This window comes from Idiotropiscis lumnitzeri, chromosome 6, assembly GCF_059441095.1.
Source record: "Idiotropiscis lumnitzeri isolate Australia: NSW breed Sydney's pygmy pipehorse chromosome 6, RoL_Ilum_1.0, whole genome shotgun sequence".
NCBI classification, from domain to species: Eukaryota; Metazoa; Chordata; class Actinopteri; order Syngnathiformes; family Syngnathidae; genus Idiotropiscis; species Idiotropiscis lumnitzeri.
The window spans coordinates 12275851-12563152 of NC_142396.1; the positions used below are offsets into that span (position 1 = coordinate 12275851).

The window sequence follows — 287302 nt, forward strand, 5'->3', positions numbered from 1 at the left end:
TGGGACATGTCGTTCCTTTTTTAAATGATAAAGAATTAACATTTTAATCAACAATATTACAAATACATATAGTATTTGTATGATAATGCAAAACTGAAGAGGACTGCAAGGCCATTCTTAGTCCACACCAATTAATAAGGGACGTTATACAGTCATTACATTAATTGTGAATTTATCTCCTTAACCACGCTAATTATGACTTTTTTCCCTTTCCAAATAAATACCAATATGTGAATGACTCCAGGCAGCAAATGTGCTTACGTAATATTCAGAGCACACGCACACACACTATGTGGTCGCCTGATTTGAATCTCTGCTCCACTTCTAAAAAAAAAAAAAGACGTGTGCACAAACTCTTTGTAATTGATTTTTAACAACCGCATTTTGCACACGACACGTTGGTCACTGGACCGTATAAAAGAGCAGCTTCTTGGGCATCCCTCACAACCACAGCTCAGACGTGAACTGACGAACACCCGCCAATTTCTCCAAAGAAGCTTAAAGCAACCTTCGACTACGATACAACATGGACCCTTGCGACTGCTCCAAGAGTGAGTATGAGCTACGAAACATAATTTCTATTTGCCATTTTTCAATTTGGGAATCATTTTAAGTCTGACCTTGTTTATCTATTATGTGTGTTTGCAGCTGGAACCTGCAAATGCGCTGGATCCTGTGCTTGCACCAACTGCTCCTGCACCACTTGCAAGAAGAGTGAGTCAAATCTATTAACTTAAAATACCTTGAGGGAATTCTTAGTGGTTACTTTCATTAGTGGTTACATTTTGAATGTCTTTTCATTTAGACTCTAAACTCGGCGACTAACTGCAACGCAAAAGTTTGGATTACCGTGCTGTATCATGATCCAATAAAATGGTGAGCATTTTTTTCTGTTGTTGTTTACAGGCTGCTGCCCATGCTGCCCCTCCGGCTGCAGTAAATGTGCATCAGGCTGCGTGTGCAAAGGGAAGACATGTGACGCAAACTGTTGTCAGTGAGGCGCTTCTGTCCTCTTGCGTCCTTTGATCAAGGGATGAAACCTCTTTGATTCAATTAATTGTAACTGCTATGTCTATTTAGTAACGTATTTTGTATCTTTTTTTTCATTACTGAAATAAACATTTAACCTTAATGTGGAATCAGTTTTAAGTCTATTTTGTTCTGGTAGCTCGCTTGGACTTGGCTTTCTTCCATTTAATTTTCTGGGACATAAGAACTCGAACACTAATGTTGAAAAAAAATTAAGCTCTTTTTTAAAGCAGTGGTTCTGAACAATTGTGCGGTAAGAAATTGTCCAATTTCATTTGTGGTCTAAACGTTTTCTTATGTATCTCAGTCCATTGATGCCAGCCAAGTATAGTGGCAAAAGGAAATGTTTTTTTCAGTCAATGGCTGAGGATGGGTAAATGGGAACTAATCTCAATTCTGAGGCTGGTATTCAGATCAGGGCTTTGATGTTCCTGGGTAAAGTTAGCATATTCTGTTACTTTCTGGGCACTAATTCCTCCATTCCAAAATCTAAATTGTCATTAGGTCTGCCTGATTAATTTATTTTTTTTAATGTGCACTAAAATTGGCTGGCAACCAGTTTAAGTTGTCCTTTCCTTGCTTGAAATCAGCTGGGTAATGCGCCAACACACTTGCGACTTGAATGATAAATGGTATAAAAAATTGATAATTTGATTTTAGAAACCTAACATTCAACTTAAAGTCAAACCATTAACATGAAATAAAATTTTCCTTTTGTTTTTACTATTAAATTATCACTTATAATTCACCTGTGTATCCACTTTTTGTGACAATTTTAGTGTATTTTTTCCCCTAAAGTCTGTGGGCCTTGGGTCGGTTAAGATTTTACAGGCATTTAATGATTTGGAGTTTGACTTTGATGGGAAGAGAGAAAATTCTTAAATGTGTGTGAAGTACTTAAAAATCAAATAATTTATTAAAACGAATATGAAAACATTAAAAACTGAAAGATTAAAATAAGGGGAAAAAACGTAAGGTTTTTACTGCATTTCGGATTTGGCTACCTCCGGAACGTTCGGACTATGCTAGCGTTCGTTCCCCATGGGAAGCATTACAGTGACGCACACCAGAAGTGACGTCAACGTTGCATTTGTGTACGTTTACTTTCGATGTAACTTCGTCGCAATGGCGGTCAAGCAATAACGCGATACCGGCACAAAATATATTACTTCTAAAGTAAAAAAACATGCCTAAGGTTGTTTCTAGAAGTGTTGTATGCTCGGACACGCGAGACCGAGAGGAGTATGACGACGGAGAGAAGCCCCTCCATGTATACTACTGCCTGTGTGGCCAGATGGTACTGGTCCTGGATTGCCAGCTGGAGAAGCTCCCCATGAGGCCCCGAGACCGAGCCCGTGTGATCGACGCCGTCAAACGCGCGCACAAATTCTGCAACGTGGAGCAGGACGACAACGCGTATATCAAGAGAGCCGAGGGCATCGAAAGGCAATACCGCAAAAAGTGCGCTAAGTGCGGCTTACTGCTCTTCTACCAGCACCAGGAGAAAAACACCCAGGCCACCTTCGTCGTGGAAGGAGCGGTGGTCAAATTTGGACAAGGGATCGGTAACACCAGCGTGTACAGTCAAAAGCAGCCCGAGGCTCCCAAGAAGGTCCGCGTGATGATGACCAAGCGAACCAAAGACATGGGCAAGTTCAGCTCCGTCACCGTGTCCACCATCGACGAAGAGGAGGAGGAGATCGAAGCCAGGGAGGTGGCTGATTCCTACGCCCAGAACGCCAAAGTGATCGAGAAGCAGCTGGAGAGGAAGGGCATGAGCAAGAGGAGGCTGCAGGAGCTGGCCGAGCTGGAGGCTAAGAGGGCTAAAATGAAGGGCACCCTAATTGACAATCAGTTCAAATAGGCGAGGCCTGATGATGGACTCAAGCTCGTTGAAATCAGTCTTCATACAAAAGGACTTCTGGTGGACATTTTGTTGAAAGATTTATTTTGTAGGGCTGTACAGTGAGTGTCTCAAGCTGAGCACTGTGAATGTCATCTCTCCATACTCTGCATGTGTTTTCTAGATATTATTTTGTACTATAACCAAATAAACCGGTGTTTAAATGCAAATTAATTTTCCTTGAAATTATTCTGAATGACACCCATATTTTGTTTTGTAACAGTGAGTATCTAAAAACACAAATTGGAACATGTCATCACGTGGCACAAAAAAGCACACGCTGATTTAAGCCTTTTTAATGCAAATTCTTGACTGTGATGATGACTTTACTACTGTGTTAACATAGGTTGGCGATGGACTATGACTGCTATAAACTGAGGACACCACTCGTAAAACGTTAAACACTTAACCTGGTAAAAATAAAGGTATTTGGTCATTTGTAAATTGTCTCAAACTAAAAAAAAACAAACAGCAACATTTAGTCTCACAGATCTTAACACTGATTTTAGATTTTTTTGTACTTTTACATTTGTCTAGGTTTATAAATAGCTTAATCCAAAATTTAAATGTCATAGAGTACCTACATAGAATGCTAAATCTGAATGATAAATGTAAGTTTAAATGTAATACCTAAATATAAAACTAAATTGAAAGGCAGTGTACATGTTACATTTTAATCTAAATGTTTGGGGTGAAAGTAATATGCAAAAAGTGTAAGTACCAAAATTGAAAGCTCGACGAGTGTTTTTATTCTGTCAAATAAAAACATCACCTGGATGAAAGGACTCTTGGACGTGTAGTAAATACCTCAAATGGAAAAACACATTTGAAGAAACTTCATTTGATGAGTATTATTGAGTTTTATGAAGGATGTTGGTGTTGGACCCTTGACTTGACATCACTACAGTCAGCAACAAGGAGGCAATCTTTGATTGATTATCATTTTCAATTGGATAAAGTCCATTACACATCAGTACACTTGCATTCTAATACTAGTTAAATATTTAGTTTCACTCAAAACATTTCCAGATCAAAGATGATGTTTACTCTTCAAAGGCTTGCAGGAAAACGAGACCCAAAAACTGTCCATTAATTACAATGGTCATCAAATTTTATATATATATATATATATATATATATATATATATATACATATATATATATAATATATATATATATATATATATATATATATATATATATATATATATATATATAAAGGATTACTTTTCTGTACTAGTTCTGAATCTTTTCCTCTAGCACATCAGGTTTTCATAATGATAATAATAATGTAAGCTATAATATAATTACATGTTGAAAAGTAAAAACAATGAACTGGAAAGTAAAAGAAATAACTACATAAATGTTTTAAGTTTAATTGACATTTCTTACTTACAATATGGGTAGTTTTCTATGTCTGATATTATTATTAATAATGATGCATCCGATTTATACGGCGCTTTTCTCCACAACTGCACACAATGTAAAAATACTGAACACAGCAGTAGTTGCAGCAATTAGAGCAGAGAGCAGCCAGTTGCATCTTGTCACAACAAAAATACATGTGGTGCCCCCCTGCAAACAACACCAACAGTATATGGTTTTCTCGCCTAAGCATGCATTTTTAAGTAAAGATGCTAGTTTCTCTTGTGTTTTTTTAATGAAATTAAATAATTTCTGCTGTTCTGTTAATTGTTTCTCAAACCGTGTTCGACAGTCTTCTGCAGTACTGTTACTGACCAGGTGGTGGAGTATCGAGCTCTAACTCTGTCCATTGAGGAAGGCGAACAAGTGTGATTTCCGGTGCGGGTCTGCTACCTCGTCCAATCAGCTTCGCCCGTTGAAGTGCCGGGGCAAATAACACACTACAAGGCTGCATGGTAGTGTGCTGGATATACAAGTGATTTTTCAATAATACGCCCAAAAGATTTTAGACTGTAATTCGTCTCAAACAGCAGGTAAATAAATGGTAGTCGTCCTGCTACTACGTACAGAAATTCCAACAAGTATTTGGAAATTTAGTCATTCCTTTTGCATGTTAGCATTAGCCCGCAAGCTAACATCGATTTGCCTCGCTAGCAGTAACCCGCTCGTCAAAGCGCGATCAATGCGGTTTTGGGTTTCTTAGTCTCAGTGTTTTGAGCATAGCGCCTTTGTTTGTTGACACACAAGGCAGCATTTTCTGGTCTTGATCATGATACAGTATCTTAGCAGTTTGCCAATTTAATGTGACAATACGCGCGAGAGTTCTAAGAGTATTGACAGCTGTCAAAGGGGATTTTTTCCCCCTCAATATTCCCATCAAAGCATCCATCCATTTTCTGTAGCTCTTTTCTTTATTAGGGTTGCGGGTGAGCTGCAGCCTTTACAATCTGGCATTGTCTGAATGGCTGGGTGAGCTGGACTGGTCGCCTGATCGCTATATGGCACATATATACCAGTCCTATCATTCACACCTTTGTACAATTAGTTAATTGCATCCAAAAACATTGTGATTGTCTGGCCACCAATACAGGATGTACGCAACCTCCTGCGCCTAATCAGCTGCCAGGTTCCAGCTTCATTACTCAAATGGCGTGATTAAAAAAAAAGCTTTCTGGAATTTCTTACCTACTTTTGTTATTTTTAATGTCGGTGACATTTGCATTCTACAAATAAAGTTGTATTGTATTGTATTCCAACCCACAGAGGCATGGATGCAGAGGGCTTTGGGGAGCTGCTGCAGCAGGCCGAGCAGCTGGCTGCGGAAACGGAGGCTGTGTCAGAGCTGCCACATGTCGAGAGGAACCTTCAGGAGATCCAACAGGCAGGGGAGAGACTTAGGTCTCGCACGCTCACCCGAACATCGCAGGATGCTGCTGATGTAAAAGCGTAAGGAATTTGATGGCATATAAACTTAAATATATATGTGACCTTTTGACGTTTTTTGATGTGAGATGTTCATGAGCTTTACAATGTGTGAGATGTTCATGAGCTTTCCAACATGTTTTTCTGCATAGCTTCTTTACTTAATATAAAGTTCCTGTCTAATTTAAGTAAAAAAATTGATTTTTAACATGGCTGACTGTCACTACAGCCACAAACGTCACTGAGATGTCTATTTCGCCTTCTTGTAGAGACCAAGCTTTGAGACAGTAATCTTTGTTGAATCCCACTGTCATGTTCATTCATGAACAATTTCTTTATCCGCACCTCAGGTCTATCCTCCTCGGTTCCCGAGGTTTGGACATCTTCCATATTTCTCAGCGACTGGAGAGTTTAAGTGCAGCTACTACCTTCGAACCGCTGGAGCCAGTTAAAGACACTGACATACAGGTAGGATTAAATTAAGAGGCAGTTTCACCACTTTGCATTGTTCATATCAATTGCCGTATTTTTCGGCATGTATGGTAATCTTTTTTTTTTTTCCATAGTTTGGGAGGTCCTGTGACTTATACGAACGTTTTTTTTTTTAAACAAAATTTGGCTGGTCCTGTGGCTTGTACTCAGGCGCGATATTCATTATTGAAATTAGAGCTCGGACTGGTGCCCAAAATTCTCATTCCTAAACATGTTTTTTGGGCGGTTTTCAAAAACCTTTGCTGCATTACCACTGGTGTCACCTTCTTTAGCATGATAAAAGGGTGGTGGTAATGTACCAAAAGTATTTGCCAGTAGCCAAAAGAAAGTGGAAGAATAAATGGAAGCAGATTAAAATCAACTAATGTGTGTCATATCTGTAGTTTAGCATGCGGTTTCATTCTGCCATAACCAAAGTTATTTTAGGAAATGAAAAGTCATAAAGTGACTAAAATTAAAAAATATATTTGTTAATGAACAAAATAAAAACGAAAATGCTTTAAAAAAAACTAATTGAAACTACATTTTATGTTTATAAAACTAATTATAATTCTAATGAATAATTGGGCGAACCCCGCTCTCCTCTCCAGTATGACATCGATGTGTGTTTTTTTTTCTTATGATGCCTTTTTGACTAGCGTGACTTCCACCTATCTCCAGTTGGGAAGAACGTCAAGCTAATGATGACCCTGCCAACTATGTATTTTTTTTAATCCACAAAAAGATTGTATCAGTCAAGGAATACACAGGTTTTTATACAAATAGGACATGAGGTGTAATGAGGCAAGTTATATTTTTGAAGGGCGGGGCTTGTTCCCATGCATTGAACGGACCTGCGAATTATGCACTGCTGGCTTGCATTTTTACCACTAGCGCTGCTTTTTTATCTACTGGTTTAAGAAATTCCAAATATGGTCAAATATTGTTGTAAAACACAATGTACAGTATATGTAACGCATAAAGTTTATCTATGGCTTGACAGTGCACAGCTGTGTCTCGCTGGCTTTCCACACAGAAATAGATTTCCGGTGTGGATACTTGGCGGCAGCATTTCTCTGTTGGTGTGGGTGCCACTTTCTCTCTCTGTCCCTGCCTCTGTAAGATTATTGTCATTGGCAGTCTTTAGCTATCGATCAACTGCAAACTTGAAAGGAGGTATGTGGTTGGCTGGCCTGAGTTGTACATGCAGCACACCCATGTAAACTCCACAAACACTGATAGAATCGTCATTTTTTATATCAATATTTTGAATGTTCATATCTAGATATTGATACATTAACGATATATCGCACAGCCCCTCTGCCAACACCCAGAAGAAGGTGAAAGGACTACCTTGCATGTACGAAATGTGAACACTGACATACAGGTCTTGTACCAAATGGTGAGCTCCTCATTTTAGCATCAATGGAACAATCAGGGATTTTAATGATTGAGCCCTGAGCAACTGTGATGTCATTTTCAGTCGACAGAAAGTGACAAAATGGCTGCCTCCTAAGATGACTAAAACGGGCCGGGGGATTTTACTGTTTAACTCATAAATGCAATATTAATCAGAATGCCGTGTTTTGACTGGTGAAGGCGCATAGAATTTTTTATTGCAAAGAGTTTTGGGGGTTGACTTCCCCTTTAAGTCTTATTTTCTTCTCCAATTCCATTTTCGTCTCCTCTTGGCGCACAGGATGTAAGTTAGGTTGGGTGCTTTTGACCGACTGATTGACCGTTAGTGCACTTAGCTTTTGGCAGCATTGGAGTACGTACGTACGTACACATGCTCACACACATGCAGCCACACACACAATCTAATTGACTAGAATAAGTTCCTCTTTGTGTGGAGGCTAACCACGACTCCACTTTAACAAGCAGCTTCCTGGAAGATGGTTCACACAACCGTTACCGTTGTATAACTATGACCACTCTAGAAGTCATCACATGATAATTTATGAAGCATAGAACTGGTACAGGGTGGGAGTGTTGTTGATGGCGTGGTATATTAAGTAGGGCCCAACAGATTTTTTTTTTAAATCAATGCCAATTTATGGCATAAAAAATACAAATTACAGATTATTCAGATGATTAACTAAACAAAATATATAGTGCATAAAGTCTTTGCCATGCGCCTAAGGAAGCAAATGTAAAAAAATAAAATAAAGTGATTTGAATATGAAACATTAACAAACGAGCTGAGCTTGTTCTTTTGTAACAATGTAGATCAGGGATTTTCAACCCTAGCCCTCAAGGGGCAGTGTCCTGCCTGTTTTCCATCTCTCCCTGCTGCAACACACCTGATTCTAATGATCAGGATCGATCAAATGATCGAGTTAATCACAGCTTAAAAAAATAATTCATCGTTATTAATTGGAATTCGAACTCTCTCTAAAATATGCCATATTTTAGACTTGAATAGCTACGATGGAACTGGAATTCCTTCTCGCCATGAGTACAAATCACTACCTGCGTATTTATTGTTCCATTTGTATTCTTTTTTATTTGAATTCCTCACCCAGAGGCCAAGCTAGCTTGGCGCCTAGCATTCAAGTAGTCGCAAATACTTCCGGGAGTATGAACGACAGCTTGACGTAGACGCGACTTAGTCACAATATAAACTTGAACCTGAGACCAATGTAAGTGCATTTACATGGAGGTTTGTGCCTGTTCAACAATGCTTCCTGAATTGTATGCAGCCTTAGGTAGTATGGATGATTTTGTTGTATAATTCATGAATGTAAATGTAAACACCGCATGTCTCGGAGCATGTTTGTGCAATGCGCGACCTAGTATGTCAGGCTTCAGTGACCTAATACATGCTGCTGTGGTTCCTGTGAAACACCCAAAAATGCATCAGGGGAATAGCTGCGCAAATGATGTTTCCGTTTGAGTGAACACAAATTAAAAAAAGATTGTGCTGAAGAAAGTCGTGGAGTGTTGGCTACTTATGTGCATGTTTCGCTCATGTGCTTCAATGGGAAACTTTCAACAGGAACATCTGATTTTGTTCATTGCTCCTTGGTTTTGTTTTATACAGCAGAACCTCTGTTGTATGATTTTTGTCAGCGCAGTGATTAGACGTCTTCCTCACAGTTGAAAGACTTTGGCAGCGTCCAACATTACAAAACATGTTTTTGGGTAATGGGCCTGATTTAAAACCATGCATCCATTATCGGAATTGCTTAGCCTCACGGGCGTCTCGGGCATGCTGGAGCTGTCTTTGGGCAGTAGGCGGGTACACCCTGAAGTGGTTGTCAGCCAACCGCTAGGCACACTAAGACAAACAACCAATCATCCTCACGGTCACACCTAGAGACAATTTAGAGTGTCCAATTAGCCTATCAAAATTGATTTTGGAATGCAGGAGACAATACTTACCCAAATTCATATTTACATGATTGGAACTATTATAGAACTAAAATTTGTACCGGTAGCCCAGTCAGGCTAGCATCCGTGAACTTCGGGTGGCCCGGTCCTTGTAATAGTTGCGAATGCATGTTAAACAAATTCCAGCCAGCCGCCATGTGCATTATTTTCCAACTTCATCATTTGCCCTTGTATGATGGTTCATCTCAAAATCTCAAATACTGTTGATGGGTTTTCATGATGCCATTAGTTAAATCCTGTAACTGAGTTTTATCTTGACATGATTTCCATTGGAAAGAATCGAGGTGGCACAGTGGTGGACTATTGTTTAGCACATTTGCCTCACATTTATGATGTTTGAGTTTTCTCATTTAACTGAAGACTAAAAATTGTATTTGGGGTATTGGTCCTGTGATTCAGACGGGGTGATTTGTTTTTTTTCTCCTTCAATAAACAGAAAAGGCAAATTCAATTCTTCAAATCCGGTTTTGTTTTTTTGGATTACCGCACCTCTTAGTTCTTTTTGCCATCAATTCACATTCTAGTGGCTGACAAAGCACTAAGCACGAGAGACGAATGCATAAAAACGAGGAAATATGGAGGACTCGATAGATGGATAGAATAGTGAAACATAAGGCGTGGAATGCTGAGAGCGTTGCTGGTGGGGAAAAATGGCGTCCGACCGCAATTCATTGCCTCTCTGTGTCCTCATCTCACTTTTCCCTGCTCTCTCCCTGTTCCTCACCATTCTCTTGTTTGCTGACTCTCATTTTTCCTGTACTCTCTTTTTCTCTTTCTATTTTGTCATATATTTTTTATTTTCTTCCATTTGTATCCTTTCCCTTCCTGTGCCCTCGTCATCTCCACCCCCACCGGCTTTTTACATACACGCTCATCCTTCAGCACTGATGGCAGCAAATCGAGTTGGTTGAGCACAGACTATCTGCAGCGCTACATGAACATAGCCACACGGGATGTGTGTGTGTGTCGGGGTGTGTGTGTGTGTGGGGGTGTGTGTGTGTGGGGGTGTGTGTGTGGGGGTGTGTGTGTGTGTGTGTCAGTGACGGTCGGTTACTCGCTCCTACACTCTTCCCGGTATTATGAATGAATGTGCGTGTGCGGCACGTGCATCTTGCCACTCTAGCTTGAGCTGGCTCGCACATAACGACTACAGCTATGCCATATGTCGCCGTGAATGAGTGTGATTTCAAGTGGTGTGTAGAATAACATGTTTGCTTTGTGTGCTCCCCACCCATGTGCCTCAGAAGCCCTTCATTAACTAAACATGACCCTTAAGAGCACGATTAGCCTCATTTCGAGACAGGATGTCGGAAGCCATCAACCGAGGGGGGAAAAATCCATTACTGTAATTGCATTGAAAAAAGGGAGGAAGGAGAGGGGATGGGAAGAAAGGATGCATAGATGGATAAAAAAGAAAATGTGTGGGATGGAGGAAGGTAGGAGGCGGAGGGCTGTCAGCGATGCTTAGATGAAGTGAGGGAGTGTGTGAATGAGAGCAAGGATATGTGGCTGAGGGAGGGGGGAGTCAGCTGATGGTATGAACAGATAGCCTATATGAATCCATAGTTCCTTCCCATGCATCCCCCCCTGTGTCTGGCGTCATAGTTGGTACGGCCCTCTGACAATAAAACCACCTCCAGTGAGTCTTGATGTGCCACTTGCACGCGCTTCTCCGTGCTTCATAGTCACTGACCTGCTTTCAGGCAGGAAAGGGCTGCAGGCGCACCGCCATGCCGGCCAGACAGGGCCACGGGGAACACGCCCCAGAATGGCGGCCAATGCCGCCGCCGCCGCCTACGCCCTGGCACGGACCGACACGTAGGGATGGAGAACCCAAAGGGCGACGCAGCGTTGTCCAAGCCCAGAAACCGTGGCACAGACAAAGAAAAGAAACATTTTTAAAAATTCTTCTGCGTTCACACGTGTCCTGTTTTCTGCCAGGCTGCCACTGAGCATGAGTGAGTATTGCCCACACGCATGAATCTACGCACACACTATCAGACAGGTATTTGCTTTGTCTGCCTGTCTTCATTACTCTTTTCGTTGCTTTCATTACATTATTGATCACTGACAAATGCAATATAAAGTGAAGGAAATGGAATAGGATTAACATATTTTCCTGGCTGTGGTATTTGTATAAATAGGTGCATGATTTTCTAACCGGGAAGTGTAGTGCGGGGTTTGTTCCTTTCTCATACGCATACTTAGGGCACTGGTCAGCTCTTTGTGTCATGTCAAGTGAGGGCAAAAACCTCATGCACCCACTGTCGTGATGCCAGAATGTGCTTCCCTCCCTTATTTTCACTCTCAATTTAAACACTTTTCTCATAGCATACTCATAGATTGAATATCCCTGTGACATTTCGTGACAAATTTCCCTGCAAGTGCCGAGAGGCCGCTTCTGGTTGCAGACCGACTATCTATGAAAGAAGGCCTGTATGGACCGGCGCATTGAATCAGCCAATGTGCCCGTTAACAAACGTGTGAGAATAGACTCTCGTCACGTACTAACCATGCATGGCTTCATAGTATGTACTTTTTTGCATAAAATTGGGAAAACAAGTCGAGACATCTATTAGATATTCACAAACTTTGCAATAAACAAAGACAATGCCAGAAACTTCCATCTGTTGTATTTTTCATTGCTTTAAAGACCACCCTCCCTCATTTTGACCTACGTAATGTCCTAACACTCAATTGTTTATCTATTTTTTTCTGTGGTTGCGCTTGTGAAGCTTCTGGGCTATTTATTGTCAATTGGCTGTGAATGTTCTCTGTGGTTAGCAGGTCTTCGAGGATGCACAATGTAAGGGTGGGGCATCCAGAAAGCGTACATCTCCAGCCACACGAAATAACATGTTGACCGTTTGACAATTGCCATGTATGTTTCTTCATACGTTTCCTTTTTGGTACGATTTTACTATGTACATATTCTGCTTTACACTGGCTTTATTTGACAGGTTGGGCCTGAACATATGGTAGAATTGAAGCATCAGCAGTCTTTCAACTGCTCGGCCTCGGCCTGACGAACATGTCACTCTCAGCCGTCTTGTACTGACCAGATTATACATGTTATAAAAACCTTGTCATTGTTTCTGGGATTATTTTAAAACCAATTTCCCACTTTCCACAAATGAAACATGATCCCTGATTGGGAATTCATTGGTTATTATTGTCTTTTGTTAAGCTGATTGCAACAGGGACAATGCATTCAGATACAGTATGTGAACAAAAACGGACGTACTGGATTTGTTGGCAGAGCGAATTGAGCTGACGTCAAAACAACCGCACCGAAAAATCGTTCTGCTTCTTATTGCAGTTCATTTGAGGTAGGAATGTAGCGGAGATACTACTGTGTTTCTCAACGTGTCACTGCTGTTTAAAATTCTGGCCGAATGAGCAGCTCTTCTCGCACTGCCCGTTTCTGTAAAAGATGTATAATTTTCCCTTTCAACAATTGCAGGAAGAATAATTGGATATCTCCCAGAGACAAAGACAATGATAGAACTAGTGTTTTTTTATTTTATTTTTTTATGCACACAGGATCACATTGGTACCAGGACAATAAATGCCACGGCTTTTTTTTATTATTATTTTTTTTTATTTTATATTTGTTTTTTTGTTTTTTTTCTTTTACAATCTTTTTTCACCAATACAGCAGCCAGCAGGTCGTCATGACTCACAATTTAGCCAGAGTTTGCTTCTCGGTGTAAAATAAAAGAAAGCAATCCAGTAGATAACTGCGGCGTAGTGTTACTAACCCTATGTTAGTGAATAGAAAAAAAATCTCTGCGTACAGAAGACAATCTATCTAATGTATTTGGGATGCAAGCACTCCATATAACTCGGATATCAGCAGATGATGCTTATTTAGCGGAAAATTAGGTTAAAAAAAGCATCAAGAACATAGCTGTAAGATCAGTTTTTAAATTATGAGGATAATGAATAAAAACCTTAAATGTAAAATCCAGTCACAGACATTAAAATTGCCTGTTTTCTAATTTTATCTCACGGAGGTAGAGGGAGTCTGAGGAATGCAGACATGAGCAAAAGACTTGGAAATATAGGACAGAGAAGAGATGTGACTAATGGTAGGAAAATTCAACCAGCAGGTGGCCTTTATGTGGTACACAAGAGAGGTGATGAGAGAGGAAATAGGAGGCCAAGAGTGCTTATTTCTCTGTAAGCGAGCAGCCTCACTTGCCACTTGTCATATCCTTCTTGGCAACCAAGATGATACGGTCTGGCATAGACAGAAGAGCAAATAGCACGGAAAATGGCATAATTATTAAATAGATAAGCTATTATCTGACAGTGGCCACATGATGGGCTCTTCCATCAAGCCTGATGGCGTTCGGTTATAGTACATAAATTGAGAAAAGTACAGCCGTCCTCGGGGCATTTGAGGAGAAGGCGCAATTTATGTCCTCGCTGCAGTTGTATTGATTTCAGTGGCTGCAAAACTGTAACAAAATAAAGCCTAAGCCAATCAAAAACCTCCTAGACATATCTCTCGTTGTCCCTTCAGTTCGGTTTGGCCAACATTGACACATTTGTTAATTTGGCAAGCACATTTTTGAAATTTTTTTTATTTTAATTACACACAAATGCAACACTGGAGATCATTGAAGGTGTTACCACTGGTTAACCTCTATACCATGGGTGGGCAAACTTTTTGATTGGTGGGCCACAATGGGTTCTAAAATTTGACACAGGGGCCGGACCAGGAGCAGATGGATGGAGTGTTTTGGTAACCTCACCACATCTGAGAAAAAAAATGCATTTAATTTTAAATGAAAGTGAACAAAAGCATTACAACAATATATGTGTTTGACACATCACAATATATAGAAAATAAAACTTTAATACGGTTTATTTAATTATTTATTTTTCAAATTCGGCGGGCCGGATTAAAACGTTTAATGGGCCGCATGTGGCCCCTGGGCCGTAGTTTGCCCACACCTGCTCTATACAATAGGCAGTTTGTTCTTCATGATGAATCATCAGATTTTAGAAAATGGTGAGCCTATGTTCTTGTATCATATCAAGCAATGACTAAGATGGCAACTTTTTTTATGGCTTCCGAGCAAGATCTTAAGTGACTTCATTCCCTAGAATGGCAGGCATCGCTTAGACTGTAGCTGTCTGACATATACGTGAATCATTCCTTTAGATATCTGTACGTCATGATCGGAAAGGAGTTGAGTCACTTTCAGATGAGTCATCAGGCTGATGTTGTCGTTACGTACAATAATTATCATCCAAGAATGAGAGTACGGGCGGAAATTACATGCAATCAATCTATTGTGGATGTGCAAAGCGGTTTTTTTTTTTTTTTAATGTTCTGAACTCCTATATCCAAGGTAGTGTTCAAATATCATGTATGTGTTATATTGAGATGAGCAATGCTGCCTTAGGTGCTTCAAGAATAATCAACAACCAACGGCATTGTTATTGATTGATTAATTAATTCTGCACCTCCTCAAAGTTCTTTTTTTGTGTGCATGGTAAAATGTTAAAATTTTCATGGGTGTAGCTTACAGGCTCCTTTTTAGAAAACAATATTCCCCTTAGATTTCCATACAAGATATTCTGCCTCAGCACTTGTTGTTCATTGTGTAACACAGCCAGTGGCTCACACTTTGAGGACAAAGCACAAGAGCTATCTGCCATTTTGATGTTTTCTCAAAATGGCCGCTCCATATGCTCTGCGGTCACTGACTTTCTTTCCTTTTGCGTTTTCCGAGTGCCGCCTGATACTCATCTGCATGCAGCATTAGTTACGTAAGGGCCACTTACAAACGAACACTCTTCTGATTGCTAAATTTGCCGTTAAAACACATCAAGTTGGATGCGAGTACAGGTTTCATATGGAGAGCCGCAGGAGAGGGAGGGATGTTTTTTTTTTTTTGCAGCGGAATCCATTTTGCGAAGATGTCAAAATGGTGTCTGTGCTGATTGCTGTCTCATTGCAAAATGGCGTGTGGAGAATTAGCACAGCTCAAACTGCGAACACTTGCCGTTCCATCTGTATGAAATAGCTAGTGTACGTTTCACTAATCCCGACACATGCTTGATAAGCAGCGACTTGTGTCCTGCGGAGTAAATGTCTGTGAAATCTCTCCCTATAGAAGTATTCACATTTTATTTTGTCATCATTTTGAGCAGCCAAGCTAAGATGTCATTCTCTCTTTCTCTTCCTCTCTCCGACTCGCTTGGCTTGCCCGGCCCTCTTCTGCTGCCTTCCTGTCTCTGCACAGGGCTTCTTGAAGAACGAGAGGGACAACGCCCTGCTGTCCGCCATCGAGGAATCTCGCCGCAGGGTCAGTGCCTCCCCTCAAGTGTTTCTGATTTCTGCTCAGGTCAAGAAAAGAGCTTGAGATATGTGACAGACCCAAGTGGGAATTCAGATGAAGCACCTCGGAAATTTGCAGGGCTAAATGATCTTAGATTATGAAATGTTATCATGATAAAATAGCATTGGAAATGAAAGGTAACATCAACTTTAACGTGATTAATTGCTGTTTTAATACCATCTTGCCTGGATTGTCACTTTTTTTTTTTTTTTTAAATTGAACATCTTGTTAAGAAAGTCTGATGCCTTCTGACCACAGGAACACTTAAAAACACACACTTTTTCTCATGTCTATTGGCTGTGATCCAAACGTCCTTCCCTTCTGGTGCGGATCTTCAGGGAATGGTTTTGAAATGGCTTCCCTGATGAGCAGATCTAATAGGCCCAGCCTTTAATTAGTTGTCGTTCCCATTATCTCCCCGTTCCCTGTGAGGGCCGGAAAGACTTATGTGAAGGGTTGAAACGCCAAAATGCTCTAATGGCATAAAAAGAAGCTTGCGTTACATCTCCCTACAGATGTCTATATCCAGAACCCCACTGTTAAAGAAAGTGTGCCTTGCAGGATTTATGACAGAATACAATACTTGCACTGTTTTCACTGTTAGCCAATTTAAATACTCTATCAAAACAGTTTATGGAAATATGCATTTGATATCACCATTATGAAACATGCCGCAAGGTTTGAATCGCCCTTTTACTCATTTACTGACATTGGCTGCCTAAGACGTCAAAGATCAATTTTTTCTAACTCGGCTGGTAGTGAATTAGTTAAATAGTCACTTAATGAAAGTATTATACCATCTTAGTCGGCAAGTGTTATCTGGTGGACGATTTACAAAAACGACGGAAACCGCCACACCAAATGAGCATAAATGTCACATATTATGCCCAGGTGATGTGCTCAAATGTGTAAAAGAAAAGCTGAGAGATCCAGGTAGTGACCAATTTAACTCTGTAAATGGGGGCTGCAGTCCAGATTGGTATCTCCCTGGGCTGGAGATGGGAAAGATTTAATTATCTAATGTTCCCATTATCTCATGTCGAGTCTCTGCGGAGGGTTAAAATAGACGAGTCCTGATGGGGTTTCACAAGCTCTACTTGAGTCTAGAGCTAGTTATTAACATCTTTTACTGAGGGTGCGCGTGAAAGTCTGCATGTGGGTTCAAGTTGTGTTCTTGTACCATTTACATCCACTTACCGTAATTTACGGACTATAAACCACGCCAGATTAAAAGACACAATAGCAAAATTTAGCCATAAAAATAGATTTGTTCATGCATTGGCCGCTTTGGACAAATAGCCGCAAGTCTCCACGTTATTAAATGGTGTATTATCTATATATTCTAAACACCGGGAGACTTTTTACCCCCCAAACAATTCAGAACGCAGCTATAGTTAAAGAGCATACCGGAATCTTTCTCAGTTTTGTGTTGTCACATGAGACAAAATCACAGATGAACTTGGACTGGGGTCGTGCTGTAGAGAGAGCTGTGTTGATTATACTTGATTACTTTGTTCAAATTAAGCACAGTTTAAGATGCTTATTTTGTCTCTCAAGTGCTTCTTCACACAGCTGTGCGTATCGCTTACGTGTTTTTGCTCTCTCGCTCTCTGGGTCACTCTCAGTTGAGCTCCCAGTTAAAGTGCCAGTTCACACAACAGCATTTCATTCCACCCCAAGTGCAAATATTTAAATTCTCTTCACACGGTACTTGACCCGATTTGGGACGTTGACAAGGACAGACGAAACCCCACTTCCTTCCCTGCTTAGTCCATCCTTTAAAAAAAAAAAAGAAAAGAAAAAAAATATATATATATTTATACAAAGAACCTATATATGAGTATTGAACATATATTTTATTTCAGATTTTGACACGAATGAAGTCTGACCTAGTTTGCTACTTTTATTTTGGCACTCTGGTCATTTATGCATGGATCATACCTCATTGTCCACTCCTAAAAAATGGAAAAACATGTCATTTAATAAAACTCAAACATTTCTCATCACTTGACCTCTGAAACAAGCGAAAGAGCCTCATTCAAGGGGCTTCTAAACTACGCCCATGTTTGGACTTCCTAAATGGATCAATTAGCTTGTCGCCTGGTGAGTGTGAGTTGGAATGGTGTGGTGCAGGTCCATTGTTTCCATCCATTCTCACACACATTTGCAATTTGACAGTATAACTGAAATGAAGAGATGCATGTTTCAGACATTCCTGCTCGCTGAGGAGTACCATCGTGAGTCCATGCTGGTCCAATGGGAGCAGGTGAAGCAGAGAGTATTGCACACTCTCCTGGGAGCAGGAGAGGACGCGCTCGACTTCAGTCAAGATGTGGAGGTACAAGACTTGAACCACAAAGCTTCCGCAGCCTTCATTTTTGTGGTGGAGCATTGTAATAAAAGTGAAATGTGTGTCTTTACTGCTCACGGTTGTTTTGCAGTGCACAAGGCTGCTAAAACTTTGCAAAGTGAATTGTTTGTCTTTTGTATGTAGACCTTTTTTTTTTTTTTTTAACTCGTGTCTATCATGAAAAAGGAACTTTTCTCAAAATAGAATGCCACGTCCACCTTCTACTTATAAATAATGAAGACAAAAGGATTTGTGTCTATTTTTGGTATATTTCAGACGTTTGAACACAGGTTTCTGACTTTCTCTGCTGTTTAATGTAGCAGCTTCAGAAAACATTTTTTGTTGTTGTTCCCAATATGTCATATCTGTTAACACATTTCTTAGCTTCACACTATTCATGTTTTACCGATTTCATACAAACTGCTTGCACCGCTATTAAGTTTCAAACTTCTTTTTTAAGAATTGGTGTCTGGTCATCAATCTCTACACGAAAACAATATTTATTACTGTACATCTTGACCGCAACTAAAACAACAGCTGGTTCATAGTCACCTGTGTTGGGAAAAGAGGTTGAAGAATTTTCTACTTTTATGAATTGATAAAAACAACCGTACCACCACCAAGAGGTACATACCCATGAGCAATTCCTTACGGGAATAGCAACATAAAATGTTCATATAGCATACTTGAAAAAGATTGTGTACTCCTGTGCAACGTATTCAGTTGCTTTTCAATGTTTTTGTTGTAGCCCAGCTTTGTGAGTGAAGTAACGGCACCAGGAAGGAGTGCTTTGGACAGCGTGGAGGTGGCCTACGGACGTCAGGTGAGTCAACCCAGTGGAAATCATGGTTGTGTTCGGACAAGCAATTTCATTCCTCTCCGGGTCACAGTGACAAAAGTCAAATCTACAATATGTACATTTATTTTCTCGATAAGAGTATTTTTAGAACTACCTAAATGATCTTTTTTTGCAGTAATCAGTTTACTTTTTTTTTTTTTTTAAATCATAGATATATTTATTCTGACTACAATATTTTTTTACTAAAATGTTGCCAGTGTACATAATGTTAACACATAAACACTTATTATTTTATGGTTGCTCCCTTATACACACCCATGGTGGATTTGAAATAAAACAAGATGTGATTCAAGAGTTTTCATTTTAAAAAAAATATTAGGAATTAATGCCGTTTTACACAGAGTAGCAATTTTTTTTTAGTATTTCGTTAAAGTGACATAATTTTTAATATTACCATATATTGTACACAACTGCATACTTGTCGTTCGGCACCTGCAGATTCACCGATTCGTGGATGTTTAATCCTTTTTTTTCGCGAGCAAGCCTTCGTCTTTCATGGAGAATGATTATTGGTGGTCTATCCCTGCTTATGTGAGCTGTTAATATCGAAAGGAATTTGTTGTATCCATTATGCCGTCTCCTGATTTTATAATAAATATATCAATCTGAATTCGAACAATGTCTATTACATTTAAATACACCCATGCGTGATTGTTAAATAGAATTTAGGTCACATCAAGACAGATCAAACATATTGATTGATGGTGCAGCAGAGGAGGATTGTGGGTAAATTCTGTCTCTCATTGCCTCTCCTCCCTTGTTAGCCACTCTGACCTTCTCTCGTTTTGTTTGATCTGCAGCTCACACAATGTGTCGACACATTGCATGCAGCATCATTTGTCTCTTTTTTGGCATCTTTTTCGATGACCTTGTTAGCATTGTAGTTGTCTTCTTGCTGTTTTTTGCCGTGAACCATTTCACTCGTTGGATGTAAGATTTTGCTTTTAGTCAGGAAGCTGAAGATGGTATGGTAGGCTTCTTTTTTTTTATTTATGGTATGATTTCAAATATGGCAATAAAATTTTATGATTGAGCATTTTCCTTTCCACTTGGTGTGTAATTTCTGTTCTATTTGATTAATTATAACGATCACTTCCTCCTTTAGATCTACGTTTTCAATGAGAAAATTGTGAATGGTCACATTCAGCCGAATCTGGGAGATTTATGTGCATCGGTAGCAGAAAGCTTGGACGACAAGGTAACTGCAAATGTTCCTCTTGTCTTTGCAATCGTGGATGTAGGCGTTTCTCATTTGCTGCCATCTTCCCACTAGAATGTGTCAGACCTCTGGCTGATGGTGAAACAGCTGACCGATGTTTTGCTGGTTCCTGCCAAAGATACTCTGAAGAGTCGAACTTCCGTTGAGATGCAAATGGCGTTTGTGCGGCAGGCGCTTGGATTCCTTGAAAATAGGTGAACTTGTGCATTTCAACTACTCCTGAAATTAAGGAATTTAAGCCTTGATATTCACAACCTGGTGACTGTATTATTGCTAAAATCATTGTTAATAAGAAGCTGGTTCTGTGGCTTGTCTCCTATCTTACAGTTATAAAAATTATACCATGGTGACTGTATTCGGAAACCTACATCAGGCCCAACTGGGAGGGGTGCCTGGAACGTATCAACTTGTACGCAGTTTTCTTAACATCAAGCTACCTGGTCCCCTGCCTGGCATGCAGGTAACACTTGCTTCGGTTGTGCTAGAATTGTTCTCACTCGTTTGGTTGTGTTTTGTGTAACGTAATCCTCCCTCCGTTGGGAGTCTACGTTCCTGACACCACCATCCCCATCAGTATTTATCACCAGTTGGAGGCGCTTGATTGAGGACTGGTTAACGCCAAAGTAAAGTCTAGTACAGTAATCTAGCCTAGATGTAACGAAGGCATGGATTAATTTTTCCAAGTGCTGCTGGGAACAAAAGGGCTTCACTTTAGCCAGCTGCCTAAGATGAAAGAAGCCGGATTGAACCACAACACTAATTTGCCGATCTAATTTAAAATCACTGTCCAATTTAAAACCCAAGTTGGCTTTCGATAAGATGCCAGGGGGCCGAGGTTAACAAGGTTGAAGGTAGAAGGGTCACTGGTACCGAACACCATAAATTGTCTTCTTTTCGTTGAAATTCAAGAAATTAAGTCGCATCCAGATTTTGATTTCCTCTAGACAGGACAGACATGGTCTCAAGGAGAAAGTGTCTTTTTTGCTCATTGGGACATTGATCTGAGTATCATCCGCATAGCAACGGAAGGAAATTCCATAATTTCGTTGGATGGAACCTAGGGGCAGCAAGTATAACGAAAGCAACAAGGGCCCCTGAACGGAACCTTGTGGAACACCATACGACAAAGAGGCAGACCGGGACTCAGAGCAACCTAGGCAAACACAAAAGGTCTTATCGGCCAGATACGATCTAACCTACTCTAGAGCGCTACCATTGATACCTAATTTTAATACACTGAGGCGTCTTTTTATAGATTGTCTGCATTTACTTTTTCAAAGGTCTTTAAAACCACTTTTTACACAATGGAAACACATTTAAACACATACAATAAATTGAGAGAGAGAGAGAGAGAAAGAGCAATGGATAACAAAAATGTTTTCCAAACACTCTGCTAAATGGGAATAGACTATCTTTGTTTAGGTTTGTTGCAATGCCTTAAGCGTCACGTCTGCTCGTACAACAGGATGGTGAGATTGAGGGCCACCCAGTGTGGGCTGTGATCTACTACTGTCTACGTTGTGGAGACCTGAATGCAGCCATGCACGTAATCAATCGAGTTCAGCACCAGCTGGGAGATTTCAAGACCTGGTTTCAGGAATATGCAAACAGCCCAGACAGACGGTCAGAATATATATATTTTAATTAGTTATTTATTTTTTTTTACATTTTCACCTGCGCTCACACGCACACACAAAGGCACTTGCTTCATTGGAATCTCAACTATAGTTTTTTTTTTTATATATTTGCCATTTAGCCTCTCTCCAACTTCAGAGAACAAGCTTCGTCTTCACTACCGCAGAGTACTGAGGAACAGCGCCGATCCGTACAAGCGAGCCGTTTACTGCCTCATCGGGAAATGTGACATCAGCGATAACCATGGGGAGGTGGCGGACAAGACTGAAGACTATTTATGGCTTAAGGTAAAGTATATCTGTTGAAGTATTTGTTCTCAGCATACTTGTAAACAGAAGCTTGCTCCCAATGTTAGGACTTCCAATCCAATTCTTGATATGCTTCTTGAGTTGCTATCTACTCTCATCTGAATAACTCTTGCATAATTCTTTCTCCCTGTAGCTAAATCAGGTCTGTTTCGATGATGATGGCAGCAGCCCACCTCAGGACAGACTGACCTTGCCACAGCTACAGAAACAACTGCTGGAGGACTACGGTATGTGAAGTCACAGAACTGATCAACCGTAGTTTTTTTTTTAGTTTTTTTTTTTTCTTTACTACAATTTTTATTTTACACCATTGTACAAAAAGGCAGCAAAAGCTGTGATTACAAATGGAATCTGTTTGCTTTTGCCTGACCTTGCTAATGACTGGATATCACTTGGTTAATAGCCAAGATCAGTACCCAATCTAAAAAATGAATCAGACACCACAGGCTTTGGAAATTGCAATGAAAATGACTACATTGTACTATTCAACAATACCCATGATCTTAGCCTCAGCAACTGCTGTTTGAGAAGAAGCTACAAAGACATGTGACTACAGAGGAGCGATATGGGAGGAGGTAGAAATATTTTGGGGAAATGATGCAACGCTTTTCTATCTCGTAATTTCATGGAGACGTTTACTAAAAATAATGTTGCGTCATTGCCGTGCGTAATAAATGAACCGTTTGCGTGGCCGAATTACTAACATCACCACGATTTGAATTACAGTCAAATGAAAAGCCATCACCGTTACTCCCAAAAAAGCAGATTCACGGACAATAGGAGTCTTCCCCCAAACACTCCCTCGCTAACACGGAACGCATGTGGGGCTTTTGATAACGTAAGTCGGATGCGTGCGGATGAGCGTTCATACTGCAGATGCATCGCATACATGTCTGATTTATATCCACATGCGAAAAAGGCTCAGGTTGGATTTAAAAAAAAAAAAAATTAAACTGTATTGTTCACGGTGCATGACAAAAACCATATATGTGATATATATGGGCAAAAGATTTTGAATTGAGATGCAGTATGAACATAGCCTAATTACCATATATTTATTCCATCAGTGATAAGAAAGGAAAGGGCTGTTTGAACCCTGCTAACAGAGTTGGTAGTGGGACCTGTCAGGAACTTTTCTCATCAAACATTCCTGAACTTGTTTGAAAAGTATGCAAGCATGTATCCGTGACCCACCAGAAATAACAGCAGGCTCTGTGGCCTACGGTTTTTCTCAACTGGCTGTCTTTGCACAATGATCCTGCTGCATTCTGATAAGACTGTAGTCTGCGCTCACTAGGCCTCACCCTCTCACTCGCTCTCTCTCTTTCTTTCGCACCCTCTCCTCTCTCTGCCTCTCCCACTCCCTCTGCTCAGCGGGAAGTGCAGCCTCAAGCCCCATTCTGTTTTCCCCCCGTTGCCTCGGCCCCCTCCGTTGCCTGGCACCATGTTCCCCGTTGTCCTCCATCTTGCTTAACAGCGGGACACGAAGCCCAGAGCTTTTTCTCTTTCGCTGCGTTTCTGGCAGCACTCACCCGTCTCGCTTGGCCTCTCCCTGTCATCCTTTTGACGCATCCTCCTCTCTGTCCTCCTCTTCTGTCTTTTGTTCTCCTTTTCATTCAGTCCTCTCACACATGCGCCGTTGTTTTCTCTATCATTCTCCCACTGATTTCCCCCCTTTTTTGCCGCCCTCCATTTGTACATTTGCTATTGTACAAACATCCGCCTTCTTTATCTTTCCTCTCTCTCATTCTTTTTTCGCTCTTGCCCTCTCTCGCTTCTCTCTCTCATTCGCACTGTGCTTTTTGAACTAAAGCGCTGCCAGCCTGAGATAAGGCTATGAAATGGCTGACAAAAGTCCACCCTGTTCTACTCCTCAAACTTGGAGGCAGCAAGAGGATTAGGCGTTATAATTAAAAAGTAAACTTGATGACTAAGTACCTGTGCATTAGAGAATGTTTTCGAAAGTCTTGTACTTACATGTTAGTTGTCATAGCCGGACTGTCAGAATGTGAAGATCTCGAAAGTATAGCGCTTATTGTTCATGTGGAACAAATTTGACATTCTTTTGAGTAAATTTAAAGCTTTGGTAGATTTAATTGCATTTTTATTGTTACCAATGTCAGAGTTTCGCTGTGCAGCTAATGGCTGCACATGCAGAGTTTGATGGAAGCAGGCTGTTTGCGCACTCATTTGCTGAGCGGAGGCGTTCCTCTGTGCTCATTTATTACAAGTGATGTGGAACCAGCGTGCTACTTACTTTATTCTAATGTATATATAAAAAAAACAAAAAAAAACAAAGCCTCCACTCATATTAACGCCATTTCTGTTGTATACTCTGTTTCTTTCTCTGTGTTTTGTTCTGTTACAAACAAGTTACCATGCAGCGTTAAGATCTTTGCTTTTGTAGAGATGATTTTCCATCGAATTGAAGCATTTCTGATTGGTCCACAGCAATATTGTTTGGCCAAGCTCTAAAGAAAATGGTTGGAATCACAGTAGCGACATATATTATTTTACTTTTGGATTTTTCCAAAAATACCTTTTGTATATGTAGATTAACATTACAGGCATGTTTTTATAAATATAGTTGTTCAACAAAAAGGTAATAGTCATCCAGTCCCCCCTGCAATAAATGAACACACCTGGCCACAATATGAGGAAACATAGAAGTTATGTTCAAGCTTTTCACGTTAAACCACATCACGCACAATTCTATTGCATCACTGATTTTGGATGTTTCATTAAGTACAGAGAAGGTGTCATTTTAGAAAATCTAATTACTTTTTAATTAATTTTGGGTGTGCAATTTCAAGAAGAAAAAACGATTGAGGTGTTTAATTATGATTGTTTTTTTCTTGATTTTGAAAAACTCTTTTGCTTCATCCAACAGGGGAATCCCATTTCTCTGCAAGCCAGCAGCCTTTCCTGTATTTCCAGGTCCTATTCCTGACCGCTCAATTTGAGGCCGCCGTGGCATTTTTGTTTCGCGTTGAGAGACTTCGCAGTCATGCCGTGCACGTGGCATTGGTGCTTTATGAGCTACGGCTGTTGCTGAAGTCCTCTGGCCAAAGCGCTCAGCTGCGTGAGTATAAGAACATACAATCAGAATGAAGCAAAGACAAATTGTTTTTTTTTAATCTGCATCTATGTGCAGTGAGTCAAGAGCCCGGTGACCCCCCCACTGTCCGCCGCCTCAACTTTATCCGCCTGCTCATGCTTTACACTCGTAAATTTGAGTCCACGGATCCACGGGAAGCCCTGCAGTACTTTTACTTTTTACGGTAATTATACTCAGTCCCCTCCCCCCCTCAAAAAAATGTCTTCTAATGCATACAATGTTTATCTGCAGCAATGAGAAGGACAGCCAGGGAGAGAACATGTTCATGCGATGTGTCAGCGAACTTGTTATTGAAAGTCGAGAGGTGAGTGACATAATTTTCTCCAACACCTTTTGGTCCACTAACTACTAATAGATGTCCCCTAAATCATGAGGCATCTGATTTACTTGAGTTTAATATTGCGGTAAACATACCAGAGCAACCTTGAACAAGTTGTTTTCACCTGCAGTTCCTTCGTTGTATAATGCTCAACATATGACAACCCAATTAAGTGCATGGGTGACCTCGAATTAAGTTATGGTGGCATCATTGAAGTAATCAAAATCCTCTTTAGAATGGTGTTGCAATAGCCATGGCTTTGTGGGAAGCATTTGCAAATTATTTCCAATTACGGGACGAGATTGGACATCCACCAACATTTGTATTCAGAGCCACTACTTAATTTGATGGGAATGTTTTATCTTTGTCTTTTACAGTTTGATATGTTACTTGGGAGATTGGAGAAGGATGGAAGCAGGAGGGTAAGAAAATATTGTATAATCTGAATTTCTGATTTTTTTGAGTATTGCTATAGTCCAATTATTCTTTGAAGTTTAATAGTTGCTTTGGCCTTGAGGGAGGCCTGTGCTTAACTGAGTGCCATTTAAGTTTGTTTTGTATAATGAACGAGTTTATCATCTACTAAGGTACTTTTAAACCGCTCAGAACGTTTTCTTGCAATTCAAAATATTATGTCTGACAAACATACAGTTGAAAATGTGGTGGTTTTCAATAATTAAAATTCGGAAAGAAATTTTTATTTATTGCAGTAGTTCAATTCAAAAAGTGAAACTTAATCAATGAGGTTTTTTCCACAATATAACAATTGATTTAGATGCACCCTTTATGTAAGGAAACATGTTTCAAAGATCCTCAGCTGCAATCATTCCTCCTGGCATGATTCACTTTTCTTGAAGCACGATGTCCTCGTTTCGCCTGCCACTGATTTTACCTTGGTCTCTCTCCAGCCGGGGGTCATTGATAAGTTCGCCGGCGACACCAGAGCTATCATTAGTAAAGTGGCTTTTGAAGCCGAGAACAAGGGTTTGTTTGAGGAAGCAGTCAAACTGTATGAGCTGGCCAAGGTGAGTACACCTTCATCTTTGTCTCGCTTTTTTCCAAAGCAGAGCTCATTTTAACACTCCTACCGTTTCCTTTTGCCTGTGCTATCTGTGTTCTCACACCTTGCCCCTGTGAAGAATCCAGACAAGGTGTTGGAGCTGATGAACAGGTTGTTGAGCCCTGTCATTGCTCAGGTCAGCGCTCCTCAGTCTAACAAGGAGAGGTTGAAAAACACTGCAGTGGCCATTGCGCAGAGGTCAGAACACACAATAAAAGTAGATTATGTACTGTTTGAAATTCTTTCAAGTTCATAGAAAGGATTAAAGAGGATGATTTTTCATCTCCGCTTATAGGTACCGCTCTCAAGGCATTGCAGGTGACAAGTTTGTTGACAGCACTTTCTACCTGCTTCTGGATCTGATGACCTTTTTTGATGCGTACCACGGAGGCCATGTCGATCGAGCATATGATGTGAGTGTTTCAGAACTTGTCTTTTTTTTTTGCGCCTTACGGTATTTGTAAGGACAAGAAAGATAATCAATGAATTTGTAATGTTGAAGTGTCGTAGGTGTCATAAGGAGCGTGGTAATGTGAGGTTAACGGCCTTAATGTTGTCCCTGCCTGTCAGGTCATGGAGCATCTGAAGCTTTTACCCCTCAGCCAGGACAGCGTGGAGGAGAGAGTGGCGGCCTTCAGGAACTTTAGTGATGAGGTGATGAGGAGTACCTGAATCAAAATGGAAACATTGTGATTCACACATGCTAAATGTATGCGGTATCTTCTGTAGGTGCGTCACAACCTGTCAGAGGTACTGCTAGCCTCCATGAACATCCTCTTCACGCAGTACAAGCGTCTGAAGGGGACGCCGGCTGGCACCCAGGGACGAGCACAGAGGACGTTGGATGACAGAGACAGGGTGAGTATGTGAGCTGTTTAGGAAGTAGACTACATTTTTGTGTAATCAGTTAGTGTATTACATTTCTTTTGAATGTGAAAATATTCCACGCATTATAAATTAACCTAAGGGAGCTATCAATATTTGGAAAATGAATCAATCATTCGGACATTTCTTCAGTTACCGACCTGAACCTTTGACTATTTTTGTTCCTGCTTATCAACCACTACCAAATGATATTGTTTGTTTTACACATCCTGTCAGATGCTCTGGTTGTATTGTAATCTTCACTTGGTGTGTTACGATCACAGCAGCTGCGCGGTCAAGCCCGAGCCCTGATCACGTTCGCTGGAATGATTCCGTACAACATGGCGGGAGACACCAATGCCAGACTAGTGCAGATGGAATTACTGATGAACTGAGCTGTCACTACCCACAGAATCATAAACAACCAGCGGATGTTTTGGTGACACCAACCTATTACCACACTCTCATTTACATCATGTCATTTAAACAAGGCAAACATTCATTGTTTGTGTTTGCATGTATGTCTTCTCTTTCTGTCATTCGTTTTTTTCTTTTGAACCATTTCCCATTGTACTGTTTCATATTTGTACTGCCAGTTAATTTGAATAAAAAAAAATACTTTTCAGTTCTGTTGCATTCACATTTTTCTTTTTCCCTGCTTTATTTTATTGCATGCCATTCTTTTTGTTTTCCAATTGCTGTCAGGTTTATTGAAAAGATTCTGACATCCTTCTCTGAAACCTCTGGTCATTTTTTACCTCAGCCAGTTTTTTTTCCACATGCATTTCAGGCTCCAAACATGGCTAAATGCACTCAATATTGGAGGCATCATGTTCTATATTGTTAGCCACATTTTATATTCCCATGGGTGTTCAAACCTAAGAACAGTTTATAAATAAAAATTATTTTGCAATTATTCATAAACTTAAGAAGTCTGCAAGTAAAAACTTAAGATAGGAGGAATGAATTATTTCTATTTGCATAAACGGTATAAACATTTGTTGAGGAGGCATAAAGAATGTTAGCAATTATTGGTCTCGGTGTACAAAGGGCATCTCTAAAGATGGTCGCAGACATTCATGAGCTGTTGTAGACCGCAGACATTTTTTTTAACTTGTCCTGTTCACTAGAAGTGCCTACATTTATGTTTCTTATGTATTGAGCTCTTTATCTTGCAACATCGATAGTGTGTGTATTTTGACAGTCCGAGTAATAATTTGATGACAGCCTTCATTTTGAGAAGCAACACCCCCCGCCCTCCGCTCTACAATTCTGTGTGGCCCGCACTCTGTGTCCTTCAGTCTGGCCTGAGAGAACACAGATGGAGGCTCATTCTGTCAGTGGTGCTCCACATACTGTACACACGTGAGGTTCACTTGGAGCCTCAGACCCGACTGAGCCAATAGCAACAATTATATTCATACTGTTGTATTCAGCCACATGTAAATCAGGCCTGCGATTCGTTAAATTGATTGACATCAACTCTTCCTTACGACTGATCCAAGCATCATCCAGCAGCAACTGCAGAAGAAGTGTCCCTCAGGTGTGTGTGCCCCAGCTGGTGTTGTGAATCAGGCCGATGACAGAGACCGCCTACAAGCCGGCTATTTCACAACACCAGGGTGGCACTGCACCACTGCCAACGAGGACTGACTGCAAACAACGAAAGGCTCCACAATCTTTTGAGCAAGGACTGGCCTATATTTTCTTTTGTGTGTCATATAAATAATGCAAAAGTTGGACAAACTAATTTGATGAAAGTCAATAAAATGTGACCGTCTACTTATTTTCTCCCTTTTCCCTGGATTTTCATTGTCATTTAGAATTATTAAAAATATTTTCAAAAACATCAGCCTGAGATACATCTATCATGACCTACCTACAAGCCGTTCCTTAAAGATACACAAACAATATCACAATTTATGTAATTCAGAAAACATATGTGTTAACTGTAAAAGTAAACATTTTCACACATGGTGAACCCAAAGTGTTAACAAAAAAATAAGCTGTACTATTTTAGGGTATTTGTCCATGTAGCAACAGCTCACAAAATTGGAGAAGATTCCAAATGGTTCCAATATTTAAGACAAATGACAGTAGAAGATGATGCTTGTGTGTTTCATATTATCTTATGCCTTTGATGACCTGCAAAGCTGCCTCATCACTCACTATCGCGCTCGGTTAACCATAACCTCTTCTGCTCCGGTCGCAAACAGATGGAAGACAAGCATTTATGGTGACTGGGACATTGGCCCTGATAGCTTCTGGGCATGCAACTCAATGTGGCGCACATATTCTATGCACTTGGAAATTCTGTCTTTTGCAAACAGACACACATGGAGACCTATTTGCGACACATTCAAAATAATTGTAAGACATCTCACAAAGGTGCATGCCATGTCTGTTTACCTCAAGACATTAACCATTCACCCACATTCTCTTTAGGGCGCCATAAAGGTGTGCCTACCATGACAATTTATACAATTTCGTGTATTTGTATTGACTACTAATATAGCTTAATTTGTTCACCAATCTATGGCAGGGATCTATAGTGATGGGGAGAGTAATTAGATTTCTACAACATTTGGCCAATGACCCTGAAGAATCGTTGGCTTGGCCTCAATATGTCATTTTAGGATGTCAGGGGCGACCAAGTATATTTATTTATATATGTTTTAGTAAGTAATATTGCTCTTATTAAAAGGGAGTGAAAATATTGCTCTCTCACGCCTGCGGGGGGACTGTGACTACTTTGAGTTGAGGTTTCATTCGTAATGTATTATTTCAAATTGGTTGGTTACATCAATAGCGACATCTAATGGTCAAAATTCCAATCACCTCAGTGAAAACTTGCCCTTGACTATTTATTTATTTTTAAATAAATCAAAACATATTTACATTGAGTACCAAAGTAGCAAAAATAAAATTGACACCCTGAACTGGAATGGCTGTATAAAACGATGAAAGGATATAAAAGTCCAAGTGAGTCTAAATTGATCATGTTCACCGCCATGACAGGCCACAGGTGTTTTTAATTGCAGGACGTCCGGTAACGAAGACGGTGACCACGGAACCAAAGGACCCCGTTTGATCGTGAATAGAAGCTTTAAAATTAGGCTTTATATATTTTTACGGAAAAAAATAGCACCACAATGACTTTAAACGACTGTCAGGTGAGTGTGAGTTTCGTGGCACTTTGTTGGGAGAAGTTAACTAGCTTGCTTCCAGGCAAGCTCACCTGGGATGCTAACTAGAATTAGTAATAACATAACACAGTTTTCAATATTTCATGTTCCCTCCAGCTGGCTGTTCTCCTATTGCTGCTCCTTGGCTTCACGCACCACCAAGTGACGGGTAATTCTAAACGAATGCGAACTGAACTGTCAATTGAGCATGTCATCTTGTGCCAATGTACTATGTGCAAACAGGAATCTGTGACGTTGAGATTTGCGCCACCAACCAAGAAAGGTGTGTTCTGTCTAAAGACAAGAGCACCTGCAAGTGTGTGGAAGGATTTTATGATGACCACTGTGACAAAGGTAAGCTTGCCTCCCCCGCCTCCCCTCTCGCCCTCTGCATCTACTTTTGCATACCAGCATCATGACCATGGACGTACAGTATATTACTGTACGTTTGATACCTCATTAAGCATGTTGCTGCAAGCGATACGTGAGCGCCGTGGTTTTGGCAGATCTGCCTCGTAAACAGGATTTTCATCGCTGGCATAAAAATTGCAGACACTCCAGTATGAAGCCTCTTTACTGCAGTACAAACTACTACGAAGAGCCAAAAGTAAATGGAAAAACGTAACTGACAGTAAAAAAGTGAACCACTCTGACCATTGCATTTGTAAAGGAATTTTTTATTCAACTCTAGTATTGATTTTCCATTTTGGTGCCCATTCCATTTGTTCACTTCATCCTGAGGATTTTTTTTTTCTTTTAAACAGATGCACACATCAAAGTCTTGTGCGCTAAAACGTACATGGGAGTCAGAGCACGTGAAGAGTTCTTCATGTATTACAACACGCCGGTCACGTCTTTGCACCTGCCCAATAGATCGTGCAAAGCATACAGAGAAGTTATCAACAAAGTTCCCTACTACATGGTCAAGATAGCAAAAAATGAATACATCGGCTGTGGAGGCAAGTCGCTTGAGGTGTGTCAGCGCTGCAAAGTCTTAACACTGACTGCTATCAAATACAACGGCAGATACAAATGTGATCATTTTCATGTTTCTGTTCATAGAAAAACTTCACTCATGTCACATACACCCTGAGTCTTCGATCAGAGCCTCAGGCCATTGGAAACATCATCAGAGATCCAGTCATCAAGCTGGATTTCACATGCATCTTTCCATTCATCAGAACGGTCAGCCTGCCTTTTCCAGTGGAGCCCATTTCCAGGTTAGGTCGCTGTCCTTTTCTTTTCCCATTCTAATTCATAATGCCATGTGTGTTGTCAAAATTTCCTTTGTTAACCGATCTCTGAAATCTAATGCACTCCTGCCAATTTGTAATTTGATCTGATCTTAAAACTACAGAATTCAGCCCGTTGTATCAAGGCTGTGATTTGTTGCCAGTTGCACTCACTGTTGCCGTAAATGCGGACAAGGGTGGATGGATAAATATATTACCCACCTTGCAATGATGATGCCGAGATAACCTCTATGACTCGATTTTTTTTACTACGTAATCAAGGTCACTAGAATACTTATTTCACTCATCATTAATTTCTACCACTTCTTTGTCGTCCTCAGTGGATTTAGCTTAATTAGTTGTCATGGCGGCAGCTTAATCACCACTGTCACAGTCAATGTTCTATCGGTGGCAGTGAGGTTATTCAACAGTGTACAGTTGGAGACGCATGTGTGCCGAAAGTATTTCCACGTTGAGCAAACAGTTTTCAACTGTGCAATTACCTGACAGACGTGTGCTTGGCTCCCACAAACAGTCAGGCAATGGTGCGTGTCGATGAGCTTGACGCGACCATACAGATGATGTTGTACACGGATCATAGCTACACTACAGCTTTCAGCAGTTCCCCCACTGTCGAGCTCGGGGACCAGGTAGTCTCCCGTTTCACTCTCAATTCTGCCCGAATCACTCTGCAATTTGTTTAATATCCTCTGCCCTGCGATCAGGTGTATGTTGAGATCGTCGTAACGGAGCCTGCAGACTTCTTCCTCCTTCGCATAAACGACTGCTGGGCGACACAGAGTCAGCAGGCCAATACCTCGGAGGGATTGGTTCACAGCCTACTTTTGAATGGGTTCCAACATCTCTGCTTTCAAATAGTCAATCTTTTCTCCTTAAAACGGAGTAATTATGTGTATGTATATATGATTCCTCTTCCCTGGTGTGTCAAGGTGTGCGACAGACGACACAGTTGCCTTCCACAGCCTGACCGAGGGAGAATCTGGCCTTAATGGGCAGAGCTCCACCATTCACTACAGCTTCGCCATGTTTCGCTTCACAGTGGAGCCGCACTTGTTTTATCTGCATTGCACCGTCCAGCTTTGTGACCCAGATGACAAAATATCCTGCACACCTGTGAGCTCATAACTGTCATTCTAGCGACTCCCCGATGTCCACATTATATTGTGTTGGCCTTAGAGATTGCAATAAGATTGTTTTGTTTCTTTAAATAAAGATTGAGCTTGTTTTGTTTTCCCTTACAGAACTGCAAATCCATTACGAAGCGAGAAGCAGTGCGAGTAGACCCTGCCCAAGGTCTTTTGTCGTACGGGCCCATCAGAATTGAAACGCCAGATAAACCTCTGTCTAGTAAGCCCCCATTACGTCACCGTCTCCTCTGCTTTTTAATAATTGTTTCACAAATAACACAAGCTGCATGTTTCCCCCCCCGCCCCCAGACGTAATGACGACTGTGGTGCTCCCTGTAGCAGCTGTCTGGTCTGTGGGCTTCATCCTCATCCTCCTCATTGTAGTGGCAAGAGCTGGCAGTAGCAAGATGGCACAAACTGAGCAACTCTGATCATTTCAATAAAAGGTCAAAACATTGTTGGAGGCTGCTTATTGTCACAACAAGCTGGGCTGAAAAGATGTCACGCACACAACCTGAGATTCACTTAAGTAAATCTTTGGACTAATTCTCTTCCCATGAATGTTTCTCCTGTTTACCAATGGCAAGATCAGGTTTTGAAGACTCATCAGTGTATACTCTGAACATTTGGTCCTTGGGTTCTTAGGTTTCTTCTTCTTCCATGTTTATTGGTAATACTTGAAAAACCTCTGTCTGTTATTGCTTAAGGGGATGACAGTATACTCTGTACAAATGTGTCCCACTTAAGTGATGGTCTTTTTGAATGCCATGGTGGGGGGCATACACCAGAGTTTTTTTTTCTTAGTCTGTGGCTATCAAATGTGTTTCCTTTTACCACTGAGATTCATCTATGATTGTGACACTACCATTGACTGGGCACCAGTTCACGGTTGAGCATTAGAGACAATGGGATGGGTAGCTTTATCAATTTAGTCACTTAATGTTTAAAGCCATTTAGGAAAATGTTCACTTTGTTGATCATTGTGTGAAAAAAACATGTCAAATCAAATCTAATCCCGCGTTTAAGATGTGTATACTTAACCAATGCGTCAATTTATATGCGACCCAGAAGGCCCGCGAATAGCGGGGGTTCTACTGTACACTGACAATTGTTTTAGCACGTGACTTGTATTTTCTTTGGCAGCCAGCAGGGGGCGATGTAGGATATCGTATCCGTTTGCCCCCTCTAACAGCAATGCCTTGTTTTTTAGCAGAGTGGGTATCTCAACCTCGGAACTATTTTGATCCATATTCCTCGGGCTCATAGCTACCTCCTATTCTTTCACGAGTTTCCTACACGGGTGAAAGTCTTTGCCACCTTTTTTTTAAAAAAAAAAAAATATGCGTATGTACCTCGGCGGTCTGGTTAGAGTAGTGTTATTTTCGTCGTAATGAAAGTTAAAGTTGAAGTTGACCTCCCATTTTTGCTTGGAAGTGTGCTGCGGAGAGCGAAGGCAGATCATTGTCAGCTCTGCACTGTCGGGCATCATAAGATCCAAGTACCATCTTAACTTGGACTACACACGCCTATGGAGTTCTACCATTTCCCCACAGTTTCACTGTGAACGTCCATTCTTTTCTTGGGACTTATTTTAGGTGACACTTGTTGCTTGCTTCAATGTGAGAGGACGAGAAAACTAGCTGCTGTTTTGCCTCAATCCTTTCCTTGCTGGCGGAAGAGTTTCTTTCTTTGTTCCGCGGTAACCTCCATCACGCCACTGTGGATTTCGAAGATGATCTTGGCTCAACAACTCCGATCTCAAATCCTGATCATTTCGGTCTATTTGCTTTCTCTGTTCCTTGGCAACACCACGGGGGATGTCTCCGAGCAGGACGGCTTCGATACGGAGGTGACTTGTGGTCAAATTGCGTCTACTCGAATTTTGTTTTCAATTTGTGTCACTGCATTCCAATCATGCACGCCATTTGACCTTTCTATTTAATAATTCACTTGGTGTTTGCTTGTGGGAAGTGCTGTCCTGGAAGAAAACTGCAATGAAATGAACAGTTTATAGGCTACTAGTCTGGAAAAATAACGACAAACCATATTGATCAGTAGAGGTTGAGTGCACCGAGTGACCCGCATGACTGATAGTCGTCATATGGATGACAATATAGATATAGCCCAAACAAATGTAATAAATTATAAATAAATGCATTTCTTATAAAGTAATATACATAATACTATATTAACATAGGGCAAGACAGTAAGTAACTCAATGTGCTCCACATAGCGACTACATTTCACCATTTAACAAACGAAAATTAAGATATTTAAAAGCAAAGTAAAGAAAAGGGGGGCAACCCCACAAGAATAAGACATTTTAAAGCAAAGCTTGCTAAAATTACTTAAAGAACCTAAAGTGGTTAATTTAATCCGAAAATGGAAATTAGCCTTTGATTTTACTGGGAAAAAAAACAATCATTGTTGCATATTCTCCTATATGAAAATGAGCTCCTCTTTAACTGTTCACATTTAACAAATCACATTCACACCAGACATCAGTTTGACTTCTTAGAAGAAAGCACCCCAAAAGGTGCTAAAATTGCAAATAATGTTTTCGGCATTGTCACTTAACATAATTGCTATTACGCACTCTTTATGTTGATATGTTGCACTTGATGCAATAATTACATAACTCTGGTATTGGTGGATAAATATGTGATGACGTGATCCCCAGTCTCGAGGTGAATATGCCTGCTATGACATTTGCCGTGCTGTCTATGCACAAATACATGTTTACTGTCCATGTGCACATTTAAGGCTGCGTGTGTTGCATATGTTCTGCTGCCTCCATGCTGTGCACAAATGCAACTTTGAGTCTTTGCTATTTCTAGAAAACGCCTGTTGTGCTGTTTTTGAACCCCATGGGGGCTTCTCAAAAGTCAGGAGCAGTCGTTCTGCTTTCTGAACTACGTGGCTTCATCTGCTACAGTTGACTGTCAGTAAACTCCCGGTACCGAGTCACAGGTCATCTTGATGAGCATGATCACAGATGTGCCCAAGCACAACTGAGTAATCTTTTCTTGAGTTTTCTTCACATCTGTTTACGTCCTATTTTTTGGCTATCACTGCAGAGAAAGCGCAGGAATGTGGTAATATTATAAGAGGCCATCTGGTTTCTTTCTGCTTTTCTTTTTCCTCCTTGAATAGTTCTCCAGTTATTAAGCAATGGCTGCTTTCCCAGATTACCATTGTTGCTGATGCCTTGCTTTTATCACAGTCGATAACTACTCCATTTAACATGACCATTAACATCTCTCATGCAAAGGTGACCTCTCCTCTTCCCCTTGCAGGCGTGGCTTCGTCAATTTGGCTACCTGTCTCAGGCAAGCAGACAGATGTCCACTATGCAGTCAGCTCAGATCCTGTCCCGAGCAATAAGTGACATGCAGCGTTTCTACGGCTTGGAGGTGACCGGCAAGTCGGACGCCGCCACTGTCGCGTAAGGTCCCTATTCTTGTATGGCTTTTAGGGCTGTCATCAAGAAATAAAATCCAAACAATGACTGAATAAACTGACATTATTGCTTGTTGTTCTATGGATTTCTCCAAAATAAGTATTTTTGCACCGTTTACAGCACTTGGCATGCAACAGTGGTTGTCTTAAAGTGCTTTATAGTTGAGTTAAGCTGAGTTGACATCTTGTGGTAACTACTCTTGTTCTTGTCTTATAATGGAGTGGTTTTACAGCGAAATGCCACTTTTTGAAATATATTATACATTTTGTAAGTATTTTGTGGTGGAACAATGATTGGCATCTCTTTTACATTTCAACTAAAGGCAAGTACACCTTCAGTGCTTCGGTGGGCATGAAAGTAGTATTTCAAACACTTCAATTCTGATAAATGAGACAATCATTTAACAAAATTACAAAGTAAAATTGGGTATAAAATTACCACTACTCTATCAATTTTCTATACTACGAATTGTGTTCAGTTGCGGGGATCTGGATTGTTGAGTTTCATCGCAACCAACTTCCAAAGGCAGAATACACCCTGGATTGTTTGCCAGTCAATCAAAGGGCACATTGAGACTCACATTCCCACGGTCACTGAGTGGGAACTGAGCCCAGGGTACTGGCACCAAAGTCAGGCAAAAGTACCGCTACTCATTAGATCTTGATCATATTTATTTTTTATTTTTTTGGTCATTTTCTTTTTTTTTTTGTAATTGTTTTTTTTTTACATCAAATAGTAACTCCAATGTAGTATTTAAGGAAGTGTCATATCAATGTAAGCTAGATATAAACAATAACATGCAAAATATTCTGGCAGATTAAGTAAACTTTTGCTAGTTTTATTTATTTCAAGTCAAAGAAAATTTATTTATCAAGCCTTTAACCACAAAAGAGTCTCCGAGGTCTTAACAAGCCCACAGTTGACAAATATTAACGACATCCCCCGATCTCTCTCCCGCATTAAAAAAAAATGCATGTTAGGTTAATTGAAGACTCCAAATTCGTCCGTACGTGTTAATGTGATTGTGAATGGTGCTGCCTGTGCTGTTTAGGGCCATGCGTCGACCTCGTTGTGGCCTCCCTGACAAAAAAGCCGACATGGATGATGGTACGAGGAGGAGACGCTATGCTCTCACGGCACAACGGTGGGACAAGGACCACATCACCTACAGGTATAATGCACTAACGCACAAACTTATTAAGTGCAATGTATTTCCCATTTAATACATTTCTTTGTGTCAGTATATTGGACCAGCACATCCCGCCCTCCCTGGGAGAGCAGAGGACATTTGATGCAATCCGAAGAGCCGTTGCCGTGTGGCAAAGGGCCTCGGCGCTCACCTTCCAAGAGCTACCGGCTCAGCACGGCAACAGCAGCCAGGCCCAGCTCGCGGACATCCTGTTGTTGTTCGCCTCTGGTTTCCATGGCGATATGTCCTTGTTTGATGGCGAGGGAGGCTCCCTGGCCCATGCCTTCTACCCTGGGCCTGCAATGGGCGGGGATACACACTTTGATGCAGATGAGCCTTGGACTTTGGACAGTCCAAACCACCAAGGTGAGCGGGTTGCTTTGTGCAAATTTCCATCCCATTATTCATTTTGTTTGTATTTCTTCTGCTTGCAACTCTTTCGTCTTCTGTTTTGCATCATCTCTCCGGACTGATTTTTAACTGTGGCATCTCATGATTTCAATTTGCACATTATTGTGATCTTCATGTCGATGCCACAGGTATTGACCTCTTCCTGGTTGCAGTGCACGAGCTTGGTCATGCTTTAGGTCTGGAGCACTCTGACAATCCCAACGCCATTATGGCTCCTTTCTACCAGTGGATTGACACGCACAACTTCACGTTGCATGAGGATGACATCCGGGGACTGCAGCACATATATGGTGAGAGGCTTTTGTCTTCAGTGATTGAAAAAAAAAAAGACTACTTATTGTCTTTTTTTTCACATAAATATTTGTAACATACATTTCCCTTTTTGTGATTGTAATTACATTTACAGTATGTATCTCATCATTTGCGTTAGTCATTATAATTGAATTGTCAAATCTGTTTGTCATTTAAGTGATATGTACACTTGTGTTTTTTATTGCTTTACATCATTGACTCTGCAAGGTTTTCTGAGTTCTTTGTGGCGTGGCTAACATTTAAGCGATGATTTGCTCTTCTAAAATTTGCCATCTACAAGCTCACATGGGCTTTGAACACACATGAACAAAGAATAAGTATTTTCAACGAAAAACTGGATGAAATCAACAGAATGCTGACAGCCGTAATGATTTGAGCTAACAAGTAGAGGCACCACGTGTTCTCAAACATTTTTGCATACTAATGAAGGAAGTATCTAAGACCATCAATTCTTTGTACTGATTACGTAACAGTGTTTTCCTCGCTTAGCAACCAATGTGGCAGCTTTTTCCTCCCCAAACTTGTCACAGTCAATTTAGTGAGCACTCAGGCACTATCTGGAAAATGACTTGATTGTGTATGCGTAGCGAAGTAGGAGATTCTCTTGAAGGTTTTTTTTTTTTCTTTTTTGGGGGGGGGGAATATTTGTTCAATCTTTCAGTGCGTTCAAGTTACTTTCTTACTCTTCCAGGTCCCCCTCGCATTACAGAGGCTCCTCCCACCTCCGGGAGTGATCCAGGACATGCATTACCCACTCGTCCTCCCCCAGTTGATGCCGAACCGGACACCCCGAGCGCTACTGAAGGAAGCCCACATGTCACGAACCATCCTGAACCAACCCTCGGCCCGACCACCCGTCGTGCAATCCCAACCACCTCCCATCCTGATCCTGATGTCACGCCACCCATCAGAAAAGATGTGCCCCGCCCTCCACCGACTCGCCTGCCTCCCAAGCAACCGGATAACCAGGCCCCTGATATCTGTGATGGGGATTTTGACACTGTGACGCTTCTTAGGGGGGAGATGTTTGTGTTCAAGGTAAGACGTGTAAAACGTTTGGATTTGTAAAATCTGTCTAGAATGCTCATAATATAACAACAACCAAGATGCAAGGCAAGTTAATTTAAAAAAAATTGGGTAGCAGTGACGTCAAGTATTGTTTGGTCACACGTGCAGGGTCGATGGTTTTGGCGTGTGCGTAGGAACCGCGTCCTGGACAACTACCCTATGCCGATATCGGTCTTCTGGGCTGGTCTTCCGAACAACATTGATGCAGCTTATGAACGCCACGATGGCAAATTTGTCTTCTTTAAAGGTACAGCCTCTGCATTATCATCGTCTCAGTTTACACAGAATGCACTGAACTCTTTTAAGACCAGATTCTGTCCTTAAGTGGCTTACGAAAGAACTCGACTGATGTTTTTCTTCTTGTCCGGCAGAGCTAAGCCAGCATGGAGCTGTTTAAACATTTCTTGATAAAGACAACATTGACAGTGAAATTTAAGACTGTGTTTGGATTTTAAAGGGTCAGTCTCAAAGGAAATAGTGCAAACTCTTCATTTTTCACTCACCAGGCCTGAATTCAAAAGAAATTGCACATACTTAACCTATGTCCATTCCATATATGGATTTACAATAATTTACTGTAACTGAGCATTAGCACATTCGGACAATATGTCAGTGAAAAAAAAGTATTTGTCACTTTGTCACATGTGGCTATGACGGCATTGCGTCACTATGTGTGTGTATGTGGCTGTGTTGCGAGTTTAGATGTGATGACGTCGTCTGCACCGCTTGGCAGCTGCTGCTGGCTCGGTCCAGAACCCCAAAAGGCCTCCTGAGAGAGAACAGATTGCATCAGCCCTCGTCCCATTGCTGCACATGTGCACCGAGTTTGCACCTCTTTCATTATTTGCCTAAGTTTGTCAGCACAATGCGATCGTTTTGCTCTCTCTACTTAGTGAAACTTGTTACGTACGGTATCTTGCCAAAATGCAGATGAAATCTCACCCCGTATTGTGCAAAGCAGGCTTCGAACGCGGTCTGTTTTTTTTTTTACGCCCAGGCTAAAGTCGCCTGCAGACCGGTGTCGGGCTGTTTGATTCATGGAAAATCTGTTGACTTAAGCGTCCTTTTTTTTTTCGAGTAGAGGAACAATACCATCTGTTCTCATCATTGAGTCTATCCATCTACCCATTTTCCATTGCACTTCTAGTTATCAGGGTCACGGGTGAGCTGGAGCTTTTCCCGACTGACTTTAGGCTGGAGGCAGGTCAACATATGAATTTACTGTCACGTTTTACACCTGTGAGACAATTATGAGTTTTCAGTTGAGCCAATAAGCAAACTTTTTCCAACGTGGGAGAAAGCATACAAGTGATGGCCAGAGCTGAGATTCAAACCAGAACTTCGAAACTATGAAGCAGACGTGCAACGCACCAGACGACCTTGCTGCCTTCGGTCGACCCATCCTTTTGAATTCAACGTTCTATATTTTGTTCCTACAGACGATCAATACTGGGTGTTCAGGGAAGCAGATGTTCTGCCTGGATACCCGCAGCCCATTCGGCAATACGGTCAAGGAGTTCCGGCTCACGGCATCGACGCGGCAGTTTGGTGGGAGCCAAATGGATTCACCTACTTTTTCTCAGATGACCGGTATTTTACTCTCAATCAATTTTAAGGATTATCCACACAATTTAGCCGGTTCATCAGTATTAATCTGCATGAATATCTGTCCCTGTAGATACTGGAGATTCAACGAGGAGACCCGTAAAGCAGACCGAGACTTCCCAAAACCAATCAGCAGATGGGGAAAGATCCCTTCCTCACCCAAAGGAGCCTTCCTCAGTGACGATGGCGGTAAATGATTCCTGATACAATAGTGAATGACTGAGGGGGATTTAAAAGCGCAATAACAACTTCCATCCACGGCAACTACAGTAAAGTCCAAAGGTTGTTAGGACAAAAAAAGGTGTTGTCAGGGAAAGAATCAAAAGTTAAGTGAAATAGTGCAGAGTTAAATGTCAGTGGAGATTGGTTAGGCTGGCGCAAGTGGAGCAAGGCCAAGGGCGAGACGGGGGAAGAAAAAAACCCTCTGGTTTGAGGGCTGGCCAGTCCTTCACTTTGGAAATTCAATTTGTGGCAGTACTGCTCGAAATGCACCAAGCGGATCTGGAGCCCATCTGAAGGATTCAAGTGGTTACAAGCATATTTAAACCAAGACGATCACTTGTGGTTCTTTTATTATTATTACTGTATGAACACAACATATTCACTATTTTAGAAGTATGAAATTAAACTGGAAAATTACTCCCATTTAATGAAATGTTTCCTGTTTGCCTCCTTGGAGGTTAATCCAATTTAGATTGATTGGTAATCATTTTTTTTTTCTGCCAAACGACTTTTGAAATCAGAAGGATAACCATCTGTTCAAATATTGTTCAAGTTACTGTGAAAAGGAATTTTGGGGAAAACTTTTCACCGCAGTTTACACACTTGATTTGCTTTTGTGGACCACATAAAATGATGTGACAGGCCAGATCTAGCTCCCAGGCCTTGAGTTTGACACCTGTGGTCTGCAGTGTATGTGCTTTGCGAGTCCAGGTTCTCTCCTAAAAATTTAGCTCAGATAGGGTCGGACTCATCATTGAAAATGGATGTAAGTTGCAATTTTGTGTCTGAAATCAGATTTGTGTCCTTTTGTAATTCACGTCTAATTTGTGCACACAAGTGTAATAAACAGCTCCATTAACGCAAACTGCTTTGGGCTCTCTTGCAGCATACACCTATTTCTACAAAGGTACCAATTATTGGCGGTTTGACAACCACAAGACAGTAGCAGACAAGGGCTACCCACGCTCCATCCTCAAGGACTTCATGGGCTGTGTGGGCGTCCCGGAGCCTCCGCCAGACCCAGACATCGAGCCCAAAGCTGAAGACAAACCCTCAAAGCCTTCAGACAGAGGAGAGGAGGAGCGCAAAGACGTGAACCGTGGGACAGACAAAGATAGAACACCTGAAAAAGATGACGACGACCCAGAAGTAGACGAGGACGACAAGGACATGAACGTGGTGGTGACGGTGGCCGACAACGGATCCAAGGTCATGACCTTGATCATGGTGGTGGTTCCCCTGGTGCTCATCTTGTGCATTCTGGTCCTCATCTATGCCATCCTCCGGACTCTGCACAACAAAGAGACCCCCAGGGCGCTGGTGCATTGCAAGCGCTCGCTGCAGGACTGGGTGTGACGCACACCAAAACCGATACACAGGCACACACAATTTTTTTTCTGCAGTGTTTTCGTAGGATGATTGTTTAGTCATGGCTTTTTAGCCATGCGTAATACGGAACAACCTGTGAAGTGGTTGCGATAGTGCCCGTGGAGCCAGTTCACAATTTCCCTTGTGCCTTTGTCCTGTTCATTAGATCCCTTCGACTTACTGTGAAAGAGACGCGGCACAACAGGAATTGACTTTTTTCAATCATTCGTAGCGAATCCAAGATTTCTTTGGGGGGGGACAGATGTTTTTCTCAATGAGTCAGCAATGATCACAGAAATTTGCACTTGGTGTTTCTCGTCTCTGTTGTTGTTTTGCTGCTGATGCAGATGTGTTTTTGTGCGTGCGCATGCATGCGAAAGCACTCTCAAGCAGACACACACGAGCAGGGGTCGTCCTCCGAACAGCGCAGGAATGTCAAACAACACATGCCCAAACACCACATGATCTCAAATGCCCCAGAGGAGAGGAGGCACGCTTAGAGACCACTTACCTAAACGCAGGCACATAATACAGTACAAGGTTTTTTTTTTTTTTTTTTTTTTTTTGCACACAGACTCTCGGGCTCCAGCCTCCACTCCTCCCATCAAGATGACTATTTAGACTTCACCACTAAATGAATAATCCCAACGGAGTTATATTGTGGTAAAGCATTGCTCGTGCCAAAGCTGTGTTGAGATTCACTTCACGGTATTTAACTAATAACTTCTTTGCTCTGACTTAAAGCAAAAGCTAGATCGGCATCCGTTACAATTAGGTCTTCAGTATATTCTGAATCACGAACAGACCAGGGTCTGGTTTCCATTTGGACCACATGCTGCAGATTTAGTCGTGTCGGAGCATGAAGAAGGGAGAGAGAAATGTAAAAGAAGAAATTGAAAATGTTGAGGAGGAAATGAGATGAGAGTGAAGTGAGGGGTCTGCCAGATTTTTTTTTTTTGGGAAAAGGAGGAGTGAGGGACGAAAAGAAAGAAAGAGGGAGGAGCAGCGCTGGCGTTGTGCCTCTTGACCTACATGAGTGAAATCCCACTCCTCTTTTTTTTCCACTTTGTTGCCATTAGCAGGAGATGACTTCCTCTTCCAACTGCTCCCTTCCTCTTCTATATTTTTGTCCACTTTTCTGCAAATTCCCAGTCTCACGCTGTCTTTTTGTCCCACATGTATTAATTTGAGCGACATTCTTCATCAACATGAACCTGAAGAATGTTAAAAAATTGACGCCCAATCTGTACTCTGTGAAAAGCCAAAAATGACAGATGACACACATCTACGTTTGCGTTCCTTGGATTTTTCCCTCTACAATGATTTTTTTTATTTTAAAAACCTTATAAAAATTTGTAGTGTTGTACATATGAGCAGGCGTATATTCTAAAAGTGTTCATGCATGCAGAGCATGTTGTGTATGAGGGGGCCTGCGCGCTCCTGTGTGGACTTTGTTAGAAAATTGACAATAAAATTCACCCGGTAAAAACAAAAGGATACCATAAGTTTTTTCCCCCTCCTTTCCTCACATATGTTAGTTATTAAGTGGAGCGTTTCATTTTCCAGAGCTTCTTTAATGTGGATTATGTTTTTCCACCACAAGAGGGAGTCGTTTCTCAAAAGTGACCTAATCCACATGGCAATAAATTACTGTTTCGAACCAAATGAATAATTTTTTTGTTGTTTTTTTTTTTAGATAAATTATCCAAGTGACCTGAGGGCTGTAAATATTTTAGGTAAGTGCATTTTATGTCTTCTACTGTGTGTTTTATGCACGTTGGGCAGTTTTGTGGTGAAGGTTTCCCAGTTTTCAGTAAAGATTTATTTGATTCAAAGTATTTTTATGTTTTTATTTATTTATTAATTTAAAAAAATATGTTCTTCTATTGCAGTTGGCTTGAGACCAATTCATGGTGTACACCGCCTGTTGCTCAATATAATAAGAATAGGCTGAAGTTCACCTGCAATGGTAATGAATAAATCAGTGAATTGATGGATAAATTATTATTGTTTTTTTAAAAAAAAAGAACTTTCCGTTTTGATATGTGTGTCATTCAGCATTCTGTCTGTTTTGAGGCAGTGAGTGCCCCTTCCTGTATTTCTTTGTGTCACAGTTAATCAGGATTATCTCGTGTCTCAGATCAGCCATTGCAGCTTTGGCGGCTTTCTCTTTCTTCTGCTTCCTGTTTTTTTTCTCCTCACTGTTGCCACAACCACACTTGTGTGTTTTACTTCCTTTCCTCTTCAACGTCTGAGATAGAATGACCTATCATTCAGTCTGTCCTCCATTATATCCAGATGTTGAGTTAATATTGAGGCCAGTGATGGTGCCATCTTCCTGTTCTCGCAGTTTATCCCCTGCTGAGCGCATAATGGGATCTGCAACCTGCAACCTCCTCAACCTTAGACTGTACTCCTCTTTCTCCTGCAAAGCACTGGAAGCTTTAGAAGGTGACCTGCTGTACCCGATGAAGGTCTTCCTACCTGACGCACATAGTTTGTTGCAACCTATGTGTAAAAATGTCCATTAAAAAAATAATAACAAAATCTATACGTATATATATATATATATATATATATATATATAATTTTTTTTTTTTAAATGGACATTATTTGGTGTTGTTTCCAATTAAAAAATGCGCATTCCATATGAGTCACATGACCACAACAGGTACTGGCCATATTTTGTCCAGGTACTCTATGTACAGTATCATGCTGAAAACTCCTCTCAGACAAACAGTGCATGAATCATACATCTAGTAGGCATTCGAAATTTAATTTATAAGACAAATATGATTAAGATGTAAAAAGTACGACGTGGCTGGGACAAGTAATGATTGAATTGGACGGCCTCGTCGACAGCGACAGCTTCCCTGCCGAAGGTAGCAACAGTTTGCATTGCTGAGATCGGATGACGTCATCATCACGCTTTACTCATCCTCAATCTGGCTTCGAGTCCAGGATTGGGCCTTAACCTTCAGGTGGTGCTCCTTAATCCAGTTAGGCTCGGGCAGCCGCTGTGGAAAATCCCTACAGAGCTGTGTCGCGTTGTGGATCTCTTTCGACACCCGGGCATGCTGGCCCACCTGTAGACCCTCAGGTAGGAAACTGCAGTGTTGACTTTGATTCTAGTTCTGATGTAGACAATTTTAGAGATATTTAATTCACATACTATCTAGCTCAAGAACAATTCAGTAGCCTGATGCGCTGTCGCAGACGTGGATTATCCTAACAGGCTGATAAACTGTAACAGGAGACGCAATAATTAGCACAAGTGTAAATCTTCAATCTTGATCCTTATTCTTTCTTAGCTTTTATGCTGCTTGAATCGAATGGAAGACAAGCTGATGCATTTCTATGATGCCAAAGCTGTTGTAGATGAAATATTAAAGTAAATGCGAGAGCAAACATTGGATTAAAAACGTGCTTCATCACATCTCCTTAACTGCTCCGAAGGGCTCTCGATCAGTCGACTGAATTATCGTCATTATCATTGTTGAATCTTACCAAAGGTCTTGTGGGTGTGTTTGCGTGTGTGCGTGTGTGTGTTTCAATAGGATGTTCAACTGGGTGGTGAAAGTGGTCCCCCATCCCCCTGGATCCCCTCAAACGGATGCAGATAACAAGAATCCTGCTGGGGTAAACAGTCACACGCACACACGCACACGCACACCCACACCCACACACGCACACACGCCCCCCCCCCCCCCCACACTTGGCCATTTGACCACTTCCATCCTCTCATTTATTGGTCAGAGCAAGCCAAGTTTGACCAGGAAAACGCGATTGTTATGATCTGAACCCATGAAAACATTTAATAATCATCATCTTCGTTGAATATGATGTATTACTAGATTGATATTTTTGTCATACAATTGAATGAATATTGATTCTGAATTCCTCTATTTGATGTACGTGGCTTGGTTGCATGCCGATGCAGTCGACAAACAGTCCCTGGCACCTGGTCTGGTGATTCATTTCTTACGGGTTCAAGATTTTTTATTGTGTAGTACAGTTACTCAACTGCACGTTTCCACTTAAGTCAACATCTTTAGATAATCGAATATAGCCTGCCATGGCTAGTAGGAACAAATCGTAATGCATAACAGGTGATGTGGATAGAGGGAGGACGGAAAAAGTCACTGGTGCTCTTTCATTCACTTTATTAAAGCGGCTGCAACACAATACAGTAATCAAAAGCATTCTTAGCACGCGTGCCAGTAGCCTCAACAGACGCAGGCAGGACCTTATCCACTACCGTAAATGTGCTACGTGACTTTATTTTTCATTTTTTGGGGTGCACGACACTGGACATTAGCTGCGCATGCGTGTCACATCACGGATGCGTTGTGTTCACAGAAGTCGCATTTATTGCTCTATATATGTGAGCAAGTCCATAAAAAGACAACTTGAGCTTCATTTCCTGTAGTGTCAACGTAGCCGTAATTTCTATGGTGTAGCGTTTGTGGGTTGCTTTGCGAAGTGGAAAAAAAAATACATGTACCTCACATGCATATACTGTATTGGTGGTAAAGTGTATGCATGAAACTTTCAAATCAAAGTATATACCGTAAATTCTTGGTTGCTAATTTGTGAATTTTGAGAGTCTCGAAAATTGGGTATTCGATATTCGATATTAGGTAGTGATATTGGTTGTATTAGAGGTAGATTAAGAGGGTCCCTCCTCAAGACCCAGGTACCAAATGCAGAGATTTTGTAAACAACAAATATGTCTGTGAATTCTCTAAACACTTTTCTCCATGTCTCAGATTAAACAGGAATGCTCCAAAAGCAGAGATGGTGAGGATTAAAACATGATATAATCTTTGATTTCTTGTGCGGGTTCTGATTTATTCTAATACCAATTCTGTTTCACAGCCAAGAGTCCTCCACTCAAGGGTTCAGGTGATGCTTCAGAAGACAGGTAAACTTTTTTCCCCCTATCTTTCAACAGTTATTAACGTGTATGTTCACATGTACATGTACAGTATGTTGTGCTTTTTGCTGTACAGTCAGTCCCAGGCAGGAGTTTTAGGTTGGCTGTCCAATGGCTTTGCAAGCACCCTGCCTCAGCCTGCTGGTTCCCCTCACCTCGACAACAAGGTGAGGAGTTCAAATACTCTTATAGTCTATGAACGAATACAATTAGTAGGAACTGATGCATTTTTTTATTCAGTTAGGATATTTTGTAATGGGCCCAAACTGGACTACTTTCTGATAAATTACATAAAAAAAAACTGCCGGTAAATGTTGCAATTCAAATGCCCTTACTTTCTGTAAATTCAAATAGGATAACATGGTTCGGTTATATATAGACTACGAACAAAGTACAAATGCGTCAAGAGTCCATGATAGATGGAACGAAGAGAAGACGGTCGCTTCAAAATTAATTATTTTACAGTGTAGAATAATAAATAAACCGAAAGTACTGTAAGTTTGCTTTTCTTTCAGCAACTCGGTCCAAAGTGGGTCCGCGGCCCCGTGGTTGGGGACCACTGCATTAGAGAACAGGCTATCGTAGGGTTGAGCAAACTTCATCATATCTGTTTAAAAATCATGCAGGTCTGTAGGTGTTGATATAGTACATTACAATTTTTTTCCCGTGAGTACCGCTCTTTCTGCTGAATCTAGTGGCTCACTGCTCCTATAAAAACATTTTGATATGCCCAATTAAAGTTTTGTGAAAATCATTTAAGAAGTAGTAATTAATGAAAAATTCTTTGTTTTTTGCTTAATTCTCAAGAGAAAAGATTTCAAAAGCACTGAAATATCACTGACTGGCATATGCATGCATTACATACATAATACAATCAGTTATGTCGAGCAGGTTAAGCTTTTCTGCCTGTTAATCATTCAAATATGTTTCCATTTTCCCTCCACCAGTCTGTCAGGGATGGAGAAAGGTAAACCTTTAACCAGTAAACCACACATTCTGTGGATGTCGCTGGAAGATGAATTAATAATGTCGGTATCTCAGGTCGGGAGTGATGGGATGGGTCACCCAGAGTCTTACCAAGGTGCTGCCACAACCCGACGACAAGTACAGAGAAGTCAACAATGGCAATCAAGAGGAGCATACAGAGGTGAGAGGTTTTTTTTTTAGCTATTTTCCATTTGACTCAAAGAACTTCATGATGGGAGTCGATTTTCAAACTTTAATCAGGATCAGTCTGTCCTGAAACATAAATGGTGGGTTCAAGGAGTTTAGAAGGGCTTTACCCAGTTAGGCAGTTAACCTACAATTTAAACCAATCCTTCATAAGCTGTTGTATCTGCTCTTTGCTGTCCTTTTAGTTGAAATGTAAATAAAAAAAAAATGAACACTCCATTCACCTAATATCTGCGAATTAATCATTTTCTTCCATGTTATTTGTTTCTCCCTTTGAATTGATTTAAAAAAAAACACCCTCAAAATAAAAAATAAAAAGTTTGTTAAAATGACATCAGTAAGATTTTTTGGTCATCCTACATTCACAAAATTAATCTGTTTTTTTTTACGATGATGCCTTTGAGTAAAAAATTTCCGGTAATTTTAGAGAACGAAATGTTTTAACTAATTTCAGAATGCTAACATTAGCATTGATGCTAGTACCCAACTCAACAATTGACCATGCGAATGATTTTCAAGCTGTTATTATGATTCCAACAAGATTTTACACCTTTTTTCTGTGTGTGCGTTATAGGTGTATGAAGTTGCTACAATGCCAGGTAAGTTATGTCTTTGTCAGTTTGATTGATAGATACACGCGTCCTCATTGTTACGATGTTCCCAGCATTAGTCATTTCGACGTTCCAAATGTTGTGTATTACTTTACAAAAGAAGCCATGCTAAATTAGGACCATACTTACAGTTTTTTTTTAAATTCATAGCCTAGAAGTACTTTCTCTACAAACACATTTATTTTAGGTTATTATGACTTAATTACTGGTTTACTGTTCGATTACTGCATGTTCAGATTCGTGTACACACGCAATTTAAAAAATAAATACAATAAAATTGAAAACACACTCTGAAGGAGGTGAAAGTCTCGCCAAAACATGTCAGGTAAAAAATTTACCTAAAACGAAATTGTCAGCTCGAAATGAATCAGTCAAAATACAATAAAATTGAGCTCTTGCTGATATACTCCGTAATCTTTTTCCCGCATTCCAATTTAATCAACATTGTACTTTAATTTCATTTGTTGATTAATCTGTAAGTAATTCTGCAATTTCCATGTGTCCAGATTACGATCCACTCCCACACATCCCAGTGGTGGAAATGGTGTCAGAAGATGAGGCGGAGGAAGATGACAGTCAAAACGCATTCCCCCCAAAGTGAGTGTTATTCAGCTCTTGCCGTCCATTTTTACACCGTCAACGGTGAATGTGACGACAATCGTCTTTGTCTGCTGTAGCGTGGTGACGTGGATAAAGCAGAAGATCCCTCAGCCAGTTCTAATCCCTGCTAGTTCCGTGCCCATGGAAATAAAAGCCAAAAAGACTCCCCGCTCATCTTTGGACAAAAGTACATACTTTACGTTCCTTGGTGGGAAGACTCACATCATCTTTTTTATTTTTTTGCACATCGCAGTTGACTTTCTGGTTTGGTCACCCATTTTTTTTCCCATTTCATGTAATTTCTGCCGCAGTTCTCTCTCCACCACCTGAATCTCTCAGTGGAATCTCTCTGGACACCGACAGCAAAGCTTCAGCGTAGGTTGACCTGCTTTAGTTTTCGCCTTGCATGCTTCAATTTTTTTTTCTGCATCCTTTTTTTCTACATGAAATCCTCACTTTCTCCTTATCTTCTCCTTTTTCTTTACATCCTTTGTTTTCATCTATTCTCTCTTTGTTTTTTTCCACTATCACAGACTTTCTTCTTAACATACTTTTTCAACATTACATACTTTGTATTGTTTTCCACATTTCATTCATTTTCAATTTTAAATTATTTCTTTTTATTTTGACATACTTTGTTTTAAACTTTACATACATTTGTTCATCTTTACCTTTTTTTTTAATTATTTTTTTTTTTTTTAATAATTTTCTCTCTAGTGATCTACAAATACTCCCTTTGTCCCACTTTTGGCTTTTGCCAGGAAGCAAAAAGTAATGCAAGTCTGCCAGACCAGCAAAAATGAATGTGGATTTAATCTGAGACACTTTAAATGGTGGCAGGTGTGTGCTGACTCCCATTTAAAATCAGTTTGATTGCGATTAGTTAATTCTGCACGTGGTTATAAGAGGCTGTTCACTTCCGCAACCACCTCTAATCTCGTTGCACACTTGAGTACAATGACAATAAAGGGATTTCTGATTCTGATTCTGATTACTTTTATTTCCCCTCTTTAAAAACAAAAAAAAAAGTTGTGCAGGTTAGTGGTGGACAAAGAAAAAGTTTTAAAATGAGCATTGTCTCATTATTTATAACAGAAAAAACTAGCATTTTAAATGGAGTGTGTCAACTTTTTTTTTTTTATAAAACATGAAAGTTAAAATATAGATGTTAATTAGAGTTTTTCTTCACAGGGTGGTTGGCTGGTTTGTGTCAGGACTTGGCTTGAAGCTCCCTCAGCCTGTTCTTCCACCCCAAAATGACACTGAGGCAAGTCTAATTTTTTCCCCTGTTGACCGCCAATCGTGCATCTCTTCATTCTTTATCCTAACATTGTGTGGTCTGCTCACAGGCCACAGCAGATGTTCTAAAGAAAGGTGAGTTGCACTTTGTACTTATACTCAGTAAAAAAAAACAATCCCCTCCACTAGCTTGTTGTTTTCCTCAAATGCCACAATTCACAGTTCGGCACAGTAGTTATATTTCTTTTTTTTTTTTTCTTCACAGTCAGGACGTTCGGAGCCTAACTCAGTACCTCTTCTCCTTCTGTTTCAGGGGGGAAGGCGCTGCGAGCCCCTTGAACAGCAGGAGGAGACGGCTGGGGGATGCTCCCGTTCTCACGCATTCATAGAGACATTTCTCAACACCTAGCATTAAGCTTTGTGGCACGACTGCAGCTTCTTAATACGCACGCAATGATACACACGACACGAGGCAGCTGGAAAATGTAACGAGAATATTCAACTCACCTTACTGTACTCAATACAGTTCAAAATGAATGTATAGAACTTGTTGAAGGCTCATAAGAACCAATGTGCGCCCGACCATTCACGCCTGCCCCCCCCCGCTTTTTAAAATTATGTTTCTCAGGTTAATTGAGAACTCAAAATTGTCCATTGGTGTGAATGCAAGTGACAAACTTTGTTGGGCCATCAGCATAGGATGAGTGGGACAGAAAATGGACGTTCTCCATCGGTATTCTATTTCTCATTTTCTTTTAGTCCATAACATTGGACTGTATCCATACTTGTTCCATTCATGCCACTAAGTCATATACAAAATAGAAATCGATGAAAAAAAGATGACGCAGTCCATATCATAAAGATCGTGATTTAATAAAAAATCGAATGAAATAAGTTCATTTTCCACATTTCTGACAAAATAAAGAAAATGAATGTATGCTTAATATGATTAAATGGCAGCTATGCATATATTTTTGGTGTTATTAGTTGGATTACATGAAAAAAATATATTTTTATTTAAACCATGTTCTATAATGAACCCTATTTATACTGATTATTAAGAGAGTTACTGACATAAATGTGTAATATGTTATTCATTCATAGCTACGTTCCATTAGACATTTTTGTGCATGTCATTTATAAAAACATACTAAATGTAATTAAAATTCTTGCGTACTGAATAAGGTCTGTTTTGATGCACTTAATTTGCCTCTTTGGCCTTGAACTGTGAAATGTGGCATGTGGATGTGTGTTGTGTTGTTTGAGGGGATGTGAATCATCCTTTCATTCTCAAATTGAAGCAAATATGTTAACGAGCTGTCATGCAAACATGCTGAGGTGAATAAAAACTCACTGTATGAGAAGTGTGAATTTTCTTGTGTGACCCACCTTATCTCAACACCCGTGTTATTAGAACACTGCAAAAATGTAAAAAGTTAATTTTTCCACTATGTTCTCCTTTCACGCAAAATGATCCTGCTGTTCTTTGCCAGTCTCGACCAAACTCGATCCTGACATGGTGTTAGAAGATGTGGATTCCGATAACGAGGGCCATGACACCTCAGCCCACACACAGCAGACCACAGCACAGAGGAGACGGTCCAGTTCCTCCACGCACCGCCACAGGTGTGCTGAGACAAACCAAGTACCACAAGCATCCCATCCGGCTTTGGCTCAAATTCATCAGGAGGATGCTGAGACCCAGACAGGCCGCTGGACACCGTTCATTGAAAGCATCAAGCGCGAGGCAGAAGATGTGGCTTTGGCCACCATGGAGGAACGGTAGGTTCTAGTAAGGGTCATTATTATTATTTTTTTTTATTTAGACTTGCAATTTGGATTTTGTGAGATCGGTGATCAAACCAACAAATGACGGTTAAAATAATTTTTAAGAAATGTAAATAGAATAGTATAGTAGAAAGCATTCTTCAGACTAATCAGTCTTTTTGATTGGTTGTTTTAATTTGTATTTTTTTTGTGCAAGGCCAGATGTGTCAGAATTCTGGAGGGGCCACAATTTCATATCAATGCTACTCTTGGCCCACATAGGACCATGCACTTTTTAACCAGATCCCATGTTGTATTGTATAGACAAAATCCACTGTCCTAACCCAACAACAAAAGATTTGAAGCAAATATAAGGATAACCACATACTGGGATTCGTTTTCCCTGAGCACTAAACTGCTCCACAACAAACCCACGTTAAGCCTACTCATGTTGTAGTATGGGGAAGTACAAGATGTAGCATAAACGTGAATAAGCACTGTCTGCCATCTAGTGGGGATTGGTGATATTACAATTTAAAATTACATGCGCCAGGAAATTTACACATTTGCTTGTTTAATTTTTTTTTGTTTATTGTTTTTTCATTGTTTTTAAACATTTTGTTTTTTCCACCATTTAAAAAAATTTTCATAGAAAATGTACAATGAATGTTTAATTGTTGTTTGGTGGAGAATTTGCGGGTTTAAAAAAAAAAAAGATCTCAAAAATGTTTTTTTTCTTTCAGTTTTTATTTATTTTTTAAATTAGTCAAGGAGTCTCTCTGGGTGTCACCGCCTCTGCTTTAATCATAAAATTATCATCAAAAAGATTATTTGTTTTTTAAAGCTACGCTGACACTGAGTTTTTTTTTTTATTTCTATATTCAGATTAAAAAGTTATTCTACCCACTTAGCGATGCAATGTCTCCCAGGAATTTAAGCCTTCAACCATTTAAAGACCCTCGAAACTAAAATTTTAATAATATTTGACTATCGTGTTGCATTATTCAAAATGTTTTTTGAAGTAAATTGAAATTGAAGAATTCACTGATTGGCTGAGATTGACATTACTCCCAAAGTGAAGTTTCCTGAGTTCACATTAAACAAAGATTTAAAAGAGAGATTAATTGTTTTTAAAACAGTTTGCAGGTGTCTTAAATGATGCATCTGACATTCTTTGATCAAAATACACAATGGAGAAAACATAAAGCACAGATAAACGTATTTAACAACAGAGTGAGAATCGAACAGTTGACCCTCCAGTTACGGGAAAATCTGCTCTTAACTCCGAGCCACGACATAAGAGAGCCCCCACCTGCCCTCCTTGGGATTTACTTGATTGTTCAAAGTCCCATTTGCCCTCTGTTTGATACCCAAATCTAAGATGAGATAAGCGTGGCTCACACCCAGGACACTCAGCACAAATTGTTTGGTTAGTTTGATGCAGGAGCGTGTGGAGATGGCCCTCATGGCCACAGAAGTGGCGAGACAGACGGCTGAGATGGCCGTACGTCAGCTGGCCAGCGAGGGTCAGTCCATCAAACTCTCGCTGGGGAGCCAAGAACTGCTGGAAGAGCCTGATGCAGAGTATGTGTAAATTTTCTTCACTTTGTGTGTGTGCGCACAGTTGACACACGACTGTGCTCACTTTCTTCAGATTGCAAGATTTACAAGAAGAGAGACAAGAGAATCGTCAAGTCATCGCGTAAGTTAACGAGGGTTTTAAGGAAAGTCAATGTTGTACCCTTGGGTGCTCTTTGTGCTCTGTGTGTGCAATATATTGTTGTATCATTAATTTGTCACACAAAATGAAGGCGATTCACATCACCGTCAATGTGTGGATGAAATCTAGAGTTTGATTAAATCTAAAACGAGATGCGTCCAACTCGCTCTACAGTGAGTCTGATTTTCTGATCTCGTTCCAAATCCCATGAGTGTCTTGTTATGTGACCTGTGCACACGCTGCCTCGGTACCACAACATCATGCCCTAGCAACCGCAGCTTCCCTTGGCAACAGCTCCGTCTGCCCTCCCCCTCTTTCACGCACCAGCCTCTCCTTCCTCCGTCCCCACGGTTCCCACGGTAACTGCACACCTGCTGCTGCTGTTCTGTATGTCCTGACGCGCAAAAGGGGAAACGAGAGACATACAATGGAATATTTGGCTAGATTTGAAGGAAATCTCTATTTTTTGAATAATCTGCAATCTGAGTTTTTGTGAATCAGATCCCTGATGTTTTTTTTGTTGTTTTTTTTTCAAAATAAACACATCATGAATATTGGTGGATAAAGTGAGTATTACGTAAATCGTGACCATTGCCTTATGTCATCAGTTGTCGCTTACTAATGAATGTAAACGGAGTCTTACTTGGCCACTTTGATGATGTCAGTATTCTAAATTCTCTGTTAGATTTTTTTTTTATGTGATGGCTAAATCACCTATTGCCACTGCTAATAGTACATAGCAATAAACCTGCCTAAAATTGGGGAAAGTCCATGTCTACACTCACTACCGTGGGCAATGTACTAATTTTGATTACTTAATGAAGACACAGGGAGTAATTTTATTAACACGGTTGCTATGGGACTTATGAATAATGACATTTAAAAACTGGATCGTTTACAGATGATATTATACAACACCATTAGCAATGGCTAATGTAAAAATGTTTGTTTTTGCCTGGTAGTTAAAAAATTGTTATAAGAAACACAGTGAACCAATTAAAGATCGAGACCATGGGCCCTATTTTTGGATTCACTTGCATGTGCACTCGGCGAGGAAAAACAACGGTACATCTTGTTGAGTTGACCGTGTTTGTGAATTTGGCAGCTCACGTTGAGCCAAGCTAGGCATTTTAGTGGAATGAAGGTGTGGCGCCCATCATAATTTGGTACCAGGAAGTACACTAGGTTTTAGACCAAGTGAAAGTCGGTCTAAGTTGTGGCGCAGGTGCCATAATATGATTTTGGTGGATTAGATCCAGTGTATGTCATGGTATTTAATTCATAAATATGACATCAGCATGAATCAAACCCTCTGAATCACTGCAGAAATCAATTCATTAAAAAACATTATCATTATTGCTGTCATCTTGAATATATTTTTAAAAGCTCCCCACTGACCGCGGCACAACTGGCGTATGTGTGTGGTTGGGGGGTTTGTCACTCGCACAATCAGGGGTAGGAGGCGTTCTCCAAGTGCTCGCTTCACAGTGGCCAACTTTACGTAATCGGCAAGCCAAGATCTTCTCGCGGTAGCTCCTTATAAACGTATTTTGAACACGCCAACGACTATAGCAAGTCCGTTATACTGCCTCTCCTGTTGAATTTAAAGGGAATGAGGGGAGCTACTTTGATTGGCTGGAAATCAAATATGTCCATTTCTAACTGGGCCCCGTCTACAAAAATACCATTGAAAGATAACTTCAATGATGCGCACAATTAGATTGCACTACACAAAATAGCAGCGCTTCCCTCCATATTAGGTCATCTTGAAGACTTACTTTTAAAAAGTCATAACAAAAAATGCTTTCACCCTGCAGAAAAGAGGAGCTTCTTGTTATTGAGGAGCACGAGGAGAGCAAAGCTGAGGAAACCTTCATCGAAGAAGGTATAGAATTGCAGCCACAAGCAAAAATTGCACGACACACACTCTTTTCGGGACAAGGACATCGTTACATACATAATATTTGCATCATGTGATGACACCAATTGTTTTTATATGATGTAATCCAAAATGTCAGACAAAGGAGAGCTTGAAGAGGAGGTCGAGCCGCGAGCGATATCCCCCTCTCCCCCTCCAAGACCTGAACCAGCGAAGCCCTCTGAGCCTGCGCATGTTCAACAAGCCGTGGTCCAGAGCCAAGAAGCAGTTTTACAAGCTGAGCCTGTTACCAAGCAGCCACAGAAAACTGACAAAGACATTCAAGATGCCAAGACTGATGAAAAAGTAATGGACACTCATGCACCAAACATATTTTACTCAACTGTTTTAACTATATTAGAGACATAAAGTTACAGTGGTGCCTTGAGCTATGAGACTTAATTTGGACAAGTTTTTGCTTTGACTTAAGAGTGCAATTTTAAGATATGAGCACAATTCTACAATTCCGTTCAGTTCAAAATAAGCAGCAGTTTGACTAAGTGTGAACAATTCATCAGAAGAGGCTTCCAGCTGTTTAATGCCACACCCACTTAATTGTCACAGTAAGACAAAACAAAGAGAATTACCGTGTTTTGTGTATAACCACACAAGTAAGTCCAGGAGCACGATGCTAATAAACCTTGCAAAACGCCATTGACATGCTCGCGTTTACCATCAAGAGACGCGGTAAACACTGACTTTGTCCAACGCCGTATGTTGTGTACACAGGCAATGGATTTGAACACAAACGGTGGAGCAACACATCCAAACAGATAATATAACAATAATTATTCATCTTTATCCTCAAAATGCCTAATATTAAAGCATCTGTCTGAGTCCGAGAAGTCTGCACAACTGTATACCGCCTCCCGGTGGCCAAGGTGTGGAAGGACTTTGAAGTTCCAGAACAGTAATCCTTGCAAATATTCATTTGGGTTTTCTTCTACCTTCACTTCCTGTGGGTATAAAAATAAAAAGTGCCATGTAGGACTGATTTATATATTCTGTCTCTTGCAGGAGGATGCCACTAACGACGAGTGTGGGGGTAAGTGTTACGCATTTGGATGTGACTCATTTTTACAGTGTGTGCCTTTTGTTGTTCACCAATAGACTACGTTAATGTACAGAAAAGGAACATATTCAACTGAAGCGTGAGCACCTCTCGATAAGAGCCCGACATTAATGCTGACAGTATATGTGCTATCCACTTGTCTCCTCTGTAGCGCCAGTAAACTGCAATGCATTTAAGAGCTGCCTGATGCGCATCCCTCACACCTCAGAGTGCCTGGGCAATATCAACGCCTTCTTCAAAGAGAACGGCATCTCCCGTCCCAAGATCCCCCCCATGCCTAAACTACCCGCCCAGCTGTCCGACATCACCGAGCATTTACCCTCTCTGCCGCCCGAGCTGCGCCAAGAGCTCTCTCAGATCCGACTCACGCAGGTTCCTCGAGACATTGCCCACAGTCTGCGCGAGCTCTTGCCCGCAGCCTCCTCGGTCGGTTCCGGTCTGACTACGGTACACCAGAGCTTGGCAAATATTCCTCAGAAGCTCTCTCAGTTTCCCAGCAGAACGCAGGAGTACCTTGGCAACATCCGGAGCCGTCTCAACAGCCTTATGCCTCACGATGCCTAAGAAACGACAGCAACAACAGCAAAAACAAAAACAGGATGTGGAACTCAACCCTTTTGCTAGACAAGGCCCTCTCCCTCCTGCGCACCATCAGCTCCGCTCCCGCTCCCCGTCTCCGTCCTCACCCAACGGCAGCGCCCTTGACTTGCCAAATGTTCCCGCCTACCCCCGCCTGCCGCCGATTGTCAGCCCCCCGTCGAAGCAACTCATCTCGCTGCCCCGCCAGCTTTCAGGTCTCTCTAACCCGGCCTTCTTCATCGAAGATGACTCACACATTTCGCCATTAAGACGCACAGGTGAATCAGTGGACCCCAAAATTCAACTTCTTTAATTACTATTCGATTAGGTTATTGTATAATAAAGGTTCATTGATGACTCTAAATTTTCCATCGCTTTGAATGTGAGTGCAAACTATCATTTGTCTCTAAGTACGCTATGATTGACTAGCAACCAGTCCAGGATGTACCCGCCCTGTGACCAAAGTGTAGAAATGAACAGATGGCTAAATGAATGCATTATTTAAAAGTGTTGCAATGTGATCCTTTTGAAGAATTCATCTCAAAACCAACTCCTTCACACTGGTCAAGAGGAAACGTTTTGTATTTATTGAGGGTGGCAGATCTGAGCCAGATGATCCAGATTGATTAAATTATTAGATGAGCTATACAATTATAGATGACCTAATTCAGAGGTCCTCATGTTCTTTTCTACGTCTTCGTCCCTGCCCTCTCAGCTCTGCTTTTGGCCTGCTTTGCTTTGTCCATTTGTGCGCGGATCTAGTTCTCGTCTCTCTTTTTAACAACCCTCCATGTCTCCTTTCTCAACAAACTTCCACAGATAGTTCTCGACTCAGCCTCCGTCCTGCAGTAAATGTCGAGGACGTCGACTCACACCGCGAGAAAGCCGGCGAGGGAAAAGGAGAGGAACTCCTCACCCCTCTAGATCCTAGGCTAAAAACCCTGACTGTGCCCGTGACCCCGACTGGAGGTCGACAGAGGTGAGAGTTAAAGACAACAAAATACTCGAGTTATGCAATAGTGGCGGGGGGGCATAGCACCAAAACGGTCTCTTTTGATTATAATCGTATTAATTATTTATTTTTATATTTTCCTGCCCTCGCCTGAAAATAGTTACATGATGCACCTATTTGAGGGCCTACAGTATTAAAACATGATTTATAAAATGTTTTGTTCAATGTGTTGATTATCTCTAATGACTGCACTGAATGTGTCTCCTTATTTTGTATCAGCAGCAAAGGAGATAAAGAGTAAGGACACTGCATGGATTGTTTGTAGTTGTCTGTTCAGCATTTGTTTGTTGACTGTAATGAGCCCCGCATTGAACTCTAGACACCGTTGTTTAGCTTCAATGTAAAATCATTGCTTGCTTGTTTGCAAGTGAAACATTTCTCTCCACATTCCAATGCGATTCGTTTGGAGTTTTATTTTTGGACTTCATTAGCAGTGATTGGAATGAAATGTTTCACATTTTCCTATTGTATACAATTTTTCTCTTCTTGGTTAGGTTGTCTTTGGTTAAAGTATCCTGCACATGCCATGTGTGTGTACACCATGGCATGTTTAGAAAAAAAACCACACACATGGTCTATGCAAAATACAATTTTGTTTGTTTTGTGAAAATGAGTTGGAAACCTTCTTGTGCTGTTGTTTTTGTTTGTGCTGATTGTTACCAATATGATTTTAGCCACTGTTGATTAGCATAGAGAGGCAAAAGTCAATAAAAGGATGCATCAGCCTCGCAGTCTGGCTGCATCAATGTGTCGACCACATTTTTGTCTCTGGATATTTTCACGCTCTCATTCTATTTCTTAAACCTTGCTCCAATCATGCACAACAACAGTGGAGGAAATCGTAGGACTGTCTGGACAAAGATGTAAGATCAATCTCCTCCAAGGTCCATTTGCCTTGTCATTATGCTGCATTCACTTCCTCCTGCTCCCGACCACCCGTGCCCATCTATCACAGTGTCACGTGCAACAGCAGATGCGGTATCAAACAGTGACTTAACTCTCTCAAACTATTCTTCCTTAGTAGGAGGCTGCAATCTCAAAGTGAGGATGATGACGAGGAAGCAAGCATACCAGTCAGAGCCTGGGCCAGCCAGTCCAGCATCCACAGCTCGGATGACCCGTGAGTACCATCCAGGCTCACACATGCATGGCACATAGGAGACGTCCCCATGATGACATGCGCTTTCATTTTGAAGCTTGCGAGAACGTCCGTCATCGTCCGCCAGTCAGACCAGCACAGCGGTCAATGAGCGTCTTCAGGAGTTGGTTCGCATGTTTAAAGAGAGAACGGAGAAGGCGAAAGAGAAACTCATCGACCCTGACAGCTCGGACGAAGACAGTATCATCCCCTGTGAGTGACACACAACCTTTTAATGCCATTGATTGCAGTTCTAAGGTATGATATGTACGTATGTATGCCTAATATGTATACGCGAGGAGGTCTGATTTATGGATTTCATCGATTGATGGATTTCATGACACTGAATTATTCTCATCATGCTGCAAACCGCAAAGAAAGTAGTCTTGTGTGACCCAAGCACTCCTCCCCCGTCGTGTCCTGTGTCCTGTCACCAGCTCCTCCGAAGGTCCAAGTGCTGCAGCCTGATCCTGCTACTCAGCCTGTGGACAAGGAAGGTGCTGAAGATCCCCCGGGTCCATCAGGAGTCAGAGCTAACAGCGAAGCAGAAGAAGAGAAGTCCGACCGTCAGGTGAAATCCCCTCAACGGACACGAGCCTTTGTGCCCTACCGTTTCCCCGCCAGCATCGACCCTTTCACCAGTGAGAAAACCCCCCTCTCCCTCCTTCGTCACCTCCAGCAATGCTCCTCAATGCAGTCATAGCATGCTTTAGTTTAGCTGTGATGAAAATTCTAAGCAAGATTCTCATTTTTGTATGTCACGGTCTCAATCTTTCAATGCCACTCGCTCCATCCTCTCTGTGTGCGTCTCTTCCTCCAGATTTAATGTACGTCCTGTGGATGTTCTTGGTAACTCTGGCTTGGAACTGGAATGTGTGGTTCATCCCAGTGCGCTGGGCTTTCCCGTATCAGACACCTGGCAATATTTACTACTGGTTGTTGACTGACTACCTTTGTGACCTTATTTACATCCTGGACATCACCGTCTTCCAGCCACGTCTGCAGTTTGTCCGTGGAGGGGACATCGTTGTGAGTGCCACTATTTCCCACAGTTAACTCATTCACTACAAGACGTAAAAAAAAAAAAATTGATCTTTGACGTCTATAGCCGTCAATGGTAGTAAGTGAGTTAATTGCTATCTCATGCTGCAAATTCTTTAGTTCTTTGTCTTCATATATTCTGAGTCTTCTGTGGAAAATATTTTTTGTTTTTAGAGAGTATATGTTTATAATTGCACATGTTGTCGTTTCTAAACAGTGTGACACAAAGGAAATGAGAAAGAATTACATGAGAACCAAACGATTCAAGGTACGAGTTTATATCTTTAGGCACTTGGAAAAATGCCTTTTGTGCGTTTGTCTGAATATTTAGTCATGTGGGATCATTTCCATCCATCCATTTTCACAAATCATTTTTCTTCCACGTATTGGGTTGTGGGGGCAGCAGCTTTAGCAGGGAAGCCCAGACTTTTCTCTCCCCAGTCTATTTGTCTTGCTGCAGACAGCTTGCGAAGAAAACTTCTTTTGGCCGTTTGTATCTGTGGCCTTCTTCTTTTGGTTACAAGCCAATCCTCATGACCAAAGGGACCATATATTTACATTAATTTTATACAATAATTTATAATTATACTGAGTAGTTCTTGAAATTTAAAAATGAAAACACTTTACATAAAAATTAATGAGGAGTATTATTTTTGGGGGGAATTCGATTTACAGTAGATTCATATATACTGTGTTATGTTTTAATAAGTTCTCTTTCTCTGTAGAAGTTATATATATTTTTTTAATGATTCTTAACGTACAGTTACTGTCAGTGTAGTGAGTTACTCACCTGACTTCCATAAAGGCCGAGTTGTTTGTTCTCTGTGTGCCTTGTGATTGACTTTGGGGCAGTCCGATATTGAGCTGTAATAAGCTCCAACTTCCCGTTCCCCCAAACGTCATAAACTGTTTAGAGGACGGATAAATCGATGGATATTCTTAGATTCACATTTTGTTTCCACTTTTGACATTTGATTATATCACTCCAATCCAAATCAAGAAGTAACCCTTCAGTGAGTGTTTACTGTGTGTGTATGTGTGTTTCAGTTTGATGTGGCCAGTCTTGTTCCACTGGAGCTCTTTTATTTCAAAACTGGCATCAATCCTCTTCTGCGCCTGCCCCGGTTACTCAAGGTGAGCGTTTTCATCCTAAAAAAAGAACTCCTTTTGGACATCATTAGCACTGAGAATAATTGTGTTTTCCATCATTGTTCGCTAGATCAACTCATTCTTTGAATTCAATGAACGTTTGGAGGCCATCTTGACCAAAGCATACATCTACAGGTGAGCTGTCTTGACCTTCTTGTTAACTTTAAGTCCTGCTCTTCTCTTTAGCAGCACACACTCCTCCATAAATGTTTGAAAAAAAAAATACCACACAGAAAGTAACTCACCATTGTATATTATTAGAATAATTTTCCAATAGAACCAATATTGTCACAATATGTCCCGCAATTCTGTGCCAATCGCAATTCATGGGAACATTTGGAAACTCACTCTACATCTCTGGCAGAGATCAATGAATAAATGTGAATTATTTGTAGTAAATCATGAAGAATTTTTGGAACAATAAAATGAAAAGTGGTTGGCATTTGGAATTACAGTCTTAAGCAATCGTGATACAACACAACTCAGCCTAATATTTTGTCCCACAACTGGTCTTAATCCTCATCTTTGGCGTTCCCTCAAATACAAAAGTGACAGTTTCTTATCTGTTGAATTTAGGGTGATCCGGACCACCACGTATCTTCTCTACTGTCTCCACTGCAACGCCTGCCTCTACTACTGGGGCTCCGCCTACAAAGGACTGGGCTCCACTAAGTGGGTGTATGATGGCAAAGGCAACAGGTCGGTGAAACAGACATTTCAGAGTCTTTTTAGTTCCACAAATGAAAGACAGCAATCAATTATGTTGAGTTGATGCAATCTTGCTTTCTGTCCATGTCTTTTTGCCACAGTTACATTCGTTGTTACTACTTTGCGGTGAAGACCCTCATCACCATTGGAGGGTTGCCAGATCCCACCACGCTGTTTGAGATTGTCTTCCAGCTCATCAACTACTTTGTGGGGGTCTTTGTCTTTTCGATCATGATTGGGCAGGTAGGTTTCATAAAATTCTCAAATTAAATAAAATAAAGTATCCAAGTAGTTACACCAAAATGCATAATGAAGGCATTTTTTCTCAGATGCGTGATGTGGTTGGTGCGGCCACCGCTAGTCAGACATACTACCGTACCTGTATGGATAACACCATTAAATACATGTCTTCATATCGCATCCCCAAAGATGTCCAGAACAGAGTAAAAACCTGGTACAACTACACTTGGCAATCACAAGGCATGCTGGGTAAGCAAATGAGACCTTCAATTAGCATTAAAGTTTACAATGAAGTGTTCCGGGTACATTTTTCACCTATTCCTGCTTGTATTAAAGCTCTGTTAGCTCTTTGTTACCATATTAGGTGTTGCCTGATACTTAAAAAAGTGTCAAATATTTTGACTCTTTCATGTAGGCTAATGGTGTAGTCAAAATATTACAAATAGTTTTCAGTGTGATGTAGTGTAGTTTAACACCACATGTTGTTAAAGTAACATCGTCACAGTGTCATTCAAAATGTATACTTGTAAAGGCAGAATTTTTAAATCTCTTTAAATAAAGGTGTACCTAATTTTGTGTCCCTTTGATATATGTACGGTATGCATAAATTAGTGGTGCTAGTCTATCCCAGTTGTCTTCGGGCAGTCGGCGGGGTACACCCTGAATTGGTTGCCAGCCAATCACGGGGCACACAAAGTCAACCATCCTCGCTAACACTCATACCTAGGGGCAATTAGAGTGTTCAATCGACCTGCCATGCATGTTTTTGGAATGTGGGAGGAAACCGGAATACCCGGAGAAAATGGGGAGAACATGCCAATATAGGGAGGCCATGACCTCTGCATTGTGAGGCCATCGTGCTAACCAGTCGGCCACCGAGCCGCCTCTTTTGATCTTTTTTTTTTTCTTTGTCATCTAAAAACGATCCAAGCAGCATTGGACAACTAGTTAACATGTCTACCTCACAGTGCAGAAGTGCAGGTTTCGATATCGGCTCCGGCCTTCCTGTGTGGAGTTTGCATGTTCTCCCTGTGCCTGCGTGGGTTTTCTCCGGGTAAGCCATTTTCTTCCCACATTCCTAAAACATGCATGATAGGTTAATGGCACATTCTAAATTGTCCCTTGGTGTGAGTGTGAGCACGACTGGGTGTATGTTTTTGTCTGCTCTGCGATTGGCTGGCAACCAGTTTGAGGTGTACAAGACGGCTGGGATAAGCCCCAAAACCCCGTGACGTTGTGAGGAAAAGTGTCTCAGATAATGGATGGATGAAAAATGATCCGATCCGAACCGTGACTGATGTGATCTGTTGCACCACAAGTAATAATGTTTTATATAAAGATACTAATAGATGTTCCATGACTGTCCCCCATCCAGACGAGCAGGAGCTGTTGACTCAGTTGCCAGATAAGATGCGTCTGGACATTGCCATAGATGTCAATTACTCTATCGTCAGCAAGGTCCCTCTCTTTCAGGTAGAAGCCTTTCATTTTTGATGATTGCATGTCATCGCAAAAAAAAATGAGCGACCAACCTAAGTCCAAAGTTGAGGCCATTGTTCTATTTTTGACAGGGCTGTGATCAACAGATGATCTTTGACATGTTAAAGAGCCTGCGCTCCGTTGTATACCTGCCAGGGGACTATGTCTGCAAAAAGGTCAACTTTACATGGGTTCATAAAGTCCGGAAACAAAAAAAAAATACACAAGACATTTGATTTAATTAGAATATTAATAAATAATGCCTACAATATCATGTCCAACATGTGTTTCATTTTTCACTCATACGGCTTTCTCTGTGCTCCAAAGTCTCAATTGTGAATTGTTGTCTGCCTCTGTGTCTGTCCTGAGATTTAGAAGAAATCTGTCCAGGTTGCAAACCCATTTCTCAGGTCATCTGATATGAGGCTCAAACTGTTGCCTAATTCTTTTCCTCATTTTCCTCTCTCGGTGTTCCTCCTCAGGGCGAGGTCGGTCGGGAGATGTACATCATCAAGGCGGGAGAGGTGCAGGTGCTTGGGGGACCAGATGGGAAGACGGTTTTCGTCACTCTCAGTGCCGGCTCCGTCTTTGGCGAGATTAGGTAAAGAGGCTTCAAAATCTGCTTTAAAAGACCCGAGTTTAAATTCATCGATTATTTGAATCCTTCTTCATCTCTTTGATTGGCAGTTTGCTCGCTGTGGGTGGGGGCAACAGGCGCACCGCCAACGTGATTGCTCACGGCTTTGCCAATCTCTTCATCCTGGATAAGAAAGATCTGAACGAGATTTTGGTCCACTACCCTGAATCCAAGAAACTGCTGCGCAAGAAGGCGAGGTATGCAAAAGATGGCTCTTCTCATGGATGGATTGAAGTATCGGGACATCTGCCTATTACTAATTAAAGGAAGTAAAAATGCTTGTCTCTGTCAGTCACATGTGCTTCTTACAAGTTCTCTTCTCATGGTTTCCCCGCAGGAAGATGCTCACCAAGGGGAAGAAACCTGAGCCCAAAGAAGAAGCCAAGGAACCTGCCCAGGTCCAGCCCAGCCCTGCCAGGCCCGAGACTCCCAAGCTGCTGAGAGCGGCCCTAGTGATGACAGAGAAATCCACTGGACTCAAAGGAGCCATGGCTCAAATCAAAGAGAAGACCAACAAGTCAAGTGTCTCGCTACAGGTCAACACATACACCGTATTCTTCATTTGGTATTTTGTATCATTTTGACTCAGTCCAAATGATTTAACAACCTCTGTTGTAAATTCGATTGTCAGTGACTGATTTTTATTTTTTATTTTTTTTGCTTTGAGTTGCAAGACCTCAAACATTGCAATGTATGGTGGCCAATGAGCAGCTGTTTGGCAAATAGTGAACAATTAATCAAAAAATAGTCTTCAGGCTGTTTAAGGCTGCTCCAAGTTGAAGTTTACAGTCAAATAAAATTGAGAAAAACAACAACTTGTATATTTAAAATATCCAAACAACTACTTATGGAAAGCCCCCCCACCTCATCCTAATGATGACGCTAATTAGCATAAATTTTGCGGCATTTTTAACCCAGACAATTTAACAGTGATAAATATGAAAGTTTTACTGATGAGCTTGAGATGAGACGGGTTGAGATATTATTATGAATGACACACCCCACTGAAATTTGATTGGCTGCAACAAACCGACAAGGTCTGCCACAAACTCAAGTCTGTCTTAGACTATTTCCAAGTGGCCAAGACTGCTTTATTATTTTCATTAATTGATTATTTTATTTTTTAGTTCTTATTATTTAGTTATTGATTGACATTTTTTCCTCTTCAAAATGCACATTACAACAAATTTGAATAAAATTCCACTTGTACCTCATGCCACCACTGTAAATGATAGTGGCACCGCTTGTTTTTTTTTTTTTTTATGTTTTGTATTTTGCTCCTAAAAAGAAACTGCCCAATTGAGGTCTGGTGTAAATTTAGTCACATGTTCAATACACTAGTGGAGGCCACTATTTGGGAAGCTTTCTCTGCTCTCTTGCAGGCGTCCATCTCGTCCGCGCTTCCATCCCTCGTCTCCACGCCCTCAGCCACTCCCGCCGGCTCCACTGCGTTTCTCTCCACTTTCGCCTGCTTCAACGACAACCCGGATTTGTCGCTTTCCCTCACGGAGGACATGCTCCCAATGCATCACAGGCAGGAGTGTATGAGTGAGGAGGAGGAGGAGGAGGAGGAGGAAGGTGGGAAGAAGGTGTGAAAGTGATAAGAACTGTTGGTAAAGTGAACATACGGGAAGAAGCAAATGACATGCCGGTGCACACAAAGGTCAACTTTGAGGGCTTTATGACTCACAGCAGATGGCATACTGGAGGGGGAACGATTAAGGACTTACATAAGGAAAGTGAGTACATAATGTCAAATCCTATTTAGAATTTAGCATATTGGTATTGTAGCTTGCGTTGGCAGATGAATCACAATACTTTACAACTTTAAATCTGCTTTGAGTCCACTTTACTGAGATGTATCATTGTTTAGGTAACGTCTTCACACAACCTCCAATATTTGTTTTTGCTGTTGTTGAAAAGTAAATGTTTACATTTTTTTCTTGCAAATTCCAAATTGCCTTAATTGATTTTGTGTCCATGTCAATATCTTACACTTGTTAAGTTTCATTTTCTTAGATGATACACAAAAGCATGTTTGTTTGTATATGAACATACACACAAATGAGGCGGTGAGATATTCAATTAGTTTGATTTGTAAAAAAAAAAATGAAAAAAAAAATTTTGTTCATGATTGTTTGTTTTTGGGATGTCCGCTGTCAACTTGTTAATGGCTATATAATGTGAAACTAAATTGTATAGATGCTTTAATTATTGAGACGGCCACATGCACGTGTGAGTAAGTATGTTTGTGTATGCTGCATTAAATGGTTCATCATCCTTATCACCATCATCATGATTCATATGTTGTGATAGTGTATATCATATATGTCTGTCTTACATTCTAATTAAATACATATTCAAGCTTAATTTGTTCGTCTGCTGTCATTCCAACAACCGGCATGCGATTTTAACTGCAAGTCACTATTGTTTTAATTTACTTCTCCAGTTTTTAAATATTTATGCAATTATTAATGGTGGTGATTTTGGCAGGTCGGTGTACTATTGCCAGTTTTCAACTTCCTTTGTGATTCAGGTTGCAGCAAAAAAAAAATAAAAATACTGGGGAACTACGGTTTCCAGTAACTAAATAGCGCAGAGTTCATTGCATGTGTGTATGGTTGGCAGTGTGGCTTCAATGGTTTGACAGCTTTTTCAGGTGCCCCATTTATTGCGCATTCATTTTTTCCACAAATCACGTCATAGTACATTCACAGAATCACTTAACCACATTTCTAAAGTTGACTCAACGGAACAGTTTGTACTTTTTGCATTGCAAAAAGTAGACAACTGCTGAAGGCCACACTACACAAGTTTCATCTGATTGTAAAAAAAATTAACCTGCTAAGAATGTTTTCAGGCAGTGGAATCTTTTTTTTAAATTGGAGTAAAAACAATATAATGTTTTGTGGAGCAGGCCCACGAGATCAGAGAAAGGGAAATTGCTTCTGGTGGAGAGATGACATGGACATTGACAAGTAAAGACTGGGTGATTAATCAATTAATCTGAGATTGTCTGGACTTTTGTTGTTGTTGTTGTTTTAATAGACATTTTTTGTGAATTCCATCACTCTCCCAGCTGACAAAGAGGCTCAAGTTTACTCAAACAGAGTTGCATTTGTTTGCTACATTTCTAAACTTCTCCGGCCCCTCTAGCAATTTTTAAAAATCGTTAAACCCTGCAAAAAAACGACAACATAAATGGAATCATTTTCACATTGTGTTCTCTATAACCAAGCACGGTGCTCCAATAGAGCTAGCAGGTGCTATGTAGACCCGGTTTAGACCGTTCTTTATTGATTTAATAAAGAATTAATTTAGACATTTACAACTAGCCATTCTGTGCCAATACAAGCCTTGCTTCCATGTTTGTGCTACACTAGTACCCATGTGTGCTTTGGAAGGGCTGGGTGATTCCTTCATTTACTTGCGTTAAATATTTTTCCATTGCCCTGTAGACTCGAATTGTGTTTTTTTTTGTTTTTGTTTTGTTTTGTTTTTAGTTTATATATTGTTTGTCAACATCCAGTTAAAACGTGTGTATCAAACAAGCTTGTGCTTCGTAATAGTTTTTCCAAAAAAAACAGAACCACATTAGTTCAGAGTATATTGTATCAGCCTGATTTATTTCCAATTAAAAACTGACAACTGGATTTTTATTATGAGTGTTACCGCCCCCGTGACGTCACAGCCGACACTCATCTGATCCTCCTTCCGACTGACGGAATGAATAACTGGTGTCTACAGAAACTGCGCCGGACAGCCATTACCGTCTCCTTTTTTTTAACCTTGGCATTTCACAGTCTGACATTGCCACGACTTTAGTCATGCTATTAATTCTTTTTCAGAAGAGCTTGCTTGACAGTAGCCTAGCTGTGTCGTTGAGGCTAGTTAGCTAGTGAGCAGTTCGATTAGCTCCGCGGGGATGCGTTTAGAGGTCTTCCGTCCCGTCTGCTTGACACCTGATTGAGAGAGAGCAAACTTCGAAATGGAAGGCTGCGATGAGGAGGACTCGCTGGAAGCACCCGAGTTGCCTCTGGAGGTCAGCCAAGTTCATTTAAAGACACGCTAACAAGCTAGCAAATACACAGCTCGCGTGGACAGAAACTTTATATTGTAACTGGTTAACTGGAATTAATTTGTCAAGACTTAATAGAAAAAGTCAGTAACACGGCGTCATTATAACCAGTGATTATACAAATTCCTACAAGAACCTAAACGTCACACTCAGAAGTCAACACAAGATAACGTAACTTGATCTTCGTAAAATTTATTTTCATTTTCCCAATACTTCATACTCACAAATTAGAGTTCCATTCTTCTAAAAAAAAATAATGTATACTTCATTTTTGTTGTAAATGAACGTTCATTTGCAGTTTTTGTTTTGGAATATCCTATTCTTGGTTGTTTTTTTTTTAAAATAATAATACCCGTTTAGTCTTTTAACATGACAGTTTTTAGCATTATAAATCCAAGATTTTTGTAATAGTAACAATTTCTTTACATGAAATTGCAGTTTAATCCTAATTTCACAACTTCAAGTGCATCATATTGCTAATTTCTACCTCCCAATACTAGTTTATACTTGCTGACTAATAACTGTTTTGTATTTTATGAATACTTACAATTTTTGTACATTCGTGAGGATACGCAGGTCGTTAATTGGATGGATGGAAATTCTAAATAACAATCCCGATCACGTGATTGCAAATTTTCAGATGAACACACTGCTCGCGTGGACGTTTTGTGGCCAGAAATTATAGACAGGAATTAATTTGTCCACACCTGACTAAAAAGAAAAAGTCAGCAATGGCGTCATTCCAACAATAATAATAATAATAATAATTATTATTATTATTAAGGGCTACAAAGCAACAAAATAACCCAGAGGAACACAGAAAATATTTTTTTACTCTGCAACATCGCAACACAGCCAGTAAGGAACGTTCTGGTTGTATTGTTGTCACTGGAAGCTAAAGTGACGCTACCGTCATCTAACAATGATAATGTCGGCACTTTGGAAATACTTAATTGCGTAGACTGGAGAGTGCAACGGCAATTTGTAACGTGTACAAACTGAGCATTTTGCGTGGCGGAAAGGATAGATCTGCATTTAACGCAACTAATTTGATAAGCCACCTGAAAAAATTATGTGCCCCAATCATGTTTCCAATGTAATGTCCTTGCCTTTCTTTCTAGATTGTAGTCTACATCCTGAGTTTTCTCCAGACTTCAGACAGAAAGGAAGCATCACTAGTCTGCCGCAGCTGGTACATTGCGAGCCAGGACTTGTGTTTTCAGGTCATTTGTGCCGCACTTAAAACTTGCCCACAAATCTGCGATAACATTTGTTTTCTGAAGCAAAGCCATGCACATTCAAAGCAAACCTTTTTATATCTTTCTTTTTGCGTGTAGAAAAATGTCATCTTTTGCTTTCCGGCTTCAGCCTCATCCCTGGAACTGGTCAGAAGTCTGGGACGACGGTCTCGCTGTAGCCTGATCATCAAACAGCTGGATGGATTTAGCTTATCTAGATCATTGCTGCAGGAGGTAAATTGTATACAATAAATGTAAATGTAATACGATAGAGTACAACTTAATTTATGTATGGTATGGAAGAACTTGACCAGAACCCCAACCTCAATCCCATCAAATGCATTTGGATCAATCTAGAACGGAGAACGCCATATTTTTCTGTGTGTCCCAGTGTTACTTCAGTCCCTTGCCACTCTCTCCCATCAGGTGGGCCAAAGTGTTGGCTCCAAGTTGGACAGTTTAGCACTGCCTGGCAGCAGTGTCACTGAAGCCTCCTTGTTGGCTCTTCTCCCTCGCCTCACTTCCCTCCGCAGGCTCGACCTAAGAGGCCTGGACAGCCTCTTCATGTCCGGAGCATTCCTGTCCAGAAAGGAACACAGACAGCAGGTTAAAGCTCACATCACTCATAGACATTTTCTCGATTTTTTTTTTTTTATCTTGTGTATCGTCTTTATAGTCACTACAGAGCAGCAATTTGCCTGTGCATTTCAGCCTCTAAAAAGTACCAGTAAATATTCTCAAAGTCCTTTAGTCGTCCATGAAAGCAATCTGATTATATTGCCCATATATGTGTATTTTTTTTATCATAGAATTGGTTTACAGAGTTGCTTTTCTGAGTTACAATAGATCTTCCTCTTATGGATGCTCTACATGCGCTCCGTAGGGTTTAGGTCAGGAATCAGGGTGGTGACCATGACATAACATTTATCTCCCTTTGTACCGTCAGAAGCTACATCTTTAATTGTATTTTCTATATTGCAGGATGGTGCCTTATCTTGCTTAAGAATTGTTTGACTGTGAAAGACATGCTTTATTTTTTATATCATGGCAGGAAATGGTCAGTGCCAAACACCACAGATTGTTTTTTTTTTTTTTACAAACTCCAACTGGATATTATTATTGATTTTTTTCTTTTTTTTTGTCTGTGAACATTATAAAATTGTTCATATAAAACATTTGGAATTAGTCAGTAAATTAATGTATTTGTTTTCCCATTCAAATTCCCCAATGTTTTCCACTGTGTTCCAGGTTAAGTCAGCTCTGTCTGGCCTTGAGGAACTGGACCTGTCCAACCTCCGCTACCTCTCTGACCTCACCTTCAACCGCCTGACGGGCTGCACACCTCGCCTCCGCCGCCTCTCGCTGGCTGGCTGCCACATCGCTTTTGAGTTTGACCCCTACAACGGTTGCCCGGTGGGAACTGTTGAGGTTTCCTCTGCGCTACTCTCACTGAGGAACCTGAGGAAGTTGCTAACGGAGCAGAGCGCCACCCTTGTTGCTCTGGACCTCAGCAGAACCTCCGTCACCCCTGAGTCCCTTCGCACTATTGCCCAGGTTAGGAACATTTACATTTCTGCACAAAAAGTACGGAAATATACGCGCTAATCATGTTTAATCTTCACTTGAGCGCTAAGGTTAGCCCGCCCCTGGGTTATATGACGTGATACAGGTTGAATGTTTGACCTTGGAGGAGCTGCGTCTGCAAAGTTGCAAGGAGCTGACGGACTATTCAGTGGAGGTGCTGGTAAAGCACCAACCGAGCCTTCAGAAACTGGACATCAGTGGCTGCACCGAGCTGAGCAGCAGGGCCGTGGTGGCCGTCGCTGGAGGCCTGAGCTCGCTTACGCACCTCTCTTTGGCACGTGACTGGAAGATCACTGAAACAGGTATCCTGTTACTGAGAAGATGCCAGCATGTTCATAGAGTGGACGTAAAAAAAAAAAAAAGCGCCTGTGCCGTTTGCACAGCTCTCGCTGAAGTGGGATGTTGAAGTTGAAGTTCAGTGTTGATGGTCATTTGTTCTGCAGGCCTAGCCGAACTGGTGTCAGTCCCATCCCTGCGAAGTCTGGATCTATGCGAGTGTCTCCACGTCGGCGGGGTAGAGATAGTGAAAGGTTTGTCGCGACGGCAAACTGAGCGAGCACAGCTGGAGAAACTCAACTTGCAGAGCTGCACTTACATCCAGGTCAGTCGCGTCAGGCGTCCGTTGTGGAGCAAATGAGGACCCCGTGTAGAAAGTGACACACTCTCATTTTGTCTCTCCTCAGGATGAGGCCGTTTTTTCCCTTACTCAGCTTCTAGGCAGCACTTTACGTGAACTGGACCTGACCTTGTGTGTCAATGTGACCGACCTGTCGGTGCGCGCCATCGCCACCTATCTGCAGGGCCTGGTGGTCCTGCGACTGGGCTGGTGTCAAGAGGTGACGGATTGGGGTCTGCTGGGGATGGTGGAGACGAGTGCTTGCGTGCTGGACGAGGAAAAGGTGAGCGGTGTCGACGGAGAGCGCCGCAGTTGCTGGAATCGCTTTTTGTGACGTAATGGAGGAAAATTGTGTACATCTTTCCATAATTGTGTCATATAAGATGAACAATTAATTGAGTTCAAATCATCATTGGAATGTAGTGGAAGTTTTTAGATAGACTCACTGTACTTTAAGTATACATATTTTAAAAGGTTAAAATCTCAGATGATGTCCTCATTTGCTATTGGAATTTACTTCCGATAGGTCTTTCAACGCTTCCTGAATTTTTTGAGGCCGAAATATTTTTCCTAAGTTACTTGTTGCTATGGACATTTAAAAGATGTATGGGCCAAAACTTTAAATGTGTTTTTCTCCAAATTGCTGTAACTTTCAAAAATTTTTCTTCCATGTATTATACATAATTTTATAGGGAAATATGTGTCCTATTATCTCAATTTGCCTTTATTTTTTAGCAAAAGCCAATATAAGACCAATACATTTGGGTAAAATAAATCTGATATTGTTTATTGTATTACAGTTTTGAATGCTTGTTTGTTAAAAAATACATAGCAAGAGGACTTTGGAAAAAAAAGAATCAAATAAACAATTGCAATATTGAGGAAAAAAATATAAATTGATTATTTTTCAAAATTGTTCAGCCTTAATTGGAGGACGATGAGAGAGCTGTTATTATTCAAATTCGCCCCACTCTTGCACAACACTATCTTAATTTCCCTACTCTCCCCCCGTCAGGAGGACAAGGGCCCCAGGTTCACGCGCACCTTCGGCAACATGGGTTTCTTCAAGCCTCCGCGTTTACCCTTTGAGGAGCGACCCAAACTGGTGACGCCAGACGACATAAAGCAGTTCAAAGAGCAGGCGGGGGCGTCGCTGTTAGCGCTCCGCAGGCTCCGTGAGCTCGACTTGTCCGCCTGCTGCAAGCTCACCGACAGCAGCGTCACACAGGTCTTCTAGATTGCTTGGTTTAGCACCTGAAAAGAAAATCATATAATACTGATAGGCAGTCAAAAGTGTGAGTCCAATTTTGCGTGAGATCCTGTTCTTAAAGGATGACCTCATTATTTGTGTCTGCCACGCACAGGTGGTACGCTTCACAGATCTCCAATGTCTCTCTTTGTCCTCACTGTCCGACATCACCGATGCCAGTTTGGCAGCTGTGGCCCGGCACTGCCGCGCCCTCATGAGCCTGGAGCTCAGCGGCTGTGCGCACATAAGTGACCACGGCGTGGCACAGGCGGCGCCGCACCTCCACAGGTTGCAGCATCTCCACCTCTCAGCTTGCAATAAAATCACAGATAAGTAAGTAGGTGCTCTGCTCTGTCCTTTACAACAGCAATTCACAACCACTCGTTTCATCAAAATATCACTTTTCTGTTGCACAAACAAGGTTGTGACAGCTGCTTTACAATACCTTAAGGTGTTTTTGCTTCTTGTTTTTTTTTTTTGGGTGTAATCATATTTCACGTTATGGATATTTACAGATCTTTGCTCCTGCTGGCTCAGCATTGCAAGCGACTAAAAACACTTGACGTGTCAAAGTGCAACAAGATCTCAGGAACCACTGTGGACCACCTTCAATCCCAGCTGCCCTTTTTGGAAAATATCCATTGTAAACTACCTGGTGGGAGTGACTTTTCTCTCTGATGAAAAAGTTCTTGGTGATTTTTTTTATCAGGCAAATCATCTCACCAAAACTGTTAAAAAGTATTGCGATTTATAGCAACTGAACCGATGGACAGTTGAGAGAAACACATGTAGCGCTTTGAAGCTTAACAATACAGGTTGCCCCGCAGTTTTTTAAAATTTCTTGTAGCATTTAGAATTAATTCCACATTATACCTAGCTAGGAACAAATCAATTGAGCCAATTCCAAGTTGGTTTATAAATCATATTTGGTAAAAGTTCAAATGGACACCACTCTGCGCTGAATCAGCAGCGCCGTTTTTCCTCAGCCAGTAACGCGCTAGGAATGGTAATGAGAAGAATTAGTGATGGGAAAATGAAGCTTCATGAAGCACTTGTTTTTCACTCCTTGAAACTGTGATTTCAGTTTAAAATGCTTGTGCAATGAAAACGTATCAAATTTCCAGTACATCTTTAAACCAAGAGTGCCATCTGGAGGAGTCAAAAAATATTACAAATGCTTAATGAAGCTTCATTTGTCCATCAGATATAAAGAAAGACATGTGGAATGAACCTGTATATACACTGCAGTCTCTTTCTTTTATTAAACAAGCAGTCACATTAATGTCTAAAATACATAATTCCTATGTTGAGGGGCCAATAAAGGCTAATTTGCTAATGCATTTTAGAGACGCCATGTACGCATCTGAACAAAATATTTTCAGTTGATGCTTATTAAATGATGTTGTTGCATCACTACTTAAAGTGCTGACTGAACATTTTAAGATGCCACGTGTACAACTTTACTTTAAAATCAAAACTTGTCTTGACTTTTATTTTGTCACTTAATTGAAGCCAAATGTCATTAAAAACCAAACAGTGAACCATTATGTGAACACATCTGCTACTAAAAACTAGCTAAAGAATGTAACTTACATATTTCATTGTATTTATGTTCTTAAGAGATTTTTGCAAAGTATAAACACACAGATGAGTCCAAAGGAAGTGTCAGTCTTTGTCCGGACAATGTTGGCATTCAACAGGGAGCAAAGTGGCCTCGACTTTCCTGCTCCTACATTATTTCCTTGAAAATTTCATATAATGTATCATTTTCTTCATGCCATAATTGCCTGATTAAACCCCATCACTTTTGTTGGTGTTGTTAGCCAACACAGTGGTCTAAAACTGTACAATGCACCAGAACTGTGTACTCTCATATAAATGTTTTTATAAAGCACTGGCACAAAAATTGCATGTGTACAAACTTTGTGGACCAAAACATTCTCTTATTAAAATAAATGCTTTGCATTGTTACCCAGATGATTTTGGTAAACTTATACATCCACGTGCTTGTTTCTTGTAAATATCCAGCGTACCTATTTCTGTAAGACTGGGTTGTGATTGTTTAGATGAAATGTACCATCAATTGTAGCAAAAAGGTCTCATTTCATTTACATCTTGTAGAGATTAAGCACAGAAAGACATCTGGTTTTGTTTAAGGGACAGCAAGTGCAAAGCCTTAATATGCCGACTTGCAAACAAGGGGCCCAAAATTGTCGTAGAAAAAAAAAAAGAGTTTTTATTTAACAAATAAAAAAGCTGTACTGCATAAAAAGATTAAGGGCCTATTTTCACTTTTCCACAAAATAAGGTTGATTTTCATTGATTTCATTGAGTCTATGAAACTTTGGAACTGATTTGTTAAAAAAAAAAAAAAAGGAGCTAAATTGCACTTCAAATTGTGAGGTTCAGTCAAGCAGGTGGATGTTAAAAGATGAGCACAGCAGCAGTAGGAGCTCGTGAACATTTGTAACAAACGTGTAAATCAGAGCCCAACACATAATTGATCCTCTTCATCAAACCCATCCACCAACGTACAAGCACACGCACTATATTTACACAGGAACTCATTTGTGATGCACCCTCTACTGCTCAGTTTGACTAAAATCGTAGCAGAAGTTGTAGTTGCTTGGCGGTTTGGGGACGACAGGCGCATTCTCTGGGATGGGGATGTTCTCCAAATCCAGGAGGCGAAGCTTAATTTCCATGGACAGGAGGATGTCCAGCTCGCTGCGCATGGATTCGCTGCTCATTTCTCTGCCCAGCAGGACACTCAGTCCATCTGTCCATAGGCAGAACTAACACACACACACACACACACACACACAAAATCTATAAGTGGACAGCAGCAGCTGATGATCATGATGATGATAATGAGCTGGACTCACGTCAGTCCTTGAGGATGCAATGAAGTTGAGGCTGTACTCCTCTACGTCATAGGTGATGCTAAACGCCAGGTCCAGCACCTCCTACATGCAACACACATAGGACAGTGAAGCCTCACGCACACTACATCAATGTTTCACATTTATTGAGCCAAGGAATATAATTGAAATTTGAAAAAAAAAAAATCACAACAACCCATCAAACTACAATGTCAAACAGGTAAACTATATACATTCTTTCAAAACATTTTTTTTGGGGGGGTACCTATCCTCTGTTATTTACTGAAGAACATACCTATTATCTTTTTTTTGTGCATTGAGAGGAGCAACACTGTTTTTTTTTTTTACTTCCCCCCTCAGCAAAAGACGTCCTTTTTTCCAATTGACTTGAGAAGGTTATAGGTCACATTAATGGTAGAAAAAGTATTGAAACTGCTCTACGGGTCTCATTTGTTATATCCCAATAATTTGACATGGTGTTTGACCAGGGGTGTGTAGACTTTTTCTTTTCACTCTCTACATCATGAAGAACAGCTCACCTTGTTCTGTTTGCCTTTGTTCTCCTTCATGTGAGGACACTCTTTGCCTACCATCAGATTTTTTATGTCTGCCACCGGGACTAAATGAGCACAGGTTAACATTAATGCGTTGAAATAATTCTCAATCACCTTGTGTCATCACAAGTCTTACACTCATACACACTTATGATCACACACACACACACACACAAAATCGCACACACGACACCCACTCTTTTCTTGCAGTGATTCGATGGGTGGAGTGTCCGATTCTTCCTCGACGTCGCCGTAGTGCAGCATTTTGTGATTGGGTGACAGACGACAGTACCACAGTTTGTCTGGGGGGGCGGCAACAGCCAACAATGTGAACGTTTGCAAGAAAAAAATAAGTCCTCTCTCTCGCATGCTCGTGCGTGTCCTCACCTTGTCTACGTCGGCTGCTGATCTTTCTGAACATGGTCCCCTGACAAAGCCTGTTCAGTCTTTGCTGGCGGATCAACTCAAGCAGCTCAGGCTTCAGACGCTCCTTCAGTTCACTGCAAACACGTGCGCATCATTTTTTTAAAATGTTTAAATTTTTTTTGCAATTGAGCATGCTGGCCGTGCTCGTCCTTCAACTCACAGTACGGGCGGGGCCAGCGTCTCTTCCTGGTGCAGTCGCTCGGTCTGCCGCAGTTTGAGGATCTCGCTGTAGTTGAGGGCGTTCACTTTGTTCTTGAAGAGCTCCAGAGAGGTCGGCTTGCTGGACAGCGTGCGCGTGATCTGCTCCCTCACCACCTGCATCACCTGCACCATACCGACCGCGTTTATTTACATTCAGAGTAAGAATTTGGAGCTCGTTATTTCCTCTAAATGTGTCTTTTTGGAATTGGAAGCTGTTGTACTATGAGCAAGGATTGTCAACTGTCAACAGCATTGTTTGTAACAAATAAACACACGCAGTGCTATACTTATGATAAAAGCCAGGTTGCAAACTAACAGCCAGCTGGTTGGCTTCCCCCAGAGCAATTTCCCCAAACGGCTTGCAATCAATGAAGCGCTGCGCCTTTTATTAACCTACTTCACCCTCATTGGCCACACATAATTGGAACGATCAATGACCTCTAGAATTCATATTTCATTCAATGTGGTTCAGCTGCCACAGCTAACAGACACATTTAGTGAAATACAAAAAAATAAATAAAATGATGTGAAAGACGAACATTGACAGCGACGCAGGCTGAAGTTGACACCGTTTATTGCCCCGACGCTCAGCCATTAACCTTCAAAGTGTTTTCTTTTTTTTTTTTTTTAACTCATTCCATTAGTTGCTGCAGCATTTCTTTTACAATATAAACAGCCTAGTGGGCATTAACCAGCATACAGACTTTTTCTTATGACTTAACTCTTTGAATTCTGCCTAGCAACAAACAAAAACATATACCTTGTAAAAGAATCTGTCCACTAGTTTTTATTTCCGATTAAGTGTCACTCGCAAAGGACTTGTGATTTTTTTTTTAGGAACAAATCTTATTTTTATACAGTCTGAAGAATTTGAGTTCAACTAAACCTATTAGACAACAATCGACTAATGTCGTTCTTCTGGTATGCTCACCAATGTGCCACTGAGATGTTAAGGAGGCGTGAGGTGCATAGGTAAACGCCTCCTTGTGTTTAACATGCATGTGTGTAGGCTGCAAATAGAGACAGATAGATAGAGCTCGTATATATTTGAGCTGGCTAACTTTGCCGCGCTTCGCTCTGCTGACCTACATCGTTCCTGTTCACACCCAATTGAACTGATTGTGAACAATCATTGACAGAAGCAAAATGTGAGAGCACTTTCCAATCAGCTGGGTTACAGTTTGCCCATCTGGTGAATTGCATACACGGTGACCAAAATGACCTCATAATAACAACATTGTAATTTAATGACAGACCACCATGTCACATTGAACAAAATACGTTCCCATTTTAAGCTTGCATAAACTGTATACGGACTGTATCTGTTAAGTTGATCGAACAACACACACGTCCATCTTACCTCCATCGTTACTCCTTAGAGGGTTACTTAACAGTTTAGCAAATATTCCAATTCCAAACTTGAATGTGAGTTGAGTGAGGCCGACCGTGATCATCAACGTGACATCAGCAGAGGTGCTGCCTGCTTTGGTGGCTATTTTGTAAACACACACACCCTGATGACACTCACACACATGCAGGCCTCCGCCCCCTCACAACCATACAACGCAGTCGACCAATTGGAGCCATGACTGTCAGCTGTCTCACTATCCCTAAAACGCCTTCAACATGTGCACCTGTGTTTATTACACGTGTGTGATGAATGTTACAGCAGAGGGAGGATCGACGTTTGTATGCAACAGCTTTTCTTTTTTTTTTTTTTTCAAACAATACCACTACCTATTTTTGCTGATTTGTGTGCACCTTCATAGCTGCAGACTGTATATGATGGCAGAGTAAATTGTATTTAATCTTTTACATAAAATGTTGCTGCCTACTCTTGCTGCATTTTTGTCCCATTTACATCGTAAGCTACTCTGTATTTGCCTTATTTTGTTAATTTTGCTGGTGTTTATAAAAGTACAGTATTTATGCATTCATTGCTGCTGACTATTGCTGCCGTTGAAATCTATAAATTATGTATTCATGTACAGTGAGCCATTCACATCTGCATATATAGTATTTATTGTACAGTTGCGACATACATGCTCAATATCATTGTTCTAATTAGGATTTTAGATTCTTTGATTGGCTCCACTTCTGTCCCCTTGAATGCAGTAAAAACAATTTCTGCATTGTGGGACTAATAAACACACACGTAGCATTTTATCATCTAAAATGAGAACTAAATTGGAGAGATGGGATATCCCACCATCACTATGTTTACCTCTAATTTGTGTTCTGCCCTCTCATATGTTTCCAGGGGTTTGACATTCTCTCTCTTGTTGTGTAATTACTGCTGATGCTCGGACAGCTTTGTTTCCCTCATGTCCTTCTCCTTCTGTTGCTGCCGCCCTCCACGCTTCCCTTTGTCCACCTAATGCCCTTTTGTGTTCAGCCCAGAGCAGCCAGGATTTGGAACTGTGGGCAAAAACAATAGGCCACTCCTGCGGCCTTGTGGCCCGCTCCGAAAAAGGTGAAAAGGTCACTGAGTTTTATGGCCGTCTGGGGAGCACTTGGTGGGAACAGGGCGGGTGCGGGTGATGTGGAAATGCAGATGAGGACAAAAGCGCAGTCGCTTTGCCATTGAGGAAGATTCGAACGGACAGATTATCAATATCTCTTGTAGACAAGCCCCTGCTGCTTAAAACTTGGCTCCAACCTCCACCATTGTACAAACATAACAATGCGCTTGTAAGGTCACTGTGTGGTCCTTCCATGCGTTTGAGTGAGCATAAAAAGAGACGTATGTATCAAGGTCCAAACTGACAGATAGATACTAGATACTCGAATTTTCTCTTTTGCAAGGATGATCAGAAATGTGCGAAACTTTTTGAACGCCAAAACAAAGAGACATTGCCGAAGTGCTCTCACTTCCAAACAGCAGCACAATATGCAATCCAACACTTTAGTATTAAGACCTCCCAGAGCTATGGAGTCTGGAAAATTAAGACTGCTTGTGCTCATTATCACAAGACCATGTAAACAATCACACTGGCATCTCAACTATCTCGTGCACCTTGTCAAAGTCTTCCTGTGTGGCTCTCATCTCTTTCCAGGTCTTGTTGAGCAGCTGGATGCACACACAGAAAAGCTCCTCCAGCAGCCTGTCCTGACTGAAGAAGATGGGGTGGTAGTCTGACCCCGTCTCAGAGGCTGCAAAAACAACAACACGGGTGGCTCATCGGTCACTGTCCTTATTTCTTCACAGTGAAAACTAAGCAGAACTTCTGGCAGACTCACGGGGTTCCCCTATACGAAGGATTTCACACAAGATGAGTGTGAGTTGGATGCTGCTCCGAGCGAAAGGACACTCGTGCTTGTCCTCCCTGCTGCTGTTCTCCAGGACAAACTGACAGAGGGATGTATGATTTAATGACAGGTCACCAATTGAAACATCAGTCAGGATGATATAAAATCTCTACATCGTATGAAAAAATATTTTGGGACATCAACCCAGCTGGAAGTGGAATTGGAAGAAAATATTAAGCTGGATTTTAACCTTCATCCAAAATGTGACCAAAGTCACTTTTATTAAAGCAACAGTCTGATAAAATAAGTTCTCCCATCACAGATGATCTCTGGTAGGACGCTGCCATTTTAAAGATGAAAGATGAAAGAATTCAGTTAGTCTATTCAAAGCTTGATTAATTAATTTAAACAGGTAGATATTTCATTTAACAACAAAAGATATGCAATGGGAAACAAAGTCATACTCACCCTGCTGTAAGCATCAGGATTGCGTGTGGCAAAATAACACATGGTGTCCAAAGCTAAAAGACCAGGAGGCGTTCTCACCAAGTCCTGACCAGGATTACTATTGTTCTGGAGATGTAGTGGAACCAAAATATTAGAATGACTCTGACAAGACCATTTGCATTGTTCAGGGCTGACACTTACAGAGAAGCCCAACTTCTTGAACTCTTTGGCGCAGAGAGAACGTCGTCTTTCGTGACTTAGACTGTTTTCACTCTCCGTTTCAAAGGCCGCTTGCCGCAGACCGTGGAGGATATCTCTCTGCTCCTAAATAAGAAATAACACCTGCAAGTTTACTACATGCACATATTTTGAGTGTGCTTCAAAGCAACCTCAAACACATAAAACAATACTTTCAACATCAAACCTGGAGAGAACACAACTGATTTTGAACAAAGTACATGCTTAAATCAATTATTGTATGATCCAGACAAATGAGTGATGTTTTGCAGTGTTAGATGGTTGAGTTCATAGTCAACCATGTGATTTGTGGACTCACAGTGACCTGAAACAATCACAATCTTATCACCTTGTAATATTTTTCCCGAAGCTACACACAATCACAAGTTGCAACAAGTGTAAATGAACAGTTAAATCCAGATTTATTTGGACACGGATGTGAAAAATACAATAGTTTACAAAAATAAATATGTTAGAGCCTCTAAAAATGAAGAGGAGGGCTTTGAGTTCTAAACTGTACATATTTCTTTGCAAAACTTCTGAAATTAAATATGACAAGTGTCCAGTTCAGCCACATCCACCATGATGGTGTATCAAATCCAAATTTAAAATTGAAATGAGTCATATTCTCGTTACTGTTCATTGTGTCCATGGGACTTGCCTGGCTGTAACAGTCCAGCGGCATCCTCATCCGTGGCTCCAGATGATTCAAAGTCACTGACTGTAGGACATAGAGGTAGTGGGCCATCTCATCCTGGACTGAACCTGAACTGTGGATGATATTCTGGAACAAAAAGTCATTTTCTCCATCAGTTTACTTTTTCAAAATGTAGCATTAATATAATAATTTGTAACCATTCTGATTATATATCATATATATATATATATATATACACCGTACAGAGAAATCTAATCAAATATATACTAATTAGGGCTGTCAAAATAAAAGCATTAACTCAGGTGATTTATGCCAAAAATTTTAACTCAGTTAAATATTTTAACTCAGTTAAATTTACTTAAAACATAATTTGCATACTTTGAAAATATTGCGCCATATTAGCTGTCTTTAGCACGTCTCAGAACAAAACAACAAAGGAGAAAGAACCCCCAGTGTCGGTTTAAAATGTCTTGATATATTTACATCAACATCAAATAACCAGGATGGGGACATTGGAGTAATTGTATAAATGCTTGTGTCTATTCTATATAAATAAAGTTGTATTGTGTTGTATTGTTCCGGAGAAGTCTGTTAGGAAAAAAGAAATCCTTAACTTAATATTTTGCCAGGAAAAAATGGATGAGTGTAATATAGATTGTCATTTTCTGTTTGCTCCTTTACTAGATCAAAATTTACCTTGTAAATGTACTGGCGGAGATTCTTCTTATTCAGGTATGCAAACATTTCCTGGAAAAAAAATACAAAGAAAAAACTTTTTCCATTGTTATAATAATAGGCTTCTAACACTGGGTGGCAGTAGTGAGATAGTAGCGTGACTAAATAAGTGCTGGACTTGATCAAACTATGACCTCTGTGATGAAATGTGATGAAATCATCCCTTGCTGGAATATGAAGGGTGGATTTGTAAGGGAAGTATGTGTGCGTGTGGGAGAGAATAGGAGACAGGCAGTTGAATGAGCAAAGTGTTACCGCACAAAGAGAGAGAAGCAGAGTCCGAGCAGAGGCAGTGAATGACTTGCCTGTTTAAAGGAAGTCTAAGATGACCCGTCACAATTAAGTGAGATTGTGACTCAAGGGCACAATAGCGGTCTAACTGGTGAAAGTTTCGCAAATATCACGGTCAAACTTTAGGAGAAGAACCAAATCAGCACCTGTCTGTCAGCGTCCCCAGCTGTCTGCAACAGAGCCATAAGGAGAGCCATAGCTTTGGTCTGAATCTGCTGATTAGTCCTGGCAGAAGAAACACATAAAGTGACGTTCCACATTTCTCATCAGAAAAAGCAAGCTGGACAAAAATGTTTGATTTTTAACACAGTGACAGTTGGAGTGCAAGAGTCGGTCAGTTCATGGTTACTCACATCTGGAGGTGAGCGATGAGTCTCTCCATGGTCACCACCTGTTTGACCTGCACAAAGAGGCTGTGGCTGCTAAGGACCATGCTCTCCAGGATGTCCAAACACACCTGCTGGATCGACGCGTCGGCCACCTTGGCGTTGACGAAGCAGGCGATCTGAGTGAGAACATGGCAAAGACAATTAAAACAACAAACAGGACTAAAAGGAACGCATACAGAAAGTAAAGTGCGGCACCTTCCCAACGAAGATTGGTGAGAGGTTTTCCCAGGACACAATGCCGTGATCCATCAGTTCCATGAAGGCGGTAAGTGTGTGGGTCATGATCAGAGCACTCCTGATTCATGCAACGGAATATGGGCCAACAAAAACAGGAAAAAATTAGGGGAAAATTTTAAATTAATCAATGGATGCACATTTCAATGAACAATAATTTGTTTACAGCTCAGCTCTGAGGTTTGGGTATGAATCTCAGCTCTGGCCCTGCTATGAGGAGTTTGCATGTTCTCCCTGTGTTTGCATGTATTCTCTCCACATAAGTCGGGGTTCCTCTCACATTCCCAAAACATGAACCGTATGTTTGGTTAACTGAAATCTCCAAATTGTCCATAGTGTCAGTGGTTGTTTTTAGACACTATAATTTGTCCTGTGATTGGCTGTCGATCAGCTCAGGGTGTCACCTGGCTCTTGCCCAAGTCTGCAGTGACAAACTCCAGCTAACATCATGACCAGAACAAGAATAAGGGCTAGAGAAGATGCATGCTTGGAATTTTGGACAATTTTATGGGGAAGAACCTTTCCCTCTTCCTTTTTCATGTTAGATGAGTTTGGTGTGGAAGAACTTGACAGCCCTCAACTCAGCCCCATCCCAAAGCCCTCGGATGGGAAAGAAGAAGGACAGATATGAGCAAGTCCAAACCCAGCAAATATATCCTATTCACTATCCATCCATTTTCTTTAGGACATCAGGCAAGTGCAGGACACAAAGACAAACAACCATTTATAACTAAGGACAAGTTTGAGTCTTCATTTAATTTAACACTAAGAAGCACATTTTTTTAGCTGAGGAAAGCCCGCAAACAGGGAGTACATTTCAACTCCACGCAGGAGGGCCTGAGATGAATTATTCCAGAACCTCAGAATTGTGAGAACAATGTGGTAACCTCTAGTAAATCACGTTAACCCATATTAACTATGTCATTCAATAAGCATTTGAGCTGTATGATAAGCAGCTCTTTAGTCCAGTATGGGAAAATAGTCATGTGCACACAAAAGAGAGAAGACTAACTCGCTCGAGTCTTCCACTATCTTGACCAGTAAGAGGTGTCCATCTCGGCTGATGAACTCCTGCGCAAACGTCACGTCCGTGGAAACACTGGCGAGTTGTTTCAACGAATCGCAGCGCACTCCCAGGTCCATGCTTTGGATGCCCTTAAACAAGTCCTCCGCACAGCGACCCTACATTCCAGAATAAATCAATTTAAAAAAAAAAACTCACTGAATAAAAATGTTCTCACAACCTGCGCCACAATTTTCAGGCTCGCATCCACAATGTGAAGAGTTGTAATCGAGAGATTGCAGACAGTGAGCCAAAGAATGTGGGACCTGAAAGAGAAGCGTGACTTCTTAAGAGGCTACTGGATGCAGACTCACCGGGGCCTTGGTTAGACGCAGAATGCAGCCGTTCTTGATGTCCAGACGGTTCTAAAAAACACACACACACACACGCACACAGCAAACAAACTCTTGTGAAATGCTAAAGCACACTTTGACTACATGGTAACCATAAGTGACTTCAGCATAAAAGGTCGTGCACAGTTGCTTCGGGCCAGGAATGTTGTCGCCACTGTGATGAAGGAGCACCAAACTGTTGTGACCATATGGTCAAAAATATTCTGACATTTTAGCAGGAACTACATTACATGAGGTGCTGTCTATAAGATTTTGAGTTATGGAGCACAGATGCATGTTTTTGTCCATTTATCCATGATAACGTGTCATAATCTCTGTCATCTCAAGCGTGTTTGAGGAGCCAAATGAATTTTTTCCACAACATATTTAGCCAAGCATACACTTAAGGAAGTTTGGTGAAGAAAAAAACACACTTTCCCCAGAATGTTTTTAGTCAGACACAGAAAGCTTTACATGAACCTAATCAAGTAAAATCATCGTAATGTCTCTCAATACTAGTTCATATAATGTTCATAAAGTAGGCAGCATTTTTGTGGGTACAAGAAATGCGGCATAATGAGGTTGTTTTTTTTTTTTTTTTGCAAAATGTGCTGGATTGTGTGGTGTGGACACTTATATCAAAAATAGCAAAATCATGTGTGTATGTTTGTCAAAGTGGTGGAAGAAGAGCCGATTGTATTTTTAGCTTTTTTTCTGCTTATCTCTGTCTTCAGCCCTTAGATTTAGCTTTATTGTGCCCTGCCATTGGCTGGCAACAAGTTTAAAGTGTACCCCGCCTACTGCTCGAAGATAGCTGGGATAGGCTCAAGCAACCCCCCGCGACCCTTGTGAGGAGAAACGGTACAGATAATAACAAAGTTATAATGAAGTAGCCTTAAAAATACTTGATTGACGTTTCTTATCTCAAGCTTAATGATCGCCTAAGGAATGACTCATTGATAAAATTCATTTCACTATTCACTCACCGATTCAGTGATGTATGTCTGCACTCCGTCGGCATACTGAAGCGCGTAGTTTTCATGACCGGGGAGATTCCAGCTACACATGCAGAACACACAAGAACTGAATACATTGTCGTCAAATGGATGGCAAAATATATGAAAAGAGATGGTTCATGGACAGACTTACCCATCACAGACCTCCTTTATAACAGCAGAGAGAGGCTTCTTCTGCTCACAGACAAAAAAAAAATGTCTCACAGTCACACACCGTACTGTAAATCACTAACTGCCGCTAGCATTTACCCCGCTATGAAATTGTTCATACAGTAGCAGCACAGCTTTGTTTCGTGCATTGTGAACAATGTCGCTTTTTGTGACTTGTGTGCATGTAAATACAAGTCAGACTGCTACCATGTCTGACACTCGGCTATCCTGCTATTAGTGGTCAGCCTTGCGGTCAAGCAGTCAAAACGTTGTCAGAGTGTGTGGTACGCCTCGTGGCAGCTGTGTTATTAGTGGCAGCAACCATGCGTCAACCAGTCACATACGGTATGGAGGGAGAGAGACAGCTGGGATGACTTTGACTGATCGTGTCCCGATGTCCTTATTGAACATCCATAATGCAAATTGACACTTATCAATGCAACAATAAAATTATGTTAATGATGACAAAATCCCCTAAATCTAACACACTCGATTATGCAGAGTTTACTAAAACTACTATCCCCATGCTGAAATACATCAGATCCCTGGCATTTGTCTTAATTTGAACTTCTTGAATCTTTATAAAAAGCAGCATCAGTTTAATTGTTTTCTACAAACAATAGTATTCAGTTGTGTCTGGAGAATGAGCGTATTGTATTACCTGGTCCAGTCGTATAAGCTGGGGGTAGGCCCCTGGCATCTGGATGGCGATCTTCACTATGTCTTTTTGCTGCGGCATTTTGGCACCTCTGGACTCCACCACGCTGGCTGTTACAACAAAGTCGAATAAAACAAAGGGCAGAATTGAAGAGAATCTTTCTCGAGTTGTATCACAGGCTTCGACTACTGAGGTTGTAGTACAGTGGTATAAAACATTACTGCACATTGCTGAGAACTGTTCAATAATTTGTCAATTTAATGGACCTGAGTACAATCATGTTTAACAAATTGTTCATTAGGCATAATAAATATAGTAAAAATCATTGACATGGAGCCCATTTTCATTCAAGTCGGGATACTTGTGTCTGTTATAACATTTATTGCTCTTGGCTGTTTAACACATTTGTCTAAAAATACAGACGTGCTTACTTGAATTGAACTTTTAACTGTAGTTTCAATTTAGTGAGGAATTGTTTAGTAACACACTACATTTAGAAAGAAGAAGCAACTTTTCACAGCGAGGCTGGTTACTAGACGGTAGTGCAGTGAGATATGGACAAAATTAACAAATATATAGTGTACAATAAAGTATTTTTTTCTTAAAAATGTTGGAAATAATTGAAACCTGGACATTTACTCTTATGTTTGATCCATTTATTTACGACACACATTTTACAGATAAAACTAAATAATGAAAAGATAACAAATTTTCAATAATTTATCCTGTTTTAAAATGATTTACATTTCTGGTAGTAAAACCAGTTTGCAGGGAATTCAATAAAGTGTGAAGAATTTTAAAAGATACAAACACAAAGTGCTTCAAGTCAGAAGTGGGACTAAGTCACTTACGCGAAAGTCACAAGTAAGTTTCAAGTCATAACCTTCAAGTCTCAAACTCGTCCCAAGTCAGTGAGGAGAATAATCAAGAAAGTCAAGTGGAGTCGCCGCCCAATTTCAAGTAAGTCAAGTCATGACTTGGTTCAAGCAAGTCGAAAGTCAAGTCTTGCCCAATAAAACATATGAAGGAGAGATAAAATATTTTTTTTCACTTTTTATCACTCCTACTACAAACGTACAATATTGCAAAAAAATAAATAAATAAAATTAATGGACGTGGAAAAACTAGCCCAGGGCCACCATTAATGTTGGACCCTTGCACTAAAAAAAAATGTCACTGCGAAATTGGCTCAACTGAAAGCAGTCAAATTCAACTTGTGTCTCTTAAAGAAGACGGCCCGTTACTTCTCAAATGACTCATCGTGCTCCATGCAACTATCCTTTTTGATACAAAGCAGTAGTGTGTTCCTCTTTCATCAAGCATTTATGGTACACAGCGTAAAAGTGACCAAGCTTTCAACTGTTTGCGTATACGCTGTGTGGACTTAGTCACACGCTCACACCAATGTTACACACTTCCTCCTCAACCTTCAGACAGCACTCCCTGAGGGGACAGAACAAGCAGTTGTTCCCTCTGACTCCCCCTCCTGCTCCCTTATCCTTCACTCTCAGCACATAGAGAGGCCAATCCAAATTCTTCTATGTGCTCATGAGGTCATGGCGACACAGAGGAGTTCAAACTTGTGCCTGCTTGTGTTCAGCGCGATGAATGGACCCCGCCCTGCGCACGCTCTCTGAGATAGTTCACATACCACGACTCCCCTCTGGAAAAGAAAGCTCTCTCTCAGTTTATTGCAGCTCCTGTCAAAACAAACCCCCACTTCTTTTTACCGTCATCACTTCACTCATCCTGAGGCAACATCTTCAAGAGTCAGATTCTTATTTTAATCAAGTGCAGCATGTTTGTTTTGAATCAGTCACATTGACCGTGTTGTGAAGACAACCTGGGGTGTTGAGAAACTTCAATGCGTAGTCGCAGTAAAGGGCAATTCACAGAAATAAAACCCCCGCCTTTTTAATCCAGAAGAGATTTTATAAGAATGTGAGATCATTCTGGAGCAATTTTTTGAACAAGATTCATTTCAAAAGGGGAAAATTGGGGCAAGTGGCATGCCTCAAGAAGTTTATAAGGGCAAAGTCCGGGTTACATATTCAGATACGGTGCTCTGTGTAAGTAGTAACGTGACAAGTGGGCGCCCTATTGGTGGAATTTTCTAAAAAAAACATGTAACGAGTACTTCAAATCTTAATCCCCCACTAAAATCCCACAAAAGGAAATTCAAATCCCCCAAATTTGACTGCTTATGTACATGACCTATTCTACTGCCCACACTTCTTTTCTCACCAATAATCTTCCATCTGTGCTACTAAAGTTGAGTTTTTAGAGAACGTGTCTGCATTTGAAACATGACGCTTATTTGGACCCCTTGATTTCTCAGAGGTTTGGTCTGCCCAAGAAATTGGTGAATATTTTTAATGGAATCTTGTGAGCTGATCATAGAAGGGGATTCTCTGAGTAAAAGATGAAATGAAAGACTCGATAACATTGAGAAATTAAGTTTCAATTTTACTCTGATTTCAGGTTTTTTTCCCAGATTTTCTGAAAGCGATCACACACTAAAACATTCCTCAAAAAGGCAATTCCCCCAACATTTGATTCGATTTTCAAAATTCTTGTTGCATTGTACTCAGGTGGTGTTTCCAACTAGATTTTGCATCTTTATAGATTTTAATTTTTGGAAAATGCTCTCACATTCCTAGTTAAATTAAAACAAAAGCTGCTGCATTTTAGGATTGGATTCCGCTTTTCTGAATCAATAAAGTGGAGACTGAGTGAAAGCGGTGCGTTGATACTACTATATTCAGACACGGTTTTCATAAAATGAGTTGATAGAGAGGTTACATCCGACAGCCAGAAAGCCAGAGTTCATCAAAATAGACTCACAATCATAAATATTACATTTCACAGATTCACTTCAGTCAAGTTTGCAAACTGACCAAAAATTTAAATTGTTAACCACATTTTGGGACTTAATGTAACAAAAATGAATTGAAGTAGTTGTAGTCGAACAAATATTCCTGAAGAAGAGTAAACGTTCCCAGTGCTGAATAAAATGTTCCTCCATCCGATGACAAAGCACACATGGCCTGCCTGTCCTTGCACGCTCATGCAAGAACCTGCCTTCATTGCAAAAAAGGCCCACGATAAACTCGGGCCAATGCTTGACTGTAAATCAAAATAAGTTTTGCGAATGTTGTAAGCCATTTTCCGACTCACCAGAAGTATGACATTTCTTTTATTTTGGTCACATCAGAGTGCTGATAAAACAAGATACAGACAGCATTTGCATTAGAAAGAAAAATGGCCACAAAAAAGAGAACATCGTAAATCTGAGCTACTGTCAAATATTGCAATGTACTGGAAAGTTTGTGGGTTTATTAGAGAAAACCTTGGTCACTTCAGCAGTCTAAAGTTTTAATGTATTAATATTTAAAATTATGTAATCTCAAGGGAAATATTATTTAGGTCATCATGGAATTATACAGATCTGATGGCTAATTGTAGCAGCATCATTGGACAATAAAACCATATGACAGCTCCTGAACAACCCACTGTGGGGGCCATTAAATGTAAAATGACATGTTCAGCATCTGTCACTGTTCTTCCACCGCCAGTTGGCTTTGTTATGTTACACATAGTGCCACAAGTGATTCTTTCCAGACCTTTTGTTTGCTCTCTTGGACAAGTGTGTCTCAACGCCCGCAACCAATCGCCTCCAGTGTGTGCGTGTGCGTGTGAGCGTGTGCGTGTGAGTGTTGGTACCCTGTCAGATTAATGTTGGGCAGCTCAAAACCCCCCCGTCCTCTCTCTACTCAATACACAGACACACGCTCGCACGTACGTACGCACACACACTTCAACACAAAATAATCCCCTAACGTGGAGTATACTGCTAATACAATTACACGGACTCTTAACATTTAACCCAAAATGGTTGTTGTGTTTATATTAGTTATTTCCCAAATGTAGCAGTCCACCTCAGTCAAGTCAAGTTTCTTTGCGCAGGACGTTAACTTTTATTTGTTTTTTTAAGACGAAAAACGAAAAGTAAACGTCACGAACGAGGTTGCGGTGAGTCATCCGGGTATCAAATGACTGCAGGCGTAGGTTTGTTGGAAAGAGTGTATCTACAAGAGGATAATGCGTCCTACCTGGTTAGAAAATATGAGTAGAGAGTTTCTCTCCCGTAGGAACCGTTGCCCTCGCAGCGAGGGACATTTGCAGAGGTCTGTTCTCCACGCAGGGGGTGCAAACAGGCTTGAAAAAGTCAATACTTAAAAGACAACTGCCCAACTTCGTATAAAACAGGTCCAAAACTGCGCGGTGTGCTTTCTAGAATACTTAGTTTAATTTAAAGTTCCGGGTTAGTTCAATACTCGGGCAAAGATTTTCCTTAGGCAAAGTTTAAAGATTTTGGCACACCTCTTCCGGTTGGGATATTTCAAAATAAAGACAAAAGGCACGCCACTTGGGAATATAGATAAAAGGGTCCCAATTCCCAATTTGATGCGGGTTTTTTTAGCATAAACAATACAATTTTCATATATTTGGACCCAGACCGTTGAAATGTTTTGCGGTTAAAATGGCGAATGACAACAACATAAATGCTAAATTATTTTGACAAGAAACACAGGAAGATCTATGGAAAATCAGTTTGAATCATGTCTCGCGGTACAGTTTTCCCCGTAGTCCGATGGATACTAAATGAAAGAAATTGAGTAGGGATATCTGTTCACACATTACTTGGTGTTAAATATTTTCCATTCCATTACTTTAGGAATGTTGTTTATATGTTACTAAATTATAAAATACAAGAGTCGACGTGAACAAGCTGCCCCCCTGAGGTGTTCCTGGGAAAATACTTGACTTAAGCAAGATCCATGTCAGACAACAAATTGATAAATCACTTCACTACCTTTCTCATGTGAAATTAAAATCAACTGACGGTTGCAGTTAGAAATGCTCTAATCCTCATATAAGAATAATACATCACATCAATCTAAATTACAAAAATGCAGAGTGTCATTGTGATTTTACACCTCTTGTTTTAAAAACTCATTTAACATTGAAGAGCACGACAGAAAATCGAAATTTAAGTCCGTTTTATCAACAAATCTGCACAATAATACCAACGGGACACGGTACAAATGCCAGAACATCCCAACAAGATTTAAGTGTTTATTTAGTTACATCTTATGCAATGCAGCACATGCAGGTGTCAACGGGCCAGCGGTGGTCCACCACATCATTTCATGCTGCCCATAAAGGACAATTAAGTGCCTCGACTTCTTTTGTTACCTATCACACTTCTGAAATAAACTGAATAGAAGTTCAACAAACATTTTTTCGCCTGGATTCCAATTTTAAAAATTAGTTATCTGTCAATGTGTTGCATATATATAATGAGGCAGTAATACATTTACACACAAGGATAAAATTGTTGGAACAATTACCCCCAAAGTTACAAAAATAATTTGTTTTGATTACCTCAAAGGGTTGTGCAACAAAATATTAAGTGTGCCATCATTTTTGTCCTGCCTGTTTAATGTGTTTTCCTTTTTAAATTAATCCTGTTGAACCACAATGCAAAAGCAATGTCTGATTTTTAATCTGCAATTTTCATTACATTTTTACATATTAGTTTTGTCAGATTCAAGTTATTTCTGTGTCCACTGTGGTGTTTTTTTTTTTCATGAACTGATGGGTACCAACAATTTTATCCACATGTATATGGGTTCACAGTCATAACGGCCCTCTGAGGGGAACCATAACTACGATGTGGCCCGTGTCAAAAATGAGTTGGACAGAAATTGACAACTATGCAGCACAGCTTGTCAGATGTCCATCCAGTCGAAATAAAAAGCCATGGGAACCTGCAATTTCATTTCCAACACACGAACTTTACTCATCCAGGCGTGCTCTTCTCTAAACTTCAAAGTGCTCCTGGTCTATAAAGAAGGATTACTCACAAAACAATGGCTGGTGTTCGAGGACTGAACAACTAGCAGCCAATCTGGACACAGTGATGTAAAGTGCGACAGGAAACGATGCTTTGATGTTCCAGCAAGTAATAGCAATTAATTCCATATATTGCGAATTGTAGAGCCCCAAATTCGTCACACAACAATCCTTTAATATAGCTAGCAGATAAAAAAAAGCTATTCTATTTAGCATATGTACAGTGTTTGGAAAATAAAAATACACAAGGGATTTTACAGAACAGATGGAGAATGATGACATTTATGTTAAACAGTAACAATTGTCTTCAATGTTTCATGCTTGTGTATAAAGATAAAAAACAGCAAAGGGAACATTTCAGAAAGTTAAAAAAATAATGTATGTAATACAAGATGAGCATAAGTGATGAGCTAAAAAAATTTATCACCGCCTTTTTTTTTTATATGTCCATGCTTTTTACATCCAAGTGAACAAAATACATGGTAATTACTAGACACAAAGCTGCAAGGCAAATCACGATTTTTCTTAGAGAGGATTACGGTGGTATTAACCAAATACGGTATTGTTCATATAAATAGCAATAAAACTTTCAAGGACTATGGAAATAAAGCATGTCAAGTTAGTGTATTAACTTGAACTGGATAGTTTAATCCAAAAAAACAAAACATTCCAAATCATTCAAAACACACTGCAATATTAAGCTCTAAAAATGGAAAAACAAATGCCAAAAGTTAAAAGAATAAAATGTGTTAAATGTTCACATTTCACTTATCCCCGTATTATTTTTTGGTCCTCTGCACATTGCTTTAAAAGATTAGGAAACTGCTGACAGGATTTACTGAGACAATTTGATCAATTTCTGAGTGTGGTTATATTTATTAAAAAAAAACGACTCAACTCCTGCTTTTTATTTGTAAAATGATTAAAATACTTAAGATGTTGACTTTGAGTCTGATATCTGTATTTGCCAACTATTTCTCTGCTTGTACTACAAATGTAGTTTGTTAGACAATAGACTGGTGTGCTGCTAAGACAAAATATATATTCTCTATGTACACAAAGATAGTGCATATACATGTGTGAGCAGCTGGTGGGTGATAAAGGCTGCGCTCCGTTAGGTTGTCATGACTCTGGACCTGATAGGAATTTTTTTCTTCCTGAAGACACTGGACTTATACAAATCTCACATAATATGCACACAGGCATGAAGCCTACACACATTCGTTTGCAAGTACATACATAGATGTAACGCTTACATACATATAAACAATCCAAAAATAGACTTTTTCAGTTACGTTTTGACTCTTGGAAAAGCTGAAAATAAAAAAAAAGTTGTGATCTTGTCTTGCTCCTGTGGCTGAAATGGCGCTACAGAGCTCAGGCTGAGCTCCCTGTTCAAAGGAGTCTGTCAACACTGATCTGGCTCGTATTGTTTCATGCTCACCTTCACAGTCAATGAAGGGAGTTCGGGCGGCATTAACTAAGAGGTTCCCCACTGTGATGGCTATCTTTGGGTCAGAGGTTTAAAATGGGCACATCAAAGAGGTCACACAGGCCTTCCGTCTCATCCAGATTGTATATGTAGTCACCGTCACTAGGTGGGGGCGACAGACGCAGGAGAGGCGAGAACACTAAAGGCAGACCAGGAAGAGAAATGTATCAGGCCAAGCCACAGAAGCAAATGATACAATTAGTGTGGTTACATACTGTTAATCAGGCAGATTTTAAATATTTCTCAACCATTCTGATGAAAGTCAGTGAAAGCTATATTATCGGATGCCTCTACAACAAGATCTTGATTATTATTATTATTATCCTGTGGTGCGAGTTATTTTACGAGTGATTTTTCCTCTGCTCACAAAAAGGTCGTGGTCGTCAATGTTAAACCTGCTCAATATTAATGACTACATCATTAGATGTGGTCAACACCTGGTCCAGTAAACCACTGACTCAGTGAAATAAATCAATGGCAAATTAAGAAGTGACGTGATGCTTGTGCTGTTACAAGCCACAAATCGAGGAGTTCCTGGTTGTGAGTATTAGTTATATTGGTAGATGACAAGTTAGAAATTAAACTTTGCGTCTCTGTCCAGACTCCTCTGCACTTGCAAAAGTGACAAACCAACATCAGTAACAAAACAAGAATGTTGCAAGGAGTTAACTCATCTGAAATAATCCTCATTTGACATATAAATTCAATTAATGTGTGTCACCTTCTGAGGACATCAGGTCCTCCAACAAATCTCCGCTCATGATTTCTGCAAATCAAAGAATGGACATTCTATGTGAGTGTATTTTTTCTAAAGGCTCCCTTCACATTGCAGCAATTAGTCAGTCATTTATTTTACCTTTTGTCGGATCAAACATTTCCGAAAGCTCTTTGGGAAAGTCCAGCACTGTAGAAATCAACAGAAATATAGCAACATTTTAGTCACTGCAGCACACAACTAAGAAGGGCATTGTTATCCTCCATTTATGAAACGTGAACGCCCTCGGAGTCTCCAATACAGCCAACAAAGAAGGCAACAAATGACAGCATGGCACTGTACATATTTTCACTTTTTTTCCCCCAAATGATAATGTGCCTAATAAATTGTATAATTCTACTGAAAAGTACAGTTTAAAAAATTAAACATACACAACCTGGTTGAATGGGATAGCACCTAAAATTACTCAAAGCATTTTTTTTAATATTCATTTACATCATTCTGTCTTCTTGGGTAGCGGTAACTCACTATTGTACATTTATTTTGTTTCTCTAAAGATAAATACGTCCTTTAATTAAACTATCTTTTCGGTTAACACATTTGACAACTGGCCAAGAGGTACTAAATAACAACGTAAATTCTTCTCAAAGTGTAACAAAAATCTTAAATTCATCTTGGCTTGGCAATAGTTGCCAACTCTTCAGAAACGCTTCAGATGTGTTGGATTTGAGAACATCCATGCTCAGCCCTCTTTCGATCAACCAACATTCAGGTATGTGCTCTGGCCTGGACGATCAAACCTTTCATTTTGTTCTTCATTTATTTGAATATATGCTTGGGGTCACAGTCATTCAAAAAAACCCTATTTGCTTTTCAACCTCTACTTCATGTGAATGTTTTGGAACAAAACTGACTGCTAACTGAAATTGATCCTATGTGCCTGCAACATGACTAAAGTCCAGCTAAAGCAAGTCCAGATATGCGGCAACGTGCTTATTGCACATTTAAGGATGCATTTTATGTATCCCACCTGATTTGTTTCTTGTTTTAAACTCAACTGTCAGGTTATAGTTTACATTGACTTGATATATTTCAGTGAAACTCTGCTGACTAAAACATGATTAGATAGGCATGCTCACGTTCAGATGGGTCTGACTTCATTGGTTCAAACACTGCAGACGCAGAAGACGACACAGATCCATCCAAGGAGGCAGACGACTGAAGTTGCTGAGTAATGGCAGCGGGCGCATCTGCGGTTGAATTGAGTGGCGTGGTGCTTGTCACCTCTGAAACAGCGAGTCATGTAAGATAACGTGGCAAATAACCGATAAAAGTGTCTTTGTGTACCACTCTCAATAAAATGTACCGGCCGCAGATAACCACATAGTTCAAGACATTTGGGCACCCTTCAGTTGGTTATGCTGTATATTTATAATACAGTATTAATAAAATGGTAGCTTACATTGTGAAATCGCATTAATATGACGTTGGATAAATGAGGAATATTGATCGAAATTAAATAGAAGCAAGCGTTTTGGTCCACGTCACAAGTACAGTTACTATGAAAAGTATGAATGTTATCCACGCACCCCACAAAAAATAAATTAATTAATTAAAAAAATGAAATCACTAGGCAGAAGCCCATGTTTGTGTATGTGCATATACATATCTTGCCCACCTGTAACTGAGGTTGGCTGGCTCATGGCTGATGTTATGGAAGAACCAGTTTTCACAGGTTCTGGAACTGCTTTTGTAGCCTAGACGGAGCAGTTGAGAAGTGTGAAAAAGGAAGTCAGGTCGAGGCATCTTGTTTGCATATGCGATTACTAGAAAAGCTGACATCTGGACCTGGGGGGAGGGCGACGGTGCTGGGAGGCTCTGAAGGACATCATCTGGAGGAGGGACAGGTAAAACAACTGGAGAGGCACTGGACGGGTCCTTATTGACCAGTAAGACCTCAATGGGGCCAGAAGAACTTTTCAAACGGATCTGATATTTCTTTTGTCCATTCAAAACCTGCATGTACACATGCACGGTCAGAAAAAAATACACATGAGCAGAAGGTGAACTTAGGCAAATGTGATACGCACAGTACTCACGGATTCTGGTCTGGGCACCTCTAGCTGAGTGCCAATGGGTGCACGGATTGCTAGAAGGGTATCACCTGTGGAAGGACACTTCATAAGTGATGGAACATTTGAAATCATAAGGCTGAGGGACAGAAAAGGACACATGAGACTGAGTTGAAGATACGATTTACCTTTGAAAGCTCCACAGAGGTCCTCATGTTTTACATATGCCATAGTATATGTGTGTTAAGGGTCAATTTGATTTTTTTCAGAGAAAATAAAAATGTAATTACTCTACTGGCTGTATTGTGCCACTTTTGAGCTTTCTTCCATTGCACTATGTTGAGGGAGGAGGTAAACTCCAGTATGCCCTCTTGCAAAAACAGGAACAGAAAGGAAAGACCACTTAAGGGGTCGAGATGTCTTGATACAATTCCCCAAAACAACTCGATGCGTCTCAGGTATGTATAGAATTTTTTTTCTAATATATATATATATATATATATATATATATATATATTTATTTTTTTAATCCGCACCAGAATTTAAAAACTGTGTCCAAGTGTACAAAGAGGGAAAACATACTAGATAGACAATACACCCACAAGCAAAGCTTGTGTTTCTTGTCATAACCATTCAAACCAAGATGAAAACAAAATGCTAAACTGCTCTCCATTATTGTCCTTTGTATACAGTGTCTCATTTTACTTTTTGGGTTAAATTTGGAGCTTGTTTCGCTGTGTATGTGTCTGATGTCACACTATATGCATGAATGACACAGCTTTCACGACCCCTCCTACTTATTAGAAACATAAGTCAGATCTGTGTTTACTGCTCCAAGCCAAGCCATGGCGAGCTGAAACGTACTTCTTGCGAGTGCAAGTTGCAACAATATTTTTACAGATAAATAAAAACTAAAAAGGATATGGGCTGTTGTTGGAGTCGTCTGTGACATTCTTGATGCTTTGCTGCACCCAGACTCTTTGCTGGTCCAGCTCATGTTCCCTGACGGCCAGATCATCAAGTTCTGCCTTCAGGTCAATCAGTTTGTCCGCTATCTCCCTCGTATTACAACCTGGACCGACACCCCTGAAACACAAACACAAATAAAAGATCAAAAACAGACAAGCACAGGTGTCACTCGATGCCACTCAATCATAAAGACATTTCTTTTTACTTTTATAAATACCTATCTTACCTTTTTTTTGCCCATTCCATCTGCATTGATTCGATTTACAGGAAGTGTATTCGAATTCCTCATCAATGCTGATTTTTACTTTGGTCATTGTTTTTTTTTTTATTCCCATATAAATGGAGGTGTGTATGTTGCTGCTGTAAAATTAAATAAATTTAATTTTCCACTACTTATTTACCTATTTGTTTAAATAAACCCAGTTTGGTCTCTGGAGAGCATGTCTATCCATCAAGTGTGAAATTAAGTATCAAATATTTGGATTGGCTCAATTCTAAAAATGTATCTGAGTGAACTATTCATTTTGCCAAATTTTACATGATAATTTGATTGGTTTGCATAAACGTAGATTGCAATTCAATAGTTTGTTGATGAACTGCTGCCTCCAATAGTGAAAAGACAATCAAATTGGGACGGGCATGTGCTTTTGGGGATGGGCAGGATATGGTTAAATTAGCAACTAGTGGCTTCATAGAAGTAACACTAAATTTACAGCCTGGACTGAAATGCAATATTCAGTATCATTTGCAAAAGACGACACCACCACCCTCCACCAAAACCATGTGATTTGAAACTGAGTGGGACAAGTTCATGTATGCTGTAATTCCTTTTCCTTTGCAACTCAGATTAGTTAAGAATGCACAGAATGATGTTATCTGAGTAGGCATCAATTATCATTTAAAACAGCAAACCTTGGATGGGACAACTAATGAATGAGTACACTTACTTCCATTGGATACTGTTCTTGGACTTTTTCTCTATCAGTCCAATTCCCTCCAACACATTAGTGATGTCATAAATCCGCCGCTTCTGACGCACAGCCAATGTGTCCGCTGCCTGGCATACAGAACACCACATAAAAAAATAATTTAAAAATAATGCAACATTTAAATAATTCATACCCAAGCGCTGGCATACGGTTCAAACAACATGAAGCACAGGTGTTGTTCAACTTCCTTTTGAGACACAGTGTTACTGCTCTACCAGCACTTGCAGGATAACATCCCGTGTGGTTTGATTTAAGAACTATGGAGAGTGGATAATATCTTGATGGAACTGATTAAGTACAGAAATAACTTAACAGAGACAATAGTTTACAGACAGGAAGGTTAGCATTTTAACACTTTGCGAGAGCAATGTACTTTAGTTAAATTTAAGCCCGACGGCTAGGAGGTTACGGTAAAAGTCAATGTATTTCAGAGGAAAAAGGTACTTGAATTGAATAAGAATGTCGTTACATGAATCAATTATGCTACATTGTCCTTGTGTAAAGATGCACTAGCTCAGAAAACGCGACAAAGGCTGACCCACTTAGTGCACTTGGAAATCTGCAGGGGGCAGCCTGGAAAAGTTGATCAGGTAGTGCTCCAAAACTTTTAACTGGGCCGCTTTCGCGAAAAGTGAACTCATTGGCTTTTAAGGTGCAAAGTAACCCGGATGTTTACACTACGATGCAGCTATCATGCATTCAAATGAAGACTGTCAAAAAGCTAGGCTATGCTAACATGCAGGCTAGCAAAAAGTGCTTGAAAACGAACGACAGCAGGCAGCTCCAGATGACATGTGCTAGCTAACAACAAAGACTGCTTGGCATGCTCACAGCTTTCAGATCCAGAACTCCGTCCTTGGCCTCCTGCAGCAAAGTTACAAACTTAGCGGTGAGGAGTCCCAGACTCTTTTCATGCCTGCTTGGTGTCTGCGGCTGCAGCGGGTCCCCCACACTTCCCAGTTCGCCCCGGTTACTGGCCGACTCTAGCTCCATCATCTCTCGGGACCAGCGCTGAAGTCCCTCCCCGACCAAAACCTCGGAAGCGAGCCCAGGAACGCACGCTCCGCTGCCCTAGTCAACCAAACAGAAAGACGGTGGTGCCCGTGGCATAAGAGCGGTTCACCGTTCTCTCCGGGCCGGGCTTTCTTCTAAAGATTTCACGAAATCTACCGGTGTAAATCGAGGACGACGATTCATTCAACGAGCTTTCGGTTGGGAGAGCCGTTGGCCACGCGAGGAATGACGGGACTGTTCAACCAGTGGAGGGGGCGTGTATCAATGTCTAGTTATGTCAAACGCGTTCAAAGGCGTAACAGTGGCAATATATGCAAATTAGAAATGAAAGTATATTGTTAAAACTAACAGTAGCATAATTATATTTTAAAGTGCTTATTTATTGTCGGTAAAAGATCAATTTAAAAGGGACCCGTATAGTGCTATTTGTAGATAGACCCTTTTAGGCCCAAACTTGAAGAAAACACTTCTGCGCAGGCGCAGTCATGAAAATTGCCGGATGCGTTCAATCTTTAAACGTGGTCTATGTATATGTAATATTTCTTTGTTATTTCTTTTATTATTCTTTCAGTTTGTAAGAAAAATATAGTCGTCACCTAGTGTTTCTCAACCTTTATTGCGCCAAGGCACCAATTTTTATATTCGAACTATCGTCGAAAATGTCACAAAACATATGCATACAGAAAAAAGGATGATCTTGCCTCCTTTTACACACAATTTGAAATACTCCACGTGAAATGTGTGCCTGTTTAATCGAGCACAAAACTGATGCAGTAATCTTTCTTATTCGGTGTTATGGATGCAACAGGTGGACGCTTTTTTTTGGGGGGGGGGGTGTCTTATGCCAGCAAAGCATGTAATTGTTCTGCCTGTCACAATACGCCAATGGCACATATGAAAAAGATATATGTGTAGTGTCAATTACTTGATGACAACTGGCAATTGACAATTTTAAGACCAAATAAGTGCGGTTGTATGATCGAAAGTTCCCTTGCACAGTTCATATAGTCACAAATACGGTATCGTTTGTTTTTCATTTTTTAGGATAGGAGGGTGAACGGATTTACCATTAGAATGTGATCTTAAACAATTAAATTGAATAGAATTTTTTATAATTGATCGGAGACGCCATAATAAATTGATGTCATTTTGTATTTGTCTTATTTATGGCCACCAGGGAGCAACATTGCCCGTGAAAATTCCCTTCAGTCTATTATTTTAAGCATGTACAGTACTTTAATTCCACCGTTTGCGAGAATATAATGCACTTTAAAAAAGCCCAGTGATAAAATTAACCCACCTTACTTTACAGATCGTTGAAATATTCAGTAGAAATGTAAAACACAAGCTTAACAAAATGACGAAAGTGCGTTTCCTGCCACACGCTTGGCTCGAAGCTGTCAGCTGACTGACTCACCAGGAAGCAAAACGTACACGGGTAAATATACAATCTTGTTGTTTTCACGTGTTCACAAAAACACAGAAATGCGTAAGCGAGTTGTTAATGTAAAAGCGTGTAGCTTTTCTTTCGTCATTCGTTTTACTGTATAAAAATAGTGCTGAATTAGAGCCTAACGTGGCGCTTCTTGACAGGTAGCATCACTCAAATAGAAGTCCATGCAGAACAAATGCACACTCGTAATATAATTAGAACGTGTATTAGTAATCTTGTTTATTTTTTATTTGTAATAATGATAATATCTGATAATTGTGTTGCAATGCTCAGGCTTGAAGGTTTGATAGAGAAGTCAGTTAACATTTAGCATAGAGAGGATTTCTTTTGTGATGTTATTTAGCACGTCTTTAACGAGGATTTGCCTTTCTTTCACCAAGGTAATATTGTGTGTGTGAAATAAATGAAGGTACACGAGCCCACAATTTATAACGTCATATTGAGTATAATTGCAGCTAAAAACAACAATCCATCATTCGCGCCACTAGATACGACTTGATACCACTTTCATTACATTGTAATGCATCTGTACATGTTTGTTTGTTGTTTTAGTGAAGATCATGAAGAAAATCAAAGGCAAAGCAAGTATCACGACTGAGAAGGAGTTTGTGTTCGAGTTTAAGGCAGGAAAACAAAACTGCGTTCTCAAAGTACCTTTACAGTTCCCTGTTCAGGAGAACGTCAGCGACCTCCATGGGCGTCTAATGCTGCTCCACAAAATACCCTGCTACGTAGAAAACGGTGAGATTGCTTCTCTATATACACATTGGTTGTACCACAGTGGTAGAGTCCAAATTTGGTTTTAATAACCACTTGTTCAAGTTACCTATGAAGTAGTGCTACTGTTGCCTTACTGCAGAGCCAGAAGAGTGGGTTCAGGTCGCCACTCATTGAAAGTTATGAACAAACGTGTGGTTGTCTACCAGATTATGTGCCCTGCGATTGACAGGCGGTCAGTCGGGGTTATCGTTTGACTTTAATTACTCTGAACACAATAGATGAGGTTTTATTGAAGATGGATAATTGGATGGATAATTGCACTGAACAAATGCTACTCTTTTACCCCCTTTGACAAATGATTGTCTTTTTTTTTTTTTTTTTCAAAATCCTTGTTTGGTAGAATTAAAAGTGTCACTGTCTGACTTCATTGAGAAAGAGACCATTTTGGATTACGACAGAGAGGCAGAACTGGCCCTGCAAAGACTCACAATGGGACATGTGGATGTAAATAAGATCGCTAATGCGTGGACCAGAGCCTATGTAGAGGTGAGGACACAGATCAGTAAGTATACATTATGCCTGCAACACCAGGGTGTCATTAAGTTATTAATTGCCTATATTAATAGGGGTCATTGATTTTTTTCATTGAGTTTTTTTTTTTTGCATGCTGACATTTTATTTGCACGCAAAAATAACAATGACAAAGCAATTGACATTCAAGGCAATCTTTAGTAAGGCTTTCGTGACACTGCTTTGTCCTATTTCCGCCCTTCATGATCACGCAGTCTCACAGCAATGTTATGTCTAGTCACGGATCATTTAAAGAACGGGAGCAGATGCAGTGTTGTAAAGCGCTTTGGCAAACTTGATTATTCATGAGGAAGAAGTCATTACATAAGCCTCTTTGTCGCATTTTGAGTCTCCTTAATTGATTACATTTTAGTGTGTTTGTTACTAGTGACAGTTCAGTATTTAGAACTGACACATTGTTTTATTCCATATATTAGTTTTAGAAAATGTTCAGGAGTATAAATAGGTTTGCCACCTTGTCAGCCTGCCTCCACTTGAACTTTCAGTCTTCTTGCCTCCTGCACTTAAACATTTAAGACTAGCTTTTACTGCAGTCATTCTAAAATAACCATGGAGGCCTTCCAGTGTCCATCGTGATTCCTGAGCAAGTATAAATAGAGGAGTTCTGATTCTTTTCTATTCATGGATGTGGTATATCCGTTGCTTGACTTTTCTTCGTGGATCATTATGTAAAAACCAGACGCATGACATGCTTTACTTTTTGTTTGTCATGACAAAGTTGGTATTGCAGAAGCAACTCACCCTCATCAAGTTCAATGACATTTTTATTTTATAGATGAGCATTAAAGCTGAATTATAAGACTCTTATTTCCTATTGTCTGTAACCATTTTAGACCACACTAGAGTATGCTCGACCTGAGGAGTCCAGCTGGGATGAAGATTTTGCAGATGTTTACCACGAGTTGATCCATTCTCCGGCTTCAGATACGCTTCTCAATCTGGAGCACAATTACTTTGTTCGAATCTCAGAACTCATCAGTGAGAGAGACATGGAGCTTAAAAAGATACAAGAGAGGTTAGTCTTTTTTCCCCAGTTCCCCCATTATGCTCTATGGCACATTTATAAACCAACTCCCAGCCAATCAAAGCAGCTTCCCTTATTCCCTTCTATGGCGTATATATGGCATGTGGATGCAGAAGATTGGCACACGCAAAGTACATTCAAAAGGAACTGATTTGTGATGATCTCAACATAATTGCAACAATAGACCAATGTGCAAAGCAATTACTTGAACAAAGTGAAATACAACGCACAAAAAGTATTATTTGTTTAGTATGGATTAAAATCAAATTGAGAATTTGGAAAATCAGACATCTGCCCAACCATTATTTTGTATCATTATTGTTATTTTTTTAATAGTGCTTGTCCTGATTTGTGTCATGGGTGAGCTGGAGCTCACCTTGGCTGACTTTGTCGAGAGGCGTAGTACGCCTTTGGACTGGTCAACAGTCATTGGAAGGCTACACAGACAAACAACCATTCCCACTCACATTCATTATCAAGGTCAATTTAGAGTGTTCAGTTAACCTAACATGCATGCTTTGGGGATGTGGGAGAAAGCGGATGTAGCCGGAAAAACCTATGCAAGCTGGGTGGGAGACGAAAACTCATGACAGGGAGGCCGGAGAAGAGATTTTTAACCCAAAACCTCAGACCTGTGAAGCAGTCATGCTAACAAAGGCCACTATAGAACTTTCCATTAAAATGTAAAGTTTTTCTGGATGAGGTGAGGTGAAAAGGAAACGTTTTGTGTTTTAGTCTGCCACATAGGCAGAGTCCTTTTCCTCTCCGTACAATCAATAGCGAAGTCCCCGGGCTGGTATTGAGTTGAATGAATATGCATTGTCATCATTGAGTTCAATGTTTTCATTTCCCCCTGTGTGTCAGACAAGCTGCAGAAATGGATAAAGTGATGCATGAGTTAGGGAATACACTGAGTGACCATGATGTAAATGCAGTAGCTTCCCAGCACTTTGACGCACAGCAGGTAAGAAAATATTATACAGGAGCTTTTTAATCATAGTAATCATGTAATATGAGTCGTAGCCTTTTAATTTCCTCAGTTGTTTGCTTTGAGCAGGTGCTGGAGAACAAGTGGGTCACGGAACTAAAGCAAGTGACATGTATTCAAAAGCAAGAATATCAAGAGTGGGTTATTAAACTACACCAGGACCTGCAAAAATCCACCAACAGCAGCCAAATTAAGTATGTATTTGTGTGCAATAGCAAGAATTTCTTCAGCATAATCCACTACGTATATTTGCACCTGCACATTGTGTTCATATTTCTAAACCGTCGTGATAAAATTCCAGGCCTGACGTAATTAGCATTTTTTTATATACCAAATAGCACTGTATATATGGATATAACATAAATTACTCCCCATTATGTATGAATATTATTATAGTTAATTGGAATTGTCATTGTCCAGTGAGGAGATTAAAGTGCAGTCTAGCCAACTTTCAGAACCTTCAGATTCTGGAGACCGGATGTTTGAGGAGCAGCCTCAAATGGAAGAAAGCTTCACTATTCATCTAGGTAAGCATTTGACTTTTACAAAACATCAACAGTATTTTAATTGTTTAATTAAATTAGCATTTTAATGTCTTATACTCATTATATTCATCCCTGAAGGGCACAATGTTATGTTGCACACTGAGAACCAGATTTCACACATGTAAGCTTGGAAGGAGAAAAGTCAGAGTAAAAGGGGCGTGCAATTCGTGTTGCAACTCTTACTTGAGGGGCACCTGAACAATTGTCAGAAAGCAGACTACCATTATCTGGTGCTGCCACTTGATGGTTGTTACATTTCACCATGACCTGCACCACTCTTATGTCATAGTTGACGTCTTAACCAGAAGCCGCATGTCAAAAGCTGAAAACCAGACATGGCACCTGTATAGCAGGATGCTCAAAGAAAAAGATAGTGTGAGACAGATAGCAAGTTAAACATGAGCTGACACCAGAGAATACAGTGTGTCTAATTTTTTTTTACATTGTTTCACAGGTCATTTTGGCAAATCTTGCTGAAATATCCTTTTTTTTTTTCAATTCAACGAATGTCTAGAAAAAGATCAATATGTTCTATTTAATATTTTATTTCAATCGGTCTATGTGCCCTCTCCTCATACTAGCATTGATGACCTCAGGCAGACAATCACTTCCACACTGGATAATGTTACCAGAGACATGCTGCAGCATGTTTGGCAAGCACTTAACTACTGACCTGATGTGTGCCCTGTAACAGGCGGTGCGCATGTTGAATACTTACACATGAATCGGTTCCAAGAATAAACGTATGATGCTCAATACCTAAATTGCTCAATATAATTCAGCTAGACATAGTTGTTTTCAATGTAATTGTTTTTAAAATGATGGTTATTAAGTAATGTTATTTGTGGAAAAAATGTTCTTGTTTGTTTGCTGATATTTATAAAACACAGTTGTTCAACTCGACTCTATTTTCTGTACGTGTTTTCATTAGGAGCACAATTGAAGACAATGCATAACCTGCGACTGGTCCGGGCAGATGTGTTGGACTTTTGTAAGCACCGACATCATGGCAGCAGCGGTGCAAAGTTGCGGCGTCTCCAAACGGCGCTTTCGCTCTATTCCTCATCCCTGTGTGGTCTGGTACTGTTGGTTGACAACAGGGTCAACTCCTACAGTGGCATCAAGAGAGGTTCGATCTTGGAGTTAAAGCTTTTATATGATGTATATTTTAGCTTTTGTTTATGTTGGTGTATTATTTATTCGACCCTCTCCAGTTAAAGGGGAAGTCAACCCCAAAACATTATTTGGCATAATATGTTCTATGTGCATAAACATGGCATTGCGCCTGTGGAATAATTCTCCGGGTCGCCCATTTCGTCACTTTCTGTCAACTAAAGTTGACATCACAGTTGCTTCGGTAATGACGGCCCCAATGACGGCCCACCTGTTTTCTGAAGCTGACACTTGATTGGTCGTTACCTGAGCTCTGAGCGACTGTGATGTAATTTTCAGCTGACAGCAAGTGGTGAAATGGCTGCCCTCTTAGATGTACAGAAATGCAAAAGCAATATTAAAAACGTTAATAAAAACATATTCTTGTTAATAATTTTTTGGGGTTGACTTCCCCTTTCAGTAATCTTTAATCTCAATAGCTCTCGAACTGCTGCTCTATATGTAGCCACAAATATTGGTTCTTTTCATATGCCTTTCAATCTCACATTAAAAGGCTCCTCCTTAAGACTCTTGGGTCTTTTTGGCATGTCTTTATGGAAACCATTTCAGAGCTAATCCTGCTATACATTTCATAAATTTCTAAGAGCAAGAATAGTATAATTCAGGCATCATGTAACAACTATTCATCAACCTAGATTTTGCAACGGTGGCCAAGGAGTGCACAGACTTCCACTTTCTCTGCATGGAGGAGCAGCTGGAAGAGGTGCAGCAGGTGGTGCTCTATGCCAGAGCCCAGCGGATGAGCAAGCAAAAAGATCAACCTGGTGAGACCTTTGATTGCTCTTTCTTGAGTCAACACACACACCTGTATTCCTCCGGATTAATTAGCATGCTTGTTCAGTGATTTGTGCATAGAATTTGCTTGTGAAAATTGATAAAGCTATATTTAACTATTCAAGACCATTAACTTGATCTGGCCTTGTTAAAGTAATGCCTACATTAAGCACAGGTACATCCAAACAAGCTAAAATTAAAGGAAAATTGAATTCATTTCAGTAGTTCTCAGATTAACTTCTGAAGTTGAAATATTTGAGGATTTACTATATTTTAAAAAAAAATTATATTGAGCTTTCAGCTAAGAAACCCCAAAGTCACCATCCCAAGCAATTGCAATATTACATAATAAAAAATGAAAGCGATTTAAAGGTCGGAATTGGCCTTCCGAAAAGCATTTTCCTGTATTTGATGAACGTGTACAATATGAGTTTCGCTTTATGAATTGAATTACCAATATTACTGACTTTTAAGATATTGTCATTTATTGAGCTGCACCTGCTCCATTTTGACATCTTACACTACATTACATCCTTCTAATGTAACATGGATGGTTACATTTAGCCGATAGGAGCTACTTAACAAGCTAATTTTTTACATTAGCGATACATTTCCAGCTCTTTCAAATTGTGTCAATAATCCATAAAGACTATTTAAAATTTTAATAACAGTCTGTCTTTTTTTCCACACCCCGATTGTCTAAATTAATTCCCTCGCAGAGTTTCCCAGGAATGGAAGTGATGATAAGAGTAAAAATGTTGAAAGAAATTCTACAAATATCTTACCAGGTAAAGGCTGTTAATTTTATTCACCAGTATAAATTTACGATCAAACGTCATGACTTAATATGTCTCACATACTGCCTTCTCTTTGCCAAGGTGAGTTTTATGTCTCTCGGCACTCCAACCTGTCCGAGGTCCATGTCGTCTTCCACCTTTGTGTGGACGACAACGTGCGTTCAGGGAACATTACGGCCAGGGACCCGGCCATCATGGGTCTGAGGAACATTCTCAAAGTCTGCTGCACACATGACGTAACCACCATCACCGTCCCACTACTGCTGGTGCATGACATGTCTGAGGTAAATGGAGATGTGTGGACTGAAACCTGAAGACACAACCGTATGTGATTAACTGACCTTGAACAGGTTCATTTGATTGTGATGTCATGCCTCAACATGCCCTGCGTACTTTCTATACGTCATTTTTTCCCAAGTATTTTTGTTTGCATAACTGGGTCCTTTTAGCAATTTGAAGTCCTGCAAACCAGGTGATTATAATTGATGGCTTCTGGTTTCACATCAAATTAGTGCAGTTCAGCAAAGCTGCATACAGTACACACCTTTTCTTGTTTTGTTGACTTTAATTAAAGCGCTGTATTTGTCTGAATTATAGACTGCAATGAGCATTTGACAGGAAGGTGCCACACGTTTTTTTTGTTTTTAATTTTAAGTTTGAGAGCACTTGAGTGGAAATATCACAGAGGAGTGTTGAATATTGGTAAACGACACTACATTTTGAAGAGTGTTTTCGACACAAGTTTAGGAAGCAACTTTGGAAACAAAACATCAATGGTTGCTGCAACGGTGGCATTCTGTTTGTACCCCGCCAAAGATGAATTATAAATATAGCCAACCTGAATACTTTGCACCCATCCACTGCTGCTTTTGTTTTGTATACAGAACACGTCACAGTGCTAGTTTGACTTTTGTTAGTGTGTGTATTTTTAGCAATACTTGACGTTTCAACGTCAGACTCCTTCTTCACTTAGGACACTTTTTTTCATGAATACATAAAACACATACACACCATCCTGTGTAGTTTCTGTGTTCTCCCCATGCTTGTGTGGGTTTCAGACAGGTACTCTGGTTTCTTCCTGCATTGCAAAAATTAAAATGTTCATAGGTGGTAATGTAAATGTGAAAGGCCCTCCAATTGGCTAGCGACCAGTCCAGGTTGTGTCCTACCGCTTCCCCAAAGTCAGCTATGATATCCCAATAAATAGCTTTTCTGTAATTCAGTAAATGTACACGTGTTTAAGGACGTTATTTCTATTTGTAATGGTCTGGGCTCAAACTGCTGCAACCACAACGAATACATCTTTGTTCCTATAATCATTTACTCAGTTTGAGCAATTATCACAAACAGAAACATACTTTTTTTTTTGTTTCACTCATACTGTGTTGTTTTGTTATAGCAATTGTTCCTCTCGCTCACTCCCTACAGGAAATGACCATACCATGGTGTTTGAAGAGAGCAGAGCTGGTCTTCAAGTGTGTAAAAGGTACAATTTTTGAAAATGTAATTGCATCTGTCACATCAACAAAGTTGAGTCATTACATGTTTGTATTCATTGTTTGTTTTTTTGTTTCACTTTAATAATCATCATTGAGCATCAAGCATCATTGAGAACCAGACAGGCTAACGAAGGGAAGGGAAATAAGGGTAATTTGTATTTACTTGTTGCCTTGTGGCTCTTGGCCATGGCAAGGAGTCAATTTTCATTCAACAGGAGACTGAGGGTAGTGGAAAAAATAGGGCTTTGCATTAAAGATGAGTATACCACAACAGCAATGCCAATCTTTGGTTATTGCTGCTGTTTTTGGCAGCATGTCCTTGAAAATTACTTCAATTTATGTTGTTGACCTAGCACTGACAGGTGATGGAGTAGACCAAGTGTGACCTGCAATGGTTTACGCCAACCATATGGTGTCAAGTGGTCAACTGTGCATGATTACAATGTACAATAAAACAGTTCCTCATATTACTTCGTTTTGTGAGTGGAAAAGCCGAACTGAGGCAGGACGCAGTGCAAAACACATGTTCAGATGTTTGCAGTGGTCCAATTTGGCTGCTGTGCGTGTTTTGTTTTGTTCGATAAATTTAATTCACTTGGTAGTGAGACCTCAAACTGACTTGACTGAACCAATCTGGCTTATTTGATATGTAAATTTAAGACAAGTCTTAATACAGTTCAGACCTTACATATCTTATAAAGTCCTCACGATCTGTCAATGTGTTATTAACGCGGCTTGACACATTGTCAGCGTCACGGATGACTGCGTGTAATGTAAGTCGTTTCTTTTTGTCCGTGGCTGCTCCTTCACATAGTCCTTTTTTTGGCAGGTTTCATGATGGAGATGGCCTCATGGGATGGAGGCATATCACGCACGGTGCAGTTTCTCGTGCCAAGGGTGAGATGCGTGTACATTCATTGTCTTATCTCGCAGTCGTGCGGCATTGTTCTCAACACCCAATGTGAAAGCATCAGGTACCATCATCAGAGTCAACATGGCCATTGACAACCTCTCATGCTGTGTGAAAACAATGAATTAAATTGTCCCTTAATCAAAGTTGAGTGGCGGACGACTTTAAATGTCAAGTTGACGCAAGTTAGCATACAAGCTCACTTTTATTTACAAAGCGCGCCGTCAATTCAACCAAAATGTATACTGAAGGTGTACACAAGGCCACAACAGGAACACCTGGCTTTGCAGCACATAACTTATTGAGTGTTAAAAAGCTCACCATAAATCATAGAGAGCCTTATTTTGTCTTGACCTGTGCGATAAATGTAAGCTCAGGCACTCATCCGCATACATGCGCGAAAAGCATCGGGATTTACATGCAGCTGTCATTACTGACGTAAATCTACCTTGAAATCCGCATCCCATTGTCATGTCTTAACAACTGAAGTATGTCGCCACAAGGTTCAGATGCTTCTCCATCATTTGTCTCCACATTCTCAAAAACTCATTTTGGACTTGTGACACATGACATTTTATTTTAGGCTTTGCAGAATGTTTATACCTATGGGCTGCGCGGTTTGAGAGACAGCTGAGCCTATAGCATGGAGCCGTGTTGACACCGTAAGACTATAAAACCAGCGGCATCAAAAGCTCCGACTGAATCAGCTTCCTGTCAACTCCATGCTCAGACAGGATTGGAAATAGCTCCCCTGAAACAACATTGTGCCTTCAAAGAGACTAAATATATGCTCTGGAGTTGTGTGTTATGTGTACCGATCAATACTTAACATTCTCCTTTGACGGGTGCCTTCTAGTTGTGTTCTAGACATAACTAACAAAGATCATTCAGCATAGTCTTGACTCCCCCAAACAGGGCAAATACCTTGATGTTCAATGCATGTTTCTTATCACCTCACCTCACACAGGGTACAATTTTGTGGTCTGGCCAATATTTCATCTTATTAGCGCTACTGCTGAAAACCCGTCCCTCGTTTCTCATTGGCTGTGTATGTGTGTTTCTTTATGTTGACAGAGTATTTCAGAGGAAATGTTCTACCAGTTAAGCAACATGCTGCCTCAGATCTTCCGTGTCTCCTCCACCTTAACGCTCACGTCAAAGCCCTGATGGGTACAGATGCACCACACTCAAAAAGTGCAGCATGTCTTTTTAAAGTTTTAGTCTTAAATTTGCAGGGAAAAAAGAATGAACTTGAGAAAGCGCTAATCGCTCTACCTTAAAGCGCTTACAGAGAAGTGAGGATCCTTACGCAGTTTAATAAGCCTGTTTATTTGTGTTCTCTTTAAAGTTGCATATCTTCTTGAAAGACGACTGGGTCCTGCAGCTCACAAAGCAGCTGCTGCAATTATCATTTCAAACCTCCAGGGTGCAGCGCCACTGAAAGACTTTTATGACATCAGCTACAAACCAGGAGCGTGTGTCATGTCCTCAGAGCTGCTATCTGAGCCTGGATCATCTAATGACATGTGAAGTGTGATAGTTTCATCTCGCTCGCAGGCAATGTAAACGGATGATGACATGAATACAAATACAGTGGAACATCCAAAGGGAGACCGTCAAGGCTTGTGTGGTTTGGATTTTTTCTGTAACATAAAATGCAAATTACAATAAGTAATTCCATAGTTAAAACCTTGGCTGTCATCAGACCTTAATTAAATGTTCAAGTAATGTTTTAGTTAGTATTTTAATATTATTAAGCATTATACTGGACAATTTGATCATTGAATGAGACAAAAAAAATATAACAAAATTGGGGGGGGTCGCTCCGCTTCGGCCTAACCGTCACGCACGCCGTCACGACAAAATATCTGTCTTTGACACACCAGAGTATTTAGAAAATAAAACATTAACAAGGTTTATTCATTAATTTTTTCCAAATTCGGGGGGCCGGATTCAAAGGTTTAACCGGCCGCATGTGGCCCCCGGGCCGTAGTTTGTCCACGCCTGCTCTTAACTGAGGTTGTAAGAAAATCTTTAACCTTCTGCATTGCCAAATTGTTGTTTTAACATTGTTGAACATTTCTTTATAAACTTGGTGAAACTGTCCAATACATTTGCAAGGCTGTCGTGTCTCATACGAGGTTCGTCTTTAGGTTTCATCGTGCCGCGGTCAACTTCAATGTTCCACGCATTTGCCATTGAAGTGTGTCATACTGGTCAAAAAGGTCTTCTGATGACCATGCAACATGTTTCATGCACCAACATAACGAGTTAAGTTTGCATATATGTTCTCTCAATCGCAGTTTTACGACTTGGCTAATTGTGGCATTAGGAGAGTTCAGTGGTCTTGTTCTTAAAGTAAGGTGTCACGGTTGTTACGTGCACTATAAAACATGTTTAAGTGGTGTATTGTGACTCTTCTCACCTTGCAATGACCGCACAGGCTGCCAGTTGGATTTATCAGGTCAGTCATATCTCATGGGGTCATGTTTTGTTTCATTCACATCCTGGAGAAGGTTGCTTGCAGAAACTAGTGATGCCAACTCTTCGGATTCCCAAAAGACCATTTTGCACTGGTGCAAAGATGAGCAGTATGCAGCTTGTTAATGCTGCATTGCAGTGATCTCGAGTGAGTATCACTCTGCTTAAGTGTGTTCGGTCCTTCCTCTCCATTTTCATGACAGCAGATGGCACTGTTCTTGAATACAAATAGTAAGTTATAAAAAAAAGTTTGTTTTTTATACCCCCAGATGACTGTTAATGTTTCTACATGGTGACATATGTTAGATTATGTAATACTTTCATGTGTATGTCATTGTTAATAAACATGTTTTTAACATACTTAAACACCATATTCTTGTTGATTTATCTCATGCTCTGCGTCTCCAGCAATATTAATCCATAACACTCATTGGAATTGCCTTCATGAGTTTTCTTTAATGTGTTTCTTAACCATGTGAGTTTGAAATCTATTCAGACAGAAAATTGACTATCAGCATATGGGGTGTGTCGATTACGATGATTTATAGTCACCAGAAGAGAATTCAAGAGAACACTGAATCACATCTTTATCATGATAAACACGGATGTGCAGAGGAAATGGCCTAACCTCATGTCCGCAACGTGTTCAGTTAGTTTAACATACTGCCATGTTGAGAACCGATTAAATATTATGTTTTGCAGAGAGTTCAGCATTCTTAGAATTGGGCACAGTGGTCTGGAATGTTGTTTTTTTCTTAAACAGTGCATCCGGAGTCTTGTTCTATACAATAACTACGAGGCCTTGTCTCTCTCTTCTCAAGTGCTTCTTATGTGTTTGAAAAATAATTAGTGAATTCCACAGACACCCACCTCATATATAATTAAAGCAGCTACGCAAGATGGTGTGATGACAAAGTATCAAAAATAACCATGACCCAACTCCCATAGCCGCTTTTGAAACAAGTAATTATTCTCCCCATATAACCTCAGCATTATAGAAACTGGATTTAGTCCAGAACTACATATAGAGAGTAAGAGTCTTTTCTTTTTTTTTTTTAAATTAACTTATACTGGGAGTCAGTCAGTTCGGGACAGTAATTGTACTTAGTTAAATATGCCTAAAGCCTGTCCATAAATTTAACTACAGTAAAGCTGAGCCGCACAAATAAATGTTCATCAAGCTGAATTAAAAGCCACTTTGTATCCGTAGTTAAAATAGTTTTATTCGGATGCGCAGCGAAGGATTATTAAAAATGTACCTCCATCAACATTACAAAAAAAAAAGCATTTACGCTAAGGAGGGAATGTTGTTATCCTCGGAATTATTTTTGGTTAAATGCGCATTATAGACTAAGTTGTGTCGCACTAAAAATGGGATTTAAGTGTACAGCTTTAATTAGAGGTTTCACATGAGGAATTTTATGCAGAGTTCTTCCATTTTCCATCCAGCCATTTTCCATAGCGTTTATCCTGTTCAGGTTCGCGAGCAGCTGGTGCCGATCAGATGCAGTTGGCGTCTGTGAAATGAAGACCAGGGGCGTAGTTGGAAGGGTGGGCAGAGCAACGTCTCCCAACTTTCTGAATCTTTGCCCTTTAGTTGAGTTAAACTGCTGCAAGTTCCTAATTTAGTCAATTAATGACAACTTTAGGAGATAATGTATTTCCACCAAGAGGTCCTTCAGATTAGAAGTTAAAAACGTTTTAATACACAATATATAGCTGTCAAAGTAATAAAGGTAATCTTGGAAGCTGCTTTGGATCTCTATTCTTAAATGTGGTTTAAAAAAAAAGTGAATCAGAGTGCTGATGCTCAGACTAATACAGTATTGTTACCATCTGTAAATTATGCTAAAATATGTTATTTAAGTACTTTGCACATACTTTTTCAAAATGTTATACATGCAGTTCAATATACGGAGCTCTTGAACATTGCACATATTCCACATGTACGGTAAGTGTTACAGGTACCAGAATGCAACGAAAGTAACAGACATTGAAACACCTGTCAGTATGGGCAAGGATGCACACAGTCACGCCCTCAATTACACAAATAACAATGAACAAATATTACAATATGTTGACCAGAAAAACAAAACTTTCAGGTCTCATCTGCTATATTTATTTACACGCTTCATAAACTGTAAAAAATACGACAACCCTAAATGTTTTATTGCTTGCTTTTCCCATTTACATCATTATCCAGTATTAACAATACTGCATTGTCCGTCAAGATATCTACATGTTTGTTCATGTAAAACAAAATCTTTACTACACGAAACACAAATATTGTCTTATTCAATACCATCAAAATCACAAACTCAACTTCTTTGTACTTATTTACATTCAACTTCCTAACTGTAATGTGCATCTAAAGTGCATTTGTTTACATCGATGGTCACTTTATCCTATTTTGCAGGTCCGTCCTCCGTCCGCGACCTGAGCACCCTTCAATCATTGCTCCTCCATCCTTCTTCATAAAAATAATTGTCCACCGTCTACGTCCGTCTTCATCCTTTTAAAGTGATTCCGTCTATGCATTTCATCTGTCCACGACTGCTCCAAAGAAAAAATCTCCATGCATGTTGATGCTGCGGGAGAGAAGCTACAGGCAGAGGTTTGATAATTCATACATAAACATTATCTAAAGCTCATTAGCTGGCTAATTTCCTATTCAAATCCACTTTCCGCAATTTACGGCTTCCAAAACACACCTGGGGCGGCACAGATGCCTGGTTAGCACGATGGCCTCAGAGTGCGGAGGTCATTGGTTCGATTCCGGCTACAGTCTTCCTGTGTGGAGTTTGCATGTTCTCCTCATGCCTGCGTGGGTTTTCTCCGGGTTTCCTCCCACATTCCAAGACATGCATGTTGGGTTGATTGAACTCTCTAAATTGCCCCTAGGTGTGTTTGTGAGCGCAGATGGTTGTTTGTCTTTGTGTGCCCTGCAATTGGCTGGCAACCGGTTCCCGGTGTTCCCTGCCTACTGCCCGAAGATGGTTGTGAGAGGCTCCAACACCCCCGCAAACCTTGTTAGAAGAAGCGGAACAGATGATGGATGGATGGATTTAGCAAGAAAACGTCTTGTTCAAAATCAAAGCCATTTCTGACCAACAAAAAATGTTTGAGACACCTTTCCTTTATCTTTTTCAATATTACAACCCCAATAAAATGTCATCAAAGATTAGCAGAAAAATGTTTTTTAAAAAATTGTGGGATGGGGCCTTTAATAAGACTATATCTTCAATGTTGCTGCTGTCCCTGATTTCAGTGAATCAAAACTTGTTACGTTATTTTCTACAAACGTATAAACTTCCTCTACTTGATCATACAATTCTAATCATCGTAATATAATAATCTCTGAATAATGTCATGTTGCAGTTGCCTGTAATATAATCGGTTAAGCGGTTCTGAAAATAAATGATCATTAGCGTGACTTTCCAGATCACTGAATCGGATTTATTTTGAAAGTAAAGAGCGGAAGTTGTACGTTTCCTCCCACTTCTGGTTTTGAATGTGCTTGTCAGTCACAGCTGGCTAGTTGGCTGGCCTCTCAATATCACTGCGTGTGCGTGTGCATGTGCCTATGTGCGTGCGTGCTGGAACGAGCAAGTCGCTGCATGGATTTCTCGGAGCGGAGCTAAGCCCAGCACAACTAAAGGTGAACTTTACGTTTTCTAACCTTCTTCCATTCGTTTTATCCTCGAGTCGCCGTCGCTGTGATTGCTTTCGCTTGTTTGTTGTACGCTGTGTCCTTCTAACAAGTGACGCTCGTATACACGAAGCGTTGCTAAGTTGGATGGAACTTAGTTCATTGTATGCGGCTGTCGGACGACGTCTGACCGCGACGAAACCTGGCAAAAGTACGAGTTTCAATTCGGAATTTGGCATTTACTCACGCTACTTGGGTCGCGAAAGATAATGAGGCGATGAGATTTGATACGATTCCATGTGTTTTTTTTGCCGCGTAGTAAACAAAGGGGACGTTTTTAGTTTTGAAGCTGCGGACCAAAGGTGTAAATACATCGGTTAGCTTCGGTCCAACGGCGCGGTGCTTTTTTGGAAGTTTCCCCCCCCCCACAGCCTGCGTCAGTGCGCCTGGCTCTCATCCACGCACTATTTTAATCACACGAGTCCATTATTGTACCATTATCTCTGTTCACTGATGTAAAAAAGGTGCTTATATGTCGTGGCAACCTCTTTGTTTAGTTGTGCGTAAACGTTTGGCGCCGTGTTAGTCAGACCCCTGCTGTTGTGACACATGAAAACACGAGTGGAGGGAGGGATGGAGTTTTGCTCACAGACTGGAAAGTGGCTCCGTTCTTTGCAGCTTGTGATGACTAGTTGTTCTAACTATAGGAATATTTTATCCTTAGGAAAAGTGATTGCTCAAACAAGCCTCTTGCAGCATTTCCAAGAACTTGTGCTTTACACAATTCTTGGTCACTTACTAAAGCTGGTTTATGAATCATTTAGGGTTGTGCATCTCTGATCTCCGGCCCATAAATACACTACCAACGAATTGATACATTAAATAAGCTTTGACAGCAATTGCCGATGCAATATTCCCCCCAGATAAGATGCAGAGTGATTAAGCGCAGTTTGATCCAACACAACGCAATTCGATTACATTAGAATTGTTATAACGATGGAAAGAAATGATGCTATGCAATTCAATGTGTTTTGATTTAGATTTTTTTTAACAAAATAACTTTTCTCAAAAACGTTTTTTTAATTCAATAGTACTTTTGTAAACATCTGACTCACAATTGGTAATAATGAGAAAAGTGCAATATTCTTGAAAAATGATTAAACCTTTTCACAATTACTTGAAAAATTGAAAATGTGTAAATTATTTTGGTATTTCTGGAAACAAACATCACCCTCACTGTCATAATGATAACCACTTATCCTCACGAGGGTCGCGGGTGTGCTGGAGCCGATACCAGCGGTCTCTGGGCATTAAGTGGAGTACACTCTGGACTCGTTGCCAGCCAATCACAGGGCACACTCAGACAAAAAAAAGTCACACTCATACCTCGGGACAATTTAGAGTGTTAAATTAAACGACCATGCATGATTTTGGAATGTGGGACGAAACCGGAGTACAGACACCCAAGCAGGCACAGGGGGAACAGGAAGTCTGAGGCCGGATTCAAACCCACAACCTCACAACCTCTGCACTGTGAGGCAGATGTGCTCACCAGTCGACCTTCATGCCAACCCATAATAAAAACAGTACTGTAATAATAGTCATGAATGTGAAACAGCTTGGATGTGGTGAGAAATTGAAAACGGAAAACGATTTAAATACAATGGAAGCTCAAGTTATACAAACATACTTAAGTTTTTGTAAACCAGTGTGTTGTTGAAAAGGAATATGATACTATGTAGAAGTAAGTGAAAACACATACATACCAGACATAAACCACTTAAAAACATGTTATTATTGCTCATAATCTTTACCAGAAGGTGAAAAGATGTAGGTCTACAGGTCCTCTTTTGAAAAACACTTTTCTTCCACAATAACATGGGGAAATTTTGATTGTTTTTTTTTTTTTTGTTTGCTTGTTTTTATTTATTTATTTGTATTTATTCTTTTTAATTCATAGGTTGACTTTGACCTACGGATTTTGGGAAAAAGCCTTTTTCAGTTAAAAAAATTATTAAAGTGTCACAAATAATTATCTCCAAATTTGATTTTTTAAATTTTGTTTCCCTCTCGTCTTAGGAGCCATTCTGAGTCTTTAGCACTTTATTTACTTGTATCAAAAGTTCAACGCGTCGACAGGGAACCAACTAAAAACACGTGGCTGCTTCTGGCATCTGTGATTGGGTGAATTTGTTGTATATAGGTGGAACCTCCGCTTCATGACAACATGCATGAACAGCTATTTTGGCCTTATTACACCAAAATTAACCGTCCGCTGTGTTAATAACAGATGCACTACTTTTAAATAAATAACAAGCACTGTAAATGGTATTTTATTATTTATTTATTTTGCAGAGACTACAGCAGCGTTATACTGGTTAAATGAGTGACCAAAAAAGCTCATGTCGCTTCATACGCTAAGAAATTTGCAATCACTCGTTACCAAATTACATGTGGACATATGTATTTATGCCGACATCAACCTCTAAAAATATCACACTAATATTTAGTATTTTATGGATCAAGCATTTTTCCTCATTGTGACATGAGCTTTGTAGTGAGCGCTTCCATGAAGAGGAAAACACCATCGCCATCAAATCCGTAATACTTGATAACTCATTCTAATATTTTCCCTCCACATCTCACATTCATATCCGTCCGTGTTCCTTGTTGACGCTCCTCTCGCCTCATTCTCAGCTCCACCAGCCGAACCAGCGTACAGTAGATTCTCCAACATTAGCGAAATCACAGCTGAACAAAACGGGGCTTTCCAAAATGTTGCCCATAACAGGCGTAAAAAGCACAAGTGCTCCGCAGCCATCAAGCGGCAACAGGCAAATAGCGCAGCCGCAGACATTCTCCCATTAAAAACAGTGCTGGGATGATGCTCAATGGGCACAACCATCAAGTACTGATTATTCTCCTTCGACAAATGTCACAGCCAGAATGCTGAAAACGGTCCACAAGAACAACCACAAACAACACATGACCCCAAAAAATTTCAAAAACAGAAGAGCTGTTGATGATCTCTTGAAAATGACTACCAGTAGCAACTCAGCTTGTCATCCTGGAAAAACCCAAACCAAACCAGAAGGGAAAAATAATACAAAAACTATCCAAATATTGAATTTTACCTCCTAATTACTTGGCCTGGCCTGACTGACAGGGGTTTCAAGACATCCTCGGGGTGTCTCCGGTGAACAATGACGATCAGTCGGAGCCCCTTAGCACTTGTATAGTTTGTCTTCCCTGTTGTAGCATCCCTGCTGACTGAGACAAACCTCCACATTACTCGTCCTTATCACTCGTCTCCATCTGTAGTTTTTTCCTCATTTAATGATTGACAGGTCGAATGAAAACCTTTCAAACTATATTAACCTTCTATGCTTTCGCTGTAGTTTAGATTGATAGCAAGTGTATTTTCGTTGCGCTTATTTGTGTTGTTTGTTATTTGTCGTCGATGTGTTTGTGCATCATTTGATGTAAATTGAACTTGCACTGAATTCAAGCTGTGTGTTTGCGCTACACTCACATGGGCAGATATCCTTTATGTATCAGATTTCTATTCGCATTTTGAAGAGGCCTCATTCCAATCGGAAGTTATCGGATTCCATTGGTATAGATAATATCCTGTGATTAAACATTGACTGCAGTCATTTGAAAGTGCTTGTTTGACAATTATTGCGTTCATGGTGTGTATCTTTCAGGAGCGTTGAATATATTTATTTTATTTTTTTACAGTAATTAAAAAAAAAAAAAGGTTGACTTATTCTTTTACTGATTTTACCCCCCCAAGTTGAAGCTTAAGGCGTTTTCAATTCCACATGCATTAGCATGGATTCATAATATCACTGATTAGAATGACCTCCCGATTGAAAGCCGTCATTCATAACGACATAGACAACATTTTTCCTTACCCTAAAACATTCTTCAATTGGTGCGTTTTCATTTAGAATCAACAAAACATTGAGAAGCAAAATGGAGCGAAAGGTTAAAATGTTCTAACATGTGACAGAGGGATATTTGTTATCATCGTGACTGCACTGCAATTAACAAAGACCTCTTACCACTCTTTTCCACTCTCTGTGGACCACTCAAGCAGGTTATTCACTTGAGCTGGCAAAATGGACTCTTGTCTATTGTTCTCGTTGGCCCACATACTGAACTCGCATCACCCTTCTCCAATTTCTGAATAGTAAATACCTTTTGTTAGCTCTCTGGTGGTAATGGCAGAACCATCATAAAACATGTACAGGAAATTCTGTCATACAAGCATGTAAAAGAGTTACCCACATGTGTATTAGATAATATTTGCTATACAACTAAACTAAAATGACTCACAACTTGATGCTTGGTTGGTTGTTTTTTTTGTAATATATATTTTTTTAACATTCTTTATCATTATGCAAGCGTAAAAAGTATTTAACTGCTTCATTTAAAACATAAAAAAGAAACACAACTTTGTGTCAGGGCTAAATGATTAATTGCATTTGCAATATAATCACGATTTGGGAGCACGATTTTGCAATTGCAAAGGCTGTGGTTTAAATGCTTATTACTTTATTGATGGGGAGAGAAGGATTCACAGAACGCTAAGCTAATTCTGCTGCGCTAGCTTTCATACACGCTAGCTTTCACCTTTCTAACATGCTTGTATTTTTCACCACGTGTGGTTAAAACCCTCCGTGTGAAAAACCTTCACCCCAGCCTCTTCGTGTGTTGTCTATTTTGTGATGTTTTGGCTGCCGTTGTATGTCAGAGTGCGTGTGTGAGGAAGTGTCTCTAATGGCAGTCGGATGTGTGCCACTGTGTTGACTTTTTGATTTATGTGTCTTCAAAATTTGATTACACACACAGAGACCATAGTGTGCTGCCACGACAAAGAACGCATATCCGCAAAGTTTTCAAGTGGTCAAATATTAAGAGGATGACTTTGCTTTGAATATTATACATGTATGTTTCATTTAATTATCTGTCTGTACGGCAATCGGAGTGGGTGATCAAGATGTGCATTCCAGAAAAAAAGTTGCAAAGCTACTGATTTGTTGGCATTATTGTTGTAAGCTGCACTTAAGTTTGTGTGTTTACACCACATGTATAACACATCTGATATTGTTTGTTGCATTAAAAATTAATTGTTGAAAAACACATTAGAAAAGTACTTTGAAAACCAAAAAAATGCCACTCACATTGTAATCGCAAGTCTTAGGAAAAGTGGCAAAAATATTATTTGCCACAATAGTACATCCCTTGTTTTTGGTGTACATTCTGTTCTTAGTTTTGATTTATTGTCCCGTGTTGAGTAGCGATGATAGAAATGTTTAGCATATTTGTCTGGTGATGGCACAAAAAAAAAATAACGCAAAACACACCTGTGGAGTTGAGATGTGAAATGCTAATGCTTTACCAGCTGGCTATTCTCTTAGGGCTGTCTTAGTGTCAAATATAACCCCTCCCCCTAGCCCAAAGCAAGCACTGGGATAATCGCCCATAATCGTGCACTGTCGATCGAGGACACCAAGCTACTTAAGCAGACTAAAGGCTTCGCAGTCTTAATCGCTTGTTTTGTCTTAACTAAATTTGGAGGAGGAGGGTCTATGAGCTGAAATATGCGAAAACTGAATGTGAAAAATTTACATTTGAATCACATCATCTTAAATTTGCATAAGCACGTTGAAAAATTGCATCTGACTTACATGAATTGAATTTGCATATCTTTCCTGTGAAAAACGGAATCTAAATTGTACAATTTGAATTTGAATTTTCCAAGTATTGGGCGATATTTCCCTTTTCCTGTTTTGCTCTATCGTCTCATATTTAATGCCCTTAAATTTGGATATCTTGCTGAAAATACTTGCAAATAATCCGATATTTGGATTAAAATAAAAAATAAACATACATATAAATGTTGCTTGCCTAAAGATAGAGAAGATGAACACATTTCCACTTAATAATGAATGGCCAATTGCTTTACAGTTTTAAATAAGATAAGATAGATAAGATAGATGTTCGCGCTATTTTCCCGTCTAGAAACATTAGTGAGACGTTAAATAAATTTCTCCCCTTAGATTTTGGTCTATGAGGCAAAGTGAAATCATACCCTTTATTTTGCTCAAACGACACTCTAGAGTAAGCCTGATTTATTAAAACGTGAGCAGTAGGAACCGTGCCAAGATGTCAGCATTTTGTGCAGTCATATAAGTCTGTTCACTTGAGCGCTGCCAGCGACTAGCGCTAAACGTTGGCAACAGGTGCCGTACAATACAATGTCAATGTAATTAAGTTGTTTTTTTTTTAGACCCCTTAATTGGCGACTGATCATTATTTCAGGACAACGTTGTGTTGTTGCCGTCGGTAGCAACAGTTTGTGACAATAAACGCTCCAAACAGTCTTTGAGACGGGTCAAGTCAGCCGTTACGTCACGGCACACTGGCGGGAAAAACTTCAAAATAAGCGTAGTCTAAGATATTAATGTCCATATATTAGTTGGTAAGGTAAGCTCAAGTTTATTTTGAAATTGACCTTTTTACCGTGTTAGCGGCGTGTTACTGTCATGTAGAACATGAACAATTGTTGACTTCTTCTTCCCGACAGTACACGTGTATGACCGAGTACTGGAGGCAGGAAAAAAAATGCCTCAAGCATTTTGTTTTTAACCAAGGTAGTCAAATTACTTGAGGGCCTGTTTCAGCCGAAATAGCCATGTATTTGTGTTTGTTTACTTTATTCCGAACCTTAGAGTAGTCGTCCCCAACCACTAGCCCGGGCCACGTTGGACCAGGCCGCGGCGGTCCGCACAGTAAAAAAAAAAAAAACAATTGCAATTGATGCTTGTCAAGATGCTAAATGTCTCAGTCGCATCACGCTAATATTGAACCCACAAGCTTGCAAAATGAGTTAAAGCCATACCATGTACGAAACCCGCTCTGCACAATATGCGGCCAGCTCGCACGTCATAGATGGGGAACACCTCTACTTCTAAACCATGTATCCATCCAATCAGTTGTGCGACCTCCTTTGAAAAATACAATCTGGCTTTTGCAGATCTTCAAACCATCATGGAATTATAAATATTGTATCCTTGAGCTATCTTAGACGTTTGTCAAAGTAATTAAGGTAAAGTATGGGAGGTCATCATGAGCCCTTTTAGGTCGAAATTTTTGTCTGCTGCAGTAGCTTTGGTATCATGTGTAGCCATGAACAATCACAGGTATGTGATCTTTCCAAGGCTTTTTTTTTTGTCCGCACATTAGATACCCAAGAGAGACTCCTTTTTTGTGGGAGTGCGCTCTACCCCTTGGATGAAATGATAAATCAAGCCGCATTGCTGCTCAATGCTTTCATGCATTCAAATAATGTTGACTAATAGACTTAAAATGTTGTTTTTCCAGTTCTTTGATCTTTTTCTGTGTTCAATTGCACCTTTTTGCAAATATGAGGTTATGTTTTGGTGAAGTACTATTGTCACCATAAAACCCTTATTAACTGTGCTATGTTTAAGTAAGCTAAGTAATGATGATGATGATGCCTAATGCCAAACAGTAAAATTTTTCAAATGTGATTGAAACCATCTACTATTCTGCTTGTACAAATTGAATGTTGGCTTCTTCGATTATCTTCGGATCGGTTTCACAAAACAGGTTTAGTGAATCCTCTGTCTGTTAAGCCTTTCCCTCATTTCAGGGTTAACAGACTGAGTTTTCACTTAACCTGCTTTGTGAAATGGACCAAAAACTCATAGAATAATATCTTTCAATGAGCAAATCATTTTGCCCCAAGTTTGCTCACGAAGCAAATGTTTTGCTTCCGTTTAGCTAATTGCAAGAATAGTGAGATCATTTGTTTCAACTGGATGTGAGTAATAACCATAAATCAAAAGCAATGCAACACCTGGAAAATATGCTCTCATAGGCATATTACGAGCACACCAAACTCTCTCCTGGCATGGGAAGGGGATGAATATTTAGCAGTTTCTTTCCTCCTGAATCTTTCATTGACGAGAAGCATAGGGGCGAAAATGGTTTCTTCCCATCTCCTTGCAAGCTGCAAGGTCAAAGTCCAAACAGCCTCCCTATATTAGTGCTCTACTGCCAGCTGGACCAAAGAGAAAGACCTCCTACATGTTCTGCTAGAGGGCCAAAGCAAAAAAAGAAAAAAATGTCAGCTATCCCATCAACAAAGAATGTCACCTTTTGTGACATTGTTGCTCAGCTTTTTCATTGATTCTGACATTGTGACTTACTCAGGGTTAGCACCCTATTGACAAATATATGTTACTCTGCGACTTGTAATAGTCGTTTAAGAAAAATAACACATCGTGTCTTCTTTGTGGAAGTGTGATTTGCTTGAATAAATATCCATCAGAGTTCCTCCTTGGATTGCAGCCAAGTTACATTGGCGCAAGAGAGTGGGGGAACATTTATCCACTTTGAATGTCCAGTCAGATTAAAAAATGCCTCATCTTATCTGACTTTGACATTAATTTCTTTATTACAATGACTACGAGTTTTGATGGTTCAGTTATCTGATGCCCAACAATTTTTATTTTCTGTATATATAATATATCTTAATGATTAAAATGTCAACAAAAAACAACAATGTGAGCAAGTAACCTCTGTCAATCCAAAGAGCCTCTAAGGTTGAGCAGAATCTACTGCTGATATATTGATTTGGTTGGATTTCAAAACCATTTTTTAACAAGTAAGTGGAAGCCAGGTTCAAACAGTCGCTAGCATAAAACAGGTAACTTTTACAACACAGAACATGGAATGTTAAACAACTGAAGTTGCCATCAAGCATATATATATATATATATATATATATATATATATATATATATATATATATATATATATATATATATTTATTGAATTTTTTAACTCTTGCAAAACAGGTTTGGAGAATTTTACAAATACAATTCTGTTTTTGTTTTTTAAATGTACACTTCTATTAGGTATTCCATACGTGTAAAAGCGCCCCCTTTTTTTTCCTGGAGCACTTGCCCCCCAAAATATCTGTGCACGTCACTGCTAGATCATTCTCTGACATCACTTAGTTCTGCCCACATGGTTCAGGTGTAGAAGAGGCTGCATGGTATTGAAAGCAAAACAGCCTCTGGCCCAGCTCTCTTCATGTGAAAGGTATAGAACAGATGGCAGATGAACCTATCACTTTTCTGTAATCCCCTATAAATGAGAAGCGCTGCTATAACACACCAGGTTGCTAAAGGCACAGTTTAGGTCCAGATGACGGGTTATAATCCCGGGAGCAGTGATAACACTGGCTTGCCGCTAGACGTTTTCCCACCGTGATAAGAACTCGGCCAGATGCTTGCACACTGCTCAGCATAGTCACACTCTCCTGGCCTCTTACTGCCGGATATACAAGTTTGTATGGGAGTGCATCAAAAAGAAAGGCCCCTCTTTTTGCTGCTAAAGACTTCCCGAAAAGTACCATCAAAAGGGACAGTGGGAGGTTTTAAACTTTCTGAAGTCTTGTTTTGAAGAGTGGTTCTGTGTTGAACACTGCATATTACAAGGGTTCCCTTTCATGTCGCGGACTGAAATGGATGCTATTGAATGTAAGAGGGGAGACCTTTGAAATGTGAGCTGTCCTTTGGGCTGTGAAAAGATCAAGCTTATGATCTCATTAAGTGTGGACAGGGCTACTTTGAAACTTGGTACTGTCGTACAATCCTAATAGTGTTTACGTGTGGCAAACTGAGGGCCGCGTACATACAGGGCTACAATCAAATTAGTGTTACACTATTGTTGATAGCGTACAATGTGCTGTTTGTGTCGCCATCTTGGCAGCGTGATGTGCCACGCACGCGTGATTCCGGGTGCATAATTAAATTGGAAGGAAGAGAAGATTTGTCATGATTACGTTCTTTGTTTCCGGCAAGCACTTTTTGTTTGATAGAATTGATGCTTGATATTTCCTGGTCTCCCAGAAGGCTTTGCTTGGCACTCTGCCATTTTATATGGAGCAAATAGGCAGACTAAAATGGATCTGCCCTTCCTAGAGTAATTGTGTTACTAAATTCCCTAGGAAGGAAAAGTGGGGACAAAATTAATCATCCAACTGGTTTTGTGTTGACTCCTTAAGTAAGATTACATGATTCCTGCCATGTTGTGCAGTTTATATGGACGTTTTCACCAGGACACTTTGTGTTTGTAGCATTATGGAGTTTGATAAAAGCATTTCTTTGATGTTTGATCATGTGTCTTTTCTGGGGTACTTTGGAGAATTGCTACTTCTTAACATGATACAAGCAAACGGCTTCAAATATGCTCACTCTCTTTTTAAGCATCTGCGCCACGTATTTACGTAAAGGTTAATTTGTTGTGGAAGCACACGATGAGTGATTGATTCCTCCAATCCAGTCTTTGGTGTTTCGTATAATGTGGCTGACATTTCCATTTAAATGGCTCTTTGTTGTCATGCTTTAAGAAGTCGCCCTTTTGCTCTATTTCTTGCCCACACTATGGGGTTTCTTGTTTTTTGTCAAAACAGAGAACAGTGTATCATCGCTTATTATGGGTAATGTTGGTTTTGGCCGTTGCTGGCGAATGCATGTTTGTGGAAAAGGGTGCCATGGAGTTTCAACATTTTATTTTTTGAATGTGGAATGTGCATGTGTGTTTTAGCCAAAGCTTGTAATTAAAATGAATAAGTATGATGATAATAATAGTATATGCAATTGGGATAGGCCTACAGTCAACCCCAAAATTATTCCTAATGCTGCAGTGTGAATAATTTCAGGCTTGAATGTAAATCTTACTAGTTCTTGGGGACAAGTGTTAATATAATGTCAACATGGATGCAAAATCATTTGAACAATGCAGGGAGCCAGTGATGTGCTAACTTCACAAGCCTGCGTACTAACTTGGCTCGCCTAAAACTTCAGTTTGCGATAGAACGATGGGACAATCCTTCTACGAATGTCCTTAACTTCTGTTTTTTTGTGTTGTATTGCGCAATGCCATTGTGAGGAATTGTGCAGTAGTGAAGATTTGTGTGGATGTTACCCAACTTCCCATATTGAATGGATATCTTGTTGTTCTCCTGGCCACAAACAAGTTGAGAGTGAGACTAATTTAACTCAATTGCTTAAAGATTAACCAGAAGTTGGTTGCACCCACTTGTCAGAATCTTCAACAATTAATTAACCCTCTAAATCGTTCAGTCCATCTCTTCTCAGGGCATTGAACGGCTACTGCTCTGCCACCTCACTGTCAATAGATACGCATTAACTATCCATCACGACTGGTGGTATGGAGATGTTCTACTTCTCAAGGACGCGCAGAAGGTCCGGAGTAGTTGGCGTCACCGTTGGCTTTTGCGGTGTGTTCTTCAGTCATTTTACGGTCAGACGTGCCGACTTCTAGGCCAACTCAGCTCACCAGTGGCTGCTTAAACAACGTGCTGCGGGTGAGTCTTCTCAACAGTGCAGTTACGACACGTCTCGACGCTTAGGTGGTTGCCAAGGCGATCAATATAAAGTAATTGGCAGCAGGACGTTCTTGGTGCTTCTGCTTCATGCAACGTAACTGCCTCTCTATCAATGCACGGACAGTGGTGTCCCAAAAAACTTCGCATGAACAACTTTTCTGTTCTTTTATTTTTTGTGTAGCTAAACTGAATCACCTTCATGGTGTTAGTTCCTGTTACACCTATTCAGCCTGTTCTTTCTTCTTTTATTACTGTTCTAACTTGCTTTCCAAGATGAAATGTCTGTTTTTCATCTAGTATTTTGTAAAATAAATTACCCGCAAAAAAATGCCTATTATACTCTAGTGCAACTTATGTATGCTTTTATTCTACCTCATTGCGTATTTTTGGGTTGGTTTGACTTACACTCCGGAGCGACTTACAGTCCGGAAAAAACGGTACTTATTGCAGACCACATTCTTTTCACAGATACAACCCAAACTGGCAGAAATCTCATTGTTTTGTCTTTCTAGTTAATAATCGTGCCATGACATCGGCACTGTATATATTAAAGACAAACATTTGTTCTCGACGTTAGGTAATCCTCTATTGATGAGATAACGAATCAGATGAATAAATAATAATAATAATAATACTTTTTTTTTTTAAACCAAGGACATTTGTGTTGAATGCCCTTGTTTATAAATCTCACATTCATCAGCCAGTGTTTGTCCTCCTGGACAAAGAGGAGCTGATCAACCTTGAACTAAAGTGGGATTTTCTGAATTCCTTTAATTCTAGGGAAGCCACTCCCGCTACACGGCTGCAGCTGTTCACCCGCACTCTGTCTTCATATTGATCGGCCTCTTGGCTCCAGAAATGGAGATTCCTTGAAATCGGTCGTATTATAACAATATTATTCCCAGCCCACCTCCTCCCCAGAGTTTCCTGTGCTCCACATTTCCCCCACTCCTTAATTTTATCCAATTAAAAGCCTTTCTGTCAGGGGCTCGTCTTTGCTGATGCGCACTGGCATGGGGTACACCTTAGGTAGAGTCCTAGCAATCTGTTAGAGGTGGAGTTTTTGTGTGCTATATAGATGTGTGTACTCAAACACGCTTAGTGCGAGTGAACCATGAAACAGGTTAAAGCTGGAAGGGGAAGCGGTACGTGAGTTGCGAGCATATACCCATGCCCTGGCAAGCAATTTAGCATGGTACTTATGTGCGAGCATAATACTGAGTTTTTAGAGCATGCATTTGTGCGAGCTAGTTAAAAGATTATCTTGAGGTATGGCCTTTGTGTGGGGTTTGGTTGTTATATTATATTTAAGTTGTTTTATTATGGGCTCTTTTTACAAAACACAGATTACTCAGGTGTCTCACTTTCACTTTAGCTGTCATTTTTGCACATCAAATGTCAGGGTTGGCGAGTAGGTAACGATTTTGTTGCATGAACACAGATATGATTGTGCTTTTGGATCTTTGTAATTCTCAACTTTACGTACCTAGGGAGGGAAGAAGTGAGGAAGAGTGACTAATGGGAGGGATGGAGGAAAAGGAGGTGATTCAGTGGAGGAGGGAAGAGTCAATTTAGACCAAAGCAGGATAAAGAGAAATCGTCTCACAGTGGAGCCAGAAGCTAAACAGCTTGGCCAGGATTGCACTCTGATTATCTATTATCAGCAAGCATGTATCAAGTCTTCCTTGAGACCGATGAGTGGTGAGTGCGTATAATTTTTCACATTAGTTACATTATGCATTACAATCTGTCATATTTATAAACTTTTTAAAAACATTTTACCTGAAAATACAATTGAGATTGTTGCTTTCACTCTTAGATTGGGTACTTTATCCATCCTTTTGAGAAAAAAAATTAAAAACTAAACTAACTGCTCTATTGAAAACATGTTAATGTACCTGGTTGTGGTTGAATGAAAACTCATTAACTCTTTCATCAGCTTGTGGTAGGCCTCTCCATTCACACCAGTGGGGTTTCGGTCCCTAGAATGCAACATTATGGAGGGAGCCAGGTTATCAGCCTCATTGATTCACAATAGGTTCCACAGCTCGGCTGTGTGGTACATTGTTGGATAGTACCAAGGGCCAGCAGGATAACTGGCAATTCCAAAAATGTTGCTGGCCTCAGTCAAAGGTGAGCAGGCTCACTGCTATTAGGTCACCACAACTTGGCGAAGGTTGCATTCCTCATTTTCACCTGATAAGAGCATACCTTAAGGTGCTTGTCTCCAGGGTGGGAGGATTACGTTCTAGTTGTATTTACGAAATAATGGGTGGGTATTTTTTGTTTAACTGCTAGTACCGCAATTTTGGATGTTTGGCACAGTCAATCAAAACCAAGTTTCCTTGTTACCGTCAACTGGATAATAAGGAACTTTTAAGACAAATCCTTTTGGAAAGTTGATTTGTTTGGTGTTTGCTCACTTGAGGGACAACTCCAACAGTGTTGGCCCTACCCCCAGCTTGTAATCTTAAACTCACATCCGTCACTGTGACCTCTGCCCATGCCTTTTCACACAAATCATGTGACCAATTTAACAGTTTAAAGACAGCACCAGTTGGAGGAGGCTTGCTGCTAATATTCTCATTTTGTTTTCCCCCATGAGCAAATATCTGTCTTTGTGGGAGGACTCATAGGGCATGCACTGTATTTTCTTTTTTGGGGTTACAACAAAAAATGGAGCCTCTCTCATGAAATTGGTATATTGAATTTTTTTTTAACCCACCACATTGAACTGTTGAGCAAGGAATGACAAAATTCATATCATGTATTTTTTATACATTTGTTTAAAAATTTGAAATGTTCACATGTTGGACAATTAGTGTACTCGGGTCTGTCGCTCTGTATTGTCCGGATATACTTTATTGCAATATTTGTAACATTTATTTTTCTTTTGTTAAAAATTGGTGAAACCGTTTAGATGCCACTTAGGCAGCAAACATGTTGCATCTGAATTAATTGCTCTCATCTTGTTTGCTGCCAGTAACGAACTCCATTATTGAAGCGTTGTTTGATAGTGGAGCACCAACACAACTCATGTCAGTTCTGATGAGGAACAATTTACTATTTGACTGACAAATTCAAAGTGCATATTCTAGGTCTAGCTTTTAATTGGGCCGTACACAATATAAATACTAGCTTAACTGGTCTTGTGGGCCTCAGGTCTCCATCATGCTGTCTTGTATGTATTGCTCAGTCTCCAGATCTGTCAGAATTAAATATGGGAAGCTAGCTACACTGAGGGTATTCTACGCCTTTGTTCCAGCTATCATTTGGGTGCAGGAACTCAAATAGGAGGAGCATGAAAACTCTGCAATCATTCAGTTTGAGCCAAAAACGCAAGGAACCCACCCTGCAGCCACAGTCTCAACTGTGGTTGTCTCTGATGTCATCCTGGAGCAATTCTTTCCCCTTTTCTGTTCCAAGCCATATTTCCTGTAAGACGCTTGCTATATATAAGAGTATGACTTGAATTAGAAGTTTTTACATCCCGATGTAGGTTATTTATATAGAGTGACCAGCAACCAGTCCAGGGTGCACCCCGCCTAGTGCCCAAAGACATGTTTTAATGTTCCTTACGACAAGGAAAGCAGTTCAAACTGTTGGCGAACGCCTGGAGAATCATTTGCACCCTTGCACGAACCCTGAAGTGAATGAGCATTTCGCATACTTCACACATGAGAGGCTTAAGTGTATAAACACAATCAGATTCTCTATCATTGTTGGTCTCCTCATTTCCCTGTGAGAAAATATGTCAGAAACTTAGCTAGTTTTACACTACAGTACATTCACAGAGTCAGAATTATTAAGGCAAACCGCATATGTCAAAAAGGTTCTTGTTAGAATGCAGCTCAGTGACAAAGCTGTGCTCAGGGTTTTGTGGAAGGATGCGGAAAAGCTGGGTGCCCACAATATGTACGCTGACGCTTTTCGTGGCCAGACATGCCGAAGGCAACCAACACTGGTCCCCTGAGGGGTGTTATCAATGTGCCCAATGTTGTTTGTGTTTGGTGAGAATGACATCAGACAGGTGTAAAATTCTCCAGTGAGCTATGCCTCTGTAATGCATCATGGGAAAAACACTTTACGTCATCCTTATGTTTTTACACAAACCATTTTGTCTGAAGATTCATGATTTATCAGTTAATGGTGCGTAATCTTGACTGTATTCGTGACGTGGACTGAATACTTCTAAACACAATGTATACTTGATCTTGAAGTTTGGCCTCTCTCAAAAAATGCATTTGGGCTTGAATGTACAAATTTGTCCACAAATCCATACTTTTGCTCGGTCCTCTCTTTATTTTATAGATTTTTTCAAATTTTTGACCAATATCAAATGTTGAAAATGTCTTGCTTTCTGTGGGGCTTAAATTTTAGTGGCTCAACAGACATGCTTTTTTTTTTTTCCTGAAAAATTATGGTTTTGGAGACGTAGCAAAATGTATTTACATTGTGTGATTAATTTTTATCATCAGTTTAATTTTTAATTGCAGATGTGGAATTGATTCTAACATTTTCTACAAGCAACCAAGTTTAGTTTTGTAATAATTAATCTTTTCATTGAAGAAGAGTTCTCGCTTACATATTACTCGCAATGACGCGGTCACTCATCATTCATTGCAGGTGTAATTTAATTATATAGCGATAGTTACATACGTCATTCATTTCCGAGAGGGAAATGACATTGTTACAGCAACAATTGTCACAATTAAAAAAAAAAAATAGAGCCATTACTCAACAAAACAATGCACTGTATTATGTTGCGATACAAACATTCATATTTTTCCACAAAAGCGATGACATCATTGCTGTTTCCTTGGAGGGAACAGATGGGCATCAGTTGAGGAGAAATATCACACCAAATACAAATATAGCTTCTTGTGGTTTCCGTGTTTGTTTTCTCACTGTTCCTGTCCTGTCTGCTTTAAAGAACCATTTCAAGGGATGACAGCAATGCTCATCTCTTCTTTTATGTTTTTGTCTGGCCTATTTTTCCATCCGTGTAATTCAGTGTTACTAAGCTAGTTGTTAAGTCTTACTGGTTATTAAGTCATGTATTTTTCCGGTTGCAGCACAAATTCAGCTCTCTAAGTGGAGAGTGAGGTCAGACAGGATCAGCATATGGTATCTTGAGGCTATGGCGCAGAAGTAACGGAGAATGTCACTGGAAAAATGATACATCGAGGTGTGGTTGCCTTGCCTCCTGGTGATGCATAGGGTGCATAAAATATCAAGGAAACAGATGTTGCCGTTCACCTTTGGTGTTAAGTTCTCAAGCGCAGTCATGTAGGTGGATACCACATCCAATTCTGATTTTTACACACCACGTTGATGATCTTTTGTGTAAGTTGCACAGTAGTTTTTTTCCCTTCAAAATAGTGTATGCTTTGATCTCTGTGCAAAAGTATGTACAGTAGATAACACATATGCTCTTCTTACTTGCTCACAAGTTGACTGGTTGAACTGTGCAAAGGTGAGAGAGAGACGGACTCAGAAATGTCTTCCCGTAGGTGTTGTGACACTTCTAAAAGACAAGCAAAACAGCAGTGGGAGGCAGAATTCTCTTTGCAAATGGCTTAGTGTGCTTGCCACATTGCATTGCTGCAGCTGACTCATCTCCTCGCCGCCTGTTGTTGTTGTTCCTGCTGTCCTGAAGCTGTTGGCGAGGATCTCTGAGGAGCCGTCAAAATCTAATTCTTTTGACTGTCGTTGATGTCTCCATGTTTTTTTGACAATATTGTGGAAAATGCAGACATTTACTGTAAAAAGGCAGTGACTGTCACTGACAGCTAGTTGGATGAACAGTTATTTCAAGTCTGCTGCTTTTTTTTTTTTACAAGAATGCTCCATGACGTGGTTTGGGTGCGGATTTGATAGTGATTAATCTTTCTCCTCCTCAGATCCAGAATGCGGAGAAGAGGATGAATCCTTCAGGTCATCAAAGACATCTATGTGTCTTTGTTGCTGCCTGTCCCCGGTGGCCCCATCTGCCTCCTCAAAGTTAAGCCACCTCCCTTTCCCTGCCATACCCCCACAAGTGGCCATCCCAGAGGGTAGGAAAGGCGAGCCAGCCCCAGTAAATATGCCTGGATGGAGGTCTCAGTGCCGTCTGGTCCTGCTGAACTCCCTTACCTGTGGCCTGGAAATCTGTGTGGCAGCAGGGATCACATATGTGCCACCGTTGCTGCTGGAGGCTGGTGTGGAGGAACGTTACATGACAATGGTTTTAGGTAAGTGGTTACTCGGAACTGTTCTGCTTATCAATTATTACGACTATTTCAAAGGTTCCCACCAAATAAGTTTGGTGCTAATGGGCAAAACTAGCTCCAGATTCTTACATTTTACTGACAACATAGGAAGAACCAAAACCTTGCTGGGCCTGATTAAAGAAGAGTTACTGCAAAACTTAGCGGTTTTGTGACTCTCATAACTTAGGTGCTGTAACATTAATGATAATCATTTAAAAAAAACAAAAACAGATTCAGGCTTCATATTCATGGGAACGTAACAAAACTTATCACATATTGTCATGTCATGGTACTAAATTTGTATTTGCGACGGTGTTGCACCTTTACGGTAACTGAGTGTCACAATTGTCTCGCAGGGGGTCTCGCGAGATTGTTCATGCAAGTGCGGGGAGTCGTTGCAGTGGTGTCGCCATTAAAACGTGTTGCTAGACAAGAGCCTCGTTGCCATCATTTACACATATTGACTAGTATTGCTGCTTAAATATGCCATTGGTGAAACTTAAGGAATGATCACAATAAGGTTGTTTTTCCCAGTACTTTGATATTACTTTTTTTCCCCCTTTACGAAGAAAGCATACCTGTGAATCTTTTGTTCCGTTTTGCACTGCTGAGTTAACAAAGGCTTCAAGTCCAAGGTGTACAAATATGTTAGATTTATCATGATGCGCTATCAAGGAATATTGTGATTCTTGAGAGACGTTCACGTTGTAATTATTTAATGTTTTAATAATAAAACAGACTATATACTATAAATTAGGTTGATTCACAAATTTGTGACCTCGCTAAGTAAATTGTTTCAATGCTTGTCGGTGTGATGTGTTTCTCCCTCTTCTATAACCGCCTTAAAACATGATTGGTCAAATCAATAGTGAGGTAATGAGCCATACCAGGCATTTACAATTTTTTTTCCTACCAAAGTACCACAAATCAGTGGAAACACAGGCCGCTTTTAACATTTTTCAATTTTACAACCAAAAATAAATCGATCAGATAATTACATATTGTTTTAATATATTTTAGTTATTAACTCATTCAGTGCCAGCCGTTTTTAAAAACCCCTTTTACACAATCCCATGAAAAAAAAAAAAATACACAACGACCTTAGTGCTGGATGATTATGGAAAAAATAATAATCATGCTTGTATTGATCGTGATTGAAATCACAATTAAAACTATTTATTACATTTTCTCTACAACTCAAACTCAGTTACTAAAACTGTGATCATGGCCTCATGTTTATTCATCCCTGCACATTTAACACTATTTTTGAAGACTTTTCTTTTTGCCAAGTACAAAATGACCTTGTAAATATCATGAAAATAAAGCCGTTTTGAGTTTTCATTCAGTTCTATTTGATGCCTTGAATAATAACCATTACCCTTGGATTTTGTATCCTTCAGTTTCCACAAAACTGTGCAAATCCTAAAATTTCGTATTCGTCACTGTGAAAGCAATGTACCTTACATGCCTTTTTAATCATCAACTTTGAGAACTGGAGTGGAATTTAATCCACAGCTACTTAAATTCATTCAATGGCTGGTCATTTAAACGCAGGGGAACAATTTTAAAAATGGCCTTCTTACTAATACGAAGATCTGCCCTGTTTTGTTTCTCAACAATATTACAGGAATTAATTTATACAGTATTTCTGAGTTAATTCTTTTGTTTCGTCAAGCCCCCAGATGTCCGCCAAACTGTTTCCTTCCACGGCCAAAGTAACACAAGGTCACTCTCCCAGTTGCCCCTGGTTGCACTCACCTCACCCCGCAACGAACGACTTGCTCATCCAGACACTTGCACTGCAATTCACATTTAGGCATTTTCATGGCTTCGCAGGCAGTCGAAATAGAATTAACTCCCATTCACAATCTCAACTGTAGGGTCGCTACTTGCTGATGTACTATAATTGAAAATCAAATCACAGGAGGAGGGAATCCTTTGCAATAATGGAATGCTCTGCAGTTGTTACTTGTGTTGTTATGTTGACTGAATGCGTTTTGGTGGTGCGGTTATATACGGTATAAAGTCAGGCATCTTGCGCGGCTAGAAGCGAATCCATGCCAGGCGGTGTGGATGACGTGAGTGGGCCTGAACACGCACACACACACACGAACACACACACACAGTAGTCTGTGGGCCCTGCAAGCTACACAACACAGCCAGCTTCTAATACCAGCACCGAGCCAAAAAAGGATCAGGAAAATGGTGAGCGTGGAAGTGGGAAGTAGCTGGTGAGTGTATTTACTTGCTTACAGCTGTTGAACTGTGTGAAGATATCATTTACATGAGCCAAAGTTTTAACGCAGCCTCCAGCCACCTGACTGACAAGCAGTGTTCAAATATGTTTCGTTATTTTTCTGTCAGAGGAGGAGTAGCACCTCCTCGTCTCTGTTGACTGACGCAAAGCAACATCTGCACTCACAGAGCACAAACGCACGCGAGACGCATGGCGCTACGCGACATTTTGTGTTCCGTCTGAACATAGCCTTCGAGGTCTCTAAATTCTGACGACCTGTGAGCATGTGATTAGATAAGCGAATTGGAGGTGGGATGAGTGGAAGCAAGGAAGAAAAACCTACTTGTGTCTTTATGATGATGGCTGGTCACTTGAGTGAAACAATAGTTGGATGTTTTTGACAGTAACCAGTCATTCCAATTACAATGTGATTGTTGCTCGACCACAGCTCGTATCATGGTTTAGCCAGATGCTATACTATATTGTCTTTTCTTTTACGGAAGGGCTTCTGGTTATTGTCCTATCCATGCCCACATGAAAATTTAGGCTAATCATTAGCTAGCGTTAGCGGGTGCCTTTTCAGATTGATGTGGCTAGCACTCGCGCTTTCATTATATTTGAGTATACTGGCATATTTTGCTGGTGACCTTGCTACACTTTACACTATTCTACCGGGATAATATATCTGCATGTAAAAATTAGGTGAGCACTGAAATTCTCCCCCTAAAAAACAAATTAAGAATCGTATGTCGTTTAAAGTGTAAAATAAACATTTCTGTGTTGTAAAGCATGGCTGCCTGGTTGCTCATTATTGCGATGCCATTGTAACATTTGAGGATCTCTGACTAGAAATTAAAAAAAATTAAACTCATGCTAATTTTAGCACAGGCTTTTGCTGCTCAATGCTGCATAGTTGATACAAAAAAAAAACATTATTGGGTGTTTTGGACTCATGCCGTTAGTAACTTGTGATTTTCTTCAACCTCTGAAGCAGTTTTTGTCATTTGTTTTTTTTTTTAACATTTTTTTTAAAAACAAAATTTATTCCCAACTGTCCCAAACTGAGGAAGCACTGCTGAGCTCAGTCAGTACTGTGCAAATGGACAATAGTCAAAGAACAATTCACACTAACAGTCTACAGTAGTTGTCTATGAACATAATTTGCTTGGTTTTGAACTGTGCAGCAGTGCACTGAATTGATGGGATCTGTTGATGTACGAGGTTAACTTACTGCGATAGTCCTGTCATCCTAAATGTCATTCACATGGTCCTCACTTAAAGCAGCTAGTTTTAAGCGTTGTCTTGTGACCGACAGATAATGGTTGGAGCTCCACAAAATCCAAAGTAAGCCTTTTGATAACATGAGTATTTTATATCTTCAAAAGTGTTACTTGCCTTTGTTTTCTCTACTAGCTTTTCATTGTGATGTTCTCCGCAAAGAAGCTGCATTGCAAAGCAATTTGGGAATGGCACTCAGCCTTATTCGACTATCCTATTATTATAATGGGGGTCTGAGTGTTATTTAAATGAAAATGGATATTGTGTCTCTGGAGGCTGAAAGCCACTTTCCTCTGAGCTAGTGTCGGGTTTTCATCTAATAGCCATTTGTTGGTTGCTCAGTGCTCTGCCTAATATTTCTTTCAGTAGTGTGCTCTCTCAGGACTGGACTAACTACTCTATACAACATAGTACAGTATGAAATGTCACTTTTTGTTAAAGGTGATGCTTCCATAAAAGTGTTGAAACAATCATGAATATTGTGCTATCGATGAATGAACCCCAGAGGTTTACATCCACCTGCGCGTGTCACACAGCTGTAACACGGCTGATCTGATTAACATGGTGGATCATCTAAACGGCAGATCGGAAAAGATCACGTTACATGTAAACAACTGACCAGAGATCTTCATTCGGAATTATTTCAAATCGGTATGACAAAAAAAAGTCTCGGCTAGTGTGAGACTGTAGCACGATGCAGATCATTTGTTCCTTGCTTTATGATACGTGTGCGTGTGTGCATGCCTGCACCCAAGTTTTGAGTAAATAGCCATGTGAACAGCTGTAACTGGTGAGACTTGTTGTGATTGGCCTCCACAGCTGCAGGACTGAGGTGACGACTGGCTGCAGTTAACTCGTCTTTCTTACTACCGGTCTCCCCCACTCTGTGGTGAAGCAGTATGCACGCAACACCAGCGGTCCCTCATAGAAGTCCCTACATTTCGGCTCCCATTTACTGACCAAAGATGCATTCGAAAATACAATAATTTGAAACCCAAAAAATCTTCAATTAAACGCTGATAAACATTAAATATAATGTGTAATGTTTACAGCCTCTCCTTCTCTGACTAAACAAATGCATGAACATCGCCAGTCATCAAGGTGGCTGGGGCTTGTCCCATTTTTTCTTCTTCATGTAATATGAACAGTACGATTCAGATTTTTTTTTCACAAGTCGGACCTGGGCCTCTTTCATATGTGGATATAAATCAGATATGTATGCATCTGCAGAATGAATGCTCTTCCGCCCACGTCTGACCGAAACATCAGCAAAAGCCCAATATGCGCTCTGCGCGGGTGGGAGAGAAAACTTCCAACGTTGTCTTTGAATCTGAAAAGTTGTTTTGAGTAATACTTGTATTTACATTTGACTTTAATTCAAACCCACTTGAAACATGAACCATAATGTGGACATTTGTGGTGGTACGAGTATAGGAGGTTCATTTATTACACGCAGCAATGATGCAACAACATCTTTATGAGACGTCTCCATGAAATAAGGAGATGAAGGAGTGTTGCCTCATTCCCCAAAATGCAATGACTGTTTTGTCCAACATTGTTAGTTCACTTTTTACCTGCCGTGTATGTGACGAAGTAGCACATTGACGAAGCCATTTGGCTCCGCAGATTCACCACTAGCTCTGCAAACTTTATTGACTTTCTATGTAATGGCGTCACGAGAATAGCTCAATTTACATTTGGTATGATCGCAACATAACTTGTGTCATTAGTTAGCGAATGTTTAGGGAGTCTTGTCAACAAAGGGACTATTTCGATGTTTCTTCAAACAACACTGGTAGATGCTGGTCTTTTTGAATGTGTGTGTTAGTGACATGAGGCGTACCCTGAGTAATGCATCTTTATCCAGTCAAGTTTGCCGAGGTCTTTTTTTTTTTTTGTCATTGCAACATCTCCTTGTTTCGGTGATAAATCTTTCTGCCTGAAACAAAAAAAGGGCAATTTGGGCAATTTTCGGCAGCCATACAAATGTGTACTGGCCGATACAAGTCAGCGTCTGAAGGTGGCACAAACTTGTTTAAGAATATTTGTTCTGTACATGTTAAAATAGTGATATTGTTCTTTGTAGTTGTATTTAAAATGACTTTTTGATTAGTTCAATTAAATTTTGCTACGTCTCCACTGGGAAAAAACCACATGGGACCTTTTTTTTTTTTTTTCTTTAATTGTGACGCTCTAGGCCGAAGTTCAATTAATTTTTCATATTGCATGTGCATCTAGCTGTGGACACTGTGTGTGGTGGGCTGTGCTCTAATTAGTCAGATGCAGTCATGTGTGGAGGATTAGCTAATGAAGGCATACCTTCAGGCAGGAGGCCATCTGCAGGAACCATCACAAACATTCAGTGATAATGGCAATCCATTCCCTGGTAAACCAGCAGTCAGGGAGACCTAAAACAAACAGTTCAGAAAAATATCTATAAGCTTCTTTGATACAAAGAACGAACGATGTGTAGAATACAGTCCCTTTATAGTTTGTAATGTTGAACAATGCATTTGAACCGACTGTAATCATATTGTTCCACATGGTTGTTTTTTCAGTTTTGCATTTTGTCTTGGCGTTGGGCTCCCATTGTGTCTTACTTTCCAATTAGATGATATACATCTTTGTTTTATTCACAGGTATTGGTCCAGTGCTTGGCCTCCTGTTCATCCCTCTGATTGGCTCGGCCAGTGACAACTGCAACAGCAGTTATGGAAGAAGGAAGCCTTTCATCTGGCTGCTATCTCTGGGAGTCCTTCTGGCTCTTTTTATCATTCCCCATGCCGACATCCTGGCTGCACACCTTGCCCGGGGAGGACGCACTTTCCAGGTTGGTGAATTTACTAATTTACCCAATCCATCCACTTTCTTGTCCTTCATGAGGGTGGCAAGTGAGCTGGAGCCCATCTCAGTCGATTTGGGGCAATTGGCCGAACGGGATCTGTCTTTGACCGGTCGCCAGCTAATTCATTGCCCAAGTATTTTGTCAAAACAAATATGTTGTGGTTTTATCATGCTAATGATTAGCAGTTGAAGTCCCTGTAAAATTCATTTGGAGATTTGTTTGTAAGTACATGATACATGATGTTTGAAGATAATTGCTGAAAACATTTTCTGAGAACTATGTGGCATCCAATTGTGGAGCTGCAGCATTGAACTGTTTTGCACTTCTTTGTTTTATCTGGATAGTTTGGGTGTGGCTCAAATGCAGCCCAGTGACACGTTATGGCTTTCTGGCCTGAGTTGACTGTCCCCCATATATTTTGTATATGAACTTGAGTGCCCTTCGCTACTGCATGATTGTCACGGGATAAGCAGGCGACAACAAAGTGAGGAAACGGGCGTCAATATATACGGATGTATGAGACAAATTGAAAGGAAAAGATGATGTTGAAAGGCTGTTTGCAATGATCGGCACTCACCCAATTTGCTGATAGACTCACTTTATTCTCGTGGTTTTGCCGCCGACACATATCAAATGATAAATGAAGGTATTATAAGTATGGGTACTTTTTTGTTGTCATTTTTTTTTTTTCAATCATTCAAATTTGGCCGCGTTGTTAACAACACTCCTCTGTGGTGTCTCACACTTTACAGGAACTTAAGTAGCTCTTTATTGTTCTGAAAGTGCATCATTTTCACTTCAGTTGATGCTTAAGATAACCAGAATGAATCACCGCGAACCTCACGAATTTGCAGTCGTCTTTTTGCATGAATGCAAACAGAACATTTGCTGTGCAAATAGCACTAAACACAACATGTAATGAAATCAACTTATTGTTGTACGCTGAGTACAATGACAATAAAGGGCATTCTGATTCTGATTCTGCTGACAGGTTTCCTTATTATATGAGCAACTACCAGGCTATAGTGCACCAGTAAATAGCAGTTATCAATCGAAATAGAAATAATTTCTGAATATTCATGCTCTATTCGACCTGGTAAATTAGTGATCTCAGCTATTTATGTGCTCCCCACAAGTTACGTTGTTTGGGGTCAGACCTGCTTTGATCCTTTTTCGGTTTGAGTAGATTGAGGTCTAATTGGTTTCTCGCCCCATAGGACCAGCGGTGAGTTGGTTGGAACTGTAATGAGAACATTTCTGATATATTATAGCCTGCTAGTGTAGAGTGGGTGTGACTTTAGGAAATGTTCGTCTATAAAGTATTTGAACACGCTAAAAAGTATCAATCAAGCCATAATATATTGTTTTTAATCTGTTTCAGCATTTTTTGAAAACTGCTCATCACATCTTTCTTTTAAAGTTGATAATAATAATAATAATAATAATGCCTTTATTAGTCCCACAATGGGGAAATTCGAGATTCGAACCCAGGCCTCCTGGGGAGACTGGGTCCGGAACGCGGCGCCTTAGACCACTCGGCCATCCTGGCAGCCTGGCAAGGAGTTTAACATTTTTCAGGATTCCACTAGATCATGCTAGACTAGATCTGTCACTGCTCTGACCAGCAGCTGAATCATTCTATAGGAAGCAGACAGTCCTTAAAGATGTGTTTTGTTGAGGCTCAATCATGTGATATTTTCACAAATCGGACCTTGGCACGGAAGAGAAAGGAGAGCAAACCACTTTTTGCTTCTAACTTCAAATTCTCATTTATCGGCATGTTATAAAGAGAAATCTTACTGTTTTGCTTGTAAATATTTAGTTTCTTTGCTTATCAAGAAAAGCCTTATATATTATTTTTTTTTTTTTTAAGTAGTATTCAGGGATTTCACAAACTCTCCACCTTTTTAACAGGCACACATTTTGCACTCCTGTTGCAGGCCATGTCAAATGTAATAGTTTTCTCATTGCTGTCCTGTAAAAAAAATTGTATGTCCGTTTTTTAAAATTTTTTTATACATTTTATTTTCACTTTGAATGAGGTTTCTGCACTGCGGCACTGTTGCCGACATGTTAGCACGATGGCCTCACAGTGCAGAGGTTGTGGGTGCGATTCTGACTCCTGCTTTCCTGTGTGGCGTTTGCATGTTTCCTCCGGGTACTCCGGTTTCCTCCCACGTTCCAAAAACATGCATGGCAGGTTGATTGGAGACTCTGAATTACCCCTAGGTATGAGTGTGTGCGCGGATGGTTGACTTTGTGTGCCCTGTGATTGGCCGGCAACCAGTTCAGGGTGTACTGCAGCCCGAAGACAGCTGGGATAGGCTCTAGCACCCTCGCCACCCTCGTGAGGAGAAGCAGTTCAGATAATGGATGGATGGGATTTCTGCGTTACAGACATCCCATTACGTAAACATTTTTAAAAATGACAAAAACAGACTGGTCAGCAACAATATGCTGTGAGCCGCTAAAAATGGATGGTTGCCACAAAACGTCCCTGGACTGTATAGCGTTGTAGTAAATTTTGTCTCAACAAAAGTCAATACTGGTTTTGGAATTTAGCCCCAAGACCACTAAATGCGGTTCCAAAACAAACTTGGTAGCTGTGATCTTGGATCAGTTGATACATTACTTGGGTAATTGAAAGACCTTCTCATGTTTAATGTGATTTCTTTGCTTCTCTGCTTTAGGTCGCTTTCCTTATCCTTGGAGTTGGCCTTCTTGACTTTTGTGGACAAGTTTGCTTCACACCATTGGAGGCGCTGTTATCCGACCTGTATCGAGATGGAGAGGACTGTAACCAAGCCTTTGCGATGTTCTCCTTCATGGTTAGCTTGGGAGGCTGTGTGGGATACTTGCTTCCTGCACTAGACTGGAGCCACAGCCTGCTCTCTGTTTACTTTGGAGGCCAGGACCAGTGCCTCTTCTTTCTCCTCATCCTCATCTTCATTCCCAGCATACTCATCACTATGAAAGTTTCTGAAGAACCCTCCAGTGCCACTATCGGCTCGCCTGGGGCCGCATCTTTGCTGGAGCCGGCAGCCGGGGCAATGGAAGCTGGCCGCTGTGGTGTGCCTCGCTCATGCTGCTACCTGCTTAAATGCAAGCTGAGGCTTCTCAAGTCTGGACCTCTGCTATGCTTGCTGAGAACATGTTGGTCCATGACCCCTGCCATTTACAGGAGCTACTGCCATGTACCAAGGGTGATGTGGCAGCTGTGTGTGGCTCAGCTCTGCAGCTGGATGGCTGTAATGTCCTTCATGCTCTTCTTCACAGTCTTTGTAGGCGAAGGCCTGTATGGCGGAGTTCCCAGTGCGGTACCAGGAAGTGTGCCCAGGCAAAGATACGATGAAGGTCAGATACAGTCAACTTTACGTTTTATGTCTTTTCTGGTGGCGCAAACACGATTGTGATCTAAAATTGACCATTGATGTAACGCCACCCTGTTTTGTTGTTTGCATTGTTTTTTTTTAACTAAATAGTTCATTGTAGTTTCGCTGATGCGTTTGCCACAGTTAACAATGAACAAATTTACATTTGGTTTCTAGTTTCTTCTCGCAAAGATGTTTTTCGTTCAACACAAGGAAATATGTTGCACGTCAATGTAATTAAAATGTACAGTGCCCTCCATAATTAAAAGCCTCAAAATCCATTCATTTTTTTAAATTACAGTGGCATATTCTCATACTGAAAATTGGGCCATGGCCATCTCAGTCCACAGAACTAGAGGAGATTATGGAGGGAAGGACCCACGTCACTGATAATTGAGAGAAATTGTGCAAATTGAAATGGTCAAAGATATCTTTTTCTGTACATTCCCATCTTGGGAAAATATAGGGTGCTGTTTTGTTGGGGGGAGGAAGAGGGTTGTACGAATTATCAACGTCAGAGCTGCTAAGAATTGTGGCACACATGATTTGATGTAATATCGTTTGTATATGGGATTTGCAAAATGCAATCATTTTTTTAAATTTTATTTTGTTCCTATATTATTGTGAAAAAAAATGAGTGAGCTAAAGAACACATCTTAACCAGGAGTGTCAATTCTGGAGGGGAGTTTGGCTGTTTATTAATTTGATTTAGTTCCTTTGTGTTCGAGTCCAGAGTTTGGTCATTTTCTGCCATGTCAAGTGGACTCTCCAGCTTTGATTTCTATACGTAATATGATCCGAAGTGATTATGTGCCCCATTGACGAACTTGGCACCGACACTGTTCAGTGTGCTACTGCCACTGCCACGAATGGTTTGGTTCAAACATGCAGCTGGTACATCTTATATGGATTTTGGCAAATTTGGGCCTTTTTGTGTAAACATTTACACACACAACAATATTCAATCTTACTGAAAATATCGCTATTGTGTCATTGGACAACTTTTTAAAAAAAATGGTAAAACACAAATGATGGTAACTGAAATATTTATTAGTTTCTAAGCTATATATATACTGATTCTTGTGCAAACTGTTCGGGTAGAAAAGTTTCTACAGGTCGTCCTTTTGACTTTAGTTTCTTTGTTTTTTTTTAAAGTTCGGATTCTCTGTTTGTCTTTTGGCATTAATAGTTGTGTGACCATCCAAGTGGGTCAGACTTGGAGGCATATTTCTTCCGTAAATATGGGTGGGTCCGCGTGTTCCCCTCAAATGCTCCCCAATGATTTATCTAAGGTTAATGTGAGGATCTTTGAAACTCTTTGAACGTCATCCATTCCCTTCCTCCTCCCTTCCTGTGAGTTTAAAAGGTTGACGTGTTCCTAAATAACCAATGTGCCATTCAAGACTCACACTTTCATCATCGGCATTTTAACAGCCGTAATATTCTCCCGGGTGACATCCGCGCGCACATCACTGCGTCAATGTCGCGCGCAGTTTACCTTCACACTCTTGCACACCCACATGTGTTGTTTTGAAAATGTGCTGCAGTTTCAGTCCAAGTCGGGGGGTGTCGCTACGGCTGATACTGGAGAGGACACCACGGGATGAAGTGTCCCCTACATGTTAGGGCCAAAAATCGCGACGTCAAACCAGTCAATCTACTGAGAACATTTACACAACACAGTTTAATCCTGAAAATGGCAGCGTAAAACAATGACACAACAATTGCTGTAATTGTACCTACCATCTGGATTCACATCACCTGCTCTAACTCAATTTATGTTCTTATTTCAGGTATCCGTATGGGAAGTCTGGGTTTGTTCCTGCAGTGTGCTACCTCAACCTTTTTCTCAATGATCATGAGTCGTATGGTTCGCTGTTTTGGGTCCCGCTGGGTTTACCTGAGCAGCATGGTGAGCTTCACAGTGTCTGCTTTGGTCATCTGTCTGTCTAAAAGTGTGGTCCTCGTCACAACCATGGCCGCCCTCACTGGCTATGCATACGCCGCACTGCAGACGTTGCCCTACACACTCACATGCCACTACCATAAGGAGAAGAAGGTAAGCACCCATTAAAATATTTTTTTTTTTTGTTAAAATATGTACATTAAAACTTGTCTCGTCCCACTTCAGGTATATATGCCAAAAAGGAAAACCAAAAACACACATCAAAATGGTTTTACGACTAATAAAGACTATTTTAGTCCAGCAGAAGAGGAGAGCTTACTAAATAACACCGCTGGCTCATCCTATGGAAATGCTTTCGTCAGCCAGGACATTTACTACGCTGCTCCCCTCACCCAAAACGGCTCTGCTCACAGCTCCAGTGGCCCCGAGCCAGAGGAGCTGGAGTCGGCATATGAAGACCGCGGCGTGGGCTTGGACTTTGCCATCTTAGACAGCACCTTCCTCCTCTCTCAGGTTATCCCCACCCTCCTCATGGGCACAATTGTTCAGTTCGCACAGTCAGTCACCACATACATTGCCTGCTCCGTAATCCTAGGCATTGTTGCCATCTATTTGGCCAATCACATTGTCTTTGACCAAAAGGACCTCAAAGGCTCTGACTCAGATGGAAAACCTATGAGAAAGGTTGTGGAATAATGATGAGAGGGGGATGGGGATTTCAGCGTTTCAGCAATGCACTATCGTAGTATCCCAAGAGGCCTTGCTCTATTTTTGTGCGTTTGCACCTTATCAAAAGTGTGCCATTGTGAGGCAGTGTAGAAAGGGTGAATCCAGTATGTCATCAGGGACGTGCTGCTCGCGTGAATAGCCCCAAATTCTGCCCATTTGACAAGAGTGTTTTCCTTTTTCCCTCAACAAACCATTTCCACTTTATTCAATTCTTGGTTATATACAGGGTATGAAAATAACAGTTTGTGCAGTACAAAAACGCAAAGTGACACCAAGTGTGCAAATGGTTGCCTTGCTCCTTCTCTCACCAGACATGCACTAAATGTTATATTTCACAAGGCCATGTGAGAAAAAGCAGCACGGTGATTGGAGGAATTATAATTACTATCTGCTCATGGGCCATTGAGCAGTCTGGTCATTTTGACGAATCAAACGCGTTTTACTTTTAAGTCAACCATGATGATATTTGATTTATTTTATGCCTGTATTCTTGACATTTCTGCTGTCTCGCTAGGAGCCAATGCATATACTGTACTGTAACGCTCTATCGATTTTTGTCACCCTGGTTTAATGTCAACTATGAAGGTTCAACATAACCCTTTCTCCGAAATGAAAATAGTGCCATGGAGTCACACTCTGGCTTACAAATGTGTCCACATCCTGCACTGTCTTTTGCATTTTAAGTGAATCAATTACAGGACCCCATATGCTGTATTATTAAATTAATAAGTGAAGAGAGCTATATGGTAGATTAAATCATATTCCTTTAGGAGTGTAGTAGTAGTAGTGCTTCAAGAGGCAGTTTCGTGGAACTGAACTGTGGATGGCCCCTGCTCGATCTCTAATCACGCCAAACATCTCAGGTTAGCATCAGAGTGCCCTCTTCTGTTCAATGCCACTAATATTCCCTGCTGCTCGTTCATGTTTTGACATTAGTCAGACAGTAAGTACGCCCTTTTGACAATCAACGACTCCCACATGGGTGTGAATGTGAATGGCACTCACATGTTTCACCCATTCCCAAAAGACCAAATCACTTATTGAGTAAAGTGAATACATGCATGACAGTAGGGACTGTGGAAGGGCAGCCTGGTTGTGCACTGTGCGTGTTTGCGCGCTGTTTGGTTTTGTGTTTGTTTGCGTGTATGCATCGATGCAGTTATGCTGAATAGTCCATTTGATGTAATCACCGGGCTGTTTTCATTTGTGCAAACGGTGTGGATAATGGATGAATGGATCTGTGTTTATTCTACATAGGCAGGTACACGCCGTCCTTCGATGCCTGAGATGTATCAAAAAAATATTTTCTTTTTTTTTTTTTGTTGAATATATAATAGTTCTGTCCCTCAAAGCAAACAAAAATATTATCTTGCAGTAGCACAATGGTTTAAAAAAAATGAAAAAAGTGCCTGTATTTTCTGCCTTTTGGATATGTATTTATTTATAAAGTTTTTATTGGGGGAATAATGTTTTTTAAGACATTGGCCTTTGGCATCTGCTGTAGGTGTGAAGATGAGGGCTATTTCTGTGGGAAAACATAAATTATTTGTGTAGTGATGTGCAACCATCCTCGGAGTCGTAACTTATTTTAACATGAAAACTTCGCCCAGTAGCATCTGATGTTTTCTTTTTCCACTCTTATTTGCCATGCTGTTGGATCTTCATTTATTTTGTTGCACTTCTTTTATTACCACTAGAAGTCTCTTATATTTTTAAAGTAAATAAATATATATATATTTTAATTCATAAATGGCTTAAGGTATTTTTAGGCCTCTATTTCAACCAACTGTCTTGTTGGATTTAAAAACCAGTGTTAAGTGCCAATTTCCGACTCTAAAATGATGATAAATGTCTTTTCATAACCATGTACAGCATGCTATAACTGATTGTTGTCATTGATGCATGCAGCCATGACAGAAAATTTAATTTGACATCCATCAGATTACTCTGTAATAAATGTGATCTCAAACAGCTTTTTATAAACAATAAAACATCAAATGGCTGACAAGTTTTCTTTTTTTTTTCTTTTCAAGCGTTGGAAGTGTGACGATAAATATGGCACATGTGACTATTTTACAGTATTTTGGACAAAGGTGCATTATAAAGCCACTGACGTTAATCAGTCCAATCCAGGAAATTTCAAACATTCTCGACTGTCATGTCAAGGGTGACCTTAACCCTTTTCAGTAAGCTCTATAGCAAAAACCACTCCCCCCCCAACCCCTCACTCTTTGAATTTAATTTTTTTGGGGGAGGGTATTTAATTTTTTTTTCTCCACATACAAAAAATATAATTTGAGAAAAATGCTACTAACCATTAAATACACATTTTCCATAAAAAAAGACCCTTAGTTGCTCTGACACTTGCTTATGCTGCTCTGTACTACAATGTGAGTAGGCCTATTTTTTTTTTCTTGGATTCGGAATGATATGCAGGACAAACACAGTACCTCAATATTAGAATTCAGAGTGAGTTGTTTATTGTGGGGGAAAAAAAGCAAAAAAGCACAAAATGAGTTCTTGCACTTGTTGTTGGTTGGTTCCGAAGTTTTGTGCCATCCTTGAATGGTCATTTTAATGCAAGGGAGCCCTTTCGCAGTGGGAAAAGAATATTAAAATGTGTTGTGTTTTTGTTTTGTTTTGTTTTTTTGCATAAAACCCTATTTTTTCTGGGTAAGGATAGTGCATATTTATATATATGCATTGTTCATGCTTTGAGAATTCTATTAATAAAAAATGAATTATATTACTAACACATATTTTGTCCATATTTGAAAGAGCATTTTTTGTCATACAAATGGTTCGAAGGTGTCTGGTCATATTGAGAAGCACCCATGGAAACATGATGGCCATTTCCAGCATTTAAGCTGCCCATTCCTGCTCTTTAGAATATGAATGAATGGTTAGGTGTGTCCCTAATGCTTTTGGGGACATTTGTGGAGAAGTATTCTGAATTGTATAAACTTTGTGGATTTCCCTATTACAAGTTACTAATTGGACCAAGGCCTGGGGCGCCTTGCAAATTGCTTTCCCTGAAGCTCTTGAGAAAACTGTCTTGGTGATGGTGCCATCCCTTGGAGATCCTGAGAACTGACTGTTTTGCGCAGCCCACCGCTGTGGCCTCACTGACACATGGCCATGCAGCTGCTGACATTATCTGTTACATGGAAAAGACGATAGGCTTTCGTGTCACCGGGAATGGCATGTGGACTATGTGTGCCATTCCATGTCAGGCCTCAGCTTTGCTCCATGCAGCTCTTACATATGTACCATGGGAAACATGCTGAGATCATAATGTGTTACTTTAGGACTTATACTGCAGTCGACAACTGGGTGGCGGGATTCAGAGTTTTTATGCAAATGGAGGACTTATACCTTTAAACTTCAGATGCTGTGTTTTCCCTACCTTTTATTGTGCTCTATTGTACATGGGTTTTTTTTAATTGCAAGGCACACAGTATGTGCAGAGGTTGATTGCCATCTAGTGGAAGAACAAATTCTGCTTGTCACTATATGTCATTGGAGTAGATTGATGAAACATTATACACATTTGTTGTGAATAAATGATTTTACCCAACTAAGAGAATTTAGCTCTCTCGGTTGGGAATCACTGATGTAGACCATGTCATCCATTGATTTGTTTGCTCAAGTTGTTGACGGGTGCAGAAGAAAAAGTGGCGCCGCAGGAGCCGTGTCATTGCTCTCCAGTGACAAGTGGGACTGTTTTTACACCTTCTTTCTAAATAAGGAAGCGGCCTGACAGACATATGACCACCGACCCAATTTGGGTGCTGCCCTGAGGGAGCGCTCAACTCCCCCCTCTTAGTGGGCCAATGACAAAACATTGAAGGCGCTTTCCTGCTGCCATCAGGGCCATCTCGGGCCTTGCATTGGGAGTCAGATCCAGGGAGGATGCGGATCCCCTGGCTCTCCTGAGAGGGGGCTCTCATCTGATTCCCTTCTTTCTTTTTCCCCCTCTTTTTTGGTGCATGGCGGATTATTTCTTGCAACTCTTGTTTTTGGTCGAGGAGCAGGAGAGAGAGCAAGTGCGTGCGTGAGGGGGGGAGAGAGAGAGGCGTGGAGGTAGGAGCTGCAAAACATGGTAATCACCAGCAGCAGCACCAGCACCATCACCTCCAGCGTCTCCTCTCCTCCTCTGCACCGGGGCTTGCGTTTCATGCCCTGCACAGCTCCAGAAATAACCCTCAGCCAGCATGCCGAAGGGAGAAAAACAAGAAGAGCGGTATTTTTAGGCTCATTAATTTGGACCACGTGGTCTGAAGGTAAACCGGATGGCCGGAGCTCACAGGCTCCTCGTCAGTATGTCCTGCGAGGCCGGCACGCCGCACTGGACGCTGACCGCGGCGGTTCTCCTGAGCCTCCTGCTGGGCATCGTGTCGGCGTACCCGCTCCCGAGCGGCCGGACGAATGGCACCTTGCTGTTGGAGAAGCACTGGGAGACGCTCTTCTCTCGCTCCGTGCTCGGGATCTCCGGGGAGAAGCCGGAGCTCAACTGGGAGAGTGACTACCTGCTGGGCATCAAGAGAGTGCGGAGGCTCTACTGCAACGTGGGCATCGGCTTCCACCTCCAGATCCTCCCCGACGGCATGATCAATGGTGTCCACCACGAGAACCAGTACAGTGAGTTCTTCCGTGTCATTTGCATGATCGTGTGTCATCTCAGTTGGGGCGCAAAGACAATTCTATTAAAAAACAAACAGCATCTAGCGATCGCCCCCCACTCCCCTCCCCTCCTTTCCCTTCCCCTCCCTTGCTCTTCCTCCCCACCTCCCCGAGCATGACATGAATGTATGGACGGTTTTAGACACAACTTATTTTTACGCTGCGGGCCAGCTAGGGCGGGCCGGTGTCCGTGGAGCCCAGCACGACCACGCAATATGGCGCAATCCCGCCACACACACGCACACACACGCACACACACGAACCAAATAAATAAATAAATGAACGTGCTTGCATGTGATCGGATGTGAAGGATGCGGAACAAAGAGTCGTCACTCTGCAAGGTTACACCCATAAGCGCAGAGAAGGGGGCACAATGCATGCGAAATCCTAATCACAATTATATTTAAAGGGAAAAAAAGAACGCCTGAAATTATTTATGATTTCAGGTCTCATTGAGATCTCCACGGTGGAGAGAGGAGTGGTGAGCCTGTATGGAGTCAAGAGTGACTTGTATGTCGCCATGAACAGACGAGGGAGGTTATATGGGACGGTAGGTATGCACCCCCGTTTTATTTCCACCGAAATAACGTGTAAATGGTTCTACAAGGGCTGGTGATAAATGTGCGTGAGTCAATAAGATTGACACATTAGCGAATATTTGACAGCAAGAACTTTTCTATTGGGCCCACTTACTAAACTGTACATTGCATCTGTGCCCAGTTGCCTCCTAATAATTTTAGTTTATAATGACAAAGCACAAACTCGGTGTCAAGTTCAGGCCACGTGCATGCAAATTGCAGTCTAAAAATAATATAAAACTGCAATCTAATTAATAATCTTAACATTCTGGAGCTGTCCCGTCTGACGTTTGACCAGATTACAAGACAGGTCCGGCCAATCATACAAAACGACAATTTAGAGTATTTCATGAACCAAGCACAGCGACAAAATGCGCACCTGAAGGCCAGAGCTGAGTTTCGAACCCCTAACCTCCGAACTTTATTGCTAGGAGTGTCCTTAAAACAACCTGCAGCTTTGTTCTACCTTTGAGTATTTCAATTATTGTAGTTTTGAAGGCCATCTGTCCAAAGTGATTTAGGGTTTATTAGTCAGTATTTATTTTCTAGACAGCTGATGAGCACCTACAAAACTATTAACAGCAATATTTTATAGGTGTCACGCCATTACTATGTGCTATAATTACAGTTTTATAAGTGGGTCCCATAAAGACGCAGTTCACGAGTTGGTCGCTAACTGACCGCTTTAAACATAACTTGGTCATCATTTGCAGCAGTGCAACCCCTTTATTGCAAAATTTCTTGGACGCCTACATTTATGGATTAAAAAAAACCCAGAAATGGCTTTTTGTGTCCTTAAATGTAGGTTTGACATGCTAATCTAAAACTGTTTACTTTTTTCCTAGCACAGCAGGTTTTTGAGATTTTCTTTTGGTTTAAATTTGGCCTCTCAGAGATTGCGCAATACAGATTTTATCATGTGCTGTAATTTGTAGCTATGACGTTTCAGAAAAAAATCCTGTTGCTAAGCCAGTATGGATGGATTGTTATTATTATTACCATTAATATAAAAAGCTGATGTGTTGAAGAAGTGAAAAAACGAAGGTTTATTCAGAATATGTGCAAAAAATAATCTAGAGACGTTTACTTGCTTCTGTGATTTAAATTATTTTTTTTTTTTAAATTGTTGACCCGTTTAATGAAAATAGAACTAACCCTCATTACCTGTGCCTAATGTAATATGATTTCAATTTTCTTCACAATTCACTCAGGTGTGAAAAACTTTAATCACTGTTAAAAGTAAAACATAGAAACCAATTTACTTACTACTTCTTCCACTGCATATTGTTTTTATATTTAGTCTTTTAGTACCAATTGTTTTGGCTGCTTCTATTTAGGAGTGCCACCAAAAAGGCACACACAAAAAAAATAAACAAATGCCCAGATTGAGATGTGGTATGCAGAGGTCGTGGTTATCCCCCCCCCCCCTAAAATTTATGCATCTTTTCCTGGAATGTTTTGGTTGAGGTCAGTCCGGTGGACGTGTGGTTTTCACGTCAGCCTCACACTTCTGAGGTTTTGGGGTTGAACTCTGCTCTGGCCTTCCTGTGTTGAGTTCTTGTCGTGCTTGCATGGGATTACTCTGGCTTCTTCCCGCATTCCAAAAACACGCATGTTGGGTTCACTGAAGATTCAAAATTGTCCATAGGTGACAATGAAGAGTTGCATAGCACCTTATTGTGCCGGTGAGCGAGAGTATTTCTTGAACAGAATAGTGTGATGGTTGCACAATATAGCCAACACTTAACCTGACGCCTTTTGTGTTCTTTTGACATACCGTTCGGACATGGTCAAAGGTACTTGACTTGAGTTGGAGAGATTTGTGAGCATGTCGGCAGTAACCTTGATGTCATTGGCGCTGAGATGACAATGACATATGTTCCCGTTAGTGGCGGCCGCTTGGCTTGTGGGCTGACATCCTTGACAGGCAGAATGTATCTCCTCTCGAGTGATGAAGTGTTAGCTTGCCACTGTGCTGATGATCCGATAAGAGATTGAATTTAGCCACATGGGTTTTGATGGAGGCAGCCGGCTTGCTCGCCTGCTGTTTATTCGCCATGTTGACTCGTCAGCGCTGCGGAACTTCCACCGCATGAATTGTGGCTGATTTATTTATTTATTTTTTAACTACTATGGAAATATTCTTGTTTACTTTGGAGCATACATTTCCTTTGCAATTTTTTTCGATTTAATGAAAAGTCTGTGGCCACTTGACTTGATGTCATAAATTGAGATTGTCTTGAAAGTTGTTCAGTGAATCAGCCCAGCAAGTGTGGTTGAGCCAGGACCGGAATTATATTCTGCCTCTAAGTGTCTAAGTAGCACAAAAAAATGACCAAATTAAGGCAAATTAAACATTTATTTATGACAATATTAGCACTTGTTCAATAGTTCAACACATTTGCGTCTCTTTGAATTTCACAACTGGCTATCATACTCTGGGAAAATGTTAGTCATTTATTTCCATTACCTTTTGTGTGAAAATGGACCACTTTTTTCATAGTTCCAACTGTGCCAGCGCGTTAGTTTATGACTAAAACAGGAAGTGTGTTGTCGTTCAAGCTTAGTAGGAATTCCTACAAAAAAAAAAAGAAGTCCTGCACTGGAGTAACTAATGGTATTGTGGTTCACTTGCATTTCTGTAAGCTGTGTGCCTTCATTTTCCACTTGGTGACAAATTTCTCATTTTGATTGTGAAAGCTTGTCTGTCTGTCTATGAGCCCCGCGAATGACTGGTGACCAGTCCTGGGTGTATTTTGCATTTCATGTCAACTCCGCAACATGGCATTTTTACCTGCCTCGTGTGTTGCTGCTGCGATTTGTAGTAAATGTAAAGGAATGGCCTTGATTGTGAAGTCACACATCAACCTAAATGTCTGTTTTTATGTTGAGTCGCTTGGCTGACTTCGGGTGTATGAACATTGACTAAAGACAAATGGCTGGGACAGCGCTTTTTATTTATTGTGGGGCTGGACGGATGCTTCTGTTGTGACCCCAAATGTAAAAAGACCAAATACATTTACTGAACAAAAGTAAAAACATTGGCAAAGAGCCATGTGCAAAAAATTTTTGTATATTGCCGGTTTACTTTGCAAGCTGCTTCCTTGGACTCGGGATATTCTGCTTACGCTGAGGTGTGTGACGAAACAATTCCATTATAAAAATGGAAAATGTGAAACGATTTGCTTTTATTTGGATTTGCACTAGAATGTAATGTCTTCTTGCTCATCCCTCCTCCGTTGTGTAATCCTAACACGATAACCACAGGCAAAAAATATTTGATTGAATCAATAACGCTTCCTCTGATGCTTTCACCTTAATATCTACCACAAGAACCGGCATTTAGATGGCTTTCAAAATTTGATGTGTTATTTCTCTGCATTTGTAGATTGATGATGCTCCTGGCCTCTTGACTTTTAATTCTGTATATATTTCACTCCCATGGTGCATTTTGATGGTATTAAGCAATCTAAAAATAGTTGTGAGTCGTAACTCCTTTAACGACGGCCTGATAGTCAAGTTGATGGCACTAATTAATTGTGCTTGGGACAGCGCTGCCAGGTTTCCATAGCAACCAGCGGCTGCATTAATAAACGCTGCTGGTTACGATCTATTAAAAAAAAAAAAACTAAAAAAATCTTATAGAGTAGATGAGGCATTCCGTCTGATTCAAAATATTAATGAGTCTGAGGATGTTGGCTGGAGACACAGCGAGTGAGAGAAAAAATGCCAAAAGGAATCTTGAAATCGTCACGTCATTGTGGCCAGTTTTGATTTTAATATACAGGTAATAAAAACCCCAAATTCACCTTGTCAAAAAATTAGAATGTTACGTCATAAACAATCCAACATATTTTAAAATCTATGAATGAGGTCGCAATAGAGCTTGTGAAAATAATTTTGCCACGTGTGTCTTCTCCAGACAGTCTTCCATGACGAGTGCAAGTTCCGAGAGCGGATGCTCCCCAACAACTACAACGCCTACGAGTCGCTGGCGTACAGAGGCTCCTTCGTGGCGCTCAGCAAGCACGGCCGCGTCAAGCGGGGCAACAAGGCCACCACTGCCATGACTGTGACGCACTTCCTACCCCGAATATGACCTCCCCCGAGCAAAGACTGGCAATAACACTCTTATTTGCACATGTGGATTCTTTCCCAGGTAACTTCAATACCCGATCCATACTGTCCATCCATAGAAGCCCACCACGGACTGTCATAGAGAGAATATCCAATAGTATTTATTCAGCCTTTATATGTATATTTGGGTAGCTTACTTTGTATTAAAAATGATGAGATGCCTTTCTTTGCTGCTTTTTGGGGATTTCTACCAATTTGTGTTGGAGAGAAAGAGAGAGAGGCTTTAGTGGTCTCTTCATTCTACTGTACGGGTGCTCGTTGAAGTCGGTGGCGCGCTTGCCCTGTCATATGATCATTGTATTACCTCAAAGCACCCAGAATTCAGAAAAATATACATGCATGGAACTTCTACTGAGGAAAACAAATTGCCTGTGAACATGTTTTTGTTGTGCAACATCTCGGTTTGTTGGATATTGTCTCTTGACAGGGCAACTTGAGCACTTGCAAATATGGCGGTGGTTGTTCTTGCTTTGTCATGAGGTAGCGGTGCCTTGAATTCCGATTGCGGCCCCACAACCCTTACCCACCTCTTCCTTCCCTTTGCATGCAAGTAATGCCGGTGCTTAAGTCAGAAATAGGAATGAAAGACAAGTCATCACTCCACAAGTCAGACGCGCCACCGCTGGACTTGAGCTCCATTCCAGCAGGGCCACATGATGTTCCCTCCGGGAATTTGATAAAGGAAGTGAATTGTGACTGTGCGCTGCACATGACGCAGCCGAGCCTTTTTGTTCACACCAAAAAATTTGAATGCAAGCACTCGGGCCCCGGAGGGAGCTTTGACAATCCTGAAATTTGGTTAGCAAAAGTGTTTGTGGACATGCTATTGTCATCCAAGTATGAACGGAAAATTTTTCTCACTTTGGTTCTACGTATTCGGGTGCCGTCTGACATTAAGACAAAACGTGACAAAGGGATCTCTTTCGGTTTGGCGTTTGAAGGCCTTTATGCAGGAAATAGTGTGGATGCTACTGTTGATGAGTCAGTTCACTGTCAATGAGGGTCCGCTTTGAGGGACTTCAGGATTCTACACTTCAGGTACGCCAGTCTCTCCCATTTAGATTTACATTTGTCATTATTATGGATGAAATATGAATATTTATGCAAGTTGGTCAGTGACTTTGTAGCATACTTTACTTGAATGCAACATTTTGACATACTGTAATGTGGCGATGGGCCGGGGCAAAGGCCACGACAGCGGTGATGCTCAGAGTTGGGCTTTTAAGGGCCTCTGCACGTGGCCGCCGTTGTTGATTGAACAATGTGAGTAATGTGGACGAACGCTGCGGGCCCCACCCACCCAAGCCACTTGTGTACTAAGGCTATAGGTGCTGACGTCTCGGTCTCGGTCTCGGGTTACTGACGTTTAGTTGTTTTCTTGTTGCGACCTTGTTCTATGAGGCAATGAGATGAGGATGTCATGACTCATCAAGACCGTTTTGAAATGCGCTACAATTAATGTTAGGTTTGATGTACAGTGGAACCTCTGAAGTACTATAAAGTTAAAAAGTATAGTATATATATATATATATATATATATATATATGGGACAGAGCTCAAATTTCATAAATGTGTTTTTTTAAAAAATATTTTTCTGATGTGGATTCCAATTGCCACCGAACAGACAAGGAAAAGCTGCGTGGAACAATAAGGCCCCAAAAAAAGTTACTAATGCTGTATTTCCACAAATAGTGGCCTCCACTAGAATATACGCTGTTTCTTAATTAATCACATTTAATGCCCCTCCTCAAATAGGCATCTTGGTTAAAAGGTGTAAATTAGTCCAGACACGATTGTTTACATTCAGCATTAACGCTTAAACTGATTTAGACTTGGTTGCAAAGTCTGTTGCGAACTGCAACACTTGTTACATGTTAACAGCTCAACAGTTGTTGTTTTTTTGTTTAAATGCGACTGACCTCCCACATAACGATGGTTTTATAATACACTTTCATGGAAAATTAAATGTTTTCCAATTGTTTGAGTAATCGATATAACATATTCTCAACACATTTGACTGTGACAGCCCTAATAACGTTCTCGCCCCCAATTGATTTTCCTCTGGAGAATCAAAGAGGCCGTGGCTCGGCCTAATTTGGTGTTGAGTGTGCGCACACACGCACATAATAATTTGCAATCCTAAATATTGAACAGGCTAACCGTCGATAAATCCTGACTTGACCATGTCTGGAGCATATCGGGGAGGAAAATTCACTATTAGCACACCACAGAATCATCGGGCAGAATAATCTTTAGCGACATCAGATCATTGAGCCTTTCCTGACTTTACTCAGAAAGGAGGGTATAAATGCTCAAATTCAGGCCACGTATCGGTGTTAAGATGAAGGAAAGTGTGGAGTCTTAATAAACAAGTTCCTTGTCCAGTATTACTGATGATCTTGCCTTTTGTATGGACAAGGATTTTCTGTAGATTTGTTTTTGTCGGTTCTGTGCTCACTCCAGGTTATGTTCCAAAGAAGCACATACATTTAGATTAGTTCCATGCAGTCTACCTCTTTTGAGCTTGCTTACTTTTTTTTTTGTCATTCCTCTGCATTTTCGCCATGATATTCATTTTCTTTTCATTTGATATATTCAACTTATTTACGAATAATACAATCATTAATGAACCTCTTACTCATATTAGATGCCTATTCCTCTATGGCAAACGCCAGGGCTGTTTGTTTCATTCACTCATTCCATCAATTTATGAGGATTTTTTATTGACAGTCGATTTATTTATTTATTTATTTATTTCAATACAGTATTTTTCAAAATATTTGAATTTTTTTTTGGTTTTGATTTTCGGGTGGGATTGGCTGGGGTCGACTGTAGTGGACTATATAGTTTACTCATCATGTCAAATGAAAACTACAGTAATCCCTCGTTTTTCGCGGTTAATGGAGACCGAAACCCCCTGCAAAAATTTAAAAAATGCAAAATAGATTGACTTTTTGTATGAATTTTAATTTTTTAATTTGATTTGGGAGAAAGGGGAGATTTACACCTGTACTACGCCGTTGTAACCCCACCAACATGGTTCCCAAACTTCTACTTACGCAACAAATTTAACTTTAAAAATGCTAAATGAAGAAAAAATACTAAGAAGCAAACTGTGAGAGGTGATCTATAAGGCATCGTTCGTTCGTTCCGTTGAAATTGTCCGCTGCCAGAACGTTGGCTAATAATTACATTGAAGTTGTCATTTTTATGCTAAAATTGGCTTATTTTAACTTGAATTCGGCGGTGCGTTTTAGCCAAAGATACAATCCTGGTGGATTAATGCACTTTTAAAACTATGAAGAAGGCGCTCTGTCGCCAGAAGAAGTCATGGCTTAACTTTCACTTTGCACAATAACATCAACTAGTTAAAGTAAGCCTGTGGATGGCTGAGCGCGCTCCGCTCACAGCTGCCAGACGTTCGTTTATTAACGTGGATAAGACCGGCACGATACAACAAGAGTAGTTTCTGACTGAGGGTGCAATGATGCGCAGCCAATATGTATTTTTTTCTTTGAATATTTCGGAAAATCACTGAAGCCGCTAAAATGTGAAGCGCGAAGTGGCGAGGGAACACTGTAGTTCTAAAACTCTACTCAGGGTGTCCATTAATTATGTGGACTGACGTGTACGCTGACAGAGGACTTTCCGCGATAAATATTGAATGAGCAAGTTTTAAAAACATTGTTTTAAACTGTATTTTGAAAATTTTGCAAAAGTTTGCTATGTTTAAATTAAATATTTTCATGCCACCTCATGAATTTATCTGAAAATCAAAATAATACCCTGGATCTTTTTTCAGTGTCGGAGCAGTTGCATCACGGGATATATATAGCTTATGTTCACCTCTTTTCACGATGCATTGTGGGATACACTGAAGGCACAAACTGTCGTCAGCAGACATTTGAACAGCACTAGTGGATCGGGTGTGTTTCCTAACACAACCTTGTTGTCGCTACATGAGGAAATGCGATGTTGTGTTCTTGAAAAAGAATAACGTGTAAATCAGGCATTTTTATGCAAGGCAATGGCATGCTCAGTCATTTCATTTGTTTTGTAAATATTTACCGTTAAGACTGGTCAACTGATTTTGACACTTCTAAGACAGTTTAGAATGTTAAAACATTATCTGTACAGGCTGCCAGGATGGCCGAGTGGTCTAAGGCGCCGCATTCAGGACCCAGTCTCCCCAGGAGACCTGGGTTCGAATCTCGAATTTCCCCATTGTGGGACTAATAAAGGGAATATTATTATTATTATTAATTATGGTCTGATTTTCTTCTTTATTTTTTTTTTTCTGAAATCAGCCAAAACTGGAGCTTGTCGGGAATTTTGTTAAACTTCAGGGGTTCTACTGTACTACTCAATTCATTTGAAATGTTTTGCAATTTTCTGCATGTAGCAAAGTACCACTAAGGCTAGCTTGGTGGAGTATTTTTTTTCATTCTTATTATTTTTTTAATATAGAAATGTTGTTACCGTTTACCTCATACACTCTTAACTGTAACGTGCTGTGGGCGGTGCATTTGGGGGCCCCACAGGCTTCCGATCATGTTTAGTAACTGAGATGAGTGCGTGGCACCTGGATGGCGAGTGCGGCCATGCCAGCGCATGCACGAGTTGTTGGTTTGCAGCCACAGTGACAGTAGAGGCCATATCAATTGACCTTGAGTCAGGAATAACAGGACATCGTGAGCCCGAAAAGGGTCGGTGGGGGTGGGGTGCACAAGTGTAAGTGGGATGCACTGTAAGTAGCAAAAAGAATCAAATGCTTCCAGAAGGGTTGGTTGGTTAAACATTATGAATACTGTGATTATAAGAAAGGCTGAGGATGTTATGCTGTGAGCATTATCACGGCTAATGAAGCTATATTTTGGTTCTAGCACCATCAATATTGTATTTTTAATTTTAATACATGATGAAGGATCAGAAAATAATTTAGTTTTTTTTCCCCCTGGAATGATTTTGTGGGAGTAACATTTTGGGCAAAACTACTAAAATGAGGATGAATTATTATATGCAGTGCAATCTTTTTTCAATAGGGGATGAGTTCCGGGCAAACAAGTCAAATTGACGCATTTCAAATTATTTGTTTTTGAAGGCAATATTGTGTGAATTGCTTTATGTTGTTTTGCCATCCCTGGTCTATTATTGGGTGTTAACACAACACGAGGCGGTTGGAGTTGCAAACTGGCAATAGCAAGACAATATTTTATTATTAGCGATGCTGTTGCGTCAAATGCAACTTTGTGGGGTGTCTTAAAGGACAAGAAAGTATGTTGCATGATGTTTTGAGGCAGACTTCTGGTTTAGTGTTGGTGTAACTCAGAGAAGTATTTATATGGTGAGAAAAAAACATCCCCTGTCAATCAACTCCCACTTTTTTAATTACCTATTATGCACACGGAATTCGGAATGATCCCTTTTGAATATGCACCCATGTCATTTTGCTGACCATCAGCTGCTTTTAAAGATGTATGTTGGTTCACAGGGATCTCAAGTGAGTGGATCTGTGCTCAGTGTGCGTGTCTGTAGGTGTGTGCGCGCGTGTGTGCGCGCGCGTGCGCGCGCGTGCGTGTGTCCCTGTGTGCCAGCAGCCTTTATGTTTTCCTTTCAGTTTCCTATTCCTGCACTGAGGGGAGAGTGCTTCCTCTTGAGTCCCCCTCCTCTTTTGGAACATATACCTCACCTTCTGCCTTAGTTCCGATTATTGAAATGATTGTAAATTAGTTTGAAACAACAGACTTCTTCAATCATTTGTTTCTGAAAAAAATAATATGATGGCGAGTAAGTAAAAAAAAAAAACTATATTACAAATGGGTTTCCTTTTATTTTTGTACGTATGTGCTGTGCACAGCAGTCAACTGTATTCCTGAAATGATAATAAAAGAGATTTTGTAAAAGCTGTTGTGATGTCTTCAAGTTTCTATGTTTGACATACTTTAGAAACATTTGATAACTGTTCACTCAGAAAATAAATGGCATCGTGTATTTAATTTGATAGAAATTATATATATTTTGTGTTTAAAAAAAAAAAGTTTTTAACTTCGATAAAAGATGCAAGGACAAGTTTGTCATCAGTTTCTTCTTTTCTCAAATTTCAAACATGACATTCCCATCTTGTCTCTTAATGCTTTGCGCACAGGGTGATGTTCAGTCCCACTCCGGGATTCTGCACCAATATAAATTGTGTTTACTTGCCCATTTTTAGACAGTTGAATAAATACACTGAGGTTTAGAAAGGCAAACGAGGTGAAATTTGTGAAAATGATGAGAAAAGCCCATAGCAGAGCTGACAAGTTGTAGAAATCCACTTCCCAAACTATTTGTCTTAATAAATAAATAAATAAAGAAATAAATAAACAAATAAAGAAATAAATAATATATATATATATATATATATATTATTATTATTTTTTTTTTTTAATTACATGACAAAATGACCACTTATTAGAGAGTGCCAATTACAAAGATGACTGTGTGGATGATGATGGTGTGGCTAATGCAGGACACCGCTTCTCCTCTGTGGTGCGCTCTCAGTTTACACAGTTGGCCGTCTAGGCAAATCATGTATTTTAGTATCCAAAGAGGCTGAGGCATTCCTTGTTACGCTGCCAGTTAAAGCTTGCAGAAATTCCACAAAGGCAACCATAAACCACTGACAAACAGCAAGGCTTTGTGTCATTTGGATAAATGAGTTAGTCGGTTCATCGACCGTGTGTTTAAATAGACCCGCTGGACTTTCTCCTCCTTCAGAGAGTTGCTCACACACGAACCAACGGCGCTCGCTCTGCTTTGGTAAGGAGAGCGCGCCTTTCCTCAATGACCATGCAAGTGGCTTTCTTCCCCTTCCTCCTGATTGCCGCCCATGTGTCTTTACCCGTGGATTGTAAGTCGACGTTGAAGGACCCAGAGGAGCTTCAGCAGAGATTGATCTTGAGCTCAGGATCGCATGCAGATACGCCAGCCAGGAGGACACATTACATGCTGCAAAACGCTGGATCCATGAGGAAACATTTTCTTGGCCACTTTCTGGGTGAGTCCACAACTACGCCATGTTTGGATTCTTATAAACTAAGCTGCTTCATGTAGGAGTAGACTGAATTAATTCAAGTTCTGAAAAAACTTGCCTCTCTAAATGTGAAGACTATTCACTAATTTGAATTGTATTTAAACTGACCAAGACTTACGTATATTGAGATTTTGCCTGAAATTCTTGCAGTTCGTCCAGTAGAGACACTCAAGGGCAATTATGTGTCCGTATTTGACCTGAGAAGAAAGCGTTTTGTGTGCATGGACTCGGAGGGGGAGCAGTACAACTTTGTGAGTAATTTTTGCTTTGACTGAAAACAACTGTTGGCGACCGTAAAAAAAATGCATGTTCAGGTCAGGGTTCATTCAAGGTGCCAAATGTTCACCAAATTGTCGCCAGTCATTTGCTTGTACTTTTACAAATGTTTCTTTTTTTTTTTTTTAATGGGGAAGTCAAGTCAAAAATGTTTTTTAAATATGTTTCCATGCGTCCCTACTAGCCTAAACACTGTATTCTGGTTTATTGAATTATTATTATTATTATTATTTTTCTTAAGTGGCAGCCATTACGCCATATTCTATGGCTTGCTGTCGACTGAAAATGACATCATAGTGCCTAAGGGCTCAGGTAACAAATGTCACAGCGCAACTGTTTTCTGAGTTTGGTCATGTGACGTTGGCAAGATGAGCCATTTGGCACTGTGGCGTCCTTTTCAGTCGACAAATTGTGTAATATAGCGGATGCACTAATGACAAACCACAATACTGAGGGGAAACACTGTATAGCACATTGTTGTTCTTTTCTTACCAAACAGAGGCAAAAGAACAGGAGAGACTGTCTCTTCAGCCGCATTGGCTTGATCATTGCAAACCAGCGTGGTGTGATTTACTCCCCAAATCGAAGTCAGCTTCAACTTTCTCACCCTGAGTCATTGGGGCTGTCTTCCATCTCACCAAAGTGCTTCCTGGCCCGCTTGGTGAGGAGACATAGAAGGAGCGAGGAGGTGAACCCATCTGACCCTTTAAGGTCCGAGTTGCATCCTTCTCATTCCGTCAAGGATCATAAAGATTCGGATCACGGCCAGCCGGAACCAGACCAGACGGGAGCTGTCTCAAAAGAGACCATCTCCTCTAGCGACGACGACCCCTTAAAGGTCTTACATGCAAACGGGCCTGTGAGTCCCGTCAAGACCAACATAGCAGACCGAGCGGAACAAGACTGACTTCATGGAAAGTGTGTTTTAAGTTTAAAGAATGTACACTGGAAGGCCTAAGCATGAACACGGTCGGTTCCCGGAGATGGGTCAGAATGACTTTTTCCATAATGACATAAAACGTTTGCTAATTTTCAGGCAGATGTTTTACCATGTTGTTAAGTGAATTACTGCTATTAAAAAGACATTTTTAAAAAATAATTTTTTAAAGACATTACAAATGACGAAGATGCGCCCCATGCATCTCAATTTCTCTTGTAACGCAAGTGTAAAAAGAAGTTAAGCAATTTAGAATGAAAAAATGTGAGTGATGTTAATGTTGACACTCGAGTCTGCTAGGTGACCTAACTTGATAAACAGTCCCCTCGAAAATGATCGGAACAGCAAGGTCAATTCATTTGTTTTCGTTGTATACCCCAAGGCATTTGGCATTTGTTTAAGATCAAAAGATAAATATGAGACAAAAGTTCAGAATTCCAGCTGTTATTTCATGGTTTTTACGTTACATGTACATATATTGAACAACTCAGTACAGTGGACTTATTGTTTGAAGCCACCCACACAATCCTAAAGTCTACAAAACCATTTTGTCTGGCAATTCACAGAAAAATGTGTCCAAACTAATCAGGAGACACAACAAGATAATGTCCCAAAACACACTGCCAACACAGCAAAGGACTTCATCAGGGGGGGAAAAATGTGGAAGGTCTTAGGCTGGCCGAGTCAATCACCGGACTTTAACCCAATAGAGCCTCCATTTGGAGGGGGAAACCCCCAGAAACAAGAACTGAACGAGGCTGCAGTAAAGACCTGGAAAAGCATTTCAAATGAAGAATGCGGCAGTCTGGTGAAGTCAGTATGTCACAAGCTTGAGGCAATTATTGCAAGTAAGGGTTATGCCCCCCCCCCCAAAAAAAGAATACATGTAATTACTGTGAAATAAGAGGTAAAATTCTGAACTTTTATCTGATATTCATCTTTTGATCTGAAACCCTAATGTCTTTAGTATACAACAAAAAGAAATTTTTGGCTGTTCCAATACTTTTGGAGGGGACCGTATACTTTTATGGAACACCTTTGTTGAGGCAGGTCCTTCTTTTGGATGAAACATTTCAGACTTAATTCTTTGATGCTCGCTGAATGAGGTCTTGTGAAGTACACTCAGATCTTGGTTTTCAAGGCTTTTTTAAAAAATTTCTAAAATTTAGGTGGAGTCCCAAATGAACCCCTAACACCAACGAGGGCAATCTCACACACACCTGTCATCCGTTTGCAAAGTAGTCCAATTGTCACAAGTACAATTGAAGCATTTGCTGATACAATATAGCTCCAATTTTGCCAAATGTAGTTCTGTAATGACGATCATGCAGGGACAAGAACGTGTTAGCTCGCAACAGTGGGGTCGTGTGAAAACATTAGATGACGTCATGAGTCCGTTTTAGGTAAGCGCGCAGCTCCTTGAACCTTTTTTTTTTGTCAGTTAAACTTTAACCCATGTGGCAATGTTTATTGAGCGTATGAGAAATGTAACATCTTTGGAAGTAATTGTGCCGATTTCTATATGTGTTGATTTTTGAAATGCTTCATGTTGAATTCATCGTAATCGGCCAGTGTGTTTGCAGTCATTTATGTCAGGTGCCGGACACCGAGTCATACAAACGATAAAGGTATTTATTTTTCTGATTACGGTAGAGGAGCCATTTTTATGACCGCGTGTTATTATTTATATAGTTGTTTTTTTGTAAATTGTCATGTGGATTAATAAAAAGTTACTTTTTCAATGATTTAGGTGTTGATGTCGAGTTGTTTTCATACGTTTCAAATGTTTGAACTTGAATTGGTCATTTGCAGTTAATTGATAGCAATAGTCACTTATTTCCACAAAAGTCTACAGCAGCAGAGAGCTTGGCTGTGTCGTTTTTTTTTTTGTAAACTCCTCAACCATCTGAAGACCAACAATAGAAGCTGAAGCACAACCCGCACGGTCACATCAATGAACAACAGCGCGGTCGGTGATAGAATGATGACGCTGCCTTATTTTCAGTGGAGGAGCTCGACTTTTATTCATGGTCTGGACAAGTTTATCTTCCGCTAAACAAAACTTGTAAACACAAAAATAAAAATAAACATACATTCTTGTGTTGAATAAAATCGTGAGCGGGCATGTATACACGCACGCGCGCACACAGTACTCACATTTACGCGTTATTCAGTCAGCAGTCTCGTATTCTCATAATTGTTTCATTTTTCATTCATGAAAAAAAGAAAAATAGATTTTGTGTTCATTAAATCCGTTTTAAGTATCCTCTTCCTGTCAACATCTTTGAGCATTTTGATAAAACAAAGTTTGAAATGTTAAATTATTTGAGGTGAAATGCAAATAATATGACAACATTCGGTTGTGCCATTCCTTCACATTGGCACTGCTTTATGGCATATTGGGGTTCTGGCATTCAAGATGCTCACTTTATTTGAATGTTTAATTAATTTATTTATTTTTTGTAACTATGAGTTGACTACTGAGATGCGGCTTAGATGGTGGATGGATGGATATTTTGTGTGCTAAGAGAAATGAAACAACTGCAGTACTGCAAAACAGCATGGCTGTCGTGAAGTCAATTATCTGGAGTGTCAGCAAGGGAGGTCCAAGCAAATTTCAGGTAGTCGAAAGCCAAACCTGACCCCACCCCCCAACCTGCTCTGCCAGTGCTCACTATAAAAAGTTACATGAAGGTGGGCAAATCATCAAGCCATGAAACAGGTGCAGGGTGCTGACCATTTACAGAACATATATGGACAAACGTCCTGGGCGTAACATAACACTTGATCAATAAGAAAATAAATCGGCTCGGGCCTGATAACGCTTGACTTCTGTTCTGTGCACCAAGCAAGACTGATTACGTTGAATAGGAGTTGAATAGGAAAGAACTTGCCTGGACTTTAGTGCATAACGCGACTTTTTGACAATGTGTACCACACTGAAAAGACAAAATACGAGAAAGAAATGGTGAAGTGGTTATTTTATTTCTACTCTCTAATTTTGTTGTAAACCCAAAAGAATTTGTGGGAAGTCTGACATTCACTTGTTAAAACTGGGACTTCTCATCATGACTTTTCTTTTCAGTGTGGCCTTAATACTAAATAGTGTTCACATGAAGTTTGGATCATGTCTCAGATATTTGAAATAAAAATCCACTGGCTATGTTTTCACATGATCTCCCTTGTTGACAAACAAGCATTGAATCTGAGACACTTTGAATGCGTCGTCCTCTTTCGTCAAGGTGAGCAAAAAGCGACTCACACCTGCATTGGGACTCAAAGAGAACATGCGTGCTCTGCTGCAACCGTCGGGTACGGGGCATTGTAAATCGTCCACAAGGAAGCGCATGGTCACGCACAAGTAGGCCCCGTGGGAGACTACCAGGGCGTGAAGGGGGAGGTCGTCCGCCTCCTCGCCATCTACGCAAGGTGCGGAAGAGTGCTCGTCGTCAACTCTGTTGGACCAGTGTTCGGACCCGACTTGCTGAATCATTTTGAACCAAAACTCTTTGACGCGCTGCTTCACCTGAACACAGGAAACAGTTGTTATCGACACGCATGTCAAACGTAACATCCTTTATGTTGCCTGCAAAAGCTTTCCACTATCAAGATTAGACTCCGCTAGGTTTAATAATACAGAGACTTTATCACAATACATAAACAATTGATAAGCCTCGATAACAAGAAGGCCAGATTAGAGTTTGCCAAGCATCTAAAAAAAAAAGCCTTTACAGTTGTAGAAAATTACAAATGTGACAAAACCATTTGAAAAGAAGATAAAGAAGGAAGGTCTAAGTGTAAATCTTATTTATATAGTACATGTGTTATTACATATGGATAAATTAAATTTGATGTATGCATTTGTTGAGTTTCTTAAAACTTAATGATCAGGCTGAAATTGGTTTCATATGTTTAACATGCTATATAGACAAAAGTATGAATGCATTAGTGATAAGAAAATGAAGCTTCAAATTTGCTTCATGAACCAGTTGCTGCTGTATTTTTTTTTACTCCCGTAGATGGCACTCTTTGTTCAACATTGAGCTGAAAGTAGACTGACTTGCCATTTCTTAAACCCTTTTTTTTTTTTACACCAACAGTACCACCTAGAGGAGTCAACAACAACTAGTTCATGAAACAATTTTGAAGCTGCATTTTACATGCATAGTATGCATGTATGGCTGTCGATGGGACTCGTTTCCATATAATGATTGATGATTTAACTGCTGATAAGAGCAGCACTATCAATTCTGAAGTGTTTCGATCGGACACACCAAACTGAATTTTGCGAGTGCATTGGAATCCTGATGCAACAACGCAATGACGGCGCAGCCAGGCGCTGACTATGAGCCTCAAATCTATCTTTGGCGCCATCCTCCTCATCGTTTTCACCATCATGTGCTCGTCTTATGCTGCAATGGAGCTGACTAACTCCAGAAACTAATAGATGAATAGAGGCAACACATTTCTGAAATAGAACATCCCAAACACGCAACAAAGTGGATGGACTATGATCACAAAATGTCATCCAAGCATGTGGATGCAAAGAGGCCCTCAAATTCCCTCTTCTGGACACACTTGCGCACTCACTGTTTGTCCTGGTATGCATCGCCCTCTGGTGGCGTACTTTGTGCCAGGCTGTAATTTCATCTGCTTCAGGGTGACCAAAGCATTTTGGCAGGGACTCCAATTTTGTGTTTTGCCAGCTTTGCTGCATCAGATTTCATGTTCGTGATTCATGTTACTTCTATATTGGTATCATGAAAATCAAGGGTTAAAATTGTGAATAATGAATCTAGGAGGCCGTATCATTTGTTTTAGATTTATATTCCAGGAAAGTCAAACTCTGTAGGAAGTATATATATATATATATATATATATGTGCGTTTGTGCATATGTATGCACGTGTGTGTGTGTGTGTAAAAAACATTCAAACTGAGATGTTGATGTAAATACAGCAAACATACAGTAACTATTACAATTATATCGTCCTATAATCACAAAGAAACCACACAAATGATAATTATCAATTAATAATCACCAGATATATTCTTATTTCATTAAATGTTTGTGTATTTTTTTATGTGGGTTGAATTATTTGCATACTAGCACAATCTTTGGATTTACAACAATACTAGTTATGCTCCAAAAGTTGAACTTTGATTAAGAAATCTTCATTCGTGGGTATTGTGTTCTCTATTTTACAGTCCAAGTGTTGTAGTGCTTATTTAGGATTTTACTTGTAAGAGCCTCACCTGCTCTTGAGTCTCTCCTTGAGGTGGTGTGAAGATAGCGAAAGACTGGCCGGCGGCTTTGGCCATATCCTTTGCCTCCTGCAGTCGCTTCCCTTCTGCTATCCCAAAGCTCTGAAAAACAAAAAGCAAAACGAAAATGATTTATTTGATTATTCCAAAATAGGAAAAGATTCTGCACGAGTACAAAAGCGCTTTGGTTCGACTGACTTTTTCCTTCAGTAGAGGGTCATAAACCAGCTGGAGACCAGCACAACTACTGTTGTGCTTCACAATGGTTTCGGCAGTCTGCAAAGGAACAACAGCAATTATCCATCCATTTTTGGTAACATTCATCCGGTTCAAGATCACAGGAAGCTGTCAGTGCCGCGGCACAAGAAGCGTCAGACAAACTTTTACACTTCCATTGAGCCCAGGCTGCATGCACATAAAACAGGCAAGAGTCATCATTTAACATGAAAAATTATTTTCTTTGAATAGTAAAGTGGACTTTCTTAAGTGGACATCATATAATTCAAAATTGGATGAAAATCAACAGATAAAATATTAAAGTCAAAGACAACACTATTATGTATGATATGAAGTGGTAGCAACTAACGCACTAAGTTGACAATGTTTTGCTTTTTGGAGGCTTAATGGCTCCTAAAGTGGCTTAACAGCAGCGTAGCAACTTGGGCAGCGCATGCGGCCCTGTCCTGTGTTTGCATTATTTTCCTAAGGGAAAATTAGACTTCAACCAGCATCCCAGATCAGACTGTGTTTGACCTTCATTTCGAGTGAGTCTTTTTTTCTTTTGTAAAGTAGACGTTTCTTTCTCGCTTGCTCCAGTTGTATATGTAAAAAAAGAAAAAAAATCCAACCTGTCGCGCTCGCAGCATGTCACTGACAAACAGGTTGGAGAACTTGACATCCTTCAGGTAGCGACCTGCAGCCTCGGCCTGCTGCAGTCCCACCTCAGACAGGGGACAGTCTATGGCCTGGCCTGGATTCAAGACAGGCAAAACACAATAAAGTGATGAGGAAAAAAACACCTTTCACATTTTACTTTGGTTTTTAATAATACCTTACCTTGTAGTAGGCCCTCTTTATTGAATTGGGTTTCTCCACTGTAGAAAAATACATTATTCTATTATGAAACATATTACACAGGAAAGTAAAAAAAAACAAAAACATATTGTGTTTTCTATGCAGTGTCAATAACTGTACTGACATCTAACGTCAATTCAAGGTTATGAAAGGCCAGCAATGAGCTATTTTAGCAAAAAAAGTACAGTTATTTGTCCATCCACCCATTATGTGAAGCGCTTCTCCTCCCTCGCGAGGGTAGTGGGCATGCCGGAGCCCATAAGTGCAAAAGGCGGGGTACACCCTGGATTGGTTGCCAGACAATCGCAGTCAGTACATTTGTGTTTGATCAATAATAATCTATTTGATCCAACAATGCTTCTTGGCAATTAATTGCATACCATTGTAAAGCCAATTCATGACCTGACCACATACAGAGCTCCACTGCTCATACTATAAATGTATGTTCCTTACAAACGTGACACCATATAAAAGGGAAGCATTTTACAACAAAGAAACAGGCCATCAAACACAAACGTCCTCACTTTTTGCAGTTTAGACATTACAACATAAGAAGTACCGCCATGCTACTTGTTTGATTTAGTCACGTTCGCCATGTTTTTAATGTAATTTTATTGATTTATTTTAAAAGGGACAGTGCAAAAAAAATAATGAACATTTACATGTAAACATTGCAGATTATAGCTGTCAGTGGTTTGTTAATGCAACATTTTACTACACAGATCACTCATTCAGTTTTAATTCATGCCTACAAATGTTTTTCATACAAGGAATCCCCCCCCCCTCATTGTGTCACGTTTGGTCAGTGATGGACTACAACGCGTTCCGATTTACGTCAAACTGGGTTACGCCGCTGCCGTAGGGAGGGCACTAAGTTGTCAGAACACACCGAGTTGAGGTTTTCTGCATATAAACATTATGTGTAGGCTTTTGAAGGGGATGACATAAATGGCAGCGTGCTATTTAAACGAACTGCTCCCACCTGTGTAAACCACGAGCGATCTATTTAGAGCGGAAGTGGATACTCTGCGACACCGAGAGAGTACCGAAGGGTCATTGTGACATTTTGTGCCCTCTGCTGGTCACTCTGATATACTAGAACGTCACTGCACAATCAACTCAAGTTATGATGGATTAAGTACATTTGTTACTAACACTATGCAAGAATTCTAACACGTCACGGTAGACTGTACGCCCGTGTATATGTCAGACTTGTTAGCTCACGGCTATGTTCTGAGCAAAGTCCACAAAGAGAGTGTAGCTGTGTGTGCTCTGTGTAAGCTGCTGCTGCACTTACTGTCGAACAAATGTCAAGCCGAACGTTACCGCTTTCATTTCCTGGAGAGTGCCGGTGTCGTGTCAAAGTCTTACCCTCGAAAAAATCTGTATCCCTGTCGCGGGAGCGCGCACGCATTGACTGAAGGCGGGGCGGTGTTACTACGTTTGTTTTCATTGAAAGGCACGAAGAATGAATGATTTTGTATTTTTGATTTGCTTTAATTTAAACTAGGTTTTCCATAAAATTGGTAGTCTTCGTCGGTGTGGTTTTCAGCGCACCATTCGCTACAATTTAACACGTAAAGTAAGCGTTTGACTCCACCGAAATTGGGAATAGGTGGTATCCTGTTAGAGAACACGTAATTGTATTCCAATTGACTGATTTGTGTATTTTTTATAACCACTGATAGCCGCGTCAAGAGTAGCAATAGAATAAAAAAACAAATAGTCACTCGCGTTCTGCGTCAGACTCGAGGTGCATTCACTGACCACTTACGCAGTAGGAAAGTTACCAGGGTATGCTGATTCTGGCAGCACCCGCCAGAATAAGTACCCCCGCCCATCTAATCACAAAAATATTAACCCAACCCATCAAGTGACTTATTCTGTGGATCATCTTGAGGAAGTGTGGCAAATTTGAGCAGGATCCCTCTTTCCAAAGCAAAGTTACAAGGGGGGATACAGATTCTGGCAGGTGCTGCCACAATAAGTACCCCCCCTCTAATCACAAAAAAAATACCATTACTATGAGCACCGTATATGCCCTTCCATCACGTACTGAATACTATTTTTTTCCATGATTACACCAAATTAAATTTACTTTACCTTATTTAATTAAATCACCCTCTGGTTTATTTTACCACGAGGGCAGTACATGATATATCACTCGCACAAAGTTTAACAAGATTTATTCAGAGGTTCATCACGTAAATATGATAAACCATGGAAAAATAAGACAAAGTAAGTATCCATGTTCTCCCCATACCTGCGTGGGTTTCCTCCTTGTACTCCAGTTTCCTCCCTCGTTCCAAAAACATGCATGGTGGGTTGATGTAACACTCTAAACCAGGGGTGTGCAAACTTTTTGATTGGCGGGCCACAATGGGGTCTAAAATTTGACAGTGGGGCCGGACCAGGAGCAGATGGATGGAGTGCTTTGGTAACCTCACCTCATCGGAGGAAAAAAAATACATTTAATTTTAAATGAAAGTGAACAAAAGCATTACAACAATATATGTCTCTGAAAAAACACAGTGTTTAGAAAATAAAACTTTAACAAGGTTTATTCATTTTATATTTTTCAAATTCGGCGGGCCGGATTAAAACATTTAACGGGCCGCATGTGGCCCCGGGCCGTAGTTTGCCCATCCCTGATCTAGACAGACAAATAGTATTTTTAGGTGACAGACATGGATGCCTCCGGAGGAGTCACGCCGGCGTGCGTGGCCGCTGTGGCCGAGGAGAAGCACCCTCCCCGGACCGGAAAAACAAAGAAAATAAATAAATAAATGAATGTAGAATCCCACCTTTCATTTCACTTGTGTAGGCGAAAACCGGATTGCAGGACCGCCGAGGGCACACCGGAGGGCGGCTGAGTCGGTAAAAGTTGAAATAAATAAATAAATACAAAAAGAACGAGAAAAAAAAAGGTAAAAACGAAAAAACTCCCCCCATTCATTTCAATTGGCTAGGCTAAAATGGGCTTGCAGTCCTGCCGAGAGGCCACCAGAGGACGCCCCAGTAGGCAAACGTTTGACCCCCCCAAGCGAGGGGTCAGTTATGCGACCAGGGGTAGCCGTCAGGCGACCAGGGGTAGCGTTTAGGCGACCAGGGGTAGCTTTTAGGCGACCAGGGGTAGCGTGTAGGTGACCAGGGGTAGCGTTTAGGCGACCAGGGGCATTGCAGTTCCGCCGAGCGACATTAGGGGCGCTGCAGCAGGCAAAAGTTGATACCCCTAGTCAGAGGGTCATTTGCCTACTTCCGAGGTTTACCCGGGTTTTCCAAAACACCTGGGGAACATTTTTAGGAACCGCGTTTTTTGTTACAAAAAATTCTTCTATGTCCACCCCCGTGAGCGCAAGTGCTCAATGGTTCCCGCGGATAAGAGCTGCCAGGCGGACACAGCGTGAATTTCCAGCAACGTATCCGACCGAGGAAGGCTGTTGGTGGGCGCGGCGCGGCTCACAGCCCACCCTCAGGCACGGAGCTCCGGAGGATTTTTCCTCCTTATTTCTTCTAAGTCCTCTTCCTAACGGTGACTTGCAGACATTGTATCCGACCGAGTAACGCTGTTGGCGGGCGCGGCGCGGCTCACAGCCCGCCCCCAGGCACGGAGCTCCGGAGGATTTTTCCTCCTTAGTTCTTCTAAGTCCTCTTCCTAACGGTGACTTGCAGACATTGTATCTGACTGAGTAACGCTGTTGGCGGGCGCGGCGCGGCTCACAGCCCGCCCCCAGGCACGGAGCTCCGGAGGGTTTTTCCTCCTTATTTCTTCTAAGTCCTCTTCCTAACGGTGACTTGCAGACATTGTATCCGACCGAGTAACGCTGGTGGTGGGCGCGGCGCGCCTCACAGCCCGCCCCCAGGCACGGAGCTCCGGAAGATTTTTCCTCCTTAGTTCTTCTAAGTCTTCTTCCTAACGGTGACTTGCAGACATTGTATCCGAGCGAGTAACGCTGTTGGTGGGCGCGGCGCGCCTCACAGCCCGCCCCCAGGCACGGAGCTCCGGAAGATTTTTCCTCCTTAGTTCTTCTAAGTCTTCTTCCTAACGGTGACTTGCAGACATTGTATCCGAGCGAGTAACGCTGTTGGTGGGCGCGGCGCGGCTCACAGCCCGCCCCCAGGCACGGAGCTCCGCAGGATTTTTTTCCATCTCTTTCTTGTTTTTTTTTTCTATCTCCTCTTTCTTGGTTGTTTTTCTATCTCCTCTTTCTTGTTTTTTTTTTTTCTATCTCCTCTTTTTTTTTTCTATCTCCTCTTTTGACCGCACCACACCAACCACTGACCGATTGGCAATCATGACCCGCCATCGGAGGGCCCCTGCCGGCCCCGGCCTCGCGCCGGGGTGTTCGGGTGGACGGTTCCTTCGGCCTGCGGGTCGACCTCTGAGCGTTGGCCGGCACTTCCCTACAGTTCCCCCCGCCCGCAAAGGGTGGGGTGAGAAAATGGCAATTCCCATGACTTGGGTCCGACGCAGGAGGAGCGGTTCTCCCGGCCCCACTGCAACACACCAACCACTGACCGATTGGCAATCATGAACCGCCATCGGAGGGCCCCTGCCGGCCCCGGCCTCGCGCCGGGGTGTTTGGGTGGACGGTTCCTTCGGCCTGCGGGTCGACCTCTGAGCGTTGGCCGGCACTTCCCTACAGTTCCCCCCGCCCGCAAAGGGTGGGGTGAGAAAATGGCAATTCCCATGACTTGGGTCCGACGCAGGAGGAGCGGTTCTCCCGGCCCCACTGCAACACACCAACCACTGACCGATTGGCAATCATGAACCGCCATCGGAGGGCCCCTGCCGGCCCCGGCCTCGCGCCGGGGTGTTCGGGTGGACGGTTCCTTCGGCCTGCGGGTCGACCTCTGAGCGTTGGCCGGCACTTCCCTACAGTCCCCCCCCCCGCAAAGGGAGGGGTGAGAAAACGGCACTTCCTATGACTTGGGTCCGACGCAGGAGGAGCGGTCCTCCCGGCCTCTCACCACAACTCGCACCCACACCCTACCGACTGCACCACACCAACCACTGACCGATTGGCAATCATGACCCGCCATCGGAGGGCCCCTGCCCCTGTTCGGGTAGACGGTTCCTTCGGCCTGCGGATCGACCTCTAGCGCACCACCCCGCGCGAAACCGCTTTTGTTGCGAGACCGAGACGACCCTGTCGAGCGCCCGTCGGCCACACGGGCCCTGAGCTGTCCTATCACGGGAGTTCCGCCGCGCTCGCGGGTACCCCCCGCCGCCCGACTGGGGCGGGGGAGCCCTGCCCGCGTTCCGCCTAGCGGTCCTTCCCGCTTAAAGCATGTTTCTCACAACCTACACACGTCGCTCCCGAGTGCGTGTTGCCTTCGCGGGCGTTAGGGCGGCTCCGGCCAGAGCCCATCCCGAGGTCCTCCCGACTGCCTCACTGCGCATGGGGGCTGTAGCGGTAACGGAAGTTTCGTAGCCCACGTCCAATAAATAAAAAAAACGAAGGGGGTTGGGGTGCCGCCGGGGGTAACCCCGCGGGAGGCCGTCTCCCGCGGGCGCCGCCTGGTCCCCGCGCCCGACCCCACCTCTGCTCCGGTTCCCACCCCATTCACGCACAGACCACTGGACGTGTGGGCTACCTGGTTGATCCTGCCAGTAACATATGCTTGTCTAAGCCATGACATTCAAACTGCGAATGGCTCATTAAATCAGTTATGGTTCTGTGGCAAGTCTAGAGCTAATACATGCAAAAGAGCGCCGACCCGTCCGTCTCTGCGGGGACGCGCGCATTTATCAGATCCAAACCGGGTTCGGTTTGCCGCGGTGCAGCGGGCCGCCGGTCCTGCCGGCGGCTGTCGGTCACCGCGGTGCCGCCGGCCCGGCCCCCCCTTTGGTAACTCTAGATGACGCCCGAGCCGATCGCCGGCCCCCCTGCGGCGGCGATGTCTCATTCGAATGACTGCCCTATCAACTTTGGAACGGGTAACAGGGAATCAGGGTTCGATTCCGGAGAGGGAGTCTGAGAAATGGCTACAACATCCAAGGGAGGCAGCAGGCGCGGAAATTACCCACTCCCGACACTGGGAGGTAGTGACGAAAAATATGGCGAGGAACAATTGGAGGGGAAGTCTGGTGCCAGCAGCCGCGGTAATTCCAGCTCCAATAGCGTATCTTAACGTTGCTGCAGTTAAAAAGCTCGTAGTTGGACCACGGGACGCGAGCTGACGGTCCGCCGCGGGGCGTGCCACCGTCTGTCCCAGCCCCTGCCTCTCGGCCGCCCCCGGGATGCCCTTGGGTGGGTGTCCCGCTAACCTGGGGCTCGAAGCGTTTACTTTGAAAAAATTAGTGTTCAAAGCAGGCCCGCGCCGCCTTGCATACCGCAGCTAGGAATGATGGAATAGGACTCCGGTTCTATTTTGTGGGTTTTCCCTCCTTGAACTGGGGCCATGATTGAGAGGGACGGCCGGGGGCATTCGTATTGCGCCGCGAGAGGTGAAATTCTTGGACCGGCGCAAGACGGGCCAGGGCGAAAGCATTTGCCAAGAATGTTTTCATTAATCAAGAACGAAAGTCGGAGGTTCGAAGACGATCAGATACCGTCGTAGTTCCGACCATTAACGATGCCGACTCGCAATCCGGCGGCGTTATTCCCATGACCCGCTGGGCAGCGCCCGGGAAGCCACCAAGTCTTTGGGTTCCGGGGGGAGTATGGTTGCAAAGCTGAAACTTAAAGGAATTGACGGAAGGGCACCACCAGGAGGAATTCCCAGTAAGCGCGGGTCATAACCCTGCGTTGATTAAGTCCCTGCTCTTTGTACACACCGCCCGTCGCTACTACCGATGGTTTAGTGAGGTCCTCGCTGGAGGCCGGCAGCGGTGCCGGTGGCTGCGTCAAGAAGACGATCAAACTTGACTATCCAGAGGAAGTAAAAGTTGTAACTTCAAGGGGCGCGGAGGGGTTGCCCGGCGCGTGAGGCTGGTGCGGAGGGGACAATTTCGCCCGCTCACGAGCGGGCGTGCCGGCCCGATACGCCCGCTGCGCGCCGGACACGCCATGTCCCGGGGCCGCATCCCGGCGGGGCAGGCTCAGTGTAGGTGCCGGGACCCGTGCGGTTGTGTTGGCCCGCGGGGGCGGGGGTTCCGGGAGGGGGATGCGGGGGCTGCCGCGGCGGTTATCCGTTTCCCCCCCCAACCTCCCCCGCCCCCGGTCAGGCGCCCCGCCGCCTCGTTCCGCCCCGCTCTGCAGTCACGTTCCCGTCACATGAACTGTCTGGCCGGGCCGTCGGTGTCAGCGGGGCCCGGCCGCCCTCGGCACTTTAAACAAACCAGTCACCGGGTACCCAACTCTTGGCCCGCCTTCGGCGCTGTCATCCCCAATATCAAACCTTTGTCTCCGATCTATGATCTCAACCAAATCCACAAACGAACAACGGTGGATCACTCGGCTCGTACACTTCGAACGCACCTTGCGACCCCGGGTCCCTCCCGGGGTCACGCCTGTCAGAGCGTCGCTTACCAATCGATCGGGAAGGAGGGTGGCCGACCCCGTCCTCCGCTACTTCCCGCAGTTGGGGGTTATTCGCAGGCCCTTGGCCCGACAGCCGGCCTCCGTCCCCTTAAGTGCAGCCAGCTGCGCTGTGCCGCGTCTCGCCGCGCCCGTCACCGTTTGTCGCGGGGGCCCACGCGGCTGCCAGCGGAGGCTCCGGCGCGGCGGGGCGTCGTCCCTGCCTCCATCTACCGAAGTCCGTACGGGCGAGCCCGGCCGCCCCCCCAGTGCGGGGGGGTTTCCGGCCGCCCACACACACACCCAACCCGACTAGGGAGTCGGGTTCAGATCCCGCAGGCGCAGGTCTTGGTGGTAGTAGCAAATATTCAAACGAGTGCTCTGAAGGCCTCCTCCACCGTTCGTCCCCCCCCGGGGGGGACGACGGGGGGGGGGCAGCGGGTGATGGTCGTAGCAAATATTCAAACGAGAGCTTTGAAGAGGCGCGAAGGGCGAGCCCCCCGCACGGGGGGGCTCTCGGTTCTGGTTCCAAGCGCGGCGAGGGTGCCCCGGCGTGGCGCATCTTTTTCCCGGCGCGACCTGCTCCGGGGACAGTGGCAGGTGGGGAGTTTGACTGGGGCGGTATCGCAGGTGCGGAGCAGAAGGGCAAAAGCTCACTTGATGCAGATTTTGGCAAAAGCTCACTTGATGCAGATTTTCAGTATGAATATGGACCGTGAAAGCGGGGCTTTACTTTCAAGCAATAGGAGTCAGAAAAGTTACCCCAGGGAAAACTGGCTTGTGGTAGCGACGTGGCTTTTTGATCCTTCAATGTTGGCTCTTCCTATCATTGAAACCGAATTCACCAAGCGTTGGATTGATCAACTAATAAGGAACATAAGGGATTAGACCATCGTGAGAATTTTTGTTTTACCCTAGGTGACCAGGGGTGCGGGCGTTTGGAGGAGATTTGCACTAAGTCCAACAGGGAGCCGGCGTTCGTGAAAGTCAGGCCGAAGAGGACGGCCTTCCCCCGGACGTGAGGTGGGCCGAGTGGCCCCTAAATTCAACACCTAAGTTCAACACCGTGGAGGCTCCGTCGGAGACGGGCCGGCGTTCGTGAAAGTTAGGCCGAAGAGGACGGCCTTCCCCCGGACGCGAGGTGCGGGGGTCCTGCCCCTGGTTAGGTGACCAGGGGCGCGGGAATTAGGAGGAGTTTGCAATAAGTCCAACAGGAGACTGGGGCCGGCGTTCGTGAAAGTTAGCCCACAGAGGATGGCCTTCTCCCGGACACGAGAAGGACCAGGTGGCACCCAAGTTCAACCGCGTGGAGGCTCCGTCGGAGACGAGTCGGCGTTCGTGAAAGTTAGGCCGAAGAGGACAACCTTCCCCCGGACACGAGAAGGACCAGGTGGCACCCAAGTTCAACCGCGTGGAGGCTCCGTAGGAGACGGACCGGCGTGCCCGATAGTAGGCCGAAGAGGACAACGTTCCCCCGGACACGAGATGGGCCCCTAAGTTCAAACGCATGGAATTGCACTAAGTACAACCACATGCAGTACCGCCGAGGGGCCACCGGAGGGCGCCCCACCGGCCATTTAGGCGACCAGGGGTTGGCCACTTAGGCAACCAGGGGTGAGCGAGTTATGCTACTGCGTCACACTGAAGCCGAATAGGAGCACCTTCCCTGGGCACGAGCTGTGCCCAATTGGCCCACAGGCCGGCGTGCGTCACACTTAAGCCGAATAGGAGCACCTTCCCGTGTAACCGAATTGAGGCTCCGGGGGAGGAGGGCATGCTGGGGAGGAGGGCATGCTTGCATACGCAATCAATCACAAATACACATTTACATATATATTTAAGTGCTAATACTATCACAAATAAATTTCACCAAGTAATACTGCTGTATTATAGAATGTTACATACTATAACAGTGCAGTCATTATGTAATATTTATGCTGTTCTCAATAAATTGGGTTAGTTGTTTTATAATTGTAAATCTATTTCTATGTGTAATTTTGTTTATTCTTGGATCGTCAGTCGGTTGCTTTGTGGGTTTTTGACTTTCTTTGCATGTGGGCTTATATCATTACTGGGACACCTGGACCTAATTGAGTATGTGGAGACACTTGGACGCGGCTATCAGTGGTTATAAAAAAATACACAAATCAGTCAATTGGAATACAATTACGTGTTCTCTAACAGGATACCACCTATCTGCATTTTGCCACTTAATTTGATCTCGCTGGAAACGATTGCAAAATTTCTTTGGTCTAACGAATGCAAATGCAGGTAATTTCCCCCCAATTTCGGCGGAGTCAAACGCTTACTTTACGTGTTAAATTGTAGCGAATGGTGCGCTGAAAACCACACCGACGAAGACTACCACTTTTATGGAAAACCGAGTTTAAATTGCAGCAAATGAAAAACACAAAATCATACATTCTTCGTGCCTATCAATGAAAACAAACGTAGTAACATCGCGCCGCCTTCAGTCAATGCGTGCTCGCTCACGCGACAGGGGATACAGATTTTTTCGGGGGTAAGTACTTTGGCACGACAAGTACAACGACGATAAGGCAAAAAGCCTTCCACATCAATTAAGAGCTGCTTTCGACGCGAGTTTCACAGGCAACAAAAACATGTCGCACACTCGACTTCCTGGGTAACCCCGAACGTCAAGCATACTGTTGCTAGCATGAACGCAAGTCCATTTCAAAGAGCGTCCGTTTTGCAAAAAATACGGTAAAGGCAGTGCGTCTAGTTATCATTTTCCATTGTACATTGTAAATGTACATTTACAAGCGATGTACTGTAAATACAAAAAATAGCACCCGTAACCGAGACAGTGCCTTTTAATACAGTTCACCTTATGATTGTAAAAATACTGTACATTCGTCAACATCTACATTTGGGTTTCACAATATTGTGGAAGGAAATTGCAGACTGAAAGCTGGCCAAATACTGTCCTCTGCAAGAGAAATTTGGTGAACAGGGTATAGTTTTTGCGAAACGCAATGCAAACGATTGTCAATATGATGCTTAAGATGATTAAGATCTTGTATAATTAATGAAAGGAAATTATGAATAGCAATTAAAGGTGTACCTAATTTTTAGTCAATGAGTCTACAAACATTCAATTAAATAAATACTGCAATTGGTGCTGTTGTTAAAAAACTGTTATGACTACATTTAGCCATTTAAAAGTTCTGTTTATTGGAGCATTAAACGTGAATTCCCCCCCCCCATCCTTTTTTTTTGCAGGTGTTTCCAACCGTGGCTCACAACGTCACGTTCTAGTAATTTACGGCTACTGAACTGTACTATGCAGTACTGTATGCTCCCTTTTGCAAACACACACGAGGAGTTCAGGAAACAAATGTTTGTAAAAAGGAAGCGAGGCAAGGAAAAGAGCGGTGAACTGATGTGGTGTCACACCCTTTAAAGCAGAAGTTTATTGAACAGAGGTTGTGCAACAGACATTTGAGGTACATGATATGGGTTCTAGTGGGGAGGGGGGGGCGGGCGAGCCAAAGGGGAATGTGCTCCATTCAAACGTCCAGATATCACAATATTTATGGGTCAAAATGACAGGTGTAATTCACACACACGCACATTATATCAGATCGCAGACCAAAATAGGTCATTCCCACATTGGGAATCCATATTGGCGGACATTCAGGGTGATTGTGACTGAATAAAGCAACACGTGTACTTTGGACATCATAGGAACGTTGTTGTAGCCTTTGTCACCCACAACATGTCAGATGTAGCACCAACATGAGCAAAACATGCTAGAACACCCCCAGAAATGTTCCGACCCCCCCCCCTCCCTCCAGTATGTCCAAGTGGAAGCCGAACAACGGCACATCCACTAAATGCTAGTTTTGTTGTTTTCTATTCTACTCCAGGCTCCTTAACTGCAGAGGTATCGATGATGGATTGGTTTGTTTGTATGAGTTTTTTTTTTGTATGTAGCCAGTAATCCTGAGGTATAGGACATATACCACTGATGCAGAATGTGACTGAAGAAAAAGAGCAAAATAGATTCAAAAAGGGGGTAAAGGAGACATGCTATCTAAGCAAAATGTCAAACTGTACAAAGAACATTTCCAGTCGAATACTCATTTCATGTTCTTCTATCACCTTCTACTTCGTTTTTCTGAATTTATCTCTTAAGCAGTAAAATAATTATATTATAATACAAATGTTTATAAAATAGCAGCACACTCAAGTGACACATCACAACTCTGTAATGTTATTTTGTATAAATGAAACAAATTCATAGCTTTTAGCAGCGCAAAAAGACAACAATAACTCAATAAAAATATTGACATTTTTTTTCTTGATGTCTTCACACCTCCTCTGTCCTCTCTTCACTTTGGAATACAGTATCTCTAAATCTTAGAAAAAAAACCCTTTTGTGGGTCTGGTCACCCCATAAAATATATCAAACACAAATTGAAAGTGTGGTTTCAATATATAACACACGCAACAAGACATTGCAGGAAAGACATTAAGTTTGGGTGAGAGCTTACATCCGGCAGAGGCATAATGAAGGAGGGCAATTTTCAAAAAACTGGATGTTTTGGCAAATCAAATCGCCAAAATCAAAACAAAAACATCCCCACATTTTCTTCAGTCTGACAACAAGCAATATCGTTCATGGAAAAAAAAAAAATCAAGCACACGTGAAAGTCCAAAAAAGAAAAACACGGTGGTGTCTCTCTGCCTGATGAACCCCCTCATCGATTATTCGAAGCAGCAAAGCTCAAAAGAGGACTGAATGACACAACATGGCCTCACACAATGTTGTTGAACATTTCTGCAATTTCAAGCCAGCACCATAGAAAGTGAACAGCCACTAAAACACACATCACTTGTGGTGGTTTGGAAAGTTAAAACAAACAAAAAAAAAAAACTCATTGGCCTCTGTAGAACATGTGCAAATATTGGATGTTACGAGCACCCGAGCGCCGCCCTGTGTGACACGACTGTGGCTGTGATGCAGATAAATAGAAAGAAATATTCAAGTACAAAAAAAAAAAATCTTGACAGTGTAAAGGAAAGCCACAGATGAGGGAACTGTGTGTCTTGGCCTTTGTTTTTGTTCCAATCCTTGGAAATGGACAGACTCCTTGGATCAAGTTGGTCTTTTCTTGAATCGGAATGTTCGTTTTGATTGGAATGTCCTGTTTTTATGGGACTCTTGCTTGACATAGGGGGTGATTGGGAAACCAGCCCTCCAAAGTAAACCAAAGAAAAGGACAAAAATAAAAAGTCAAATCAAATCAAATAATATACAAAGAAACACCCACCCACCTCCAAATCACCACCAATTCATTTTGATGTCATCTCCTGGGGAGCATGTTCTCAAAGTGCTTTGCCATTGAAATCAGATAGGGAGCTGAACACAACCCTATGTGGGACTCCAGATGCATTGACAATATCTTGTACTCCTCCAAGCAACAAAAAAGGAAATTCATCCACATATGATCTGGTAGCCTTAGTTCCTCATTTCGCATCCATGTAAATGGAAACCAGTACATTTTTTTTTAATTAAACTCAATTATCTGTGTTATAGTACACCTCCATAAAGAGAATTGTAATCCCACCCAGTCATTCTGCTCTCAAACCTCAAATGGGTGTTTAATTCATCATTCAGCCACTGGCTGTACATCAGCAGCATGCTCCCACGTCCCGACACTCCTCGCCATTCTATTCCATTCATCCATCCAAACTGTCTTTTCCCATTCTTTCCACACCCTGTCGCCTCCCTACTTATTATGAACACAGGAGTCCCGCGTCCTCCTGTCTTTTGAGGCATTGTCCTCTCCGCCGTTCAAATGTGCTCTAAAACGCTTCGTGTTGGAGGGTTCTGCACTCCACGACCTCCTTTGACTCAGGAAACACAACACTGTAACACCATGTGACAATATGTGGTCATATATATCGTTAACAGAATGGCAGTAATAAAACAAACGCCTAGCATGACCTGTGAGGCTGAGGTTATTAAAGACTTTACAAAAATGCTCTTGGAAGGGCTGCGAGTGAAGTGAAGGTTCCTTCACTCAAACACACTCCGTCTCATTCATAGCCCCACGATGCAGCAGTTTATTGCTGGCCAACAACAGACCTCGATGCACTGCTAATGAATGAAGGCAGTGACATAGCATAGATGCCCCGTTATACTGATAAACAAAGTATGTATGTAACCTCAGCCTGCTCCTTAGTCTTCTAACATTGTAAGTGCCTCACGCCTTAGAATGTTTACTGCTAATTTAGATACAGGATCCCATTCAGACCGCTCACATTTGGACACACACACGTACACACACGGACACACACGGAGGCACGCTGAATCCACTAACTGACCCACACATACAAGCAGCCTGACAAAGGAGCTTATTGATCTTGACTACTCAAAATATGTCAAATAACATTATTACGACTAATAATAATTACTACGACTACTGATGATGATTCAAATGATCCTGTCTCATCCCTGGATTTGGGACCCACCAACGTTGCACATACTGTTCTCAAGGCTTCCTCGCCACATCTCACTGATGGTCAGAAGATAACATGAATATATATCAAAATAGAGAGCGAGAAAAGAAAAAAAAAACCTTAGCCCATACTTTGATCCCACGTATGCAACTTTCTGCCAACCAGCTATGTTTACAATATAACTTAATGATCATTCTATACAATCAAAGGCAGAATGCAAATATGATTGGTTTCCCTTCTGTATATCCAAGGCACCACGGAGCATCACCGTGCCCCAAATCTGTTGCTTTTAGATTTAAAAAGAAAAAGAAAAAAATCTAGATTTCGTGGGCAGGCGTTTTTTGTCTTGAAGAACAGAAAAAAAATCTACAAAAAACTAGCAAGCATTGTTCTTTTTCTTTTAAAGGGCTTGTGTTTTTAGCATTTTGTTTTTTTTGTTCTTTTTTTCTGCTTTTAAGAAAGTTTTTTTTTTTTTTCATGATTCATATTTTTTTGTTGTTGTAAATCCTGCGCAATGAGGCCCTCTTGTGGTTCACAAGTTGATGTCACGGACGTCTGTCGGGGTGGAGGACTGATCCAGCTCGTCCAGGCCTTTACTGCTCGGGCCTCTCTGACTCTGCTGCTGCTGTTGCTGCTGCTTCCGGCCCTCGCGCAGACTGCTCTCTAACACACGCTCGATCTGCTCCTGGCACTCTTTGAGAACATCCTGCAATGTCACAAGAGACACACACAAATTCACAATGCTGTTGACTAAGCAAAAGTCGATCACGTCTACAATATGTCACCTTTAAACTTTAGAAGCACAAACTGAAAATTGTTACAGAAACCGCAGTTTCGTTTGTGTTCCAGTCAACCAGATCCATATCAATATATCTGCCTGAAACCAGAGACTTCTCTGCAACTCCCACAAGCAGGGAGGCTGAAGGGCAGACACGATGCAGATCCAAGCATTACGTCAGCCCACTGGGGGTGTGCGACGAAAAGCGGCCCTACAGCGCCACACACGTACACACCTGTGCCTGCCTTCCCCAACCATGCACCCAACTATTCGCCAGCTCCTCAGCCATTCCCAAGCGCTGAGAAAACAGAGGTAACCTTGACAACGACGTCTGAAAACACAGGTAGTACCAAAGCTATGTTAATTACATCCACCTCCTGAGGGAGCACAAAGGTGGTGCCTTTTTAACGAGAGCCAGTCCTTGTGCCTGCCTGCCTGCGGGGGATCCATGGGAGACCCGGCCGGCTCGCCTTTCAGCATCAAAGGCGCCCGTGCAATGTGAGAATCCACCTGGGAGAGGAGCCTCTCAACAGCACTGAGCCCTCATATCTGTGATGGCTGGTCCACAGAGGGGGCGGACGGGCAGACGGGTGGGAGGGGGGGTCGAACTGTACGGAGCGGGTGGTGCTGACTTGAATAGATTGTTCGCAGAAAAATCCCACAGATGTTGTAGAAGCATTTGTTCACAATTGAGTGCGCTAATGGAGAACACTAACTTCTCGCTGTGTGATACTCAAACAGAAAAAAAAGTTCCTTGTGTTCATTGTACCTTATGGAGTGATGGCTCAAGTTTTTTTTTCTCCTTTTTTTTTTTTAGAAAGCTGCAGCTAATTCAGACCTGAAAAGCCAGTGTTATAGTTTCAGATGCCGCCAGGCCAGAAAGAACCAACACATAACTCAGAACAGAGTTACTCTTCAGGAGCTGCAGTGCACACGGCTCACTGACAAAAGGTCATGATGTCAAAGGTCAAACAGCACACTAGATCACAAGCTAAAACATGCATGAGACATTTTTAAGAATTGGAGTCCAAGCTATTTATGCCTATTGCTTTTTTTTTTTCAAGATTTAGGGGCAGCTTGAAGTAATTGCAACCAGTAAATCTTATTTCGTCAACACTGGTGGTTAGAATCCGGGAATATGGATTTGATTTAGACTCGGTCAGATATGAAGGTAACCCAAATAGCGTCCATCCTCCGAGGGGACCACTAACATGGACGTGTGCACAAACACACCCACTGCACCCACCAACATGCCCCAATGGTCGTAAAAATCTCAATTCCTGTGAGAACATTAAGCAAAGCTCCAAACATGTAAAGCGACTGCCTGTGTTTTACCGCAAGAATGCATGCCTTCAGTTCTAATAAGACACTCTCACAGTCTCTGCAGCGCTTTAGAGCGGCAACTCCAACGACTTGCCAAGCCTTATAGGTTTTATTTGAGAAAGTTTAATGACTTCAGCGTGTGACTACTGGAAACATTGGTAGCATTTTCGCGGAAGGTCGAGGTGCTTGCAAAGCAAAGCCCAACAGCGACCAATATGGCTGAAGAGAGAGCGCTTCAGTGAAGCATCATTTGGCGCCGCCTCAACCTGGACAGCACATGAGGGTCTCATATTCCCTCCATGTTGTTGCAGTCCACCTCAAGCATTCATCATATTGCAACAATCTGTCTGTGTGACAAGGCAAGCACATTATTCCTGGGCGGCCTTTGTGACACGAGCAGCAGGGGGAAGTCGTGCAGACAGACAAAACCAAAAGGAAGAAATGTGTGAAGCCATGGAATGCGTTTCAAGTGCCGACTGTACCACACAAGGCTGGATGGTCAGAGCTGGAGCGAGCACACACAACAGGCGTCACACTTATCTCAAGAATCTTCCAGAAAGAGGCTGACAGTGGAAATCCTAACTATAGAAAATGCCATCATTCTTTCTTTCTGTGGCCCAAACAGCTCACTTTGTAAAGCATTGATCTTCCAAAATAAACACGTTTGGCTTGCCGTGGTGACAGCCATTTTGCAACTCAGAAAGAGTGTGACTGAAAGAAATCTGAAAATTCTTGCCTTCCAGTGAGATGAAACTGAACTGCATGAATATGTGTGTGTGTGTGTGTAAAAGTTCACAAAACCAAAAAATAAAATCATGCATGATGGCGTACAAGACATCTTGTTTCACTCGAAACAGTGGTCATTGTCATTCAGCAGTTGTGTAACAATAATGTTGCGACAATGGCGTGCGAAGCTCACAGATGCCCGGAACGAATGGCTGTTTCCGATGCCCTCGAAAAAGTATTTTGTCACCAGGAGAGGGGGGTGCGTGATGATTATTGGTGGTGAACGAGTTTCAAAATTGAACACCCCTAGATTGGCAGATGCCGGGACCACTGCTTTGTTGGCCCTCCTCTCTGAACGCCTCTTGTTGTGCAATTAGGTTTCTTCAATCTTTTATGATTGAGAGATTCTTACACCAGAAAACATTATTCGTTTGACCTTACAGTTTCTACAATTTCTCTTTCTTTAGCCATCACCATCATCTACCCTTCACAGCGAGCAGCTTGGGAACACCAGGTGTGTGTGTGTGTGTGGGTGTGTGTGCATGACGTGACACACATTTTTCCAGCAGCTCAAGGTGGTGGCTGGGCTTTGTCACATTTCCATTGGAAAACCGCAGCTTGTGGATACCGCAGATGCCAGCAGGGTGCCAGGAGGGGGCGGCCTCGGCCATGATGCCATTGGCAACAGCGGCAGCGTTGGCAAACCCCCCCCCCCCTCACACTTGGCCTGGCTCTTGAGCTAGCTTTAGCGAAACTCTTTCGCTGGACAAATACAAATACAGAAAGTTACGTGTACCTTTGCCGTTTTTTTTCGAAGCGCCACCCTGGTGACTGCAGTCAAAATTGTCATCAAGAAACCATAATCTTACTTTTGCAAACAATCTCTGACCGTGTCAATGAATACATTGGAATTCTTTCAAAAGCAATACGCAACAAATGTGTGTACATTCACATTTTCTTAAGGCTGCGTCTCACCAGCGGTGGTCTGATACAAGTTCTTGAGTAATTTTACAAACCAAAACATACCCAATATGTTTACTTTTGGCTGTCTCCTAAGCAGTTTATACTTAAGTCCCTCATATATGTTGAGTTAGGAAAGGTGCCCTCTGCTTCGCCTCCAGCCTGCGCTGCAAAGCACGGCTTGTCTGGATCGAGGAATGTGGAGAGTTGATCATAGAGCCATAGAGCGACTTAATTCCCTCAAGTCCTGAACCGTGCAGTCTAAACACACTGAGGTCCTGTGCTGCTCGGGCTAACTATTTGTTTTTCCTCAGCTGGTGAACGAGACTTCACACAGCACACACCCGAGGGAACCATGATTTCCAGCCGGGATGCTTTTTGGAGGAAAAGGAAGAGGCGGGAGAGGCTTGATTGTCACCACGCAGGCCTGATGGTCCACCTCCCCCTCCTCCTTCTTAGACGCCTTTTGGGAAAGGATTTAAAAAACTAAGGTCGGTGCGACAACTATCTGGCCCCTGTGTTGTGAGCGCACACAAATTCTTGTCCCAACTAAGTCAACGAGTGCAAACCAAAGACTATCATTCTTGAAGCACTTCACTTGATTCGGGCTCTCGATGCTTCTCTGACGCCTTGATCTCACCAATTCAAGATGGACGTCTTGAAAATTCAAATAAAATTAATTTCTGACTTCCAATGCTGCATTCCGTTAACTTCCAATGAGCTAAAGCACGTTGAGACTTGAGACTTCCAGCCGCATGATGAATGCCAGGTATCGCTAAAGGTCCTGCTGCTGTTTGGACTCGTCTAACCCACCACAGCAACATTCCCAGGATTGTTTATATGAGGAGGCCCTACTCAGACGAAAACCTGCCACTTGCTTACTAGTCAGGTTTCTGACAAACATACAGGTAACAAATGTTCTCTTACTTTGATTAGACGTCGTGGTATGCCCACTGCCAAGGCGATGAAACTACATCCAATCCAAAAATATTACAAACCCTAAATATGATGTTGTATAACACTGTAAACTACAAGAATAAACATGTTGCTCGAATAATGCCTCGCTGAAGTATCTTTGGCAATGCACAATATGTTATAGATCATTTATATTTACTCATAAATATCCAACTGTCTCTATTGGCATTAGCTGGTCAGCTCTCCGGATAGCTATCATTTTCCAAACACAGGTCTACACAGGCAAACATAAACTCACCACTTCTGTATTTGTGATTTTGGCCAGCAGGTCTGTCAGACTGTCCCCCCACTGGGATTGGTTCACTGAATCCAGCTGTAAGCCGCAGATTGCCGCCCCAACACTTCCGGTGGCAATCATGGATGGAGGGTACATGGCGAATCTGAAATCTGTCAAGGAGGGGAAAAAAAGCTAATTGAGTAAACGTGGCAGTGATGCTGTAATTTTTTTCTGTGATTAATACAGACTTATGTTTAAAAAAAAACAACATTTTTTTTGTAACTCTTAATCCCCCCTCAAAATTCAAAGGGCTTTTTTCTTTTAAATTTCAAATGACATTATTGAAAACAGAATGGTGTGTCTTTAAGGGCACATAGAAAATCATCAACGATTTGAAGATTCCCGGTGGGTTACATTTCGAGGGCCAAGTATTTGTAGTTCAACAAGTTAGTTGTAGAAAAAGATGCGCGCATTGTAACTTCAAACCAGGAATTAAATGACTCTTTTTTTGTCAGAGGATTATGCATTCAGCAGGTGTCGTTTCATAATTTCACGTTTTAATTAATACGCTCCACAAAAAAAGTACAGGCATGCCAGACAATACTGCATGATTTGTTAATCTAGCAGTCAGTCGATAAATAATCCTTCTATTGCGCACAGTCTGAACGCAGCGCTCGCTAATGACCAGCAGCCTGGATAATGAGGGTTCACTTGGCTTGTAAAGGAGCTGAAAAGCAGCCGCCCTCCCTTACCTCCCCTCCAAACCCGCCCCGCCTCCCTTTCCCCCAGGCCGGACCCTTTTCTTCCATCTCCTGAGTAAATCGTGTGCTCGCTGAAAAAGCCCCATAGCGCTTGGAAAGGGAGGAATAAAGAGGCTCAGTGCCTCTGCCAATGCTCACTGCTGTAGGTCCTTTTTCCACGTGTGGTCACAGGCGTGCGTCTCAAAGACCAATAACCTTGTTAGCTCCCCTCACTGTCATTCATAATGCAAATGAGACAGCTTGTGAACGGGCCAGAAGCTCGAAAAGGCAAGGCAACTGGCATACAGGCGCGAGGGAGGGGGGCACGAGAGAGAGAGAGAGAGAGAGAGAGAAAATCAGCATCTCTCCCTTGGCTATTCTCTCTGGAAGTCTTGCTCAACTTCTACCTTTCTTTTTGGAAAGCACACGGCCCGCTCGGGGGCCACTGAATGACACACATGCCCCAGGCTTTGTCGCGGCAACAGGCGGTGGTTTGCGTTGGCGGCCCTCCTATCTTTTAGCATATTAATAGAGTGGCGGGCCAGCGAGAGGGAAGGCAGAAGAGTGTGACTCCATTGTCCGGAGTCATCACCTCATTTCACCCAATTGAGAGACACAGCATCCATCCCCTGTGTGCCGATGGCAATTCAGCGAGACAGGCCGGACAAAGAGCGTGGCCGGACAGCGGGGGTGCGGGGGGTCAACATCAAGAGGAAGATGAAGAAGGAGGGATGGACAGAGTGGCGACAAGGCCACGAGGAGAAAAGACGGGAAGGTGGTGGGCGTGATGGGAGAACGTTGGGGGGGTTGACATCTCTGCTGCACATCACTCTCAAGTCTGTGTCCAGACCCTTGTGAGGTTTTGCAGGAAGAAAAGAGTTGCCCTCCAGTGACCCTCACCTCCTCTCCTTCCCCCACAAGCATGCCTCTGTTCCTGGGCCACCTATGGGCTGGGGCAGCGGGCAACGGGAGGAGGCAGAGGCAGCCTGCGCATTTACATATTGCCATATTCAATTGCAAAGCAAACGGCATGCGATGGCTCTGAAGGAGATTTTTCTTCCTTCGTTTTTTCCTCCAGCTGGAATCAAAGAGGTGGGCCCTTTGATAGCTGTAAAGGCAGCCCCTCGCTGCCTTTTTAACATGCGCAGCCAGGCGTTTTCTCATCGTGTGGGCTCAGTGTTGACAAATAAATGAACTTATTATACACCCCTGTGTTCGTGGCTGGGCCTCTGCCAAGGGGCGATTTATTAAAGGCCACCTCGAGCCAAGAGGAAAGAGCACACAAAGACCCTCGGCATTACATCACTGCTGTAATAGTACAACTTTCTCCAGGGGGGGAAAAGGAGAAAGACATACATGGATTTACACCATGTGTGATGTGAGAGCCCGCCGACAGACAAGGGAGCACACCTCACAGGCAAGGAATAATATACTGTTCGACGGCACATACAGTACACGGACGGGCGGCAAAGATCTATCGTCGTTTTGTGGCTGAGCGGAGTGGTGGGCGGTGGGCTGCAAGCGAATTTTTTTTTTGCACTCCAGACAAGGCAACAACAAACAAGGCCGTGCGCGTGCAGCCGATACGGCCCGACGCGCCGGCCTGTTGGCGGCGGCCTGCGGGGCAAAGAATGCTCGTATTTTAGGAGCCGCTCATTGATATTCTTGTTGAGGATAAACAAGTGTATGTAGCTGAGTGGGGACGCACGCCTCCGATGGAAAGCTCTGTGTAAGTGTCAGCGGCCGCCTCGTCTGGCCAGCACGTCTCTCAGACCCTTCAATGGGCCTTTCTCTCGCTGTCTGCAACTCCATCTTCTCTGGCCTGGGCTCACATGGAGTCTGCTGCCCCTCATGACACACTCCTTGCGGGTGGCTGCAATGTATGCACATTCAACTTGGAAATTAATGTACACTGGAGAGTTGAACACCAGCCATCCAAACTGGCAGAAAATCCCAAACTCTCCTCTCCAACTCCCTTCCTGTTTTTCCAACGCATTAACTCAAGACGTAGTGCCCGTTGAGCAAATTTGATCAAGGTGAAAATGAAACATTATTTTAGGATTGCTATGCCGCTATTGACACTAATGCATCGTCATTTTTGCGAGACGTTTCACAGAAAGACCAAACTGTTGTCGAGCCCGTGTGGTTCATGGCATTGCTCCGAAGTAAATTTCAACATGTCTTTTGAAGATTACCGCAAGACACGATCGCAATTCAGGAGCGACAAGGAACATCTGACTTGAGTGCCGGTTATCATTATGAACCCGCGAGACAGCCACGCAACCATCCGAGTCACATGTATAAAATTTCTCTCCATCTCCTCTTTATGTTTTCACCCAAAGTGAATTGTGACTAAATTCATCATCACTATCAGCAATGTTTATCACGCAGACTTCACAAGAGGATGTTGCCTTTTCAAACACGGCAATGAATGTAGCAGCATCCAGAGAGAAATTCCCCTTGCGCTTGTGTTGTGAGTCAGACGGCCACATGGTTTTCAGTGGGTAGCTGATGTAGGGAACTCAGGACATGCCACAGTGTGATTCACTTACTCTGTCACACGTTTGGGCGCAGGCTACTTCCTGCTTCATCTGTTGCCAATGTGGCGGCACCGGACATGATCCCACATATCAAGGATGTGAGGATAATTGGTCGGAGGTGCTGGCTAATTTGCTCAGGCTCTGACGCATCCAGCGTGAAGGAGTTTTTTTTTTTTTTTAACGATAACAAACAGCAGTAAAGATCGTTTCATTGACCACATCTGAGATGAATCATTCATTTCGAGACCAATGTGATGAGTGTCTCCATGCCGACGGCATTCTGGTCCAGTGAGATTGGCATCAAAAGGGACATGAATCACTGAAAAATATTTGCACTGTTGCGTAGAAATTGCACGCGCATATTTGCCCACAGTGTCACCATCTTGTGGAGCTAAAATACAGCTTCAAAAAAAAGAAAAAAAAAAGGTTGTAAATTGAAAACGAAACAAAAAACACAATACTTGATTTTATCTGGTTACGTTCTGATAAAAAAAGAAAACAGCAACTTTGTGTAAATTTGAGCCGCTGCGTGGTCAATTTTCCATTTCTTGCACTATTGCGCTCAAACAGAAAAGATCCAATTCCGAATTCGTATGTCCAGCCAGTGAAATGGACTTTAAACAAGAGGGAGGAAAGGAAAAGGGTGTCTTCTATCTAGTGAATGATTAGTTTTCCTCTGTCAAACTAACAAGTTAATGATCAAGTTACTTGACAGTTCAAAGCCACTTCCTAGCCCTCCTTTCCACCGGAGGAAAAAAAAAAATCATCAAATACCATTCATAACTTGGAGATCTTATTCTTTGCTAGTTGACCCAGTGGGAATTTATATCCCAACATGTAGGACAATGGACTTTCTCGAATGGTCAACATCCAGGTGTCGCGTTTGGTCAACATGTATGACCGTCCAAAGCACGCGTAAAGGCTATTGGAGCGTGCATAAAAAAAAATAAAATCAAGGCATAATCCCTGCCAATATGGCCAGAAGATGAAGCTGAATAACCACAAGAGACAGTTTGGGGTGCATCTGTCTGCCCCATGCACCCCGTCTATTCTCCCACTTTAGCCCAATTGAATAAGAATAGACGAGGAAGCTGGGAGTGCTTGGTGTGCGTGTGTAGGAATGGAGGTTGATAATCTCCCTTAATGAGCTTGTTTCTGGGCTATTATCCGGCGGGCTGCCTGAGGGAAAGGCCGGTGTTTCCTATCAAGTGGCCCCGCGGCGCTGACCCTCAAATGGCTCTGCATATGAAATGTAAGGGCCCTATCTTTTGTCTCCTCTCTCGCAGTCTTGAGCTGAGCCCCTCAAACCATTTGCATAGTCCTGAATGGAGCAGCCAGTGTTATTAATTAATACAGAGCCAGCCAACGCCACCTGACAAAAACCCGCCGAGTGGCCTGAACGGAACTGTTTCATCAAAAGCGAGGAGCTATTAGGAAGGAGAGGCCTTATTCTCCACTTCTCCTTTCTCCTTGTTCTCTTGAAAACATAGCACTGCGGTTTTGTGCATGTTTTCTTTTTCACTAGACGGACAGCGGCGCTGGGATTTGCGGCGGCCGGTGGGTTGAATGAAACGGAAAGGCCACAGGTGACCTGTTGTCGACTGTCTTGCAAATGTAAATCCTCCTGAGAGCTCGCCTCCTTGTGCTGCGTCTTCGGCTCTTCAGACCGGCTCGGAGGATGCCTCCGGGAAGATTCTCACCAGATAACACAAGATTTACGTCTGGGAACGCTGAGCAAAAAGGGTTTCGAATTCCCAGATATCTTCAGCGCATCGAATTGTTGACTCACTCGCGCTCTTCTCTTTCTGCGTCTTGCCCTCACTACTCTATGTTTGCCGAGTGCATACATAAATAAATGGTCTGTTGCTAATCCAGCACTATCTGCGGAAAGGCTCTCTCCGAAGACGCATTGTCAGGAGGACTCGGCTCGTAAATTCACTTCCACTCCCTCGATGAAGCCATTACGGACAAAGTGCATGCTGAGTCTTTCACAATGTTGCTTTGAGAATAGCGACTTCCACTGACATGCTGTCATTACACAAGAATCTACACCACACTAAGAAAGTCGGTTGGTCCTTCTTTTTGCTCCAGCCTATCGTTCACAATAACCCCTGCCTTTACATTAAAAAAAAAAAAAATTGGCAATCTTTCATTTTAACGCTGTGCAACTATGCTTTGCTCTGAACTACTGGAAACCAGTAAAATGAGCTATTTCCCAAGAGAGAGGATGTCAATGCTTTTGGTAGCATCAATGAAGTGTCATCATTAATATTATTACATCACTCCTCCGGCCCTGTTGGTAGCTTCTCAGTTTTGAGGTGATGCAAAGCGAAGGTGCATGACCTCAAACGCTATCACGTCCTCCAGCTGTGGAGACTGGAGATATTAAAACATGCAAACCTCCTGCATCTTCTCCACCGCCATTTCCAGATCAAGTTGAAGGCTTGCGTGTCCCTCCCAGGACTCACTTGATGTTTGATCGTATGGGAACAATCCACCTCACAATAGCCCACCAAGCCTCAGCACCTCTCCCAACCCCGTGTCACATGGGAAGGCCCCTCAACCAGCTGAGTTTGCTTTGAAGTGTTACTGGACGCTACAGACGAGCCTCCAAAACAGCGCAACAGCGCCTCATACCAGACTGTGACATGACAGATGATGGAGGACGCCTTAACTCTGAAACATCTTCAATGACGTAAGTTTCATTTGGAATATTTTCCACCATGTGGGTAATACATCTCTCTTAAATTACATCAGGCCTCTGAGCTGAGCTGCACTTTGATACGGTGCTCGGAAAAGAATGTGCAAAAAATCGATTGCGACATTGGAAATGTATGCAGTTGTGGACGATATTGTGGAAAGCTGCCAAAAAGAAGAAACTTTGAATGCATCAAGGCATACTAAAAAAGAACACCAATGATGGGAAATGAGTCTCATGTCTTTGAAGACACATTTTTATTCTTTGGCTTTTGACCCAACTTGAGACTCTTCTGCTGTTTTCCGGTGTCTACTCTAAATGTGTTAGTAAGATTAATTTGTATTTTAATTTACGGCTTTGTCTATGTTATTGAACTATTGCTATTTTATGTTTGTTTCAGCTGCAGCTGTTGTGAAATGCGCTATACAAATAAAGTAGTATTGCATCCAAAACGCAGTAGTAAAGTCATCATTACAGTAAATATTTGCGAGAAAAAAACAACTTTTTTAATATAGTTTTACCACTACCGCACTCTTTTAAAACATTTAAACTTCGTAAAACAGACCATAATTATTAAAACACTTTGAAAAGTCATTCAAAATTTATTTGAACCAAGGCATTATAGTAAACACTAACATTAAAACTAATATTGAAAAAAAATTTTTGAATAAAATAAGGACATTTTTTTAAAACAATGAAAAAGAACTGAAACTATATCTCAAGTTTATAAAACTAACTAAAACTAACAATAATTAAATAATGACCTTCGTTTTAGTCTTTATCAATTAACATGCATAAGTTTTCGGGGCCCTTCCAAAAAAAAAAAAAAAACGTTTATTTCAGTTTAGCTGTTAAAGTCTATGAAGGTCAAATAGTCGCGTGATAATTGTTGTTTAATTTCACAATAGTGACTTGTTTTATTATTTTATTTTTTACTTTCAACAAATTCATATATTTACAAACAAAAACTAAAACTAATCAAAACTAAACTAAAATTAAGCTTTTCTGAAAAAATAAAAACTAATAAAAACTAACAAACCGGCTCTAAAAACATTAAAAGTAACTGAATTTCGAACAACAAAAATTTAATAAAAAAAAACTATACTGTATTATGAAAAATCTAAAACTACAATAACCCTGATTTGAACCAACCCCAAAAATATTGCGAGCCTACAGTGTAATGAAACTACTTTGTCTTTTAATTCCTGCATTAAAAATGGATATGTGCATTTAAGAGGCAGGGCCTGGTGGGCTGACGTGATTTCAGTGAGTCTGTGTTGGCGCTTGGATTTGCGCTCCAGCTGACAACAGCTTTGTATGAGTATGCTCATTGTATTTCCATGTTTTTCTGATCTCTTAAATGCAACGTAGCGCAGGTGTGAATAATGAATCATGAGAAAGCGGTGGAACAGCTTATTCACCATTATGTATCGCATCTGTTTTGACAAATGAGCACTGCAATATATGACCGAGGCAATCCATGAGCAAGCGCGCTTGATTGTGACCTACCTGTGGCACAAAGGGCGATGAACGTCTGGACATGTTTGCGTATAAGAGTCAGTTTATCCTCAGGCAGCGGCAGCCTCCTCACTATGTGCTCGATGAAGTCGTTCGGCGTCACTGCAGCCAGGTTCCACTTCAACTTCCCCAACACCACCAGTTCCCATTCCTGAAGAAAAGGGGACACCGCAGGATTGTGGTGACGGACGTTGCGGACTCAAAAATTACATTTCATAATAGGCAGAGGAGACATTTTCACATTTTGAAGTTGTTTGGGTAAGCGATGTTAGTTTAGGTTTTTACATGATGTATTTTCTCTTTTATACAAGGAAGTGCTTCAATTGCAAAAAACAGTTTTTGCGTTTTAATATCCTTAATGTTGTCTCATCTGACTTCCTTATTCTGTTGAATTAGCCCTCTGTTGCCATTCTAACAGCCTTGTGAGCATGCCGTATGAATTCTGCCTAGCAACAAGTGGCCGTGCAAACATGTGACGTGTCTAATGACCAAAACAATTCAGATCGACATTGCTGTGTTTCCTAGACTGATGAAATGTATCAAGTTTTAAAAGAAATGATTATTTGTGTTTGTATTTATTATAGCATTGGAGACAAATATTGAAAGCTAAACCTGCATTATTCACGGAATTACCTAAAATTGTTTTCGTACAAAAAATAAATAAAAATAAACTAATCTTGTGCAAAATCACAATAATTTGCGTGGGTTTTTTTGGGTTTTTTTACAGCCTGACGCCGAGAAACACAAGCAATGTCACCAGCTCAGGTGACCTCACAACAGTGTGCTCCCTCCCCACTTGTCTGTCTGGCATCTGGGACTTTCCTAAAGAGGCCCAGCAGAGGTTCCGCTGTGTGTGTACGGAAGGGAAGGAAGGCTGCGCATTGGGAAGAATCAGCATTTAATCTGTAGTCAAACATTGAAAGAAATGTAAAAACACTCTTAAGCGGATTTCCTCCCACACCAACCATTAAAAGTCATTTGGAAAATCTCTGTAAATCCACCATTGTCAAGTGCCAAACAGGCCTACAATTCATATGTATAAATGCCTTGTCATCACACATGACATTGCTGGAGCAGTACATTGAGCGGGGAAGACGCATGCTGCTGTCCATGTGATGGTACATGACACTAGGTGTGGTGTTCTCCTGTCTTTGGGTGTATTGTTACTTTCGCTTCCTCGAGCAGGAGGTGATTAACCGAAGAGTTGGTGACTAATTTAGGAAAACATTTAGTGGTATGGTTCCGGACGACTGCCTTGTGACTGCAACCACGTATGCTGCTCATTTTCTTCCTCGGAGAGACCGCATGGTCTCAGTCATGAGATAATCCAACATGCTAGCCGCTGACCTTGTATGTTTTTTTTTGTTTTTTCTCCACTGACCTTTTCAGACATGCAATGTTCGACTTCTGACACTCAACGAAAAGGAGCTGTTGCTTTGTCTCAAAGGATGACTTGTATTATTAAATAAGGCAAAATTGGAAGCATCGCGTGAGCAACAAGATTATCCTCATGCATTGAAACCTATTCCACAAGTGCGGCTCCACTTTAGAATCGATGACAAAAAAAAAAAAGAAGAAAAAAAGTTTGCAACATAGCAGAGCTGAATGCTGAGTGGCAGGTTGGCCCCCACTTCCTTCTGCTACTGCCTTCCTCTGGTCACACCTTCTTTTTAACATTGCGGTTCAATTTACAAGAAATTCTTACGAAAGATGAGTACGGAAGTACGGAAGCGTATTGCATTCACTTGAGAAAAAAAAACAACAAAAAACTTGTTTTTCGGAGTAATTTTTTGGGCCTTTGTTTTTTTGTATATTTTTTTCTTCTCTGTTTTATGGAGTATTTTTTTCTATTTTTCTGCGTAATTTTTTTCTCTGTTTTTCGGAGTAATTTTTTTTCTGTTTTTTGGACTAATTTTTTCTGTTTTTCTGAGTAATTTTTTTTTTACCTCTGAACTCCAAGTGACGTGTTGCCGACTCGCTTATGGCGGACTCCTCCCCGCTTACCTCAAACTGCCTTCAACTTTATACTTAAACCGGTTCAATTAAGGTAAGGCAAGTACAGTAATTAGTAACGCAAACATTCGTTGCATTTTGTGCTTTTTAACTGTACACTTTATGTAGTAATACAAATTTGGGACTACATGTCCCATAATGCCTTGTATTGAAGTGTTGTGGAAGGAACTTCCGGGTGATGACTAAACGAAGTGTTAACAAGAACACATTATTGAAATCATGTCGCTTGACATGCGCCATAAAATGATAAAAACTTATGAGTAAAGTATACAGTTAAAAAGCACCAAACACAACGAATGTTTGCGTTACTAATTACTATACATGCCTTACCTTAATTGAACCGGTTTAAGTATGAAGTTGAAGGCAGTTTGAGGTAAGCGGGGAGGAGTCCGCCATAAGCGAGTCGGGAACACGTCACATGGAGTTCAGAGGTAAAAAAAAATTACGCAGAAAATAGAGAAAAAATTTGTCCGAAAAAAACAAACAAAAAAACTCATAAAAACAGAAAAAAAATTACTCAGAAAAACAGAACAAAAATACTCCATAAAACAGAAAAGAAAAAAAATTACATATAAAAAACAAAGGCCCAAAAAAATTACTCAGAAAAACAAGTTTTTTTTTTCTCAAGTGAATGCAATACGCTTCCGTAGTAGAGGACCACAAAAAAAAAAAAGAGAGAAGAAGCGATCACATGCACTGAGCAGCTGATCTCTGTTTCCTGTATCTGCATGACAGCCAAAATACTGCCTTATACAGAAACACTGAGAGGACGCATCAGGAAACAAACAGCAGAGGGCCTCAAAAGTTAAAAGTTAGGCATGCTGTTTGATGGAGTGCACCTCTTTCCCATGCTGACCATATAGGTGCGAGAATGGAAATGAGAGCCCGGCGTCGGGGAGCAGTCAGTCACATCTGAATTACAAAATCAGGCCTCTTTCACAACACGGGTAGGGTGGACTGTTGTTTACCGAGGAATGTTTATGTAGCACTGCGGGGCTTCGTTATCTGATTTGAGACTGGCCCTAAGTAATTGCTTTGCGCAGGTGAAGGCAGCTGCGGATATCGCAAGCCTTCGCAAACAAACAATTGTTCTCTCGACCCCCCCCCCCCCTCCACGATTACGACAATCATGCAAAACAGAACCAGCATGACATAACATGGCATCATGCGTGTGCATCGATGGTTATTTTTGGATGGAGGCTGAACTGTAAAAGGCAAACTTGGATTTCTCTGTGCCTCTCTCCCACTCTGACAGGAACAGAGTCAGAAGTTTGGCCGCCATTCAAGATGACCTCGTTGCTCTGCGTGTGCAAATATTTGCCGCTAGATGGCGATGGAGACCATTAGACAGACTTTAAAGCCCAGCCAGAGGGGTATGTACAGTAAGGAGCCCCTGTGGAACAATTCACTTGTGTGTGGCATTTGCGTTTCATTAAAACACAGACTTAAGTGCACCCTAGATTACGTTATTATTTTTAAGGGGGGGGGGAGTATAGTTCAAAATATTATAAAACGAAAAAATAAAAAGGGCGATTAAAAAGCTGGTGTTGAGCAACTGGTGACGTGATGTTGCTTACCAGCAGTTCTTGTGGTTTGATGGAGTTATCTGTGTAGATGCAAAGCTTCTCTGCAGTTAATGGACGAGTCTCTTTCAATTTGGATGCAAGAAACATGCAAACTGCTCCCAGCAGCTGCAGGTTACACTTTTTGGTGGGGACCACTGCTAGAAATCTGTCTAAGTAGTTCATGGCCAGGGGAAAAACTTCTTCCTCGCACTTCTGCTCCTCACAAACCTAAACAGAGAGAGAGGGGTGGGGGGGAGAGGGAGGTGGGGGGTAGGGCACTTAATAAATACAATACAATACAGCGACGATCAGTGACGTTTACTTTTATTGCCCAGCACTTGAAAAGCATAAATAAGCTTTAAATGACATATAAAGGCGCATTCAAATGCGATGACACTCAAAAGTTGGGGACCAGCCAAGAATTTGCGTTCGGTCCCGGTCGGTTGCGACATCACATTTAATCGAAGTGATGATTTCGACAAAGCATGAATTAAAGTGTAAAACATGTCGATAGAGTCACATTCCTGCAGTTCATTCACTAAGACATGAATTCAAGTCACAATCGAGCCGAGCCAGAAAACACCCCGCTTGTAGCGCAGCACGCGGAAACACTTTTTCTTCATTCGTCATGTTTTTCAAAAAATATTTAAAAATAGAAATAAATTGTCCGGATGCATTTCTTTTGCACCATAATAAGCTACAACGCCTTACACACCATATCCGACTATTCCTATCCATCTTGTTCTTGGATTTATATGAATAGAATGTCAAAATACAAGGCAAGTCGCATGAGGCTGGGTGGCGTGCGTCACCAGCGAGCCGACATATTCACTTCAAAAATTAATTAAAAATATTCAGTACGTCGGAACTTGATTAAATTGACATGAAAATAAAGCGGAGAGCCTCGGCAATGTTTGAAGTTCGATGTTAGTAGGAAATACGTGAATTAAGGTCGACTTTTGAACATAATTCCTGCGTGAAGCATTGCGAAGGGGGAATAGCAAAGGCGCAAATAAGGCCCTCGCCCTTCCTCCATTTCAAACAGATACCCCAAAAGTTTGCAACGTTAAAACACTTTATTTCTCCAGTATGAGGACACATAAGTTCGCCCTGTGCCATAGCCGACGGGTTTTAAGTGCTGTTATTGTGTTTATGACATTGTAAAGTCCTCTTAAAAAGCACAAGCGCTCCTGTAAAAAAAAAACAACATGGCGAATCGACTAGCGCGGTGCTTGGCGAGTGCATACGTGTGCATGGAAATAGTCCGTCTATCTTTAATAAAATCATTACAAATATTCAAAGCAACTGCAACATACAACACTACTTACACGAGTGGCAAACATTTGCAATTGTTACGTACGGAAGGTGAAAGCAGCGCAAAGACGAGCGACACGAGCGGACTTCAAAACGCCGAAAAGCTCGTAAAAAGCCGACATTTGCCTAAAAATGAACAAAAGTAGCCACAAATAGTAAGTTTAGTCCGTCAATGTTACAAGTAATAGCAGCACCGAGCGCATGCGGAGCATTTTAAAAGGACACAACAAGCTTTGTGTGGCGTTTATACCTCCAACATCCAAGTGGCGACCATCCTCCTCATAAAGGGCTGAATGTCTCTCTGCACCCCTTTAAAATACGAATATTGAGGTAGAAACCTCTCCTCTATGGTCAACAAGCTCTGAAGGACTCGGTCATCACAAAGGAGGTTCGGATCGGGACGAGCCCGTATATTGGTGTCCATTTCGAGGCAGAGCAGCTCCATGGCGTTTGGCTTGAGTCACAACAAAAAAACAAAACAAAACAAAAAAACAAAAAAAAATAAAAAAGAAGCAGGATCACTGTATGCGAAGTGTGTCGGAGAGCAAAAACACACCGTGGTAGAAGGGAAAGTGTACAGGAGGCATAAAAAACGAGGCGAGACTGCAGGGGCTCCGTCAGCGTCGTCCTGCCTCTCGTTGTGGAGAACTTTTCCTGTGTGTCCCCTCAGTGCGCCTCTACTTGCATCAGGCGCATTTCAAGGCTGCGCTGCAGGCGTGCGCAACTGACGCAATTCACTTCATTAGCTCCGAGCAGCACACGCATGGCTCTCTCTTTGCTTTCTTTCTTCTTCTCTGCCATGCGTGCACACACAGCTCATATGCCTCAAATCAACTTATTCACAATTTTACCCCCAAAAGTTGAATAACACATGTTAAAGGGGCTTGATTATCTTTGGAGCGTTGACTTAAAAATGGAAAAAAAAAGCTTAAAAACTCCAGGGAGGGACCTAATTTTCTTTAAGTTTTCATTTTGATAAGAAAAAAATTCTTCACAACAACCATGGATCTAGGCTATGGCCATATATATTTTTAATTACTCAGTTGCTGTATGGAGGACTTTTTACAGGGATTCTGGTGAACAAAGAAGGGCTGCCATGTGCTTCTCCAGAACAGGGCAACGCTAAAGCGGCACTATAAAAAAACTTTTCGTCCGCTGACGAAATATGGCATGGACAAGCAAGCGTGGAGATATAGGAATCAGTGTGGTGCGTTCACTAAGCAATGAGTTAAAAAAAAAAATACTGCCGAAAGAGATGAGAATCTGCATGGGTAAATATGTTAATCCCCCACACATCCCCTATTCTTCTTGGGCGACTTCAAAGCTGTGAGCAGTGAATGAAGGCCGCAGTGCATCAGGGGAAGACTGTAAAATCCTCCCAAATTTGTAGCTGGTCTTTTCCATCAAGCTCCTATAGGCTGCATAGCTCTTGGGAGAAAAAGCAGGGGAAATGTCTCTTTAAAGTCCCCCCCCCCCTCACTCCCTCCTCCCCTCGCCTGTCTAAAGTAGTTCCCTCCACCCTCGGCGTGTATCTATTTGCATAGCCAATAGTTCCTCAGAGCTGGACCAGGCTGGGCGATTGTTACTGGGCAGACTTCCTCTTACCTTCCTCCCCCTTGCCCTGCCTCCGCTGGGATGCAAAAGACACATGAATGAGTGGAGCAGCTAAATATGTAATTGCATGGAGGGACTACAACTCAGATATATTTATATTCACAAAACACCTTGTAAAAACAATAGAGCGGAGAGTTGATGCTAAAAAATAAATCGTTCAAATCTGAGAGAAAAGAGCGACAAAGAAGTGCGCTGTTATGGAGGCAGGTGCTCCAAACTGTCCGAGAGTCCCTTCCTGCCACTGACGCTTCCTCCACCTGCATGGACCACACCTGCGGGTGTTTGCACACTGATAGACATCTCTCGGCATGCAAATTGGAGGATATGCAGCCCATATTTGCTTATATGCATGCCTTGCCATGTCAGAGCTTGCCTCCTAGAAAAGTGCAACCGGAGTGAACTGACTTTAAAAAAACACCTTCCATATTTGTTGTATATTTCTCCAATATGTTTGATTTTCTAAATGTCATGCAAGCACCACGTGGTTGAATCACACACTTGCCCGGGCGCGTTTTTTTCCTCCCTGTTGGACAGTTCCATGGCGGAACACCGCAAGGCACATCACGGAAGCGTTCACTCAGCATATCAGAATAAAGCTGTAACATAGCTTTGCAAAGACACGCCAAGCCTGTCTGCCATTTACAGTCGGACATTTTACAAGAGCCAAGCAACCAGTCAATTTAAAAAAAAATAAAATAAATAAACGACAGTATAAGTGCGCTGCACGCTGCAAGAAATGCAGATGAACAATAAGAATTTTTTGTAGCCTTCAAAATTTTTTATTTAATTCAGCGAATTAAAGAAAAATATACCCAAACCCGAAAAAACATTGCACTAAAAATATGTATAACGACAAGATGAAAATCATTGTTGGGTTTTCAATTGCAGTGAGTCATCGCCACCGCACTTTTTACAGTTAAAATCCCCGCGGGTAGCTGTCGACTATGACTGTTCTTTTTTGAGCAACATTAAAATCGGGACCAGAAGAAATGATGAGAAAAATGCTGCAAATGAGACGGGACTCGGATGGGGAATTCATCAGAGATCTACACCGAGACAGATAGCAGCTCACTTCTAAGAATTTGGCACACAAACTCACAACTGACTAATGATGGGTTTTTTTGTTGTAATCTCAGGTGATATGACAACCTTTTAGATTGTTTTTAGTTCTTCAACAGTCACAAAAATGTTTCAATAAATGTAAGCTTTCATACAAAATCATGGGAAGATGTGGTTGTCAAGGAGGACTTATAGCCTGAAAAGCAGAAATAAAGAATGTGTACAAATTATTTCCATTTTATTTTCTTATCTTTTGCCCGTTTTGTGCTGAGGAGGTGTTTCCCAAACTGTATCCAAACTCGTTTGCATAGATAAGATCAGTTGAGGTATGTGAAAAGAAAATACCCACACACAAGTCTGCATGCAGACAGAATACCTGACATGCAGGGGTTCCCATTCACATTTTATTTCATTTTTAACTCTGCAAATTCCATTAAGAATTTACATGAAACAACAACAACAAAAGCATTTTCTGGACTATTTTGATGCATGGAGCTTGCAAATAAAATATAAATACATAACCATTGGATGTAATAAATGGATTGACTTAAAGTCCTACTTGGATTTTGTTTATTAATTTTATTAAACAGTTCATCTCTTAGATGTTCCCAAATATTAATTATTTTTTTCAATTATTCTTCATTTGCTGGATATTTAAAAATAGATATTTTGCATCAAGACATATCGTTTTAACTTACAAATGGTCATTTGAATGATTGCTGGACCCTCCTGGTTTAAAATGAAACACAATTTGTTGGCGGCAAAAGTGGAGCAAAAATATGAAACTTTAAAATCTTAAAATTCAAATCTGTTTTTTTCTTAAATTTCCAGATGATTAATTTGTTTGATATCAATTCGGTGTGGATTCTACAAACATAAACATGTATTAGCGATGGAATGAAAATGAATGTACAAATGCCTGTAGCAAGATTAGAACACGAGCAAATTAATAATAATAAATATCAACAGCAGATCTTTTGTCAGTAATTTGTATAACAATTCAGCGACACAACATGAATGTAAAAATGTGCAAATAATTCCCATGATTCAAAAAGAAGCATGTAATAGTCAGCATTCTTCTATATTTCTTCTTCAATGACGCAGCAACTCTAATCTGTAATGAACGGAAAAAAACACTCCTGAGCACATCACCATAAAAACTCTTCAAATGCAGTAAAACACAAACAGCATCTTAACAAAATAGAAGATGACACACTCAGCCACCCTGCAGGCACGACACTTATTAGTTGACATCATAACATCAGCAATATCATTTGCTTGTCACATTCACATTTCCCCATTTTTGCTTTGCTGCTCTATGGTTGAACAAGTGCAGATGTGCACGCTGAACAAAAACAAAGAGAAGTTCGTTAACGCCGATATGAAAAAAAAGTGAAAAACAACAAGACCAGACAACACGGAAAGCATAACTAGAAAAACACACTTCTCCAGCTCTGCAGTTGAAACTCGATGAGTCAAGAGTGAGTGGGGGAATTAGAGTCCTCTCCAGCAAACGTATCAATTAGAAAATGACAATCTGACAACACCAGTGAAGCGTTTAGGATTCATGTGAAAGCAACACAATTGTGTGCAATTGTTCACTGACGTTCTGCCAAGTAACTCGCATATCAAGCCAGTGACACATCAATCTGACACTGAGCAGATAGGCTATCATTCCCTAAATACTTGAGCTTGATAATGTTATTTGTTCCATTTCATCTTCAACAATGTTTCCTTGTGATGTGTTGAAACGCGGCATCTTCCCTCAAATCACCTGTTCCTCTGGAGCTCTTTCACCTGCACGGGGCCGCTCTTCAAATAATGCAACTTTGGCATTGAGCGACCTGGCCTGCAGACTTCTCTCAGACTCCCTCAGAAATTCTTCACAAAAACACATCCTCCCGAATTCTTTGAGACATCCCATATCTCAACAGCTGAACGCAAAAATAAAACAGGACGGGGCAAAGAGAAAGATGTTGATTGTGTTGACTGCATGACGCTTGGGGGGGGGGGGATGGAAGGCATTTTTTAAGCATTTTTTTAACATTTTTTTTTTAACCATTCAGCAAGGCATCAGCAGCCCTTTTATGCAAGGGTATCAAACCTGCGGTCATGGCATCTGCTGGCCAAGTTGACTCTAACTGATGTGTTATTGATCCCTGTTCAGACGTGGGGGTTGTTTCATTTTATTTTAATTAGTTGATTGAAATGGGGTGAGGTCAGGGGGGACAAGTTTCTTTTGCGCAAGCAGCAGTTTACAATTCCATTTGTTTCAATGCAGAAGGAACACTCTCCAAAGCCCAAACTATCCAAGTTAACGAATCTCAAAGAAACAACAAATTATCAGCAACACGGTGTTCATCTCTCATAAAAGATGATTTGATATGTATCGCGACACATATGGTGCGATGCAATTAAGCATGCAATGGTATTAAAATGTAATATTTAAATACAGGTCACCAAAGCAAAACTGAGTTTCTGATATGAATTTTTTTTTTTTTGTTACATCCCTAAGATATGAATTTGGGTTGCTTCCTATGAAATACGTCCGACGCTATTTGAGCTGTTGTTTTGTTTTTTTCAATAAATTCCAACAAGGAAGAAGGCAGACAACCGATAACAACGGCATGCGGAGCTTGACCTTACCTAGTGTACAGTATCAGTATGCACAACAGTGACTGTTATATAACAATAAAGGCTGACTGAGAAGGATGACGATTCTTATTCCAAGATTTACAATGAAAATGCAAAGAAATGTGGCTGGAGATGAGGTTCTTTATTCATCATGTTGTTCAAAAATAATTTAAAAGATAATTAAATCGTCTGGACCCTTTTTTTCGGGAACCATCATAAACTACAAGGTATTACAATTTGTTTTATACAACAATAAAAATGACTAAAAGACTAAAATGTCAAAAGGACTAAAAAGTCATTGGAGGTCAGTGAGGTGTCGGGCACACTCAATCTGATGTCGTCACATAAAAAAAAAAATTAATGAAAAATATCTAGTATTTCAAAATTCAATATGAATATAAAGCGCAGAAGCTTATAAATGTTTAGCGAATGTTGTTTGTGGGAAATCTATAAATTTATGTCAACTTTTGAACATAATTCCTGAGTGCGGCTTTGTGCGTCAAATCTGCTGTCAGGGGACAACAAAAGATAATCCAACACCATTGCTGATGAATTTGAAATGTCGCCTCAATCATCTGATCGCATTTCAAGTTATAATACACACTTTTTGTTTACTTCCCAGAGGATGACACACAATTCTTTGAGCTGTCACAGGACAGAAGAGTGGAATGCCCGCACTAATAATTCAAAGAGGGGGCTCAAGACACACCTGTTTAGTTTGGCTTTTAGATCTTCCTGTTATTTAGTTCTTAACAATTTATTGATTTATTTTGTAATTATTCTCTTTTTTTTTTTTTGTATTTTAGTTCCAGTGCTTCCTCCTGGGAGGCCTCTACACTGGAGGTGCGGCTGATTTTCTCATGGGTGGGGGGTTGTCCTCCCGGGGAATCTGCACCATGATTAGGGTCCACACCAGTCAATCTAGGTCTGGGGGTCTCTGTGATGGTGGCGCTCCCTGTGGCCATACGCTGTTATTCCTCTCGGCGTGGATGAGCTCCCCTTGGGTACACTTCGCACATATGGATTATCTGTGCCTTGCCATGTCTTTTTAACAGAGTTATCAGGTTTTGTGTAAATGTGTGTTTTGTGTGTGTGTGCGTGTGCGTGAGCGCAGGCATGCTCTTTTTATGTTGTATTTGGGATGTTTTTATTGCGCAGTGCTTTGAGTTGCATTTTTATATATGAAAAGTGCTGATTTGATTCAAATGGTTCAGGTTGAATGTTTTGCGATCCCATTAGTTTTTTGTGTTTGTAGTAAAGGTAGTAAAAAAGTGGCATATTTTGTAATCCCTCCAATAGACTCAATCTATCTCTTCATTTTAAGACAGTTCGGTTTCATTGATTTATTGTCATCCACTGATTACCACAGTGAAGTGCTCGCATTGTCATTGTCATTGTCGTGGTTTGAAACATTAATTCACCTGGGCATCACTGGTTCCAAACCATGAGTCAAGTCATCCGTTGCGCACAGCATCATCATGACGACGATAATCAACTTGAATCAACGACGGCTGTGCGAGTTGCCCTGCGTGGGCGCTGGGACGATACCGCCTGGTAGATGTGGCTAAACCTTTACTTTACACAAGAAACAACCCGTCTGGTATTCATTTACCTTTCCTCTCACCCCCCACTTCATTCCTGCACCCTTCCTCCCCTCACATTCCTCTCGGGGTCTTTTGAACCCCACTAACAGTCTCGAATGCAGCCATTGAACAATCCAACCAATGAGCTGCACAAAGAGGCTAAATATTGTTCGTCGTGTCTTGAAAGCAAACTGCTGCCCTTTTGTGTTTGCCACGTTTTGTCCTCCACACGAGTGAAGGCTGCAGCACGGCTCAGCTCAGCTCAGCTCAGCTGCCGCCGCCGCTGTCTCTTCACCTCCAGCTCCTCCAGGATTTTCCCATGTTCCTATCACCAGCCCTTGACTTTGTCACTCATGCAACAGCTGCTTGCTGATACCACAGCAAAGTTCCAGCCTATTGCGCGCCCTTCTTTCACTGTGCACACACAGAACAAAGGCATTGTTAATCCCACTGAGTCCTTGGAGTACTAACTGCATTTTTGTGCAAAAAACTCCCAAGAATGTTTGAAAATTGTGTCTGTTGGAGGTTCGGAAGAATCAACATCCTGTGAGGACTTCCACCCCCGACAAGAACAACCTCAGACTAAAACATAGTTAGGGTGAGCTCGTAACTGGTCTTATCAATAAGTCTGCCCTGGCGACTGATTAATGGAACCAATCACACAATTAAGCAACCATTATAGATTAATGTATAATAAACACTGCCATGGCAGCAATGAACCCCAAATATATTGTAGGTTCTTTTTGGTTCATTTGACTCTGAAAAGACTAGATTTGGTCCTATTATAGTCAGCGTAAAATTCTCAGAGGAAATTTTTACGCAAAATTTTACGCTGAATATTTTACTCTGTAATGTTAGCTTACTTGGGACCAAATATAGCCTTTTTAGAGTAAAATGTAATCTATAAAATTTACCGTGTGTGCAGTAATAGAATACCACCATTTGTCATTTAATATAAATTTCAGAGCAGACAGTTTGATGCAACCGCTGACTTGAAGAACTGTGAGTGAGAGTCGTCTTCTTTGTGTTTCCCCGCAGTGCTGTTAAACCATGGTGCCCAACCTTTTCCGCCTAGTGTAAACCCTAATTTCTTTTGTCCCTCACTCATATTTGTTGATAATTCTTCAATAGTAACATGTAAAAAAACTGATTAGTCAAGGAAAATCATTTATTTCCTCACCTTAATTTTAACATTTAATTCGCAGGCATTGTCTTGGTTTGAACTCTAATCAAACAAAAATAGACATGTTGCCTTGATAAATTAAAAAAATGCTAATTTAGAATAACCCTGTACAGGATAAATGGTGTGGATGATGACTAATTAAGAATAAATAATAAATCTGCCTTTGTTGTGTTACTTAGAAAACATTAACCGTCACCTTTATAAATAAGGCATTTAAAAATATAAAAATTAATAAATTATAATTTTTTTAAAAAATCAAGATGCAAGTAAAACTTTGTAGAAGCATTTTTTGCACTGATTCAGAATCTGCTCTTGTGTTTTTATCGAGCACAATAGGCTTTCATAATAATAATGCCAATAACAATAATAATAATAATAATAATTTATTAATTATGATTCTTTAATAATAATAATAATAATAATAATAATTATAATAATAATAAATAACATTTAGTAGTATTTATGAATTAAGGGTAAGGTTCAGCAACTGTTTTTTCCCCCGGAAACAATACAGCAATAAATTACAAAGGGTACAAATCCGCATTGCGCAAGCTTTTGCAATCAATGACAAAAATACTTTTAGGGACAGCGATCTCCAATGACAATTTGATGTAGACCAGCGTAATCAGGAACAAAACAATTGTCTCCCCCCGGGAAAGATGTAGTGCACACAAACTATTCTATGATGTGTTTATGAAATGACTGAGAATATTCACTTATATTTACTCATCTTGAAATGAAATATTAAATGTTTTCATGTGACCCCTGCAAATGTACCCCGAGTTATAAATTGCTGTGTTAAACGAGCACTAATTCTTTAAAAAGGTATTTTTTTTTTTTTTTTTAATGTCTTCTCTCTATTTGTAGATTTTTTTTTGGGCGAGATACTTGAATGATACAAAAAACAGGTTCACTGTATATAACAAACCCACAAGCACAGCATCACGCACAAATGGTTTTCTATGGTCGGAGTCATAATCAAGGTTACCAAAATAACCTCCAAACCGAGTCAACACCTGAGAGTGTAACAGCTCCAACATGTGAGTATGACACTAAGTGGGGCTACTGTTGGCCTGGTTTTGCTATCCTTGTACAGATGGTAACAGATGGCACGTGGGATGTGAGGGTGCACTGAGCAGAGATGAGAACAAGATTATTGCAACAATTCTTAGAGGGCATCCCTCCATCTGCATGTGCATCAGATACTCACATGTCTGCTTGGGGATGAAGAGATTAAATTAATACAGTGGTCGCTCATGCACAAGAGAGGTCGATGCAGAGACAGAAACTATAAACAAACAAAATGACATTGACTGGCGACAGCCAAAAACACGGCATTGGAACACCCCAGCAACCTGTCTGAGAGACACATAACGGGGGCTTCAATCAGAACCCAAAAACACTGTGAGAGAAAAGGGCACGCTGCGGGTACTCTTATGTCCGAGTCTTATCCAAACCAGGGATTACAAAATTTGTCAGCTCAAGACAGGCTGGGCATAATGACTGATTAAGAATTCTGTCCATTGTGTGGAATTGATGAAATTTTGTTTATTAGCAAGACGACTTTGCACCCCCAAAAATACTTAACTCTTTCAGGCACCTTCTGAGCAGACAGATTCTATCATTCCTTTTGGAATAAAACATAAAACGTAATGACTCGTTAGTTGAGTTCACCATAATTAAGGAAGTCAGTTAGGCAAATGGCCTTCGCTACTCAAGACCCAGATTTGAAATCTTGTTCTTCCAGGGGAATCAAATTTTATAATGACATTACAGATTCATATAGATATATAAATAAGTATTGAACAATTTCATGCATTTTCAATATCACTGATAAAAGGCGATTCTATAATCGTGTATTAGTTTCTTTTATTTTGGGAAAAATAGTTGCTAGATTGGTCGGAAAAGTCACTAAATATAGCTGGCAACACTTCAGACACAAATTGTAGCTTTTGCTGGCTACCTTGCTTGTACCAGCATCCACACGTGTGAACATTAAAAGCTTTCAAAATAAAAGCACCGCATATTTAACACATTAGATTGACTTCACGGACATCGTCAGGGCCGGTCAGTAACTGCGGGTGAGCCAGATGTGGCCCGAGAGCCGTACTTTGCCCAGGCCTGGTTTGGATTTTAAATTCAGTGTTGAAGAAGCGCGGTGCACATTTTATTATGTTTGATGAAACATGAAGTTGGATAGAGGTGAAGACACACATTTCTGTTGTAATTTACACTTTCGTTCGTGTGATTTTTTTTGCAGTATATAATTACATTTACACCACACTTGTAAGAAAGAATGTTGTTGTGGTGAATGCTTACAAGAGTGCACATCAAATTATTTGTACGTATAAACCTGTAATATTGTTTATTGTAATAGAGATTTATTAATTGCTTGTGCTTTTTCACAAAATACAGTAGAATAGGAACATGAAAAAATAATTACATAAAACATCACAATATTGAGGGGGGGGTCATTTGTAATTTGATTATTTCCCAAACAATCGACTTCAGAATCAGAATCACCTTTATTGACATTGTATACAATGGAATTTAAAATGAAATGTCTGTTGTAAGTAGCGCACGTCATCATCTTGACTTAAGAGAGATGGACCTGAGATTTATTCCAGTTCCTGACCCTGAGGAGCGTTTTACATGAGAAAAACAGTGCCATTTGGCCTGATGGTTTAAATAACAACAGCATTTGGGAGTCGCAAAGTGAGTTTTGAAAAGGTCTTGTCTGAGAACATACGTGTCTGTGTTCAGTGTGGGGATGCGTGAGTAAATTACCAAAAGACTAAATTTGGTCCAAGTAAAGAGAGTAAAATTCGAGTGTACAATATACAGCATAAATTCACATTACATTGAATTGGGAAGGTTCACCACATCCTCGGAGGGGCTGCTATGGAGATTTGGACATTGACCAACTAGGCCGCGACCCACTTCACCAAAGTCGCCAACCTAGAACGCTTCATTTGATTGACTTTCAAATTATTTCAACTAACATTTTATAGCATCATATGTGTTAAATGATGCCGACTCGCCATCCATTCCAATCTGATCATGGAAAGGGGATTCCCCCACCTGTGGGGTTCTCATTTTCCCCAAATTTGTTTTTGGTGTTTTCCCTTGCCCTGGTTGGGGTTAAGATCAGGAAATGTTGTCAATATTTGTCAACTATGTGCATGTGAAGTCCTTTGATACGTTGTTGTGACTAACCAAAATCTTCACCCCCAACATAAACACACGCACATTACCCTACAACAGTCTCCATCAGACGGTAATACTGATCCTTTTGGGACATAGAGATGTTGGATTGTAATTTACAGGCAATATCTTTGACATCGTTGCCTTGTGTATGTTGGTGGCGTCAGCCCCGCGAACCCCTGTGTGTATTTAATGGCTACATGTGTCGCTCCCTATCTCCCACTCAGAGTGGCACAGAGGTAGAGGGAGGCTTAACAGCCTGGGAAAAAAGTTGAACAGTGTGAAATTACCTTGATCCAAAGATTCCTGCTGCATACCAGCTCAATGAACCCATAACAGAGCAGGCACTCAGTCGGCGAGGCCTGGCTGCAAAGAACAGCTGAGACATTACAGAGGGGGAAGGGGAGAGGACTCGTGGGGAGGTGAAAGAAAGATAAATGGGTGTAGGAAAGATGCCCAGCCCATGTAATCTACAGTCCACAGCAAGGGGCAGGGGTCAGGGTGTCTATACAGTATCTAATGGACATCCTGTGATAACGTGGGACAACTGTTAGGTGGGGCAAGGCTGACTTGCTTTCGTATAGTTTCACAATGAAGAGGCCCTTTCAGGGAGTTCTAGGGGAAGCAACTTGAAGACCTCATATCAACAAATTGTTGACGTGAAATGTAAATGAAATGGGACGTACTCACAGAGCGTTAACCTCCACTTCACATCATTCACCTGAGAAAGCAATTACTTGGACTTTCGTTTTGACATTTTGGAAGATGAGGCAAAATTAAGCTCGTATATAATAAGCCACATGAACAATGTTAGCATTTGAGCACATGAACCTGGATTTTCCGTTGATAGTGTAAAATTGTCAAATGTCCAGTGTTAGCCATTCAAGTTTATAACCCAAAATTCACTTAACAACATCCACAGATCCATTTTCTGAGCAGCTTTTCCACATTAGGGTCGCAGTGCTGATTTGGGGTGAGAAGTGGGGGATTGTTGTCAGCCAATCACAGGGCATATATAAACAACCAACAATTCACCCTCACATTCACACCTATGGGCCATTTAGAGTCTTCAAATAACCTAACATGCAAGTTTTTGGAATGTGGGAGGAAGCTGGAGTAAAACCGAGTGGGAGATAGGAAGCGACACATGTAGCAATAAAACCCACAAAAGGACGGGGACTTCACACAGAGAAGTTCAAATGGAGGTTGGAACCCAGATCAGATCCCCACAGTGTGAGGCAGATGTGATAACCACACTTTCAGTGAGTTGCCCTTTTAAATAACTCGGAGTCCTAAACTTAGAAATTGAGGTCCAATTGGGTATCATCATAGTCGTTAGTATTCTCTGATCGGCCCTTTCTGTATGCCCTTTGTATGTTCTTTCAGGGATTGTGTGTGTGTGTGTGTTTTTACCTCTCACGTTTCTAAAACATGTATGGTCGGCTCATTGAAGACTCCAAATTGTCCCTCAGTTTGAATGTGAGCGTGAAGGCGTGTTCGTCTAAAGGTGCCCTGTGATTGGCTACCAGTACAGGGTAGGACTGGGTGATATGGCTGAAAAGTATACGGCGATATAAGTAGTTGAAATTGGTTGATATCTATATATATTGAAATGTGTTCCTTTTTTTTTAACTGTTGAACCCATGGAAAAAAGATTGAATTGAGTTTTTTTTTAAATTAAATTTGACGATATTTTCACTGTCCCGTGAAAAACATATTTGCATTTTTTTTTTACATTTTTATGTTAAGGGTGTTTCCGTGTTACAGACATCCCATTGTGAAAATTTTAAAAAATGACAAAATTGGACATGAATGTTTTTCACAGGACAGAAATGATATAAAATTATTAAGACAACGCAACAATGAAAAAGTCAAATAAACTGCTCAAAAAAACATGAAATAAACTCCCTTTTTGTATTTCATATCAATCAATGTTGAATATTAATTATTCTTTTTTTTTTTTTTACCTTTAACTGATTTGTGTACATCGTAATGTAGTGTATTGTGCAGCTTCACCTCCACTAGTGCATTTATGCAAATTTGCATTGGATGCTACCCCAAAACAATTAATACACCTACACTAGCCTTCATTCAATGTTCAAACAATATGTAGTGAACTAAAACTTTCTTGCGGTGCATGCATTAGCGTTGACCAACCACAGCAGACTCATTATTGCCATAGTCCATTCATATTTTACTGCCTTATTTTCACGAACAGGGATGGATAAAACGTGTCAATAAGTGGCAAGATGGCAAACTTGAGACCCGAAAAATAATTCACCTTCAAAAACAACAAAGGCAAACCAAGTGTGTGGAAGAATCAAAATACGAAATTAACAAAGACCAAAAAACAAGTTTCAAAGTAACAAAAAAAGAGAGACTAAACTCACCACAACTGAAAACAGCATGACCAGATTTATATGAAACATGACAGCAAGGCTGAACGAAACCGTTGAACGAAATACAAGCAAACTGACAACACAACAAGGTACACGTGGACAAGACATGAGTGGCTGCAGGGAGCTGATTGGTTGACACGAGGAACTTGGCTAACAAGAACAGGTCGAGAAGAAAACCTAGCGAGTTGACAGGACATGTAAAATGGACAGAGAGAAAACGGGACACAAAGTCTAAATAGATCAAAGTCAACAAAAAGCAGATCCTGACAGTTGACCTTTTTTTATTGACAATATGGAGAGGAGAAGGAGGTAAACCCACTTCTGAGGTGACAAAACAGTTCCCGCGTTTCAACGCATTTTGTCATATCAGAATATCTTCAGCACATCTACAAATGTAACCTCGATGAAAAATGGATGTATGATTTCATATCATACTTTTTTGCCAAAATACACGACACGACTGTTTTGGCTAAAAAGACGTCAGGTGCATTTTGTCTAGAATGTAGAAAAATGCAACCAGACGGGAGGTAGGTCATCATGCCCGTAACACACTATCAACTATTTTCATTTTTGTCTTCAGTTTCAGGCTTCCAATTTTAGTACGTCACTTATATAATAATGCATTAATAAAAACATTCCCCCAAATAAATTTTCTACTACTTTGAAAGCGCATGAACCATTCCAATAAATAACGGAATCCAAATACACTCCATACTTCATTGGCTTCCCCTCCCATCACCAAAACTTACTTTAATTCAAAATTAATTATTTCAGTGCAAAGGCCCACCACTTTTTGTTCACATAAACAATTTTCCAAATATTCATTTTGGCATAGCAACCCAGTAAAAAAAAATGTGAGCAACAAGCATGATTATGCAATCAATACAAAATAATTTTCGCCAAAACTTTGTGGTGGAGGAGTCGTGCATAAGACAAGAAAGATTAAACAAAACATGAATTGTATTTTTCTCAAATGTATTTCACTATGAATCACTATAACACTCAGCCGCCACCCAGAATCATATAGCACCTCCCATCTGTTCCTAAGCCTTTATAAACCTGCAAGTCGCCGGCTAACTAATGAACAGATGGACAAAAAAAAAAAATACACACTTTGTTGGATTTTTAATTATTCTAATTTTTTTACTTTTATTGAAAATTTTGCCTTGGAGGATCGTCAGTGGCCCATGACGTCGACACAATACCTAACAATTATTTTTTGCTTTGTGTTTTAAACCAAAATTTGAGTTAGGTGCGAGCTTATGATAAACTGCCGCTCAGGTGAAATGAAAAATAAAATTACTATGTATTGTACATTCAGTCATTTATACAACAGGACAAACAGTTAAGCACATGAATACAAAATTAAAATACTCGCACATAAGGTGTTTATTTTTTTGGGAGATCTGAACCACATTAATGGAATTAATTTACATTTCAAGGGTAAAAATGACTTTGTATGCGACTAAATTGAGTTATGAGGTTGGTCACGGAACAAAAAACTAAAAAGTCGAAGTACCACTGTATATAAATATATATATATTGAACGCATAAAATGAAAAATGCTCACTGGAAATATATGAAACGTCTACAAATAAACAACATGCACACAAAGATGTACCTTTTTTAAATGTCACTACGGGCTACATCATCATTTGGTATGGAGAATTATTTCCCTACACACACACATGATGCACAGTTTTTGTTCATTGCCATAATCCAGGCAAAGACAAGATAAACCAAAACAGCAGCTTTCCCTCAAATGGTCCAGGTGTGCAATGGTCTGAAGAAATTTCCCAAAACATATTTCCAATGGTCGGCAAGGCAATTCAACAAATCACCTGACCTTGGTTTGACTTCTTGGCAAAGTCCCGCATTTTGGCAGGAAGGCCCATGAATCCACATTACATGGCCCTTTCCATTTCGGGTGGCTTTTTTCTTTTTTTTTTTTTTTTTTGCACTCATGTGATTTCCTAATTATCATACAATAAACTGGTTTGCAGAATCAGATTGAAGGATTAGAGAAACCGGAATTTCCGGATAGCTATTTCCATTAGGCCACATATGTTGTGGCCATGTATGCTGAATGCGTAACAGCAGGGAGTCTCATTTGCCTTTCAAATAAGCACACGTGTGACTAGCCCACATGCAGGGCAGCAGAAAGTTACACGTAAAAAAAAAAGTATTTGAAATATTCCCATCACAAATTAGAGAATAAAACAGTAAGCACTAAAACGCTCAACTTTAACTAAACAATTGTGTGTTACACGACTCCATATAAACATGTAGGATTATCGTTTAATGCTTAGCGAACCGCAGAAAACTGTGAGGTCCGGATCGGCATGATGATGGCGACGGACCCGTTTATGTTCCATTACCTCTGGAATGTCTACTGTGGAATAAGCAAGCACATCTGAGGCTGGCATTTACCCCTCAATCACCAACCCAACCCCTCACCCCTGTAATCATGTTAGCTCATACATAATCACATTTCAATTACTGACAGGAGTGTGACCTTTGCCTCCCAACATGCCTAATCTAATACATGTGTTTCCTAAAACACAGAGGGATGCCTTGTTGCGCTAGACGGGGGAGAAAGGGGGAAAAAAAAGAAGCATGCATCAACATGCTGTGTCATGCCATGGCTATAAAAAGGGACGTCGCTGTTTCCTTCTGATCCTGCCTGGGAAGCGAGCAGCTATTTTTAGCGTACTGTACACGGCGCGTGGACATGAGGTAAACACTCCGCTGGATTCACAGTGAGGAGGAGGAAGTAGGAGGACACTACATGAATGCGAAGCTAACGAGAAGTTCATGGTTGGCAGAGGTCGGTCGAGTAGCAAAATAATGTTTTCAAGAAACAGTACAGATATTTTAGAATAATACGACTCGAGTAAAAGTAAAACGTAGTTCTTTGAATATTTATTTGAATAAGTAAAAAAAAAAAAAAAATCTGTGTAAAAACTTGTGAGGAACTTTATGATTTTTAATTCAGACCATGAGCGTCGTCAATAGAATAAAAATAACGAAATAAAAATAGGAATCTGACAATCCAGATATTGCTGAAACATATCACTTAATATAAAACAATGATAAATTATATACAATATTTGACAGCTGATAATGCGACAGATGTGTTCAAAGAACAAGCCCACGTAAAAATAAATAAATAAATCACCCGCTGAAACCATAGTGAAAGAGTTTTCAAACATGACATGAATATGGCACAGCGATACGATTCATGTTAACCAAATAAAAAGGGGAAAAATGCTATCAGCCACCAGGAGTGGTCGGCCTTCATTGAAGTCAAATAATTTAATCATCGTTTAATATTTGTATTAGGTATTTGATATTTGTTTGCTCCTGTGTTGTCGCTGTGCACTGTTTGCATGCAGAAATGTGGCTGTGTGTGCATGTGGTTAACCCCCCCCCCCCCCCCCCCCCAATCTCCTTCGCGATATCAGATAATGTTCAGTAGAAAACACAAAAATATCTGATATTGGCACTAAATTGGAATTGGGTACTGACGTCACAAATGAGGAAATTTGAAACATTTTCAGCCCATGTCCAGTACGACTTCCTTTGTTGTGTCCAAAGCAGCGGTAGGCACAGGGCGATCGACAACTCTCACAAAGTTTCCCAAGTGGCATAGAATAATCCCACAATCTGTTCGGCTTTTCCTCTTTATCTTCTGCTTTCTGTGTGTTTTTTGCCACCCCACTGTTCAGGCGAGTGGAGGAGAAACACCACAGACACCCTCAACCATTAATCTATCGCTCCCCCATTGCTTTTGGAACGCTCGTTGTTTTTTTTCCCTGCAAAACCTTTTTTTCTGCCTTTCTACATCCCTGTCTTACCGCGTACCTTGCCTTTCATTCTGTAATTCCCACTCTGTCACTCTGTGTCTGTATGCTTAGCGGCCTTGTGTCATTATTATGGGCCAATTTGTGTCAATGCTAACATCCCATTCATCATCGGGTGGGGGGGGGGGAATGGTTTCCGCCAGGACTCAGGGGGCTCGCATACCTCACCTCTCACATTTTCACCATGGTGGCATCCGCTCCTCTAAGGGGTAAGAGGTCAGAGTTCCAGACCTCCTGAGTGATCACTGACTAGTCGGAGTTCTGTGCTGGAAGCCTGCTTTCCCAGCCCCCCCATCCAGCGCCGCACGAGCTCCCAGAAGCTTTCTTACATTTCAAGCTCTTCCCCCACTCCCTTTTTCGTTCTGGAAACTTTGCTCTCATCAAGCCCATTGATAACTTCTGGAGCTTACTCGAGCTCATTCCACACGCACTGATTGATTGTTGCCATTTTTCCTCGAAGAAACAAAAAAAAAAGCAATTCTATCAGAATACTTTGAACCATAATCAATGAGTGTCCAAATAAAGTGAGTATGATTAGTTGGAAGTTTACCTGACGTGTCTGCCGAGAGATTTACACCCTCTCCCTTTCTGAAGCCTTTCTGAAAGCCTTCTCCCACCCACCAACCTCCAGTGACCCAACCCCCCTATCACATCAATGGCTGACGGCCCTTTCTCTCACTAAAACCCCAGCATGCGGGACCATGGTTTATTTCTTATGAATGAAAGGGCCAAACGAAAGTGCATTCCAGTCTCTGCTTTGAGGGGGAGCAGCTGGCTGTTTGCTGGAGTCTGTGTCAGACTGTCTGTGTTTTACCTCCACGCGTGAGACACTGGAGAGTTGGACAGAGAGTGAATACAAGCCCGCGGAAAAGAAAGGTGCCATCGTCAACAGGAAATAGGATGAACATGACAATGATGAGATGGAGGTGGAGAACTGCAGCGGCAGTTCTTTGTGAACCTGCAGGTTTAAAAAAAAAAAAAAGGAACTGAAGGCTCCAAATGCAATACTAATTTATTTATCGGCGTAAAAACATTTCATTCATGATTTCTCTTCCGAAGGGTTGTCGCATAAACCCTCAATGGTTGAAATGATGATCAGACTCTTGTGTCTAAAATTAGCACGAGCGCTGAAAGGATTCTTTGTTTTTGTTAAATTTCTCTTGGTTGTCTTTTTTGAGACGCTATTTTCTGTGAATTTTTGCAATAACATTTTGGCTCCGCTGTGTCGCAGGCTGCCAGACGGAGCCAAGAATGAGGAAGGGAAGGCATGTGGGGCACGTAATTCCGTCTCCATTTCTTTCTCTCTGCCAGCTTCTAATTATGCCCAATTACACCTTTAACACAAGTGGGCCGCTGTGGACGTTTCTCAGGGTGTGAGGTCAAGCATTTCCTGTGTCTGTGAATGACCCAACGTCAGGGGAATTGTCTTGCAGGGGCCTCCAGCTCTCCCTCCTTCCATCATTCACTCTTTTTGACCCCTCCTCCACTAAACCCTGGTCCACAGACCTCCAACGTTTACCAATGAGCCAGATAGTTGGGACTTAGCCTCTTTGACTTGCGAGGCCTCTCTCTTCTCAAACACAAACAAACAGGAGAAGGCATGCAGACCCTCACGTAAAGTTCTTACCAACTCACCTGTGCAAGATTTGGTGTGCAATTGTAGTCGCAAAAATAAGAGGTTACCTTTTAATGAAACTACGATAAACTAAGTGAGAAAGGTAACTTGACAGGATCGAAACCCGAAATTCCATTCGTTTTCTTTGAAAGTCACAGGCAATCACACCGCATTTGCAGTATTGTGCTCTGCTTCCGCTTTGACACTCATCATTCTCAGGTTACACAGACAGGTTTTCTACTTTCTCATGGGTCGCCCCCCCCGCCCCCTCCATTTTTAACAATGCACCTTCAGGTGGCTTTTACTGCGAGCCTGACTGTTAATTGCATATCTAATCTAATCTAAATGACTGAGGCTGTTTGTGAGGCTGCATGTGTGTGCGTGTCGACATATGTGTGTGACTCACAGCTTCAGGAGGAATTGCAGGCCACCTCACAATAGTAGTGTACCAACAGGTTGGGTTCCCACACCCAGTAGGAAAATAAATACGCCGTAATCACCGCCCATCAAAACAGGCAACGTACGCAGGGTGAACAGAAAATGGTACATTCCATTGGAAATCCATAGCGGGCAAGTACATGCTCGCTCCTCTGCACTGACATTTCAGAGACACAAGGGAGAGATTAGCGGCACATATGGGAGGGCCACAAAATCAGGATGAAAGATGGTCGAGGGAGATGGGGGTTAGGCCCCTTATTTTTATTAGATGAAGTGGCGGTGAAAGTGACAGTAGGATGAATGAAGTGGGGGTAAAAAACAGTGAGTGGCTCAAGTGAGCGTATGGGCCGCGTGTTTACTCAACTGAGATAGCTTGAGTTAATGTGCAAGGCGAAAGTAGAATCTCAAAATGTTTGCGGTATGCGGACAGAATATTTTGTCGATATTTTCAGATCCCTTCGTTAATATAGATGTCTCGTGGGATGTGGATGCCACGCCCACAACTGATTAATATGCTACTGTAATTGTAACTACCGTAAATTATGGATAGGCTACTCTTGGGAGAGTACATAAACCAAACACCGCCATAACTATATTTATTGCAGGTTGCATTATTTTCTATGAGGAAAACAAACTTGTATGCCATTATTTTACATACATTCTGCCTCATCAGAAGAAGAAATAAGCCAGTATGCACAAAAAGCTTTTTTTAATTAAAGAATGATGCACATCTTCTTGCCCCCTTTCTGTCCCCGCACCTCATGCCCCTGCAAGACAACTAAGTCGTGGATGCAGTTAGTGGAATGACCAAGCATTTCCCTCTGCCAAGTGCACACAAGTGGAACCACATAACAGGGAAGAAAAAAAAAAAGAGTCCTCTAAGAAAGTTTTTAATGCTGAGTAGTGTTTGGCCATCATAGGAGGAGGAGAGAAATGAAAAGAAGTTATTCATGACAAAGAGCCAAACTATGAGGAAACCACGCTTGTGTCTGAGGCAGGCAGTGGGAACGCCGAGCACAGTCTTAGTCTCAGCTGTTGTTCCAAGCTACACATTTATCACACAAGCACTTCCCCGGCTGGAAAGGACCCTCGCGGGCGTCCGTGGCGGGGCGCAGACTTGCTCAAGTTACTAGATGACCCTGAACCCCAGAGAGCGGCAGGTCTGCGGGATGAAAAGAGACCTTGTGTTGGCCTCTGTCTGTCCATGTGACTTTAAGTGCCGCCCCACGCTAAGGTAGTTGTGGTTCCTTGAGAAAGAGAAAAACTAGCTGACAAATATTTGTGTGCAGCATTCGCATTATGGTCCATAGGAAGAAGAGGAAAATTGAACTGCGTGGAATACGGCCTAAAGCTATTAAACACACTGCATTCTCCTCCTTCACATTCTTCTCTTTGGAAAAAAAACAGAACAGGATGGAGAAGGTAGAAGGAGTGGGTGAGAAAGAGAGGGAGCAGACACCAACCTTCACCGTACTAAGGAGCATTGTATGTCGCACTTCAGTGAGCTTGCCATTATAGCAAAGCTTTTCCAGGTTTTGGCCATCTGTCACTTTTATGAACAGTGCACTAGGAAATTAGGTCTTTGGGTTGTTTGGCTGGGGGAATAATGAGCCACTGAAAATGATTGTTATAGATGACCCCTTGGCATTGCTCTCATATGGAGCCAATCAAGATGCAGCTTCAGAGGCCGTCTAACAATCAGGGATAAATCAATTGTAAGTTACGGGTCAGGCATACAGACCGGCCTGGGAACAAGGTGGAAGGGATATACTACGGAAAGGAAAAATACGGAGGGGCTTAAACTGTGAATAATTTATGCCATAGCCATTTCAATGGCTCCACAGTAAAATGTCGCGCATCTTGTGACACATCGTCAGACTATATTGTTAGCGTTAGCGTTGGCTTGTTCTTCTGATTTTCAAATGTATTTCTTAGCGAGATGACAGACAGAATAGTACCCGTGAAATCAAAGAGGATGGAATGAATTTTATGGAACGTAGGAAAGCAGGACAATAAGTCTTTGCTGTTGTGGACAAAAATAATAAAGAGGAAGAACAGTATGTACAGCAGAAAGTGAACTGCGTGTCGTCTGCAAGTAGAGTGACTCACAGTCACCCTTAAGGCTGAGGACTTGTTTTATGCTTTTCATTTTCAACTTATTTCTATACTTGCATGACAGTTATTAATGTGAACATTTCAATGTTCAAGCTCTATGTACTGGCTGAAGTTCAACCTTGGCGATTGGACCAGTCAGGTGAATTAAGCAGGGCTGTCACAATACATTTGACATGCCGCAAAGAAGCGGGATGCGTTGGCGGGGTGGGGCGGGCATGGGACACATACAAGATGAGACACGGATGAGCAGCCCAAAAAAAACCCAAAAAACTGAAAGGTATGTATTCCAAAATGTCTATTAGTTAAAACGCCAAGCCCTCTTCGGATGTCCCTCAGACAAAACACCTGATAAGGTCAATTGTGAGCAGCATTCCTCAGCGCAACGTGTGTGTGCCGATGAGGGCACGTTGTGTGGTCAACTGTGCGCAGCCAGCTGATACCACCAAGACCTCACAGTCTCCAGCACAGTTCCCACGACTGTAATACAAAAGCAGAATAAACAATGTCAGCATGGACATGTATGCCATCTTCCAAAGGTGCGAGAATACGACCGCAGCCTGCACACAAGCCACAAGACATCCACTTCATTTGAGCTATTGTGCTCTAGTGGAGCTCATTTAATCATATGCTAATAAAAGGTGACAGGGCTCACTAATTACACTATGCAACTCCAACGTTGTACTCTTTACAATTCTTGGAAATGTTTGTATCCAGTTGTTTGTTTTGGAGGCGTCTTTCATCTTTGATCCCACAGCAAATATGGAGGAATGATTGCAAGTATAATTACATTTTAATGTGTATTCAGAAGTGGAGATTTTCATTCGTTAACATGGATGAGTTGACAAATATAAAAAAGGATAAGTACTGTTGACATTAATACCTTCAAACAGTGAACAACTTTATTCGAATCCAAATGCAAAGTGCCAGTCAAAAACAAATTCAATAAACTTCCAAGATGGAGACCACCATAGCATGTTTGGCATTAATTAACTCCTACTCTGTCCTGTGTGCTTCAAAATAAATACAATTAAAAAAAAAAAAAGATTATAAATGAATAAATAAATAAAAAAACACTTCAATAAAGAAATAAAGAAACAAATAAAACTCTTAAAAAAACATGAACTATTTACTGCTCATTAACTTTAACTAAGGAGGTGAAAATGAGAAGAGGATGTAAGCTCCTCCACTGAAAAAATATCTTCTTCCATAATAACATGAGGAAATTCTGGTTCAAATAATTTGTTAAATTATGTATATTTCTTTTCTAACTCTTTGGTTGATTTAGGCAGTTTCATACAATGTGATGTCACATTGTCCTTTAATCAGATAATAAGATAATAAATAATTTAATTAAATAGATCAATTACATGAATTAAAGATTAAATAATTCAATAAAAATTCAATATCAAATAAAATAAACAAACAAAAAAAACATTATGTTGCAGTTCTACAGGGCAAAGGTAGTTGTGCGCGAGAGTTCACCATGGAGATGGCTCTCGGGAAGAAACTGTTTTTCAGTCTGTCAGTCTTTGTTTTGATAAAGCTATAGCACCTGTCAGAAGGCGACAGGTCGAAGAGGTGTGAGCTAAGGTCTCTACACTCCAATCTGAATTCGGCCGTCGTGGCCAACAATCGTGTAGGCCAAGAAGTCAGCAGAAAACACACTGTAAAAGTCGACAGAGACGCCAACTACTCTGGACCTTCTGCACATGAGTGAGAAGTAGTTCCCCTCCATGGCGGAATAGTCAATGCATAGCCAAAGATGTGAAAATTTGTGAAGTTGATTCAGTTCAATTTTCACCGTTTGTCCGCTTTCATCACCTCCCGTACTCGTCCAGTGCGCTAACTGACAGTGATCATTTGTCCCAACAGCCCGTTGCAAGCCACCCCAACAACAGTTCAATAAAAAAGTCAATTTAAAAACCCACCAGTCATTTCAATATGTAATTGCAGGAGACGCAATTGCTAATTATATTACATAGGGCACGCCACAGGTCGCTGCAATCCATTAGTTCACCACTAGATGGCAATAAAATGTACACACTGTAACTTTAAAAGATTAATTTGTTACATAGCCACGTTTGATCATTTATTAATTGCCTCGCTAATGCTAGACCTTGGGAGTTCTTTCTCATTTGTCAAGAGCAAAACGACAACATTCAACCTTGCTTTGTGTAATGCACGGAGCCTTGTTACACAACGTGAGAAAAATTGTTCGTGAAAAGGGATGTTCTTAACTTGAGGTACGACTGTACAGTCCTTCAAAACAAGTATAGAAAGCTCACACTAGTCAAATTAACAAACCGATCTAGGGACATCACCTTTTTTCCATAATTTTTACTCTGTAGGTGTGATGGCAACGTATCCCAATGCGATAACTCATACTGTCATTTGGTATTCCTTAAACACAGTAAAAAAGAAAAAAAAACGGGATTGCTTTCTCATAAAGCCGGTTGTCAATTCAGCAGAAAAGCACACACAGAAAAAAGAGGAACAGTCCCTCCAAGGTCACTCCCAAGTCGCTGTCTTACATAAGAGCATAGCAGCGGCAACATATTTGGTGCGGATCCGATGATCAATATTTCATTACGCCTCTCTTGCTCTCTCACGGTTACCTTCAATCCACTTTCTACATGCAGACATCCGGTTAGTCTGGTTTTGTGTGATTTTGGCGTCGTTTTCACTCCCGGTGAACTTCCTGACAGTTGGTCCTCTGGGCTTTCGACAAGCAGATTGGGAATGCCAGTACATCCTCAGGTCATGCAAATGTGGCGTGCCATAAATGTTAAATGTGAGTTCCTTGCCAGAGAGCGGGGCGGCTTCAGTATGTCTTTATCTTTTACTGTTATTCACGCCACCTGTCCAGGATCTATCTTATCTCATGACTCATCTTGATGGAGTCTGTTTGATCTGGAACTTGTGTGAGACCATACAACCTGGTAGTGGATATGCTGCACACCTCCAGGTGCAGTGGAGAAGAAATGTAAGTAGAGTAAAACAGAGGAGGACAAGTAAGATCATATCACAGTGGGGCTGGCTGGTAGAAGGGATGTCGCGTAGCATATCACAGCAATGCATTCAGATTTGTACACTTAGTGAGGTAGAATAGCTAATTCAACGGTTTCAGCCACGAGAAAATGACGATTATGGTATAAAGTTGAGTGCAAGATCATTTTCACCTCAAATATGCCAGGTGCAATTTCCTTCATAAATGAATCCCAATTTATTATTTTAACTCAGCTACTTGCAGTCTTTGCTCAGAGCGGGGACTCAATCAATCTAATAATCATTCCATTTCAAGTCAATGTACCGGAATTATTTTCAAGGTCACAAAGAAGTTTGTGCCTTTCCCATCCAAATGAGATGTGGGCAAAACTCTTGACTAATCGGCAGTCAATCGTGGTATAACGGGGGTGTCCTGCACGGCCAGCCACCTCTCTGACTGAACTGATGTGCCACTGTCAGTGGTGCCATGACCCGGATTGCAAGAAAAGCTTTTTTTTTTAAGGACATGAGTGTAATGGTGGTGAAATACAGTGGGTGTACGTTAGTGAGTCTCACACCAGTGACGTCTCAAGAGTGTCCTTGATGGCAACCTCAGCGGCTGTTTTGTTTAAAAAGTGAAGCCATCTTGCCGGCTCGTCTGTTGTGGTTCTTATAGAGTTTGCTCGCTACTTCGTGGTTCAGATTCAAGCAATCATGGATTTTCATTTGTGTCCAAAACCTGATATATTGCGGTTTTACCTGGCAATTTTGGCACATTTTCTTGCTATTTTTCTTCCTTCTAAGGGGAAAGAAAGGGGACAGTGTACAGTTATTTTGTGGGATCTCTATAAAAGGGGGCATAAAGTGCCAGTCCTAATGTAATGATGCTGTCCAAATGGCACACCCAAACTTGGCCTCAAACCCATGCGCCACTGTCCTCACCAGACAGTAATGGGAGCTGACATAGGAGCTGGACTTTCTACTCTGTACTTTATGGAAATAAATTTTACTTTTTGTAACTTATTTTAGAGTTTTGGAGTCACAAAATTCAAATATTTGAACATCATCAACATATCAGAACAGCAATGGTAATGTTTTAATGTTATCGTCGGCATGCGTGTTGAGTGTTCATCACAAACAAAACACATTTTCCTGCTGTGGTATTGTTTGTGCTAGTCAACATCATGTTGCTTCACATTCAATACATCCATTTAATGGATCAAGATGAAACTTTGCTTTTGCAATCATTACATATTATTACTAGATATTATTTTTAATTAATTAACAATGATGTAAACAATTGGGCAGTTATTCAAAATATCGGATGCGTAACACGAAATATTACATGGGCTCCCACTAGTGGCATGTGAATGAATCACCAAATTACACGCTCAAACTGTGCATAACGTCACAGTGACTTCAATTTTTGGGGGGGGATTCAATACAGTGCATTTGTTAAGTATTGTACAGTTCAGCTGTATTTAACTTTTGCATGCAATCATTCTGGGAATGCTTAGGGAAATTTTTTTAGTTGCCCGACTTGTTAACCCATCCGCCCTCCTGTGTGCAGTTTGCATGTCCTCCTTGTGCTTGCGTGAGCTTTCTCTGGGTACTGCGGTTTCCCTCCATATATATATATATATATATACATATATATATATATATATATATATATATATATATATATATATATATATATGTATATAAACATACATATAAGAATAACTGAAGACTCTAAATTGTCTTTAGTTGGGAAATGTGAGTGCCAATGGTTACTTTTCTGTTTATCGTCAGGGAGAGGCTCCAGCACATGGGTGATCCTAATGAGGATAAGCTGTAAAAGGGAAAAAAAACGATGGCTGGACAACATTATTTAAGTAATTTGTTTTCATTTTCCTATATTGAAGTGCAGTCCTCAACCGGTGCATTATGTTACAGTAGCTACAGGAACAAAATTATAAATCCTTTTTTGAGGAATAAATATTCTACATCATTTTTGATGAACACGCCCCAGTATTTTAATGTTGGCCATTGTGGCACTACTTAGAGAGTCAAATATTTTTGGAGTTGGTAGTTGGTGTAAATAGTTTGAGAACCATTCATTTACGGCATTGGGTGGTGGTCTAATGAGTTTGCTTGGCCCGGTACAAGTTTTTAGGCTGTGAGAGCAAGCTGGAGCCCTCATCCTCTCCCACACAGACATAAACTCTGAACCTTCTTGCTGTGCGGTGACAATGGACTGACAATTCATTGTGTCCCTAGCTCATAGTCAGTTGCCACATAGTCATTATTCAATGAACACACACACATGCACAAATTTCTGCACATACACAAACTGCTTGCAATCCAAAATGTAGCTTCTGAGCCAGCAACTTTTTTCATTTCTTTTCACTTCTGGTATTATGATGAATGCTCTTGGCATGAGATAATATGCGTATGGCAGGTGCTGTATAGGTAGTGTATTGGGCATGTTATAACTCACACAAGACAAACATCCAAAATAGTGACTCCATTCCTACTAATACAGCACATTTTGCACGAATACAAATGTTCTCAAATTAATAGCAAAAAAATCTACAGGTATGTTCTGGGTAACATCTTTGAATACATGCACACACAGCTGATACAAGACCATGCTTGTTGCTTGAATTGCGTACAATGTCTATTAAAATATCTTGAGGGGAACAACCTGCTGCCACTGCTCGCTGACAAAACTAAAAGAAGCAATCTGCAATTGGCAGTGACAAGAAGAAAAGCTGCAAGTGACAAGTCTCTCTTAAAAGCACTTCACGGCAACCTGTTGGCAATCCAGTAAGATGACGTTTTCTAATTCTTCACCCCCCATTAGGTGACAAATGTTGCTGGTGTGGTTTTGAAGGAGATGAAAAGGGACATCATGCACTCAAGGGTGCAACGGACTGACAGAAACCAAACCGAGACAAAGAGCTTTGTGTTGTGAACCACAATGTCTTGACAATCACGCTCAGACAAAGTGAAAAATACCCTTTTTTTTTATTTTTCATTTTTCGAGAAATTTAAAATTTAAACTAAACATACAGAATATTACAATTAATTTGGCCGGCGTACTGTATTTTAATGCATTCTATTTGCATTTGAACGGCAACTTGAGTACGGTAAATGTTTTACTATTTCGCATAGTGATCGCTAGTGATTGATATTACAGAGCTTTTGTATGAATGACAACCTCACACAAGGGCATCCACGTGTCATAAAAATTATGCTCTATTATGTTTGCCTGGAAACGTTTTTTGTCGTTCGTGAGCAAACAAGGAAATTGGATGATCTCAACAAAGAAAGTTTACATAGGGAGGAGGTTGTGGCGGTGAGTGTGGTTTAATGAAACAGTGGACTCTTTCTAGTAGTTGAGAAAGAATTATTTAAAAAAAATAGAGGTTAACCCATAACTATTACCACATCGCGACAAATCATGTATAGTTCTTTTTAGGGCTGCAGCTGTCGAATATTTTGGTATTCCGATATCCTACTGAAGATTTTATTGAAAAATCAAGTATTCGCATAAAAAACAAGACGTATAATTTTGCTTGGTTCAAGAACAATGAATACATAATAGAAAAATCCACATTTCATTTCATAAGGAATGACTTTTCATTTTCGCTCATCATCAGTATTTGTTTTGCCTGCATTTAAAGTGTACATAGCAGCTAACTGTATTGTCTGAATATTAGCAAGTCAGATTTAGAGTTGTGAGACAAAGTAACGCCAGAACTACAGTCGCAATTTCGCCGGCCGGCTTAGGGAACCCCTTTGAGGAAGCCTGGGTTGTTAAGAATTTGTCAAGAATGTGTCAGGCTGTCAGCATCAAAGTGTGCAGAGTCAGTTTCGCTAATTAAACTGCCTTTGAAAAGAAGTCGGACGGCTCTTGCTCGGTGTCTGTGTCAAGGTCCGGGTTGAGGTAGGTGAGGACCCAAACGCAGGGAAGCCAGGCAGGGGTAACTTAAAGGGCATTTAATAACAGAAAACAAAAGGCAAACGAGGAACTTGGAAAAACTGGACAACGACAGGAAACCAACGACAGGGACAGGCGACAGGAACAGGAACAGGCGACAGGGACCAGCGACAGGGACCAGCGACAGGGACCAGCGACAGTGAAAATGACAATGAACCAACAGGAACTGAAAGCAACCAGGGAACTAAATACACACAAATTGACGAGACAACGAGGAGCACCTGGACAAGACACGGAGGGTTGGAAGGACCGGATTGGTTAACACAAGGGCTTGGGTAAACGAACACAGGTGGACACAATAGACAAGACGAGACAAGACACAGGAACAAGGCCAAAACATGAAACTAAACCAAAAATAACAAATACAAATCATGACAGTCTGGGGCAATTGCTTAGTGGCTAGCTGCTAGCCATGAGCTGCGAACACTGGGAACAGGTGCCGGAATTTGCACCCTTAATTTGCGATCAAACATGACAATCAGGATGACATCGTGTTGCTGTAGGAGACAATGGTTTGTGATTGCAATTTAATCTTAAACTGGGCTCGAAAAATGCAACATCCAGTCAGGGAGACAAGTCAAGTCAGCTGCCACAACACCACATGCTGACAATATGCCAACAACTTCAAAATAAAAGCATACCAAAGCATTGATCTCCATGTAATAATGCATTTGGGAAGATTTTATTTTGAAGTTGACTACCTTGTCATCGAGTTATCATCATGCGTAGCATCGCTACAGCCGGCTTGGCTGTCTTCCCAAACATGCACACCAAATAAACAGCCACCCGAGGCAGAAAAAAAAAATCCTCAAGCATTTTTTTGATCCAAGGTACTCAAATGACTCGTTTCACCCCCAACTTCATTGCCATTTTCTTATTTGTTATTTAGTTAGTGGGATTGTGTAACAGCTGCTTAACAAATATCCTCAACACCACTACATGAATATATGTGACTTGCAATGACAAGATTCCGTCATATGCAGGAGTTGGGCATATACAGCAGAATATAATGATGCTGAAAAAAAAAGGATTGCTTGGCCAGAGCTCTAAACAAGTATCAATGTCATTATTACTGTAATCGCTAAAACAGTATAACTTCAGATAGATTGATAGATAGATAGATGAGCAAAGGGAAAGAAGAGAACGCTCAGCTGTACAAAGGAAAAGCCTGGATTAAGTCATGAGTGGCAAGCGACATAGGTTGGATTTTTAACGAGTGAGATCACATCCTTTTCCCTAAACAGAGGAGGAACTCATCTTGGGGTGGACACGCCACTATCTGTCTGAGTTTGTGCAACAAACGGGATATGCAGCCACTCACGCAGGAGGCTTCACACATGTCGGCAAACTACACACAACTGGAGTGCGTGAGTGTGGGTGTGTGTGTGTGAATGTGTTTGGGTGAGCCGGGGTGGGAAGTTCATTACGTTCATTAGTAATACGTGTGTTGATCGTTAACATTTGTTTCTGCATGTACTGTCGCAAGAGATGTTAATGAGCATTAGAGTCTGCACAGATTACATACAGCTGTCTGTTCCCGAAGAATTTTGAAGGGAAGCAAACAAGAAGAATGCTTATTTTAGGATCATTTGTGGGTTTATGGTGACTTTTGCTCATCAAAATGGGTGTCTGTCAGTGACGGATTCGGTTTGTGATGATCGTCAATCTTAAAGAATGTCTCGTCAGCAAAACGGGCATCCTTCAGTGACGGACTGACAGATTCAATATCAATATTTATTGTTATTTTAATTTCTTTCTTTTTTTTTTTTTTTTAGATCATGGCATTTTGAGTAAGTGAACGACACATTCCAACAATTCTGGGAGTTTCCGAACAGTTCATGTGTAGCAGAGTGCATTTGTGAATGAACCGACACTCATGAGAATATCTAGAAAATGATATCACAGAATCCATGCGCACATTACAAATGACTAATAGCAACAGCACTGATGTCACTAAACACCTTTGTAAAAAAATAAAATAAATAAATAAACCTATTGTATTTAGTGGATTAGACGATATGCCGTCTCCTTCTAAAGTTGTTATATTTTGTAAAACTGGGAAGATCTGAGAGAGACAAACATCTTTGGCTTGACATAACAAAAAAAAAAAAAACATCACAATTTCATTTTTAATACACCACACGACTACAATAATGTTTGGCTCAGCATTGTGAGAAAATTATCGATTAACAGCATGTTCATTATTGTGGTTCCAAATGCAACTATGAGATGTTTTGAACAGTTCGGTGAAGCTATTTAACTGGAAAACAAGCCCGCTCCATCTCTCTCTCCTCCTCTGTGGACCAGACACTATTATGTGTAAACCATACAATTAATAAACCTCAGCATTTGGTGAGCTGAGCGACGACGGTGCAGAGATGGAAAATGATCTCCTCTAATAGACTTGACACTGTATGGAAGAAGTTGGTACAAGAGAGTAAAAGAAAGAGATGAGGGAGGTAGGGGTTAAATAAGAGCGATTCTTTTTTTTTTTAAATCTTGGATTGGGAATTATCTTCCCTTGTACATTTCCCCTCATGTCTATTTAGTCAATTTCTCTCCATCCCCTCCCCTCCAACACCCCTCAGCAGACTGGCCTTTCACTTTGGGGGGCCCTCAGCCTCCCTCTCGGCTGACCAGGGAGCTTTCAAGGTACCCTGATGGATGCTAATGTCGGACTCTTTCAGATCGTTTTACAGGCGGAGCCTTTGATCTGCCAGCAGGCCTCTCTCCACGGGCTCCCTGTCCTGAGAAAATGTAAATCCTCACCTTACAGACACCTGTGAAAAAGCCCTGCAGAATGGGGGCACAGAGCAAGTTGCTCTAAAGAAGAAGAGAAGACACTGTAGATTGCAGTGGCGTGTCAAAGAAGGAACGCAGAATGGAGTGTTGAGGAAGGAGTGGCGAAAGTGAGACACCGCAGCTAACAAAGAAGGAAACGAAGAATGGCGACCAAAAGACGGCCAGACAGAAGGGACAAGGGCGAATGGTAATCAAGGCCGGATAAAGAATTGCTGCGAGGGCAAAACAAAAACAAAAGTTGGAGTAAAACAAGGACAAAAGTTCATCTAAAGACCCAGCGTGAAAGACAGGAAGACAAACGGTTGGAGAGACAAAGCGAGACGGAAATGGCATAGCAAAATTTGGGAGCGCTTAGATGTACAATTTCACTCGGTGAAGAGAAAGAAAAAACCAACGCAGAGAGACAGAGGCGCCCCTGCTGTGGAGCTCACTGGGGGGGGGGTCGCTTCTGTTGGGGGGTGAACACACGTAGGAAGGAAGAAGTGCTAAAAGGAGGCAAGTACAGTGCAAGCGACAGAGAACGGCAGTGAAAGAGGGCCTGGCTGGCCGGTAGCGCTGTGAATAGCGGGGCTGCTGTTGGACAGCTGGCTGCAGCTGATCAGAGGACAGCCTGTCAGGACAGAGCGCTTGTCTTCCTGCAGCCAGCTGTTCCGTCCGGAGGCCCGCAGTGACAGCACAAGGCTCGGAATTGATGAGCAGAGGCGCTCGATGGAGTGCAGTAGTGATGTTAACCTTTGTGAAGTGCTGCTCTGTATTGCAGCTGGCACCCACTGTATCCTCTTCTAAGAAAAAGACAAATAGAGGAGGGAGCGTTCAACAAGGATTTATGCTTATGTGAGCTTCTTTACGCTCTCTGTCCTTTCTTCCATTCTTCCGTCTCCTCCATTCGAAGAGGAATGACATCTTCAATCCCTCCTTTTTCTGGACCGCTTATCATGTTCAGGGTTAAAGGGAGCTGAAGCATATCCCGACAGGTCACCGGTGAATCAGATGGCACATACACAGATGAGTGAGAAATCAGTTGGGGGGTTTCTTGTGTCGAAGAATTGTGACAACATATTCAACAGGCACATAGTTGTAGGAAATCTTCATGTTATAGCTTATCTGTTATAACTATAAATTTCCCTTCATTTTGAGGTAATATGTCCGAATGCGTCCTTTTTCCCCATAAAGTGTAGCATTAATTAATAAATCCATAATAGTAATCATTCCAAGCAGCTTTAACACTGATTGTTTTAGAAGAATTTGTGTGGTCCAAATCCTGTAATGCTTTTTGCAGTGAGTCTTCATTGCGCCATCCGTGGAAGAGGAAAGCACTGGGAAAAATAAAACTTCCCAAGGTCAACGTGCGCCCATGCTAACATCGCTAACGTCGTCTCGGGCCTCTTCACTGATCACCACTCATGCGTCCTTTCATGAGCGCATACTTCTTAGTGCTCTCAACCACACACCCCGCCGTTCAGCGTCCGTCTCTCTCCATCTTCCTGTTGTCCTATCAAAACAGGAATGATGTCATCCACCTCGCAACTCTGGATAGGAAGAAAACCCAGTCCAAAGTCCACAGTAGCTGCATCCTCGTGTCTGCATGTCTGCTCGTTGTCAGTCCGTCGGTCTGGTTGAAGCGCATCCGGCCATCCTGACTCCCCTGTGACTCGGCAAGGCCTCTGTGTCAGGAGGAAGGAAGGAAGGAAGAAAGGCCCTGCGGTCACACAGGAGGGAGGATTTGGAGAAAGGGAGGGAGGAAGCGTGCGAGGGTGTCTTTGCTGGACTTGATCCACTCCATTGGAGTCTCTCACTATAGAAGGGCTGTTTGTACAGGGACAAGGCCAAACGAAAATGTGTGTGCGCATGAGTGTCTGTTTAAGTGTGTGTGTGGCTCCAACAGATCATAACACATCGCTGGCGAGGTGACTTGTGTTGGGCTTTATTGATGTGATGTACTGAAAATTGAATAGCGGTGTGGCCTACCTTAATTGAGTGTGCGTCTTTCTGTGAGTTTACCACTCATGAGAGAGTGGCAGCTTACCTCAGTGGAAATTCAACTGAGTCATCGTGTGCACACTGTGTGAACACTGGGACATGCATACTTGCACACATGTACACACACACACACACAGCTTCCATCACCTTATGTGTGAGCAGAAAAAAAAAACACTCTTTAAATCCATCAAGATCGCAACAGATCATTTTTGTTTTGAATTTGTCATTGGAGGGCTGGGATTCAGAGAGAGACACTTCCTGGTGTGGTAAGTGGGGGGTGCTTATAGAGTTGTCACATGCTGATCTGCCACAGAAGTCCTACGGACAAACTTCATTGTCACTGCTTGATTTGTTACAATTACATTACGTAAAGGTGCATTCAAAGTCCCACTTTTGCTTGTGCAAAGAATCAAGTTGTGGTGAGAGAGGTGGGTCCTGTGCATAGTAAAAGCTTTCATAATAGCTTACAAGCACTTGTGTTGTTTGGAGATGTTTGTGGTGACTGGTCACAAGTGCAGCACCTGCGTTTTGTCTTCAATAGTTTAATAATGTAATATTTAATAGATGGCAGCGCATGTTTGCATGTGCAAAACATTAACCCTGATTTGTCTGCCAATAGCAGTTAACAGTTAAATCATAAATCAAGACCTCACTTCCTATTGGGGCAATATTGTTTTGTTTGATCTGTGAGTTTTTTTCCCTCCATTTTTCCGTGTATACAGCTGATAAGACTCACAGGGGCTTGAAAAGGCACACCCTTGCCTTCTCTTGTTCCACGACTAAAAATAAGTGGTGAAGTAATGTAAAAAACACTGTTCTATTTACATTCTGGTAAGTTACAGCCTCTAGACTGCGCAGCCCGCCTGCACTGTTGAATCTGGGTTAAATGACAAAGGGGAAATTTCCCTGCCTGTTGTCTAGCAGTGGGATAGGAATAACAGTTGAGTGGTGGAGGTAGAAGACGAAACTACAGAACAGAGAAGGTCAGTGAGAAGGGAAGAGTCGACTTCACACAAAACATGAAGAAAATATTGCACAGCGAAATGCTCAGTGATTGTGCGCTTATGTGCATTTCCATGTCATTCCTTCCTAATAGCCAACAGAAGGTTGTGGGTGGTGTCGGGGGTTAAAGACAACACTGATTGCTAGAAGGATGGCGCAGATATAATTCTCTGGGGCTGAATTTATGAATGATTGGGATCAGAGGCGCACGTGGATGGATGTGTGTGCTGGGCTAAGTCCCTGCCTGGCGTCACGCATCCCCTCTGACAATCACGCCATTGCCGGTATCCTCGAGCAGCGATCAAAGAGACAGCATGATACCAAATGCCAAATGGATGTTTATGCTTTGAGCTAAACACATCGCGTCCATAAGCAGCTATAATCACGGTAATGGGTTTTTCACAGAATGTACAGCGAGTTCAACGAAAAGAAATCATACGACTCTAGTTGTCCTTAAGGTAAACTTGCTGCAAGGTATTTTCACACATTTTTCAAAACGCTATTAGAACATAAAGCCATCGGTGTAAGGATTTCTTACACAAGTAATACAATCACGGCACAGATTGCTTTTTGCTTTAAATCTAGTAATAAATATCAAAGATATAGGAAGAAAAAGCTGACAATATGGTACCCCTTCAAATCTGTCCACTTTTCGGATGCACAAAGTTTTAAAATCAATCATTTGTGAGTCCTTGACCTCAAGAGATGAACCCAGGCAGCATGTCATGCTCTTTTCCCTGACTTGAATCCTTGTTTAGGTCCCATGTTCCTTAACTGCCGTTAGCTGTTGTTTCCAAAGGGCATCATCAATTTTCCATGTTATTTTCTTTGATGAAAGTTCCTTGACACAAACAGACTGTACATGATGAAATGGCCATTAAATATTATAAAATATCCTTCCGATTTATTCGTGCATTTAGAAATATTTTTTTAAAAAGCTGTGATATTAAATCAATAAAAATTAAATACTAATTTAAATAAAAATAAATAAAATCGAGCTAAAACAATCCGATTTATTGGCCAAAAAGTTCAATAAATGTTCAAACATTGAAAAAGTTACATTTTAAATTTTAATTCAATGAAAGTCACAGAAGAAAAAAAACTGTTGAGTGAACTGTAAATAAGACTTAAGTGTTGAGTGAATGTCTGCGACCATCTCAATTTGAGATGGAAACAATTTAGACAGTCTTGGGTGAGTAAAATAACCTTGATTAAACCACTTAGGGGCCAAGGGAGACCGTAAGATTACAAGGGGGTTTAATAAACCTATGCAGAGCGAAGCAGCATCAGCAACAAAGCACTTTCTCCATCACGTAAGTGAATAAATCCCCTTAGCACCCAAACCTCGGAAAAAAAAGAAAAAAAAACAAGAAGTCAAATGAGCTTGTTTGCATCTTATCACCAGGAAATAGCATTAGTCAAATTGTACTCTTGGGCTAAGGCTTGAAAGGGATGGCATGGCAGTGGCCATCATTAGCCCCGTCCCCTGACAGGCGGCCTGCCTCTGATCCAGAGCCAGAGCTGGGCAGGAAGGCCGAAGGTAGGCAGGAGAGGGTGGGCAGCCCTGGGTGGGCTCCTCCACTTGGGCCCTGCTAATGGGCCAGCAACCATCAGGCTGGTATGCCGGAATGTGTGCCGCCACAGCTCTTGCAGACGTCAGGGGATTTTCAAAAAGCAGGACCAGATGATTGCAGAACTAAAAAAAAAAAAGAAAAACAGAAAAAGAAAAGGGGGCCTACACCGGTACACTGGACCACATGGCTCCTGCCTCAATCACAGACCATCCACCTCTCATCTTCCCATCTCTGAGTGAAGTGAAGCCAAGCGAGCATAACGGGCTGGTTCTGCTTGGTCTGGTCTAATCTCAGCACTTTTCTTGTCCATGTTTCCTCCTCCTCAGTGGGAGCAAAATAGCGCAATGGTAGCCCACATTGTTGTGCACAGCTACTATTGAGAACAGTCTTTTCCCAGCAGTTTAGTGTATGCCAGCTATTTTTCCCATGCTCTCTCGTCATAGAACCTATTTTGGGGCATAAATGGCAATAAAGCAGCTGATACTGCAAAAATAACTCATGGAGAGGTTAAGAAATAAAAATAATATGCATTCAACGAATAAGAATGGTTTCTCAATATAGCAGCACTATTGTTTTTCTTTCACTCCTGTCTGTTCAAAACGTTCTCCCACCACAACTTCTGTTTTTCGGCCCATTATGCTGCAGCATGGCACGATGTTTCCCGTCAGAAACAATGAGCCAATCTTAAAGCTGAGTGCCATTCTATATGACTCCCAGTGAGACCAGTGTGATGAGGTGAATGGCTTTTCTGGTCTCAAGGCAAACCTGCCGGTTCAAATAGTGGCTTTGTCAATGGGAGAAGGCCACCAGGATTTGATGAAAATTGACATCACACTGTGGCGTGACGGGGGAACCATCAAAGTCTCAGTGTCAAGTGTCCAGTGATGAGACACCCTTTGTACTGTCAAAATGACGTTGTACGGTGACGAACAGGGGGAAGAAGAAAAACAGGATACCAAGGAAATGTAAATCCAAAAAGAGCAAGAACTACAACAAGAACTTTTTTTTTTGGTTTCCAACTGATGTCGCACCTGACCTCAAGCAGTAACTAATATCCTCGGACGCCATCCACTTGTCAAGTGCTGCAGATCTCTGTGACTGACTCAACCATTCTCCACACTACAGACTAACATTTGATTAGGCTGCGCATGGCTTCAAGTTTTGTCTTTTTTTTTTTTTAAATGCAAAAAAAGACCATAAACCATGATGCCCACCACGCATATCTGGCTACGCCTCGATATAAATGCACCAAGATTGCATTCGGCCACCAGTGCAGCAAGAAAAAAATTCCGTCTAGTTTTTGTAACCAAATTTATAGATGAGATAGGGTGGCAGGCGGGTACCTCCGGGTGGCAGGCAGTAAGGAGCCCAAGCCGTAGTTGATCGAACGCTAATTATGTCCAGCCAGATTTTCGGCTCGGTGTCGCGGTGCGAGTGGCCGTCAATTTAAGATAAACAGGCCCTCAATAGTAGATCAGCTTGTTGAAATTTCGGCTCTCAAAAGAAAAAGATCAAGATGGACGAAAAGGATGGACTAACATTATACATTTCTTGATCACGTTTATTTTGACAATTTCTTGAAACTGATCGGGAACATGCAACAAAACTAGTGCGAGACACACCATGAGATCAGCCCGGCAGAAATTTTCTTAATCACCGTCACTATTTGAAAATCGAGAATCATTTCCACATTATCCATTAATCTATGCCGCTTCTCCTCACGAGGGTCGCGGGCGTGTTGGAACCTATCCCAGCTGTCTTTGAGGAGTAGGCGGGATACACCCTGAATTTCAGTGTAAACAGAAATTGTTGATGACCGTGTTGATATATTACTGCATGTGTACTGTATAAACAAGAGAGGTGGAAGGATGACGGAATAACTTTTATGGCTGTGTTGCAAAATGCCCAGAACCGCTTGGTAGTTGAGACAGGATGAGGATGGGTGGAAGACAGGCAGCATTTGTGCGTGTGTGTGTGTGTCTTTAAGCGTGTGTGCGCGCATGTGTGTTTGTGTGGATCAGGAGCAGTTATAATGGCAGTAAAGCAGATGTTTCCTCTGTTTGGTATTAGTACATGACCATGAAGGGAAAACAGAGGCCAAACCCAAACGATGCACTAATCAGCTAACGAAGAGAATAAGCACAATAGGTTAAAACTAGCGATATCAACCGTGATAAAAAACATAAATGTTGTGCTGTGTTAAATTTACATCATCCACATTTTTTTTTTTTTAGGATCATGCGGAAAACTTTGATAGGCTAATATTACTGATTATGTAGAGATAATGATCATGAGGACGTAAGAGTTAGATTTTCTCTTAATACTTCCTTACGATAATAATCATCACACAGTACTTGCAAACTGCTCTTAGCTATTAAATCTTCCATTGAGTGTTCCATCGATTTTTTTGCAGGTCAAACACAGACCAATCCCTGTGATTTGCTGGCAAGCGGATGCCCCTTTCTTTCAACCAAAGGAGCAGGCTCCAACTCAGCCACGAGTCACGATGTGTTATACATAACAAATGGATTATTTTGACCTTTTTTTTATTATTAGGAAATAATTTCATCGTTTGTATACTGTCATGTAAAAAGTGTAAAAAGAAGTGAACAACTAAAGAATGATACAATTTAAAAACAAAAATATGGAAGAAGGTGGCTTGCTTAGCTTTGAATGACGTCTGTGATGGATGTACATGCCGTGGTGGATGTTCAAAGGGATTTTGCGGCTTGTGTTGGAGGAGAACTTCTTCACATTACAGCACAGTTCAGCATATTTTCAGAATTACGCTTTGGTTTTTTTAATCTTCACTAATTGTCAGTCATTGTTATAGACACTTTGATATGCAGATTTCAGCAATGACGTATTTGTTTATTGGTAGTCAACATCACAAAAACAAAATACAATGAGAGAATTAATCCTTTAGAGTTCTGTGAGATTTGCTGAGGTCTCACGCGTGAGGCTGCTTTGACCTCCGAAGTTTAGGGTGACTTTAGAAGTCAAAGCTTGGTCCCTTTTTTGGTTTGTCCGTGCTGTAACTAATTCATTCTCTAAGCATAAGCTGGAATTCATGATAAAGATAGGTGACACAACAGCCTAGCACATGTAACCTATCAAATTATTTGTGCCAAAGAGGCCTAATCTAACATGCAAGTGCTCTTCCACTGCTGATGAACATCATCCTGAGAGACAGTGTGCTTCAGTACAGTTTTCCCACAAAGAAATGCAATCAGATTTAAAAAAATAATAATGAATAAAAAACACTCTATTTTAATCATAACAGAGAAACCTCTGTTTACATTTGGGGTTTCCATGGCAGACAACGACACAATCGCATCATATTCCGATCATTGTGATACTGTAAATGACTGTAACAAGGTCATGATGCCCCTACTTGCCATTATGTGCGTTATACAGTATGCATCTGCAGCTTGCCTCGGAAAAGCTCTATCTTACAGGAGCTGATGAAAACCTCACCAGCTCGATCAAGCGTTCACAATATGTAGAACAACACTTGTCTTAACTGCACAATTCACAAGGAAAATATAGAAGGTGCTGTAAGAAAGCATTCCGGAATTAGGTCCAAATGATCAATCGTCTAAGTTTTTATGATCGACAATAACCATCATATACATGACAGTTTTGATTGGACAAAGCCTACCGACCAACATAAATAACAATAACTAGCACATACTCACAAAATTAGGTCCAAATGATCAATCGTCTAAGTTTTTATGATCGACAATAACCATCATATACATGACAGTTTTGATTGGACAAAGCCTACCGACCAACATAAATAACAATAACTAGCACATACTCACAAAAATGAGCTGCTCACATCAGCAACGTTTTGTTCATCAATATAAAAAAAAAATATATATATATATATATATATATATATATATATATATATGTAGTAATAATATCATGTAATTTATCTTACCTGAGAACTCCCAAGGCAAATCCTGCATGTTTCCTGATGGATAGGGTCAGATTCCTAAAGGAAACAACACACAGCAGGAGTACAATGAACACAGTGGCGGTGTCGAGGATAAATGATATAAAGGGATGACATTTTACCTGCCTGGAATAAACAGACACTATGAGCTGTGACGCATTCTAAACCTTGTACTTCATTTACATTGATGAGAAATACTACCAAAAAAAAAAAAAAACTTTTTGAAACTGCCGTTGGAAATTCACTGAAGAGATAAACAACACTTCTTCACAAGAAAGTAAATGTCATAGTGTAAGTTTCATGTGACAATAAGACACATGCTCTTCAGATGGATTACTCTAGTTGTCAATTTCAGTCAAGGCAGGCTCTCAGCACAAAAATATGGAACAATAACAATTGTTTTTGTTCACACAAGTCAAACAAGAATCCTCTATCAGGGTAAATGTATTTCTTTTAATTCGATATTGATCCTTTCTATACTGGCAGCATATTCCTCAGCAAATTTTCGACTTTTGAAATTTGGTTTGGTAAATGGGCATGTCTTTCTGAAACGCACGAAAGAACCTTTGGGTTTAGCTGCATTACTGAGTAAATCATTAACTGTACTATAACAATAGACATCTGCACTAATACATCACAAAAATATGTTTCTATTGCAAATCTGTAGACGTCACAGCTCAAGGTGGAAAAAAAAAAGAATGCGGAACTAGGCTAATAATTTTTCCAGCAAGTTTTCTGAAGGGAACACATAAGGAACATCAACGCACGACCATGCAGATCATAACAACTGCGAAGTATGGTGGAGGGCCCATCTTGGTTTGGGACTGCTTTGCCTCATCAGAGACTGGACACGATACCAAGGATGGAAAAAGGAAAGTTTATCTCGACATATTGCAGGAGAAATGAAGACTTTCTGTCTGCCAACTGAAGCTTGACAAAAGATGGGGGATGAATCAGGACAACGGCTCAAAGGACAGAAGTAAATCAACAACAGAATAGCTTCATCAGATGAAAATATACCCTCTGGCATAACGCCGTCAGAATCCTGACCACAACCTGATTGAGATGCTGGTGCATGACCACAAGAGAATGATTCACACCAGAACATCCCAAGAACATGGCTGACCTTTTGTTAAAAGAAAGGATCCAAAATTCCTTCTGGCTTTTTAAAATCTGCAACTACAGGAAACATTGACGTTGTTGTTGCCGTAGAAGGCTCAACCGTTTTTAAAATCCAAAGATTTGCATAGATTTCCCACCTTGCAGTGGGATGTAAATATTGACAAACTAATGATTATTGCTTTTGTAATATTAGTTTAACAAGACTGTTTGCCGATTGTTGTTCCTTAGATGAAGATAACAAGACATTTGATCATCATGGAAAAATTCATGGTATTTCCAAAGTGTTCACAAGCCTTTTCTTGCATCTGTATTTATTGTTGATTCCAATGTTCTAGATCAGTTGTTCTCAACCTTTTTTCAATGACATACCTTCCGTCAATTTTTTTTTCCAGCCTAGTACCCTCTAACCAGAGCAGATGAAAAAAAAAAGACTTAATAGAGAGAGCAGTGATCATCAGTATTTCAGTCAGGGTGAAAATAAATTCACAATCGAAATTGTATCGAAGTACACACCCCAATTCCAATTAAGTTGAGAAGTATAAAATGTAAATAGCAACACTAATGTTTAATGTTCAAACTGATGAACATTAAATATCTATGGTAATTATTGTTTCGGTGCAAATCTTCACTCACAATTGAATCTGACGCCTGAAAGACATTTTCAAAAAGCTGTCACAAGAGCATGTTTACCACTATGTTCCATCACCTTTCCTTTTAACAACAAATAATGCAAATTTAGGAACGGAGGACACTAACTGTTGAAAGTGTGTTGATGTTTTGACCATTCTTGCTTGATGTATAACTTCAGTTGCTAAACAGTCTGAATTTGTTGTATTTAACTCATCATAACGCGCCACACATTTTAAATGGGAGGCAGGTCTGGACTGCCGGCAGGCCCGTCTAGTACTCAGTAATGTTTTAACTTCAGTGGTGTTGGGCGGAATCGCCGGACTTACAAAATGATCACTTTTCCCGTGACCCCCACAACATTTTCTGAGCCCTAAATATCGCATCATCAAAGAGAACAATCCATTTCCAGCATTTTAGATTGGTCGCTAATTTGTAAAAAGAGCATCCACGCTCGAGGGTTGACCAATAGTATCTAGTTTTGGGGGAAAAAAATCTGATCCTTTCAGCCAGACGCCAGAAGTAGAGGTAGCGAGGAACAGTGTTAACTGACATGTTTTTCAGAAATGTTTCTGTGCCCACGTGGCAAATGCCCGTTTTTAATGCAGAGCCACCAGAGGGATCGAAGGTCACAAGCATTCAATGTTGTTTTTTAGCCATTTGACGTTCTCCGGATTCTTTGGCAGTTTTGATGATATTATGGATCACGGGTGATGAAATCCCCAAATTTCTTGTAACTGGACATAGACAAATATGGTTCTATTGGACTGTTGGACAATTTGCTCATGCAACCTCAACCCATCCTTGCTTGTGAAAATGAACCTTTTGGGGATGCTCCTTTTATAGCAAATCATGACATTGACCTGTTTTGAGTGAACCTCTTCACATATGGAATGTACCAAAAATACATTTTTGGAGCATTGCTCTAATTAATAGTCTTTTGTTGACCAGTCTCAGCGCTTTTCTAAAATGAGTTGCAGGCATCAAATAAAAAAAAAGAAAAGGAAAAAGAAAAAAACTACGTTCATCAGTTTGAGCATTAAATGTCTTGTTTTGTATTCAATTGACGATAGTTTGAAAAGGATTTGCAAATTATTCTATGCTGGTTTTATTGACATTTTACACATCATTCAAATTTCATTCGAATTGGGGTCAGTAGAACTTTTTGAAAACACACTTATCATTTCTTTTTGAACACTGAAACTGGTCAGAGAGAAAAGTGACATCAGCAACCAGCAACTGGCCAGGCATGCATACAACAATCCATCCATCCATTATCTGAGACGCACGCTTCTTCTTCTCACGAGGGTCGCGGGCGTGCTGGAGCCTATCCCAGCCATCTTCTTTTTTTTTTTTTTTAAACAAGGTCGTTGACATATTCCGAAAACTAATCACTAATCAAAATAACATGTGAATACATTGGGACTGTGAAAGCAGAATTAGATCCCAACATCTTCAGAAGGCACGAAATGAAATGGGATGAATGAAGTGTAGACATGAAGGATTTAAGATCCGGCATTGTCTGAACGCACTTTAAATAGCTTCCATTATCCAGCCTTGTCTTTGAAACCTGAACTTTTGGCAGGAGTCTCTTGACAAAAAAACGACTACCACACCTGATCATTTCATTCATGACTAGTGCCGAATCAAATTTGATTGGATTTAGTTTTATTCTTTTTTTCACATGATGAAACAATGCAGCAGGCCTGTTGATCTGGTTCTGTCATGCTTTTGCTTTCATTCTCCCTATGAGTCCAAGAATAAGTTTTCTAACAATGTACCAGCAGCTTTAATGTTCATGTCATGTCCTGGAAAGGCTGCAGCTGCAGGAAAAGGCCACACAGGGAGCTACATACAAAATGCTTCAGAGGAATGGAAGTCTCCAATGGCCAACAATGCTCGACTCGTCACTTCAAGTTTTTAATGAAAAGAAAAAAAAGCAGCTGCATTTTGTTTTACCAGTGTTTTGGAAAGTCATGTGTGATGTTCCTAAGCATGAAGTTCCATCCAGGTGGGTAACAACAAAGAGAAGTTGGGCGTTGGTAGGATCGTAGACATCCTCTAATTTCCGAATCTTTTCATTCGGTTCCCCACTTTGATTTGAGAACTTGAGTCAACAGGCTGCCCTGAGAGTAAAAACGCTTTGGTGGCGAACAATTTGTTCAGGGAGGGTTTGCCCATCTTTTAAACCTTGGCTTGATGTAGAAAATATGCTTCTTAGCAGACTTCAGCGTTGTCTCTTTTGTTAAGCAGTTCATCTGAGGCCTGTTAGGAATCTGTTTGCCCTTTGCTTGCACAGCCATGTTGCATCAGGTGACACAGGATACAAAGAATGACAAATGAATGAAAAAGCACAAACCGGCTGTTGACAGCAGTTTCAAATATTTGAAGAAAGAGGAAACATAACATAAAGGTTTGCAAACACAAAAGAACACTCGTGAGATATAGTGCTTTCCGTAACGTGAACAATGTATGAATTATTGTCCTGTTAATCCAAACGGGTACCTCCGTGGAAAAAATAGCCAAGGCTGATGGTTGATAAATTGGATGCTTTAAGTTACCTCAAGTATCAAGCGATCTGATATCACAAGTCTGACTCACTCCCCCAGGCTTTATACATCAACACTTCAAAAACTACATAACAAAATAAACCTTGTGACAACATTCTTGAGGCAGTCACAAGTCCCGCTATGGAAAAAAAAGAAAATCGAAATATGAATGTTAATAACTAACATGAATGGCCAGGTGAGCGCTACGCAGAGAGGCAAGAACGCATTTTGCATCTGGGCAGGGAGCTGAGGGACATAGAAAAAGTTGAGCAAAAACTATGGAGTCCATTGCGACAAAAGTAATCCATCAGATGTGTTGTGACCCCACACAGTGTCATGTGGTCTCTGAGGGTCCATCCAAATCCCAAACTAGCAGGTGAACCCTGTGCTGACAGCTCAGCCTGCTAACCTTCGCGGTCCATCTAGCATTACCCCCCCCGGAGTAGCGCACCACTGGAGAAGGAAATGACACGGTCATGGAGGTCAAAGATCGACTCAGAAGATGCATTTCAAATGTGTGAGGAAAAGAAGGATTGAGCCGGCTGCCAAAGCAGCAGCCTGTTTTTACTTGTCAAAGAATCTTGACATGAACATTTTTAGCCAGTAAAAGTAATAGCAGCTGCCTGGTCTGATGTTTCCGCTCCTCGGCATAGTGAGAGATGAGATGTACATTATTTGTATAAAAAAAGATAGAGGGCCTTATTTTCGCAGACAGGCGCACGTGCGCTGGGCGTAAAAGTGGTGCGTCTTCATTTTCATGCCAGGGCGAGTTTAGTTTACAGCGGTTGGGAAATTTTTCTGTTTTTTTTTCTCACACCAGCATAGTGTCTAAATGCACCTATACTACCCATTAACATTTACTAAAGTGTTACAGTTCAACACCCAATAGTGTTAAGAACATTTTTAATGTCTTTCACATGTATTTTTAAGTTAAGGCTTTTACAAATGCCTAATGCGGATTGTGCAGAGAATAAATATGGAAAAATGCTTTCAGTGCTGTCAGCTGCTGGGGAATGAATGACGATGATTATTTAAACCTGATTTAATGCTGAATGATATTTACAAACTATCGTGCCATTTTAAATGACGATAGATTTCCACCGCCAAAGAATGACCATGCACACAAAGTGTTACTTATTCGTCACACACACAAAAAAAAAAAAAAAACAACTGATCCTTCAAAGAAAAGTGCTGAATAATGGGACCATATGCGTTGAGTATTTTGGGAAGCTTCATAATGGAAAATGTATGCAGTCGACAGCGGTATACCTGCAGTTTGGCATCCGCAGATTCATATGTCTGTGGATTTTTAAATTTTTTTTAAACTTTTTTATTTGGGGGTTACCCCCCAAACCATAACCCTAACCGAGTTTCCAAAATGCCCCCCCTTCAGCCTTTGTAAAGGTAAATGTGAGGCAACAACCCATATTCAATGGAAATATCTACTCAGGATGACATCACGTCTTTGCTGTGCGTAATAAATGAAGCGTCTGAGTGGCTGAAATACTACACCAAAAATGCCCACTTCATGCTTCATATTTCAAATGGGATTAAATTAGAGTCAAACATAAAGAAAACTGTTCCTCAAAACAATTTTGCAGATTCACGGACGATGGCATTAGTCTCCCAAGCACCCTTGTGGCGCAAATAGTGGGTTTCTGATACTACAGACACATCACATACGTACCAGATTTATATGCACATGTAAGAAGCCCAAGTCGGATTTGAAAAAATGTAACCATACTGTTCACACAGCATGAAAAAGAAATATGATACGTGTCAGATATGGCCCAAAAAAATTTGAGCTTCAGTGTGAACATAGCTTAAATACCATAAAATCAATGTAATATTCTCTGGTCAGTAGATCTCTGTAAAACTCTGAAAAACCAGAAGTTGAGTCTTAGGGCCACATTCTTGACCTCCACTCAGTGAAATGCTCACACAGCACGTGGCTTTGTGCAGGCTTCGCCGATGGCTCCTTTTAGGAGTTCTTAATGGGTCACACGCACAATACACTTTGTGTTACCAAGCAGTAAACCTCCACTGAGGGGATCGCTGGCGTCACCAGGGTTCAGGTGAAGGAGAGGGAACTGAGGGAGAATAGAGCCATGAATTGGGCGAAAATACCGGGCTGAGGTTCAGACACAGCGTCACATTTACCACACGCATTCACCTCCACCATGAGTTAATGTCACCGACCAGCGGTCTGACCAATAAGAGTCGTTCACAACAAGAGACTCTCCAACAAAAACATAAGAGGTCATGTTGTAAATGAAAGTGCACCACAAAAGCGAAATCTTAACGTTCGAGGGACAGACGCCCTCAACCGGTAACATGAAAAAACAGAAGCAGGATGGTTGAGTTAAATGCCCACTTTTGCCAGGAATCATTTTTTGCCCTTTACTTTCAAATTGTGATCCAACAGAGCAGAAACCAAACAGACCAAAGTGTTTTTCTGGTCTGTGCTCACCTAGCCAGACGTCATAAAACCGACTAGTGAGGATGGCTTGCTTATTACAGCCAAAGAGACGACCAGTTGTGTTGTTACAATGCATTTTTGGGGTTTACATACGAATTGATGAGAGGTCCAGCCAATTAGAGGAAGTATCATATGACATTGTTTTTAATCAATCATTCTATAAAACTTTGTACATGATGCACACCGACACATTTGTTCGCATACAGAAACATTTAGTCGTGTAACCATCCATGTGCCTAGGCACACATCCACACAAGTAACCCTCGCGCACATGTAAGGCCAACAATGGTGAACAGCTGCATGGGTCTGTCTGGATCGAGACCAGCCACCTCTGGGCCACAAAGGGCTGCTTGTACCCTCGGCTTGCTAGGAACATAAAACACAAGAGATAAGACCAGACACTGTTTGCCAGAACCAGCGGACCTCCCAAACAGGAACTGCAAGTGCGAGTGTTTGACACACATACTCAAAAGCATGTAAATAAGTGCATATTTCAATCAGCTTGTTTTGACAATATCATCAAGTGCCATTCATTGCGGTTCACTCTGAGCTGTTTATTCATTTGCGCTTGCCTCTGTTGACCTCCTTGTCCCACATTTACAAGCTCATCTGATCACTTAAAAGTGAGAATCTCAGGCAACTAGACAAAAAAGATATTTTGAATGAGGCTCCCCATTCACACGTTGATCACCGAGGGAGATTAATTACCGGCACAACAAAGGTAAGTTTGTTTCCAGGCTACTGGCCTTAATGCCAGGTTATTGTAGAGATTGTTGCTATTCAGTTGCCTCAAGACAGCGAATGTGAGAGATGTGCACATTTTAAAGAGGAGACTTGCCAATATATCAGCACTCCACTAAGAATGAAGACTTGTACACTTGATGTTTCATCAGGGGGCCCTGTGGCCTTGGAGGACTATGAGAGTAGCTTTGGATCTGTGCATATGTTCATGTAGAACAACACAGTTATAGCATTAAATGAAGTATTATTTTCAAAGCAAAAAAAAAAAAAAAACGTAACAGCAAACTTGTCTTGCTTTTGTGTACAATTGAAGGTGATGGATCATGGCGCAAAAAAAATAAAGTGCTGCTCCATTCTCTAACATTTTGTTTCATTTCTGCTTAGTCATGATTTGTCCAGTCACCACTCACTCGCGGGCCCACACAGACACAAGCCCACACACACCATGACACAGTGGAGTCTGTGTGGCTTGGATCAAGGTCCACTCTCAATGGGGCGGAGGGTAACCCCCCCATAAACGTGACTGATGTCTTTGTCCTTATCGTTGCCCTTCTTCCCCTTTTTCTATGCCTGTCTATCCATCACCAGCCCCGTTTCCCTGTCTTTGTCACCTCCTTCTCTGTCCATCTGTCGCTTTCACTACTTCCCTCACAATCTTTGACACTCGATACCGGTAAAAGTATTGGGGACACCTGGCCATTACACCTACAGAGATTGCACATACATTTGCTGAAAAAGGTTGCACTATTTTGGGAATGGCTTTTTTTTTTTTTTTTTAGACCATTTTGGATCTAGTCCTTGGCAATTTATATCCAATCCTCAAAGCAGTTCTAAAAGTTGATCAGCGCTATACAAGTTCACATCGATGCTAGCAACACATTGACACAAATTTGTTACAAGTTACTGATCGATTTAATCAATGTACTGTAATTGACAAAATAAATTCTCACTCGCATTTCCTAATACCATACTTTTTATTTCATTTTTTTTACTGAACTTTGAATGTTATTTTTAATCAACAATCATTAGTTTTTCATTCATGCATTAGTTCCTCTTCGGTCAGCGCCGGATATTTTCATCAAGCCCGGAGAAATCATGGCGGTGAGTGAACAGTAGATTTTTAAGACGACACAATGTCTTCACTTGTGTGAAAAAATTAGGATTTAGCAAGAAAAGAGATCGTCTTGGCAATACGTTTACAGCCTTTGCAAATGTTGAGTGAATTGTAAAAGGAACACGAGAATTTGTTTGACGCATCTTGAGCGACATCAGAAATAGCAACAATCTGCATATATCAACAGTGATGGTTGCCATGCAAGGTAGTGGGACCGGGGTAGACCAAAAAGATGTTGCAGCCTGATTTATTCATGAATCTCCTCATGTTCCAAAAAGTATTTATTATTGCGCGTTTTGTCCACAAATTAGTGTGCTCCCACGGTGAGCAAGTGAGAGCACACAGAGAGATGTCGCGCTGCCAGACAACATGTAGACCAGCTGATATTTTCAAAAATGAAAATGTAAGCCTTTGGCAAAATTGTTTACTGTTTTCATAAAGTTATTTAAGCATAACGATCACAGCAGCAGGTCAATTTCATGTGAAAAAATACAAGTTAGATCATTTGTTGAATATTTTTCAGTTTTATGAAGTACTCTCAAAAAGATCAGAATATGTTTACACTGATGTGTTAATGTATTAAAAATAAACAGCTTATTCATGTATTTTCGGAACCGCTTCTCCTCATGAGGGTCGCGGACGTGCCAAAGCCTCTCCCAGCTGTCTTTGGGCAGTAGGCGGGTTACCAGTTTATACTCGAATAAGCAAAGTTAGTGTATAAAAAGAGAAGTCGTTATTTTCTGTTTATGTCGGTTTACCACATTTTAATCATGTGAAACTGATCAAGAACCTTTTTTCCCCTACTGCGCTTCAAAAGGACCCTTTTTTCAGTACATTTTCAGAATATTTTATGAGCATGTCTACCTGAAGATAGAGATTTATCAGTCGAAACCCTTTTTTCTCCCCCAAAATGGCTCCCAGAGAATAATGGAATAATCCCGAAGCAGTTTCAAAACATTTATCTGTGGACAAACAAATGTGCCAATTTCATGAAATAATGACATCATATTTAAAAGACATTTTTATCAATGGTTTTGAGATGATTGATTTATGGTTTGAACTATCTTTGTTTTGATTTCAGATTTTTACAAATTCTTCACAAAGTAGTGAACCTCGCCCTATCCTCTTTTGTGAACAACCTCGCTTTTCAGGACGCTCCTCTTAAACTCAATCCTGACACTTACATTTCCGATTCAGCTGTTCACCTGTGGAATGTTCCAAACAGCTGTTTTTTTCCCCCAACATTCCTTTGCTTTTCCAGTCTTTCATTCCCCCTGTCCCAGCTTTATGGAACTTGTTGCAAATTCAAAATGAGGGCATAGTTACTCCCAAAGACCCACAGCCCCCCCCCCAAATAAAAATAAATAAACAATAACACATTTATAAAAAAGAAAAAAAAAAGATAATATACAGAACTCTTGTCTAGCCAGTGTATTCAATTGAATATAGGTTGACTAGGTTTTTGTTCATTGCAATTGGGATTTTTACTTCTGTACAGTACAATAATCCACAAAATCTATATTCATCTTTCTTGTGAAATTCCAGTATGAAGCCAAAATACACTATAACCAGTTACGAATTGTGCCCTTCAGCTCCTTAGAGAACAGCAAAGTGGTACAAAAAGTACTCAAATATTGATCAGTTTGACCAAAAGTACAGAGGCTAAAATAAAATTTCCCTGTAACGATTAAAGTGTATGTTAATAATATCTAGATGTTTCAGCGGAAAGCTGAATATCTTGGATAATAGATGGATTTTGGTGAGTAGTGGGTATAACACTACACATCCATTTAATCAAATGAATGATTAGACTATACAGTTCTTTGAAAAAGTATTGCTGATTTCTGTGGTTTTTGCATTTTTATCACTCACAATGGTTTCATTTCATCAAACGAATTTTAATATCACACTGAGACAACCCAAGGATATATTAAATGCCGTTTCTAAATGATTATTTTATTTATCGAGGGGGGAAAACGATACAAACCTTTCTGTGATCTGGCCCTATGTGAAAAAAGTAATTGCCACCTTTGTAAAACTGTGACTCACTGCAGTTTTGGGAAAACGGAGTTATTTTAATTATTTTTCATTCTAATAGTTTGAAGTAGCATGCAGCAGAATCTTGACTTTGACGTCAGTCCACACGAGTGACTGAAATGTGTTTTTGTCGCCGCCTGTCATCTTCTTGATTTGTTTAGAATTTGCGCCCAGCACATGCTCTCGGTCTTGTGTTTTTCAGTTTTTTGTGTGACAGCATGTCAGCACTATGTGAATGTTTGGCATAACTGTCTTCACTGTTGTCTTCTCTTGTCAAACGTTTTGGATTTTCAAGGGGGCAGGCCACAATTCTTACACGCTCAAGGTCTTATGTGGGGTGGGGGGACTCACACAAAACTTTGAACTCGTAAGTTAAATGCAACCTTTTCATCAAATTGTACACCTTTGACTTTATAACATGACTTTTTAACTTGCACAGAAAGTTGGTATCAAGACAGACTCTCGTGGTCTTATGTACCCAAATCATAAGAAAAGCACGCCATCCGTCACATGTCTGACAAAGCTCTGGATTGAGCAATGTGGAGAGCACCCGAGCGATTGTTGGCGTATCATCTCGAATTTGATTTCGATGATTACTACTTCAGTCGTCAGCTGTCTTGCAAGACCAGCTGTAGATCATTCATAACCTCCGCTGGCAGCACTCTCATATGAATAAAGTCATACGTAAAGTCTCTAATGCCTCCCAAAAAGAGCGGGATCAAATGTGCATGCCAGTAACAGACACACACGCACGATTCTGGATGACAGTCGTGTTGTACAGTTGAGAATGAGGCTTAGGGGATTTTGCTGAGCCACAGTATGCATACAGAAGGTGGAAGCTTAAACATCTGTGTACGCAAATAAGAGCGAGAGTGTCAGAAACACCTGGGACTCGGACGGTTTTGGGAAACACTCAAGTGTTTAATCCACCGACCAAATTATCGCAAAGATCGTACAAGAGGAAATAATGGATGTTGCCCATGCTTGCGCAGACAAACGCACTATTGAGCCATAAAGGCTATACTGTAATAAAGCATCCTTTGAGCTTGCTGAGCTAAAAGTTAAATTGGACACATTAAAGGTTGGTTGTGAGATTTATTTTGTACAAAGGCCGCATTCTTAATGATTTAGCCACAAGACATGAAACCTCAAATCCCACATTCATCTATATAGAACTGTCTTGATGTTTGCTGGCGTGAGCGTTAGACCAAGAATGCTACTTTGATGAATAAAGCAGATACTGCAGCACAACTTTAAAATACCACTCATTCATTATTGTAAAAGGAAGTTTGCACAGAGGTAACCAAAAAGGGGAACCTGAGAGAGCGAGAGCAGAGCAAACAGGCAACAATCACTTGATAAAGAAGGAGAACACATAAAGCACTCAATGTATTCAGAAATTTTAGCTGTCAAAGTACACACTTTCTCTCACTCAACTTCCTGCATTCATCTCAAAGGGCCAGCCACAGGAAAACAGGCATAAGAAAATGTTTAGTGACAAAGGCATGACATACACATAAAATAATGTGGAAAAATTGAACTCAAGAGAAAGTTGACACCATCCTGTAATTTGAAGCATTTGATCATAAACCCACAGTATTTTCCGGACTATAAGGCGCACCTGTACATTAAGACACAGAACACATAGAAGCCGCAGTTTTCTATGTTGAAAAAAAATTGTTGTTTACTGCATGTACAGAACGATTTTGTCCTGTGAATGCACATAAAGGTGCATAAACAGATTGTTAAAACAGTGCCTTTTAACATGGCAACAATTTTGATCATTAAAACAGAACAGACCCAAGAGAGAAAAAAAAATCAAGATTTATTTATCATATTTTTTTTTAACTACCGGTGAAGGAAAAATCCACAGAAAAGCTGCACTGTTGTATTAGCCGCATGGTTCAAAATCTAGGAAAGAAGTGGTGGCTTATTTTCTGGAAAATACGGTAATATGGTCCTTGAATTTCTGTGCTAGATGAAAAAAGGTAACGGTTAGAGTTAGTTAAGACATTAAAGTTACGGCGCAGCGATACGGATATAGTTGGAGCCAACCTCATCCAGCCAGCCGCCAAAACGGTTGTTCGAATATGTGACAAATATGAAACACGCCATTGAGGGTCAACTTCAAAATAAAAGCCAAACAAGTACTGCACATGGATATTAATGCCTTACTTGACTTTTATTTTGAAGTTGGCCGTCAGCAGCAAAAGCTTTGGCTGCTAATTTGATTTGGAATTGACAGGGTTGGACTGACCTTGTCAGTGCACAAAAGTACGATGACAGACTTGAACTCGAGAGCAATATTCAATTTGCAGCGCTCAGGCGCACCGACGCACCACTTTGGTGCAGCCCTGTATATATTCAACACTTGTTACAAACGTGCAACGGCTTGGAGAATTGGCTGTTTTGATCATTTCACTGCCCTATGATGCATTGTGTTCACACAGGTGATTATGCAAGCCTAATAATTTGGGGATTTTGAATGACAAGCAGCACAAATATATGATAGTATAATTTTCAAATCTTTGAGTGAGTTCTTTTTTGGTAAAAAGTGCACAAAAAATGAGCTTTTGCTCTTAATGTGGGTTTGCTATTTAGTAGTTTTACGCCCTCTTTAAATGGGAATTGTTATGCAAAAGAGAGCCCTTTCTTTTTACAGGGAGGGAATTTATGGAATATTTGGTGGGGTAGATTCAAAAACGTCATCTTTTAAGTGGCCCATCCCTGATCAAGGTCATTGTGGCATTTAACCGGACTGTTTGTGTCTCAGTCGATTTTCCAAGGTATCCACACAAAATCTAGTGGGACAAATGAGATGCATTGTTGGAAGTGTCCCTATAATTACAGCTAAATGCTACTCATGCCACCTTTCAATTCTTTACCGCATTCCATTCTCCCTTTCAGGTTTGGATTTGAGGTATTTGTCTCTTTTATTTCATTTAGGCACTTCAAAGAAAAGGCTGTGCGTTTGAGGTCTATGTGAAGAATTCTCCTCCACTCCCAAAGGGATCTGACTAAAATTTAACTGTTGTCAGGCTAAATAAGTCCGCATGACAGCAGGGCGACTGATTCCCATGTGACTTGTTGATAATTGCCATGTTTGGAATGACGGAAAGAATCTTTGAAATCTGTGTCACCACCTTTCATGCACAATTTACTGTACATGAAAGGAGAGAGGCAGAATCACTGATTAACAGAAGCCAATACATTGGATTAAGTCAAGCTTTGGTGAACCCTGATCCAGACACAATACATTAACTCACCAACTACCAAGAGGTAGGCCACCGGTGTAATACACACCTTACTGCAAGAGAGTCGCACGCCGACTCGAGCTGTTTCTGTGACTCTAATCGAAAGGGGAGGGAGTCTGTTGCATATAATGCTACAAATGACAGATCCACCCGAATGGCAGCAGACAGGATGTTTCGTCGGGGTGAATCAAGACGGATGTGAAGCAAAAGGTAAACTGAGGGGTGGTGACGGCTGACACGTCTCATTCTGACTCAGCACGTATGTTTGATGCTTTTCTGCTGCATCATGAGCATAACACCTCATGGCACCATTTTACACAATGACAGTGTTGTATTGCATTTTGTTTTCCAAATATACGACAAATTCGACAGAATGGAAAGTTGGGGAAAATTTGATTAGGAAATAAAACTTCAATATAAACTATTCAAATAATTAGCTTATTGCAAAAGGCACTGCTATTGTCATCAAATGTGAACATGTAATTTGGCATTCCTAGCGCTAACCTCTTCTCATGGTTTCTTTTTTTTTTTTTCTCTTACCATTGTTTTGAAATGCTTGGTACACACAACAGCCATATATGTCCTCCACATTGTCCTTGAATGACCATATTCCTGTTTGCATAGATTGCTTGAAATGAAGAACTATTTATGTAAGGTTGGCGTGTGGCGAAAAAAATGCGAGCAATAACACTGACTCATTTCAACAAATGTATCAGCAGTTTAAAAGACTCTATGGAAATCCATCCATCAGCAACCTTAAAATTGTGCATCAATATGCAACCACACAAACTACCAATGCTGTGCATTAGTTGCGTCACAAGTAGCAACATCACGAGTTCATCTTCAGCTCTCAATAGCTTGGTCAGTACGTCACCATTTTAACCTCGAAATATTTTTCAGTCGTGATGCTATTTTCACGATCACATAGCAATAGCACAGTAGCGTCCAAAGAAGTTACATTTCCCCAGGCAGTTCTAAACCTTAGAATTAGAATTAGAATTAGAAATCCCTTTATTGTCATTGTACTCAAGTGTGCAACGAGATTAGAGGGCTCCCCTCTCCAGTGCAATACAACAATAATACAGACAAATATATAAATTAGATAAATAAATAAGAGAGTGCAATGGAATTTAGTACTGAATAGGGTATATAAAAATTCATCATACTTATTCAGTCATGTTCCGGGGTGTGCAATCTTGAGAAAAAGCCCATGTCAACATCCAAGGCATGCAACACAAATTTAAAGACACTTTCAAGTATTTCCATAAGTTAACTAAACAATCACCAGCTGATATCGTAATGGGCCCCCTTGCACAAATTAGGATGATGGTGTCCTTTGTACCAGAAAACAGATTTTCCAGTTTGACAATGTTGAATAACAAACATTTCCCCTCAATTCCTCAGCATCATCGCAGTCATTGATGGCGCTGTAATCACCAAATAAAGTAAATGATTAAATTACTCATTACTGTCTTAAATTAGCTCATTTCTGTCCTCGCAGTACTTCACGTTTACTTATTAAAAATCTGACTTGACATGTTGCCACGCTTGCTTGTATAATCTAATGGCCAAGAATACTGTGCATTAACTTGGAAGAATGGATTTTTTTTGGGGGGGCGGCAGGAACTACTTGAGACTCAAAATCAAGTATTCACCAAGACCTTGGTACTATACTGTGCGCTCTTACACAAACATTGTAGCAGCAGTTCCAAGCACCATAACAACTAAAGGGATCATTCTGTTTTTTCCAGATTTTTTATTTTTAGAAAACAGAACTTCTTTAACATTCTTGGAAGCATTTTTTTCTCCATACAGTAGTTTCCATTTTCAATACTTTTCCAGACCTGAAAATGTATGAAATCAAAATACTCAATTTTTCATTTAATAGAAGTGAATTCTGACCATATCTGCATCCATAACACATGATGTTTAGTATACACTGTACAGTTAATATTTTATTACTATAAATTCGTTCTTCTTCTACAGCTCACCTGTCATTACTGATTCATTTTGGCAGGGTGACAATTAAAAATGTAACTTTTAACGTTTTCTTTAAAACTGTATTAAATCATTAAAACAAACAGAAATGCCTATATCCCATTTTTTTGAGCATCAACAATAAGTTGGGACGTCTGCCTGACTTTCTTAGATAGCCTTTGGTAGCAAGACCACATGCTTTTATTGCCTCTGTTCCCCCAGCAGCTGCAGTGTTAGTCTCAATAGCGCCCTCTAGGAGAAACTCGTGAAAAATGGCACACTGCAGAATGGCCACCATCAAGTCTTGGTGCAGAGACGGGGTGGGTGTGTGTGTGTGTGTGTGTGTGTGTGTGTGCATCCCCCAGCAAACAGCTGCTCTGCTATCAGTCACACTTAGTCCACAAATACGCCATGCAAGAACTAAGTTATACGTCGAGATCATACTCTAGGAATGTGATTGTTTTACATGTTTAGTTTGCCAAAATGGATTTACAATGTAAAGTATAATCTGTTTGCCTCTTTGTTATTTAATAAACAAAATACCGCAACGAGGCAAGTGGGCGGCTCTATTCAATGTGCATCAGCTTTGAAAAGTAACCACAGAGAGAGACTCCAGCGATGATTAGTTAAGCAGAGTTGTTTTAAGTGATGTGAGACCACAGCAAAACTTGAACAGTCCAGTAAAAAAAAAAAAAAAAGTTTAGGAATTAATTTAAATGGGCAGAATGGATGAGGAACAATACAACATCCTGAAGTTCTGAAGTATTACACGACTGACGAGATTTTGGTTTTCATGTCGTGGACTTTAAAAATGTCAAAGAAACCTTTATGGGGCTTTGGCAAGACTGTAGGTGGGGAAAGTTTACTTCATGACTTATTAAGTGTGAAATTAGTGAAAATGAAACTTGTATTTTTCATTTACATAATAATGATTTTATGATAGGGGCCACCTTACAAATGACTTCAAAACTTTGAAACATCAAATTGGTTTGTGGCCAGCTGTTCTTTTTAAGAGTGCACAACACACACCTTGAATTCACAGAATATTTGCAAGTAATACATGAACTAGGACATTACCCCCATAAGACAGAACTGTAACAATTAAGTTTTGAGTGGATGCAGATCAACATGGTCACATCTCATCTGAAGTGGAAAAATGGTCGGTGTGAGGCACACTTTGACATTTGAGCCACATATCTCATAAATGTTTTGTACTTACAGGATCAGTGCTAATATATCCCTCAATAAATCCACACACCTTTGCACAGTCATGAAATTTAAAAGACAGCGCTAAAGATAAAGAACGGCGTGTTGCATGACAAGATAGCGTCAATGACCATCAAACAGTTCCATAAGACATAAAATTCAATAAGATTTCAAAGAGAATAAAAAGTCAAGTGCATTTCAGGTGGCTGTTTTTTTTAATTTCCTGTAAAGTGAAAGTGAAATCAAATTGGAAGGTTGAACAGTTTCCTTGAAGCTCTCCCTCCCTCCTCTCTGGTCGCTCGACTCAGATTTTCCCCTTAGTGTGGCCTCAGGGTGGCTTTAACGGAAGGGTCACTACCGTGGTACCCGAGGGCGCCACGTTGCCCTCAAGGACCAAATGAGAAGCCCGCTGGCTTGTTCCAGGAAAAGCTCACCAGTGATGGGGCCTCGTGAGTTTTGAGGCAAATTGATCATTCAAAAATAGAAGCACTGGCACAGATTCATAGAATAAAGTGTTGCATACTGGTATTTTGTGCTGCCACTAATTGATATTTTTAGAATGGATTATTCTATTGATTATGACAATAATTATTCAGTTAACTGCCCGTCCCCCAACTCCAGGCAGAAATTCTTCCAATAATTTTTTTCCTATCCTTTGTAACATTTACCAATAACATATGATTGAACATGATTTTAGCAAAAATGTTATTTCAGAAGCACCGATTAGTAGCCAAGGAGTAGCTTTCAGCTCGAAAAAGGTTGGTGACCCGTGCTTTATCTTATGTCTCCTGCCCATGGTTGACTCAAAACAATTCAAAGGCAGGCAGCTATTATGATTGCAAGTAGCATGTAGGTCTAGTGGGGGCTGTGGTGCATGAAGGGGGCATGAAAATGGTTATATGAATTGATGTTAATTGAGGTATCAATCCTTGAGAAATCAAATATTGTTGCAGGTTTTTACATGGTCAGGATGGCCTTGATAAACACGAGTCTGGGCCACACGAGAAAGGCATATCAAATAGAATATGGTCTAATTTGGTGAAATCAACAGGTGCCCCTCAAACAAGAGAATCATTTTAATGAGTATGCATGGAAAGTATGTGACGACAAAAAGAAACATGGTTGACCCAAAAGGACATAATGTTTTTTTTTTTTTGAAAGGACATGATAACCAACTACTGCCCTAGGATGGACATTATTTCAGTTTCTTTTCCAAGCTTCTCATGTGAACAGAAATGCTTTAATCACCAACAACAAGAAAACTACAAAGGACGTTTTTTTCTGATCACGTCATTTTCATCTGATTGGAATTGGGGGAAAATATATCAATATTTTTTTTATTTTCCTTCATTTACTTGTATTCATTTCGTTTTTTAAAGGGTTACAAAGCAACATACTAATACTGAGGTACACAAATTTGCCATTTTTTTTATGCTTGATCATTTTGATACTTGTTTTTTATTACAAAATATCGAGCGACACGGTGCATGGGTGCAGGGTTCTATTAAATTGCCCCTTGGTGTGATTGCGACCGTCGATTGTTGTCTGTCTGCATGTGCCCTTCAATTGGCTAGCAACCAGTTCAGGGTGTACCCCGCCTACTGCCTCTAGACAGCTGGGATAGGTTCCAGCACCCCCACGACTCTCATGAGGAGAAGCAGATCCGATAATGGACGGATGGACTCCAAAATATCACTTCACAGCTGGAAACAGCGGAAGTAAACGGGGAACGTTCTGGTCATCTGTAGTATGGAATTTGGAGACATTATCCGCTTTTGAATGTCACATAACCAATGTCAGAAAACAAGTGAGCCGAGATTGGTCGTTACCTGATCCTTGAGCAACTGTGATGTCATTTCAAGTCGACAGCAACAAAATGGCAACGCTTGAGATGGATAAACGGGTGCATTTCTATGCTTAATCCATATTTCAAAAACACAATATTAATCTCAATATTGTGTTTAGACAAGTCGGGCCACACGGAACATTGATTGACTTCCACTTAAGTACGTTCCTGATGTATGGTAAGAGGACTCTAAATTGGCAGATCCTCAAAATCAGGTGACTCAGACAAAAATATGTGATCGTGACATCTCTACAGTTGTGCTCTTAAAATCCTTCCGCAATAGATGTTAACAAACAAATGCAGCAGCATGACACTGAGCAAACATTTCCCAGTCACCACACTTTTGACTGGCCAGCACTTGTAGAATGTAGAAAAGATCTTCATGAAGGAGCTGACAAAATGTTTCTCTTCGGTGAGGTCACTTCCTCTCTCCACAATGCATGTGGGTCCAGCTGGCAAACGAGTTTGTGGGTTAACCAAGGAAGGGGGTTGGCATGCTTAAGCATCATAGGTGAAGGGATACACGTGATGCACGCATATCAAATCAATATTCTCCCTTTAGGGAGTCAAGTACACTCTTAATGATATGATTGACCAATCAGAGAACAGAACCAGTAAAAGAGTGTTCAATACCAATTTTACAAGCACAATGGTGCTGAGCGACTACTTTTTCAGAAAAAAAAAAGAATGTAGACGCACTAAAATATAAAACTACTCACGATTATGCTAAAAATTTTCGAACACCTATTCAACAATGAATACATTCACTTGGTGAACATATAAGTTCATGTCTGCAAATTAAAGGACAGACAAGCGAATTAACTGAGAGGGAAGTGAACAAAGAGACAGGCGGGTGCTTTTGACCAAGAGGTGAAGCGTAGCCAGATGATTTCTCAGCAGAAGTTTAGAGAGGATCTGCTACAGTTGGCAGGAAGACGAATCCCAGTCGGGGTGGATGGGGGGGTGATTCCCTCTTTTGTCTCATGTCTTTTACGTAATCAATTTTCTTTGGCAAGTCCTAAATAAAGTCATATAGTGGTACTAATGTTTTAATATAACGCCATGTGTCAGTGGCACAGTTATGACCACACCCCCTCTGTATCTTCATTCATTAGCAGGCTAAGGGGGCAGCATTTGTTGTGTGGCCAGCAAGAAAGAAGGGCGCGAAGATGAGCAAAGTAACAAGAGATAATGAGGGAGGGGCACGCAGGGTGGGGGGTCGGGGTTGAACAATAATAGAAGAGCATCAGGGAAGCTTGAGAATGAGAAGAAAGGAAGAGAAGAGTAAAAAGAAAACAAAAGGAGGAGGATGAGAGAAGGTTGAACAAGAAGCAAAAGAAAGAATATGGTGAAGAAGAGGTGAAACGGCAGATCATCTGAAGGGGAATGCTGGGCTCAGCAAGTTAGTGATTACTGATTAGCCAGAGCGGTCCTGCAGGGAGGCCGTTCTGTCCTTGGCTTGGGAAAACAACATAAAAGGGAGCCGGCTGTTTTGTGACAGGACTTGAAAGCGTGGTAGCTATCGGTAGACATTAGCCTTATCAATGGCCGGTTGCTATAGTCGGGCTATATGAAGCAACAAGGGCACTGTTTTTTTCCAGAAGGCGATAACCGACATACTTCGCCCCACTTTAGCATGCACTGCGGCAACAGGCAACCCGAGATGCATAATATGGCAAAAGGAAGACATTGTGAGGCTTGAGATGCCACTTTTTGCCAAATGCCAGATAACCTGTCAGTCAATGTGTCCACATCAATGGCCAGAAGGAGGAGGAAACCTGGCACATAAGTGCTGCTGCTTCCATGATCATCCACATTATTTCTCCCTTGGACTGTACACAAAAATGGATATGAATAAGAGGTTAACAAGTGCAGTCACCTTTTAATCATTGAAAAGAACACGATGACACAAGTCGTGAGTTGGTCAGAGCGTTTTCCCCTGAAGAGGAGTCCATAGGTTCAACTTACTCAACTTGAATGAGTGGAACCTTTGAGAGCTTTTACAACTGTTACGTCAAAACTTTTTGGGAACGGTCCCGTTTTCTTTGCACCATAACCGACATGTACTGTCCTTTTTCTCCGACTCCAACGCTCCGGTGCCATTGCACTATGTTTGAGCTGATTGATTTTTGCGGGGTAGGGTCATCCTGAACAGCTGCTGATAGATTTGCAATTCATCTGCAGTTCAAAGAATTTTCAGGTCGGTCAGTGTCGTTGCTGTTTGCACTTTTCCGGATGACATCATCATCAGGTAGACTCTGTCTTGAGGGTAGCAAGGGCATTTAGATAATTTGTCAGTCACGGGTCAGCCTAGAATAATAGACACATAATCAATAGAGCTAATCCCCAGACTGTTCGTATAATCGCTAAATGGCACATTTTAAGTCTGGACTCCATATTGGTCCAGGGTAAATGCAAAGGATTTAATCTTACCATCTGTGTGGCAACCCCTGGAGGCGTGTTATTCACAGGAAAGAATCACACATTCTGAATTTAAGCATATCAATAGGATAACTGGTTAATGAATCTTATTCAAATATATTTCACCTGTATTTAACTAAATGTTAGTCTAATCTGTCTTGAGTCTTCTTTTCATGTCTTTATATATTTGCAACACTCAACAAGTGGAACGAAACTTCAAAGAGGCAATTCAAAGTCCAGCACTTCGGCATTAACCGTATCTCTTCTGTTCTGTCCGTCTAGTAATCTGCCATGTTTACACCCGTGTGTTTGTTTCAATTCAACACATCTTGTTTTGCTCTCTCAGCTGACTGGCTGGCAGGCCTCTCAAGAGTACAAAGTCCCGGAGTTAAAAGCACAAAAGACAGCCCGCACACACACACGACTGTCGGGACACCAGAGCAACACATATTGCTACCCAAATGCATGCGCAATGTCAAATGCATGCGCAATGTCATACTGATACACCTGAAAGAACATAAATTCTATAAACTAACACAACAAATATGTGAAAGAACATAGAATCCCATAAATGAATCCAAAGACTACGGCAGACCTTCAAACTCATAGGCGACCACTTGAAAAGTTGTTGTGTCATGCCTTCCCGGTCAATACTTGATACATCCTTGTGTGAGCTTGACAAAGCAGGAAAGGGCACTCAGCAGCCTTTGAACACTGGAAGTTTGCATAAGAAAGCTCAGGTCACCAGTGAACTGGACTTCTGCCCAAACCTGAAGAGTAGTGTGCCCCTTGATGTATGACTCAAACAACATTTTCGAGGAAATTGCACTTTGTAATGTAAGATGAAAGTAATAGGTGGGAACAAATGTTTAAGTGCAAAGATAACGCCATTCCAACATGTCTATACACGTAACTCTATGCAGTATATTTTGGTGATCGTATAACGATCCACAACAATGTCAGTTTCTAAAAATGGACTTTTAATATTACCTCACTGTGACCATTAGATCAAACTATTGTGCATTATATTTTTTTCATATTTATATTTTAGCTCCGTAACACTCATCCGTGCATGACGAGAGGCTAACGGCAAAGGTTTCATCATTCGTAAACATCACTTAAAACTTATTATCTGGTTAATTTCCTATTCAAATCCATTTACCGTAATTTCCGGACTACAAAACACAATTAATTGAATTGTGTATTCATCTGTATCGACAATTAGCACTTTTATTACTGTAGGCAGCAGAACACGCTCACAGCTACTCACATTCATACAACGAGGTAAATGAAAGTAATTTGCATCCAGTAATTATTACATAACAGCAAACTGAATAGCATACAAGCAAAAAATAAAACAATAAAATGAGGACTAAAGAAATGCAATTGACACAAAACATGCATTTTAATTGCCATATTGACATCCTTAGTGCTGCATAGCCTTTTGGGAGTACATCGTAGAGGATCCTTTATTAGGCTTTTGTTGTCAAACGAGGCAAATTCACAGATGAGCTTAGACCAAGTTCGCACTATATACTTTCAGTGTATATCACTTCGTTCAAATGAAATGGAGGGAGGGAGTGAGGGAGAGAGAGAAAATCATACTGCTACCACTGCTACGACTACTACTAACACGGAATAACAATCGTCAACATTCTGTCCATGTGTTCATCAGTCCCACTTAGTTAAGTGAAATGATGAAATAAAATAAAATAATTAGCTCATACATTCAATATCGAAGATGGCTGGTACTTGGTATAATATAACTGTACAGGCATATTCACCGTCACTTGGTTGCACACAAAGGAAGGAGGCAGTGGACGTTTGATGAACAGTTCTGACGACTAATGGAGAGAAAAAAAAATGACATTGCTGTTTCTCTATAGTTGATATACAGAAGAGAAAACTATGGACATATAAATAGTCAGTTGAAATAATCATTGTCAGCAGGATTTTTTCCCAAAAAAATCTTTTACACATTAAAATCAATTCGGTCAAAGAGACAAAAAATAAATAAATTTACCCCATGTGTAAAAATGCAAACATTACATTTGTCTTTCCCTTAAACTGCGGACATGTAACTGATAATAGCATCGTTTTGTGTTTAGAAATGATGTTGATGGTATTCAGATCTGTTGGCCATCATCCCAGTAGCTGCTGCGTTACGTCGTGGCTACTTTTGTTGAATTAAAAAAAGAAATAAAGCGGTTATTTCAGTTTCACATCATTGCTTTCAGACGGTTGTATTACCACAACGGAGTCCGATTTGGTCCTTTCCCAGTCAAAGCTCGGGTTTGATGGTCCAATGATGCTCCACCCTAGTTGTGTCCGCTGTGCAAAAGCTTCATTTGTAGTGCCGACAACGACTTCAAGTGGGGCTAGGGCTGACGGACAATCATATCCTATCAAAAGACCCACATTACAATTTTGAAACTGTGGTAATTTGTCTGCTAAGTGTGCCAGATGTGGCCATTGTAGTGCCGTCTGACTGGTAGGAATCTGACCCTTATTCATTGGAATGAAATCACGGGCGTATGCTTGCTTGATCTGAATTTGACTGACCAGGTTTAGTCCTCTTACTTGTAAATCTTGAACATTCTTGCTGGCGATTATTGTGTCAGTAGCAGTCATAGTGCTCAGTTTTAGTTTAACGGACTGGATCCCCACATTCAATTTGTCGAGCACGTCTTCCAAGATGAATGTTGAACTGCTCTGTGCATCTAATATTGCATAGGTAAGTACTTCCTTATCTGGCTCCATAATTGATGAGACAAAAACTGGAACAATACTTGATGTAGCACAAGAACGTTTTGCTGATGAGTGAAATAGAACCTTATGCAGCCCTGGTCTCGTGTGGTCTTCTGTGGGAGGGAAGTCATTCTTTGTAATATTTCTTTTAAGCGTGTTTATGTGTAGGCTGGTTGGGTGACGACGGTGACATTTGCTACAAATGTGTCTTCGTTTACATTCGTTGATGAAGTGTCCCTTCTTTAGACATCCGAAACACAGATGATTGCCATGTATGAATGATTTCTTACACTCCATAGTCTTTGCTGCAAAAATGGGGCATCTACCCATGTCATGGCCTTCCCTTTTGCAAAAAAAGCAGAAAAATGTCATTTGATGTCTGGTGGACACGATTTGAGGGATGATATTCTTTGGTGGTGTACTTGTTTTGGGACTCCTCTTCTGCTTTAGTGATCGATTGTCCAAGCATTTGCTGTTCATAACGGGTGGTGGGGCGATATGACTGCAGAGAGTCTGGACTTCTGTTTTCAGAAACTGCACAAAACACGCAAAATTGGGATATTCGCCATGGGTTTCAAGTTCATCAACAACAATTTCACTCCACTTGTGGATGATTGGTTCAGGCATTTTTTCAAGTAACTTGTAGTTTTCCTCACAACTGCTCAAAAAGGTTAGTTCTTCACCATGTGGAACTGTTCCATTGCAGCTTTTCAAGAAGTCTAAAAATGCTTTTAGTGCCAGCGGATCATTATCTCTGATCTTGGGCCATCTCATGAGCTTATCCCTGAATGTACTTTTGAGAACGGAGGGGCTGTCAGTTCTTTCTTGGAGTATAGTTGAAGCTTCATAGTGGGCAACAGGTTGGCACCCATCAGCAACAGGAACATTTTTCATTGTAACCATCTTTATTGTTGCTGGTTTGGTGTCGAGAAACGATTTGGAAGAAATCTTCCAGTCAAGACATTTCTGGGGTTTACTATGGCAGGCTGGTGGCTGTCGAGCTTGTGCAATATTCATGCTTACTGAACTTCCTTCATCCTGACTTAAAGGCTCCTGAGCTACGGAAATTTTAGGAGATACTGTTTGAGTCAGGAATGCTTCGCCATTTGGGTTTTCTGCAGTGCCTTCAGTTTCTTTATATCCGGAGTTACCTTGAATTTCATCCACGATACGGTTAATACCTCTGCAACTGTGGCATGTCCTCACAAGCATTGGGATATTCTTGGTTTCCTTTTCTGCTTGTAACTCTTGCAATTTCGTTCTCTCTTCTTCAAGTCTGAGCTTCATCTCAACCTCTTTATGCTTAATTTCTGACAGCAGTGTTGTCTCCCTGAGTTTCCATTCCTTCTGCTTCAATTCTGACAACAACATTGCCTCTTTAAGTTTCCATTCTACTTCTTTCTGATTCATTTCTGACAGTAACATTGCCTCTCGAAGTTTGAGGTTGCTCTCCCATTTGATGAGTTGTTCCTGGTGAGCTTCTGCATCCATTCTTCTGCTTGAAATTGAATGCTCACTGGATCTCGGAGACTCCGAGTTTACAGGAGATCTGTCTCCGCCTTTTACTGGGTGTGACATTTTGTTTCTGGGGTTCTATTTTTACCCCCCGTTCTGAGTATCTTAACCAAGAGGGTAATTGCAAAGACTGTCATCAGTTGATATTGACATTTGGCAACTTATCCCGAGCAGTGTACAATTCATTCCAGATCTTCAGTTCAGTTTGAACTATTGTGATAGTTTCGGATTATCACTCTGGTCTTTGCCTTTTAGCGACATCGTTGTTCCTCAAGAAAGTAAACAACAACAAAAGAATAGAAAAAAGAATAACTTCTTCACATTTCACAACTGAGTTATTTAACAAACTAATGCACAATATCCACTTGGATGAATACCAATTACTGCAATTAGTACTTTTTAATGGTGGTTACATACCAAGTTGTGCTTATCTCTCGCAGTTTGTTGTCGCGTATATTTCAACACGTTCCCTTGCAATCCTCACCAAGTTGTGCTTATCTCTCGCAGTTTGTTGTCGCGTATATTTCAACACGTTCCCTTGCAATCCTCGAAAGTTTGCAAATAAACCCAAAAAGTGTGGTTGCTCTATATTATATGACATCGCCTCACATCATCTTAGTCAGCTTTCCCACATTGAAACATGTGCATGTCACTTTAAAGGCTTACATTGCAATAAAGATTGCATCATCGGCACTTTTACAGCTTTGATAACTGGTGAAACTGATGTCAGCCAAGTTTCTAACGTAATATTCTATTAACGTTAAACATGATTTGTCATTTTTTAAAGGGCTAACCTTCCTTGCCTATGCATTCGAAAGTCATGAATTCCATTAAAATCAGTGTGGTCAACATCATAACTTGTTTATATCCTTCCAGAACTGGTGCCATGATATGGGTATTCGGTGGGCAACCGTGGATTATGCCGCTCCTTGTATTCTTTAGCTGTTGTAGTTACCGCTCCGAGCAAACATTTTTTACTGCTCAGCTTGACATCAGTGCACATATTGATCAGTGCATATGTTTAAGCTGAAGCATAACTTTTGAGTTCAATAAATGCACAAAGAACTATACAATTATTTGGTTTATTGTTTGGATTTTAGGAAGATCTGCCACTTTTAAGAGACAGATAATGTTTCTGAGCACTGTTGCATTTGCAACAAATTTAGGTTAAAGAACTGTGCCCCCTCCTCCCCCCAAAAATATATAATACCCCTTCTGTAATTTCTTTTTGCAGTCAGGTTTGTATCCTTCTGTGTGGTAGCACACCACCAAAGTATGACATGACAGAATGTCAAAACAACAATTTTTGTGCAACTTTAGAGTAAAATTCAAGAACATGTTAATCCAAATCCATGTCTATAGGGACATTGAATTTTAGAGCTTCCATTGCATAAAGGAGATCAGGAGAAATACTGTAATAGTAAAACAAAGAAGGCTTATTCTTTCAAATTGGCCATGCACACCTCCATGCTTATTTCAAAATATTAAAAATCGAGCTGATGCACTCTGATGGCAATTTGACTGATTTAGAACATTAATGTGAGTAAATGCATGTGTGCTTGTGTGTGTGTGTGTGAGATCCTTGGGCAACTTGCCCTGATTAAGTGAAGTTGTATTTCCAGGCAGACTAGACCAGCTCTTGACTCAATCATGTGTGGCCCCATAGGTGGGGTAGAACCAAGTGCATATTCCAGTTTGACTCTGTGTCTGCTGCAGTTTGATTTCCTGCTTCTTAAGAGGGGATGGTGTGTGTGTGGGGGGGGGGCATGCAGATGTGGAAAAGGAGGTAAAATACAGCCTGACACGTTTTTTTGGATTGTTTTGGCCATTGACAAAGTTCAACAGAAACCTTAATGCAGAAGTGAAGCGCATTTCCACACTTCCTGCTCAAAAAGAACTAGCGCGATGCTTCTAGTTAACAGGAAGTATAGTCTGCATGATATGTTCATCGAGAAAAAAACTGAAGGATTACACAATGAAACCACTAGTTTGTATCAGTTATTTTAGTAGCATTCCAATATGAATGAGGGGTTGTTTAAATGTTGATACCATTAAAAAAATATAAAATATATAAATATATATATTTTATCGTGGCAGGCCTACAAGTGTTATTAACAACTTTTGGAGCGACAAAGAGGATCGGAATTGGGGTGAGAGCGAGATCAGTATATGTATCGATGTCTGATATGAAAACGTGGTATCGAGCCATCGCTAGACAATGGTCTTGAACCCTGTTCGACTATAAAAGGATACATGTTTAATATCAGATAACTGCGATAAATGGATGCCACATCTCACCCAAAGTCAGATGGGATTGGCTCCAGCACACTCATGACCTTAGTGAGGATAAGCAGTTCAGAAAATGGAAGGGAGGATAAATGAGCATTCATTATACCTGGATATGAAATCATTGCAATGCAGCCTTTGTTTCATTGCACAGTTTGTAGATGAATAAACTTAAAACTGTCAAATTTTATGCGGATCAATAAAATATCAAGGCACCTAGTGAAAGTGAATGAAAGAAATATGCAGCTGTTTCAGGAATCATTGCAGGGATTTATTATTCAAACAAACCCTTCAACATGTCATAAACAAACAGTCTTAGTGGTACTTGACCATTTCAGTTCTCGATCACCACCACACGGCGCTTCGGAGCATTTGGCATCATCTCACACTGGTTGGGAAATTCAGTGTGTGTGGGTGCATATCACATACTTTCGGTTTAACTACAGTACTACCTGTCGGCCTTGTTCAATCTTGTGTTTGATGTCTATTCTTTTATGGTTAAAAGGCCCCGACTGATAAAACCGGCCGATTATTCCTGCAATTCAGAGGAAGTACATGCCAATCACAACATAAGGTACACTCATATATGGTAAAGTGGCTCTTCAATCCCGGCTGATTTAACGGCTGGGTAAAGATATTGCTTTGCTATTGTCGGTAGAAATGGTCACAGAAGCAAGTACTCAGCAGGATAATTTAGACAATATAAAACAAATTAAAAAAGAATATGTGAACCTGGCTGCTGCTGACATAGATGTTAAATACAATCGAAAAAAAAAACAACTTTAAATAAAGTAGCAAGAAGTTCTCATCAAGTTAACCAACATATGAAAACAGTTTTCCTTCACTGTGACATGTGATTATTATACAGCAAAATACCATAACATCCTGACTGTTGTATACTGCGCTCCCCTTCAAGATGTGGGTAGCTATACTGTGAGGGTGCAGATCAAACACAAGCCTGGGGCTGATTAGATCCAATTCCAGTTTGTTACCAAGGCCTGCACTTATTTTCTGACATCTACCATACAGAGCCCTTATAGGGGAATGACTTCCATTGCCGGGTGCAGCTTGTGTGTTCCATTTGGCCACTGGTATTCGGAGGAGATGCACAGCACCATTACCAGAAGCCCATTCTCAAACACACATGATGTCATTGAGGTTCGATCATTACAGCCTGGAGATGATTCTGCTTGAGTTTCCATGCGTCTTCCTTTTGGAAGCAAGAACATGCTTACATATACGTAGGGCTCGCAATGACTGTACGAAAAAACAGGTTCATTTCCCTAATCTCATTTTTCAGCAGCTCTGTCGCACTTTTCAGGTGCTCTTTCTACTTGACAAAAAACGAGTCTCATTATAGCGTATTTCTTTGTACTTTTCATATCGATTATTTGATCGATTACACGAGGGAATCAATCCACCCTCACTACCACCTCCACAGGCATGCCCCCGCCGGACCCAATTAGTATCTTTTTTTTTTTCCAGACTGGGAAAATGTCCATTGGATGACAACATAACACTTGACATTTGAACACTATACAAACTTCCAATTTGAATATTGCTTTTCAAGGGTTGTTCACTTTCACAAGTGCCTTTTTGCCATTTCGACTTATTTAAAAAAATTAAAAAAAAATCCATTACTATTATTATTGAGTGACAACTCACCCGCTCTTTCACTTTCATTTTACACTGATGTAATCTCTGTTCAAGGTTAGGTGTGTCCGTATATTCACAGATATTTAGTCACCTATTATTTCTTATCAATCACAGTGTAGGATAAAAATGTACAACCCATTGTGTTTGAGAGTGTGTTCTTCCCACGGGTTCTTGCAAATTAAGGCTGAGTGGGTGTTAACATTCAGATAAGGTGAACAAAACAGCATTGCATTTAGAATACGTCCACACAGCTGTCCTGAAATATCTGTAGTGAGTTTGTCACTGAAAATAAGGAGCCCAGGTAATGCAACCCAAATCGGTCATCTGCTGCACCCACATCCAACAATAAACGCTAACAACATGCATCAGATCACACCAACGTCAGCCTGGATAAAGGCGACGCAATAAAATGAAACAATCTGCTTCTTTGACACTACGAGCAGGCGAGCGCGCCATTTCACTGCTGAGCCAAGGGCAGGAATGTGCTCTTTGAACCAGCTTTATTTAACAGCATAGCAGCATGCGCACAGCACGCCCCGAGTCTCAGAGTTGGCCGAGGGAGCGTTTGCTCCTAGCGTGGGCACATCAGACGTGGGGCCACCGGGTCAGGGAGCTGGCATTCTCACCCCTGGCACAAGTTGCTCCCCTTGGGTGCGTAGGAGCTGACACCAGGATCATGGGGAGCACCAGACTGACAGGGGCCTACCAAACAGCTTGTGACCATAACCAACAGTGGCAGCGAACAATGAACGCAATTATTTACAAGAACACAGTCCAAGTCTCTTTTAGGCTCTCCCTATTACGCATGTTTACTCTCGCTCTCCTTTTGGGGAGCAGCAAGGAGGGGCTGTGACCCTGTCTATACAGTTCTCAGCGGGATTTTTCATGGTGCCCAGGGCTACCCTGCTATTCATGCTCGATTGCCGTCAGTGTCCAGCTGCAGCCTTTTTCCTACCAAGCGCACATTTTGACAAAAGGTCAAAGGAGACACATCAAACCATGTTGAACTGTTCAGATGTATAAAACGGAAAGAGAATGAATGGGATTTTCCATCGGGGCAGTGTTGCCAGTTCAAATAATAATAATGGGGACTAATTACTCGTATTTATACATTACACAAAAGAAATCTAATTCCTATTGATTTGAGTAAACGGGCTGAATGAACATGTTGAAAGATTATTATTACTCACGCAGACACATTTATGGTATATGCGGTATTTACAAATCAAAATATTACTGACCAGGCCATAATTTAACATGTCATGTCCTGTATGGCTACACAATATATAGGAAAAAGATCAATATTGCGATAATGCGCTATGGAATATGCTTATCGCGAAAATTCCAATTATTTTCTTGTGTAATCTGAGTTTTTTTCACTGAATTTGACCAGTCAGATTCAAACTTATATGTGGAGCACCATCCAATAGTTGGCCATTATCTAAGCCAATTACAAATTAATTAGCTAAGAACACATCAAGATTTAATTTTTAAATTTACTTCTTTCATTAGATAATGAAAATGTCATTTCTTTAAGTGCCTGTTAAATACCACAATAAAATTGATATTGCAATATTCAACTCCCATATAGCATATTACATTTTTTCCCAATATCGAGCAGCCCTAATGTACCGTAAATCTATTTAGGTTGAGGCTGCGGTTGCACTACAGTTGCGGTTTACAATAGTTTACCTCTCAGCACAGAAAGACAAAAAAAGCAGAAAATAACAAATACGTTTGACTTCAGAAGTACACATTGATGACATAATAAAGTTGTACACATGTGTCCAAATATTAGAAGCAGCAACTAATAGAGCTGATGACTTGACAGCTAGGCTGAGTGGAGAGCCTGCCAAAATACTATTGTGTCAAAGCAAAAAAAAAAAAAAAAAAAAAGGAAGCAGAGCTATTTGTCACTTTGTCAACTGATTGCACCACAGACATGGATCAGCACAATAATTGACACGTGAATGAATTGTAGCATATTAAGTCCTGCCTCCCTGAGTGATAATGCTTTAACTGTCTTCCGTTTTCCACATTCTGTACTCCGCTTCTACAAGTAGAAGACGCTTGCCTCATTAAAGCGCCTCGCTGCGGCCCCCGGCCATGAGGGAAATGAAAGCCGCACTGTGAATGGGCTCTGCAGTGTAACATGCGGGGTAAACAATTCCGCATTTTCCTTAAGACATGCCTCTCCTCTCTCACCAGGCTAAGTTCCAGGAAGCTTGAATAACGGAGCGTAAAGTGTACCTATCAATGGGGTGTTTTAAAAATATGTCAGACATATTCTTTAATCTGTTATTGAAAGGTCTTAAAAATGCCAGAAACACAATAAATGACATTAGCCTATTTCCTCAGCAAGGCTGTAAAGTGTGCACATTTGTGCGTAACTAAGATCAAAATGAGGGCAACCAATAATAAGAGAATTTTTGCTCACGTTGTGCCTGTCCTTGCATTGGTTTTCTTTCGGTATCCAACTTACGCATGCCAGTATGCATTGTAGAGTCATAGAATACTCTCAATCAGGGGTGGGCAAACTTTTTGATTAGTGGGCCACAACGGGTTCTAAAATTTGACAGAGGGGCCGGACCAGGAGCAGATGCATGAAGTGTTTTGGTAACCTCACCTCATCAGAAAAAACCCATAAAATAATAAATTAATTTTAAACGAAAATGAACAAAAGCAGTAAAACAAAATATCTGTCTTTGACACATCCCAATATTTAGAAAACAAAACATTAAAAAGGTTTATTCATTTAATTTTTTTCAAGTTCGTCGGGCTGGATTAAAACGTTTAACCGGCCACATGTGGCCCCCGGGCCGTAGTTTGCCCACGCCTACTCTAAATTGTCCAAAGGTGTCCGTATGGGTGTGAATGTTTATTTGTGACCTGCAATTGAGTATGCACCACCTCTTGCCCCAAGTCAGCCGGGACAGACTCCAGCTCACGCATCAACCAAATGAAGCGCTATAGAAAATGGATGGATGGATTATTTACATTTTTAAACATTACGCTCTAATTTGGACCTACAATTAAATTTGGTTTCTTCAAATCTGCAGCTGTCTGCTGGACATCACATCTTCAACCAGACCTGAGTGGTTAAAGTTAATAATTAGTTTATTCTATTGAAATATTAATATCAACAGCAGTTAACGATTTTGCATTATATGAATGTCTTCAGGTTTTGTGCCACGTTTGACACTGGAACTGATAACTTGTATTGCTATTATTTTCTGAGGAATCTCTTTATTTTTTTTTACTAAATCTGACCAAATTTAAGGTTGACAAGCGCTATGCTCAATTTTCAAGGCTCCGCTGTACTTCTTTGCCATTACCATGTCTTCACAACGCAGGAACAAAATTGAAGTAGACATACAGTGAGTTTAATTATTCTTTTTCCCTGAGGCTTGCTGCGACTTCCGGGGTGTCCAGATGACAGTGGAGTGTGGCAGAGGGTCCTTCCATAAACAACAAACAACAGTTATCTTGTTTGCCACCGTCTGTGTCAAGTGGCACACAAAGCCAAGCCCAGCATCTGAGAGGCGTCTGCTCTTCTTTCTACATTTAGCCTGGTCTCTTTCAATAGCTTATAAAAGTGTGGATGTGTGTGTACGCCCTCGGGTGTGGGTCTTTATTCACAGCACAGCACAGTGCTTCTCTGTATTGTATTCTCCGGCTGGCGAGAAGAAAAAAGGCAGAAAGAGGAGTGTGGGGGCAAATGAAAAGGGGCTGCCAGATCACTCGAGAACTGTAGGGAGTACCCCAGATCCCAGCTGCCCGGGACTGGCTGACAGCTTCAGGCCAATGCCAACCATCCTCTGGCCTTAAGGAGATGAGCCAGACAAAGTGGGAGGATATGGATGTAAAAAAAAATAAAAATAAATGTCTCTCAGCCTAAATAAACAATGTCTGTCGGAAACACAGCGGATGTATTTTCACGAGACAAACAAAGTTTTGTGTGTTCGTATTTAAGAAGCATTGCAACCTAAACCAGTGAACTTCTAGAGTAGCAAGAAAATTCCCTACTATCGGTGAGCCAAATATATCTTCCTTCGTGGCGACAGGCAACATAGTGGAAAATAATGTTTATCTGGGACAATTGAATACATTATTTGTGTAGGAATCAAGGAAGCGAGGTCATTTTGCACATAATTACAGCTTTTGTTGCATCAGTGGCCAAGATAAGCTAGAGCTACAAACCATTAACTGCTGGTGCTTATTCTGGCAAACACCATGAGTACGTTAGAAATACACAATACGCCGAAAGCTCTACCTCCATGATGCAATCGCGGCAAGCAATCAATGTACACTTTGAAATTGGGGATTTAGAATGATTTGCAATTAAATTTAAGATCAGATACTTATCCATGTATAAGTTCTCACGCTCTGTTAAAATGTAGGCAAGAGAAATACTGGACAACAGTCAATCGGAGAATATACAAGGACCGTACAGCAATTAGTAATAATTGCCGATGGAAATCCCCTCTGTGATCTGGACACCATTGCCCTAAGAATTGACACAGGAATTAGCCTGGCTTCTAAATCTATTAATTGGTCCACAGATAAGCCCCTTCCTCTTTGGTACATCCCAACTCCTTATTTAGGTCCACATTTTCCTGTCTGACTTTTCTGACAGAAGGACCAGACGTGCACATGACGTCACAATGGCTTGTTGCAGCGTTAACTCGGCTAATAGGTCATAGTGGGTTCACGACGATGGACATGCAAAAGGAAGTGAATTTCAATGGACAGTCTAGTTTCCTGTACCTCCAATCACTGGTCTAACACCAAAATTAGGCAGTACAAGAAGGGGGTATTTGGAAGAGTTTCTTTACCACGTTTATATTGCCGCAGTAGCTGCACTGACAGTAGTGCCGTCACGAGAACGTCTGAGGTTCTATCATTGCACATTTTGTTTTGCACAATGTGCAGATGTAAAGCGTACATGTCACATGTGTAGATGTCAAGCGTGTGTGTTGTCATCACGAGACAGCTGAAGCAAGCTAATGACATCAGGTCTACATCAACAAGAAGAGTCATTGTAGATTGAAAGAACACAGAGGCCAATGTAAAGCCTCCAGCCTCATAAAATCAATCTTTTCAATAATTATTGAAACACATGACTTACATTTTCAATCAGCTCAGGTGAACGATCACTTAGTCACTGCTCAATTCGGCTTTGTTTAGGGTGTCTTTCACATGTGGCAGGAGAGCGATTTGCAAGAATGAGACAGACTTTCGGATGCCTGTTTGTTCCATTGTGTGATGCCTTCTGAAAGTGGTTCGTATCAACGTCTGGGGAGCCATCTGTAATCAAGCATAAGAACGCATCGTAAGACCAGGAGCAATAGTGTCTCCCATTTAAGCTTCTCTTCTTCCCACAGTATTGTGGACACCTGATGTCTGGTGAATGAGTGCTCCCCGTGCCAAAACCACCCGGCGTAGCCCACCCTGTCATTGGCAATAAGACAGCCAAGCTGACAATTATTATCTACCTCACTGCCCTTGCTAACAAGCTGACAGGATAGGCAGCATCTGTCTGGCTCTGGGTAACACAATTTCTGTACACAGCCCAACAAAAAAAAAGAGGAGAAGCAGACTTAATTATGCAATTTTTATTAATCTTTTAAGCCTGTTACACAAATTACAGTGCTGACAAAATGTTATTGCATAAATCAACATAATATATATATATATATATACATATAAATATATATATATATATATTGTTGCCTCTAAAGCTATACAGTGAATATAACCCAGGTTGTCTAAAATAATTTACATTCAATACAATGAATGGCTTGAGAGTTATATTAACCACAATACTACATTTGAATAAATCATACCGGATGTTCTTGGAAACTGTCGCAAATATGTTTTGTATGTCGAGTCCAAATACCATTGTCACCTCCCCATTGTTTTTAAGAAGCCCTTGCAGAGGATCGTGCAACAGACACTTGGTGCAACAATAAAAAGCTGATAATAGCTCAGTCTGTGACCCAGATGGACCTCTTCAGACAGACACACGCCATCCATGTCAGTCTGAAACTGGAGTCTGAGAATCCCTTTGAGAGAAATATGACTGGAATTGAACAATGACAAAAGAAGGAAGTATTAAGAAATATTGTGATGGGCCGCAGATGTTGCAAACTAGTGATTTGGTGCGCTGCGGTGATGCGGACCACTACGTATTACAATCCATACTGTGTATTGGTCTTCAACTCTGTTATTAAATGGCATAGTATTCTCACTGGAATATCCCCGTTGCTTCTCCAACCAAGTGGCAGTCGACACTGACAACCAATGAGTAATTCAGGAATTGGCTCACCCTCTTGACAACTTAAGTGGAAGCGCTGAACATTTATGAGTTAAAAATACTTTTCACATCTGCACATCTTACATAACTACAATTTGAGTTTATTTGACATATTTTTAAAGCACATTTTAATTAGTCAGTTTAGAGGTTTGGGACTGTGGCATGAAGTGGGTAATCCAGTCCTGACCTAAAGTCATCTTGGTGAGAAGCAGGATGAGGGATGTTCAAAGGCAACGTGTCTCCCAAATATGCAACATGCATAGATTTCAAGGAAATGAAAAAGAGGCCAGGCCAATTAGAGTGGCAAGATGGCTTTGCTGGCCACTTATATATCCAACCATCCATCTGCGCATATAAACATGTTGAATTTGGTCACACAAACACTCAGGTTCAGGCATAGATTATGGTTTGCATTCTGGTCATGGTTCACACAAATCTATATTTGGGGATAAAATTGACTAGGGGATTAAACTTGTAATTCATTTGGGAGAGTCAATACAAAACAAAATCTGTTGGACAATGTGTTGACCTTGACTGAAAATTAATGCATTGATTGTTAGGGAAGCCTCTAAGGCTGGATTTACTTATTCAAGGTTCAATTGACCCGATTGGGATTTTATTCACCCAGGTGGCACAGTTCAGAACCGTTTCATAACAGTTAGAAGAGAAAATAGGTTTGGTACCCTCTGATCGGAATCATACCGTGGGGGAAAAATCGATAAATTATGCATTCAGTACGTTATCACGTATGGATTGGGAAACAGATGTCAATATAAAAAATAAAATAAAATAAAAATTACAGGAAAGCAGGTTGAGACTTAATGTAGTATTCAGTCTCGCCATATTTTTGACTGAGGAGCAGTCCTGGATGTGCCCCATCTCTCAATCCAAGTTTCCCACTTTACAGCCCTCAAAATGATAAAGCGTGGTGCACGGATCGATGAATGTATTCCATCGATGACTCTGCGTTTCGCGATGGTTGGATATATAACTTTAATTAATGTGTAAAAGCAGACAACACTTCATATCTTCGTAGTACTACAGTGGTTGGGTGACCGAGCGATCCAGCCACCAGCTCGTCACACGTTATCGTAAACGTGTTTTCGTTCTCAAGCGTTACCAACTCCACTTTGCAGAAATGACATAAAACTTTAATGTGGTCATTTTTAAGGACTAACAAACGACACCCCCAACCCCAGAAAAGCGTGCGTTGCAAATATGGTAATTGAATGATTAATTGTTTTTAGGCATACCTTTTTGTGTCCAAAAATTTTTTGATTGCCTTTTTTTCCCCAGCGCTATGAATGAATGCAAGCCTCTCAAACTTGAATAGGTGTTGGGAATTTGGTTTCTTGACAGAAAACGTCAGAAAACTTGAAATGATGTCACTCATATCTTCTTTAATTATGCTATTCTGAGATTTCTGTGAATACATCAACTTATTCAATGAACAATAAATGTCAGAACGTTTGCCAGAAAAAAAAAAAAGCAGGCAGCAAACTGTACTTTTAGTTCATGAAGATACAATACCCTTGATAACCCCACTTGGGGCCATCAACACAGCCGAAACATCAAAGCTTTGGAATGGTGCCGCATTCCCAAAGTCAAAATGAGTTTTTGTCACAGCTTGGATGCGATCCGAGATGTTCTTAACATCCATGTCAATGAGATAGTCCGACTCATTCAGACAAACGAGCTCCTTCCTGGCTCGGCTCTCCTCGCTTGTTCTCACAAGATCCAACACATTCATATCCACTCTTGCCTGTCGAACAAGAGGATCAAGGGCAGGACATTTTAAACAAGTGGATTCTGAAGACGCTGCCAAATTCTGGGTTTGCCTTGATTGGAGAGCATTTCAAATTGGCAGATGATATTATTGTGAGTTTAACACAGGAATGAGCACTGTGATGATCGCAAGGGACATTCAGGCTTCTTAAACTATGTACCCGCCAGTGGCAGACTGAGCACCCCACCACCATAGATGAGAATTCCTTTCGATATTAATGTAAAGCATGACGTATTTTGTTAGAATTGATTCATAATTATTACGTGAACTATATTATGCCATGTGATTGACTCGTGAAGAATCAGCTGGGATAAGTTATAATTAGCCAATGTTTGTATGTATTCATTTTAATTGAGTAAACAAACTTTTGGCCATAGTGTATTTTTTTTAACATCTTTGGCATATCTTGGGTATTTGATGTCTTCACCGGGAATCACATTGCAACTTAACTGGCTAATTGTGGCACACAAAAATATAAAAAAGCAAAGTCACAATTAATGCATTAATAGAAATGAGATATGCTAAAAAATAACAAGAACCTTTTTACTTCATGGCCAGTGCTGGTGGTGACTGGATGGAGGTACATTCTATCCAAGACGGTTAAAGAAAAGTGGAGATTGTTGCGTAAAATGCTTCAGAGTTCAGTACAAAAAACAAGAACTGGGGAAGCTGTGTGCATATTTATTTTTGTAATTTCTTGTGCCATCAACTGTTAAAATGGAGTGGTGATGTCGATGAGCTTGCTTTTCCTCATAACTGGCCAGACGGGGGTTTCTGTCACCCCTAAAACATCGGCTCGGCATACCACGTACATTCGAGAGGGTTAAGCCAAATAGAAAAGTGGGCCTCTATGAATTGTCCTGCACAGTTTCACGGCATTGAAGTGTTTGCGGTTTCAAATAAAATAATTCAAGATTGATGAATATTTAAGAAAACTGATGTCAGTAACTTGCAAGCCTGATAAAAATTAAGCGTAATAGTACCTGTGGATTATTCTCTGTCTGGCGTTATTTGGAACTCTTTAACACACTGTCCTTATATGTCACCCCATTTCTTCTTTTCTTCTGCTTGATGACCCCCAGCATCATCTTGAATATTCATAACATAACTCTGATGAGCATGCTAAATGCGTGTCAAGATGATTTGGCCACATGACAGAACTGGGTTGTCCTTTCCGTCTTGAGCCGGAAAAATAGGACAAGACGGACGGTGAGAAAAGAGACGTTGACCTCGCAGGGTATGTGGGGTACATAGTTGAACCAATCACAATTCTGGAGGAAAACCGTTGGCGGTAGGACTGGGCAGCAATAGAGAGGTCAGTAGGGGGGCAGACCCCTGCGGTGGTCCCAGGGGTGAAAGTCATTGTCACAAGGCTTTAATGGGTCGCAAAATTCCTAAAGTGACCAAAACCTGTGAACGATTGAGAAACGAAAGACATTTGTGATTCAAATAGGATCTCTGGGGGTTCCACCAGGAGGTATGCAGTCGGGAAAACTTCTTAGAAGGAACATAGACTCTCCCATAGCCTCAAGGACAAGCTAAGCGGGTCCTCCTGTCGATTGCAAACATTTTTTCAGCATTGCATCTTTATGATATTATACCACAAAACATTGGCCGTTCCCTTACTTTGCTTTGAGCAACAACAGAAAGATAAATGGGTTCTGGTCTAGTTAGTAAACAGTAATCGCAAACAAACAAACAAAAAGCTCAATTTTATGAAGCTCACTTTGGGCCCATCATGCAATTCCAGGAGGTAATAATTTCCCATTTTTGTTTATTTATTGTTCCATTTGTATTTGCTTGGCATAAGATACAGCGCCACGTCTAAGCTTGACAAGAGCCATAATCCAAACCAGTTATTGCTTCAGTTATCCAGCTGGCACTTTAAACAAAAGCAACATCTTAACACAAAATTGGCTTGTATTTGTACATTATGCTGCTCTGCGATCCACGTCCAAATAGAGAGAAAAAAAAAAAACATGCCATAGCTTCAAAAATAGCATCCGTGTTTATTTTAATGGTATAGGTTGTAAAGTCACAAGCAATATGGAAACACTCTTGAACAATTGTATTATCTGCCACTACAGCTAGTAGTTATATGGGTTATGTTATATTTGATTGTTCTACATTTAAATGCAAATGTTCAATATTCTTGAGAAGGGAAAGATGACTGCGCTTAAAGAGGATGTACTTGATTTGTCTTTCTCTAACATCATCACTCTATCAGTGGCATGAAAAAAACAACAAAAACAATTCCGTATTTTCCGGACTATAAGCCGATACTTTTTTCCTAGATTTTGAACGATGCAGCTAATACAAAGGTGCAGCTTTATAGTTTGCTCTATAGTTTGTTTTTTTTCCCCAAAGGGGTTGCTGCGGCTTATAGTCTGAAAAATACGGTACTGTCATTTATGGTGAAGGTTTCTGTGAAAATGTGTTATCGTGGCAGTTAGGCTACTTGAAATTTGTATTCCTATCCACTTGAGAGAGATTGACGTTTTTAAGTTGCAGCCAAATCTTTATCAGTTATCAGGTACCTGTTTAAGCAAAAATAATCTGGAGAGAAGGCACTTTTTGATTCTGGTTTCCGTATTCTTGACCAATCACACTACAACTGCGTTTGGTTGCATGCCATGAGGAGTGAAGTCCAAAAGAGACCTACGTCACAACCCATTTTGGTTTTGACCAACAGTGGATGTCATTTTGCTACACAGCATATCAGCAACTTTGTCTGTCCCTTGCCAATTTATCTGAAATTGCTTTTTGATTGGCCAAGTTTCTACAAGAGATTTCAGTCTAGCCTTTGTTGATGCGCTGAGGTTTGTCATCCCCATTAGCTAAAAAGCTCCCTTGGGAAGTTTTGATCAGTGACGCAACAGGTATTGTTTCCTCTGTCAGCACTGGCCTCACTGTCCTGTCACTGTCACATTTAACAAGACCACCAACATTTTTCTGGCCATACTTTCTTATAATCTGCTATATGTGTTTACCAAGCACATACATAAAACATGTGCATCGACACTCATACTTGACAGAAACCTCAGAGGAAATCCCAAACCTGCTGGCTAATCTTCACTAAATCTGCCCCCCATTTAGCTTTATCTGCCTTTGTTATCAGCGCCGGTTCTGGAGAATGGTAGAGGGTCACAAGGGTAAGACTTCTTTTCCAGCATTTGCTTGCATAGAGGGGGGCAGGAGAGGAGAGTTGTGCAGGCATGGGGCCTCCCCTTGCTCAACTCTTCAACCCAGTGTGGTCACTGCAACCCCCCCCCCCAACTCTGATATTTTTGGAAGTCTTTTTTCTTTATGCTGTCTTTTCTTCCATTTCCCTTCCTCAAAAACACAAATAAATGTGTGATGGATGACTGAGCAGAGGCAACACCTCCCCCATCAATCTAGAGCCACTGGGCTTTGGGGAGGAGGTGGGAGCAAGTCCCTTTGCAGGCCTCCACAAGACCCAACAGCGTGCCCCCCATGTCTCGCACACAGCTACTGAATCCACACTGACAGAGTCTGATTATCAGCAGCTCATTGTTTCATTCCGGCAACTTAAGACACATTTTTACTGCACACGATATGCTGTAAAGACAAAGTTTGGACCCCAGACCCGAGTGGCCAAGTATTAACAACACTAACGCAAATGGGGAAAGAATTGTTCATAAGGAAAACAATACAAAACTTAGAATAAGTCACTTAAAAGGGAATGGAAAGCAATTGTGAAGTTTAGTGGCTGTTAAACAGAGACATCTGAGCAATAAAGTCATTCTCTCTCTGTCTCTGTCTCTCTCTCAGAGCAGCATGGACCAACCAGGAGTGAATTCCAGCATAGTGTCGTCACAGGGAGCAAAGGGAAGACAGGGAAGTGGTTTTTGAAGAAAAAAAAAAAAAAAGAAGCTAATCCTGGTATAAGCGTCTGGATAAGTTTGTGGGTGGCTTGGTGGGTGGTGTCCTCTCTATTCTCTCTCGCGTACTCTTGTACTAAAAATGTGAATTTAAGCACAAAGAAATCAGCTGTGGCTGAACATGTGCATTAGAAACCACACATGAAAATTCCTAACTGTTCAGCCAACCCTGATTTATTTTCAATTTTTTTTCGCAAATATTTTAAATTATTTGTTTGTTTTTTTCCTTTGTCCGTGATTTATTTTGCTCATTGTGCCCCCATTAATTGGGGAACGTTATAGCAATTGTTTTTGAGCGTTTTTTTTTGTGAAGATTCCCCCACCACCCTCGCAATTAATTTCAATGGGCATCAATTATACACGGATTTTGGCTATTCACGGGCTGGTCCGGTCCTTATGCCCAGCAAATAGCTTCGGTCGACTATATACATGTATAAATTACATACATAAATTATATTTACCTTCATGAAGGATTTACAGAAATGTAAATTGAGCAAAATGTGAACATCAGGGGTTAGACAAACTCTCAATCCAAGTGAATTTGATGAGTCTCCAGAGCAGGCGTGGGCAAACTAAGGCCTGTGGGCCACATGCGGCCCGCTAAACGTTTTAATCCGGCCCGCCAAAAAAATTAAATAAACCATGTTTATTTTCTAAATATTGTGGTGAGTCAAAGAGAGATATTTTGTTGTAATGCTTTTGTTCACTTTCATTTAAAATTAAATGTATTTGTTTTTCCCTGATGAGGTGAGGTTACCAAAACACTCCATCCATCTGCTCCTGGTCCAGCCCCTTTATCAAATTTTATAACCCATTGTGGCCCACCAATCAAAACGTTTGCCCACCCACGCCCTAGAGAGTCTTCAATAAATTTGTTGTGATGACGTGTGCCTGAACTATTGTCTTTTCTGATTCACCCAGAATGGCACATACACATGGAAGTTTAATGCGTCTGAGCCTGAACAATTTGTATAATATTTTGCAATAAATAAAAAAGGCCAGTTTTATAAATCAAGTTACAGTGTCACGGTTTAATGACAATATTTACATTTTTAAAAAAGAAATCTACTATGAACATGTATTCTAACACCAAAATATATTTGAGGCCAATTACATCATGGTGCAGATCGTGTTCGACCATAACCGTTTCTGTGGTGTGGTGTATTCCACATACAGCATGAGCAACGCATTGCACACATTTACTTGTCTTAATCATCATTTCCTCTGTTCTCCCAATTTATAATGTCATTTCTAGTGGCACTAATATTTACATTTTCGGTAAGTAGTCTACAGCACGAGTACTATATCAAACTACAACATTCAAAATGAACTCTACATCGACCTTTAAAAAATGGTTTCCAGAAGCAAACAGGGAGTGAAGTTTGTGACATACAACATGAAGCAAACAGACCGAGCAAAAAGAAAGCTGGAACAAAAGCTATGAAGATTTTCCATTCTCATCTGCTTGTGGCCCTGCACACTCCATCGGGCTGCCTCTCAGCACGGTGTGGTATTTGTCCCCAGTTAAAATCCAGAGAGTGAAGCGCGAGCTGCAAACTTTCCCAAGGATACCATCCAGCAAAATGCTGCTGTTTGCCCTCCCTTGTTGCAGAACAGCCTCGATCTCCTCTGCTCCCTCTCTACTTCCTCCAATGAGTGAGTGAACAGACCATCGTTTTCATTAGGATACGGCAATTTGGAATGGTTACCATTCATGGTCATGTTTTGATTTAAAAATGGAACTGTTCTTCTTAGAACTCAGACAAAAAGAGGGCAAAAGGAAAAAGACCAAGCGGACAAAAAGAGAGAATTAATTAATAATGATTAATAAATAAAGTTAGCATTTTGTGTTTGTCCATTTGTCAGTCAGCTGTTGAGTTTCTCGTTCATTAAGGATGGCAGCATTTTGCCCCACAATTACAATAGCCTTTTCATTTGGCGATTTATGACTCACACATCTTCTAAATAGCAGATTAACACATTAGCTGTTCACAATGAGTATTCTTGCAAGACTCGGGAAAATAATTTTCAAACTAGAAATTACATTTGAATTTCCCATGCTCTTTTTAGCAGACGTGACGTCATCTACATTCTTGTCGTTGTCTGGCGACAAATAGCTTTCTTTCTACTCCCAAGGTAAAAAGTGCTGAAATTGTCATTTAGAAAATGCATCGTACAACGTCAAGAAAGAAGGTCGCAATTTTCATTCAAGGTTTTCAATTTCAATGAAGGGCAAACACAATGACGCCGGATGATATCATGCCTCTATTCTCTCCATCCTCCGGCAAGTTTCTATTCC

The 287302-nt window shown here is 41.0% G+C and overlaps 15 protein-coding genes, 1 long non-coding RNA gene and 2 pseudogenes across 34 annotated transcripts in view; 13 read left to right on the forward strand and 5 right to left on the reverse strand.

Annotated features, from left to right (window-relative positions):
- Window positions 1–384: 384 nt before the first annotated feature.
- mt2 (metallothionein 2) lies at window positions 385–1130 on the forward strand. The gene is made up of 3 exons (XM_088298749.1): window positions 385–551; window positions 649–714; window positions 907–1130. Exons 1-3 carry the CDS (start codon window positions 527–529, stop codon window positions 996–998), a joined length of 183 nt encoding a protein of 60 aa, XP_088154875.1. The 5' UTR covers window positions 385–526; the 3' UTR covers window positions 999–1130.
- Window positions 1131–2056: 926 nt separating this feature from the next.
- Window positions 2057–3102, forward strand: steep1 (STING1 ER exit protein 1). Its single transcript, XM_088298748.1, has one exon. The coding sequence runs from the start codon at window positions 2216–2218 to the stop codon at window positions 2891–2893; it is 678 nt and encodes a 225-aa protein (XP_088154874.1). The 5' UTR covers window positions 2057–2215; the 3' UTR covers window positions 2894–3102.
- Window positions 3103–4731: 1629 nt separating this feature from the next.
- On the forward strand, window positions 4732–28356 carry nup93 (nucleoporin 93). 4 transcript variants are annotated; one of them, XM_088299373.1, is made up of 22 exons: window positions 4732–4890; window positions 5621–5803; window positions 6130–6247; window positions 15904–15966; window positions 18209–18337; window positions 19098–19172; window positions 20314–20406; window positions 20482–20621; window positions 20755–20887; window positions 21893–22050; window positions 22184–22349; window positions 22504–22597; window positions 25261–25452; window positions 25525–25651; window positions 25720–25792; window positions 26185–26229; window positions 26716–26832; window positions 26947–27065; window positions 27163–27280; window positions 27438–27521; window positions 27597–27725; window positions 28016–28356. In XM_088299373.1, the coding sequence occupies exons 2-22, from the start codon at window positions 5625–5627 to the stop codon at window positions 28124–28126; spliced, it is 2463 nt and encodes an 820-aa protein (XP_088155499.1). In that variant the 5' UTR covers window positions 4732–4890; window positions 5621–5624; the 3' UTR covers window positions 28127–28356. The 4 variants fall into 4 exon arrangements, with proteins under 4 accessions (XP_088155499.1, XP_088155501.1, XP_088155500.1 ...); XM_088299375.1 differs by having other exon boundaries at window positions 28019–28356; XM_088299374.1 differs by lacking the exon at window positions 4732–4890 and adding an exon at window positions 5401–5483.
- A 2357-nt stretch (window positions 28357–30713) lies between these two features.
- On the forward strand, window positions 30714–33752 carry zpd (zona pellucida glycoprotein d). The gene is made up of 10 exons (XM_088298753.1): window positions 30714–30904; window positions 31034–31085; window positions 31160–31270; window positions 31681–31889; window positions 31979–32136; window positions 32684–32798; window positions 32874–33001; window positions 33099–33282; window positions 33411–33516; window positions 33606–33752. The coding sequence occupies exons 1-10, from the start codon at window positions 30884–30886 to the stop codon at window positions 33725–33727; spliced, it is 1206 nt and encodes a 401-aa protein (XP_088154879.1). The 5' UTR covers window positions 30714–30883; the 3' UTR covers window positions 33728–33752.
- A 737-nt stretch (window positions 33753–34489) lies between these two features.
- Window positions 34490–43574, forward strand: mmp15a (matrix metallopeptidase 15a). Its single transcript, XM_088298581.1, has 10 exons — window positions 34490–35145; window positions 36593–36741; window positions 37808–37927; window positions 37998–38311; window positions 38485–38646; window positions 39360–39706; window positions 39845–39983; window positions 41176–41326; window positions 41415–41530; window positions 42450–43574. Exons 1-10 carry the CDS (start codon window positions 35029–35031, stop codon window positions 42917–42919), a joined length of 2085 nt encoding a protein of 694 aa, XP_088154707.1. The 5' UTR covers window positions 34490–35028; the 3' UTR covers window positions 42920–43574.
- A 2325-nt stretch (window positions 43575–45899) lies between these two features.
- LOC148335288 (uncharacterized) lies at window positions 45900–68903 on the forward strand. 8 transcript variants are annotated; one of them, XM_088297701.1, is made up of 38 exons: window positions 45900–46031; window positions 46489–46570; window positions 47701–47731; window positions 47810–47855; window positions 47944–48034; window positions 48815–48834; window positions 48909–49014; window positions 49615–49639; window positions 50158–50248; window positions 50329–50459; window positions 50563–50626; window positions 51443–51518; window positions 51601–51625; window positions 52984–53272; window positions 54692–54841; window positions 54912–54959; window positions 56795–56862; window positions 56996–57201; window positions 57913–57940; window positions 59366–59525; window positions 59778–59795; window positions 60389–60421; window positions 60580–60678; window positions 60755–60909; window positions 61134–61337; window positions 61517–61725; window positions 61955–62005; window positions 62785–62871; window positions 62957–63021; window positions 63463–63585; window positions 63696–63837; window positions 63924–64083; window positions 65210–65307; window positions 65406–65489; window positions 65796–65914; window positions 66001–66147; window positions 66288–66486; window positions 67333–68903. In XM_088297701.1, the coding sequence occupies exons 2-38, from the start codon at window positions 46490–46492 to the stop codon at window positions 67543–67545; spliced, it is 3942 nt and encodes a 1313-aa protein (XP_088153827.1). In that variant the 5' UTR covers window positions 45900–46031; window position 46489; the 3' UTR covers window positions 67546–68903. The 8 variants fall into 8 exon arrangements, with proteins under 8 accessions (XP_088153827.1, XP_088153829.1, XP_088153830.1 ...); XM_088297703.1 differs by having other exon boundaries at window positions 60583–60678; XM_088297704.1 differs by having other exon boundaries at window positions 59781–59795; window positions 60583–60678.
- A 743-nt stretch (window positions 68904–69646) lies between these two features.
- On the forward strand, window positions 69647–76690 carry fbxl9 (F-box and leucine rich repeat protein 9). Its single transcript, XM_088298521.1, has 11 exons — window positions 69647–69992; window positions 71150–71251; window positions 71366–71500; window positions 71693–71872; window positions 72515–72820; window positions 72936–73152; window positions 73294–73451; window positions 73534–73749; window positions 74482–74694; window positions 74831–75048; window positions 75231–76690. The coding sequence occupies exons 1-11, from the start codon at window positions 69939–69941 to the stop codon at window positions 75391–75393; spliced, it is 1962 nt and encodes a 653-aa protein (XP_088154647.1). The 5' UTR covers window positions 69647–69938; the 3' UTR covers window positions 75394–76690.
- Window positions 75956–92607, reverse strand: elmo3 (engulfment and cell motility 3). 3 transcript variants are annotated; one of them, XM_088298518.1, is made up of 21 exons: window positions 92350–92607; window positions 88241–88347; window positions 87563–87603; window positions 87400–87472; window positions 86396–86446; window positions 86031–86200; window positions 84980–85079; window positions 84749–84900; window positions 84542–84620; window positions 84066–84116; window positions 83373–83495; window positions 82676–82798; window positions 82496–82600; window positions 82019–82127; window positions 81795–81931; window positions 78738–78901; window positions 78539–78651; window positions 78349–78453; window positions 78137–78216; window positions 77601–77681; window positions 75956–77510 (listed from the first exon to the last, which is right to left on the reverse strand). In XM_088298518.1, exons 2-21 carry the CDS (start codon window positions 88316–88318, stop codon window positions 77298–77300), a joined length of 2148 nt encoding a protein of 715 aa, XP_088154644.1. In that variant the 5' UTR covers window positions 88319–88347; window positions 92350–92607; the 3' UTR covers window positions 75956–77297. The 3 variants fall into 3 exon arrangements, with proteins under 3 accessions (XP_088154644.1, XP_088154646.1, XP_088154645.1); XM_088298520.1 differs by lacking the exons at window positions 87400–87472; window positions 87563–87603; window positions 88241–88347; window positions 92350–92607 and having other exon boundaries at window positions 86272–86420; XM_088298519.1 differs by lacking the exons at window positions 87400–87472; window positions 87563–87603; window positions 88241–88347; window positions 92350–92607 and having other exon boundaries at window positions 86263–86412.
- A 1703-nt stretch (window positions 92608–94310) lies between these two features.
- Window positions 94311–102807, reverse strand: e2f4 (E2F transcription factor 4). 4 transcript variants are annotated; one of them, XM_088298876.1, is made up of 12 exons: window positions 102708–102807; window positions 101225–101464; window positions 100352–100461; window positions 99360–99521; window positions 98624–98667; window positions 98454–98527; window positions 98212–98379; window positions 98042–98120; window positions 97503–97649; window positions 96505–96552; window positions 96370–96414; window positions 94311–95787 (listed from the first exon to the last, which is right to left on the reverse strand). In XM_088298876.1, the coding sequence occupies exons 2-12, from the start codon at window positions 101387–101389 to the stop codon at window positions 95672–95674; spliced, it is 1158 nt and encodes a 385-aa protein (XP_088155002.1). In that variant the 5' UTR covers window positions 101390–101464; window positions 102708–102807; the 3' UTR covers window positions 94311–95671. The 4 variants fall into 4 exon arrangements, with proteins under 4 accessions (XP_088155002.1, XP_088155000.1, XP_088154999.1 ...); XM_088298874.1 differs by lacking the exon at window positions 102708–102807 and adding an exon at window positions 101564–101795 and having other exon boundaries at window positions 98463–98527; XM_088298873.1 differs by lacking the exon at window positions 102708–102807 and adding an exon at window positions 101564–101793.
- Window positions 102761–114696, forward strand: ferry3 (FERRY endosomal RAB5 effector complex subunit 3). 3 transcript variants are annotated; one of them, XM_088298870.1, is made up of 15 exons: window positions 102761–102845; window positions 103413–103601; window positions 103981–104126; window positions 105005–105186; window positions 106060–106159; window positions 106253–106377; window positions 106604–106710; window positions 107660–107857; window positions 108537–108665; window positions 109395–109463; window positions 109554–109756; window positions 110901–110958; window positions 111801–111868; window positions 112956–113051; window positions 113230–114695. In XM_088298870.1, the coding sequence occupies exons 2-14, from the start codon at window positions 103421–103423 to the stop codon at window positions 113046–113048; spliced, it is 1659 nt and encodes a 552-aa protein (XP_088154996.1). In that variant the 5' UTR covers window positions 102761–102845; window positions 103413–103420; the 3' UTR covers window positions 113049–113051; window positions 113230–114695. The 3 variants fall into 3 exon arrangements, with proteins under 3 accessions (XP_088154996.1, XP_088154997.1, XP_088154998.1); XM_088298871.1 differs by lacking the exon at window positions 102761–102845 and adding an exon at window positions 102859–103000 and having other exon boundaries at window positions 113230–114696; XM_088298872.1 differs by lacking the exon at window positions 102761–102845 and adding an exon at window positions 103076–103240 and having other exon boundaries at window positions 113230–114696.
- Window positions 114697–117855: 3159 nt separating this feature from the next.
- Window positions 117856–150766, forward strand: LOC148335293 (solute carrier family 45 member 3). 2 transcript variants are annotated; one of them, XM_088299592.1, is made up of 6 exons: window positions 117856–118020; window positions 135370–135699; window positions 141871–142061; window positions 144767–145430; window positions 147241–147506; window positions 147579–150766. In XM_088299592.1, exons 2-6 carry the CDS (start codon window positions 135420–135422, stop codon window positions 148047–148049), a joined length of 1872 nt encoding a protein of 623 aa, XP_088155718.1. In that variant the 5' UTR covers window positions 117856–118020; window positions 135370–135419; the 3' UTR covers window positions 148050–150766. The 2 variants fall into 2 exon arrangements, with proteins under 2 accessions (XP_088155718.1, XP_088155717.1); XM_088299591.1 differs by lacking the exon at window positions 117856–118020 and adding an exon at window positions 131092–131167.
- A 1414-nt stretch (window positions 150767–152180) lies between these two features.
- Window positions 152181–158875, forward strand: LOC148335294 (fibroblast growth factor 6-like). The gene is made up of 3 exons (XM_088298658.1): window positions 152181–152723; window positions 153212–153315; window positions 157266–158875. The coding sequence occupies exons 1-3, from the start codon at window positions 152375–152377 to the stop codon at window positions 157440–157442; spliced, it is 630 nt and encodes a 209-aa protein (XP_088154784.1). The 5' UTR covers window positions 152181–152374; the 3' UTR covers window positions 157443–158875.
- A 5391-nt stretch (window positions 158876–164266) lies between these two features.
- On the forward strand, window positions 164267–167476 carry LOC148335295 (uncharacterized). The gene is made up of 3 exons (XM_088299116.1): window positions 164267–164516; window positions 164703–164803; window positions 165328–167476. The coding sequence occupies exons 1-3, from the start codon at window positions 164303–164305 to the stop codon at window positions 165733–165735; spliced, it is 723 nt and encodes a 240-aa protein (XP_088155242.1). The 5' UTR covers window positions 164267–164302; the 3' UTR covers window positions 165736–167476.
- A 1253-nt stretch (window positions 167477–168729) lies between these two features.
- On the reverse strand, window positions 168730–173827 carry tigara (TP53 induced glycolysis regulatory phosphatase a). Its single transcript, XM_088299677.1, has 6 exons — window positions 173401–173827; window positions 172086–172123; window positions 171878–171999; window positions 171228–171305; window positions 171021–171131; window positions 168730–169291 (listed from the first exon to the last, which is right to left on the reverse strand). Exons 1-6 carry the CDS (start codon window positions 173436–173438, stop codon window positions 168926–168928), a joined length of 753 nt encoding a protein of 250 aa, XP_088155803.1. The 5' UTR covers window positions 173439–173827; the 3' UTR covers window positions 168730–168925.
- A 3871-nt stretch (window positions 173828–177698) lies between these two features.
- Window positions 177699–179072, forward strand: LOC148335297 (18S ribosomal RNA; annotated as a pseudogene).
- Window positions 179073–182967: 3895 nt separating this feature from the next.
- ccnd2a (cyclin D2, a) lies at window positions 182968–204380 on the reverse strand. Its single transcript, XM_088298917.1, has 5 exons — window positions 203673–204380; window positions 202121–202336; window positions 198522–198681; window positions 191056–191204; window positions 182968–186761 (listed from the first exon to the last, which is right to left on the reverse strand). Exons 1-5 carry the CDS (start codon window positions 203865–203867, stop codon window positions 186588–186590), a joined length of 894 nt encoding a protein of 297 aa, XP_088155043.1. The 5' UTR covers window positions 203868–204380; the 3' UTR covers window positions 182968–186587.
- A 2105-nt stretch (window positions 204381–206485) lies between these two features.
- LOC148335299 (uncharacterized) overlaps window positions 206486–287302 on the reverse strand; it is a 126749-nt gene continuing 45932 nt past the window's right edge. The window contains exons 2-3 of the long non-coding RNA XR_015844112.1: window positions 243407–243460; window positions 206486–207209 (exon numbers count right to left, since the gene is read on the reverse strand). This is a non-coding gene — a long non-coding RNA (uncharacterized LOC148335299). The remainder of the gene's footprint in view (window positions 207210–243406; window positions 243461–287302) is intronic.
- The window catches only part of LOC148335300 (uncharacterized), a 17627-nt pseudogene continuing 6756 nt past the window's right edge, over window positions 276432–287302 (forward strand).

Excerpts from the sequence above, each read along its gene's own strand:
- elmo3 (XM_088298518.1), bottom strand. The coding sequence starts at position 88,318 with ATGCCGCAGCAAAAAGACATAGTGAAGATCGCCATCCAGATGCCAGGG. Across the intron at positions 87,604-88,240 it reads AGCTTATACGACTGGACCAG|AAGAAGCCTCTCTCTGCTGT; the intron begins GTAATACAATAC and ends GTCTGTGAGCAG. Across the intron at positions 85,080-86,030 it reads ATAGTGGAAGACTCGAGCGA|GAGTGCTCTGATCATGACCC; the intron begins GTTAGTCTTCTC and ends TGCATGAATCAG.
- mt2 (XM_088298749.1), top strand. The coding sequence starts at position 527 with ATGGACCCTTGCGACTGCTCCAAGA. Across the intron at positions 552-648 it reads CCCTTGCGACTGCTCCAAGA|CTGGAACCTGCAAATGCGCT; the intron begins GTGAGTATGAGC and ends GTGTGTTTGCAG. Across the intron at positions 715-906 it reads CTGCACCACTTGCAAGAAGA|GCTGCTGCCCATGCTGCCCC; the intron begins GTGAGTCAAATC and ends TGTTGTTTACAG.
- ferry3 (XM_088298870.1), top strand. The coding sequence starts at position 103,421 with ATGAAGAAAATCAAAGGCAAAGCAAGTATCACGACTGAGAAGGAGTTT. Across the intron at positions 106,378-106,603 it reads ACCAACAGCAGCCAAATTAA|TGAGGAGATTAAAGTGCAGT; the intron begins GTATGTATTTGT and ends GTCATTGTCCAG. Across the intron at positions 107,858-108,536 it reads CTACAGTGGCATCAAGAGAG|ATTTTGCAACGGTGGCCAAG; the intron begins GTTCGATCTTGG and ends TCATCAACCTAG.
- zpd (XM_088298753.1), top strand. The coding sequence starts at position 30,884 with ATGACTTTAAACGACTGTCAG. Across the intron at positions 31,271-31,680 it reads TGATGACCACTGTGACAAAG|ATGCACACATCAAAGTCTTG; the intron begins GTAAGCTTGCCT and ends TCTTTTAAACAG. Across the intron at positions 33,517-33,605 it reads GCCAGATAAACCTCTGTCTA|ACGTAATGACGACTGTGGTG; the intron begins GTAAGCCCCCAT and ends CCCCGCCCCCAG.
- mmp15a (XM_088298581.1), top strand. The coding sequence starts at position 35,029 with ATGATCTTGGCTCAACAACTCCGATCTCAAATCCTGATCATTTCGGTC. Across the intron at positions 41,327-41,414 it reads TACTTTTTCTCAGATGACCG|ATACTGGAGATTCAACGAGG; the intron begins GTATTTTACTCT and ends CTGTCCCTGTAG. Across the intron at positions 41,531-42,449 it reads CTTCCTCAGTGACGATGGCG|CATACACCTATTTCTACAAA; the intron begins GTAAATGATTCC and ends GCTCTCTTGCAG.
- LOC148335288 (XM_088297701.1), top strand. The coding sequence starts at position 46,490 with ATGTTCAACTGGGTGGTGAAAGTGGTCCCCCATCCCCCTGGATCCCCT. Across the intron at positions 47,732-47,809 it reads ATGCTCCAAAAGCAGAGATG|CCAAGAGTCCTCCACTCAAG; the intron begins GTGAGGATTAAA and ends TCTGTTTCACAG. Across the intron at positions 56,863-56,995 it reads GGAAACCTTCATCGAAGAAG|ACAAAGGAGAGCTTGAAGAG; the intron begins GTATAGAATTGC and ends CCAAAATGTCAG.
- nup93 (XM_088299373.1), top strand. The coding sequence starts at position 5,625 with ATGGATGCAGAGGGCTTTGGGGAGCTGCTGCAGCAGGCCGAGCAGCTG. Across the intron at positions 5,804-6,129 it reads GATGCTGCTGATGTAAAAGC|GTCTATCCTCCTCGGTTCCC; the intron begins GTAAGGAATTTG and ends TCCGCACCTCAG. Across the intron at positions 27,726-28,015 it reads CGTTGGATGACAGAGACAGG|CAGCTGCGCGGTCAAGCCCG; the intron begins GTGAGTATGTGA and ends TTACGATCACAG.
- steep1 (XM_088298748.1), top strand. The coding sequence starts at position 2,216 with ATGCCTAAGGTTGTTTCTAGAAGTGTTGTATGCTCGGACACGCGAGAC.
- ccnd2a (XM_088298917.1), bottom strand. The coding sequence starts at position 203,867 with ATGGAGCTGCTCTGCCTCGAAATGGACACCAATATACGGGCTCGTCCC. Across the intron at positions 202,337-203,672 it reads TCGCCACTTGGATGTTGGAG|GTTTGTGAGGAGCAGAAGTG; the intron begins GTATAAACGCCA and ends CTCTCTGTTTAG. Across the intron at positions 191,205-198,521 it reads CATCGCCCTTTGTGCCACAG|ATTTCAGATTCGCCATGTAC; the intron begins GTAGGTCACAAT and ends CCTCCTTGACAG.
- LOC148335293 (XM_088299591.1), top strand. Across the intron at positions 135,700-141,870 it reads TTACATGACAATGGTTTTAG|GTATTGGTCCAGTGCTTGGC; the intron begins GTAAGTGGTTAC and ends TTTTATTCACAG. Across the intron at positions 147,507-147,578 it reads ACTACCATAAGGAGAAGAAG|GTATATATGCCAAAAAGGAA; the intron begins GTAAGCACCCAT and ends GTCCCACTTCAG.
- LOC148335294 (XM_088298658.1), top strand. The coding sequence starts at position 152,375 with ATGGCCGGAGCTCACAGGCTCCTCGTCAGTATGTCCTGCGAGGCCGGC. Across the intron at positions 152,724-153,211 it reads CCACCACGAGAACCAGTACA|GTCTCATTGAGATCTCCACG; the intron begins GTGAGTTCTTCC and ends TTATGATTTCAG. Across the intron at positions 153,316-157,265 it reads GAGGGAGGTTATATGGGACG|ACAGTCTTCCATGACGAGTG; the intron begins GTAGGTATGCAC and ends TGTCTTCTCCAG.
- e2f4 (XM_088298873.1), bottom strand. The coding sequence starts at position 101,590 with ATGAATCGTCGTCCTCGATTTACACCG. Across the intron at positions 98,121-98,211 it reads CACCGTCGCCCTCCCCCCAG|GCTACAAAAGCAGTTCCAGA; the intron begins GTCCAGATGTCA and ends TGCTCCGTCTAG. Across the intron at positions 97,650-98,041 it reads CCAGCCAACCTCAGTTACAG|AGGTGACAAGCACCACGCCA; the intron begins GTGGGCAAGATA and ends TCGCTGTTTCAG.
- LOC148335295 (XM_088299116.1), top strand. The coding sequence starts at position 164,303 with ATGACCATGCAAGTGGCTTTCTTCCCCTTCCTCCTGATTGCCGCCCAT. Across the intron at positions 164,517-164,702 it reads TTTTCTTGGCCACTTTCTGG|TTCGTCCAGTAGAGACACTC; the intron begins GTGAGTCCACAA and ends AAATTCTTGCAG. Across the intron at positions 164,804-165,327 it reads AGGGGGAGCAGTACAACTTT|AGGCAAAAGAACAGGAGAGA; the intron begins GTGAGTAATTTT and ends CTTACCAAACAG.
- fbxl9 (XM_088298521.1), top strand. The coding sequence starts at position 69,939 with ATGGAAGGCTGCGATGAGGAGGACTCGCTGGAAGCACCCGAGTTGCCT. Across the intron at positions 71,873-72,514 it reads GAAAGGAACACAGACAGCAG|GTTAAGTCAGCTCTGTCTGG; the intron begins GTTAAAGCTCAC and ends ACTGTGTTCCAG. Across the intron at positions 73,153-73,293 it reads CTGGAAGATCACTGAAACAG|GCCTAGCCGAACTGGTGTCA; the intron begins GTATCCTGTTAC and ends TTTGTTCTGCAG.
- tigara (XM_088299677.1), bottom strand. The coding sequence starts at position 173,438 with ATGAAAGCGGTAACGTTCGGCTTGACATTTGTTCGACA. Across the intron at positions 172,124-173,400 it reads GGCTTGACATTTGTTCGACA|TGGAGAAACCCAATTCAATA; the intron begins GTAAGTGCAGCA and ends ATTTTTCTACAG. Across the intron at positions 169,292-171,020 it reads AAGGAGAGACTCAAGAGCAG|GTGAAGCAGCGCGTCAAAGA; the intron begins GTGAGGCTCTTA and ends TCCTGTGTTCAG.